The 288,036-nt window shown below is 32.1% G+C and overlaps 2 protein-coding genes across 2 annotated transcripts; one reads left to right on the forward strand and one right to left on the reverse strand.

Annotated features, from left to right (window-relative positions):
• Nucleotides 1-24,344: 24,344 nt before the first annotated feature.
• On the forward strand, nt 24,345-146,738 carry LOC129219402 (TBC1 domain family member 1-like). The gene is made up of 22 exons (XM_054853791.1): nt 24,345-25,021; nt 62,160-62,309; nt 71,839-72,123; nt 76,016-76,546; nt 78,633-78,737; nt 78,984-79,128; nt 80,362-80,453; nt 83,929-84,054; nt 87,788-87,889; nt 89,066-89,101; nt 92,392-92,579; nt 94,035-94,150; nt 96,728-96,865; nt 103,082-103,237; nt 105,641-105,787; nt 110,771-110,922; nt 116,780-116,872; nt 119,762-119,921; nt 127,728-127,897; nt 129,476-129,643; nt 140,113-140,404; nt 145,652-146,738. The coding sequence occupies exons 1-22, from the start codon at nt 24,629-24,631 to the stop codon at nt 145,690-145,692; spliced, it is 3,786 nt and encodes a 1,261-aa protein (XP_054709766.1). The 5' UTR covers nt 24,345-24,628; the 3' UTR covers nt 145,693-146,738.
• A 9,868-nt stretch (nt 146,739-156,606) lies between these two features.
• On the reverse strand, nt 156,607-172,496 carry LOC129219308 (ATP synthase subunit s, mitochondrial-like). Its single transcript, XM_054853657.1, has 4 exons — nt 172,301-172,496; nt 169,020-169,231; nt 160,782-160,944; nt 156,607-156,768 (listed from the first exon to the last, which is right to left on the reverse strand). Exons 1-4 carry the CDS (start codon nt 172,354-172,356, stop codon nt 156,660-156,662), a joined length of 540 nt encoding a protein of 179 aa, XP_054709632.1. The 5' UTR covers nt 172,357-172,496; the 3' UTR covers nt 156,607-156,659.
• Nucleotides 172,497-288,036: the final 115,540 nt, after the last annotated feature.

A 288,036-nucleotide genomic window follows, 5' to 3' on the forward strand; every position in this document is an offset into this window, starting at 1 on the left:
AGACCTATTTTTCGTCATTTGCCGGCTTGATAAGTTTTAAAATGAGGGGGGAATGTCTTCAAGAGATAAGAAAGATCTCGCATACTGACAGAAAAATAATTCGCAGAAATGATATATAAGATAAGATATTGAAGAGGAGTATTTTTATTTTTGAAAATTTTTACATTTTTTTATCGCAGGCTGCTTGAACCGTTATGGCTTAGATGGCAGCACGTGTTCTTCATTTAACCCGCATGGTTAAAATACAAAATAATTTGAACTAAGTTCTTTTTTTAAGCGTAGCTTTTCGAATGTAGTAAAAGTGTGATATGCTATTTGTTTTTTGCCGAAAGAAGAAAAAAAATATATTTTACCCATCAAGTTGTTAGTAATTATAATGTTTTACTTCGTATTCTAAAAAATATTCTTAGTTCTAAATAAAAAGCGGGATTTCAATTTGAGGTAGTAATTTGTTTCTTTGTACAAAGGGGTTAAAAACTCATTAGAAGAATCTTATATTTCAATATACGATTTTTTTTCTGGAGAAAAAACTATTCCATTGTAGTCTGAAATATTAAACCTGATACTTAAACCTAATACTTATATATTCGCTTACATTATGCTTTAATTTTCTGACCGGAACCAAAGCTTTAAAAGCAAACAAAAAAAAAAAGCCTTACAATAAAGAATCAATTTAGCTCCATGTTGCATCAAGTTTTCGTAACAGCAAGGAGCGTGTCCATCTCATTTAGTCTATTACGCCATATTTTTTACTTAATGTTATTATGTGTTCATGTAATGCGTGATATTTCTCTTATTGTTTGATGCAGATTGTTCGAATTTGGCTCCGAACACTCATTCTTCTGGTTGCCAGTCGAACGCTCTGCCGATCGAGCTATTCAGCTCTGTCGTTCACAGTGCAAGTTAAAGTTATAAATTTAACCGAAAATCTCATTTTGGTGCTTTAAAACAGGTTTTTTTGACAGGAAAAAAAACTATTAAGTTTATACCATGAGTCTATTTTTCGTCATTAGCCTGCACGATAGGCTTTAAAATAAGGTGTAAATCAAAGAAATCGATCAAGAATTGAGGAAGATCTCGCGTACACTGTAACAAATTTCGGAAACGTTTCTAGATATATCGGAAACGTTTCCGAAATAGTAGGAATCCTTCATCCAATAGCGAACTCCTCAATATTCAGAAAGCTTTTTGTTATTTCAAGAAATCTAGAAGCGGAAGTGATGACGCAACGCTTCGAAACCTATTTCATCCTTCCAACACGGGCGCCAATGAGTCGGAAATAACGAAAACTTCTTTTCTTCTTATCTATGGCTGCTGCAGTCAGCAACTGTTTAGCATTGGATTGCTTGTTATTTCATATCAAGAGAGTAGTAAAATGTGTCGAAACTAATTTTACGCCTTTGCATTTTGGACTGCACTTGATTTTTTAGACGATGTACGCAGCTATTAAGTTAGTTAATAACCATTTTCTTCTTTACAATTTCCAATGCGACCATAATTAGATATATATTGTGTGTTCAAGCGTGAATAGTTTCAACACCCGTGTTTATACTTGATGAAACGAAACCCTTTAGATTACTTATTCAGTTGTAATGGAGGTACTTAGATTTTCTTCCGCTCATGTTCACTTGTAAGTATTAATGAATATTTTAAAACATGTTGTTATATACATTTATATTTTTGTTGATTTGCATTTGATGAGGCTCCAATTGTAACTGTTTTTGGGTTTATCGAATTAATTTAAAGTTATCCTACATACCTATGAGCGCGGTGTACTATTTGTTGTAACTAACTGAAACTGATTAATTACGCAAAAGAAATAAGATTTATTTTTGAGAAGCAATCACAGAAAAGTTATTTCGAAATACTTGGATGTACATACATTTTGGTTCAAAAAGAAAAAAAAAATCAATTGTTTAATTCATTAGAAATATGGTAATGCAAATGTTTTCTAGTATTGTAATATGCTTCACAAAAAATGTGCTGGTATAATTTATCTTTTTTTATTATAATTTATTCATTCATTTAAAAATATTTATTCCATTAGAAAATGACCATGTTATCTATTAGTAAGAACATAGTTATGCAATTAATTCATCTGCTTATTCATTTTGTTATAAATGTGGTTAACAATAAAAAAATTCCTTGACATTAGTTGTTCCGAAAATAACATTTCCTTCGTGGATATACTAGTTTAATGTAGGACAGTCTGGAGGAATGAGTCAGTGGCAAAAATGGAACAGTTGCATTTACATGCCGAAATAAAAAGTAATATTATTTCATGTCATCGTTTTAAAAGTGATCAGTTTTTAAATACTATGTTATTAATATGCAATGCACATATGGGGAGAAGACGAGGGGCGTTCACCACGCAGACTGTGCCATTGACATTTTCAACGGGTTGCTTTTTTTAAGGGGGGGGGGGCGCTTTATATCATTTGATGGGTGCACCATCACTCTTATGGTGTGGGGGGGGGAGACTCTCGTATATATGAAATGGAATAATCATGTAATAGAGTTCAATGTTTTAATAAATAAAACATATAATGCATTTTGCGCATACTCTAAAAATAAAGTCAGTAACCTATTTTGATTAAGTATCTATATTTGTGATAAACTGGAAAAGGGCAAGAACAGAAGAATAAACCCGAATGGTTCCAGCAGGGGGACTTTGGTGTCATATTTAAATTCATCAATTTCTCTGTTGGTACTTTTCGGTACACTTTGTTCGTCAAAGAAATTGACTTGACGTGAACGAATTTCGGAACGCAAAGTGTAGGTAAGTTCTGTCAAATTTTATCCGAAAATAAAAGCTATCAAGTTTGATACAAGATATGTTTTTAAGTTCTGCATTAAAAATACAATATGTTGATAATTTTGTCTTGAAAATATTGAGAGAAAAACTGAAGTTTAATATTGTTTAACAAACAATCCCACTTTTGAGAAAGTACTCCCCTTTCCTCCCCCGACGATTTTGTGATTATGAATGAAACTACTATATTATTTCCTAAATTTTCAAAAATTTATAACTGTGCACATGTTATGCTGTTAACCATGCTATTTGTCATTAGAAATTCAGGGAAAAAAAATCCACGAATGATTTTAAAATTGCTTGTTTCATTGCTCTTAGATATGAAAGAATTGAAACTGATATGGCATGCAATACTATAGTAAAGAATTATTTTTTAGAAAAAATCTCGGAAAAAGGATTCCGAAATTCTCAGAAACGTTTTGAAAATTGTTTGGAGAATTCCGAAATACTCGGAAACGTTTTCGAAACTTTCATGAACCACAGCTGCACGGAATACTCAGAAACATTTCTGGAAATTACGGAAAGAGGATTCCGAAATACTCAGAAACGTTTCTGAAAATTACAGAAAGAGGATTCCAAAATACTCAGAAACATTTCTGGAAATTATAGAAAGAGGATTCCGAAATACTCAGACACGTTTCTGGACATTACAGAAAGAGGATTCCGAAATACTCAGACACGTTTCCGGACATTACAGAAAGAGAATTCCGAAATACTCAGAAACGTTTTTGAAAATTTCATGAACCGCAGCTGCACGATATACTCGGAAACGTTTCCGAATTTTTTTTACAGTGTAGGAACAAAAACAGGGGTGATTGTGTTCCGGTATTTTACCGAATTTCCGGTATTTTCGGACGTATTTCCGGTATTTTTATGTCCGAAAATACTGGAATTATGTTTTTTTTTTGTTATGCTTTTATCTCCCTACCTCCGCAATTTTTTTAAATTATATAATACTCATCAAGTATACCTGCAAGAGCCTTAAGATGGACACCTATCCCTTAAGATGGACAAACAAATGTCAAGATAATTTGTATAACACCAGCTCAAAAGTAACTTCGTAACCCCATTAAAAATTTAATCACATGTACACACAATATTTTAACTCAGAACTATTTAAATTTAATACTATGGCAAAGGTGCACTTAAGTAATAGGGGCCAAAGATTACCTCCCCCCGTTCTCGCTTTGAAACTTTCAGGTATTTTTTGATGAACTCACAATCACCCCTGTTAAAAAACATACTACAGAAATAATATATAAGGATGATACGTAAATCATTCTAAAACTTCCAGAACTGCTCAAGTTCTTGTTCACTATTGTTGGTCAGATATTTTTTTAAGAGAAATAATTGTATGTGTTAACTGTATGGTGAGATCATTGTAATGAAATGTTTTAGCCTTTTGGTTTTTGAACAATTTGTTTATGTATGAAGGGAAAATAAAATAAATATATTTTCACTACCAAATTGTGGTCCTTTATTTTTGCCTTATTTAAATGCATATAACTTTTAGCTATTTATTACTGAACGTGAGTTACTACAGAATACCACTAATTTCATGTATTTTTAATTAATTTCAGAATAATAAGCGAGACAATATTCAAAGCTAACGTTTGTTTCTAAGATCATATCCATCTTCCATTATTATCGTTCGATTTGGATGGAGGAAGGGCCTCTGTTTAAATAACTTTTTATTTGCTAAAAATCTCGTCTCACAGGAGAGTTCGCTAAGGCGAAGAAGCATCTCTCCTCACAAGAAGTGACGCCTTTACGTCTCGTAAAAGTTTTGCTCAAGAGTTTAGACTCACCCTGTGTATATAAATTTTCGGCCATATTTTGGAGCACCCTTGCAAAAAAGGAAAACTTCAGATAATTTTTGTAGAAATTATACAGAAATTTTGGGTATGTTTGGAACACATATTTTTACAGAGAAAATCAGCAAAAATAATCATTAGAATTTTTTTTGTAGAAATTACGCGTTTTTTTTTTTTTTGTTTTAATGTTTGAATTTTTGAGTACGGTGTGCTCTGGGTTTATGGTGATCTTCGATGTGCGCTAGTAACGATATCAGCTTTTAAGAGTTTAACGGAGATGAGTCTCCCATTCTTTTTCAATGGTAATAGAACATTTCTATAAGCTGCTTAGGGCACCCGTTCCGTTGGGGGCTCCTAACTCCCGGAAAATTGCATGATTCCTTCCTAGAAAATGAAAAGTACTTTAAAAAAATAATTTCATTTTCATGTGCTTGAAAATCTTGAAAATTTGGGAAAATGTAGTTAAAAACCTTGAATTTTAAAATTTCTAAAAAATCGAAGGAAAAAAAGGAGGCCAAAACGTGCCAAATTCTGCTGCATCTTGCATTAAGAATAAAAATCTTGGTTCTGTAAAAATCATGGTGCCGACGATATCGTCGGCACCATGCTAAAACTAACGAATGTGAAAATTCGCACTTTTCAGGAGAGCCAAAACACTGAATATATTTTTTTTCTCCACTTGACGCATTTCGTTATTTTCAATGTTTTAGTTTTTATAGATAACTTTAAGAGTATAAAAACTATCGTTTGAAATAGTTTTTTCCAGTAGCACTTTTTGAGTACTAGGCAAACATCGAATTTGAAAAACGCGAATCTTATTATTTAAACAAGAAAAAACGCAGTATCATATATACTCGTATATGCATTTTTTCCCCCTTCTTCTTCGCAAAAAGTTTTCTTTTTTTTTTTATGGGTACACTATAACTGATAGCAGCATTTCTCATTTGAATTGAATCGTTTTTATCATTCAATTTCAAACTCCGACACCTTAAAATTACAACGAGCAACTACACAACATCCGCTAACCGCCATTATTGACGCTCACAAGTTTATTTGTGGCGGGATTCTCCCTCTCACAAAGTTTAGTTGTAATTTGCCGCGTCGCTCGCAGATTTGTTACAACTTGCATTGCACAAATCGCAGATGACGTAAAATACAAGCGAGCGACCTGCGATCGTTTCACTTGCATCCGGCCATATAACTTCTTTAATGCTTCATAAAACTTGAAAAGTAAGTCATTATTTTAAAGATTTTTCCCCCGGTATCAGCGAAAAATAAACAAACAAACCACACTTTTGCAATTATTCAAAAAATTACTAAAAATCCGGCTTTTAGAATTCCTTCTGTCGCCTGTCGAATGCTTCGCATTGATTAGGTAGTATTATCTAATTCGAGTTACATGTACCAATAATGTTATTATTTTCAATTAATGTGATGCACATCGTACATTATAAAGGATCATATAATTTTTTTTCCCGTTTGCAGGTAGTGGGGAGGGGGAGCATGATAATTCTACTCAGCCCCGGACTACACATTAGGCCATCATAGGCCCTGGCCTAAGGGCATGGGCCGAAAAGGGCGCATATCATGGAGGAAAATAAATTGATAAAAAGCTCGCTGAAAAAAAAAAAAAACAGAGCTTCGATGCGCTAGTATGTGGAGAAGAAAAACTGACTAGAATAGATTGCATGCCAGAGCAGAAAAATAACAATTGGAAGGAAAGGGAGTATGTAGGGGAAATTTCGGGTAGTATCGGACACCTAAGTCATTTCGATCATAACACTTTTGTTTTATTTGTAAAGAATTAGTTTTTACACTAAATTATGCTGTAAAGTTACCTAACATAAATTGTAAACTTTGGTTTAAAAACATGGAATCGTATTTTTTAAACAAATTTTTGTCTATTTTTGGCCAATTTTAAATTTTTTAGGGTTGTATTGAACAAAACATTAAAATGTTGAAATAAAAACAAATAGTTCAGAAATAACATTTTAATGTGCAAAAAAAAAAAAAAAAAAATTTGAAACGAACAAAGTAGTTGGTTACTTAGAATAGTATACATACAAGTCTAAAAATGAAAATAAGTAATATTTTTTTATAAAAGCCGGCTGCTCTTTGTAAGCTTGTAGATTCAGCTGTTCTTAAGCTCAAATCTTCATGTCTTTCCATAAATTCATAATAAAAGTCTTTGCCAGCTTTCTTGGTTTCTCTATTAAAACGGTGCTTGATATTTAGTTGTTCTGCATATTTGTCAACCAAAGCTAAAAACTCTTTCTTACTCAAAAGCATAAGTTGACTATCTAAATTTTTAATATGATCATAAAGTATTTTTTCTTGTTCATCTGTGAATGTTCTTGGGAAAACTTTGTGATTTCCTAAGACAGGCTTCATTACCACTTCTTTGTTTTCCCGTAAAGCGTTGATCCTATCACCCAAAGTACTTTTTGGGACTAAATATCTTTCACTAGCTTCTCTAATTATCATTTTATTATGTAAAACTTTTTCAATGGCTTCCTTCATATTTGTTTCATCCCATTTATGTCGCGATTTTTTCATTTCAACCTGTTGGACAAAGAAAACACCGTCAGTATTTTATTTTGGTGCCAGTAACTTTGTCCGATACAACCTGACTGCAAAAATACACTTGTTTAATCAGCACTAGGTTATAACCTAAGCTAGACACTTTTATAGCTCATAATACTTTGATTAATATACTATCAGTCTAAAGGTATAACAATGAAACAATATAACTTACTCTATGTGTAAATATATGCCCCAGCGGTTAAGTTTGTGCACTGCAATTCTCTCAACAAACAAACAACTAGCTTTGCACACCAAAATGAACGGTTGATTTGAACCAATATGGCTTCTGTGGCTTTCTTCCCCAATACGGCACACTATGTTGGCCCAGTACGTGCTACCCCTGGCGGCGGAATTAAGAAGCAGCCCTTGTCCGATACTAAACAACCTTCCCCTAGTGCTTGAGTCGAGGCTTCTTTTTTGATCAAAGCAGATAGTTTTCAATATCTTTGATTTGAACAATAATTTCTTCGTAATATAGCTTTGCTTTGGCAAAGTAAAAGCTTATTAGAGGTAAATCACACACAGGAAAATCAGTAAAAGCCATGATGTAGAAAACATTCAGTTATAAAACTTGTTAATGAAACAATTTTTTCTTGTTTCCTTTGAATTACGAGGGTTTTTTTTTTTTTTTTTTCAAGGTCCGATCGATCGCAGAATGAAAACCAGAAAGTCAAGCCGATTATGGTGTGAGTGGATTTGTTGCGCCGTCTCTTAAGTAAGATTGTGCAGTGCATCATTTCGCTGCGGTTATTTTGGAGCACGCAGTGAATGAGGAAACATGCCTCGAACAATTGCATCGCCAGCCAAGTGTGAAGTGCGTGCTGTGATTCGATTTCTGAATGCTGAAAAAAATGGCGACTCAGAACAAACGTAGAGGATAGTTGTCATCAGGCATAGTCCTTCTGCACGATAATGCGTGCCCACACACTGCTGCTTTAACGAAAAATTTCCTGCAGCAGTTTCGCTGGACAGTGTTTGACCATCCTCCATACAGCCCTGACTTGGCGCGTCTTCCGATTACCATCTCTTTGGTCGCATGAAACGCTGGCTAGGAGGACAGACGTTTGGCTCCGACGCCGAGCTGCAGATCAGCGTACAGAATTGGCTGAAAGCTTAAGCCTTGGTTTCCTAGGAGCGAATCGCCGATCTTCGACATCTCTCGTTGTCGTAACGCTGAAATCAAAGTCAAGTGGATTTCGGCGTGGTCATTCACGACGTCGAATTAGCTCGGGCGCGCATGAGCAGAAGAATCAAGTTTTCGCCTCGGCGAGGTGCGACGCCGACGCTAAGCGTGTTTGCTCCTAGGAAACCAATGCTTTAGGCGGCTTCCTTCTATGACGAAGGTATCGAAAAACTGGTACCACGCTGCGACGAATACCTTAATCGGAGCGGCGACTACGTCGAGAAGTAGTTGGAAGGTGTATGTACATATTCCAAATAAAAGTTTCCATTGTCTTTGTTGTCTTCATTTCGCGATCAATCGAACCTTGAAAGAAAAAAAATAATAATAATAATAACCCTCGTATGTCAGTAAGTAGGGGAATGTGGGGCAAAGTGGAATAATTAAGATGACTGAGCTTTTTCAAAATGAAAAAAAATTTAAAATTTCTTTCGAAAATTAGAGTACATAAAGAATTATATAGTAATATTTTATAATAAAACTTGCATTGGAACATTATTATTTATTTTTGGCAGTTTAATTGTGCCATCAAAAAAAGGTGGAAATTTTTCACTTTTTTTTATGGGACAAAGTGAAGAATGAAATATTTTTGAATGAAAGATTTTCTATTCGATTCTGAAAAATATTTTTGAACAAAAATTAATGATGATATAAAAGGGCATTTGAATAAACGAAAATATAATAAAACAGTAAACTAATAAATAAAATAGTTAATTAATACATGATGAAAAATAAATGAGTGAATGAAATAGTGTGAATGAATAAAAAAATGAATGAATGAATGAATAAGTGAATTATTAAATAAAGGAATGTAAATAAATTAGATAATAAATGAATACGTAAGTGATTTAGTAAATGATGGAATGAGTAAACAAAATTAGTTCACTTTGCCTCATTTACTCTGCCCCGCACACACTTGACTAATTGTGAAAATATTAAAAATACAACTAAGCAAAATATTAAACAAATAAATACTGCACCGAATATTAGTAAGTCTCAATTAATATTGAAAATGTTAATAACAAAAACTTTATCATATAATAATAACAAAAATAATTTTTGACTTACAACAAAATGTTACAATATGAGTATCAATGTGTGAAAATTGCTTGTATTATCATATGCTTTGATTTTCACAGGTAATTTTTTCTTGTCTGTAATAGCCTACATATGTTACTACATAGTTAAAATATTACTAGGTTAAGTAAGTGGCACTAAAAGCGGAGTAAATATTCACCATTTCATTACGCCTCGCTATTTCACTTTGCCCCATATTCCCCTATATGTTTTGCATTTTTATAATGTATCAATTAATATGTATTTGTGACGTCCACTCATCAAAGGCGCCGAAATTTAGATTTTCGGAAGTGGGGGGGGGGGGAATTATCAATTTACCGAATCAGGGCCGCGTCGAGCCTGATTGGCGCCGTCGTGCAATGTCTTTTGAGCGCCTTTATGAACTGGTGTTCGAGGAAAGTACAGTTAACGTTTGGAGTGAGGTTTTGTATAGCATGGAAAAAAATACGTTTGGCATTTAATGTATTAAAAATCAATGTGTAAACATTTTGTGTTTTGTCAACATGTACACTTAAATACATGTATTGAAACTCAGGGCTGTGGAGTCGGAGTCGAAGAGTCGAAGTTGGACTGATTTTTGGGTAATGGAGTCGGAGACGTTCAAAAGCATGTCGACTCCGACTCCGGGTTTCTTTTTTTTTCTTTAATTTTCATTGACTCTCCTTGCATTTTCAAGAAAACTGACTGCCAGCTAATTTGATCACATGTATAAAGGCCTACTAATAAGAAAATAACTGTCATTGTGGCAACAAAAGCTGACTTGATTGCTTATTGAACTATCTGTAAGAGCTACCTACGCCGCACCGTCTCCTAGTTTGCTTATTTTTTAACTTTATTTAACTGATAGCAACTGTCAGCAAAACGGTTTTGTTGTCTAACATTTTCTAAGTAATCACTTTCAAATAAAATAATAATGTATTTTTTACCTCGGGGGAACTCAGTTATAAAATAGTAAAAGAAATGTATGCATCGCTTGAGCAAGTCGGGGAAACTTCTAAGGGTGCTTGGTAAATTGAAATAAGTGTTGACACAAAAACGCAAATCAAAAGATCCGATAAAATATAAATGTTTTTTTATTAATCTAAAGACTTTAACTAAGAAAGCTTGGTTATCACTAAAAAGCACAAAATAAATTCAGTACATGATTTATTGATTACAACAATCAATAATTGTAGTTAATCCTAAAATCTTCATATTAAGGTTAATTCTAGAGCTGTCAATAAAATTAAATTAAACATTGAGCCAAGAAATGTAGGTATAATAAAATCTATTGGAACAAAGCTGTATACCGCCGCAATTTGTTTAAAATTTGCTCCAGACGTACGTGTACCCGACCTGTCCCCGCAATGTAAAGCAATATTTTTGTTGAAATTTTTAAAATGAAACTTAAGATTTATTATTGGGGATTTTTTATTTAGAATCAAAGTATTTCAATTTTTATAAACTCTGAAATTAAGTTGAGGTGTCACCCACCAGATGTGTGTCATCCGGGGGGGGGGGGGATCACCCCTCTCAAGAAAAGTTTTTTAACTAGCAAAAAAGTTTTTTTCCCACTCTCAAGTTACAGCTTTCAAAAAGTGAAAGCACAGAATTTGATTAGCATCTATTTGTTAAACAGCAAAGAGGAGCAAATTAATCCTTTTCAGTTTTTTTTTTTTTTTTAATGGGATTTTAAAGTAATCTCACTTTAGAAATCGCAACTATTAGATAATTTGATTTTCAAATTGAATTTCTAACCTTGTATGCGTCTTAGTTTTCAATAAAATACAATGCGAAATTTTCACAAAAAGGAATTAATTTTTCAATCTCTGGAAGGTGGGTTTTCCCCCTTCCCATGAGGTGGCGGATTTGAAAAAATAAATCAATTAATTTATAAAAAATCTGGAGTTGGAGTCGGACGTTTCAAAATCCAGGAGTCGGAGTCAGGCCATTTTTCTTCCGACTCCGCAGCCCTGATTAAAACGTAAGTTTTTATGTTTTGAAAACTAGCATTCAAAGCAAATTTATATTTATGTACACTCAAACCTGCTTTTGTGCGGTGGTTAGGGACCGCATTAAAAAAATCGTCCATTTTATCAATAACTTGGTCCATATTATAAATAATTTCGTCAATTGAGTCCCAATCTGATTGAAGTTTTAATATACCGCACAAAAAAAGTTCGCACGAAAAAAAATCTGACAAAAAAAAAAAAAAAAAAAGACCACACAAAAACAGATTTGAGTGTACATTACATTCTGAACACATCCTATAATTTGCCACTATCAACTTATAGCTAGAAACAAAGTAGTTTAATATGTAATATGTTACACATTTGAAATCTAAAGAGCTTATCTTATGTATAAATATAAATGTGAAAACACATTTTTTAATTAATTATTCGAAGTAAATTATATTAACACATTAAATCTTTCCACCCAAGCGCATTCGGTCAATAACAAACTATACAACGCATGCAAAATGAACAAATAAATGTAACTATGTGTTTTAATCAAAATAAGCTCAACATCTATTAGAAGTTAAATTACAGGAATAGAACTCTTCGGGCTTCGATTCTAGCAAATTGATTTATAGGTAAACCGATGTCTAGTTTTTAAAAACTATCATTTTCGATAGGAATAACTGCAAATTTGCCAATCTCTCTTGACCCATACTGGATCTTAGCTAGTTTGTAATCATTCTTAGTTTTGAAAATTATCTCTCTGCTGTAGCTACTAAGATCACTTAATCGAAAAAAAGTAATTTAAAAGTGAAAAAAGGGTGAAGCTAGTTAAAATTAAAAAAAAAGAAAGAAATTAACACGGTAGCTTCATAGGGGCCGCCGACGCATTTACATTTATTTATTTTGTAAAGTGGAGAAGATGTCAACCGAAAAAATTTCAAACAGTAAAAAAGTTTGAAGGCAGTAAGCGAGATTTAAAATAATGTTATGATTTATGAAGAGTCATACCAGTAGGACTTGAAATGCAAAAAACGAAAGCAAACCAAAACTTCATCAAGAGATTCAAATGGCATGGTACTAAAAAAATAAAGGAAAAACAAAGACCTGAAAAGTATCACTGAAAAGTCCTACCACATCAGTGAAATATGTTAATAGTATTTTTAATGAGGGCGAAAACGCTTGTGTTTCCACAGTTAAAAATATCAGGCCGAAAGCTGGTTATTTTATTTTGGAAAAAACAAACGGTTTTGGGAAAGAAAAACTGGGAGAAGAGTTTTCAATATCATTTTTATCAATAATGTAATAAAATATGATACGGACGTAGGCAACAAAGGGAAAAAGGAGCAAGGTCCCAGACACTTATTCCTTGATTTTATGCCATCAAAGGTAGCCTTAAACCGCGTTTTTGAAACTTTGATTTTAAGAGAATTACGGGAAAGAATTTCCAAAACCAGCCTTTCATCCTGTCATCCATCTTCCCCCAAGGTGGCTTACAATTACATATATAGGAAACAATTCCGAACGACCAAGCGAGCGCCCCCACCCCATTAAAAAAGATTGCTAAAATTTTGTTTTTAAGGCGTCAAATTTTAAAACTTCCAAAGGTCCTCGAAATACTTCTCTCACTAACAATCCCAAAGATCAACTAACAGCGTTTTAAAAGCTAATATAAAAATTTTCTATGGCAGTTCCCTCCTCAACAACAGCATTAAAAATCGTCTTACGTTTGTTTAAAGGCTTCAATTTCAAAATGCTTCAGGGGAGAAAATTCCTAAAAAGTCCCTTCCTTAAAATCATTAAAATTCAGCTAAAATTTCATTTTTGTAGCTTCAATTTTAAAGAATTACAGATCCCTCAATGTTACCAAAGACAACCTGCTTGCAATCAGTTATTTAAAATTTCAACTTTGACACAATTTCTAGAATGAGTTCCGAATTTTCCTTTTCAGTAACGTCACCAACCGCTTTTGCAGCTGGAATTTCGAAAAAATGTCGGGGGAAAGTTCCCGATACACTTTTCTCGAACATAATCGGAGATAATTTACAATTGCGTTTTTAACGTTCACTTTTTTAAAAACGGCCGTTTCCAAGTATTGTTTAAGGAATGCTTTGAAGATATGTTTTTAAGATGACAAATTAGAAAATTTAACAGAGGTGGGCGAATCTCTCTGACCCTTAACATCACAAAGACCGTCTAAAATTGTGTTTTTTAGAGCTACATTTTTAAAAAAATTTCCATGGATATAACAATTGCCTTTTTGAAGTTTCAATTTGGAAATATGTCTGGGACAGCGTCCCCGAATCTCTTTTCCCCCTAAGATTAGTAAAGATAGTCTAGTATGCATTTTTAAGCCTATACAAATTAGAAAATTTTTCAGGGGTCCACACTCCACTCTCTTTGAGCTTTTAGAGTTACATTTTCGAACATTTTTCGGGAAAGAAACCCCTGGATCTCCTACCTCTGAGTGCATATTATACCTATGATTAGGTTCATTTTGCAGAAAATCTCTCTCTCTCTCTCTCTGCATTATTTAAGATACGTCTGAAATAATTAAGGGGCCATCAACTTCATACCCACCACCACCCCTTTTTTATGACCTCGAGACGACCCTGATAAAAATTAAATTTTATTTTTTTGGTTGGAGATTCCCCCCCCCCCCCATTTGGAGTATTTTTAATTGGTAGAGCTCGGCGCTTTTTTGACTCTGGCGCTGTCGTGCATCGCACGACCTTGCACATATGGACGGCGCGGCCCTGTACCGAATAAACTTTCAATTTTACTAAATGAATAAACGATAGTAATCACACGTATACCAATATTTAACGAAAAGAGTCATTAGACATCCTGACAAAAAAATATTAAAATACTGTCTCCAAATTTGCCGAATAAGGAAGTTTTTGGGAGGTCACATTGACCTCCCATGACTTCTGATCGGAGCGCCTTTGCCAATTATATCACCTATTTTGTACAAAATTTTGACAATAGACTGCTTCAGTTCTCTACCCACACATGCATCCCATACAAGTTCCTAATAAATAATTTCTTATACACAATTATAAATATATATATATATATATATATATATATATATATATATATATATATATATATATATATATATATATATATATATATATATATATATATATATTTATAATTATGTCGGTTATTGGAGTTTGTTTCCAAAATATTTTTTCAATGAATTTTTTTATTTAAAATATCATCACGAAGATCAGCAAAGGGAATAAAAAACAAGGAATGCCTCAAAATATAGTATTTTAATCGAAGAAAAATTAAAATGAAGAGAGAGAGAGAGATTTAGAATATTGTGTATGGGGAGAGACACCAGCAAGTTTTAAATCTTTCTAAGTTAAAAAATGAAAGGAATACAAAAGTGCATCAAGACGTTCAAGAGCCATGAAATTTAAATTTAAATAAAAAGGAAAATTTTCTTCAGATATCACTGCTAAATACCACCTCAGCCGAAAGTGTTATTAATAAATTATTATTATTATTTTATACAGAAGTTAAACAGCTTCCCATGCATAGAGGACTGCGTACAAAGCGCCTTGTTTCCGGACACACACACAAGAAAGATTTATAACACAAGAGAAGGAAATAACTACCAGGGCACCGACGGGAATCAAACCCTCGACCTCCGAGTAGGAGGAGAAGGGAGAAGCTTCTGATACGGAACCCCAGCCATGGACATATCCAGAGGGGGGCAAGGAATGCAGCTGCCCCACTTTCCAAAATAGAAAATATTTTAATTAAGAATGAAATAAATTGACTAATTTATAGTTGCTTTCATTTCTAAACTTCCGGTAACTTTGCTCTTAAATTTGAAAGTAAGTTTCCTCCTTTGTAGCTCACCGAAAAAGGTAAGTTATTTGTATTCAGTTGGCTTACCGTTGAAACAAAGACGGTAACTGAAGGTAAATACAGCGCGAAAAGCCCGCTGCAAACTAATCCCCCCAAACAAAAGTGTTCATTCTTGTGCAAACGTGTGTTGTTACCGCAACCCCCTAAATATACACAGTGAAAAAGTTGAAATGTAGAGTAGTACCACCCCCGGCCCGTCATTTCAGAATTTTCCAGAGGAGGGGAAGGGCAAAGAGAAAATATCCAATGTATTTTATAGGGGGAAAACAACAAAACACATTCACAAATGCATAATTAGTGTTTCCAACGTATGGGGGAATTCCTCCCTCCCCCCTGAATCGACTAAATAAAGGGTTCTACCCCATCTTCCGTTTTGAGCTGGACGCCCAAAGCGTTAAAAAAAAAAAAAAAAAAAAAAAATTCTGGTGCCAGAAATGATTGTTTATCAAATAGACAAAAATTTGAGGGGGAAATTGTAAAATTTTATTATGGAAAAAACAAAACAGTAAAATGTTTTTGGAAAAGAAAAACTGGGACAGGCGGTTTTGCAACATATTTTGAAAAGTAAATAAAGGATTAGAGACGTAGCGAAATAGGGGGAGCTGTCACGTAGCTAGAACTTTGTTAATGGGGGGGGGGGGGCAAGGTTGCACGAACCTTGCAACCTTCAAAAGAGGAGGCATGCTAAAGCAGAATTAGTAGCTCATATTTACGTTGAAAAAAATAAATCCAATTAAAACAAATTATGGAAATATGATAATTAGCTAAAATTAATTGAATAATTGAAAATGATAGAGCAATTAGTTAGAATTAATTAACAAAAATTTTATCTTAAGTGACAAAAAAAGTTATTGTCAGTTTATAAAATTAACATTAAACTAAAAGTTATCCCATACTAAGTTTCCAAATATGGATAGAAAAATTCCATCACATAAGCTTCCTCTGCTCTGATGCTTTGAAAATGAGTGATATAATTCCTATTAATAAAAAGTTCACAATAAAAGAAAATCGGAAAACGAAAACTGTTCTAGGGATTACTTAGAAAATGCAGGTGATAATGTAATAAAATATTAAAGCTTTGTAATATATTTCAACAAAATATGTACAAGCCATTTTATTTGAAAAAATAAAGAAATCTATATCTATCGAGTCGAATGTACTGTATGAATGCTATATAATATAACGTAATTCCTCCACCCTGTTCGATTTGAACAAGATTTCTGGCAAAATTCAACCACCCTCTCGAAGAAAATATTTGCAAGGTTTCATTTAAAAAACTTCAACTAATTCTTTATTTATTTACGTTTATAACATTCTCTTGATAATACGAAATTGAATGAAATTTCTAATTTTATCCGTTTTCTAATTATCATTTCTCACCATCATTTAAAAGCTTGAACAAACTATTAACTCTTTGAGGTACGGAGACTTCCTTTGCTGCAATCATTTAAAAAAAAGAAAAAAAAAAAGGCATATTGCCGTTTTTTTTTGTTTTTTTTTTTATCGTTATTATTTTTTTGCAACGAATTGGTAAAATAAGCTATCTTAGGATCCGTTATGGTATTTTTTTTTCTAATGGGGCTTCGTTACAAGCTTTAGCCTTTTCGGACCTAGTGTGAACCACCGATATGGCATCTAGTCTTTCATATGCAACCATTAAGGCGCGGATGTGACTGGCACAGGAAATTTTGACGCCGAGTTTCCACCAGATGGAGACACTTGAGTTCTCTGCGATGCGAAACCGCACTAGGGGTTTCATTTTGTCGAGACAACCGAATACCTGAGAAATCTTTTGCCTGTCGAGTAATGGAATGTATAATGAATGAAATTAAGCATTTATGTACTTTTATTTTAACAATATTTTGGAAAAAATGCAAATGATTGCTTTTTATAAATGTTTTTTATAAGGTCATGAATGATTTGAACATTATTGGCGATTTTCCTCTAATGTTTTCAATTTGATGCTTCATTTAAAAGATCAAGAGGAGGCATTGCACTCACCTATCTCACCACCAAACACGAGTTCTGTTTATTCTGCTGATACAAAACAACTTCTGTACAAATCAGTCTTTTTCAAATTAAAAAAATAATTGTAAACAACTACAGGGAAAATGGCAATATGCTCTGTTACGAATTATCGTGACAATATTTGATTATAACATGGTTACTTTACTGTCTTTATTAGCAGTAAGCAAGTGTTAGACTCGAAAATTTCATAATTTGGAGTCAAACGTCAAATTTTGATCATTAAGGTAGTCTTCGTCCCGTTTGCGATAATACAGCCCCATCAAACTAGATACATTTTCAATAACATGTATGCATAAAGCTAGCCAATTTTTGGAAACAAAACTTATAGGTTTCTTATAGCCTCAGTTTGCAAATTTTTTGCTCCCCAGTCATCTTATGTTCCAAACACTGTTAAAACTACAGGTTGCGTTTGGCACCTTTCGAGGGTGAAACGCTTGTTCACCAGCGGCACCCGATAGAGAGCCGATATTGCACCCTTAGCAAGGGTGAAAAACTGGCTCCCTTCACCCAACGTGCAACGTGCACCGTAGGTGAAAGATGGTACCTTAGGTGAGAAAAATGGCACCTTTATTGCTTCCTATAGAGATTCCCCCGCCCCCCTCCCCCGTGTTGGGTGAGTTTTTGAATACAATTGTGTTTTATTTATTTTGATTTATATATACGAAGGCATTTGATCACATTTCAACTTTCGAACATAGTTTAGAAATGTTCATGACTTTAATTCGTCTGTTCGTGCACTAACTTTCTTACATTCACACTTGGACTGCTCAGTAATTAATATGTTGTTGACAACTTTTACTGCATGATCCGTACTGAAAATGAACAGGGAAGGTATTTATCAATCATTTGCCGGAACAAACAGAAATATTAGGTAACAATAGATTAGAATCATGGGAAAATAAAAGCGTTTCATTAACGTTTAAAATTTTAATCGAGCGTAACATATCAATTTATAAGATTCGATATTTGAGTATCCTTATGCGTACAAGATAAATACATACTAATTTAAAAGCCCTTCTTTCCAATGTCAAGTTTTCCGTCAGATTAAAAATAAAAACGAGTAGATAACTACATTCGCTTCAGGCAATAATGCCAAAGAAAGATACGTTAACCAAAACATGATGTGAAACTCATAAGTCAAACACTGAGTGAGAGAGATTTTTTTTTCACGCGTTTTTTTTTTTTTTTTTTTTTTTTTCCGCCTTCGCTGCGCTGTTTGTTTTTACTACGTAGTTATTTCATTGAGAAGAAATAGACATTGGTATATAGACTGCTCACGTCGATGCATTTTTATTCCGGAATTAGCTATTCAGTTATCAGCTGATTTAAACGTTTTTATTTTTAATGTTGTTGTTGTTCAATATAGTACTGATAGATGGTTTTAGGTAACAGTTTTGCAGGCTATAAATAACAAGACATTAAATGTTTAATAAGGTAAACGGAACAATAAGCAGTTGTCAACATACTTTAAACACTTTAAATATGTTCGAAAGTTCTAAGAGCTACAATATGATCAAATGCCTTTACTTACGCGAGATTTTGAAGATTAATCCACGAAATTTTCAGTTTTCATTCAATGTGAAAGTAAATTTCGTTGCAACTCCCTTCGTTCGCCATTCAAACTGAAGTTGTCGTTGGACGATAAGTCAGAGCGCATGCGCAAGGAGTCGCTCTCTTATTGAATGGTCTTTTAGCACTTTTGTTAACGTCGTTCACCCACTGAGGAACCAAAAGCACCTTGACGACACTTCCTAGCCTCCGTTGCACCCTGAAGCACTGTTTTTTCACCCTAGGGTGAAATTCTTTACCCCTGTGGCACTTCTGGTTTTAACAGTGAAGTCTAAAGACAATCTTTTGTAAAAACTCTTAGAATAATTGCGGTTAAAAATCCAGTAATGATTTAAATCAATCTTCCAAAATTAATATAACAATAATATCACTTCTGATTCTTTCATTTTCAAATTGGTGTAACTTCCATTCTAGGAGCAATTTTGCAATCATCCTGTATTCTCGAAAGCATATCATATTTTATAACGTAGGTATTGACTTTTTTTTTCGTTCTTTCATGTGATGTTAGTAAAATATATTCTATTGCAAGAAATAGCAAGTAATTTTAACTTGAAGAAATTAAGAGTTAAAAAAAAAAAAAGAAAACTAATACAGAAGTGAAAAACACAAGAATATGTACCTCGCATTCACTTTTTTAAATTATTTGCTTGTAACGCAGTAAAATAGCAGAAAACCTTGTAATTTATAGTTAAATGCACATGCCCGTTTAATGCTACCTTCGCAATTTACTAATGATAGATGCATAGATGCTTACTAAATAATTCCTCAGTACAAAGGAGGTAAATAACAATCAGAAAATTTATTCCAATGAAACAAATACAAGTATGCTTTACTTGAAAATCAGAACAACATCGAAGAAAGATTTTTCTCTTCAGTTAAAAATGACTAACGGCTCTTCTCTTGGGAACCATAAACTCAGAATTCAATAAGATTTAAAAGTACGAATTTCAAATAATTACTTTTAAATTACATGTGTTGATATGGTCGAACTTGCAATTTCATAAACTGATCGCAGTAAAATATTCGAGTAATTTTCAAATTCATTCTTCGCTTTGTAAAATTTTGATACAGCGAAAAGTAATTTCGTTGCATCAACTTCAAATTTTATTTATTCACTTATTTTACCTTCAAACACAAATTCTTTTTGGGCATTTAATATGTTTCATGGTCATGTTAAATATTGGGTGGAAAAACATCCGTAAAAAATCTAGTTCGTTTCTCAAAAAGGAGAGAGAAGTTTCTCAATGTTATCTTGAGCTAAAAATATGACACAAATGTTCAAAAAAAAAAAAGAACTTTTTTCAGGATTACAGTTCAAAAGTTGTAAGCTTCTGGGGACATAAGTAATCTATTATTGTTAAAAATAAACTAAAAGTTTAAATAAGTTTATTAATCAAAATATAAAATGAATCTGAAATGAATCATCCCAAAAATATAAAGAGCAAAAATAAATAAATAATAATTAACGTTAATTTTTTTCTCATCTTCAAACACACGAAATGTGTAGAATTTCTTTTTCGTTGCTGTCTAAACTTAATTTTTAAATGGAAAAACACATTAACACATAAAATTGCTCGTATTGTTGAGAAAACCTTAAAAGGGAACTACAACTTACCTAGTATGTGTAAAATTAATTTTCTTCTGATTACAAATGTGTTCTAGATATGTTTCCTATAAGTGTGGTAGAAAAAAACTGTGTGTTAAAACAGAAAATAATAGAAATTTCAATTACTGATTCACCAGGGATGCACCCCACTCTGGCTGTCCTTCGTGCAGCATGTGTCTAGGAAATCAACTTCAAACGGGAAAAGAGTCAAAAAAAAAAAAAAAAAAAAGAAAGAAAGAAAGAAAACCAAGCCAATGAGACTGGGGTACGGCGAAAGAGACAACGAATGTTTTCAATTACTTTGCCGATGGCAATGTGGTGGACCAAGGGAAAGGGGCCAAATTTCAAGGCCACAACCCAGCTGAGTTGAAAGAAGAAACGGAAATTCGTCATTTTCGGACAAGGGCGGATCCAGAAAATGTTCAAGGAAGGGGCGATTATTTTTTACTTTTTACTCTTTGGAACTTAAATTTCTAAAAACTTTCAAAGGATTTTCCTGAGCTCTATCGCTTACCCGTATATAATCAAAGGTGTCCTACAGTTGCGTTTCTTTCAAAAAATATCCAGGGTGACCCCTTTGAAGCTGTCCATAATATCATCTAAGATCGTCTAAAATTGAAATTTTGGACCTTCAATTTCAAAAAAAGTTCTGGTTCCGATTCCCAGAGTAATGGAAAAGGGCCACGATTGCGTTTTAAAGGTTTCAATTCCGGGAGAATTCCGGGGATGAGCTAACTTTCTTCTAATACCATCGAATATTATGTAAAATTGCGTCTTTGGAACTTTAATATCGAAAACATACCCGAAGAAAATTCCTGTATCTCGGCTCAAGGAGGGGGCGATCGCCCCCATCGCCCCTCCCTTGTATCCGTCCCTGTTTTCGGACGGAGTACGCGACACAGCAAAAGACAGGCGGCAAGAGGGAACTGCAGTTACACGAAGTTCTCGTGTTCTGAATTGACTCAGACGCGGGAAAATTGCCGATTAATGTTAATATTTAAGGGAAAAATACTGGATTTCATAAAATTTTTCTCTTTTGAAACATTTTTGTTGACGTGAGGTGCAACAACTGACAAAAAGCATACAGTAGACAGTTGTCTTTCGGGAAGGGGGGGGGGGGAACCGGATCCCATGGACCCCCCCCCTTGGCTACGTCCTTGGGGGGGAGGCATTGTCCAAGTCTAATCCCATTCCTTTACGTCACCAGGGCCGGATTTAGGGGAGGGCAGGCGGGGCTACTGCCCCGGGGCCTCCACAACAAAGGGGCCCCCACAATAAAACTTTTACAAAATATCCTAACTTTCACGGGTCGAAAATATCGGATATATACATATACATCAAAATATTCGGATATATATCGGATATTTTTGAAAATATGATGATCTTTTCGAACCCTGATTAGGGGCCTCCACTCCTTCGTTGCCCCGGGGCCTCCACACTTCCAAATCCGGCCCTGTGCGTCACCGAAGGTAGCCTAAAATTGCGTTTTTAAAACTTCACTCGTAATTTCAGAAAAAATCAAGGGGGTCATTTCACGGTCAAATCGCCTAATGCCATGTGCCGTCATGTCTCCTATTTTGTCCATTTTTTTATGAATACATATCTATGAGAAAAGCCCAAAATTATTTTTTTAGATTTTTTGAATGAAAATTATGCATTGGAGAATTTTTTCAAAAATTCGATTTTTGATTATTTTTCTGAGTCACCGTTTTCGCATGAATTTAGAAAATCTCTCTAATTTCTTTAGTTTTCAACCAATTAAGCTGAATTTGGTATCAATTTTAAGCTAATACTTTTCGCATTCAGTGTGAAAAACAGAAAGTATTCTGTGAACCGTTGGGTGTTGCCACTCTTTATCTAAAGTCAGTTTTTATGCTTTTTCAATCGAGAGATTAAATAAGTCATATCTCCGGAGTACCGACTATGATCCGCATCATTTTTTTTTTTTTTTGTAGCATATTTAAATTTATTCTCTTGCTATGCAGAAAAAAAGTAGAAGGGTATTTTTTGTTCTTTTGAAATAAAAAAAATAAAGTTTGTTTCGCAGAAGTTTTCTATTACTTTAAATCCCTTTTGAGCTTAAAAAAGGCAAAAAACTTTTCAGAACAATTAATACTGGACTGTCAAAGGAAATTAGTGATTTGTATAAATACTTAATCGCTAAAAAGTTGTTCACTTTGGAAAAAAATTGTGCAAAAACCTCCGGTTCAGACTTCAGGGGAAAAAAAAAAAAAAAAAAAAAAAAAAAAAAAAACCACTTTTGATTGAAAGTGTACTATATATTAAGAATAATAATTTCAAGAATAGTGTAAAAATATTTCTAATGGCATTATTTTGATTTTCTTTTCGACAGTAAAGGAGTAATGAAAAAGTAATTACTATTGAAAAGATTTCATAGCCTGAACTTGCTTGGATGTGGTGAAAAAATAAAAATAAAAGGTGTAAAAGACCCCCTTTGGAACATCCGAGTACAACCAAAAGGGGAGGTGCCCAACTAGACCCCACAAGGAGTCTACGTACCAAATTTCAACTTTCTAGGACATACCGTTTTTGAGTTATGCGCACATACGTACATGCGGGATGAAAAATATTTCGCGAATACAATATTTCCTTTACTTCGTAAAAGGGAATAAAAAGAAAAAAAAATCATAACATAATTTTTCGTTTTTTGAGATTTTGGAAGGTGTATTGTGACTACAAAAGTCCTTCCAAAACGGGGGGGGGGGATTTCCCCGTATGCCTCCCCCCATTATCCGCCCAGGATGCTCAACCCTCAACCGTTTTTAACACGAGGGCCACACCTAGTATTAAAATCATTCTTGCGGGTAAATCAGAACACGTATACAATTTCCATGTATTTTACTTTTTTCTAAATACCATGTGAAAATATGGAGAAAGAAAGAAAGTCACAAACAATAATTGTTGTTATCATTACTTGATGCTTATTTTATTAAATGAATGTTTTTTAGAAACCAATTCCTTTACATTTGGCTCCAAATTTGTGACATTGTCCCCAGTCGCGCTTTTTGATTTCTAACATTCAACAAAACAACGGGCCACATGGATTAGGTAGTAGGTTTGGCTATGTTATTGGATTTTAACATTACTGGTTAAAAGACCTCTAAAGATAATGGAGCATAACCTCAAAATTTAGAATGGATGGCCACCGTAAACTTCTCTCTTCCAATTAATACTTATATGAAATAATAATACGAAGAAGGCCTATCTGTTTGCAATTTTTGTTTTCATAAAATGAATCACTCCACTCAGAAAAAATCACTTTTCAATCGATCATTAAATTTGAACAAAAAAATGAGAGGGAAAAGTCCCCTTGCTCTTTTAAGTGAAACACACTGCCCCCCCCCCCTCCCCGCCTATGCATCCAAAATCAATTGTGAAGATTGCCAATTTGTTTTTGAGAATAGAAACTAAAAGGTATTTTATTTATTTCTCCATTTTTACTTTCAAAATTGCAGCTCTTGTAATGTAACAATTTAAAAAAAAAAAAAGATAGCTTTTGAATAAAAACTAAACTTATATTTTTCACAAAATAATGTTTATCAATGACACTGTGCACAAAAAAAAAAAAGAAAAGTCACAAAATCACAATGTTGTCACGATCGACGGGAAAGTGGCTTGGGATCTGCCGGTCAATCGCAATCGACAGGTTGCATATCACCTATTTCAGGTTACCGTAATAAGTATCATAAGAAATATTAGTTTTCAGATTGCACGAGAGATGGCGCCAGCTATTGTAGAAACAGCTGTTCAAAGTGAATAGCAAAAGATCTGTAGGATGGGGCGTTATTGTAGAAACGAAATGCGCGTTAATAGTCGTTCGTGGGTTGTTGGTAGTGGAGTCGAGAACGACGGATACAAATAACTACTGGCCAGAGTCGTGAACCAAACAACCAAAAATGATTGCTACATTTGACCTGACACTTATTGTTTGAATTATAGTAATTTTTATTTTGTGTGTATTGCCTAAAATGAGAACCCGAATTCTTGTTTATGGTTGGTTGTATGTGAGCCAGACGAGCTGAAAATGTCAACATCTTCTCTACAAACGGCTGACATTAGACTATTTGAAGAATATAATAATTCCCAGTTAAGAGTTTTTTGTTTGAGATTGTGTTAATGAAAGAATTGGACATGAAGACAGACCAATTTACAGGTGGCAAGAACGCACACGTGAAGGGGAAAGTGAAATTAGAGTGCAGCTATAAAGTTGTATATCTGGGATATGCTGTTTTGGATCGCAGATATACTTTACCTATGTTACCGTGGGTTATAGCCGAGATCAAACGGCATGGCTCTCAAAACCAAGAAGACATTTTTCTCCAAGTTCGAGACGATTCCTTGAGAGCTTTAAACTGTGAAAAAAACTCGTTGGTGTTCGAGCATAAATTACAGACAATATCGAAATTTGCTCAGTCATCTCACGACCCCCTATGTTTCACTTACATGACGAAAGAAGTGGCGGACGGTCCTTGTGCCTACCATGTATTTCAAGCTTTTGACCAAAGTGCGGTAAGTGCTTTTCAAACATACTTCTTTTAAGAAATAGAATAGACTTTGCATAAACAGAAATAGACAACTCTATTGAATGCTCAAATTCCAAACAGTTGCAAGCATGTGTTTTTGCACTATCCATAACCCATAGGCGGCTCGTAAGAGGGGGCAAGGGGAGCAAATGCCCTCTCACCTTCAACAATAAAGGGACTTCGCCCCTCCACTTTTCTAAGTTCAAAACTAAGGGTCGAATGAAAAATGATTGTGATGATCTGTTCACGTGTTTAAAGAAAGAACTGACTAATTAAATGCTTGTTTTATGCGTTTTTCATGTTATTGTTTCGTAAAAATTAAAATGGAACTTTGATTTTTTGGGGGTAGGAGGGAATTTTCTGTGTCCATCTGGTCCCGCTTTTTGAGTTCGTTTCTCGAATTTTTGGAAGAAGGGCAATTCATTAGTAATGACGGAAAAATTCAATTGCCCAATTTTTGAAGAAAAAATTTAGGTTTAAGGGTGTGTCGTCCCCCAAATCTGCCGTCCCTACACCTCCTTTGACCCCCCCCCCACTTTTTTGGGGCACCAGCCCAGTGGCGTAGCTAGACCCGACTTTCGGGGGGGGTTACTTCTTTTATTTATTTATTTTTTATATATATATATATATATATATATATATATATATATATATATATATATATATATATATATATACATATTATATATATATATATATAATATATATATATATATATATATATAATATATATATATATACATATTATATATATATATATATAATATATATATATATATATATATATATATACATAATATATATATATATTTTATATATATATATATATATATATATGTATAATCGCTTGGATTTTTTTCCTTTTCTTCTTTTTTTTTCTTTCTCTTCTCTCTTCTTTTTCTCTTTTTTTTTTTTTTGAGACTAACTTTTCGGGGGGGGGGGTTTTCTCCCCAAAACCCCCCCCTTAGCTACGCCCCTGCACCAGCCGCCTATGCCATAACCTCTTGATTATTGAGTTATAGTCAGGGCTGCATAGTTGGACTGATTTTGCGGTAATCGAGTTGAAGTCTCCTTTTCCCTCCAATTTCGCAGCCCAAGTATTTGTAGCTTCTGACTACAAGCCAAGCATTTAACTCTAACTCTCTTGATTTTCATCCTGATGAACTCAATTGTTTGCAAGGTTAGTTTTATCTTAGAGCGTACAATTTAATGCTTGATAAAAGGATTCCATATAACCTTGAATTGTCAGAGTCATTTTATTTTTTCCGAGTATTTTTGGTTATTTGTAGGTTTAGCGAAAGTCGAATTTCAATTTTGTTTAACTACTCTTGAAAAAGTTCTCAAGTTTCTCATTTCTTCACTACACTCCAGGGTCCCCCATACCTCCCACTAAACATGGTTTAATCGGTTGGGTGGGCCCCAAAATGAGCTCATTTTTTTGAACCAGAACAGGTGCTGAGTAACTTCTGATACAGCACCCCCAGTAGCATTGATTTGGAATGGGAACTTGAAGGACTTTTTGACCATGAACATATTTAATGTGCCCCACTCACTAATGGTGAACATGGAGGAGCTTCGTTTGGCTGGCATTCAGCCCGAAACCCTCCAGTTATTAGTGTGACTCCTGACAGGTCATGCCACCACAGTCTCATTATTTGCTCCCTATACCATGTTCCTTGGAGTTGTCCTGCATCTGTAGAACAGTGGGTTTAAAAAAAATGGATTTTTTAAACTTTGGTGACTTATCATGAAAAAAAGTCTTGTCACATAAAGACATGTGTGACCCACTTGTTGACTGTCTTTACATCCATAAGCTCGCCTTTAAAAAGGGTCCCTTGTTACTCCAAGATATGTCGGCAAATTTTTAGCATTTTGACCTCTCTTTTGTCTTTAGCACAAAGATGTTAATTTAATAATATCAAATGTTCAAAACTTTTTCTGCTTAATTTAATGTTTTATTTAAAAAAAAATTGAGTTATTCGCATGTTTTTTCTTTATGGGTACATGAATATGTTTGTCAGTTAAAGGTTCGAACTTTATCCAACAAGTGAACGATATGAATAGTGTGATAAGGAAATAAATTTAAATAGGTAGAAATTGAAAAAGCATATTGAGAATTTTTTTTTTTTGGACGCAAAAAGTTTTTGCCCTCTTGCTTCAGTTATTGAGACATAAGGTCTTAAAATCTGCTGAAATCTTAAGAAAAGTGCCAAATTTAATGATCTGGTGAGAATTTAAAGATTACACTTTCACACTGACAATTTTAGTCTGCATGTGGTAAGAAATTCACCTGCAAAGCATGTTTAAGATGTCTTCCAATACGCACTAAAGCTTGCTAAGTTTGGCGACTTATCTAAGAATTTAAGCAGACTTTAAGATCCTACATTTCAATAACAGGGACACAATGGGCAAGTAATTTATGCACCCAGAAACATGTTTTATTGTGTGCTCTTTTTAATTATACTTTTTTTTTTTAACATTGTCGTATGGTTTCCTGGTAAGTATGTTTTGACTGTTAAAAGTTTTTGTAGGCTCCATTATCCTTATTTGTAATCTAGTTTAATTTTTCGGTTACACATTAAAAAGCTTTTATTTACAAGTTCTGCAGGTTATTTATATAAAAAAAATATTCTTTTGTCTTTGAACACAGCAAAGCTCTGTTAGAGCCTTGCTCAAAACTTGAACAGCATTTTCTAAAAACATTATTGAAATTGTTTATGGAACTAAGGTTAAAGTAACTCTTTTCCCGTGTAAAATGCAATGTTGTTGTACAAAGCTCCAACTTAAGTCTAAATGTAATGGCACTATATTTAATATCTTGAAAGAATGATAATGTTTTTAATCTGCTAATGATTGACACCATTAGCAGATTAAAAACATTATGAACAGCATTACAGTGAAATTCCGTTACTAAGAACACCAATATAACGAAATTTCTGTTTCAAAAAATACATTTTTAGACCCGATTTAACTGACATTACATTATTTGAATTCCATTACAACGAAATTCTTGTTACAACAAACAGAATTTGCGGTCCCTTGAAGTTTGTTGCAATGGGATTTCACTGTATGATATTCCCTTTAGACATGATAAAAAATTTGAGTCAATCCCCGATTCTGCATACCCACAAACCCTGCATTGTTGGAGGGCTCATGTCCTTAAGGAGGGGGGGGGGTAGGGTTTTGCAGGTTCAACGGTAAATCGTTCCTTTCAAATTAATAGCATAATAATAATTTAAATTACCTTTAACAGCTATTTTGGTAAGTTGTGTTACTTTTGCAGTAAAAGAATTACCTACAAATGGTTCAGCTAAAGTTTTTTTTTCTCTGCAAATTTATAAGGTTATGATTAAAATACAACTGCTCGTGTGTAGCATGCCTTACTCAAAATTATATTTTAAGTGATGATGAAACATAAACTAAATTTGGCAAACGATAAATAAAAATGTAGCAGTAGAATTGTTCTGTTTATCTATATATATAAAAATGAATGTTTGTATGTCATCCATGAACTCAAAAACTACCCGGCAGATTTGGCTGAAACTTTCACCGTTTGTTATTTTTGGTACTGGGAATGTTTATAGACCAGTTCGAAAAAAATCCGATCGATAGTTCCTTTTTTATTCCAATTTAAGTCAAAATCCATTGGATAAATACGAATAAAATTATCGGCTGCAGAAACTAATTCGCGTGAAAGATCTCATCGATAAGAAGTTAGCTGTTGCCATTTTTCTTGAGTTTGAACAATTAAATTCTTTCATTATTGTTTTATGGCTTTTCATGCAACGGGGGGATTTAAAACTTTTTCTATTTGATATTTTTAGCGATTGATTGATCTTGCAAACTGCGTCAGTACAAAATTTGAGTATAGTCACGGCTTCACTTGATACCTGGACCGATTATTATGAAAATTGCTATATATATGTATTTTTCCACGGTAGTATAATGCTATATTTTTTTGTTGGCGTAGCAACGCGCGTTGGGTACAGCTAGTTTTATTTATTAATTTATTTTTGATGTTGCTCAGAGGAAACTTTCAAAAGCGTTTTGTCAGTTATCCAGTTTTTTAGTTTTAATTTTGCACGAATTGGTAAGTTGAAATTCAGTTATATTGTAAGAAAAATTAGCGGTTTTAATACTGTTGAATATTTTTTGTGTATTTCTCAAAAATAATTAAATTCAGCTAGCATAACCATTACTAGTTTTTAGCATGCTCATAGCTAAGTGAGTGCAACCATTACCATAACTGGTGAAACTAGTGTATTCTAATTTATTTCAAAAATGTATCTATAAATCATTGTTGAAAATTATTGAAATTTTCACAGCTATGCGAAGCAGGGGCGGATACAGAAAAATCTTTTGGAGGAGGCACGGGAAATTGAACAGCCCCCTCCCCCACCGCCTTTGATGTTTCATAACAAAGTTTTAATGACTTAAATGTGCGTGTTTTTTAATTTTTTTTATTTATTTATTCTTTTTTTAAGGATTTTTTCAGGTCAATGAATCTACTTCTAAGTACATGAATATTATGCACTAATATACTTTGAATGTGGACGGAAAACATCTTTAACGTTTCAAGCCATTCAAATACTAAACCCAATATAATGTCACCAAGATGCTAGACTATGAGCGGCTTTACTTAGGAACATTATCATAATGATTATAACACGAGGGCAGGGTTATTAAATAAACCCATACCTCACTTGAGTTTTTTGAAAATAATTTATAAAGAAAATCATAACTTCATAACATATAAGTTTTACTGAATAATTCATAAACTATTTCTGTGTGAATTTCAAAACAGTTGCTGATTTGTTCTTAAAGCCATGATACAGTTGAGATAACATATTGATACTACCTGTCGTTTCCATTAAAAATCATGGTTTTTTCCAATTTTTCCAAGAAACTACCATATGATTTCTTTCATTTTGCATTTTTTATAAGCTGAGAAAGAAATCTATAATATCGCAAATAGGTTCCTGAATCAAAATGACTCTTTTAGATAGGGCCTACACATTAAAAAAAAAAAGGTGTTAATTATTGATTCCATCAAAGAAGAATTAAAGGACGAATTGCGATAATACGGTCCCTTGAATTCGAAACCAGTGAGTTAAATGTATTCTGCAACTCTGGGCCTCTGACTCCAGTAATACTTCTTCAGCAAACAAAAATGCTTTTATTCAAAATATACTGTGTGTGTTTTGTGTTCTTTTTAATTAACTACGTAAAAAATTCAAAAGAAAGATCAATTAAAAGGTAATAAATAAAATAGTAAAATTAATTCATTCTTTTTTTTTTGGGGGGGGGGTCACGCCCCCCCCCCTAAAATCCGCTACTGATGGGAAGTGCCTTTATAAGTTCAACTCCTTGGTAATTAGTTTTTCCATGAACTAGAACTGCAATATCACAGTTCACCAACAATGCAAAAAAATAATAAATAAATAAAAACTCTTAAACATGCCCATAACTAATCGTTTACCCCTATATGTGTTCTAAAGTTTGCTAGAACTTAATTGCGATTTAATGTTTTAAAAAGGGGGCGCACCCCCCCTGATTATCGCGACAACCCCCCCCCCCATAGCTAGAGCCCCCCCAAAAGGAAAAAATACCCCTCAAAACACTCCTCTAAAAATATCAATGGCGCAGTCTGCGCCATGCCCCCCCCCCCAGGTGGACACTCCTGTTTTAACTCACTTTTTTGCATTATTTGTAAGTAGAAAAAATGCTAAAACAATCACTTTTCTTTAAATATGGTGACACATGAGCCATTAATTTTGAAAGTTGTGCAAGTCCATTTTTTGTCGTTGCAATATGTTTAAGGAAAGACGATTTAATAATGAGTTTTCTTAATGAAGAGCTAATAAAGATCATACAAAGTTTTATCTATAAATTGACAAAATGTTACTTGTTTTTTTAATTGACTCGCCCCACTTGCAAAATAAATGGCTCATATATCAAAAAAAAAAAAAAAAAAAAAAGAAAAAAGGATATTCTGTAATGGATATCATGCATCAGTGAATGCGTGAGGACAAATGGTAAGAAGTGGATCTTATGTCTACTGGTGACGTCATACCTCACTGCGCAGGCCGCTGTCTTCCCACTTCCGCAATTCCGGTGCACATTTCTGCTACAACTCTTTCCGTTTCGGCGAAAAATGACACCCTGTGTGTAGCATTTTTCTTCTTCCCCTGTATATTGTGCAATGAATCCATAGACTAATCAGGCCCGTTTCCAGATTTACATAAAGGGAGGGGTTTTAATCTTACCTGTGGGGGGGGGGGATTCAAACCTCAACACAACCTTTAGTTTTACAACAAATTGTCGATCCCAGTATAGCGTTTATGCACCTGTAAGTACTGCTGTACCTCCCCCCCCCTCTTCCCCTAGAAGGATAATTCTGGCTGCACAAGTGACCGAAGTATTCCTTCATTTTACAGGTTCACTTTTTTCAAACCTTGTTTGTTATTTTTTATTAAATCTGTTTACTACGCGGTTTATTGCAACAAGTATTAAAAACTCTCCACAAATTTTTTTATAATGTAGACTGTTTATTAGATCTTATGTTCTGAAATAATACTTAATTCGTCGTAAACTAAACAAGAACGAGCTTATTGTAGATGCAAATTACATTACTAAACACAATTACTAATACATGTTCATAGCTGCAACATATGCCAAATTTATCATTTCCTTCGTACAATAAGCAATATTAATGCTTTGTATTGGTAGATCATTCAGCAGTTCTACCACTACAGTTTTTTCAAAATATTATTTCAGTCGGTAAAGTTTTAACAATTGTAAATTACATAACATTTGAATGTTATGTAAAACTTTTTAAGTTAAAAAAGAAGAAAGAAATGCAAGCGTTTAAGTCCAACTAAGTTGAATTAGAGAAAAAAAATTACAGAATTACTGAGTTAAATTACAGAAAAACTTCACAGAAAAAGGGGAGAAAAAACGCTAAACGCAGACTTTCACATTAAAGTTAATTTAAGTCAATAATTTTCTTCATTTGACAATAGATTTTTTTCTCCAATGGGAGGGGTTTAACCCCTAAAACCCTCCCCTTGGACACGGCTCTGAGACTAATGGTTGAGATTACTTAACCATCTTAAGAAAAGAAAAAAAAAAATTTCGATTTTTCTTTAGTTGGTGGTGCGACTGGTGTTTCTGTCTCGATGTTTGATTGTCTGACCGAAGCTTATGAAATATTGTAAAAATGAAAAATAAGTTCGGGTAGTGTGCTCCTTGAAATATCTAAAAGTTTTTCTAAAAGGCGATTTTGCACTTTTTTTTGTCTTGATTTTAAGCCAATTTTCCACATTGATTAACAATATGGCATCCATTCTTTTGTTTCAATTTCTTTGTTCGTGAAGCATGCAGAAAATTGCACGAAATACAATTCGTTAAAAGAGTAATAAAGTCATACTAGTCGACCCGTGCGGAACTCCGCACTGTGCTTCAAATCGTTTCATAAGGCATTTCGCTCTTTAAGAATTTCAAAGGAAGAACATTATGACGAAGAACCGAAAAAAAAGTAAGCGCCGAAGAGAAGGCATGTAATTTAAAGACATAGTAACAAAACCTCGTTAAATACAACGTTGTGATAATTTGATCATAGCTCCCCTTTTAATCGTACATATTTTCAATGCAAACATAAATGTCATTAAAAGTGTGGCTGAGTGGTGACTCGTGAAAAAGCAATAATTGTGCATGTGAAAAAATAGGTTGTGGCAAATACAGTCCTGCACATGTCAGCATCTGACGGGAAAAAAAGAAACATTAAAGAGATATTTATTGGCACGTATTCGAATTGGCGCCATTCTGACTAACAGCCCAACACCCCAACAAACCTGGCAATTGCGCCATCCTTTTCGAAAGCTATTCATTGAAGGAATGAGTAGTAAAAAACAGCAAAAAAGCTTTTTGCCAAAAAAAAAAAAAAAATAAATAAAAATAAAAATAATAAGATCATGCATCTGTGTTTTGTCATTAACCAGCATGATACGATTTAAAATTATTCGCAAAGCATGGAATTTGATTAAAGAATGACGAAGATCTCACGTAGCGATTGAAACAAACATTCTAGAGAAGTAATAAATTTGATTGAAAATAAGTGTTTTTATCTTTGAATATTGAACTATTTCACATAGAAGGTTGCTTTAACCGTTACGGCTTAAATGCCCTCACATGTTTCTCTTTTAATCGAACACTTAAAATTCAAAACCAAAACCAGTTGAACTGAGTCCGTTCTTAAGTGTAATTTTTCGAACGTAGACAAAATGTATTTTTTTTTTTCAGCAGAAAGCAGAGGAGTAGAAAATAATTTCTTGCTAATGAAGTTGATAATACTTTTAATGCTTTATATCGTATTCGCGCGAATAAAAAATTAAAGAATTACTGAGTGAAACTCGTAGTTTTAATCGGGCGTAGTATTTTTTCATTTGTACAAAAGGTCGAACACTGCTATTAGAAACATCTACATTTTAGCATACAATAAAAATGTTTTTCTGCACAAAAAGGATTTCTTTAGGTAAATCTAATACTTTTTTATGCTTACATTATGTTGAGTGGTCTGGATGTAGTCAAAGAACACAGTTCGATTAACAATCAACTTATCCGAATGATAACTGTAGCCTGCATAAAGGAGTCGAAACACCAAGTAGCATTCCCACTGCATTTATTTTATTAGGCGAGTATGTTATGAGCACATGTAATGTGTAATACTAATATAAATTTGATATTATGTCGGACAGCCCAAGCTTGCCCGAAGTTCAGATAGCTTATACCCGAACGCTCCACCGAAAAAAACTTATCAATTAAACCGAACAACTAAGTCCAGTGCTGTTAAGCTTTATTAAAATATAAACACACACACAGGCTATTTTTTTTTTTTTTGCCGAAAGCGACGTAAAAAATGGAAAACTGCATTAGAACTTTGCTTTAAAAAATGCATAAGAACTACAGGCAGCATCAAGGTTTTGAAACAGCAAGAGGCGATTTTGAAAACTTGAATTTTCGACCGTAAGTCTTTTTTTCGTCATTGGCCAGCCTGATAAGTTTTAAAATGAGAGGGGATTAATATATAAGATAAGATATTGAAGAAAAATGTTTTTATTTTTGAAAATTTTTACAATTTGTTATCGCAGGCTGCTTAAACCGTTATAACTTAGATGGCAGCACGTGTTCATCATTTAACAGCACGGTTAAAATACAAAATAAATTGAACTATGCTTTCGAATGTAGTAAAAATGTGATAAGCTATTTGTTTTTTAGCAAAAAGAAGAAAAAATATATATTTTACCCTTCAAATTGAGGTAGTATTTTATTTATTTGTACAAAGAGTCAAAAACTCATTAGAAGAATATATATTTCAATATACGATTTATTATTTTTTTTCTGAACAAAAAACAATTCTATTGTAGTCTGAAATCTTAAACCTGTTGCTTATATTTTCGCTTACATTATGCTTTAATTTTCTTTCCAGAGCCAAAGCTTCAAAAAAAAAAAAAAAAACACGTGCAATTTCGAAGTAATTTAGCACAAAATCACTGAATGTTTTCATATCAGCAAGGAGCATTTCCTTCTCATTTATTCTATTCCTTCATAGTTGTTATGCATTTAATTCAGTGTTCATGTAATGCGCGATATTTCTCTAATTTTTTTGGTGCAGATTGTTCGGACGTGGGCCCGAACACGTAATCTTCTGGTTACGAAGAGAACGCTCTGCCGATCAAGCTACTCAGCTCTGTCGGTCATAGCGCAAATTAAAGTTATAAGTTTGACCGAAAACCTTATTCTGGTTCTTTAAAACAGGTTTTTCGGCTAAAAGAAACAATTTTCAGACCTTGAGTCTATTTTTCGTCAGTAGCCAGCACCATAAGCTATAAAATAAGCCGTAAATCAAAGAAATCGATCAAGAATTGAGGGAAATTTGGCGTAGAAACCAAAAACAGGCTACAGAAATAATATATAAGGATAGCAGTAATAGATTTTAGTTTGAGTCGTTAATATTTATCGTTCGCAATTGTCGTTTCTCAAAAATTTTATAAAAGAGATAAAATCATTAAATTCCAATTTTCTCACTGTTATTAAAATATAATAGTTTTTATGATTTTGTTGGTAAAAACATATTCTAAGTCATCAAATTCAATGAAAGGTTTGTTCTGAATGCAGAAATGTCTTCGTTTGATTTAGATTTCTTTGTAATACAAACAGGACTAAGTCGCAAAAGAAAAAAAAAATTAAACCATCCTATTAATACATTAAAAAATATTTTAATTTTTTAGTGCTGAAAATAATATAACTGCAATTGAAAAGGTAAATCAATTGCTCTGGAGGACGTATACGTCTTCCGATTTCTAAGGGACCAGGTCATAGATATTCAACCAAAAATATTACTTAGGGCTCTCTCCGGTAATTTTTGGAAATTGAAGTTCTCAAAACGCAGTTTTAGGATATCCTTGGTCGAGTTTTCTTTTCTTTTTTTTGAAGTGAAAACTTCTTAAGGCGTGTTGAGCATTTTTGAGGTGGGGAAAAACCATTTATTTCGCGACACCGTCACCGACATGTAAAATACAGTGCATGCGCGGCTTCACTCGGTTCCTTTAGAAGTTGCTTTCTTTGGTAACTCTGAACCCCAGTAGCGCTGTCAGCAGCGCGTGAGTCTCATAATCCGATTCAAGAAACGTAAGTTCGATCCTCCCCCGGTTCAGTGCATTTTGTCTAAAGAAGAAAACATTTTAAAGCTTTTATAATATTTTTGAAGTGAAAAGTCTTTACTTTAGATGCTTTGGGCTTTTTTTGAGATGGGAAAAACAATGTTGCTGATATCGGTGATACATGTATTTGTCGTTGCCACTCTGCAAATGGACAGCTAATTATAATGGTTGCTGTTTATATTTCACCGGCTAGCTCTATAAGAGCAATACAAGGTTTTCTATATAAATATTTATTTGTTTATTCTTACGACGTTTCTGCATTACTTCAAGATAAAACTAGGAAGAGCTTTAATGATTTCCCAATGATTTTTAATGAGGTTGTCAATATCAACTTTGCAGATGATAAAAATCTACCATTAACTATAAACCTATAATCAGTTTTAGAAAAAAAAATGACACAAATAATTATGATCAGTGTAAAAAATCAGATTTTCTTGGGGGGGGGGGAAGGAATTTTTAGATTTAAATTATTATTTTTTAATTTTTTTAAAAAATATTTTAGAAACTTTCGTGATTGATTAATTTATACTTTTAAATATAATTAAACTTAAAATCGATGTTTTAAAAATTTAAAAACAATTAAGTTTCAAATAACACGTCACCAAAACGTTTTCCATATCATGCAAAACCACTTTAATATAGCTGCATATGATTCAAATCACACTTAAAATAGGTTGCGTAGTTGTACATATAAAAAAAATGCATAAAAACAGGGCAAACAAATCAGCATTTGGCTTTTGCCAAATGTTTTTTCATCCAAAAGCTCTTTTTTTTTTTTTTTTTCGAAATGAACCCCGAACTATCTGCCATGCCTAAAAATTCAAATTTCCCTGCACGCTGGTCAATCACTTGGCATGTCACTCTTTTTCGCATGTCGGCTAAAGAGGGGTAATACAGTAAATTGATTACGTGGTAAGTTCATATGTGTATTGTTTATTATTTTTATGGGCATGAAAAACTGAAAAAGATTTTTTTTTTCAAATAATTCCTATATTTGCATCAATATTTACTTTATAAACGAACGGAAATAGACAATTGACGCTCGGATTGCTGATAAACGTAAAAACTAGACTGTTGTCGATCCTTTGAATTTACAATTAATAAAATCTTAATTTTTGAAACTACAATTAATTTAAATGAAAACACCAAACACATACCACACACGCGCGCACGAACACACCAAAATTATTTTGCAGTTTTAAGTTTTCACTACTGTCGGCAGTCCCATGGCTGCCTTATTTTGGGGGGTAGGACGCATGACCTCTAGATCCGCGCTTGTTTTTTTGCTGAATGTGGCTAGATATTAATAAACAAAACTGCGGAATTGCATAGTGTACTCGATGCTGACGAACGATTTTTCTGATGTGGCGAGTTTATTTTAAATTAGTTATTTTTCAAGTTATTAAAATTATCTTTTCGCTGAGCGTAATGTGAAGTTGAGCAGAGTAAACTGTGCAATAATAATTGGGTACACGGTACACGTGTATTGGAGTTATTCAAACAAGCTGTTTTTGAAATATATTGCACTTTTATTTTGCACAGTAGATGGTAGGGGTGGGCTGGATCCCCCAAGAGGGCGCCAACCTTGACTCCGAATGGACGCTTATTTTCAAACTAAAAAAAAAAAAAAACGCCAGGTTTAAGGTTGAAAAAAAAAAGTCCGAAGGCGCACAGGATTGAGGGTGCAAAAAATAAAACAAAATAAAATGAAAAAAATCCGAACAGACACAGATTTGAGAGGGCAAAAAGGAAAAAAAAAAAGAAAGAAACGAAGGCGCTGAAATTCTTTGGCGAAGGAAAAAAAAACGAAGGCTCACAGGTTCGGAGGGAGTAAAAAAAAAAGGAAATCGAAGGCGCGCACGTTCAAGGGTGCAAACAAAATAAAATAAACTGAAGTTTACTCTGGTTTGAAGGCTCACAATATTGAGAGTGTGGAAACTCGAACGCGCACAGGTTCAAGGGCGAAAAAAAAAAAAAAAAAAAAAAAAAAAAAAAAACGAACATGCAAACGTTAGAGAGCGCACTGACCCGCGGGCCCGTCCGACCCTGGTAACAGCCATTTTAAAGCGTTTATATGTTACTTATGTCACCTGGTAAAAAAAGTCCCCTCCCCCTTTTTATTTGACCATTCTTTCTCCTCATGTTGACCGCTAGTTTCTACGTCGGACGTTGTTATATAGTACTAGCTCTATGTAATTTTTCTTCTTTCGCGGAAACTCGAATCGCAGAACTGATAGTTTTACTTTTTCTCACAGGCCATCCCAACGAAATGGTATAACCCATCTTTTAAGCAAAAAAAGAAGGGGTGGGGGGGGGAATCCGCTTAGTTTGGTACCAAAAAATTTTGTTGGCTGTTCAAATCGATTTTTCTATGAAAGACTTCAATTATTTTTATAAAGAAAATGCATGAATTGTAACAACTTGCTTTGTTGACGCTTTATAAAATATTTCCTTTTAAGAAGACCTAAAACTTGTTATTAATAGTATATTAACAGTATAAGTAATATTAGTTTCAACTTGTTTAAAAACGTACTCTTGCGTAAAACGCTGTTTTTTTTCCTTCATGACGGTGAGATAAAAGTATTTGCGATTGCGTCGGAACAATTCTCTTTTGTATTTGCCCTTTTTTTTTTTGTTATGTTTTGCTATATCTCATTCTTTTTTGGAGTTTTGGTAAACTGATTTAACAAAACAAGGTACATATTTGCACTTTTAAGAGGGAGACATTTGAAAGAACAAACAATAGCTAAATCTGATAAACGCCGTAAACGACAAATGACATATATTTTTTAATTTTATTTTTAGTTTTTGTAATCTCAAATGATTTCTTTTTGTCGTGGAGCGGTGTCAATTTAGATTACTTCGCCTTATTTCATCTTTATTTTTCAAAATGCTTTTTAGATGCTGATAAACAATACTTAAAAATGAAAATGCAACGCTCTGTTCTTTGCTGGGATTTGTGTTAAAGTGTTTATAGACGATACCACACACACAGAAATCGACAATTTCTTCGCCCTTTGGATTGGTAATTTGAGACATTCATGTGATCTACTTTAGTTCTGAACGCCTCCTCATGGGTCGATCCAGTCCGCATCGTAAAAGCGGCCCCATTCACAAAATTCCACTTCGTAAAAGCGGCTCATTCACAAAATTTCACATCATAAAATAAATATACAACATGGGGTCGATCGGGTAAGGGTTTTTTTTTTTAAACCGGAAAGCTTCTTAGATCAACATATCAGCTACGTGTGAAACATAGTCGCCATATTTGGTTAGTTACAAGATGGAATCAGACAAGATGCTTAAGCGCCTAAGTGTATAAGAACAAAACAGAATTGGATGTTTATTCAACTGCAAACAAATCAAACTAACGAAAAATGTACTGTAAATCTTCTTTTTTTGGATTATTTTAAATAGTTTTCTTGAGAAATGAAAAACTAAATATTTAAAATCCCATCTTATTCTCATTGCTTTGGACGCTAATGCGCTAAAAACTAGTATTTCAACTAAATTGTAGTTTCATGAGAATTTTTTAATTATTTTTATGCTACTAGTTGAAATAATCTAGATCTTAATGTTTAGCGTAGTCGCCTTTTTTGGTCATTCCCAAGATGGAAGTAGACAAGACTCTTTAACTGCCTAAGTTTTAAAAAACTGATTTCGAAGCTTATTGCTATGCAAACTATTGAAAATAACGTAAAATTTGCCGTGATTTTGTTTTTGGATACAACTTTTATATTCTTGAAGTATCCAGATTTTTATCCTTCAAATTTTATCTTCAGAATATTATTTTATCCTCATTGCTTTAGATGCTAATGCGCTAAAAACTGATTATTTTATCTAAATTGTAGTTTTTTTTTTTGAGGATTTTTAATTATTTATAATTACTTACACGCAACAAATTCAAAAATCTATTAATTTTTTCGCGTAGTCGCCATGTTTGGTCATTCGTAAGATGGAAGTATAGACAAGATTGCCTAAGTTTTCAAAAATAGAATTAGATGCTTATTGTCTCAACACAAACTGTTGAAAATTTCACAAAATGCGTCATAAATCATGTTTTTTTTTAAAAATTAGTCTCTTGAAAAGTGAAATTTTATCTGCACAATTGCCTTTGGTCCTCATTGCTTTGGGGGCTTTGCTATGATGAACTAAAAAAACCTGTTTCATCTTAGATTTTTTTAGAGTCTTGACCTTTATCATAAAAGCGCTTTTTCAACCTTGAAGACTTCAGCTGGATTGTTTTGCTTTATCCTTGCACCTGGAAAATCAGGGAAATCATGAAATTCAACTATGATCGAATTTGGTAATAAAAAATCATGATTTTCAGCAAAAAAAAAAAAAAAAAGCTCAAAATATATCATATTAGAGATTTTCTGAGAACAAGAAGCATCGCGTGCATTTAATTTTTTAACTGTTACATACATTTAAATTTTTACCTGATATATATTTTTTTCCAGGAAGTGAAGGGAAATTCACCATAATTTATTTTTTACAAAAAAAAAAAAAAAAAAAATAATAATAATAATAAATAAATAAAGCTTTTGCTTTTTCACCAACTATGGACCCAAAAAATAAAACCAGGATCGACCAACTAAAGTCCAAAGTGCTTTGTGTTAAATACGGCGTTCAGAGCTGAAGTGGATCAAGTCTGCATGGACCTTGTTTCACTTAAGCTCTGAACTCGTCATTTGTTAATTTTTACTTCCTTTTACCAAAAAGGAAGTAATGTATTCGCGAAAACAATTTCACTCAAAAATCGGCCTTAATTTCCATTTTGCTTGCCCCCGAATGAACATTGTTTTTTTTTTCAACCCGACCGCACGTGGATATATGCCTAAGAACTTATAGACACCCGATGTATCCATTTTGGCGATCTCCGAGTTAATTACAACGAGTTTTCTCTCGTGACGTCTGTATGAATGTACGTATATATCTCGCATAATTCAAAAACGGTATGTCTTAGAAAGTTGAAATTTGGTACGTAGACTCCTAGTGGGGCCTAGTTGTGCGCCTTCCCTTTTGGTTGCATTCGGATGTTCCTAATGGGGGCTTTTGCCCCTTTTTTGGGGAAAATCATTGTTAATTTCGATGTAAACTCAAGTGGTGCTATAATTTATCGGACACTTGGCGATGTTTGGCCAGTCTTTTGGTCGCCAACTTGGCGACAAATTAGGCGATTTTTTAATTTTAAAATCTTGTTTCAATTTGACCACTGATGGTGATATTTAGAGAGTAAACTATTGAATCACATTAAAATTGCCAATATTGGGGAAATTAATCTGTATAAAACGTTTTTTGCTTCGGTTCGCAACAAATTTGGGGTGAAAATATTTGAAGACATTCTTTGCTTACTCCAAGTCCAAGACACAATTATTATTAAATTAGCGTAAAAGGAAGTAATGTGATGCACACATTTGCTCGTTTATATTGAAGTTATAGCTATACAAATCTGTCGAAGGCAAAATACATTGTTCAGAACATGAACCTAAATTTTTTGGGGAACATTGTTTTAAAGTTTTTTTTATTTTTAATAAGGATTAGATCAGTCTTATTCAACCCTTTACAATTTGGGTAAACCTTTGAGCTTACCGTTTAGTTTATTAAAGCATATTCTATGAATAATAAACAGAAGCAACAATATTTTAAGTTGTGACAAATTCATACGAAGAAATTGTGTTTAATTACTTGGCTGTGATTGCTTTTTATTGCAAAATTACGCATGGACTTTGATTTAGCCGAGAATATCCAAGCCAAATAGAACCTTTTCTAGGGATCTTTTACATGCCGCATAATTAGGTTTTGGCATGGGAGGATGGTAGCTAATAGGCCTCCATCCCGAGATGCTATACAATTAGAGGTGCGACATCGATGGCAAAACATCGATGTTAGAAATTAAAACATCGATGATATGGATACATCGATCAAAAAACATCGATCTTTTTATCAATGTATAACATTCATTTTTCAATACACTACACTAATTTAAGCAATGCAAAAAAAATACGTACCCGACGAATATATTAAAAAATTCTGAACCTCGAGTCATGAACATAATTTAATAAAAATAATTTCGCAACATCTTCGTATTATAGTAGGACAAAAATTGATAATTAGACAAGCGGCGATTAATACAAACTAGTTATAGTAATAAGGAAATATTTTCAAACTGAATGAAACTAAAAGCAAATTTACACCAAAAAAGAATCTAAGAAAAAATGTATCATAGCACTTACCGTCAGTTGAATGATGAGAAAAAGTTGTGCTAATTATTTTAAAAATACAAAATTAATTCTAACAATTATTTTTAAGAGCAAGAAATATGTGTTGTACTGTTAGTTAATAATTAAACACAAATTGTAAGTAATAGAGGGTCGACTTGGTGGGGGAAATCGATAAGTAGCCCCGAATATTGATGTTGACAGTTTGGAGAAAACGAAGTTTGTTTACTTTGTTCCCCAGAAGCGCATTTCTCTTTTCGCAGACTGTCCCACTAGTCAGAGAAACATCTCTTTCCGATAGAACAGAAGTTGCCATCACTATCAAATACTTTTAAAGAAACTTATACCAGCTCTGAATTTTTAAAGTTATAATTTTCACCATGTAGTAACGTATAGGATTTTCCTACTGCAAGTTCTGGCACCAGACTACCAGTGTCAGGTTCTCCCGATAGCTTTGACCTCTTCCTCACTCTCTATAGTAATCTTCTACTATCTTGTAGTCTTCCCAAAAATCATCCTCTGCACAGAAAAATTGATCTTATAAAATGGGTGCAAAAAAAAAAAAAAAAAAAAACTGATATTTTTTTTTTTGGCAACTCCATTAGTAAACTTAATTACCTAGCGAGAAAATTGGAGCAAATTTTATGATAATTTTTATTAAAATGCAAAAACATCAACATCGAAACCAAAACATCGATGGTCCAAAAACATCGAAAGTAAAACATCGATGATAAAACATCGATGTTATGACAAAAACATCGATGTTTCCAAAACATCGACATCGATGTCGCACCCCTACTATGCACGAAAGCTGTGCGTAATCAAGAACAAAATAAGTTGAAATCAATGCCTCTATTTTGTTAGAATATTTTTTAAAAAGTTGCACGGCGATTTACCATGTTAAAATTAATGTCTCGTTTTCTGATTTTAATAATAACAGGATTGTGGCTCAGAATCCTGCAATGAGTATAGATTAAATATTTAAGGAAATTTAAATGATAATTTTGTAGAAGAAAAGAAGTCATTAAAACAGTATTTTTCTGTATCATTCGGTGTTTTAGCTCACCGCCTTCGCATTATTAGCACGACGCTCTCTACCCAACTGAGCCAATGGGTCTACGTTTCGGTATGCTATGCTTTGATGCAATATGTAGTTTAAAAAGAAAAAAGGAAAAAAAAAAACACACACACACACACACACACAGAATAAATCTTTTTTTTCCTCGACAAAACAACCAAATTGTGAATTGCCTTTTTATTTTTCGCCGAAAGTGGTGAAAATGATGCCTTACTTATCAAATTTGATAAAGTATTGACAAAGGTATGGCGTTGTCACAAAAAAAAAAAAAAAAAAAACCTTTGTGCCTTGCTGAAATGTTCTTAGAGTGGAAGCGAGATGTTGAAGGGGGGGGGGGAGTTAAGTATCTTGTTTTATAGATAACGCGGAAGAGAAAGTGGAAAACGAAAAGTACAAGTAAATAATACGATTAAATTGAAAAGAAAAAAATAAATAATAACAAAGAACATTAATGTTTTTTCATATGTACACAGTTTTAACTCAAAATCTTTCATATTCAGACTACGCGTTTTCAAATTAAAAAGTACGTTAAATGCTTGCAAGTAGCCAGCGGTTTTGCAAACTGTCTATACAGTGAAACGATCTTGGAAGTTGGAATGTATCTCTGTACGGGGTACATTCATAGGGGCGCAGATGAGGGTCTTACAGGAGAAAATCCTGACTGCTCCATTGTATGTAGGGATTGCAATACCGGACCAAAAACTCGATACCGGTATTCAGTATTTTTATAACGTGATACCGGTATTAATACCGGTATTTGAAATTTCTCAAAAAATGCTTAAAACATATTTGTTGCCAAATTTCATAATTTTGTACAAAAATTGTGTTATTTATGAATACGTGTTGTAGACACATGTAAAATGAAGTAACAAATGTCATAATAAAAATTCAATAATAGTGAAAAACATAATACATCTATTGAATTGTCACTAAACCTGGAACTCATTTATTGCTCAGCTTTCCAACAGTTGAAAATACTCTTTCTGAATTCACGCAGGTCGGTAGTACTGTTAACAATGCGCGATACACCTTCTTTAAATGTTTATTCTTCATCTTCAAATAATTCGGTCTCTTGCTTGTTATTTTTGGAAAAGCCCTTCTGTGTGTTTTTCTTTTGTATTGTGTGTATTATTATTATATTTTTTTTTAGATTTATAACTAGTTGTAATTTTTTTCCGAGAGACGACACTTTTCCAGTATTAACATCATTTTCTCTTGAGCAAGAGATGTTTGTGTTTGATTTTCGTTATCAGCCCTTTGTTTTGAAATTTACGATTAACTTGACTAAATTTGATCTTGTTAGTTTCTGTTATTCATTTTCGCGTTCTTCTCAAAATTCATTATAATTATAAGTATGTAAATATCTGAAAATGTATTTCAAATGATTCTTTAACATCCATACAACTTTTCATGGCACTATACAGTTTCTAAATATTATCTTGCCAAGTATTAAACGAGACATGACAACAAAACAAAACTGGTGTATTATTGTGAGGCTCTGAGAAGTTGAGCTTCGACTCTAACAATGTTTACCTCTGTTTCGGTAAATGGGGAGGGGTAATTGGCGTTAAGTTGAGTTGAGAAACTTTCTTAGTAGTTTTTCAGAAATATTCCAACTAAAATCCGAGCCAATAACACGTCTATTGATCATTAAACTCCCCTAAAATAGGTAAACATAGTCAAGGTCACTGCTCAACTAATCAGAGCTGCACTATACAAATTACCATTTGTTTGACAAACAGCAAAAAGTTTTTTGCCAACATTCAGTATAGTTGAGAAATTTTTTTAAAGAAAATATTATGGAGTATTACTAAAATTGGTGGTTGGAACAAATTATTCATAGAACAAATACATTCGAAATTACACTCGAAATTAACTTTCACAAAAGGGAAAGTGAGAGATCAGGGAAATAGGAAAATAAAAACAGTGTACAAAAATGCGATTCTTCTCACTATCTAGTAATGAAAATATCATTTTGCAATTTTTTTGTTTAATAGTATTCTATTCGTGGGCTTTTGAAACCAAATTTTTACATCAATAGGTTGATTTTGGTTCTATATCATGGAAAAAGAAATAAACATTTAAAATATAAGTAGATATTTAAAAAGTTGAATTGAAAATTCTTTAACTGAAACTATTGACTATTTTCAGCTAATACCGAGAATACCGGTATTTTACCTCTGCAAGTACAGGTATTAGGAAATTGCAAAATTGCTCAAAAAAACGGTATTTGTATACCGGTATTGCAATCACTAATTGTATGGTTATGTGCGAGGCATTCAGAGCTAAAATGGATAAAGTCCATTTTGACTTGATCCGCTTTACTCTGAGCGTAGATTTTGGCAACGAAATCTTACATTCGAAAATGAGGAGTTTAGTACTCTAGCGGTTTAAGTCGAAATAAACTTAATCTAGTTTAGCTCTAAATGCCTCATGTTATAGAAATTGCGAGTGGAATATGTTTTCTCGTGTATGATGCACGTGACGTTGAATTGTAACATTCAATTCAGTAGCGGTTTAAGTCAAAATAAACTTAATCCAGTTTAGCTCTAAATGCCTCATGTTATAGAAATTGCGAGTGGAATATGTTTTCTCGTGTATGATGCACGTGACGTTGAATTGTAACATTCAATTCAGTAGCGGTTTAGGTCAAAATAAACTTAATCCAGTTTAGCTCTGACTGCCTCATATTATAGAAATTGCGAGTGGAATATGTTTTCTCGTGTATGATGCATGCGACGTTGAATTATTACATTCAATTCAGTTTGACTGGAATAAAAGTTTGGGCCTTTTTAATGTTAAAATACCTTTAGTAAAAGTAGTAAATGATTTCGTCTTTGAACTTCTTCATGTGGCTTTTTCGTCTTCCGTTAGTTTATTTTATTTTATTTGTTTCTTCCGCTACGAATCTCGTTCTTTTGACATGTGTTGCGATAATGAGAATTTTCGTTAATGCATCCGAACGGGTGGAGTACAAATGAGTAGGTAATTGTATAACTGTTGAGATAAAAATTATAACGCGTCTATCCGGACAACCTTGAAATGTACTTTTCGGCAACTTTTATTACACGTATGTTCAAGTGCTCTTTCAATATTTTATGAGGATCACTTTCCGACAGTAGTTTTCAAACCTTTTATAACTACGCCTTCTCTTTTTACTTCCTTTTACAAAAAAGGAAGTATTGTGTTCGCGAAAACAATTTCACTCAAAAATCAGCCTTAATTTCCATTTTGCTCACCCCCGAATGAATATTGAGTTTATTTTTCGACCCGACCACACGTGGATATATGCCTAGGAACGTACAGACACCCGAAATATCCATTTTGACGATCCCCGAGTTAATTACAACGAGTTTTCTCGTGACGTCTGTATGTACGTATGTATGTGTGTATGTGTGTCGCATAACTCAAGAACTTACTGTCCTAGAAAGTTGAAATTTTGTTCTTAGACTCGTAGTGGCGTCTAGTTGTGCAGCTTCCTTTTTGGTTGCATTCGGATGCTCCAAAGGGGGTCTTTTGCCCCTTTTTTGGGGGGGGGGGGAATCATTGTTAATTTCGATGTAAACTCAAGTGGTGTTATAATTTGGTGAACACTTGGCGATATATCGCCTGTCTTTTGGTCGCCAACTTGGCGACAAATTTGGCGATTTATTACATTTTTTTTTAAAAATCTGGTTTCAATTTGGCCACTGTTGGTGATATTTAGAGAGTAAACTATTGAATAACATTAAAACTGCCAATAATGAGAAAAGGACATTAAATTGGAGTAAAAGGAAGTCATGTGATGCACACATCAGCTCGTTTTTTTAATAAAGAAATCATGTCCCCACTCCTCAGTTTTCAGAATGACCTAATTTCATACTATCCCGATATTAGAATTTCTTTAATGGGCTAGAAAACAACACCAGATATTTTTTTTTTGAAATAGTTTTATGCACCAAAATGTATTTATTTATTTTTGTAGTGCAATATGAGTTGATAATTTTCTACAGAAAACAAATCATACAAAATTACAAGAAATTAGATGGTGAGATATTAATACAATAAAAAAGCGATGGTTTTGTTTGTATTTGAGGAAAAATTCTCACATCCAGGGGTGTCATCTAAAAGATAACGCTCTTTTCAAGGGCGCCTCAAACATAAATTTTTGGGAGAGGAAAATGTTCACTCTGCCGAATGTGAAGCTCCAAATTTTATCGAATGACAAAAAAAAAAAAAAAAAAAAAAAAAGAGCATACACACATAAATAACCTGCATCCAATGTGAAGCGACACTAAGCACCATTATTTTTTTTTTTAAATTGAAATTTTGGAATGCTGCCTCCAAATTTTCCGAATGGTCAAACAAAATTTGAATCGAGAAATTTTTGAGAGGTCAGAGTGTCCTCCCATCGAGTCGGTGCGGACGCTCAGACTCGAATGTCATTGCGATGATATTTTACTGATTCTTGTTCTCCTACACTGATTTCAGTTTTTTTGTGCAATTAAAGTGATATTTTGGTAACAACTGTGTGCCCCCTGAACGATAATTCCATGCCTCCCTAGAGACGCGCCCCACAAATTGGAAGCCACTTCTTTTCTATGTTAAATCATACCTAGAATTTAAAGTTAAAATTAAAATGAGATTTTATCTGAAATGTATATGAATTGATAAAGAGTTTTTCAAAATGCTCGTTGATTCAATCATAAAGTTTAAAATAGTTTTAAACGCGAAAAACAACTACTAGCACTGGATAAGCTCCAAAAGTTTGTCCCACTGCCCTTGGCGCTCGTTCCTCTGTTTAAGATATTCCCTTGTTTGTTTATTCACTGACGAAGTCTTGTGTACATCAGTTATTATTCTTTTACAATTTATGCTATTTTCACTTACGTTGAGCAGTGGCACAAAATCAAGAAGAAAGGAGTCGCGAAGTCCTTGGAAAAGAACGAGAAGCAAAATAAAATAAAAAATGTAATTTAACGGTAGGGTAGGCCCAAAATGAATCAATAATTTAAAAAAAAAAAAAACGGAGGTTATGTTTTTTAGAAGCTTAGAAATCAGCCTGATATTTACGTGTATGAGAAGCAAATAGAAAAAAAGGTAAAATAAATGACACAAGTTGAGAATGCAGGATGTTATGAAGTCTTGCACTGATAAAGAAAATTTATTAAAATAAGAAAACTATTTAAGATGCATACATATATATATTTTCCAATTTTGATCCCTATCTCATCAAGTTTTTTTTTCTCAGTAGTAAAATGTTAGTCAAAGTACTGTATGGAATGTTGCTATTCCGTAGACTTTTCAAAGTCCGGGGCGTCGGAAGAAATTAGACCAAAGTTTGAAACATATAATTATTACGATGATGTAATAGAATTAATGTATGAATATGTAATTCGATTACATTATTGTTTTAAAAATAAATTCGATTAAATTAATTGTCTAGTAAAAGCATAATGATTGCATTTTAGCCATATTATAAAAAGCCCCCCCTCGCCCCCCCCCAAAAGCAAATTATACTTTTTTTTTATCATAGTAAAAATCTTTAAAATAAGTAGGGGAGAGCGGGGCTAGAAGTTCCGTTTTTCAAACAATCTTAAAATGTGTTATGAAAACGTAGTTCTAGAATTATTATTCTGAGATTAAAATAGAGTAATATATGCCCCTACGGTGTAACAACTGTTTTTTGTACAGTATTTTGTAAGATTTTTTTATAATTAATTTTATAGTACCGAAAGTCGAGAAGGAACAACTTGCCCCTTCATGGAGCTAGTTGTTCCGCGGATGGAGCAAGCTGTTCCGATATTAACACGACGATGTTTAACGATGATTTCGAGATGAACATCGTTTCGAGACGAGTAATTAGTTAAAGGTATAATTTGTGATTAAAAAAATTTGATTCAAAACAAGTGTTTATTTCAAGGCTAATAGGCAATATCGTCCAAATAACCAGATTTTTTTTTTTTTAGCTTAAAACAAACTGAACTTATTTTGCATTTTAATATTGATGATTTGTATTTAAAGATTCATTGATTACCCCTTAAGTACAAATAAATTCATTAAGGCACAGTTAATAAGTTTAGTAACATTATTATATATTAATATAATAAAATTAATATATAATAACGTATATTAATATAGTAAGAATAGTATAATGTAGTAAAATTAAATCAAATATTTAAGTTTATATAGCTAATAAGCTATGATAACTAGTTCAGTCTGCGATCATAACATTAAATCATCTTTGACTATGAATGATACGATACTTCGTAGACGATCCATAAAAGTGGTTAGCGCAAAAATGATAACAATGAACTCCTGATTACACGCGGGCGGATATTGTTCTTGCGGATTTGTTTATTTGTTTAGTTATTTTTGTGCTTTTAAATTACTGAACATAGGAAATACTCATTTTAACTTAACAAGGTCAAGATCTATGTTTTGACGTTCCAATTTGTGTCGTCCCTTTTTTTCCCCAAAGACATCAAACTCTCCTCGACAGCCGAAACCGGACTAGTTAAAATCCTATTTTTGCATCTACAATCGATATGCCTGTAAACGAGTAACCGAACCAGTTTTGCTAGAAAAAATTCCAGGAATGAAAGTCCTATACAAATTTGACCTGGCTAAAGGAAGCTAGAGTCTCTGTCTAATGACGGCTAAACAAGGTAAATCCTGGACAGATCCACTTGTGTAGGATATAGTCTGTTGAACGAGACATCTGCCTTGCCTGAGCAACATATAACTTTTACCTCTTTGGCTACTTTCTCAAATCACCATAAGGTGGCCTAATCAAGCTCTAGAATAACTAATTTCGCAAATTTCATATTTTCATATCAAAGTATGAAAGATATTTTGATTCATATTTTGATCTTCAAAAATTTCATATTTTTCTATCTGTCTATAAGAGAACGACCAAATATTTTCAATGAATCACTGGTGATAGTCGACATTCACCGATATCCATATTTTACGGTAACGAATATATACATATAATATTTATTTATATGTGTTTTTATTTACTGCACTGCTGCTGTAGATCAATAGGGGCAAGGACTTCCTTGAGGCTGGTTGTTTCTCGGAACACCTTGCCCCACAAAGAAGGAACAACTAGCCCCACAAGCACAAGTGCTTGAAAAATTAAATTATAGGCTTGATAACGAGACTTAAATCGTTTCAGCGCAGTATTTTAGAATGCACAGTAGATTTTTGTATGAAAACACCAAAGAACTAAAATCTCTATCATTTAAATTTCGTGAAAAAGACCAAAAAGTACAAAAACGAAAATATTTTCAAAAGTGGATGCACGTGCTCAGCTTTTAATATACCGGACGCCATTGGCTTGACTAATATGGCTGCTACTGGTACGCTGCAACATTCCATTTTACCAGATATTTTCAAAATACATTTATCTTTTCTTCATTGAGCTATTTCAAAGGGAACAACTCACGCGCGGAACTTTTAAGCCCCGCCCTCCCTATAAAATATAATAAATTAATCAAAAGCAATTATTGTGCCATTAGTTAGTAGTGAAGGATAACACTAGGTTAGGAAAGTAAATGTAATGAATATTACCAACAACTTCTTGCATTAAATAAAGAAAAAAACATAAAATAAGCTAAACGTGCTCCTTCTCTTGAATACTGAATTTACAATTCACAGTCAACAGCTTTAATAAGTCTTTCTGCTGAATTACGCTGGTAACTTTTAAATCTCAGATTTGCGTGTCAAAAGTTTTTCTGAGCAGCATTTTCCGCTTGCCACTTCTAGTTCTTTATGAAGCGAATTTCTATCTAATACATTTTGTAAAATAGAAAACATTTGTGTTATATGATTTAATGAACTGTTCAATTTATTTTTTTTTACAATTCATAAAATAAAGATTTAAATATTAAAAAAAAATTATACATTTGGAAGCATATCATAATACCATAAGAAGTTTTGGTTGTAAGTCCAATTAGATATTAAACCAAGCATGTAAACACTGTGAAGAAAAACTTGAACCACAACAGAAAAGCTCAGCTTTGAATTTATATTTGTGTCGTAACAAACTCAATTTTATTTCAATGTAACATTTCTTTTTTATGCCAATTTCTTATTTCATTATATGATATTTCATACTTCAGACTCGTACATTTAATATTTTTTAATATTTTAAAACAAATGTAAATTTTTCTATCATTGCTACGAAGTGCACTCAAACTAAATGTTACTGTTCATCTGTTTTATAAACATGCTACGATAATAATAAAAAATATAAAGAAATGGCTCTTAAATAAACGAATCAATATTTCACATTTTATTCTGTCTGTATATACAGCTGCATGTGTGATAATTTGATGTAAAAATGTTCCTTCAATGAGAAAAATCAACTATATTTTTTTGTTGTTGCTAAATTATTTTTAGTCTAGATTTTTTTTACGGAAAAAAAGTGAACGAAATGGACAAAATGATATTTTGTCCGAGGCAGATCCTGGTGTAGGTGGTATTAACCATTGAACTAGAAGGAAGGGGGACAAGGAATGGGAACGGGGTAAGATGAAATTTTGACACCTTGTGACAAGAGAGGGCAGAGGGGGCCAAATATGTTGAAAGAAAGTGTGGCATCATTTATATATATGAACAGCCCTTTAAAAAAAAAAAAAAAATCAGGCTACGCAGATTGCTACTCGTTCTGTCTAGAAATGCTCTGCTTTTAACTGAGGTTGAGACTATTGCTGATGCGAGGGGTTGTCATGGGGTCATGACCTCCGCCCCTTCAAGCGATCAAATATAGCTTAAAATGCGATTTCTGGTCTTATTTCGAGATTTTTGCCTCAGACTACCATTTGTGCCAGAACCCCCCCCCCTCCTCCTCCCTTAATGACCCCCTTCAAAACCAGTAGCTGACCCCGCCCCTGTGTTGGGATGCGGTACCCAAGTAGTAGACAGCTAAAGATATGCAATATCAATTTACTTTGTATTGAAAAAACGCTTTGTACTTTATTTTTGGAAAATTGCCAGTGACAAGGCTTGTTTTTCGCAAAAACTGTTCTAGGTAAATGCTTTTGCCTCTGATTGTCTTCAGCTGTATCAGTTTGTATCGAAATTTTGCTTACCACAATAGAAATTTAAATCCCGTGGTTGTGTGCTTTTATTTATTGCTCGTGTTTCCGAGCGAGAAATAGGACAGTGCAAGACCTAATGGAATAATTTTCTTTTTTTTATTTCTAGAAGCAAGTGAGAAAGTTTCATTATTTTTGCATCAGCCTTATGCATTGTCGCTTATGTCGGGTAGTTTCATTGTAAATCAATGTTTAAAAAATATTGAATGTAGAAGTGGTACGCAATTTTTCATTATTTTTTTTTCTTCAATCCCTTGAAACGGTTGAATTAAAAAGTGTTCAAGCAGATTCCCTAGATGGCAAAAACAACTAAAAAGTCAGTAGTCTCAATAGTGCATTTGTTCACTATTACGCCTTGTGCTTGATTACTACTGTTTTTTTTTATTTTAATTCTCAACAATAAAGGCATTGTGATCAATATGTGGAAGAATATTGCATAAAATTTGATCAGTGAAGGCTTAGTGTAATAACATTTTGTTTGATGTTAGGAGCTAGTGGAGAAAAAAATTCTGAAAAATGCACCAACAAAGCTATTCAAGTTTTACTTAAAAGCAAAATTTTCTGAATTCGTTGCTTTTTCTGTATGATGTCTCTCTCTCCTCCCTCCCTCAAATACGGGTTTAAAGCAACTCAAAATTTTTGACTGCTCTGTTTTTCAATAAGGATTGTCTCACAGTTTGCAATTGAACTCCAATCTAAATTACTTTGACATGGGTCGACTTACTCTTTTCCTTATTAATAATACAAATGAGAAGTAATTTAAATAAAAGAAATATTTAGGAGCCACATTGATATTCAATTTTCAAAAAAGCAAGCAAAGCGAGCTTGTTGCATTTATGCTTGAAATTGCTTTTCACTGGTTTTTCTATTCTTTTCCCGACATTGAAAATAAATGTCGTTGTAGAACACAGATTCATTCAGGCGAAACGGTCAAACGGGAAGATTTTAAGTTTTTAGTGTTAGTCCTGCAAATGTATGAGTAAATACTGAAGTCAAGAGTCCTTGATAATTTGAAGGTAAATGAATTGTGCGCGCGTGTGTGTATGGGGGGCGGGGGGGGGGGCATTCATTGCTTTCGGTTTTCACCGTTCCATTCGTGCGCAATAGCGCATGCAGCTCGATCTTATAATTCCTCCTATTAATTCTTTTCCGGCTATATTAGAGAACAGTGCTAGCTTCATCAACAGCCAAGTAAAAATAGAAGCTCTGCTGCTAGAGCCAAAATGTTGGCTGTTGCCATGTCGATGGTTCTTCAAAAAGGAAGAAAAAAACTTCGGAGGGGAAAAAAAAAAAAGAGCACCTTTTTTCTTTTCTCATGTTGAGTGCATTTTCTTTTACGATGTCGGTATAAGTTATGAGCTGCTTTTTCATTCAACCCGCTCATTTACTCCTCACTTTGCAAATTATTTCCTGTTCCTTCTGTATCTCTAAAAATAAGATGTTCATTCCGTATGGGTGAATTCGTAGAAGGGTTGAACGCGCCCGTTCCCGATCGGTTATGAGAATTTCCTAAGGGAGTTCCTTTACCTCTTCCTTCTGTACGCGTACCAAAAAATAATAATAACAACAAAGTGTTTCAGCATTGTTTCTCTGTTAGCTCTGTGACTTATAGAGAGCTTCTATTTTGGTGGGACTTGAAAAATTAGGCATTCTTCTAAATTATACGATTTTCGCTTCAACTCGTTAGGTTGCTGGCTATGATGTCATTTATGTTCATTTGCGAATTCAAGTTTTTGTTGAGGGGAGGGGGGGGAGCTGAGATCGCAGAAAGTTAGCATTCAAATTGCACGTCTCCAAATTTCACAGCAGCTAATGCAGATGTCTTCTAAATTTACTAAAAAAGAATCCTATTCGTGAATATGCATGGTTAAAGACTAATTGCAGAAATAACACCTCTGAGATCACTTTTTAAATTTGTCAAGGAAAAATCAATGTTTTCTTTTTTCATTTATTTCGATAGTTGAATAAAACTGGGGAAGAATAACTCCGCTGAAATTTTTTTATTGCGTTTACGTTACAAATACAAGAGAAACGGCTGCAAAAGTTTAACTTCGGGTCGGCTGTAGCCCCATAGCAACCTCCTCTCTAAGGAATCACTACTTTTTAAGTTCATTAGTATGCGCAATATACTCATATTTCATTAAAACTGCTTTTCGATGGCTTTGGATGCTTCAAATTAACCAACCTGTAAGTGATCTGTGATGCATTGTCTAGATTGCGATCCTGTGATAGTTAAAAAGTGTTTTTTTAACTTATTATTATTATTTTTTTTTGCACCTCACACCTTTTATGACTATTTTTGCGGTTTTCTCAAGTTATCTAAGTAAGGTGAATCAAGTTTGTGACCTCATGTTCCATGGTCATTTTCATTCTCTGACTGCCTACCATATTCTTCTCATTTCCTCAGGCGATTTGGCAACACCCTGTGTATAGAATTTGTTCCTATTTTAATGAACTGACCTAAGAGTTGGTTAATGGTTCTTCTTCTATGCATTTTTTGTAATTCGCTAAATTAATTTCCTTTCTTTTTTTGGTTTAATTGTTTACGTTTTAGCTTTATACTTTTTTGGCTTTTTATTTCATTTTTTTTCTTCTGTTTTGTGGTGTTTTTAAAACTTTTTCTATGCAATTTTTGGGGCATTGATCCTTGCTTATTTAATTTTTCATGTTGATTTTCATTACATTTCATTTGTTTATTTTTTGTATAATTTGTTCTAATCTTAAGCGCAGTTTTTGTTGCAATTCTCTCTTCTCAGATTGTTTCTGTCTTTCTTTTGTCTTGATTTTTTTTTTTTTTTTTTTTTTTTTTTAATTTTCAGTAGAGTTGGACTCAATTTGGTTTATTGATTTTCTTCGAGCTGGATTTTCTCCACTTTTGGCGTCCGTTTATGGAATTTCTTCGGGTTTTTTGTTTTTTTTATTAGTTTGCTTGATTTAACTTTTATTCTTCATACTCTTCTTATTTTTCGGTATGAATTCATTACTTCCTGTTAAATAGTACAGATTTGCTGACTTGACGATCTGTTGTACCTGTTGCTTTACTGGTCTCTTCGGTTATCGATATAATCTTTTTTTTTTTTTGTAATTAACAATTTTCTGTTTTTCTTATATACGTTAACATCATCAACACTTAAATTTCTTGTATGTTATTATTATGGATTTTAGGAGTTGATTGGAATCCTAGAATACGTGTATGGAATATTTTGTTTATTAATGTAGCTTTTATCTGTATAAAGGTATTGTTTCATCTCTGAAATAGAAAATTAAACCTTCTTTGAAAGCTTGACATTTGCTTACATACACTAAATCATCAAAATTATTGGGACTTTCAAAAATTCACATTTTTACAGATTTCTCATGAAATAAAGAGACCAATTGTTCTGTAACTTTTGTCACATAAAAAGTATGCTCCAGCTGTCAGCTTCCAACGAAAAGTGGATTATCCATGCATTTAGGGAATCAGCAACAAATTGAGAAAACCAAAAAAGTTTTTTTTTTCGATCATTCTTCATCATAAATAGCTGGGATTAAGCTATATATTTCAGAAATAAGTTAACGAACTATGTAGGGTTTGTTTTTATATTTTCGTGAAATTATCACTTATATTCACGAAGATATCAGCATTTGCTTCAAAAATACAAATTTTATTTGAAGAATTTTTACTTATAGCGCGCAGAGTTTTCCATCAACCCTTACCAAACTTTCAGAATATTTTACAGCAGACAAGAAAATATAAATCTAAATATGATGTTAAAAGAGAGGGAAAATTTGATGAAATATGAACGTTTAAAGCCATTAAGTTTTCTCTGCACACAAGCGAAATATAGCAATTTTTAATCTTCATAACTTAAAGCATGAGTTGTTCCTTTAACTTATTAAAAAATTACAGTTCAATACTTAAAAATTTAGAAAAAAAAAATCAGATATCAAATGAGTCGATTTCAATAATTCTTGGCTTGGCAAAGAATCATGAGGGGTCGTTCTCAAATAACCTGCTTTTAATGAATCACATTGAACGATCACTGGCAAGGGTTGCAAATTTGCGAACGACCCCTTACGATTTGTCGCCTGTTCAAGAATGATTGAAATTCGGCTCATTTGATCGCTGATATCTTTCAAAGTTTTAAAGATATTGAACTGGAATTGTTTTATGGAATTAAAGGAACTACTCATGTTTTAAATTATGAAGATTATGAATTGCTATCTTTCGCGCAAGCACAGAGAAAATTTAATTGCTTTAAACGTTCATAATTCATCAAATTTTCACTTTTTTTACTTCAAATTTTAAAATTATGTTTCTCTTGTTTGCTGTCAAATACTCTGAAAGTTTGGTAAGGGTTGACGGAAAACTCTACGTGTAATGAGTAAAAATATCCTTCAAATAAAATTTGCATTTTTGAACGAAATGCTTATGTCTTCGTAAATATCAAGTGATACTTTCACGAAAATAATCAAAATAAATTTTACATAGTAAGTAAACTTATTTCTGAAATTTATAGATTTTCCCCGGCTATTTACGATGAAAGATGATCAAAAACATTTTTTTGTTTTCTCAATTTGTTGCTGGTGATTTAATTTTAATTAGAAAATGACTGCTGGAGCATACCCTTTATGTAACAAAAGTCGACGGTATCTTATTTCTCGATAAATCCGAACTGCATCATTGACACTTAATGTTGAGTGTTTTCCCTCTTTTCTGTTGGGAATATCATTCTTGAGTGTTTTTCGAGTATGGGAGGGCGGCATCGCTCTTTGGGAGATGGGTATACCTCAAGTATTAATATTTATTTACCATTCTACATTATGCTAAATTATACTAGAAATGTTATATGTATAGTATTTAAAAGAATTGTAATAAAGAAATTCAGGCAGGGGTTCAACATTTAACTTTTTGAACCAAGACATTGTTAAAAAAGACAATTTCGTTTAAAATTTATAAACTCCATGATTTTTACAAAAATAAACAAATATTTTAATTGTTTACCTCTTAACAAAGCGTACTAAACATCGAAAATTTGAAAAATCAGATTCCCATAGCGGATGCAAACCGATCGCAATCCTCAAAGTAAAAACATCAAAAGTACAAAAACGGCTTGTAAAATAAATATTTCTCATAAAATTATTTTAGAATTGCACTTTAGAGTCCTATGATAAACATTTCATTAATGTCTGGACACAGTTGAATCAAGATAAATAAATAAATATAAAATAAACCACCGATTCAGCAATTAAATTTTTGACTCATAAAAGAAAATGGAATTCCGCTTTAAAAACTTAAAATGAGCGTTGTTACAAAAATAAAGAGACTTTTCATTTATTTGCATCGTAATAAAGCGAAGTTAGCTTGAAAAAAGAATAAAGTAGGATTCTCATATCGAATCTAAAAAGATTGCGCTTTTCAAAATGTAGACATCTAAAGAAAGAAAACAATGAAAAAGAGTCCATTTAAAACTAATTATCCTTTTTAGCATCGAAAATTCAAACCCATATAACTTTCTTCCAAAATATCAATTAAACATCACCCCGCCAGACGCTAAGTGGCGATAAGTTTAAAGTTGGTAATCCTATCTGAAGCGATCACATCCCCCCCCAACTATCCTTTGCAGTTCTAAGTTCATTTCCCTGTATATTATTGTTTATTAAATCATGAGCGGGGAGAAAAGTGCTTACGATTAACTTTTTCAGAGAAGTTTGCAACAACACCGCTGCATAAAACAAACAAGCAAAATTATGAACCAAACTGACTTTCAGCTGTTAATTTCTTTCATAGAAATCAACAACAAGCATTATATTTATTTGGCCTTAATAGTTATTTATCGCTTGCAGGAACCTCATAAGCGCGCCTTTTTTTTTCTTTTGCAAAATTAGCAGATTTTGTGTAAGTTAATATCTCTAATTAAACTTTAAGAAAGGTTCCAAACATTATCGTTGGAAATATGCTGCGTTATTTTGATTTGAGATTTGCTCTTCCAATAAACAATTTGTGAAAGATCCGTTTTTGTTTGTCAGAATTTTGTGAAGGGTCCGTTTTGGTTGGTCGGGATTTTGTGAAAGATCCGTTTTGGTTGATCAGATTTTTGTGAAGGGTCCGTTAACGGACCCAAATTTCCTCTGGCCAGACCCCTGTTAAATTTTCCATGCTTCGCCGAATTTGCATCGGTCAAAAATAGCATGCAGTGTGTGAGATTTCAATCCTTTTTGCACTTTGTAAATATTTCAATTATATTTTGAAAGTTGGATATTATTTTAACATATAGCAGTGAGAATCAAAGTAAAGTAAGGTGACATTTTCAGGTTTTAAGCTAAGCGCGTTTAAAGATAAGGTCCTAGGTAGGCTTTCATTGAGTTTTTTGTATATAAATTAGGCTATATAGCAGCACCTACCAGAGCTACTAGTACTTTCTCTTGCCCCAAGACAGAGGAGAGTTTCACCTATTTTTACTGGTTATCTCAATTTTTTTAATTTCTTTCACTTACCCCTTTTGTCTCATATGTTACCTGATAAAAAAAGGTGCGGCACGTTGGTCCACTTTTTTACTTTTCATTTTTTATCTTATCAAAATATTTCGTGAGCTTGTTAGACTTTTTGCAGTAAGTTTCACTAAATATTTCTCATCATCTGAGATTTTTTTAAGAAAAAGTTGAATTGATTAACTTTTTTTGCATTAATTTTTTAACAGAACCTTGTAAAGTGGACCAACGTGCCCCCCGCGCGGGGGTAAGTTGGATCACATTACAAAATCAACTTCTATTATAATTTAAGTGATAAATATTATCCAGTACTGTAATAACTTATTTTCTTTCAGATGTAGAATGAAAAACAAAGTTCAAAGATCAATATAACATATTAAATTGATTTTAATTGTAAACCATTATTAATTAAAGATCAAAAGATAAAATAATTATTGAATATTCATAAGAAAATTAATGCAGATTAAAGTTCACAAAAGATGTGTTAAGTGATGTTTGAAGATAGAAAAGTGCACTGAGCAGACACTGAGTTCTGCAGGAACAAGTCATGTGTCATTTTTATGTACAGTTACCATCAATATTTGCTGGGGGGGGGAGCTGTTTCTTTCTTCATTGCATCGCATGAAACAATTCCAAAAAGAGAAGAATTCTGTTCAACTAATACCATACATTTCAAAGAAAGAGTCAGTAAAATTGACATCTTTAAAAAAGAATATCTTAGTGTTCTAAAATTAAATATAGAAAATGAAATTAGATTATTTTAAGAAAAAACTTATCCTTTTCCTCTTTCAATCAATTATTTGTTTTATTTTCTTTCTATCTAGAACGCTTGTTTGGCAAAAAATTATGTCTAATATAGGAACTTTATTATAGCATGTGTTACATTTTTTGCTCTTAGAAAACAATTGTCTGCAAAAATTTAGAAGTATATTTGAAAATATAAACAGTAAAAAAGTGCAGATATGAAATAAATCTTTTGGTAAAATTAATTTAGTATAATTTTTGTTTAATTATAAAATATATCCTTGTTTTTTTTTTTTTTAGTTTTTTTTTTAGTTTTTTTTTAGTTTTTTTTTTTTTTTTTTTTTGCAGTTTTTGTTGTTATTATTTTGAAACACGTGTAACATGAAATGAAATGAATGTATACTATACAAATACTTAGAATATTTTTATAATTATTGAGATTTAATGGGAGAAAACTTTTTTAAATTATGTGGGATAGTTTGGTCCCGTCCAACGTGCCCCGCAAAGAGTGGACTAACCTACCCCATGTTGTTGGTCTGAAAAAGTGATGTCATGAATTTTCCTTTTTGACAAAAAAAAAGCCAACAATTATGAACTAAAAAAATAAAAAAAATTTGAAAAAAATAAAAAAATAGAACCGACTTCAAATTTGCTCTAAAAAGTGAAAAATAATTTTATTCTTTAAACACCATGGATAATGCTTTTAAACATAATTTTTGAAGTTGGCGCAAAAACACAACGTAAAATCCAGTGTAACCATGCTTCGTTCATATTTTTTTCAGAAAAGCATCCAAAGTTACGAACGAAACATTTATATCGTTATTCAAATATGTTGTCATCAATGCATACTTTATGTGATAGTGAAGAAACTGGGCCCGGTTAAACTTATAGTTGTAGTTGAGTTATGGCTGTGAATGATTTTATCTATCGTTTTTGCGCCAACTTCAAAAATTATATTTAAAAGCATTATCGATGGTGTTTAAAGTATAAAATTATTTTTCACTTTTTAGAGCAAATTTGAAGTCGGTTCTATTTTTTTTTTCTTCAAAATTTTTTATTTCATTCTTTTTAGTGTAAATGTAGGTATTTCAGAAATTGTAAGAAGTTACCATCGCGAAACTTCACCTTATTTTTTTCATAAAAATGCTCCATACTAAAAAAAAAACTATAAACACGTGTTAAACTTTAAGCGATTGGCACTAAAAACTTATCTTTGTTCCTCTTTGGAATTAATGTGTAGTTAATTTAATTATAACCATTTAAGTATTACTTTTTTCCTAACTAATTTACATTTCACAGCATTTAAGTTGCTCATGATGCAATTCTGTATTTTCTTACTTAGCCCCCATCATTTGTTATTGGCATAGATGATAAGGAAAAAAATATTACTATATTGAGGCAAACTTAATGGTAGCATTGTGAAGGCTAAGCAGATCCTAATCACTGCATCACCTCGCTTCCAGGTTAGGTTTTCCCCCACTATGGAGCAATAACACTGAAGAAGGGAAGATTTCGATATTTCACGTATTGTTACTATAAATCAGCAAAGTTACCAAAATAAAATTATTTACGCCAAAAATGAGACGATAGCGCCAGATTCCCGATTATTATCGAACTATCCCCCTGAAGAAACTTGATACTTGCTTCAGAGAAGCCTTCATTCAAAATTATCATTACAATTGCTATTAATGTTACTGTCGTATGGCACCAAACTTTCATAACAATGTCTTTTAAATTTAATCATTTAATAGGGAAATTGCATGAAATTTATGGTTTTTTGCCCATAACTTTTTTCTAAAAGACAAATATGGTCAAACAAAAAAATGGGACCTAAGTTGAGCCATCCCCTGTCCATTAAAAAAAGAATCATCAAAATCGGTTCACTAGGTTAGACGCTGTGAGAGGACAAAAAAAAAAAAAAAAAAAAAAAAACGTACATACAGTATGAACTGATAACCGCCTCCTTTTTGAAGTCGGTTAAAAACTTTAAGAAAGGAGTTCAGTTCCCCCCCCCCCCCCCGCATTCTTGATGAAAACCATTTAAAAAAAATCATGTTGCAGTTTTCAGAAAATTACTCAGTGCTACTGAAATAACACTTTCTGGAATAAAATTTGTTCAATGTATTTGATTTCATTATAGAATTTGTAGGACCGTAGATGCTATTTGTTAGACCTACTTGTTTTAGGTTTCATTTTAACATTATTTATATTTATTAATACTTGATTTTAGTTATTAAATTGCTACAGTTACCTTTTAGGTGGAGAATGCAAAATTTTTGAAGCGAATGCACTGTTAATTTTTCGTTTGTAGTATTTTGTGACTTTCTAGATGCTAACAATTAGCTTATAGCACTAAAAAATTCCTATTTCATTTTAAATTTAATGTTCACGTCATTTTAATGTATGAAGAAGCATAATATAATTATCTTGAAGTGAACTATGTCGCTTGTGTGTGTGGTCACCTCTATACTGCGTTCATGGGAAAAATTTATAAATGTAAACAAAGAAATGCGTCATTTGTCGACGTTAATCACATGTTTAGCTTGGATAAGAACAAATTGGTGCCAATCAGAAAGTCTGCTTTTCTTTTTATTTTTCAGAGAAAATCCCCCAAATGTGGCGCGTGGCTAACTATTTGGCAACCTGTTTGTTTACTTTAAATATATGGGGGTTTGAGCGTCTGCGATCCAGGTTCTTACTGAGTCTAAGTCAGTTGATACTTTTAACAATTCTTGAGGGGAAATGAATCTCTCCTTGTGCTAGAATGTCATTTTTTTTTCCTTCTAACCAGAAATTTCCATTACAGGTGCTGGAATTGTTTACTACGATGAAAGAAGCGACGAAGGAAATGTCTAGTAAGCAACCTCTCCTCATAAACTGTGCAAGTGGCATTGCAGACGATTCCCTGCTGCATAACAGTCGGCAGTATGAAGTACTTTATTTGGGGAAAATTAAGGTTCGTTGAGTCTCACTTAGAAACTTTGGAATTGACATTTCATAAAAAACAAGTTTAGATAATCTTTAAAGATTTTAGTGGAATCGGGTTCAGAAATTCAAGTTATAAAAGCGCAATTGTAGGCTATCTTTGGTGACGTAAGGAGGATGAAAGTAGGCTCGGACAATGCCTCCCTCCCCCTATTTCGCTACGGCCCTATTTTTGTATTTATCAAATAAAATATATTGTAAAACATCCTGCCCCATTCCCCCCCCCTAAAAAAATTTAACTACTTAGGTTTTTCCATAATGAAATTTACAGCTCTCCCCTCAAAATTTTGTCCGTTTGAAAAACCAGCATCTGTGACCCTACGCTGTAAAAAAAAAATGTGTAAGGTACAGTATTAATGGGTGTAACGTTACACGAATTCTGAAGTGTGTAGTATCATTGTTTTAAATACTCAAATTGTTGGAGGAATCTTGCACTTGCAGTATGGTTTCAGTAAAATTCAGAGCACATGCGATAAAATCAGAATCAGTGCAGGACGGTCATTTCAAGCTTGTGAGATCGAGATTCTCGCTCACGTGATCGGTTGTGACGTAGAAATGCCACAAAGTAGCATTTTAATCTACTCGAACTTATCTTGCGGCTAGGTTCGAGTAGATTAGAATGCTACTTAGCGGCATTTATACGTCACAACCGATTACGTGAGCGAGAATCTCGATCTCGCAAGCTGAGGAGCTTGGAATGACCACTCTGAGCAAGTGAACTCTTATTAGCGAAACGAAAACCGGCGTTTGGTGGCCGAGCGGTAAAAGCGCTAGCTGCTTTGCGATCGGTGTGTGAAATTCGTTATAGGTTTGGACACCACTCAGGTTATTTTTTTCTCTCATTTAAATAAAAATGTCTTGTTTGTTTATTAAAATAAATAAATAATTGGTGTGTATTGGTTGGGTGAAAAAGCATGAACTTGATAAATATTAAATAAACGAAAAATTAAAAGCAAGAACTGTAAAGAATAGCTGGATGATTTTTTTTTAATGCTGTTATAACGAAATTTCAAGCATTGTAACCTGCTAATTCAGGGTGGCGACAGATCAGGGAGATCAGGAAAAAATCAGGGAACTTTATTAATCAGAAAAAGTCAGGGAATTTTGAAAAAATAACAAAAAATCAGGGAAAATTGATTTTATCCAGAAATTTTTTTTTTTTTGATTTACTAAATTAAGTTCTCTAATTCCCTATGCATTTTCCGCCAATTATCTGTTCAAAAAAAAAAAAAAAAAAAGAGTAAAATTAATGAGGTGCAATTATACACTGTCGCATATTTGCGCATCTTTTTTCCTCAACGTCAAAATATTGAATCTTACTTATTAACCAGAGGATGAACTTCCTAAGATTGCTTCTGTGTCTGTTAGGTTGTTAATTTCACCTAGCTTGAATTTCCCTTTTACGCTTTCAATGCTACGTAAAATAAACAACCCTACAGGCAAAGAGGAAGCCTTCAATTATGCCTTAGCTCCTTTGCCTTTATTCCATTGTCTCAAAGTAATTGGCGTACTATAATCACGATTTCAAGAAGAAATCTTTGGTTTTTGAATTAATACTATAAAAGTTCAAAAGTTATTACTTCTTCGTGTTTTTAATTTAATTGCTAAAATTAAACTTTCAATCAAAACTTTTTTTGCCGTTATACTATTTGCAGTCACCACAGATCATAAAGGTTTTCTTTTCTTCAGTCTTAAATGATACTTTTATTTTATAACCAAGTTGTATTCTTCTTTTATATGTTTTGAAATTACCTAATTGCTTTCTTTCTTTTTTTTTTCTATCATTTCAAAGTTGTTTGTTACAAAAGCAATCTAAGATTTTTTCGCTACATACTGAAATCATTTGAAATAGAGTTAACTTGTGTACTTAAGTAAATATCTTTATTTTTCTTATTGTTCAAATGCTGTATTCATTCATTAAAACCTATGTTCTTGATTAGAGAAAAGCTCCCTATGAATGGATGTCAAATGGTTTCATCTTTTTTGCATAAATATGTCAGTTAGTTATATAAGAATAACTACATTACTTCTATTCTTCTTAAAATTCTTATGCGAAGTGGTTTCTGGAAGTAAAGTTTTTTTTTTTATTTTAATTTTCTATATTCTTTCCATGTAGAAAAATTTAATACACTATTTTGTAGGTTTTCCCCCCAAAAAATTTGACTTAATATGTTTTTTTTAACAATTTTATTAAAAAAGTAGCATCTTTTAAAAATATATCTTTAATTCAACAACTTAAAACGTTTAAAATACTGCATTTTATACAAACATACAATGGATTTCAAGTAGAGCAAAGAAAGAAAACCATTATCATTGGTAACGTAAATCAGGGAAATTTGGTGAACTTAATCAGGGAAAAGTCAGGGAACTTTTTTTCACAGTTCCTGTCCCCAACCTGTAATTTATTTTTGCACTTTCAATTTAAAACGTATGGAAAGAAATTATTACTTGGTCATTTTATATGTCTGGATAATTTAAACGATCGAATAGTTAAGATGAAATTTTAGTCTACTTACAATTAAAAATGAGTACCCGTTAAAGAAAGTTAGATGAAAGCTTAATTTTTGCCAAAAAACCTATCAGTCAATTTCTCTGTCAGCATACAGAAAGTTCTGGTGTAATCTTACCCAGAAATGAGTGAGACGTTACGCTATAGTTACGATTAGCATTGTGTAACCTTCCACAAGCGATGTAAGTTATAACACCAGTTATATGTAATTGTTCCTTTTTATTCAGAATTCAATATAATGGCTTCTAAATTTCTTGATGCTGTTTTGTTCTCGTTTCATTTTTACTTTCCTTTACATAGTAAAGGAAGTATTGTATTTGCAAAAAAAAAATTTCACTCAAAAATCGGCCTAAATTTCCATTTTGCTCGCCCCCGAATGAATAGTGAGTTTTTTTTCAACTCGACCACACGTGGATATATGCCTACGAACGCATAGACACTCGAAATATCAATTTTGTCAATCCCCAAGTTAATTACGGGTGTTCTCTTGACGTCTGTATGTACGTATGTATCTCGCATAACTCAAAAACGGTATGTCCTAGAAAGTCGAAATTTGGTACGTAGACTCCTGGTGGGATCTAGTTATGCACCTCCTTTTTTGGTTGCATTCGGATATTCCAATGGGGGTCTTTTACACTTTTTTGGGGGAAAAAAATCATTGTTATTTTCAATGCAAACTCAAGTGGTGTTATAATTTATCAAACACTTGCAGATGTATCGCCAAGCTTTTGGGCGCCAAGTTTTGTCGCCAACTTGGCGACAAATTACGGTTTTTTTTTAAATATAAAATCTGGTTTTGATTTAGCTATATTTAGAGAGCTTAACATTGAACCACATTAAAATTGCCAATATTGGAAGAACTTATGTGTAAAAAACGTTTTTTTTTTTTGTTTCGGCTCGCAACAAACTCAGGTTGAAAACATTTAAAGTGTTTCTTTGCTTACTCCGAGGCACTTTTATCATTAAGTTGGAGTAAAAGGAAGTCATGTGATGCACACATCAGCTCGTTTACATTAGAAAGATGTAGAACTGCTGGTGCTTCTTTGTTACAGTATTCTAAACATATATATCTCTCTCTATTTTAATTCTTCTATTTGAAACTTCAGGTCATCCCATGTATTTTTATCCTCTTTCTTGTGATCTTCGTGATTATATTTTGAATAAAAATATTCAGAAAAATAATATGTTGGAAGTAAGCCTCAACAACCAACATAGTTATAAATAAAAATACATAAAATTGTGTGTAAGAAATAATTTTTAGGAACTTGTATGCAATGCATGCGTGTGTAGTATATAGAGATAATGCAGTCTATGGTTTGGTGATGGTACCAAGCTACCAAGTCAATGGTTATCTTATATGATTGGTAGAGATACCCTGGTGGGAGGTCAGTCCTTCCCAAAATTTCCTTATTCGGCAAGCAATGTCTGACAGTTCGGAAGATTTGGAGACAGCCTTACAATATTTTTTTATGAGGATGTCTAAAAAGTCTCTTTTTGTTAGATGTTGGTATGTGTGCATGCTCCTATTTTGTCATTCAGTAAAATTTGAAGTTTCATTCAGTAAATAATTGTTCCCCCTCTCACATTAATTTTAAAATTTGAGCGCCCTTAATGATCGGTAGTCATAAATATATATTAATAAATAAATATTTACTGCAAAACACACGTACTTACATGATTTAAAGATATCAAGAGAAAAAGTATTTCATAAACAAGGTTTATAACTGAATATTTTCTATATCATGGCTTTTACTGATTGTCCTGTAAGTGATTTACTTCCATTAAGTTTTTACTTTGGCAAAGCTATATTTTCTATTTATTAATTTTAACCTCCTTGAAATGCGCCCTTTTTGGCTTTGCTCCTAGGCCAGGGTCGGATGATCTAAGGGGTAATTTGGGCCTGCTTGGGTTAGAAATAATTACATTATTTTGGCAAGGTTTTATTATTATCTCCTCCTGTTTATCAATGGTTACAATTATGCCAGTGACGTCGCTACCGAGGTTCGGGGGGGGGGGCAGAGGGGGCGGTTCGTCCCGCTTTCGCGGGAATACCTCCCGGACTCCCATCCCCTGCCATCATGGACTGAATATTATAATACTCAGGATGAGTTCATATTATCAATGCTTAGACCTAGAAGTGACTTCCTTTTAAAACAAAAAACTGAACCATATTATCTCCTTGTGTTTGAGATACATGCGAAATAATTGAGGTACCATCATACCCCTCACAGGGTTCGTACGGGTCATGGAAATCCTGGAAAGTCATGGGAAAAAAATAAACAAATTTCAGACCTGGAAAAGTCATGGAAAATTGATATTTTCATTAAAAGTCATGGAAATTTATTTCAAGTCATGGAAAAATGTCTTGGGTAGTAAGAAAATAATAACAGCTAAAAGAGCGCTAGAAATATTGAGTGATTTAGTAATATTGCATGTCAATTGAACGATCTCAAAAACAAATCCGAGTTTTGGAATCCTATTTCATCCGCTTCTGCAACAGCCGCTTGCCTATTTTCAAAATGTGATTTTACTACTGAGGCATCACTAATTTTGAATTCGCCATCATTTTCAGCACTTCTTATATTTTATATTCTGTAGTAGTAGACGTGCACGTTCTTGATTTTGCCACGCCCCCTCAAAAAGTGCAATTAAATTGCATCCGAGTTCGTTTCTTTCAACTACATGTAATAATTTCATCAGAGTTTATCTCAATATGTTGAAGGCTTTAGAAATTGAAGACTTTAGTCAGGCAATAGAACATGAAAATAGGTGAATTATAATATTCTAAAACAGGGATGCCCAATATACAGCTCGCAAAACTGATTATTGTGGTCAGCTGAAATATCTGGTTTAGAAAAATGAATTTACTGAAAAATGTGGCTTTACTTTAATGAACAAATATACGGTCAAGTTACATGGGTGATTTGTTCACTATTGACACCAAAAGGCAATGTTTTTATGAAGTGAATTTATTACTGGAAACTTAGTAATAATGACTCATTCAATTTTTGTCCCATTATTACTATTCTGCCTTATTTATTAAATATTTATTAGACATTTAAACATAAGTGTATTACATTTCACTATATTTTTACTTTACTTGGATTTATATGCTAAATACAAACAAGAATACTTTATTAGTTTTTGCAATGTGCACTAATATTTTTTCATTCACAAGTAAGTGCTCCAATGAGGTAGTGGCATTCACGTAAAATTTTTCTAAAGCCTATTTCCGAAAATTGGCAAGTTTGACATTAAATGGTACTATTCTCTTCGTATAATAAGGTCATGAAAATTTTTATGAAGTCATGAAAAAGTCTTGGAAAAGTCATGGAATTTTTTTATCCAAACTGAGTATGAACCCTGCCCTCACGTTTTTGACCCCACAACGGCCCTGCACATATGCGTCTTATTCGAGTAACATAAAAAGCGTTCATGAAATGAATGAAAGGGGCCTCAACCGAACCAAGCACTGCGACCAGAGCTCTATTGTACTAGTCCCCAAACAGAAGTCTTAAAAAAACAGACCAGTAGCTGAAGCAAAATTTAGCAAACACCTAATAGGAAGATCATGAATCTCGCATGGTTCAAGCAAATGATTACCAAGGTGTTCAAACCTATAAGCAGAAAATACTTCACAATCACACAGGGTGTGAGTAATAGTTTCTTCCTTAAAGAAGTTACCTCTGCAAATTGGATCATTATTGACACCCATTATAGCAAGGTGCTGCTTTAAGTTCTAAAGACCAGTAAGAAGACCAAAAAAACCTTCCTAATACTATTTTTCTTAAGAAGCCTATTGCATTTTTGTCGTGATCCTCAGAGAGAATCAGGTCCATCCTCCTTAGAATGACAAGCTGAATATGTTCAATGTCATTCCAAGATGACCTGTTCGACAGGAAGGTTTCTCTCACAACAGCCATCTTAAACATATGCACTGCTTAAGCATAGGACTGTGGTTGTCCGGTCCTTACTCTTTAAGATGCTGCAGTTTGTGCAGGGGAAGGAGTTGAAACCTCCAATCGATGACATTTGGTTTCTCCTACCTTCTCAGGAATGGCTGGCCCATTGGCTTTCGCCTCCTGTAACAGCCTCTCCTCTCCTGCCTGTGCCTGTTGCATTTTTGTGCATAGATGAGTACCCCCTGCTCCCCTACTACAGAGTCAGGGCGATCACAGACATGCACCCTCACCCCCTCCAGTCAGTGGGTTGCAGACCTGCACCCTGACCTCCTCCAGCAGCAAGGGCCCTGTTTATGCACACTCCGGCTCATAGACTAATAATAAGAGTAGACCGAGCTTTCTCATTCTTGCTGATGAAGAAAATTGGTTCATAGATGTATCATGTGACTAGTGGAAGGGCTTGGCGAAGACTTTGGCAGCATGGTTGCTAGATGGCAGCATTATCTATAGTTTGGCACTCGACATGTATTTTAAGACAATGTGTTTTCATTAAAAAAAACTTCCAGTTGCAGAGATTGAACTGTTTTTCTTTTAGTTATGCATTATTTTGACATTAGTAATAGTTTTTGATCAGTTTTCGGTAACTTTTATTTCATTTGGAACTGTCAGCGTTGGCGTGAACGAAATGGCGTAAACTTTTTGCGTTAACGCAAAAATGTACTAATCGGTATCTTAAATTGAAACTGTAGGTAAAAATCTTACCGTTTGCTGATTCTTCTTGGTCGCTTGCATCTTTTATTGCTTAGAGAGTTTTTGAAATTGACTAAAGAAAATGCACAATACTATCTAAACGAAAAACTCACTATATTAACAAAATATTTACAACTTAGAATAACAAATTTACAAATCGGACTCCATAAAAGATCATTCTTCCGTGTTCCATCAATTCTATTTATTTTATTTCGCGCTGGCATTGATCGTCTGCTACGATTAATGCTCGCTGTTGCTAGGATATCCACCAGTCACATGGTTTGGTTTATGAGCAGCAAAAGGGTTGCCATAGCTCGGTCTACTCTTATTATTAGTCTATGCTCCGGCTTCATCCCACGTTGAAGCGGAAGGTGGATAAAAGGGGGATTGCAGCCGGGTTGATGGGAAGACCCATTTTTGTCGAATCGTGGATTCTCATTTACGTTCCCATCAATCCATGTGCTTTTTTATCAGTCCATGCGCTAATATCCTTTTTTTTGTGTGTGTGTCTTTTTTATAGTTAAATTGAGCATTAAAAAACATATTTCAGAACTTTTCTGAAAATAATTTGGGGCATAATGGGTTAATTACTTATCACAACTACACTGTGAATACTATTATATTTCAATATGAATCCTATTATTTAATCCTTTTAATTTCTTACTTGATTTTCATAAATTTAATCAAAAATAGCTTGTGTCAAATGCAATAGTTTTTACTAATTTCGACTGGGGATCAGCATTGTGAGAACTAGCATTAATCAGCAAATCGTGTAAAAATATGTCTGGATCTTCTAAAACCATTTCTAAATTAAAATTTTTGCCTTTTGTGATTGTCAATATCATGGCCGCATTCAGGGGTGGGTTTTTAGGGTTCCAACCTGTACCAAAAAACTGTTCCGAAATATGCTTTTATTATATTTTTTCTGAAAAAATTGTTTCAAATTGATTAATTTTTATTAATTTACTTTATTTTGGTTTTCAATTTCATTTAAAAATAAAACTTTCATTGACGAAACACATATACAGAACTTTATCCACGGTAATTACTCTTAATTGTACTTCTTGTCGGAAAAATCCGCCAATAATCCTTCAATGTAGGTGGAGGGAATCCCCTCCTGCATTGAACGCGGCTTAAAGCCGGGTTGGATGCACAAAACGGCCTTATTCCGTTAATCCGGGTTGACGCCGGGTTGAATTCAGCCAGTGGCGGATCTAGCCGATCATTTTGGGAGGGGCCATCCAAAATTTTTGAACAAACTCTCGAGAAACATTATTAAAAGAAATGATTCTAATGGGAGGGTGAGGGTGTTTGGAATCCCCCCCCCCCTTCCTTAATATTTTACCTTAGACGCTTTAAAATTCTAATTTTAAGCTATTTTTGCACGCATTGGAGAAAGCGATGGAGGATTTGTGAGCTCTCCCTCCGAAAAATTTCGAAATTAAAGCCATAAATGCGCAAATTTAGGCTCTCTTTGGTCTCGTGAGCAACAGGTGACTCTGAGGACAACAGCATTTAGAGAACGTCCAAGTGTCTAAAGTTGGAATCTGGATATGATGTAAACGAAGGAGTAAAATTTTGGAAATAATAGTTCTTTTTCTAGGAGAAATATAAAATTTCTCTCCCAATTAAGGCCTAAATTTCTTTTAATGTAAAAATCATGTGTTAAATTTTGTTATTTTCTCATAATATTTTCGATCTTTTTTTTCTTTTAAAAAAAAATCCTACAATCACAAGGCTTTGGGAGGGGCCATGGCCCCCATGGCCCCCCTCTAGATCCGCCCCTGAATTCAGCTGCATAAACAGGGCCAAGGTTGCTGGTTCTCTCCTTCAAGCCAGTATCCAGCTCCATAGGAGCTGGCAACTGGGAGGTGGTGAAAGGCTAATCACAACGAGGTTTTTCGCCCGGTTCCTCGAGGGGACCGTTTAAGACATCATACAACCCAGATGCCATACATCCATCAGCACGGTGCCTCTCACCTTAGATTGGGTATCCATTTTAGTCGCCTTTTAGGACACACATGGACTAAGTTTGGAAAAGCGTTCATATTTTTTATTAGTTTTTTGTACTTAAGCCTACTTAAAAATTTTGTTATACACAAATGTAGTTGTTTCTAAAAATGGTATGAATTTCATATTTACAAACATAGAACATTAAACCCCCCTTTTTTGCGTTCGGGGGGAGGGTTTCTTTTTTACCCTAGGAAGATTGAAATTCAATTAGAAACCCTGAGTAGTAACTTTATAGGTAATTGGTGAACTTAAATAAACATTTTAGAATTTTTTAATTCTTAAAGAGTTGCCATACATAATTTTCAGTTTTATGTTCTATTTTTCAGGTAACTGGTAAAAGAGCTGCTCCCAGATTCATTGATGATGCCGTTGAAAAGTTTAGATTATATGAGATGGAAAAATCTCGAGGTGGTGCAATATCAAGTGGTAGGCAACGCCATGGAAGTGGTGCCAGCATATCCAGTCTTCCTTTTAACTTGGATTTGCGTAGAAAATCACAAGAAAAGGATGTGCAATTAACAATAACAAAGACTTCTGGAAATGATGAAAGCTTGAAATGCAGCAGCAACAGTGAATTGTGCAACAACACATGCATATCTGTTTTTAGTCATGTAGGTATTACACATAAAACATGTCAATGCTCAGTTTGTGAATCTTTGCGACCACAGTCCTGTGCTTCTAATTTTAGCGAGCCTCCCATCCTATGTGTGTGACTCTGCACCGTTGCTTGATTAGTGGCTGCAAAAAACTTTGCAGCCATTAATTAGCAACAAATATTAACTTAGTACTTTTACTAAGTTAATATTTTTTGCCCTTTATTTAATATCGAACTAGTTTATTATTAATTGTTGTACCATTGTAGTTTATTATTTATTATTGATATTGTAATTGTATTTGTGTAGAAGACAATTTCCTACTTCGGAAGCACAAGCCTGAAGATGGGAGGGTCGATCAGGGAAAAATCGTTTTTTTTTTTTTGGAAAGTCTTTTCAGCTACGTGTGAAACCTAGTCGCCATCTTTGGTCATTCACAAGATGGAAGTAGACACGATACTTAAATGCCCAAGTTTCCAAAAATAAAACAGAATTGGATGTTTTCTTTCATTGCAAGCTAATGAAAAGAACACAAAATGAACGGCAAATTGTTTTTACTATTATTAATACTTTAAATGATATTCTTGAGAAATGAAAAATTTTGTTCTTAAAACTTAATCTTATCCTCATTGCCTTGGACACAAATGTGCTAAAAATTTCAACTGAATTGTAGTTTTAGGAAGATTTATTATTTTTAAATTGTTTTCATGCTACAAATTCAAAAAAAAAAAAAAAAATAAATAAATAAATAAATAAATAAAATAAAAAAAAGAATTTTAAGCGTATCCGCCATATTTGGTCATTCCCAAGATGGAAGTACACAGGACTTATCAACTGCCTAAGTCCCTCAAAACGGCATTGGGTGTTTATTGCAATGCAAACTATTGAAAAAAACTCAATGTGCCTTTTTCCCGGGTAATTCGTAGTTATTTTCTGGAAAAATGCAAAATTTTATCCTCAAAACATTTTTTAATTCTAATTGATTTAGACAAAAACTAGTTATTTTGTCTTAATTGTAGTTTAAGGATTATTAATTATTTATAACTACTTCTATGCTACAAATTCAAAAATCTACTTATTATCTTAAATTTTTATTTAGCCACCATATTTGGTCGTTTGCACGATGGAAGTAGACATAAACCTCAAAAAACAGAATTGGATGCTTTTTTCAATGTAAACTATTGAAAGTAACATAAATGTGCAAAAAATTGTGAATTTTCAAACAATCGAAATTACTTTCTAGAAAAGAAAAATTGAAATTTTAATGTAAGCATCCTTTAATGTGCAAAATAAATAAAAAATGATTATTGGCATTGGCCTATGATCGGCGGATGTTGATTTTTGTTGTTATGCATTATATAGTGTGCTGATCGATGCAACAAGTTAATCCTATTTATGCTGAAAATCAGCATTGTATTTTGCTCAATATGTTTTGTGTTTTATAAATAAGAAAATAAAGTATTGTAATCCAAAAGCGGATGCTAAAAGATTGCTGCACGACTATAGCAACAAGCTGTAATATTACATGCGACAATGAAGAAACGCTAAAATATGTTGAAAGTACTGTTTTCAACAAGTAGTAAACGTATTAACACAATTTTGAACAAAATGTTTTTAAAAAACTTAAAATTTTGAAAGGGAAAAATAAAAGAAAGAAAAAAATCCAAGACTTTTTTTTAAAAATCTAAAGGGAGAAGTTTCAGTTCTTCCGCATTGCTACTTTAAACAATTTTAATTATTTTGAAAATATTGCTATTTAAACTTAATTTTGAATGAAGCAAGTAACCTGGAATTTTCTAAAAAAAAACCTAGAAAAGTCAGGGAATTTTTTAACCATAAGTGTATGAACCCTGAAGAATTAAATCAGAAAATGGGATCTTGTTCAAGAGAAGCACTTTTTCTAATTTTTTTTTCCAACTAGATCATTTAACTTGCAATCTGCTATCACATTTTGATGAGGCTTAATATTCAACCGCCCGAGAGAAAATATTTTGTCTTCCATAAAAAAATAAATTAGTGCAAATTGATTTCTTCCTTTTTATGTTTTGTATCAAAACTTTATTATTGCTTTAGAACACATATTTATAAAATGATACATTGGCCACAAAACTAGCTTAAAACACATGAGCCAGTAAGGAACAATAGGGTGTAAGTGGACTTTTTTAATGTTTTGAGCAAAAAGCATACAAAGTTCAAACTCTTGGTTGGCTTTAATTGATTAAAAAAAAAAAAAAAAAAAAACATACTGTGTAGCAGCATTTGCTAAGGCTACTAGTTTTTTTCCAGCTTGTGCTTCACACTGGATGAGAGGTTTCTTCTACTGTTTGTACTGGTTATGTCCAATTTTTTATTTTGACAATTATATTTTATTTGCTTTTCACTGCCACATGTGTTCATATCATTTTTCAAATAACTGATATAGAAATAGTTGCATTGCTGTATGTTCAAAATGACAAGAAAGTAATTTTTGATGACTAAGACTTAAAGAATTTCCATGTATCTAACATCAAATTAATCCAGAAAGCAATGGCAATCAAAAACATTATGAAGGAAACAAATTTGAACTTAAAAAAATAAAAAAATAGCATACATAGTATAAAGGGAGAAGAACTGACTTGTTTACATTCCTGAAATAAATTATCAGGAGGAAAAAAGCCGACTACTCTAATGTCAAATGCTCTACTTTTAATGTAGAAATTTAAAAAGTAACTTTATATCAAAAACTTGCAAATAGATATTCAATTATACTGTTTTTAGCAGGTAATTTTCAAGACCTGATAAAGTTGACCAAAAAATTATTACAGAATGCTAGATAGCCACTCATAGTAGTTGCATGGCAAGTTACTCCATTAGATAGCAGGAGATTGTGATTTCAGGTTCTGCCTGTCATCTGCAACCATCAAAGTATGCATATTAATCATGTAGCTGCAAAAATAGCTGTTCCACTTTTTTCGCGAATGCCCTTTTTTCAGATATTGCAATACTTAGACAGGCCAACAATCTGAAGTAGTCGGAGATTTTAAAAACAAGTTAAATCATCGCAAAACAGTACAGTAAAAAAATGGAGTATCTGCAAAACTATCTCCTTCCTAGCAGGAGCTTCAAAATTAGATATGCCCAAATCTGACAAATATCGCCTTGATTGCCATACAAATGTGACAACCAGGAGTAGGCTCTTGACCCAGCCAGGCGGGTCATAGTCAATTTATTAGTCCTCAATGAAGATCAATGGCCCTTTTAAAGCTATACCCTTGCTCATTACCACCTCTTCCGGTAAGCTGTTCCAAGTGCCCACAACCTTACTAAAGTAGTAGTTTATCCTTATTTCCAGGTTAGCCTGAGATTTGAATAGCTTAAAACAATGACCCCTTGTCATGCTTTCAGTGCAAAAATTTAATCCATTAACATCATTCATTTTGATAAGTTTAAACAACTGAATCATGTCCCCTCTGATCCTCCTTTACTCCAGGCTATACATAAACCTAGGCTAAACTCCAGGCTATACAAACTGTAACCTCTACTGTGTAACCTCATGGCACAAAACCATTCTTGGTGGAAGTTTTTCATTTAAAGATATCCCAGACTACAAATGGGAAGAAACTGACATGTTTATGAGACTGCTACCTAAATGGCATTTCAATTTTCCCCCCTGCTGAGAGAATTTTTATTTCTAAAACAAGATAATGATCAAAGAGTGAGCTTTGTTATAATTCCCAAATCTGTAATAAAAAGCCTTTGATAAAGTTTAAAATATGAAAAATGCTGCCTACTCTTCTATCCGTAACTGTGGTGTAGTATGGAAGGCGTGAAATTAAGTGATGTCAACAATTTGTTAGAACATTTGTACAACAGTTTATTATTTTTGAACAATTTGTAGAATACAGATTTTTAATTTGTTTTTCTATTTCAGACAAACTGTGATAATTCCACCGATCCATTTCTTCAATCTCCATTAAGTCCATTGTGTTCAGAACAAATGACAAAATCTCCCAGCCTTGACCATGCACTTGGGACTCATTCTCAGAATTTAAACAAGAGGGTGCATTCACAAGAAGAGTATTGCAAGAATAATCTAATTCCTCCGTCCTCTCTTATTTTCCACACGCAAAGTCTCGATGCTCCAGCCTGCTCAGATATTGTGTGTGACTTACGAGAAATTGGACCAGATGCAGCTCCAAGAGACAGGGTTCGATCATGCAGTGGTGATTTGCCGCGAATGAAGCAGACTTCCTTGCCCGTGTTCCGTAATGGAATTGGAGCTGCAGGTGGTGGTGATTTTATGCGTCCTAGGTCCTATACAAACCCGGTTCCTTCAGGTGCACGTCAAATCAATCGGGTCATGTTGTTTGTAATTGGTGCTACTGAGATTTGCCTCATAGGGATTGGCAAAAAGCAGATGCTCTTGGCAAAAAAGTTCAGTGACATTTCTCATTGTTCTCAGGTGTGCTATCATTCATCATACCCTGATTAATTGCATTATGTAATGACAAATAAATAAAAAGCTTTCTTTTTATTATTTGTCACACACACACACACACATATATATATATATATATATATATATATATATATATATATATATATATATATGGTTTTTCTTAAAAACATGCAAAAAACATTTTCATTGATATCTTTGACAGGATTTTTACTGAAAAACTGTCAAAATAATATATTTTATCCGAAAAAAAAAGTTGCAAAACATACTGAACTATTGTTTCTTTCATGCAAGCAGTTCATTTCAGTTATTCTACATATGGCAATTCATTAAAAGCTTATAATTAAGCATGTTCTATGAATGCTTTATATTATTAATAAATGTTTTCAATCAAAGCATTGAAGGATTTTAATTAAGTTTTCCGTATAAAGTAGTTTGTGTAAACATGCTCATTTTTTTATTATTGTTTAGCTATAAAATTTATTCTTTCATTAAATTAATTATTTTATGAAATGCTTGTTCAAAAGCTAACATTGTTTGCTCAAAAGACTATTTTTGTAATGGATTAGGTTTTTAGTATAATTTTTTTTGTTGGATTTTGTTGATTTTGAGAAATTTCCCATCCTTTGACACCCCCCCCCCTTCAACAAGGGGAAAAAAAAAAAAAAAAAAAAAAAAACCTCCACAGAATCCTGTAAGAATTTAAAATGAAGCTATTTTTTTTTAAAGCATGCAAAAAGCAAATCTATCCTGAATTTCATCGAATAAAAGGAAAAAGGACTAACAACAAGTTTTGCATACCTTGGGAGGCAGTTCAAAAACAGCTACATGTTGCTTCGAAAATTTAACAGGAGCCATTTCAAAATTTCAACTAGATGCTGTGCCATGCAAAATAAATCTGAAATCATTTCTAAATGCACATTGTGACTAAACTGTGTTTGTCTTGATCTATTCTGGAATTTTTGTAAATTATATCCTTTTTTTCCCTCAGGAAATTCCTCATATATGTGTTCACAATCTTTTTCCACATTACACAGTATTAATACATACTTATAGCACAAATGTGTTTAGGAACATCTTTTTGAAAAAAAATGAAGTTTGGTTAATTGTGAGATGACTAGGTAACTAATTATAAATAGTCACCACTGTTGGGTATTTTTGAAGCTCTAATGTACATAATGCTGTAATTTCAGAAAAAAACTGTTTGACAGTTTTTTTTTAAATGCAATACTAACCTTGAAAATTCTCTACTGAAAAAATAACGAAAATGACTTCGCTTATGGATGCACTAAGTCATTGATGTATTATGTAGTTCATGCTCGAGTTTATGAACCTCTAATTCACGAACACTCAAAATTTAACAAACAGCTTACCAGGTCTGAAAAACCTTTTATTGAAACTATGTAACTCTGATTTTACAAAATCTTGATTTTTTATTAACAGTTTTTATTGTCCCCAAGAATTCATGAAATCTAACCTTTTAGTTGTACCTGGCGCCTTCATTAAAATCAATGCTGATAGATGACGTTTAAACAGTTTCAATTTTAAAATTCCCACTTAACATTTTCATCTAATAGGGAAATCTTACCTTGCTTTTTTTTGCTAGTGTGTGATGCAAAATAATTACATTAAATTTAGTCAGAATAGTCAAAAAGTTCTCTAAAATGCTTTGAAGCTTCAATTTTTAACGAGTTATCTCATCATATTCAAACTTTCTGTCAACAGGAGAGAAAAGCATTTTTTTTTTTTTGTGCTCAGCCAATTAAGTATTTTCTATATTTTAAAAATAGTGCAGTTGAATTGTTAAAAATTGTATATACAGTCAACTTTTGATAATTCCAAGTCCCAAAGGACAGGCTAAAACCTTCGAGTAATCAGTAGTTTCAGATTCGAAGTTCCTTTACCAACCTTTCTCAAGAATATTTTTTATTTTCTTTGTATAGAAAACGCTAAAATATTGTGGGACTGAACGTAAACTTAAAGGAATATCCAAGTTATAAGGCTGCTAGTTATTGAGAGTTGACTGTATTTGTTTATAATACACAAACAGAATGGTTCATCTTAAAACTTAATTAAGTTTTCTATAACTTAGGGCATAAGACATGTTGATCACTTTGGTTTCATCTGCCGTGAATCAACACTATCTGGTGCTGAATGTTATTCTGGTTATATTTTTCGCTGTGAAAGTGAGAAAGTGGTAAGTTTATTATTTACATATTTTCTTCTCACAATTACAGTATAATAATAAAATTTTTAAATTTAATATCCCCATATTGTTAAAATAATCAATTAACCAGTGTTTTGAAGCACAAAAATTGTAAATTACTGTATTGTTCTAGTACCTTATTGCAACCATTATTAAGATCTTAACAGTGATTTAATTTAGTAGCTAGTGATTGTCCGAATTATTGTTATTTAATAATTAGTATTCATGAACACACAGGTGGATGAAATGATGCAAACATTGAAACAAGCATTTAGAAGAGCTCATCAAAGTTATCAAAGTTCACTTTCAAAAAATCAAATGCAACAAATCTGTGATTCCTGCCCAATGTACTGGTTCCATAAACTATGTTCAGAGACGGAGGGTATGTATGTTTTGAAATATTTTATAACAGGATGATCCCCAACCAGAGGAATTTGAAACATTTTTCTATTTGTGAAAACTTGAAATAGTTGAGCAATTTTTCACAATTAAAAAAAACTGGAGTTTTATTTTATTTTTCAATTTCTCCTTTTAGTACTAAACAGAGAGGTCAGTGTCAACTTTGAACCTAATTGAGCTAAAGAATGGTTAAAACATTACTTTTTTTTGTATTAGCAGTGCTTTTTTCTCCCTTTTCAGAATTGGAATTTTTAAAAACTTTTTAATTAATAATAATATCAATAAAATTAAGCATAGAATAAGCAATATTTCTAAAGCTATAATTTTTTTCTTTTTTTCCTTCCCTTTTTAGTCATTTTTGCTCCTTTTATTTATTAAAATGGAATGCAGTTTTGATTTCTTATTCATTGCTCATTCTTTTTTCCAAAATTATTCAATGATTTTGGTAAGTGTAACACTTAAATTTAAGATTAATTTCTCTCTCATGAAAAATGAGCAAAGCCCTGAGTACATTTTTTGATGAAAAAATTTAATAGATGATAAAATAAATGGCGTTATCTCTTATATTAGATAATTAAGAGATCCTTTATAGGTGATCTTGTTTTTTTTTTATATTTTCATTTAATATGCTTTTATGTTCTTTACTGATAAGAAAATAATGAGATAGACATTAAATTATAAGCAAGGGTTAAAAGATGAATTCAAAAATTCAAACAATGCATGGGTTTAATTTTATTTAAATACATTGCAGCACTGTTTATACGTTTTTGAAGGGACTGTATGAAAAAGAGTACAAATGAAAAACCATATAATTGATATAAGTTAATGTGTATTAGACTGTGCAGGGAGCAATTTAAAAAAACATACAATTGATAAAAACTTATAAAAGAGAAACATATAAACGGTGCTTGTCTGTAATTTTAATCTGGTGCCAGTCTTTCTCAGAGCACGTTTCTCTGCTCACTGATTAAATTGTTTTCCCTTGAAACTTTGTTTTTATAATTAATAAGGTTTTCCTTCCCTGTTTCTCCTTTTGCTTCTCTTTGTTATAATTTTGGTTAGAAATCTTCTGATTTTTTGATTCTTTCTTAATGCTATTTAAGTTTTATCATGGCTGTTTTTTTTTTCAACTTCAATACATGTTGTGTTTCAAGTATTTTGGAGCGTTTTTAGCACATTTTGATGCCTATTTACTTATTTCAGTATTTTGGTACAGGTTCTTCCTCAGAAGAGACTAGTGTTATCATTCTTAGTAACTTGGAAAAGTTATCCGAAGAAGATAAAGAGGAAATAACTAGGAAATTTCAAGTAATTATATAGTTCACTAACATTTTGATGATAGTATTTTATTTTTTGACTGTTAAGTCATGTAAATCCAAAATTTATTGTGTTCATAAATAAGCATGGCAAGCTTCAAAATAGTGGTGTCTTGAGGTAAAATTAAATTTCTTATAACAATACAAATGCAAAAGTAATGACCAGCAACAGGCTCTGGGCCCAGCTAGACTGGTTGTTAGTCAATCTATCAAACTTCCATAAAAATCAATAACTTTCTTTAAACCATTCACACTGTTGTAAGTTGCTGCTGCTTCCAAAAATTTGTTCCGAATGCCTGCAACCCCAATGAATTATAATTTTTTCCTAAATTTAAAAAGCTTAAATCAATGGTGCCTGGAAATAAGGAATTTTTGTGCAGAAAAGTAAAAGAAAGTATAACAACTTTAAATCAATGTTTTATCAGATGGCTTTACACTCAAAAGCTCACTTTTCTGCATTGAAAAAGAGGCTTCTTGAAATCCTGAAACATGTGTATTCAGTTTTCTACAAATTTGTGCAATTTAATACTGTTATTTTTTTAAAAAATGATACTGGTTTTGCCTTTATGTACAAGTTTAGTCAATCAGTATCTTTTTTTTTTGAATAAATAATCCATGAAAGAAATAGATAAATGTTATATCCATGCTTATTATCCTTTAAGAAACTAATATTTTGATGCATAAAAATCATAATTTTGATTCATTATTTAAAAATGCTATTGATAAACCTGTACTTTATTTTTAATTAGAAGTGTAAACATAATGAGAAAGAATTGAAGGAAAAAAACCCCCTCAACATTTGCATTGCATTGTGCACCAATGTTACTGATAATATTCAAAATTTTTGAAATTGAGATTTCTGAATATAAGAAAAAGCAGAATTTTCAGAATTTTTAAAAAAATGTCAGGTGTGCCTTCTTAAAAGTCACGATATTGCTTTTTAAGTTGGAATACCTCTTTTAAATCTTCTGGAATATACATAGCAGGACGAAGTGTGGTAACTCATTGTGATGGAACTAGATCAAGAATAGACAGTTTGCAACGCAATCATTTTTATTAGGACGCCGTTAGGAATACTAGGAACATAAACAGTTTGAACAGATACAGTTACTCAATATTGCAAAAACTACCACTACAAATTATACCAAAATACAAAATGATCCATTGAGGCATACATTACACTATCTAAGAGAAATTCTAGATAATTGATACCTGTTCAATGAACCATTTTCTTGCTCTTGCTTATATAAGCAAGAACAATGATAAAGACCTTTTAAGGTACACTTTTTTTGTCTGAAAGTCTAGAAAAAGAATCTAGCATAAACTGCATAGAAAAACTTGTTAAACATGCACAAACTAACTATGTGTGTGTATTAACCAATAACGCTATTCAAGAGCCTAGAATATTTCTGATGGTGTAACAAGATGAAGTAACAAATGATCAGCATTAGTTTACGGGATCAGAATTTTGTAGCATAACAGATCACTATAACCAATTTCAACTGTATTTGCATCTTTTTGAGACTGGTTTTGTAAAATCTTAATGTCCCCAAAACTGAATTGCTAAATTTTTTTGCACTTTCTCAGAAATTTTAGAAATATTGTAGCCACACTGTATTTCAATAATTCCTTAACAACTCAGATGTTAAAAATGCAGAAAAGCGTGTGCTTTTGAGAATTAAAATGCATTTTCTGCTGATTTCCTATAAACTTTTTGTAATTTGTATTGATTCTGATTTTGAATGAAAGTAAGAAGGTTAAACTTAGGACGTATAGAGTAGCATGAACTGCAATGTTTCGGAAAACTTATGACACTATATTGTATTTTAAGCTATGTAGTACAATATTATACAGCGTACGACTCGTCCCATATAATTATGTCATTTGAATAAAGTTACAAGACGCACATGTTTAACATTAGTAAGGTTGGGAGATCCGTTGGGACTCCTCTCAATAATTGAAGTTCAGTAACTCCAGCAATAATTAGCTGGACATTGTATACCTTTTTGACTTTTATTTTTTGTCCTATTTTAGTGCCTATTTAATAATTTATGTAGTTGCCTTATAGAAGCGCAATTATAGAACTTTATACCTAGAGTGATGGAAGGAGCCAAATTGCTCTCTCCCCCTCCAAGGTATTTCTGTATAAAACCAAATTCTTTGTCTTGTAGTGGCAGTAGCATGACAAGTATAATTTGCACTTAGCTACTTAGTTTAAATTTGAAATGCTGCCTCCTTCCCATTCTTGGCAGCCTGTTTAAAGAGAAATGCTCTTTGAAAGAGAAACAAATTTCACATTTTGATGTATAGAGACAATCTGTGGTAAGCCACCATACCATTTTTCTTTTGCTTCAAATCATTAGAAAAGATGCATCGAGCATGTGAACTTACTCAAAGGAACTTTTGAAAGACTTGCTCTTAAGAAATGTCGAAAGGCAGCTTTTTAGCCCCTTCCAGTATCCTAAGTACGCTAAAGTTTTCTTCGCTTTTTTGTTGTTAAACCTCCTACTATTATAGTTTTGCTACACTTAATACTACTAGGTCCTATAGAACCCAATTCATTTTTTCTTTTAAAACACTGCTATAAAGCTGTATGAGTATCTGTATCTATATATAAATCATCCTAAAATTAACAGATATTTCTGAAGAAATGCAAAGTATTCCTATCTTGAAACGCTGTCTCAAATGTAATTTTTTTATATGAACTGAAAAATTTATATGTAATTATTGAGTACATATAATAATTTGTAGTAAATAGTTATATAACCAGTAGTAAACATATTTTCAGAAGTCTGTGACACAGATTAAAAACCAAAAACTAGTTTGTAATATTAACCAACATTATTTATAAATACAAATCTACACCGAGAAATGCTTAAAAATAAGATGTACTAGTAAATGTTATACCTTTCGGATTATATCCCATAAGTACTGTACAAATCTTCTTTAGCTGAAATTTTGGAACAATTTTTCTTTAAGAATTTTAGATTCTTCTCTCTCCCAAATGAGAAATAGTCTGCAGACTTTCTCAAGGATCTGCAATGCGCGTCACATTGTCATTTTGTTTCTGCTACGGTGGTTATATGTAGTCACTAATTAATTTTTTTGTATTTATGTAATTAATGAGAAAACATTTCGGGGTTAATTTTAGACCCTGTTGTTATTTAGTGTTCTAGACAAATATACATGGGAAATATGATTGTGAACGTATGCTTACCTAAATTGTTATAAAGTGAACCATTAAATGAACAAAGTCTAATTTCTGCAAAGTTTTAGATGACGTCGTTTAAGTCCAGCGAAGCAACTAACAGTTGTCCAGTTCAGATTTGATCTAATGTTACTGGGAGAGTTGCAAACAATTCCCCACTGTAGATTTCAAGGGTGTACCTATTAAATGTTATTTGAAAGATTTTGTTAATTTTTTTTCTTGCTAGGCAGATAGTTTCATTGTGTGCTCTCTTTATTAGAATGAAGATTTTAGTGATGTGCAAGAAAGAAATGAAGTTTTAATGATGCTTCTCAGAGAACTTTCTGAGCAGAAACAAATGAGGCACGAGCATTGTTTAAATACAGGGCAAAATGTAAAAAACCATGTAAGTATGTTAGATGATGTGTATTATTTTTGTTTTTTGTAAGTTGTTTTGCAGTTCTGTAAATAAATTAAAGAAAATAAGTACATAAAGTAAAAATTAAAGTAAAAGTGAAAAAAATTAAGAAGAAAAAAAAAAAAACTATGAAACACCTAAAAGGATGGTAGCATATAAATATTGAAAAGCTATTTAATCCTTAAATTATCTTTTGTCGCAATGCAATTAAAACATAGGCCAACAAAAAAATGTTTTTTTCTTTGGTGCCCAAAGTTTGAGAACTGATTTTAGATATGCTTGGGGCTCTGAATCGGAAATATGAAATTAGTTTTTCTCTAACAGCTCTACCTTTTTTAAATAAATGCCGCTGTTTTACCGAAAATGTGCAGTTTTAAGCTCCTTTTTGCGCATTTCTAAAGCAAGTGCAGACTTCTCAAACAAGGATTGCTTCTGGCATATTTACCCTATTGTCAGCCTGCAGTCTAGTAACTTAAAGAAAAATTCACCAGATGTAGTAAAAGTTTGACAAGTTTAGTGATGATGCTTCAACAAGTGAAGGTCAATTTGTAAGTTCTTGGCTTGCATATATTCGCTTTTTGCGATGTGTGATGAGCTGGATCTTTGTATACGGTATTTTTCAGGGCCTGAGTAATATAGCGGGTAACCTGTAATAAACATTTTTGAGGTCCTCTGAAGTCAAATATTATAAACATAAACATTCATGCGGAACCATCATTTCAAGTGTGTTGAGGTGTTCTACCACTCGTTCAAAATATTTGTTGGGAGGCAGAGTATCCCATACTTAAGTACAGATAAAAAATTTAAATAAATAAAGGAGAAAACTTAAGAAAATGAAGGTAAAGTTTTCTTAAGTAAGACTGCTATAATTTTAGTCATTTTGAGGCTCTTAAAAGTTAGGGACCCATGTCCAAGAGCCTAATTGGACTGTTTGCTAATCAATCTCTTATTATTTGTACCATACAATAGGAATAAAAAATCCCTGTTTTGTTTTATTTGAGCTATAGATGTAACTTCAACCTGTTTTATGTATATTTAAATGTTATATCTGAGAAATTTGAGCTTCTGGGCAAAAACTGATGTCATATTTGAACTCAGGGTACCAAATTCATAGGAAATCAGTTCCAAAAACCCCAGCACCAAAATCACTGTTGCCCTGTGAAATCATTTGCAATATTTATAAGAAGAAATTCTTAAAAAGGTCAAACAAAATGAGCTCAAAAGCATTTTTTTTTTCGAAAAAGCATTTACATTATGTTCAGAAACCTTACTTAAACAACTAACTGCTTAGTACTCTGAGTTCCAAATATGCATTTGAGTTTTAGTTAGTAAAATCATACTGAAATTGTCATCTCTAATGCACTATTCATTTTATGAGTAGCTTTTTCGTTTTTGGAAAAACCATTTTGCTTCTTCTCCATTTTTCTTCTTTGTGTGTCTTTTCCTTCAAGTTTGACAGTTTTTGTTATTTTTTGAAGTTTTGTAGTCTTAAATGTACAGTAGTCTCGAAAATCAGAGTCTCAAAAGTTCGAGGTTCCTTTTAATTCGAAGTGCTTTGTTAAAGTTTTTTTTAAATTTTTTAACGTCAAGGAATGATTTGCATTACAATCTGAAAATCAAAATATTTTTCCAACGGTAAAATTTCTTTAACTACATATAACTGAGTAATAAAAAGGTATTGAAAGGCCAATGTCAAAAACACTCGCAAAGTTGCATGAAAGATTCATTGACTACTAGAGATTGATTAGAAGATGCTTTGGAGCTAATAACTTGATATGAAAGAAACCTTGAAATTAACATTGTTTTGTTGCAAAAATGAATAATATTCAGCCCTGTTGCTCTATTGAAACATTTCATTGCAATTAAACACGGAAGTCACAACTTGATGCCATACAAATCCTATTAGAAAAATTTTATCCTCATGTGATTAACTGTTTTTGTGTTCCGTACATACCGCTCACACATTGACACAAATGTCATGACAAAACTTATCAAAATAGATTCAGGACAGTCAAAACTCATCTTTTGGTTGGCTACAAGTTTACACACATGAATATGTTCAGACAAAAAGACTAATTCAAATTCGTTTAGGGGTAATTTGAATGCAAATTTATGTTGAAATTTGAGCCATAAATATTTTAGAAAGGCATTACTTCCTTTTACATTGTACAAGGAAGTTAAGAGTTCTCTTTCTGATATGGCTTGAAGAATTTTCTGGATAAACTGAGTTTTCAGCAATCTGAGGTGGCATGAGCCTTGATTAGCTTGGATTTTCAAGACTCTACTGTAATTTCTTAATTTTACTGATTGGTTTTGCAAAATTTTTTACAACAATTTAAAAATGGACAAATAGATGCTAAAAATTTTTCTCTTTAATCTGAGTTTATATTTGTTAAATCACTGCATATCCATGCAATAAATAACATTTCCATGTAACTCCAAAACCTATTTTTGCGGTTTGCCATTGTCACATTTTTTTCACTACAGAGAGATTGCTTGCTTTTGGTTGTGCAACTGTTTCATGGACATTTTTCAGTAGAGGTTCTGCATTTAGAATGAAGAACTTGTAACAATAAAGTCCTTGAGCTTTCAAGAGGAAGATTGTCAAATTATCTCTATCTTTTCATGCTTTTGTGCCTCCCAAATGGGTTAAGGAACATTAGTATTATGCTTCTGTAAAGAAAAGCAATCCTTGATTATTTCATGTATGGAAAGGCTTTTTTTATATCTTCTGTTTCGATTGGGAAAGATTGAGGACTTGATGAAAATTCGTGCAATGATAAAAATAAGAACTTTCAATGACCTGCAAAAATCTTGTTGTTTAGTTTGCCCATAAAGAGTAAATGTAAATCATCTTGGTGATTCTGTTTGCCAGAGCAGTGCTATTTTTTACGTAGAAACTTCTGAGACTACTTTTGTTTCACATATAAAAGCTCAGGAAAGATATCAAACTATCTTGAGAACTGCCATTAAAAGCAGATATTGGTACACCAGTGATCTCAATTCAAATAAATTGTTGTAACTAAGCCTGAATTTGTTAAAACCACTTAAATGAAAAAAAGTTAAAAGCACCACCTTCAATCCTAAACTAGTTTGGTGGTAATTTAGTTTTAGATCATGAAATGGCACCATAGTCAAGAGAAGGAAATCTTCATAATGCTCTAAATATATATATTTTTTCCTTCAGTTCAAAAATTGCCATTTGTTGCATTTAAGTCAATCATTGCACTATAGTTTGAACACTTTCATTTGCACACATGCAAAAATGTCAAAAAATTTGGTTACTAAAATGAAAAAGAAATAAGAAGGAAAAAGAATCACCTTGTGTACAAGTTGAAATTTTTAATGAAGAATTAAACTTCTATGTAACTAGATTAGAATCAGCTAAATAAATTAGTTACATATATCTTTATACTTGAGTTTCACATTGAATAAATATTCAATATAAAACATAACTTTGACATATTTTGTGTTTTTTCTCATCAAATTCAGTTTTTCTGTAAATGTAGTTTTAGACACTTTCAGACAGTATTGGACCCAAGGGTTTTGGACAGGACAGTAAAAAGCAGGGTATTTACCAGGGTTGTCCATATTTTTTTTCCTTCTGTACATGATGAAATCTATGCACAACTTTATGCATTACTATTATGTATTTCCTCAGATAAAAGTAAATATTAATTTTTTTGCTGTATGTAAACTAAAAATTTTGTTTCTTCCTTAGTCAGTATTTTTAAAAGAAAAAGTTTCAAGGTTAGACGCACTCTGCCAAAAAGCCAAGAAATCTCTTTCAAGTTCTTTCAGCTCATTTGAAACATTTTTAAAGGTAGGAAAACTATGGCGTAGGTATTTTTTGTTAAATATGAACTTGTTGTTGTTGATATTCCATGAAGGAACCGAAATGTTAAGCTATTAAGAAAAAAAAAGGAAGGACATATTGTTGACTACATTCTTCAGTCATCGTGAACAAAAAATAAAAGAAAAAGAAAAAAACACCAACGTTACAATGGATATCAATGCCTCAAAAAATACATACTTAAGATATCAGATCAAAGGTGGATTAACTTCTGATTTTGACAAGGGGTCATTATTAAAATATGACCACACCAATAGGAAATTGGGTAGTCACATTGGGCACAAATAAAGGATCTAATGCCCTCTCCTGGGGAATTCTTAAAGTTGAATTCTCCAAAATGCTCTTTTATGCTAATTTCTGTTGCGTTTAGGGGGAAGTCACGATCTCTGTTACCCATCCCATCTTATTTTTGCCTGTATCAGATATGTTTACACCTTTAGATAAAAGTAGAATTAAACTGATCTTTAAAAGGAAATTTTTATTCCAATTCCAGAAGACTTGAACCAACTAAAAGAATTAATAATAAATTTGAATTATTAACCAACTTAAGTTATCACAATAAAGACACAAAAGCACAAAATATATAATACATAACAGACCCGTCACAGGAATCATAGGAATTGTGAAAGAGCTTTACAAAACAAAATGATTAATTTTGCTTGAACACTTTTTTGATTGAATGATTAATATACTGTTTGAGAGAATGTGTGGGAATCTTGCAAATGTTAATAATGTGTGAATTGCAAATGGCAGATTCAAAGTAACAAAGCTTCATATTTCATTTTTTAATATTTATATTAGTGATATAAACAATTGCCAAAAGTACTGCCAAAAGTCAGTAGATCAATTACTGGTCATGTGCCGTTACTTGTACTAGTAGTGAGCTCTTCAACAAGCTTCTGCTTACGCTTCTGCAATCATAATAACGATGTTTATAAACAGGCAAAACTACAACTGCTGGATAGTTCGGTCCTCATTCCAAGTTTGTTGTTGTTAATTTTTTGTATGTACTTAAAAAATTGTGTCCAAGTAATAATTAAAGAATTTATATCATTTTACATATTTTCAATGTGACTTGCTTATTTATTTATTGGTGATCAATGAAAATTAAAAAAATTAATAGTTTTAATGTCTTATTTTATGTAGCATGCTGATAAAGAGGAAGAAAAACATAATCCTGTGGTAAGATTGCTAATTTTAATTCTACTTTTCTTTATGCAAATATATGTGTATGTATTGCACTGAAATGTATTCCATTCCATTAGCTTCTTCAATGTGAGAGTTAGAAAATGCACGTCTTTAAGTATGCTTGGTCTTCATGACATATTCTATTGACTTGAAATTTTTCAACTCAGTAGTGCAAGGTGTCAAACAGTATTGCTAATATTTATAAAATAATGAAAGCTTGCATGTAGGATAAACACCATTTATTTAGTCACGTAATCAAGTACTATTTGCTAACTTAGCTGATTCTTCACACCACAAAATGTATCAATCATAAAATATGAAATATTAAAATGATTAGGATTAAATGCATAACATAATCATACTTACCTCAGATTGACACAGATATCTACTTTTCCTTTTTGTGGACGTTTATTTCACTAATAAAACCTCTATAATCATTTGTAAGCTGTAGAGTGTATGGCTAAGAAATAGTTGAGATGGGCTTTTATACATTTATTTTGAAATTTCCAAAATTGAGTCAAGTTAGAAATAGTCTTATTTTGGATAATAGTTATTTTTCTAGTGTGATGTTAAAAAAAAGTTTTTATATTTTCACACGGTACTTGTTCTACAAATTCATTCAGTTATCTTTGATGCTTTAATATTGTTGGCAATGTGCATCAGATTTTTCTCATAGTTTTCCTTCTTTCATGATCAAAAGTGCTGAGGTAGTAACCATATCTACAGGACATTCTTCCCCCAGTACTGTAATTTGTGGTGTTATGTCCCCCCCCCCCAAAAAAATCTCTTTATCTCCAATATTGCATAATATTTTAAATGGTGGTTTTAAAAACTTTTTGCATGCTTGTTTTAATGAAAAGCAAAGTATTGAAATCTAACCAAATGTTCATAGGGTCCTGACTACTTTTTACATTGATCTCGTTCGTGGAAACAGTATGTGACTCTTTTCCCGTGAGCTGCAAGCCAGTTTTAGTTTAGATAAGAATTGTGTACCTTCCTTCATCGGGGCAGGTGTTAAATAGTTTATTAGCAAGACATACGAAACTTAATAGTGAAGTTGGTGGCCATTAATACATTAATATTTGAATATTGCTATAACATGTAAGCATCTTCAGAAAAATCCACCCCTCCCCCTTCTGATATGAAACAATCATTTTTCTTCAACTAAAATGCATACACACCTTTTAAAAAGGCCTATTAAAGTCTTTGGAATTTAAAACTATTCTCCAAATACATTAAAAGATTTACAGTAGCTTTAAAACTTCCTTCCTTCAATAAAATAATCCTTCAACTGTATAGTTCATCGCTTAACACGCCAAGCAACCACGCTACCGTAACCCTGCCCTTTAGCAAGTGAAGCGGTTTTTTTCTGCAGTTAAAAATGTTTCGTCCAATAAAAAAAACTCTGATAAAAACATTATATAGAACAATCACAATTGCATAATGACAAATCAATATATTTACTTACATAAGTAACTATCTTCAACTATAAGAACAAAAATAAATGTTGAGAAACAAAACCCAACAGAAAAATCCTACAAAATCAAATTATGTACCTGAATATCGGGGGAAAAAAAGCATTCAAAAATCAGTTTGCTGACCAAAAAAAGTCCCACAATAGCTTAGCTATGCCAGCTTTCTCTTGAATTTACCCCGCCATCTATTAGGAATTCATAGAACGAAATAATTAAACATTTAATTTCCAATTGCAAATATTTCAGTCGATCTGATTAAAAAAAAAAAAAATAGCCTGTAGCCTTCCTCAATAAATGGACTAATTAACAGAAAAAGAATTTTTCAATTCGAGCCAGTATTTCTTGAGATAAGCACGTTCAAACAAACAAACTCTTCAGCTTTATATTATTAGTATAGATATTAATTCTAGTGGGTTAAAGTATTGGGAGTTGAATAAGTTCTTGCTATTTTCCAACAGTTAGAATTACTAGAACTGATTGCACTAGTTTCTGATAGTGACACATCTTATATACAAGGACTATATGCAGTGGTGTTCCTAGCAAGAGTAATTTTTGGTGTCACCCCCCCCCCCCCCAACCCACAAAATCAAAAGAAAAAAAATATTTGAAAACATGAAATTCGTGCAATTTTCAGCAAACAACTATATTTGTGTTAGAATGAAACTTTAAGAGGGCTAAAATGTACAAAAAACGAATTAAAATGGGGGTTTGAATTAATATTAATGGAAAAGTGTTCAGTGTTTGTCTCAAGAAAGGGATTTATTCTGCAACATGATAACACAAAACCGCATTGCACTAGACAGACCTTGCAAAAAAAAAAGAAAGTTAAATGGAGTGGGAGGTTCTGCCTCACCCGTCATAATCCAACATTGTAAAATGATACTTCTATTTATTCTGAACAGTGCAACTATTTCTATGTGACAAAAAATTTGAAAAAATTTATAATGTTCAAAATGCCATCTATACAAGTGTTTTGCTCAAAAACCAATTGATTTTTATTGTTTCATTATTTGAAAAGTTGCTCATTCGATGGCAGAAGGCTGTTAATGGTTTGATTACACCATTGATTAAGAATAATAATTTTAAATACTATGCACTTGAATTTAATGTTAAAAAAAAAGAAACACTTTCCAGTCCAACTAATATATGTGTGTGCAATCTTTCTTCTTTTGCTGCTATAATTTAACAAAAATCTTTTTCAAAATACATAGAACAGTACGGTATACTATTCACCATGTTTTTTGTTAGCATTAACTTTGAACTCGATGCTTTTTGGTGATCAAGTTTCAGGATGTTGAAGTCTTTTTTTTTTTTTTTTTTAAATCCATATTGCAATCAAACCTATCCATAGGTAATTGTACAAAATTATTCTGCATTTCCTGCCATTGGAGTGGATAACCTTCAGAATATTTTAACCAAATAGTTCAAAACCAAATATCAGAAGATCCAGTTTCATTAACAAGATTGTTGGGAGAATGAGCTAAACTTTTGTTCATTTTGATTCCATTTATTGGAAGATGAGAATTATATTAATTGCATTTAATTTTTGATGTTTGCTGTATAAAATGTTTGTTAGATTAGGTTGGATGAATGATGTTGCTTGTTATTATTTTTTTTGAATGCAAGTTTTTACATACTAAATAAGCTAAGAAATTAATAATATGATTTTTCAAAACAGGTTAAAATACTTTTTTTCTTTTTGAACAAATATCAAAAACAAGCAACGCTAAAAACCAAATTTCATTCACCTTCATCGTATAATAATTTTCAAATTGTTCTCTCATGTTAATATTAATTGTGTTTTTGTAGCTAGCTGAAATTGAAAATTCCTCTCCTGTTAAAGACATGGATTGCCTTAAACAGAAATTAAGTGAGGAAGATTCATTTCTGATTGATGATGATTTGTTTATCAGTAGACAAACCAGGTCAGCTTCTGAAGTGAATGTTCCTAAAACAGATACTGATTCTCCTATAAGCACAAAATCGATCAGAAAAATGTAAGTTTTTCAAAACATCCAAAGGGTCATAGGCAATTAATGTGTTTAATAAAGAGTCGTTGATTGTTTTGTACACTTCTAAAAATTCTTCTTTCTTATGTTAAGCAGTATATATTTGTCATGGGTAAAATAATTTATTAGCTAATTTTACTCTTTGACATTGTTTATCATTTTAAAGTGAGATATAAAAATACTCTGGCTATGCAAAATGTGATGCTTCTAATATTTCTTTAAGGTTTTTTTTACAACCTGAACATTTTTTCGTTCATGGAACTCATAGCAGTGAGTCCTATACTCTGGTTTTATGTTGAAAAATTAGTAAAAAAATGGCAAATGAAACCCCTAGAAAAAAAAAAAAGATTCATTTTGATGATTTTAAAATATTTTAGGATAACATCCCCATGAGTCTCCCAACTTGCTCCAAAGGTTCATGCTTTTGAACTTTGCACCTATCTAGCCCCTCAGAAAACTGTTAATGGCGAATATAAAGCTCTTTTTAAAAATGTGTATGAAACTGTTGAAAACTGAAAAAATATTGGGGGGGGGGGGGGGCCGCCATTTCCAAAACCTGGGACATGATTGGAGAAAACTGTGATCATATTTGGATTCTGTGAGCCATTTCACCGAAGAATCAGCAAGAATTATGTCAAGCATTTTGAATTTTTTCTTTGTTTGCTGTGCAGTGTAATTTGTTTGCATTAAAAAATGCCGCATAATATGACTGAAGGATTGAAGCAAGTACTGATACATAAATAACATCTTACGATTCATTGTTTATTCAAGGATCATTAAAATGCAGCTTGCTGATATTTTCTAAACTTTTATGATATTCAACCGGAAAGGTTATAAATTTCTGGCTTTTGCTCATGCATTGGAAAAAATTAATTCCTTTTAATGGTCTACATTATCAAATTTTCATTACTTTTATTTCAAATTTCAATGTAATATTTCTCTTGTATGCTATCAAGTTTCTGAAAGTTACCATTAGTAACAACATTGTTTGTTAAAATCTGCATGTTAGCAGGTTAAAAACTTAGGAAAGAAATTGTTATTTTTGAAAGAAATCTATGAATTGATACTTTTATGAAAATAAACAGAAAACTTCTTCATAGCTAGTAGAGCTGCTTCGAGAAACTTGCAATTTATTTCCCGATTTAGTGATTGCAGGATGATAACAATAACATTTTCTTTTTTCAATTTATTGTTTATCCCCTAAATGATGCATGATTGAATGTTGATTGGAAATTGTGAGCTGAATCATAACTTTTATGTGACAAAAGATACAGAACTTATGTTTTTTTTTCTTCTAGAGATTCAATAATATCAATATTTGAAAGAATCTGTATGCATTTGACTGTATAGTGTATATGTCTGGGTATAAACATAGTGGTAATTTTGGTTCAGATGATTAATTTTAAATCTTATTAATTCTGTGTCTTACAATACAATTTCTAGATTTATCAAGTCTTCTGAAGATGTTAACATAAGTAGAGAGACCCCACAAAGAACTCACAAGTCATCAATGCGGAAAACGATATTCAATAAAGCGCAAACCCCTAAGAAAGACTATGGTAATGTTGAGAATATATGTCAAAATATTTTCCTTCCTTTTTTATTTCTGCTTTAGATGTTTCTAGAAGGTTAATTCTATTAATTAATTTGTTTCTTAAGCATTTTGATCTCATAATGCTCTTTTAAGCTTGAGAATTTAAACAACACTCCCTACCTAGATGTGTGCAAGTATAAATCTGGTGTTTGGGAGTCAAACGTTCAGGCAAAAGATTTTTCTTTTTGCAGAAATTAAGTGCAGATAGTTTTGGTTAATTTGACATTTATATAATGTAATTTTACAGCAATGTAACTTTTAATGATGGATCAAGTTTCAATCTTATTTCATCATAAATAAGAACCTCTGCTTAATTTTTACTTGCAAAGATCCCATGATGATTCTTATGTTGCTAAAAAAAATATGCCTTGGTCTTTAAATTTCTATCTAAACCAACGGACCAGGTTTTTACCATAAATACAGACTTGTTAATAGGGTTTCAATGTCTGCATTCTTTTTTTTCCTGCACTCTTTTAAAATTTGAAATATGTAGTGTCTAAAAGTGTATTCATTGATGCTAAGTCTAGTGATATTTGCAAGTGAATAAGTCTTAAGATTTTTACTTGTAAACATACTTGCCAACTCTATCTCCTGTTTTTAACATGAGACTCCTGTTTTTTGCTTCTATCTCCCAATTTCCCGTTTTTTACGGTTTTCTCCCGTTTTTGCAGTTCCTTCAATCAATCAAAAAATTTCACTTTCTTCTTAATAGATGGCGCCCTTTTCTAGTCTACCAATTTCAGGGAATAAGAATTTTTCCAATTAATAACTCATTTAGTACAAATTAATTTTTTGGAAGCATTCCATATTTCATGTTCAATGAACCACGCGCTTTGCCGAAAATTGCAGTAGATTTCAGTCCTTTTGCATCTTGAAAATATTTCAATTATTTGTAAAGTTTGAAGTTATTTTATTATGGGCTACCCTATAACTACTTATTTTATATTGTATTTTCAATATATATTGATTTCTTTTTCGGATTTTTGTAATTAAATTTTTGCAGCTACTTTTTTTGGTAGAGACTGGAGAATGTACAAAACTTTAAGCCAATTCACTCCTTATTATTTAGTTTTTCCTTTGCAGTATATTTTTCTTGCTGCTACCAATTTGCTTACATCTGCAAAAAATCCCAATTTCAATTTAAATTTAGTATTTATGTTATTTAAAAGCATATTTCAATAATTCTGTTGTGAAAATATGTTGCTGGTGAATCACCTATATACCTTCAGTGGAATCTCCTGTTTTTTTCCTTCAAAGGTTGGCAAGTATGTTGTAAATACATTTTTAAAGTTATGCAAAGTAAACAAGATGTAGTTAACCAATAGGAAATATATTTGAATAATACCAAATGCTATATGTAAATTACTTTATACCAAACAAAATAAATAATTATTATAAAAGATGTCTGGGTTTACTGAAGGAAATTCCTTGCTACTTTATCGTGATCAGTGGTTTCATAGATATTTTGCTCCATTTAAGTAATTGCCAGTTCTAGTCCTTTGATTATCGATGTTCGTAAATACTTGTCTTATTAATTTTATTTTCAAAACATGTTTTTTGCTTCAATCCACCAAAATTGTAAAGCTGAAAATGTCTTTAGCACTATAAAAAATTTGGCAACAAAGATTACTTTCTGATTACTTGTTTACTTATTGCTGCCCGTATGAGCAAGTTTCTTTTATGAGTGTTTTTTTTTTGGGGGGGGGGAGGGTTACATTTTACTTTGAAGGGTTGAACCTCAGATTAAAACAGTACTGATCTATTGTTACATGTTTATATAACAAACATCTATCAGTGGCATTTAGAGACTGCAGTATCACTCATTAGAAATTATTAATCTGGAATAACTATAAACGTATGGCTATTCCAGACTGATGATCTCTAATGAGAGTGAAACTGCAGGCAGATTAGATGCTATCAACAAACGGTTTGGTATATGCTTATAGTTTTATCTTAGCACTGGTTATGGGGCAGTAACCTGTAGCTTACTGGCCTATTTTTTTTTTTTTTTTTTTGCTATTTCAGACTAATTAGATAATATGTTTGTCCTTGCAACTTCTACATTATAGGGTGATGACCTAATTTGGCACCTTTAAATGTCAATCTTGTTTACCAGGAGCAGGCCTGCATAATTTTTTTAATAAACATGTCTTTGTAGTTTCAAATGTAAATTTTTTCCTATTAGTATTTCATAGTGATTGCTTGCAACACTGCAGATTCTACTTTACATTATATGTAAAGCTGAGAGTCAACTGGTTGCTGGGGAAAGGTAGTTTGTGATAATTACAATTGATATCTTAAATTTGTCGTTTTGTGCCAAAAGTTTGTGATTTCTGTAAAATAATTACCTATTAAAAATGTTTTTTCACAATTGTAAATGGTTTAAGTATTTTAGTGTGTTAAAAAGAATATTTTTAATGTACTGAATTATTTTGGGTTCTAAGTCGTGCAACAGGTTATAGCTAGGGCTAGAACCTGTTGCTGGCCTTCACTTATCTATTTGCGTTATGATTATTTATTTGAAACATGATATTGTTTTTAGAAAACAAGTCGCAACTTTCTGAGGAAAGAATTGTTACAGCCAAAAGAAGCACTCAAGAATTGAGAGAATTATGGCGCAGAGTTATAAAAGATCATATTTTATTGATAAGAATGGAGAAAGAAAATAAAAAACTGCAAGGTTTGTCTAAGACTATTTTATTTATAGTGCTATCAAAGATTCATACAGTTATACATGATGTTTGAGTATTTAATGTGTCAAGTACACCCTTTAAGACCCAGTTACATTACAGCATAAAACTTTCGGCTGTTTATAAATATATATATATATATATAAACATCAATAGAACAATAAACAGACAAGGTTACAACACTGATAAATGACAGAGATGAAACCAGTACTCTTCAGCAGTGGAAACTTCATCCTATGGTCGAAAGACCAAAAATTTTAATACTAAAACTACGAATAGGATGTCCAATTCCGAAAAAGTCAACATTCAGGATTATATTGGGCAAAAGCACCACACATGAAAAATGAATGCAGATTTTTAGAACTAAGATCTAAAACTAAGCACTGGGGTTTCGTCTCGGACATTAGAAGCCAAGGCTATCAATAATGTCCCTCCACCGTACCGCGAGCAAAAATCAAAAGTCTTACCTATGTGTCTGGGTGTAAAAGTAAAATCCGCGTCCATCGGGGCCATTTCTGTGCCAGCCGATAAAAATAAAAACAAAATCAATCCAATAAATGTAAAAACTAAATAAATAAGTGTGTCATCCATAAAAACAGTTCCAAAGACATTCCAGGTCGACTGAAAAACTTAATTCACAAAAACATCATTAACTGGAGTCCAAACATTTGGTTTACTCTAGAAAAAAATCATACATGTGACACGTAAAGACCGTTACAGTGAAGCGAAGTGTTGGTTAAAGGCAATACTAGAGAGAATATTATTTAAGAGATTATTTGGGAAATGGTTTTCAAGTAGTTTATTTTTAAGTAGATTAATTTCATGGTTGAATGCTGTAACCGTGTTGCAGATTCTTTTAATTCTAATGGCTTGCAAAACAATGATGCCAATAAAAACTTTTTTACTGAGTCAGGAAGAAAAACTTTGCAGACAGTTAACTTTGAATTGAAATTCGCGTCTTTTATCATAAATAGTGGTTTCACAGTTGAAGTCAAATTCATATTAATGTCAAAGAAGTTAAAAATTTTGCTATAAGAACTAGTATTTTTTAATGTGAGGGAGTTATGATAAATATTTTTGCTGAGTTCAGAAAAGTTGGAGTAGTTGATACATAATAAATCATCAAAATATCTGCAACAAAAAGGTGTAGTACTAGGATTATCAATAGAAAATTTTCTTTCATAAAACAAAAGAAAAAGTTTAGCTAATGTAGAACTAAAGTTAGCACCCATAGCAATACCATTAATTTGTTGAAAGCAAGAATTACCATTTTTGAAATAGTTGTTGATGCAAAATTTAAAAAGTTTGAGTAAAAAATCCTCATTAATATTGAGTGAAGTATTGACAGTTTTAAAAAGTTCAGTAACTGTAAATTGCAGTTCATTGAGTGGAATGTTGGTAAACAGATTTTCAAATCAAATGTTTCTAGATGCAAGGTGTCGAGCATATTAAGTAATTTGATCACATCATTGCTGTTATCGATTATCCAATACCATTGCTCTTAACAGAGCTTAAGTTGGTTTAAAATATTTTTAAGATAAAATTCAAGTTTAACACTGAGATTTTTTCCAATTGTGTTAGTGGCAGAACAGATAAAACGAAAAGAAACAGGTATTTTGTGAAATTTGGGAATTGCATAAAGATAAGGTAAATGGATAGTCTTGGGAGGGGGTAATTTCAAGAGTTTATAGGCAGCAAAGAATTTTTTTATGATGGAAAATTCATTTAGTGTGGAACATTTATAAGCAGTAGTTTTTTCTAATTTAGATTTCATTACAGAGGCATAAAGTTTTTTTACAGCAGATAGAAAAATTGGAGCTAGCTTTGTCAACAACAGTGAAAACATATGCTTCTTTAAGTTTTTTAAGTGAATTAAGATCATCTGCAGAAAATTGAAAAAAAAGAAGAGTCCCTATTGATAATTTCACAAAGTATCACTTTTAAATGAAGCAAAAAATGGTGTCTGTATTCCAGAAAAGCAACGAGTGGAGTATTGTAAGAGTAGGATATTTTTCTAATGAAATCATCTAGTTCACTGGAAACTTTAGAATTAGTTTTTGGAAAGCCTATAATAAAGTTGGGACGGAATTTGGTACCAAGTTCAAAAATGTTTTTAAGATTATTATTTTGCAGAAAATTTAGATCGCCAGTTAAAACATAACCAAAAGTAGAGTTGAAAAAATCAGTGTCAGTAAAATTAACACAATCACAATTGAAATCAAGGTATTTTTCAAAATTTTTAGCCACATCATAATTCAGCATTTTCTTGAAAAAAGAGGGATTAAATTTGAAACTAAACATAATATCAAGATCTCGAATTGGAAAAAAATTTAAGAGATTATTGTGTATTTTTGGGAGATGAAGATTGTCGAAAGATTTCTGTAAGAAGCTGAAAGTACAATAACAGGAATTCTTATCTTGAAACGAACCAACTTTATAGGTTAAAAGATTGTAGCATAATAATTTAAAACGTGAATTTTTAAAGTTGTATTGAGATAATGCATTTCTGAATTTTTTTTAAAAATTTAAGTTTTAAACGAAAAATAAAAATTCTGACAACTTTAGTATTATAGGAGCTGCAAAAGTTGTTTTCAAGACTTTCTAAAGTCTCAATAGGAGAAAAGAAAAGGGTGGGAGAGTTCCCTAAACCCCTTTTGAAACATGTAGTACCTGTATTTCTTCCAAGTCTAAAGATAGAATAAATACTAAAATTATTTGCACAGCTGCGATTAGTATTAAACATTTTATAATTAAATGAAGAGTCGAGTCCGTATGGGAAGATGGATTTGAATTTAAGAATAAAATGGGATTCCAATGAGAGCCTTTTTTCTAGTGAAAATTCAAAACCTAATATATATATATTATTATGTATATATATGTATATATATATACACAGTGAGCAAGGGCATGATTAAGGGTGCGGAGCACTTTAAAGAGTTCGGAGGTGTCAAGGAGATATTTCAGGAGTGGGACACGCACCCCACTCTCTAAGAATGGACTCCAAGTTACTTACTCTGAATACTTTTATAGCTTCAATTTTTAGTTACCTTAATGTTTGGCTCCCTTGCACCTCTTCAATAAAATCCCTGCTTGGGCTATATGAGGTTTAAAAAACACTTCTGGTTACAAACTAGCTTATGAATTATTTCATTATATCATTCCCATAAAAATATAACATTTCAAAAAACTGACAGCACTGCCATATCATGCATAACAAGAATTTTTATTGGGAAGTGCAAAAAAGAAACAAAGCAGTGAAAACATTTCTTAATAAATTATACACAAAATCACTCCAAGCGAGCTAAATATTATAAAGTTTCATATTGTCGGATCTTGAACCACACCTAGTGCATAAAAAAGCTTTTAAATTTATAAAACTCAAAACAAAGCATGAATATCTGTAAACATGTTTTAGGGAATTTTATTTTTATGTTAAGTATCTTAGAAGCCTTAACACTGCAATAAAGTTACGTTACAATAACCAACATAAAGCCTAAGGCTTTGAACTATATAATTCTTGCATTTGGATACACCCTTAATATCAAATGAAAGGTTGTTTGGCTAATAAAACATTAAAATGAAAAATAACATTTTCAGAGAAATATATTTATTTCTATTTTAAAAATTTCTTCAAAATTTTATTTTTTAACTGTTCATTTTAATATTTCAAACGATTTCAAACAGACAGGAAAATAATTCATTATTTTTATTCCAATGGTGCCCAACCTTTTTTAAAACAGAGGGCTAAACATCACATTAAAAAGATTCTTTTGAGCCAGAAAAAATATAAAATTAAAAAAAAAAATTTTTTTTTTTTGATGATGAAGGAAAACGTGGACAAAAAATTAAAATGGGAAAGAAAATTAAAAATGAAAGTTGCTGTTATCATTACTGGGTGCTTATATTATTAATGCAAAATACACATCTCTTTTTCAGAAACTTATTTCTGAACATTTGGCTCTAAATTTTAACTAATTATGGTTTTTTGCTTTGTCGCATTGAACAAAACAATGTACCACACAAGTCAGTTTCGTGGGCCGTAGCTTGACCACTGCCTAGCCTACCTCAGTTATTAAAAAAGCTATGAGTGGCTTTAGGCCACACATGCTAAGTGACCTAATGCAAAACCAAAACTTAAAAGGGTTTTTTGCAATGAATGTTTTTGTGTTTCAATGTTATCAAATCCCAGATGATTTTCCTCTGTAAAAGACAGCAGCTGTAAAGTTTGTAGTCCATTTAATATCGTTAAGAAAACTGTAAAGTAAGCATTTATAAATTATCAAATTTTTTAGAGTATGTTATTACTTAATCATAAATTTTTTAAAGAATTTTCATGATTTTTAATTCAGTTCTACATAGTATTTTCTAAAGAATATATAAACAAATAAATGCCTAGATTTGTAAGGGTGATTACTGTGATCATTTATCAAAAAATATTTTAAAAATATGTGCAAAAAATAAAAACAGTTAGGGCTTTTAAAAAATTAAAATATTTTTAACTTTCAAATTAAAAAACTGGGTAATATTTCTAAACTTTGAGCATAAGTTATTGATTTTCAAATAAGCTTAAATGCAAAAGTCTAAAAAGGTAATTCTTTTACTTGAATTTTTAAAAAATGTTATGTGACCCCACATTAGTTTCATTTTTGATTTTGATTACATTGTAAACAGAGGCACATGTAAAGACTATTTACAATTAAGTAGATAAAGATTTTTATTAAAAAAAAATTATGCTTCTGAAACTCTTAATTGAAGTTTGACTTCTTTAAGCAGTTTAATTAAAATTAATTTTAATATGGCTGTTAAGATAACTTGGAGAATGATTTCAGAACATTCTTGTAAATTAAATATTGAAGTTTATTCTTTCATATAATTTTAAAAGTCATCAGTACAATACTATCACTGGTGATTTGTGTAAATTAACTTATAAACAAAAGAAAGAATATTCAAAAACAAACTTACTTCAAAATTAATTTTTTCTGTTGTTGTTGAGCAAATAAAAATAGAATTAACTGATTTGGAGGATCTAGAAGCAGCCCATTGTTAGATAAGATGTTTTTGCTTGAGCGAAAAATAGTTTAAAATGTCTAAATACATTTAAAGACTCAGGAAATTGAGTTAACATGAGAGCGATGTTTTAAGCATGTCTTTAACGGGTGCCATTAACCTATCACTAAAAAATCTGGGACTTTCTGCTAAAATTTTGTCTTGCAAAAGCATGGGAAATACATAGCCAAAATATACCATCTGGTAATTTCTTTTTTGTCAGCAGAGAGCTTAGTTGAATTTTTCTCAGACCACTTCAGTTAAACTAAAAAATCAGTGCATGTTTTGACAGCTGATGTAGTGAGAAGGTTTGTTTGTGAAAAAGTTTATTCGATTCTGCGCAATAGTTTTTGTTTAATAAAGTGTGGAAAAATGAAGCAGCATTTAGCGCTCATTTTAATTTTATTATTGAAAAGGAAAGAATGCTTTTCAAGTAGAAGAAATAAATCTGTAAGGAGATATATTGGCAGAATGCCTGTTCTAAAACTGGTCAGCCAAATTTTGTTCAGTTGCTTGAGGTTGAAGATAAACCATGTTCTGTTATATGCAGTTGTTGCTGATGAAGGCAAAATAAGGGCAATGATCACTGGCTCGAAACAGAAGTGACTAGAACTAATAGATATGATATAGTGCAAGTACCAAGGTAATGCAAGATTTCATATGAGTTAATAATAAGTTAATAATAAGTTAAGATAAGCAATTTACTGAAAGTTTTTTCAGTAAGGAAAACTGCTACTCCCACAATTTTCTCTAAATCTATCACCTTCAAATTCTTACTTAGCATGATCTCTATGAAATGAAATGTTTCAGATAACAAAACCTTTATTTCAAAATAGGGCGTCAAAACCGACTTGAATTGAAAAATCTGAAATTTTTGAACACGTAACCATGCTACATTCAGAAAGATGGCTGGTGATATTAGAGGAAAACGGAGAGTATAAAATTCAATAGAATATACATTTTAGGGAAAAAATCTTATAAAAAAATCAATCAAACCATTAATGTTTATTAATGGAGAAAAATAATTGAAAACATTTGTGAAGAGGAAATAAGAAAGTAAATTTCATGTGTAGTTTATTACTTGCATTCTGATCTTCCCTTTTTCTAGGGTTTTGTGTGTGTGTGTGTGTTTTTTCATGCATTAATTTTCTTCATTTCAGCATCCCAAGATGCTGCCTCATTGAAAAGGATTTTATTGAGCTATGAAGATGTCACTGAAACATCTGATAATGTTGTAGCTGAGTGGGATAGAACTCTGAAAAGCAACTTCAGCAATCTTTTACCAAAATCTTATTTTAAAGAACTCATGATGCAAGGTATGGATGTTTTATTTAGCTTAAATTTTACAAAAGTTCTGTTTTATTTATTTTTTGTGTGAATCTGAATATCATGTTATGAACTTTTAAAAAGGTGGGTGTGATTACCTTGATTATGAACTAAATGCATTACCAAGTTACTTTCCAAAGTAGGATTGCTAAAGAATTGCCCCAATGGGGTTGACAATCACTAGTCCAGTGCTTCCCACCAAAAGTCAATTTCCAAACTCTCATCAGAGAGTAGGAGAAAAAAAATGCAATGATATTTTTCACTGAAACAAAGTAACTTTTTTATTATAAGAATTAGAGAGGTTTAGTCACCTTATTTCATATTTCTCCTATGCCAGTAAACCAATTTTGCTCCTGAGTAGCAGTCAATTTAAGCCTTTATAACTGGATACCCGAAAAGAACATGAAAACATGTTGACTTAAGTGGATATCAACATACTGAGTTAATTCCTAGAGAATTTCTGTATTACTTACTAACCTGTGCTTAACATTCATATTGAGAAAGTTAATTCCAGTAAATTTCTTTTCTTTTTGTTTTCTTTTTTCAAAAAGTACATAGAGTAAAATCACTAATATTTGAATAATACCCCATGAGGAATAAATCTATAACTTTTGAAAAACAAGAAAAAAGAAAAAACTTCTTGGCAGTCAGGTCTGTTAAAGATAAAAAGCCCTGCTCACACTTTGTTTGGAGAACATGTGTCCTATTGCCTTCTTTTTCTGAAGGACTCCCTTGGGTACATTTATCCTATCCCTTCCTAGCCTTTTAGAATTTCACTAACTGCACAGAGTATGGTGGCTGACTCCCCTGTATAAAAGATGGAATTCTTTAAGAGAACTTTCCTAAAAAATATTTACTCACCAAGAAATGGCAGCATAAAATTTTGAGAAAAGGCCAATATGAAAGAATGTTGATACAAAAATTGGACTATAATCGCAAGTGGATGTCAACTTATAGGGATTCCTGCAAATATGTGTCAAGATAGAGAGGTTTTCGCAATGAAATTAGCATTGGGGCCTATTATAAAAAGAATAAATGTTGAGTTACTGGGGTAGTCAAGTTATCCGGATGTCAAGTTAACAAAGTTTCACTTTGTATTTTGAAGCTCTGGAGAGCTAAATGGTTGGTATTAAAACATATTCCTTTTATTTGTGTTGCCATAATATACCCTATCACCTTGCAGTCAAATTTTTTGGCATATCGATAATTCAAGGTTCATTCTACAACAAACGAAAATTTAATTTCTCCACTTATTCCAATCACAAAGCAAACCACAGCAAGGAAAAAAGAATAGTTAAGAGAACCAAATGATTAGAGTAAATGTAGAAAGAGTGTTTACTAAATCCGAAATCTTGTTGATTTGCCTCAAATTCTAAAATGGCACAGTTGATAAAACTGTTCAGAAAAAATTCTGAATCAATAAACTGGTAAATCTTAGTGCAGTATGAAGTGTGATCTCTTAAGTGAAAGACTTAATAATAGTTTACATAGTCAATTATAAAAGAACCTGTCATGAATAACATTATTGATACTGCTAATGGTTGAAATGAAAAATGAGTCGGGTTTGACTGATGTAGTGAATTAGAGAAATTTTTAGTAGAATTCTTTTAGGACTGAAAACTTTATTTAATCATGAATAGTAATATTTGAACAACAAGTGAGATTAATTTAATGTGTTTCTTATTAATGTCAGTCATTGTCATAGATTTACTAAAATGCCAATAAAATGATTGACTCAGAAACAACAGTATTTGATTAATTTGCACCTTTTTTAATAATTTATTTTCAATTAATTTTAGAGAGGCCAATTTATGTTTTATTAATTGAATAGCCATACTAAATTTTTTATGCAATTGCAAAATATTTTAATTTTAGTACTACACATGTTTTACTTTGTTTGAATTAAATTTTTTTATAAAGTTATTTGTAATGGATTAGATTTTTATAATCAGAATGAGATAAAAATAGTATTGTTAAATTAATGTTTCAGAAAAATTGAATTGTTTACTTATATTAATAGCATAATACATGAAACTTTCTTCTTTATAAAGTTAAACATATATTTATGATATTAAATTAAGTTTTTTTAATTGCTTTTTTATCTGGCATGTTGGAAAGGATCAGGAAAGGTTTATTGAAAACCTGATGAACCCCAGATTTTGTGGCATGCTGGCTGATGAGGGGATAATACGGTACTATTCTTAGAACTAAGAAAATGTATGAACCTGTAGTAAAATAAATAATTAAACCTGCATAATGAAGAAAATAGTCAGTATAATAATTTTAAAATCTTTACTTGTTAACTGGCAAACTCTTATGTTAGCAATTTATGCTCTTGATGTGTTTCTGCTTATTTTTACAATTACTTTTCATAATTATTCTTTGTTCTGAAGGTATTCCCAGACATAGAAGAGGAGAAATTTGGATTTTTTTGACACAATATTTTAAAAATCCAGAAATGCCTGAGTTGCTACTTGAAGATTATGACAATCTTTTAAAAGAATTTACATCATATGGATATGCCATTTCTTGTGATATAGGTAAATATGTGTATGTATGGTAGTGAATGCATAACATAAGTTTAAAATATTCCTAATCAGATTGTGTTTGAGAGTTGTGTGTACGAGGGTAGATCAAATATAAACCAGAATTTGACTCTAACACTGCTGTTAGTTATAAATCTGAGGTGTTGCTTTGCCAATAAGTTGGTTTGAAGAAGGATTTTTGTGTTTGCACTAGGGATGCACTGATAAGCAAATTGGCTGATTACCAGTATTTTCAATGCTAACAATTTCTCCGTCACTTTTTTCTTTTTCTTTTTTGGGTTTTAGAAATAGTTAACAGTTTATTTCGGAGAAATTCAGACTGTTTCTCTTCTCTTTCCTAATTTTCCAAAAATAATTTCAAAATTTCATGCAATATCTTTCAACCAGTTTTCATATTAATGTTAATAAAAAATCACGTAATGTTATCTAAGCGTTATAGTTTAAAAATATTAGGAGCAGCCTGTGGTCAGCAGGCAAATTTAGAAGCGTTTTTCTATTTAAATTTATTTTTAACTTATTAGTAGTCGTTTAATACAAGTTTTTTTAATTAATTATAAAAAATATAAGGTTATCTAAAAGCACTATTCTAAAGGGGAAAGGTATTGACTCATGAAACATGATGCAAAATTGTATATATGTGTTTATTTATTCAACATAAAATATTAAATTAAAAAAATCAATCTTCAACCATCAATTTGTAAAAATATATAAAAAAAAATAAAGTATTTATGAACTTTTTTCTTACATCAAATAATGTTTAAATTTTTTTTTCTTGAATCAAAAATTACCCATTCCTTGCCCCGGCCAATACAGGATCGGCCGCACAGTTTGTGTTAAAACTGCCCCGGCCGATTCAGGCTCGTCGCAAGAAAATGGTTCCTAACTGCCTTCGACGAACCTGTGTGGTCACGGCGTTTCTAGCAGTTTTTGCTTCGGCCGAATATGTGTCAACGATCCTTCCAGGGGCAGAACCCTGTTATTGCGCTTCTCTGTTGGGTTCTGGTGCTCTTAGGGGAGTGGTAATCAAGCTCTTTTGCTTAGACAAAAGGGATGTAACTTATAGTATTTCACGAAACTTGTCGTAATTTATTTTATTTTACTAAGATATTAACCTTTCAAGTACTCTTGGATGGGACATGTATAATGCTTCTAATAATCAGGCATTATATTTTTATCTTTTCGTGGAAGCTTTGTTTCCACGTTTTATCATTAAATAATGGTCGTTTTGTCCATTCTTTGAATGGAACTAAATTGCTCGGATGTTTGCGAAAAGCAAACAACTCCTTAGGGAATCAACTTTGTATGGACCTCCTAGTTGGCCTAGTTATCCCTCTCTCAGCTGGAGGCTTTTAGTTGCATATACTAAAGTATCCTTTAGGGAAATAGGGGATTAGCCGCAAGTTTTGATCTTTTGTAATCATTTATCTTTAAAATATTTCCCACGCTTGAGCAACTGATATCTGGGCACTCAGAAGGGATTTAAAAGTCATCGGAGTTGAGATAATAAAAGAACCGACCAACAAAGGCTGTCTGTGTGTGTATTGGTCGTTTTGAAGAGCAACAATATATCAAAAAGCACCGAAGAATACTTTTTATCCTCTTAGAAAATCATTCCCACATAGTTAAAGCGTTTTTATCCATTCAATTCCCTTGCTCACAGGTTGGCTCGACCAGTCAATTGTTTGAAGAATGTTTTGTTGAGGCTTTTTGAAAGATAGATCATCTTACATTTACTAGTAAAAGAAAAAAAATGATATAGATAAAAGCAAAAGGAAAATTAAAGGAATAAAATAATTCGTGTTATGAAAATAATTGCTTTTCATCCTATCCTCTATTGTTTATTATTTTCCTGTTATGTACTATGTAAATGTATGAATATTTCAGCAAATATTAGCAATCTTGTATTTTATTGCACCATTTAATTCAGTGCCTAAAAACTAATAAAGCGAAGCGATTTTCGAATGCAAGCTGAACGGCAAAAACAACATTAAAATCCCGATAGCAAAATGGGGAGAAAAGTGCTATTACAAAGTAAGCAAAAAGCAACTCTGTTCGTTATCTGCGGCATGCGCGTTAAGGGTTTTCGGGCTGGTCATGGAATGGGTTAAATAGTAAGTTATAGTTATGAGGAATAAAATAACTGAAAAAAATAATCAAGTTGTGTCACAAAAAGCTGGGGTTAGGGTATCACCGTAAACTTTAGGAAATGATCCTGATTTTCTTCCAGAAATAAATCAAAAGAGTTAGGGGGGAGGGGTAAGAGAGTTCAGGGGAGGTTCCAGTGAGATCATGCACATAGTTGTTTATTTCTTTTATATTTCTGTCCTTCAAAAGATAATTAAAAGTAACATTAATAACATAAAATTAAACAGTAGCTGCAAGGCAGGTGATATGAAAAATTTAAGAAAATCGACCAAGGAGGACAACAATTTGATGATGATGCAAGTGTATAGAGGAGTTTGTGCATAATTGACTTGGCACATGTCCCTCTTTCTATAACGACAGCATCAAAAACTTGGCAATCTGTTAGTGTTCTTCCTCTGATACACATTTTCTCTGTAATGAAAAAGGATAGCTCTTATATATATATATATATATATATATATATATATATATATATATATAAAATAATAATAAAAGTGAAAAATATTGAAAAGACCACACCAAGAGCCCATAGATGCGCAACACAGCAAAACTAAAAAGCCAAGTAAATATATATATGTATATATATATATATATATATATATATATATATATATATATATATATATATATATATATATATATATACACAATGTTTTAAAGAAATTCTGGTTTATATTTGATCTGCCCTCGCATATATTTGCTAGAGGAGATGTGAGAGGAAAGTAATGTGTTTCCTCTCACTTAATCATTGGATTTTTAATCTTTTAGTGTTTATAATTTTGCTGTTTTATACATGTAAAGTATAAAATCAAGTCATTTTGCAAAAAAAAAAAGTCTGGTGAAACACATTTTTAGCTAATGTATTTACTATGTAGCCAAAAGTCACCAGGCATCTTCAATGTCTGTCTTTATCTTAGGTAATAAAAGGGGCATAGTTTAGCTCACTTTCTAGTGAAAATGTCATTTTGTGCATTTAAAGGACCAAAAATGATTTCCTTAAAAAAAGGAAGATTTTAATCATCTTGTATCGTAAAAAAAAAAGAAAAAACTTTGAGCTTCACAGACTAATTTACTTGCTGTATGCAACTATTCAACACAGTTTTATTGAAATTGCACATAAACAGCTGCAAGCTGTTCTATTTTTAAAAATGATCATTTAATTTTTATCTTTTTACTTATTTGTAAGTTCTTTCGTACAACAGTTTCTTAAAAAATGGTTATTTTATTTTAATGCAACATTGTACAATATATAAGCAAACATTTAATCTGAAGTCTACAAAGTTCTAAAATCCACAGACAGCTTGGTCTGAAGCTGTGCAGATTTGGAAGAGTTGACTACATAGATATGAGTGTATGTATACCAGGGTTGGCAAGTTTCTGCCGAGGCGGTTAAAACTATTGGTAGAAACCGGTTAAAACCGGCAAGGCAAAAACCACTTTCTGCCACTTTGCGACAGAAACTGGCAAAAACTCACAAAATGAGAACTTAATTCTTTATATACAACAGAAAATGCATGGAAAAAATAATTGTTAACCAAAGTACTGTAATTTTATTACAAAATTATCACAATTTTAAATCAAATCTTACATTGTTCGGACCCTGCAATTGCCTCTTAGAAAAGGTGGTTCCAAAAATCTAAACAGGTTCTCAATTTGTTACAAACAGATGAGAAATTTTAGAATATTCTTAAAACAGAAGAGCTAGCAGACAATGCATCAAGGAGCAAGCAATGTTCGTGAAACTTTCATCTATTGTATAACTGGTCCACTGTGTAATAACTGGGGTTGTGGTAAAAAAAATTTGACTGGAAAAATAAGTTTTCAGAAATGGGGCCAATTTGTTTTGCAAAGCTGTGACATTAGGTACAAAATTTAGGCAAGTAAAATTCTGGTACTGTCTTAACTTGAAGCACATGACATGATAATTTCAATCACAAACAATTTAGTGGAAGCGTATAAGTGAGCAAATTACAATCAGTAATGCCTGTTTGATTCTGTATGTCACTCCTCTTTCCTAAGCACCCCTGTATGATTTTTTTATCCTTTGTTAAATTAATCCAAATACTATGAGCCTCTGCAATTGGAAAAATCCCTTTCTGAACTAAATCAAGGGCACTAGTGTGGGATTTTATTTTTTTAAATGATGAAATGATGTTTAGTTTTTTAGTTTACTTAAGGGGCATTCCACGGTATTTTTGACATTTATGTAGAGTCCGTAACGTGACCTTTTTTGCAATAACTTTTTAATTTACTGTTTGATTAGCATATTATTTTATTTTGATCTTTTCCTACCAACACACCAACTCAAAATAAAATAATTTGTAAATCAAACGGTAAAGTAAAAAGTTATGGCAAAAAAATGTCACGTTACGGACTCTACATAATGTCAAAAATACCGTGGAATGCCCCTTAAACAAATATCATTTACTAATTACTTGAGTTATTAAAGACATTTTTAAGTTTTTGCCAGTTTCTGCCGGTTTTTACCAATTATAACCAGCTTCTGCCACTGGCACGGCAAAAACTAGTTTCTGCCGGCAGAAAGCCAACCCTGATGTATACATATTCCAAAAGAAATTATTTGTCATGCCATTGTACAGAAGATGTTATTAAAATTTAATGCAATGGTGACAACAGAGAAGTTTTCACAATATTAATGATTAAGATTTTAAATATGAGACTTTTTATAAGTTAAATTAAAATTATGTCTTTTGATTGTACTAAAATGTTATTGCTTACTGTCAAGTACAATTATATAATTGGGTTTACTCTAAGCTTGAAGTATATTGCTTTAGAAGGTTTTGTTTAAAATATTAATATTCAATTTCATAGGAAGAACTTTTCCCGACCATCCGTTTTTCAAACAAACATTGGGTTCTGGGCAACTAGCGTTGTACAATGTCCTTAAAGCTTATTCATTATCTGATACTGAAGTAGGATATTGTCAAGGCCTAGGATTTATTGCTGGAATCTTTTTGCTACATGTAAGTTTTCTGTGTTTTTTATTGATTTTATTTGTGTACATATAGTTAACTCCCAGTATCATAGCCTCAGATTTGAACCTTTAAAAAAATCTTATTATTTATAAAAACACATGGAGCTATTTGATTTTACAATCATACATGCGTGGCTGATGTTCTCTACATGATGTTTTGGTTAGCTTATCAACTTTTGTAATATTAAAAATGTTCTTACTCTTAAAAATGCAGGTTGTCAAGGAACATCTCAAAAATGTAAAAGTAAATACTTGAAATAGGCAGACTTTGATGTAAGGTGAGGAAATTGTGCATTGATGGGGCCTGTTGTATTTAGTAGGTGAAATAGATCCGCTTGCTTTTACTCGTGTGACAGGCCACAGTTTGCTATTGCCATATACAGTCGACTCCCGCTACAACGCGATTCAACTTGCACAAAATGGCTATAATGCGAATTTTTCACAAGTAACGAATTTTAGAGCTAACGCGAATTTTTTGGAAGGAAGTATCAGCTTCATTATTGGCTACTAAATATTGATTGTGTGAATGAGCAATCAATATTTAGTAACTAATTACATCCCTTTAAGCATCACTGAGCCAAAATTCCTGCACCAAACTAGTCTAGTGCATCAAATAACCACTCAGCATCTTTCATTTATTTTTTTCATTCTAAATATGTTGATATAGTTGAAGAAATGTAATAGCACTTAAGTGTCACCTCCATCTAAAGTTTGTGCAGATGGGAAGAAAAAGAAGGTTTCTGGTAAATTTTTTTTAAAAAGGCTAAGATTCTTGATATGCTCCAACAACTGCAAAATGTCAACGATAACGTGACAATAAGTAGAGTGAATCTTCCATATGTAAATTTAAAAGTCAAAACAAAAAGATATCCATAAAAGTTCAGAACTTAGTTTCAATATTGAAGCTTCTGGAGCAGTCTAGCAAAGTAAATATTATTAAAATGGAAGCTGCTCTTGTATTGTTATTGTGTGGAGTTCAGGAAAAGAAGAGGTTGCCACAAATTGAAACATTATAAAAGAAAAGGCGAAGCAACCGTATTTAAAAATGTATTAGATAAGAATAACGATCTGATCATGGAGCATAAATCATCAATATCTTCATTTTTTAACCCTTAAATATTGCTACTGTATCTACAGTACTATTATAGTGCATCATTTTAATTTTACTACATGCTCTGCATACTGTGTTGTTATATTTTATGTCTTTTATTCTCATTGGTCATTCATTTAGTGCATCTTAAAATATTTCATATAGAATGACAGTTTTTTATTTTTTAACTATAGTAAAAGTTCAGTTCTTTATGCAAGAAACTGTAGTGTATGGATAAGGAATGCTTTAGAGTAGTTTGAGGGATGTTTATAAGTGTCTAAAAGTATTTGGTATGCTTTAAAAAATTTGTATGCATATATTTTTCCACAACGCAAAATTTCGACTTATGCGAGAAGTCTTGGAACGCATCCCTCGCGTAAGTCGCGACTCGACTGTTTGTATCAACCTGATTTGCGGATGACAAAACTGCAAATAATGAATCTAGGAAAGTATTAGTACATTCTCATTGTGAATCTATAGAGTTTAATGATACTGTAGGCAATCTTTTATTATATATTGAGTATGTTTGTATATGTTCTCTAGTAGTTTCTTTTTTTTTTTGAAATTTGGTAAGTTAAACATTATTTTGGTTGTTTCCTAAAATGTCATCTGCTTAGCAAAATTCTTCAGTGCTCATCCCTAAGACTAAATGGTTAAGAATAAGATGCTGAATATCTATTGGAACACTATACAGTAGAAGACCGTTATAACGCACACCTTGGGACCAGAGCTTTTGCATTATACAGGTTATTGCGTTATATAGATCATTTCACAAATTTTGAAACTAACATTCAGAATATATATATCTATAAAAAAAACACTTCAGAGTGAGTTTTATCTGCAATGAGTATTAAAGCACTAACATTACAATTAGACATTCACAAATAAATATGTTTCACAATTAAAAGAAAGTGAAATATCCTGCACTTCTGCTAGCTTCATGGTTTGCATAACAGCTGCATCTTCACGAGTCATCTGGTATTTTCTGCTTACTATGAATACTAATTTTTATTTAAAAACTTTAAATTAAGATGGAAAGATGAAAAACTGTTCAAAAATTTAATTTGCCTAAAATTTTTTATGTTTGTAAAACAAAACAGAGGGATTTTTTAAACTTCAAAACCTATTATTTACTTCTGAAAAGTTGTACGGCTTATAGAGAATTGCATTACATAGGTCGGCGTTATAAAGGTAGTCTGCTGTATTAAACTATGATCTGTTTGCATGTTGTGCTATTCAAAAGAGTAACTAAAGCACAAGTGGGGAAAATACAGATATAAGGAAAAATTTTGTTTGATAATTTTTTTTTATGTATAAAATGTTATGCTCCTGTAAGCGTTGGAGCTTTCAGACCATTGTTTCTGACTTTGAATGCTGGAAAACCATTTCTAGTCCTATTTGCATCAACAATACAAATACGTTTCAACATCCAAATGATTTTCTCATAAAAGCTTAATGTCATATAATACTGTAGGTTTAATTCATATACTGAGTATGGAAATAAGTTTTAATCCTTTCTCCATAGATGGTATTGATATTATTTCATTCATCTTTTCTAATTTTTTGATGCATGGATTTGAAAGGTGAATATGAAAGTTATTAAATGTAGTGTAAGGCTTTTGTTTGGAGCATAAACAGAAAGTATTCATATTGCATTGAAAATTTTATATTTTTCTGCAAAGAAATGCAAGGAAGCAACATTTTGAGGAAATTCTTCTCTTTTACTATCTTTAGATGAAAACTGATATTGAAACCTGTCATTTACTAGGAAATGTTTATGGTGACCATGCTCCATCAGAGCCAATTTGCAGATATTGGCTTCATTGCTTCAAAATTGGTAATTTTAATGTCAATGACTCAGAACAAAAAGCCTTACAGAATGTCAAAAATTAATAATTAATTAATATTTATAGACTAAAATAACTTCAACTAATGCAGTTGAAACAAGCTGTTCAAGAAAAGCACCTAGAATGGCACAATAAACAGCAGGAGTTGATTTTGTAGCATGACAACACTAGGCTCTATATTCATCAACTTGTCCGGGAGGACAAAGTAGAAGGAGCAAAATGGGAGGTCCCTACCCCACCTGCCATATTCTCCAGACTTTGCCCTTCAGAATGCCATTTGTTCCAGTCGATGTAGTCGGCACTTACTGGAAGGCTCTTCACCTCATATGACAGCATACAAACATGGATCAGTAACTTGGCTGCTTTGCAAGAAGTAGAATTTTTCGCATAAGGAATCCATTTACTTTCTGAGAGATGGGCAAAGGTTGTTGTTTCAGGTGGAAAATATTTTGCTTAAAATCATTTATTTTTTTATATTCAAACAATATTTTTTGGTCTACAAAAAAGGATTTTCACTTATTTCCTTACTCAATAGATGATCTGAAGATGTCCATATATCTGTGATCCAGATCTGTGAAATGCTGTTTGCTATAAACTGCATTGTTGATCAGAATTTAGCAATAAGTTGTGCAGTTAAAAATGCCCAATATTCTGCATTTGAAACATAACAGTATTCGTTGACAAATTAACTTTTATAGTAGTTTTTCATTTTCCCACTTTCATGCAAAACTTAAAAATGAAAATTGGTATTCACAGTAACAAAATAGCATCAAATTGTCCTTGAAATTGCAACTGCTATGCAAAGCTAGTGAAAATGCATGATAATAATTCGCTTTTGAAGCATTTTTATTTAGGAATAATATAATCTGAGCTCTCTAATACCCACTGTAGTTAAAACTTTTTCTCATCAATTCATTTTGAATATTTTTTCTAAATTTGTAAAATGATCTGTATAATGCAAAACCTCCACTCCCAAAAAGCGTGAATTATAACAATCTTCTACTGTATCACATGTTTTTTTTCATTTTCTAGAAATTTTCAATGAAGATAATCCCAAAGTTTCGCTTTTACTTTTGTTATTGAAGTAGTTTACCTTTTTATAAGGTGATGATGGGAACTTACAAAATTCCATGGTTGTGCAGCTGCCTATCAGTCATGGTTAAGCTACTTTTATAGGAACAATGCTAGTCTTAGAGGATCATGCACATTCATAGCATTTACAATTGTAATCTAAGATATCCCTCCAAGACAAGCTACAACAGTTTACCCTGTCTGAAATTTAGAGATGCCAGATATCTTACACCTTTTAAAAAAAAACAATTTCTAGAGTTCAAAGCTGCTTGCTAAAGATAAAATAATGCATGTTCTGTTTACAGAACAGAAACTTTAGTGACCAATCTATTTGTTAACATGAAATTCATTAATAAACACAGTTCTAATTAGTGTTCACATTATTTCAGTACCAACCACTTATTTGTTGGTTGGCTAATGAGATTGTTTACAAGCTAAAATTAAGATCTTTGTGTAGAGTTGATATATTTTACATTTAACGTACGAGTAGCTACTTTAGTAAACATACAAATTTATGCTTTCTGTGTGGAAATGCTTATCTTTTTTGCATGTCCACTTTAGAGAAATGTATTGCAAAAATCTCAAAGATGTCAAACTCTGTGACTTTATCTGCAGATTTTAAATGTTTAAATTAGAACTTTTTGCAACTTGTTTATCCAGTTCACAAATCTTGCAGTTGAATGCAGGGTAATGTTAAGTTACCGGATTTGGGAACTTAACAGGATAAATTTGTATTTTTAAAAAGGTGTAAAAAAGTACTTGTTGGAATGACCTGAAATGAAATTCTTTTTTGGATTGTTTGAATTCCGATATTGTGGTACTCTCAGTAGAAAACCAACCTATCAAGATGAGATAATTACACATCAGATTAAAAAAATAAAATAAAAATCAGTTTTGGTCTTCAAAATTTTTTGAAAAAATCCCCACTGAAATGTTGCTGTTGTGTGACATCATCTGGTCATAGTAGATGGACTTTCTGCAAAGAAATGCTATACTGCTGAATGCATTGGAAATTATAAAACCAACAATCATGCACATTGAACTGTACTTTTGGTTTAACTTGAAATTCACTGTATAGCTACAGCATTAGGATTCAAACATCGCTGGTATTCAAAGCTACTTAGGGCCATTCCATGGAAAGGCAGACATTTTGCCCTGCACACAATAGCTAATATGTTTCATTGAGTATTAATTTAAAAAGGTTATGAAATTTTTTTTTCTTAAGAAGTCATATATATATGCTTGAGATTTCTTGAGCAACAAATTTTGTCAATCCCTTTTTGAAATTTTTGTTTTATAAAATATATTAGCTGTTATGTGTGAGACAAAATGCCCATTTTCCCATGAAATTGCCCCTTTAAATAAAAATGAGCAAATTGGCATTTATAGTAAATTTTTTTTACTTTTTTTTTTCTTTCCCATACTTTCTTTCTTCCCTCCATTATCCACATTCAGCTGAAGTTTGAAATCACACTTAACAATATTTCTTATTCCACATTTTTTTTGAACATACAATTATTATGGTTAACTATCATTCCCTACGCATTCAAATATGTTTTCATGTGACTGCATATTTGCATTTACGAAGAGTGGAACTACGTAAGAATTAGAATTGTTCATTTTGTGCTTAAATTGTAAATTTTACTTTTAAATTTAAAGTATGCATTTTCTGTTTTAAGTAAAATGTTATGTCTTAAATATTTGTTCTACATTTTAAATTAATTACCACATAGTTTAAGTTAACATGTGATTTTAAAATTGTTTAACTTCACGGTAGTTAGCTTTAATCTGTATTGCTATTTTAATGCATATCTCTGATAAGAACTGTTTCATTATAGATGAAAGAATTTCATGCCTTTTCAATGATGAGATTTATCATGTTCAATTTGGGAATAAGAAGGCTATATAAAGAGGAATTAGTAGCTTTTCAAGTGAGTGTCTAAGCTAGATTGCTAGATCTTATGATCTAGCAAATGAAAATGATGATCAAAATATTTCTCTATACTAATATTTATGTATTGCGAATGAGTAAAAATGCATTCATGTTAGACCCTAAAAGTACGATTAACTTCTCTAAAAAAATAAGCAAAAAAAGATATATTAACTTAATAAAAAGTAGAATTGTGTATGATATCAAAAGTACCATATAATCCGGTATAAAAAAGCTTTCCCCAAATAAAATCTTACCAAACATACTGAACCCTGACTTTTAGAAATTAATGTATATACTTATGTGTGGGGGGGGGAGAGTATTTTGGGGAAAATATACTTTGCTCCTTCCCCCTTGAAAAAAAATGAAATGAGTCTGGGACTCACTGTATTTAGTGGTGGACAGTAGATTCCTGCTACAATGCAAAATGGCTATAAGACGAGGTTTTCAGGAGTAACTAATTTTACAGCTAACGCTAATTCCTCACTCATAACACGAAAATTTTTGGCATAAAACAGGAAATTAATTTATTACTCCTTCCTGTTCTTTCTCTTCTTCTAATGAGCTTCCTGATACCCATGCGGTGTCAGGGGGAGACTGATAAGTCTAATTGGGCAGAATAAATTCCCATCATCTTTATATTTTAAGTAAAAAATAATAGGTAATTACTGAGTGCCGTATCGTAATATTATAGCGCTGTATTTTATTATTACCTACTGTACTTACCTTACTGCTTTATTTTATGTCTCTTTCCGTCAATGATCATTGCTTTTGTGCATCGTAACAGTATTTTATATTGAAAAAAAGTTTTTTTTTGGTACTGATAAAATTTAGTTCTTTATGCAAGAAACGGTAATATATAATTAAGGAATAGTTGAGAACAGTTTGAGATGCTGTTTACAAGTGTCTAAAATAATTTGGTATATTTATAAAATTTCTACACATACCCTTTTCCACAATGCGAAATTTCGACTACCCCGAGGGGTCTTAGAATGCATTCCTCTCGTAAGTTAATACAAACTGTATTTGTGCTTAGTGATGAAATATTCCATTTTGATTATAGTCCTAAAATTGCTAAATTTTTTTTGCTGAATACTGAGACCCAAATTGCTCACTGCTTATTGGGGCAAGACTGCATTCTAGACCCCTCCATTTTGAGAAAAGAAATGAAAGGAATGAGCTTTGATCTGCATATTACAGATATAAAAAAAGAACATTATTTTTTTTTTTTTTTTGTGATTCAAAAATTATAGATGATTGTATTTCAATTAACTAAACAGAAAGAAATGGCATTTTAAAATTGAAAATAAGAGGTTTAAATTTATATGTAAAAATTGAGCTCATTATTTAAATTATTATCTATAGATTTATAAAACATAACAGTAGGAAAAGGGTAACTGAAAATTTGAAACAGAAGGAAAATAATGATAAAGAAGAAAGGAAGCAAGGGGAAAAAATAAAATCGACAAGAAGTGAAAAGATGAAGCCAAAACACTGAAAAAAAGCTCCTGTTTGTATGGGCCAGACAAAATAAGGAAAGAAATGTACCAAAACCAGTACTAAAAACAAATAAAAAAAGCTTATATTTCTTGATAGAATGTCAACTAAATGTGACAGTTCTACCCAGGAGCGAAATGTAACCTGCATTTGTTGTAAGGGCTTACTTGCAAATCAATTCACCGAGAGGAGTCGATACAATTCTCTAAATCGCAATGATCCTTGCTCAAAACTGTGAGGAAGATGACACTATTTTTACTTCTGATAAGCATCCTTATTTTGTATTTTTTGCATCTTTGTTTTTTTTTTCCCCAACTAAAACTTTTTGAACTAGCCTTTTCCCCAAGTTGAAGTTCTATGGTACTTGGTTTTGCTCCATGCAAGGGGCAAAAGCGTCATTTTGCAAAGGTTGGCAAAAGAGAAAAAGTTTCAATAAAATAACTATGTACATCAGTACTTCTAAACTCAGAACATAGCTTCTGAAATGTTTAACAAAGTTCGCTTATATTTATCCTGAAAATATCTCTAAATGTCTTTTGATTTCACTTAAATCATAAAGCCGTGATTTGCTCCACTTTTCCCCTATCAGTTTTTTTTTTTTGATGGGATTATGAGGTGATTTCGCAGATCATTCCAGATTCTCCCAAGCTGTATGAGAGCTCCAAGTAAGATGTTAGTGAAGAAAAGTTCATATGTATGTGTTACTTAGAGATTAAGGTTGGAACAAATCTCAAAAAATGTAGGAGTCTGACAAAAAAAAAAAAAAAAAAAAAGTGTGATTTTTTATTTCTTACTTTTTACATTGTCTTTGCAATACAATGTTATGCCATCATTTTCCTAAGCTTTGCAACAAATTAAAAAATAAATAAACTTATAACTTAGAGCAGCAAAGAAATTGCAAATGTCTGTTCTGATGATAACTATATTATGACATTCCTAAAACCTGGTAGAATTATTAATAAAGGGCATATAAATAAAATGCAACATTCTATTTAAACCAATTTTGAAAATCACTTGTATGCCAAAATTTTAATCATATTTTTTGGTGAAGTTGGTACTACCACTAAAAGATACGTTGGAATGGCAGATTATTTTACTCTTTTAAGATTCAGGTACTAGCATTTAAAATCAAGATTCCATTTTTTTTGCATACATTTTCCATATATTTTCTTAAAGGTGTTGCAATGCTTCAAAATATATACCCATCAAAACCATTTTTTAGAATATGTCATCCTGTAGCTAAAAACCACTACTATTAAGAATTCTAAAACCTGCTGTAATTTTACTGCATATAAGACTTGTAACTAAATTTGTAAAATGTGTTTGCATTTCTTTCATTTTTAATTATCGATAGCTTTAAAGTAAAATTAATTCATTTTATTTATTGGTTAAGGTTCAAATGTATCAGCTTTCACGTTTACTCCATGACAATCACAAGGACCTCTATGATCACTTTGATAAGTTTGACATTCCACCAGCATTGTATGCAGCTCCATGGTTCCTAACATTGTTTACATCAGTATTACCAGTTGGCTTTGTGGCACGGATTTTCGGTATGTTTCAAATTCACTAAAATATTTCTGTGTTCAAGTTGAAAACGAAACTCATAGTTAGGTTAATTGTTCCCATATTTTCTGGTGAATTACAGTAAAGTTTCAGCTATTAAATACCTGTTAAAACATTCAGTGTTAAGGATAACTCATCAGATGTAATTACTAGAAGGTTTTTGCGTATGTACTTCAGGTCTCTACAGTTGAAAAAAGAACTTTAACAAGTTGATGATATTGATGTAAATGAGTAATAATATGAAGCATATTTAGAAAGGACAAAATTAAAAGCTGTTTCTTTGTATAAATTTCAACTGTTATATACAGTCAAATCTCGATAACTCAACTATTCTTTTATTTCAGAAGTTTTCATCAGGTCCAAAACTCTTGAGACTGTTGTGGAAACTTCCCATAACTTGAACGGTTTAGCCGGTCCCTTGGGACTTTGAGTTATCAAGAGTTGACTGTATTAACATTTAAAACGTTTCAAAAGTTATTCTAATGTATGTTTTATTTCTATTATTCATACATAATAGAATATTATTATTAACGCATAATTCATTAATCTCTTACTGTCAAGTATTAAATAGACCTACATGTGTCACAAAAATGTTCTAATTTTAACATGTAAGCAAAAATAGCTGGAAGTCTTACACTTCCAAAATATACAATTGAGGGGGGAGAGGGGAATAAGATAATGTTTTTCAAATTTTTGTACCAAAAACTGTGTTAAAAAATTAGATAAATAAAAATTAATGTATTAAACTGTTTGCAATTCAATCATTGTTCTTCTAGCATTCTGAAATAAAAATTATTTAATTACATTATTCAATAAATCAACATATTTTGGTCAGGTTAAAATATAGCCAAGAAGTAAATGAATAAATAAAATTAAAATGTGAGACATTAGCCATATTAAAATTTAAATTTGTCTGTTTATGATGGTTTTCTCATTTATAGTCTATTACAGTAAATGTTGGTCAATATTAAACAGTGACTTAAAATGACTTAAGGCTTGCATGTATTTTTAAAGATCCAAAATACAGAATCATTTGGAAGCAATACCAAACAGCAGCTTTATCAAATCAGGTAATCATATATTCAACTATGCTCTTTTTATTACACATCCATCCAAATTCAACTACAAGACATTTTTTGACAATTTTTTTCACTTCTTGGTCAAATGATTGAGTTTAATGTATACAAACAAGCACTTACTGAACTTATTGTTCTTTTCATTCATCAAGTTGTGCCTTTTTGCCTGATTATTATGAGTGTTGGACTTTTTGCTTATTCTTTAAAATTAAAAAAGATCTGATTTCACATATATTATTTCCAGTTTAGATGATGGTAACTGCTCCTGCAAAGATTTATTTTAAGTAATGTTTTCAAAGATGATGTGTGTTTTATAAGTATAGGGTAACTACAAAAATGAGAAAAATATTGCTTCAGTAGTTTATGTTGTGGAAAGTCATTCCGCTTTTTCAGTGTTGACAGTGCTAACTTAAGCAGCATAGCTAAGTCAGGCGGTGGTTTTAAATTGCTATTCTTTCCCCCTTGGCATCATCGATATATTAAATGAAATTTACTTAAAGTATTTTCTTGGTTAAATTGATGAGGTAAGCAGCAAAATGTTAACTATATAATGAGAAGTTTTTTTTTTTTTGAAAAGGATAAGATTATTAGAACTCATTCCTATTAATAAACTAAATTTTTAGCATACAATTCAGTACACTTTTAACCCTTCATTATTGATAGTAGTATGTATGTAACTTTATTGCTATCAATACAATTTTATCGAAAGTTCAATAGATTACATATTTTGTTCACTAGGATCTGCCCTGGAAAGCTGTGCTTTAACATAGAAGTTAGACTATCTTCCATCTTTTGGCTCTGCCAAATTTTGAAATCATGTCATCAACATCAATTGGGTTAGCTTCACCATTTTTAATTGCCAAAATGGCTAATCAATGCAGTCATTTCGGTCATAGCCAAAGTTGTGGAAGCCTATTAGTTGAAATGAACTTTACAGATTTTTAATTGCTGATAATAATTATTTTTGCTGCAGTAAGATAAAACTGCATATCCCATTTCAAAACAAAAAAGAGATAATTGGTCCGAAATTATAAATGCAAAAAATTGTCAATTATTACTATTTTTTAAAGTTAGAGCTAAGAATCATTAGAAAGAAGAACATCATGCTTAGGTTAAAAGTGTCCTGTTTTTTCATTTGAATATAGTAAGTCTGGGAGTTTAAATCATTAGAATTAGTTTCTTGTTTTAAAACAGAGAAATTGTTTACTACTATTTTTGTGATTGCTATTCAGTTAGTTGACTGGTTTTTGTGTTTTTTTCATTTTGTAAGTTGTTAAAATGTAAATAAGTAAATAAATACATAAATAAATGGCATTCAGAGTTGACTACCAAGCCTAAAACAGAATTTAAGTTTTATTATTGCATAAGTAAGTCAGTACTTAAAGCAAAAATTGTTAGATGTTAAAATTAAAAATAATTTTCCTAAAATGTTGAGGCATTAGGAAACTCATTTTCTAGTAAACATGTTATTGTCAATTAACAAAACTCTACTGACAATTGAAAATAACATGTTTTTATGTTATTGCTTATTATTGCTAACTTTACTGGCAGAATTAAAACTCTGCTGGCAGTTGTTTGATAGAAAAAATCACTTGGGAGTCAAGAAATTAAAATGTTAAAATGCAATAACAAGCTGAGTCCCAGGATTGTTTGACAAAGATCCTGAAAATCCTGTCTAACTGCGAGAATCTCCCTCTCCCCAAAGTAACTCCCTCCTGAAACAAAACCTGAAAATATTAAATAAAGCAAAAAAGTCATGTTAACTAGACTGCTGAAGAATGGAACATTTTCATTTTGTGTAATCAGATCAACTAGATCTACACCCTTGTGCAAATTAATTGAAACAAACTCAAAAAATTGAGAAAACTAAGAAGAAATGTTTTTTTTTTTTTTTTGAATTTATATAAAATCAAGTTTTAGTGCATAATATGATTTCCAGGACTTTTTACTAACATTTGGGCATGATTCAGAGTGGATCTTACAAGTAGCGCTTTTTCTTCATTCGGTGGGTCAGAAGCTGTTTCTTCATAGGCTGATTGGGCTGGCCGACGGGCGACAATGAGGCGCCGCCGAACAGTAGATGAGCTAATATTTATTCCATTATCTTTTGAATCTCTATTAAATGCTGCGCTAGAGTCTTTTGATGATCATTTTTACTCTGCATAAGTAGAATATGATAACTTACGATGTTTAAACGAAAAGCAGAAGGGCTAAATTTCGTAAGTCAGTCAACAATGTTACATGCTTATACAAGCAGAGATAATATCACACAGTGGAAGGTGCAGAATCAAATGTTAATGTGAAGAAATGAACATTGGAAACTTGTTAAAATCTTACCAAAAATTTATTGGTCCATAGTAACTAAAATAAATAAACTAACAAAAATAAATTCATAAGAATAAAACCCGGCCATAAGTGGAGGCGGAGTTTGCAACTCCCCAACACCTATCGGACCTAACTCACAAGAGGCTGACGAACACAAAAGAAGAGAGAGAGAACGATTGGAATCGTTCACTATTTATACTTGCCTCATTTGCATATGATTGGGCATCAAAGGATGCCAACCTAAAACTGAAACTTTACACGTGCCGAAAGAGTTGAGAAGTTAATCTAATTTGAATAAAGTAAATTTTATACTACATTACATTAGGAATGAGAACGCGGATAAATATCGTTTACCAATGTCTATCAGAATAGTCATAACTTGGTGTTAACTTCGATTTTCGGCCACATTTCTCTCTCCGCTTTGGAAATATGGATCCTGTTTCTCTATTTTGTTTTATAGTACGGCCCACAGTTGCAATACTCACACCAACTACACTTGAAATCTCTCTATAGGTGTTTAGAAAGAGTAACAATCTCTGTACGCTTTCGCGGTGTCACATCCATTGCTTACGATAGTGAAATCTCAACCGACATTATCATAGCTGCTGCTTTCATCTTCGGAAATTCCTGCACATGCGCTCTCAGAACCTCTCTTTTTGGTGTAAATTTATGCCAGGTAAAGGATTTACTCATCCCATAAATATTTTTACAAATTTTAGTGTGATTGGTGAAGAGTACTTGAAATGATTTTAAAATCAATGGAAAAATATTTTGTTTTAATTAATTTGCACAAGGGTATAGTGGTGGAACAAGCATTTATCTCTTTAGCAGCGATAACATAAAACATATAAAGATAATAATTGGAGAAGAGTTTTGATCCTGATTGCATTTCACCTACTAAGAAACACTCAGAATAGTACCTGGGATTATATAAGAGCAAAAATTGTGGGCAGAATTTATGTGATTAATTGGAACATTGGAGCAAAAATGCCTAAATGTATATGAATAAAATCTTTATTCACGTATAATTCTAAATTAGCTCTTTTTGTGGACCTTTATGACCTTTTCCCTTCGAATGAGGAATATATTTTAACCAAATTCAACTCCATGGGATATATTTCTATTTTACATAAAAACTTGTTTCAAGCCAATGATGTTTTACTGCTAAAATGTTCTTAGGATAGTTCAAGACCTTAACTCAATTGGAAATCTATGGAACAGGTCAAAGTAAATGTCACAAAAAAGTTTTTCAGCAATTCCAATACTGGTATTAGCTAGTTTAAGTGAGGATTTAAAGAACTAGATGAACTTGAGAGGAATGTGTTGAAAGTCCTCACTAAAATGATGCTAAAAGTTAGGCAAATGTCATAAAGGGCAACACTGAAATCTATCTTTTATTTCTTTCTCTTTTCTACTTCATAACTTCTGTTCCAATGCAAGCAACCACTATGATAGTTAACTTTATCAAATAACCACTGTAAAGTACTTTATTACAGTCTTTGTTGAAGTCTTGTAAGAAGTGGAATTTCTGTAAGCACTACAGAAAACGGATTATAATTTTCTACATACCAACCAAATTTTGTATAAACTTTGCAAATTTTTTACAGCGGGTTTTATCTTGTTACAGGGCATTATGATTGCAAATTGATCTCAAGTATAGTCTATCTCTCAGCAGTGCTCATTTGATTTATTGTTGAAACCTATCGATGATTATGAAACTTTTCAAAGTTTACTCTAAACATCAGCCTTTTGTCAGTATTTTATCTCAGCATCATTTTCTCCTTGTATCAATTTACAAAAGGAACTTTCAAAAAAGATGACCCCAAGAATTCTTTGCAAATTGGAGTACTTCTCCAACAAAATTGTCTTTTGAAAAGGCTTTTTCCATTATTGATAATTCCTTTTTTAAGTTAAACTCAACTATGTGTTATTACTTTTGGCAGTGTTGGACTTCTAAGACACTATTCCATATTACATTGCACAGTACAAAAGTACTAAAACATTTTTGCAGGTCAATCAATATAGATTTCTGTTTTTTGAAATTCAGAAAAATTTTTGAAGGCTGTAACTCCCCCTTCTGTTAATTATTTGATATGTTACTACATGAAACAAAATATATGCACTACAACAAAACTGTCAATTTTTTATTACCTCCTTAAACAAGGTACCTGGTGAGGATTCCATCCTCAGCACTCACCTTCTCATGCCTTGGACTATAATGATATGATGACTTTAGACAGAATTAAATGTCTTTTTTCCAATGATGTACATAAACTGGGTTGAAATCTATGTATTGAATATGAAAAAATGTGGGAATAACAGCTCGATGCAGCTATTCCAAATTTTTTTTTATTTTTAAAGACCTAATGATCCTCCTTAAAAGATACTTTTTCTGTGCATCGTAGTGAAAACTAAAACTTAGTTCAAAATGTAAATTGTATTTTCTTACTCTGTGCTTTATTTTCATTAGTGCAGTTGTGCAGTATGACATCAATAATTCTTGACACTGTTGTGAAAAATCATTAAGCCATACATTTTGTCAGCTTGTTGGCCAAAAATTAATTTAACAAAAGCTTTAAAACCGTTGTTTGAAATATTAGTTTCGTCATATGATAAAGTAACTTGAAAAGTTTAAATCTGTTGATTTCAACTGGAATATTAACTTTCCATAAAGAAAAAAAAAAAAAAAAAAAAACAAAGCCTAACTTTTGTGACATGTTAAAAGAGCCCATGTTAAAAATAGCTTATTTAATAATGGCTTACATACGTTTACAATGTTGAAAAAACATGACCAATCGACGAAAACAAGCAATAAATGTAATAATATTTTTCAAAGGTAACTAACAACACTGTATATCAAAAAATATGCAACAAACAATAAAGTTAGCATGACTCTGGAAAAAGAGAGGTTACAGCATCACAAAATTTGCTTATTTATTGTTTATACTTTATTTGAAAAATGATTGTTGTCACCCTCTGTCGTTTTCCAGGGTATTATTTCTTTTTCTATTTAGCAACCTTGGAAATTTTTATAGCAACCAATAGAATCCAAAAATTTTTCTAAGCATTTCAATTAGTATTTAGCCCATTCTCTTTTAATAGCAGCTCTCAACTCATCAATTCTAACTAGTCTTGTGCTTTAAGCATTGTGTTTGACATTTCTCCACAAAAAAAAAGAAAAGAAAAAAGTCCATCATTTTGAATCCTGGAGGTAACTTGGAACTTCCTCTTCATCCTACTCAAATGTTTTGCAGGATAGCAGTCAAAATAAGCTCTCGTGTTGTGATGGTAGTGGGGAGGTTCTCCATCGATCTAGAAAGTACCATTCTTCATTCCTTAACGCATTTGGAATTCAGATTCTTGTAGACTGCATAGTGATTTCTTGTAGAGTGTTTATATTTTATTTGGGCTCTCTGTATATCCCTTACAGTTTGTATATTCAGCATTTCTTATTCTTCATTCCTTAACGCATTTGGAATTCAGATTCTTGTAGACTGCATAGTGGTTTCTTGTAGAGTGTTTATATTTTATTTGGGCTCTCTGTATATCCCTTACAGTTTGCATATTCAGCAGTTCAAAATGCAATCTTGTTGCAAGAGGGAAATCAAATGTACTTATTGTGCTAGATTAATAAAAATTGAGTTAATAAATGTTAATATTTAGTAGAAGTTATAAATATCTTGTCGCTCATAACGTTTCTTGAGTGACCAGAGACCTAATTCAACCCATTTCATAGTATTTCAATCGAGTTACAGTTTATAAAACAGTTACAAATCTGATTCTATCTTGAATATTAGTCATAGAATATATGTCAATTAAAGTATACTTCAATTATGCTCTGTTGCTGCGCATCACATGTTTGAGAAGTAAAAAAAGTCAAGTGCACTCTTAAAGTCCTAAGTTGTTGTAATGAATTGAACATCATCATAAAATTGACCATGACCAGCTATTTGCTTTACATTTTTATAGTAAGTTATCTATCACTTTAAAAAATGCAGTCCAAAAAAAAAAAAAAAAAATCTTTGAAATGAGCACCTGGGTTCTTTGTTTCAAATTTCAGAAACATGTTCTGTTTTTTTTATTTTACCTTTTCAGTTTTATACTATCTGTTCAGAGTTATGAATTATTGCCCTTTAACCTTAATCAAATACAATTCACAGAAGAATAAAATTGCAGGTTCGTTTAAAAATAAACGCAACAAAATTGATTCTGGAGCGTAACATAATTTATTTCAACACCCTTTTCAAAAAAAAAAAAAATGTTGTCAAAAGCCAAAAAACTGTTGTTCAACCACAAATAACAAACAAAGGAAAACTTTAAGATATTATCACTTATTGACATATGATTGAACTCAGCACTATTATCTCTCTTAAGTCACCTATTTCATTGTAGATTTTTTATTGTTTGATGGAATTCAAGTCATTTTGAAAATATCATTTTTACTGTTGACGCATTTGAAGAGTAAAATTCTTGAAACTGATAGCTTTGAGTCTACCATGGCTATTTTAAAGACTGATGTTAAAAATCTTCCAAAGTCAGAGATGGCAGATATAGTCAAACAGGTAAGAATAATTTTGTGTGTGTGTGTGTACATTTTTTTCTTTTTTCTACAAAATGAGACAAAAAGAGTTGATTACTTTTTTCACCATAATGGCAGTGTCTATATACGATATTAATTCTGTTTTATGCTGGGTTATATAATGTTTACGAACTATTTTGTCTTTAATTCACCTTCAAGAAAACTTTTTAAAGATAAATACAAATTGAATTATACAGCTTTTCTCTGTTTGTTCAATTTTTATTTGACTTCAATTTAGTTATAACTACCAGTTGTTATGACTCCAACTAACTTTGTGATTTTGAGCGAGCCTCAACTGCACTGCCCCGAGGAAATAAAGGGATCTGAAATTTTACATGTTTCATATTTTTTTAATTTTTTTCATCTATTGTACTTTTTTATAGTACAAGCTTGCTTATTTGGTTTCCTCTAAAAATAAAGAATGAAAAAAATCGTTAAATTTGAACTTTTATCTATTGTTAGTATTGGAATCCAAAACTTGTTTCTTCAAATATCTCAAAAAAAAAAAAAAAAAAACTCATTTCTGCAGATACTGTGCTTTGCCTTCCCATGGCAGTATATACTTTCATGTTTTCCTTCTCCTTCCACCAAAATCCTCAAAATCGGAAGATGAAAAATTCTCCTCTATAGAAATTTAACTGTGAAGGATCGAGATGGGAAGTTACTTTGATCTTGCTGTAACACTTAGCTGAGATCGACATTCACACGTGCACTAACACCTGGAGACAAGACATGCTTTTACAAAAACTAAATTGGAAGTTAACTTGGCCCTTAGATTTTCTTCGTTGATTCCATTTTATACATTAAATTCAGGGTTGAAAACTGCTCCGCATTTTGTGGAGTTGCTACGTACAAATGGCGAAACTCCGCGGCTCTGCATAGAAGTTCTTTTGCTCCGCAATTTCCGGCCAAACGTTTTCAGGCTTAAGTTTTGCTATTTTGTCATAACAAACAATTAAAAATGGGAAATTAAATATGCGTATACTCAAAGAATGAAATACTAGTGTTTAAAGCTGTTTCACTAATTTAAAAATAATTATTTTTAGACTAGTACTCAAAATGATTATTAAAGACCTGAAACAATTTTTGTAAAGTGGTTTTAGTTATTTTTATTGATTTTTATACAGAATACCCAACTTCTCCGCAAAATTTGAAATTGCTCCTCAAAATCACCACAAATACTCTTCAAATTGCTCCTTGAAGGTTGGCAACCCTGTAAATTGTAAAATGGTGTATTATTCATAGCTTCCTTTTAATGACACAAGTGTAGAAAAAAAATGAAAGTCCAAGAAATTTTAAAAACGAAAATTTTCTGATTTGGCTAGATTAGAAAGCATATTTTTACAACTTATAAAAATGCAGGCTAATTGTTACCAATAGAATTCATAATTATGATCAGTGTATAGTTATTGAAGCTAAGTAAACAAGAATCTTTCTAGCAGAAAAAAATCAACAAAAGATAAGCATTTATTATTTTAGGTGAATGGATGAATTACTCTTTATCACTTGTATTTTTTTAACTGTAAAAATCACATTTTAACATTGTATTTTTTATGTATAGATAACTACTTTAGAAATTAGTAGAGAACTACAAGCTTATGAAGTAGAGTATCATGTTCTGCAAGATGAAATAAACTCGCCATCTAAATGTAATGAAGAGCTGGAAATTCTCATGCATGAAAACAAGTTGTTAAAATCAAGAAATATGGAATTAACTGAACAGTTATCAGTAAGTTGTTATAAGTGTTTTTTCCTAATGTGTTTCATTCAATATTTGGCATGCATTTATGAATATACGTTGATGCATAATGCAGTTTTTACTGAAATATAGTCATGAATTCTAGGAGATATTTAAATTAATGTTTGAACATTTTTTCTCTTAATAACGTATGGAGGTCACAGCTTATTAGTGTAAATTAAACGTTGATCAAAAGTCTAGAAGTCTATTCTGTTCTACAAGCTACTGACATATGTAAAGACAAACCTTTTCTAAAGTCACTTTTAGGGGGACTAAAATTAACTGATTTTACAGTCATTTGGGATAGTTGGATACTTGGAATAAAGGGAAAAAATAAAATACCTCATTTTTGGTAATTTTAGGAGCTAAACTAAGTATTGACTTGACAACATGAAGACGACTATTGGAGAGCATGTGTTACTATGACATTATTTGGAAATGACCTTGTGAAAAAATTGTTTATTAAGTTCGCTTCTTTAATATTTTTCTTACCAGCAAGTGAAGGAATTTTAGCTTTTCATATTTATTCCAACATGTTTTACAGAAAAAAAGCAAGTATAATATATATATATATATATATATATATATATATATATATATATATATATATATATATATATATAAAATAATAATAATAATAATAAAAGTGAAAGATATTGAAAAGACCACACCAAAAGCCCATAGATACGCAACGCAGCAAAACTAAAAAGCCAAGTAAATATAGAATAAGCAAACTAAATTTCAAATATTAAACAAATTATATAAAAATAATGATGATAAAAAGGAAAATTGCAAAAAGTTATTAAATAGGAAAAGATAAAGTATGAATCCAGAGCTCATCAGCCGCGGAGGATTCATTAGTTATGGTCAAAAGACCAAAAATTTAACTTTGAACTAAAAGAGAATGTTTAAGCTCCAGTACATACAAAATAGAGTAACATTGGGCAAATGCACCACTTGCTAAACTATAAACATTAAACAAGAGCTCAAACCTAAAACTAAAAGCAGGGGGTTTCGCCTCGACTAATTAGGAAAACAAGTTCCGATAATTAGCCATCCACAGGACAGTACTTGCAAATAACAAAATTATCTTATCTTGAAATCCATGTAAAAAGAGACAATTCCGATGTTCAACATGATAGAAATTCTTTCCAGTTGTCAACGTAAAATTAAAAGATAAATTCAATTCCATAATATTACTCCAGAAACATACCAGTCGTACGTTTCCCACGTGTAAAATTCATCCACCCCGGTGATCCACAAAAATGGTTTGTCACGGTTGTATCATGCATTTACACAGTTAAACGGTTTCAAAAAAAGCAAAATGCTCATCAAAGGCATCTTAAGCAAATGTTTTCAACTAGAGTTTTAGGAAAGTTATTATTAAAAAGTATGTTTTTGAGTACTGAAATTTCTTGATTTATGCAGAAATGGTATTGCAAATTCTTTTTATTCTGATAGCTTGCGAAACAATGATGCTAATAAAAACCATTTCACTTAAGCAGGAGGAAAAATCTTGTATGCTGTTAACTGTGAAATTAAATTCGCGCCTTTTATCATAGACTGTAGTGTAACAATTTGAATCAATTTGTATGTTGATATCCAGGAAATTAAAGCTATTTTGATTGAAACTAGTCTTTTTGAGCGTTCATGAACTATGATAAATAGTTTTCCTAAGTTCAGAAAAATTCGGAAAATTTATATACAATAGGTCATCAATGTATCTACAACAAAGAGGTGTAGAGGAAGGATTGTCAATTAAATATTTTCTCTCATAATATAAAAGAAAAAGGTTGGCTAATGTAGAGCTAAAATTAGCTCCCATTGCAATGCCATTAATTTGTAGAAAACATGAATTACCATTTTTGAAAAAATAATTGAAAATACAAAATTTAAAAAGACCAAGAAAAAGCAACTCATTAAAATCAAGGGAATCCTTGACAGAATTTAAAAGTTCTGACACAGAGGAAAAAAGTTCAATGAGTGTGCTATTGGTGAAGAGGTTTTCAAAATCAAATGTTTCCAAGTTATTTATATCAAGCATATTAAGTAAATTGATCACTTCTACACTATTATTAACAATCCAAAACCAATTCTTTTGTTGAAGTTTAAGTTGTTCGAGAATTTTTTTGAGAAACTGTTCAAGTTTTACACTCAGATTTTTTCCGATGGTGTTGGTGGCAGAACATATAAAATGAAACCCAACAGGTGTTTTATGAAATTTTGGAATTGCATATAAGTAAGGTAAGTTAACAGAATCAGGACTTGGCAATTTAAAAAGTTTGTAAGCAGCAGCAAATTTTTTGATGATGGAATATTCATTTAATTTGGAGGAATTATAAGTGGTGGTTTTTTCTAGTTCATTTTTCAAAATATTAGCATATAATTTTTTGCAGCTGATAGAATAATTAGAACTGGCTTTATCAACTACTGTAAAGACAAAAGATTTTTTAAACTCATTAATGGCATTATTTTCATCAGCAGAGAGATGGAAGTATGAAGATTCTGTGTTGACAATATCACGTAAACATGATTTCAATTCAATTAAAAAGTGATGTCTGTATTCAAGAAATGCATTAAGTGGAACATTAAACTGTCATTGGAATCCCCCCCTCACTGAGTCACTTTTTATCTTTTTTTTTTTTCAAAATTGCATTCAAAATTAAAAAAAAAAAAGCTGCTATGTAAGAGGAAAAACATAACAAACTGAGATGCTGCCAAACATCAGTAGTGACTAAGGCTTATAAAATGGGGGGGGGGGAGATCATAAAAACTAACCATCAGGAAAACTTAACAGACAAATAGAATCACACTCAATTGCAACTTTACTTTTTCAATTGCTAATCTATAAGTTAATTCCAGCTCATTTCAAGTATAGCCATGTTTACTTTCAACTCACTAGACCATCTCTAGTAACAGAACCCCATATTTAACTAACTAGAATCTGAAAAATATCATTATTTCTTTTGTCAAATTTTATTCAAAAATTCAAACAAATATGATCCCATTGAGATCCTAACTTGAAATTTCGTACAAACAAAGATAAAACACACACAAATTTTTGAGAATTTTTGAAACAAAAAATTGTTTTCTGAGGAATTTAAAATTTAAATTTCATTTTTTTTAAATGAAAATTTTTATGAAATTAGTCATGTTGCATATCATATTAATCAGCAACTAATGTACTTTAAAACACTATTTACCAAATCTTTCTATCTATATTTGGTTCTGAGTTATCGTTTATTTTATGTTCAAGTATCCATGAAAGTATGAAGTATAAAGTGAAAAGGGTGCGCTTAAAACTAATGCGAGCACTGAGACCTCAGGTGTATTGTACTATCCCTGCTTAGACTACTAAAGGAGCCCAGTAACAGAAATAAATTTCAGCTGTTGCCTGACCGAAATTCTAGGCAGTTCCCAGGGATCTACATAGTGGTATCCCAAGTGCTCAAATCTTTGTGCAGAGTAGAAGTCACATTCACATAGCACATGAATTGAGCTTTCATCAGCCATATGACATCCTCTACACTAAGGATTGTCGGTAACACCCATCAGATTAAGATCCCTATTAAGAGAGCAGTGTCCAGTTAGTAACCCAACAGACTTCTTGATCTCATTCCTACTCAAGTTAAGCAGTTCCTTGGATCTAAGCCAGGGAGGCTGCTGGTTCAGAGTCTTGGCCTGTCTTTGAGAGTCGGACTGAAGCCACAGGCCATATGATTCATCCATAAGAAGGTTCTTTGCAGCAGTCCTTACTGCATGTAGGGCAGGCAGAGGACAGGCTCGGGTCCCATAAATGGTGCATTGGAGCCCTGCTTAGCTAACTGATCTGCCAATTTGTTACCCACAATGTCACAGTGACCAGGAACCCAGTAAAGGGAAACCCTATTATTGCCAGCTAGTCTTACCAGTGCATTATGGCACTCCCAAACGGTTTTGGTAGAGAAGCAGTCTCGATTGAGAGCTTTCAACACAGCTAGGCTATCAGAGAATATTCTGATAACCTTCCCGCTTATGCCTTGTTCTAGGCAGTTATTTACACAAGCCAATATGGTTAAAGTTTCTGCCTGATAGGCAGTAGCAAGCTTCCCTAATGAGAAGCACAGATTTGTGTTATTGCTGCTGCAGTATGCTCCGGAACCAGTTCCAGATGCAGTCTTTCTGTAAACCAGATTTCGTGCGCTTTGCCAATGATATCCTGTACGTCCTTCCATTGCTTTCTCGACGGAAACACAATTTTATAATTGGCATTAAAGCTGAATTGTTTTAACATCCAGTCAGAAGGCATCATAAAGTAAGGATGCTTACTAGTCTTTGCACATAGTTTATCGTACAGAGACAGGTAATGAGGAGACTTCCAGAGACCCATGAGCTTGAGGCGGTACGCACACAGAATTGCCTCCATTTTCACTTGCTTATGTAGCGGAAGAAGGCTAAGAAGGAGCTCAAGGCTATGGGAAGGAGTAGTTCTCATGGCACTAATGATTGCAATAGTTGCCATCCTTTGTACTTTGGTGAGGCAACCCTCAGCCGTTACGGTACAGGTTTTACCCCACCAGGCAATTACCCCATACGTAATCGTAGGTACAATTACTCTAGTATAAACCCAATGAGCTATTAGAGAAGAACCCCTATTATTACCAATGGCATGCCTGCAAGACCAAAAGATCTTCTTGGCCTTATCGGTAATTAGCTTAAAGTGAGGGTTCCATGTGAAAGTTTTGTCAGATCACACCCAGGTACTTGATCTCACTAGAGTAGGCAAGAGGAGAACCAAAGAACTCGATTATCTGCAAGTCTTTGAGACGTTTTCGAGTGAAGGGAACCAGATAGGTCTTGTTCAGATTGACCGTAAGACCTGCCTCCAAACACCACTTTTCAATTTCCTTAAGGGCAGACCTCATGAGATTTGTAATAGTATCATGGAACTTGCCCCTTATAACAAGGGTTATGTCGTCCGCATAGCCAATGCAGTGCAGACCTTTGCGACGAATTCTTTCCAGAAGTTCATCAACCACCAGGCACTAAAGCAGAGGGGAGAGAACACCCCCTTGTGAGCAGTCACGGCAGTTACCCACCATTATATGGTTTCTGAACAATTTAAATTTTAAATTTAAATTTCATTTTTTAAAAATTAAAATTTTTATGAAATTAGTCATGTTTAATATGATATGCAACAGCAACTAATGTACTTTAAAATACTGTTTTTCAAATCTTTCTGTCTATATTTGGTGCTGAGTTATCGTTCATTTTATGTTCAAGTATCCATGAAAAAAAGAGGGTTTTTCCAAAAATCAAAGTCTCATAAATAAAAAAATAAGAGATAAAAATCTAAAACTTTTGATTGCCTTGAGGGGTACAAGCGATGAGCCAAATTTCAAAGAAATACAAAATGGTGAGGGAAAAAATTTTGGATTATATATACTTGACATGGAATACAAATACAAATGTGATGACCAGTAACAGGTCCTTGGCCCAGCTAGGCTGGTCCTAGTCAATTTATTAGTCCTCAATGAAGATCAATGGCCCTCTTAAAGCTATCCATCCCCTTGCTCATTACCACCTCTTCGAGTAAGCTGTTCCAACTGTCCACAACCCTACTAAAGTAGTAGTTTTTCCTTATTTCCAGGTTAGCCTGAGATTTGAATAGCTTAAAACAATGACATAAAAATTAAAACAATCATAATCTAAATCTGAAAGCTCCCTTAGTAGTCCAGTTACCCTTCTTTGAACCCTTTCCAATACAAATATCTTTCCTCAGATAAGGCAACCAAAACTGCACAGCATACTCCAAATGGGGTCTTACTAAACTCCTATATAAAGGCAGAAAAACCTTCTTAGATTTGTTTGAAATAGATCTGATAAACTCAAGCCTTCTGTTGGCTTTGTTACTTGCAATACTGCACTGTTGACTAAATTTGATGTCCTGATTTATTAAGATACCCAGATCAATAATATTTTCTGCCTTTCTAATGATTGAACCCTGTAAATGATAACTGGTACGCTTATTTCCATGACCTAAATGTAACACTTGACATTTCCCTACATTAACTGCCATCCCCCACTTATCCATCCACTTAGTAATACAATCTAAACCCTCATGAAGCTGTTTTACCTGTTCTTCATTTTCTACAATCCCCATAACTTTTACATCATCAGCAAAACAATTCATGCTTCCAGAAATATTCTCATTGATGTCATTCATAAAAATAATAAACAAGAGAGGCCCTAAAACTGAACCCTGAGGAACCCCACTTAAAACATCATTCCATTTAGAATGATTTCCCCTCACAATTATTCTTTGTTTCCTTTCAGTCAGCCAATTTCTAACCCAAAGTAAAGTTTTTCCTTCTATTCCTATATCAGCTAATTTGCGGAGAAGAGCAGCATACGATACCTTATCAAAAGCTTTTTGAAAATCAATGTAAACTACATCCACACACTTTTTGTCATCTAAAGCCAAGGTAAGCTTGTCATAAAATGCAATAAATTAGTAGCACACGATTTACCTTTCCTGAACCCATACTGCAAACTAGTCAACAGACTATTAGTCTCTAAGAAATTCATAATATTAATTTTGATCAAAGTTTCGAAAACTTTACAAACCACTGAAGTCAGACTTACAGGTTTATAATTCCCAGCATTACCTTTAGACTCTTTCTTGAAGAGTGGCGTTATGTTAGTCCTCTGGCACTGTCCCTGAGTTGTAAGAAGCATTAAAAATATTTAAAATAACATCCACTAATTCCTCTGCAAATTCAACTAAAATATTTGGATAAATATTATCTGGTCCCGGAGCTTTAGTTGCTTTAATTTTTTTTTAAATGAAATAGAACCTCCTCCCTGGAAAACACAGAATTCTCCAGCTGCATAATAGCTTGTGTCTTGCTAGAGTCAACTGTTGAGATACAGTTATCATTAAACACACTGGAAAAAAGTTATTAAGAACATTTGCAATATCCCTATCGTTTTGGATAAAATTTCCATGCTCATCAATCAATTGCCCAGTTCGACTATTTTGAGCTTTTCCAGAATTAGCGTAAGCAAAAAATCTTTTAGGATTCCTATCAATGTTATCTGCTAATGTGTATGTGTTTATATATACACTGGTTTGCAAAAATTAAGGACGAAGTCAAAAAATTAGCATATCAGCTGAACGAAGAGGCAGAGCAGACAGAAAGACCAATCAGGAGATTAAGTAAGGTGATGTACGGTAGCACATGCACAGATATGCAGGCAGACGTAATGGGGGAGTGTCTGAGTAGTATAAAGCATGTTGTCGGTGTAAGATCAGTATTTCTGGCAAAGAGATTGCACGCCGTATAGCAGTTAAAATCACACCGAGTTGCTGCTTCAGCGAGAAATGGCGAATAATCAATCTGTTAGACGACATCTGGATGCTTTTACCCGAGGTCGAATCATTGGGAAGTTGGAGGAAGGCCGCAGTGTGACAAGTGTGGCTGCAGAGTTCGGAATTGCTCACAGCATCGTTTCACGACTTTGGAGACAATTTCAAACTACAGGAACAGCTATCCGGGGGTTCAGTAGTGGTCGTCCACGAGGAACCACACCCGCAGATGACCGGTATATTGTCTTACAGGCCAGAAGAAACAGGCGGCAGGCAGCGGGAGAAATCGCTAGACACACGACACAGGCGACTGGACGACCGATATCGCGTTTTACCGTGGCCAGAACTCTGCATGGTGGTGGTCTGTTTGCACGACGCCCTATACGGTGTGTACCTCTAACGCCTGCCCATCGGAGAAGGCGTTCTCTGTGGTGCCGGGAACACCGGAATTGGAGAGACAATGGATGGGGGGGGGCATTCCACGGTATTTTTGACATTTATGTAGAGTCCGTAACGTGACCTTTTTTGCCATAACTTTTTAATTTACTGTTTGATTAGCATATTATTTCATTTAGATCTTTTCCTACCAACACACCAGCTGAAATTAAAATAATTTGCAAATCAAACAGTAAATTAAAAAGTTATGGCAAAAAAGGTCACGTTATGGACTCTACATAAATGTCAAAAATACCGTGGAATGCCCCGGGGACGAGTACTCTTTACAGATGAGAGCAGATTCAGTCTGAGTAGCGATTCTCATCGCATACTCATCTGGAGAGAGCGGGGAGGCCGCAATCATCCCTCGAACATCATTGAAAGGGATAGGTATGGAGGTTGCGGTGTTCTCGTTTGGGGAGGCATCATGCTTGGTAGTCGTACAGAAAATCACATCTTCAACGCAGGTTCAGTCAACGGGACCCGTTATTGTAACGAGATTCTTCTTCCATATGTGTGTCTTTTTAGAGGCGCTATGGGTCCGCTGTTCCTTTTCATGGACGACAATGCACTATGTAATCGCACAGTAGCTGCCGAACAGCTCTTAGAGAGTGAGGATATTGAACGTATGGATTGGCCGGCACGATCTCCGGATCTCAATCCCATCAAGCATGTATGGGATTTTCTAGGCAGACACTTGGCAGCTCGTACCTTACCACCAGTAACGATTCGGGAGCTTCGATTGACGCTGCAAGACGAATGGGCAGCAATGCCTCAACAACTTATGTACACCCTCATTCTCAGCATGGGCAGACGCTGTGAAACCTGCCTAGCAGTTGGGGGAGATCATATCCCCTACTAAAGTTCGGATGTTTCTTGCTGGACACCCATCACAGGGATGTTTCGGCCTTCAGTCGCATTGCGCTCCCTGCTACTTTTTCAATAAAGCTTCTTTTTATCCCTCTGATTTCTCTTTTAGTAAGTGTTGCTTACATTACACATGTCCTTATGTATTGGGGATCTTACGGTATTAAATGTGTTGATTTGGAAAGCTTTTGTACAAAGTTATATTGAAAAAACCGTCTCGTCCTTAATTTTGGCACACCAGTGTATATATATATAATTCTTAGAACTTAAAATAAAATATTCTACATTTAGACAGCGCAAATGCAGCTAAAGTGTTAAATGTATATTATATATATCTCATTTATAATCTCACTCGTAAGTGGCACACTAGCAAGTATATGAAACAAAAACAAGAAACATATAAGAATAATAACAGTATAAATTGAAAAACTATGCGAAGTTGAACAATATGAACTTTACAATGGGCAGTAACTGCTACGTTATCAAAGAGCTGGAGCAGTTGGCATAATATATTAATTTGCAGGTTTCTATAGAGGTCGGTAACGTACATGTCATAGTGCATTTGCATTCTTATCATATTATTAAGTATTAACTTGCCATATTGAATGTGATAAATTTATTAAGTATTAACTTTTTATAAAAATTGACGAGTTTTTTAAATGCTGACATGTACAAGTCCAACCCCCCAGCTCTGACCTGCAAAAAAAGAAAGCAGTCAACTTACCCATTCTGATAGAAGAACGAGAGCTCCAAGAAATCAGTCATCCATTTAAACAAAATCCAGTTTCATTCCAGTTCCGACAGTTGACCGAAGGCTCAGCATCCAAGAAACGCCTCCCTTGCATAAGGTTTTAAGCATATCCCATCATTCATGCCTACAGCGAACCTGTTGCCATTCGCAGTTATTTGGGCAGATACTATAGTTTTCGATTTTTTATAAAAGATTTCTTGAATAAATTATAGTAAAAAAAAGGTAAAATTGGCAGGATAAAAATTGTAGTAGTATAAATTTGCAGTGAATTTAAAACATTGTTTGCTGAAATGAATGTTGTTATTACAAATCCTAAAAAATCTGCTTAATTGTCCAATTATTATATTTATAAAAACTTTTTATGTAGATTGCTATATCAATGTGGCATATTATTAGTGAAAAAATTGAAGTAATCTCTTTTATCGTAGATATCGGTGATAAGCCCAGATTTATCAATTTTGAGAAAGTCCAAAAAATTAGCAGAATGTATGTCATCATTGGCTTTGTTTAATTGTAAGCTTTGTGGGTAAATTAGATTGAACTTAACTTCTAAGTTACTATTAAGGATCAGAATGTCATCGATGTACCTAAAAATATTATCGATATATCTAAAAATATTGTATATGTTATTATTTATAAATTTTGTTATTATTTATAACAAAAAAAAACAAAAAATACAATATTTTTATACTACTATAATACCCTAATAAAAAAGTGACTTTCTTGAAATTTTCTAAATATCTTTGTAATTATACCATCCTAAGCTCCAATCAAAACTTGAGTTACAACTATAAATTATAACCAAGGATTTCATGGGATGTTAGAAATTAGTTCTAGCAATTGGATTAAAAATATATACTTTTTGTTTTGAATATTTTAGTGCTCAAGTGGTCAATTACTGGCTGGTGTTCAATCACTGGCCAATCACCCTATGAAGTGTAACTCTGTGAAGTATTTCATCAAATCATTTTTGAACTTAATGACTTTTACCAGAGTGCCAACGATATGATTGGAATTTCTAAGAGAATTGGAATATTGATTTTGTTTTCTTTCTTTCAGGTTGCTTACACTACTATTGATAAGCTAAATTGTTCTGAAAATTGTTTGAAAAGCACTATCATGCATTTTGAAAAACGTGTTTCCAACTTAGAAGAGGAGAAAGAAGCTTTGCAAAATAATTTAAGCATGATGAAGAGGAAAATACAGAAACTAGAGCAGTCAAGAATGGGAGAATCTTTGCACCCACCTACCTTTGGTGCTGTATATGCTATGGCTGGATCAGAAAAAGAAGAAGATTTGAAATTCAAACAACTCATAAGAGAAATTCAAGAAGAAAAAGAAAGTATAATACGTAAGTAGTTTTTGTTTTTTCAAAATAAAAGTGAAGGAATTGGTCTAAAAATAGGAAATCACTTTCATTTTGGCTACTACCAATTTCACTTACTCACTCAAATGGATTATTTTAGTTCTAGTTTCTTTTTAAAACATTATTGATGGTGATATCAAGGTTCAAAAAGTAAAGCATCAATTTAGTTTTCTAAAACTAGCTGATCACAAAGAAAGGTAAAATCATGATTTTCAACAAGTGGTCGAAATATGGGCTACTTGTTTTAAAAATAATTTTTCTTGTAATAAATAAATAAAAAACATGAAAAAAATCTCAATAAATTTATTAAAAATTTCATCCGTCTTTTATGGATGATGTTTTGTTTACTTTTGGGAGCATCACATACAAAGAAATTAAAATCCCGGGAACACCTGTGCAAGCTATAATTGTGATGGTGGTGTACAGACATTAAAGCAGGCACTTGGTTTCCCTCCCCCTATATTTGAAATACATTTATTCTGGACTAGTGTAAATCCTGTTTTGTCAATTTGAAAACTCTTCCTAAGGAAATTTAAATTCATTATAGGGCTCTTCTAGAATATGGAAGAAGGCTTTGAAATATTCTTTCTTCAAACCAAGGGCTTCTTGAAAAGTTGGTTAGTTACAAATGGGTTTCATAGGGACAGTTGATCTTCGCGTCTTTTCATAAACAAATCAAATCATGCAATACCAGCTACCTCAGAATTTTCCCATGGCTTTTGGGCCACTGGCCTTTTGAAAATTGTGAAGCCATCTCAACTCTTTGAGGATGTTAGTAATTTTTTTCTCTCCCATGTCCAGAGAGTCACACTGTTAACCATTAAATTCCTTCTGATACCAATCATTACCCTTCATATTGCATACTGCTTGTAAAATTAGTTTCGCTGTTAGAAGTGGGATCTACAAAGAATGTACTTTTCTTATCTGTGACTAATGGATAATCAATTTTAAACAGCCCCAACAAGAATAAATGAGATGTCAAGCTAGCTTTTTAAAACTTCTTCTTTCCCTCAAGCTAATCTGCTGAAATCATTCCTTTCATAAAATTCTTGAATGTAGTTTAGATTATTTTGAGATAAAGAATTTCCTTTGGATGAGTTCTCTGGACGCTGAAATCTTCTTTTGAAATCTTTTGTGATGAGGTGAATTGGGCAAGTTTTGCCTTGCTTTGGCCATACCCTTCCATGGATACTTACTCATTTGTTCTTATTGAGGTAATTTTACTGTGAAGTCTGAATTTAGCCACTTGTTCCCCTTGCAAAAGTTTCCTTTCTTCAATTTTCAACTCATCTTGAATTGTTTGAGGCAACTTCTTTGGTTTTTCAACATTTCTCTCCCTATACTCCTTCATCTGGAGCCAATGTTTCTGTTTTTATGTATTATATTTCCCTTCTTGCCTCCGGTTTTCATGGCACCTTTCTATCATTCTGCTGTTACTGGTGCCCTAGTTTAAAAACTTTTCTTTTATTGGAAGAAAAACCTCTTAGTGCTGCAGAACACAAATATATTTATGTGAAACTCATAATGTAAATAAGTTGGAAATCTGGAGGCCACAACGTTGACTCTTGCAATAATTAAAAAGCAATAGACTAAATAAAATCATACTATTTAATTGTCAGTTGTGTTATTAATCATTAACAGGAGTGTGTATGAATGCTAGCCTCTCATTAAACCCTAAATATTTCATCGGGTCCCAAACTCTTGACTGTTATGGAAACTTCTCGTAACTCAAATTACCAATAACTCGAAGGTTTTAGCCGGTCCCTTGGGACTTCGAGTTATTGAGAGTTGCCTGTTTATATATATATATATATATATATATATATATATACTGGTAGACAATTGCTTAGGACGGATGTCAATAGCAGCATTAGCAACCCCAAAATGGAAAGTAAGGAAATATGGAAATTAGCATAAGTTCGGGACACTGTAAGACGTGTTTTGAATATGCAAATTTTAGACTCATGATGTTGCTGGTCACGTGATAGCACTGATAAGCGATATAAAGGATTTGGCAGGTGATGACAATTGTTGTTCAAAAGCAAAGTTTGTCAAAAAATAATCAATTCACAAACTTGCATTTTTCGACATGTCTTCCCGACATCCCTTAGATGATCCTTTCAAACAAATGGAATGTGTAGCAAATGTCACGAGAGAGGTTATGTATGCAATACGGCATCAGCAGATTGGTACTTACTGCTAGCAACGAAAAGGAACCAATGCAACACAGCTACTGAGGTAGCAAATCAGTTTCCCGCTGCTACTAGCAAGTAAAAATGCTGAAAAACTGTAGCCAGACGTTTGAGTGCAGTAAGACTATATGCCCGTCAGCTTGTTTTGTACATCCCATTGTCTACAAATCAGTGTTTTACTCGTTTGTAATGATGTCTTCAGCATCGCAGATGGAGTGAAGTCGACTGGGCTTGTGTACTATTCTCAGATGAAAGCAAGTTCAGTATGTCGTCTAATTGAGGACGACAACAAACCTGGCATGAGAGTGGCACAGCATACAAGCCGGCAAACATAAAAGAAAAGGACTAATATCCTACAAGTTGTCATGGTATGGGTAGGATTATGATCAATGGCCGTACGTTGCTTGTGTGCTTCCAAACAAGGCTACAACTTCTTGTGATTAATTAATGTTGTTCTACTGCCTCATGTTCACGTGTTCTGTGGTGCTGTGGGAAATAAATTCATTTTCATGGATGGTAACGTAACATGTCATTAACAATTCCCGTCCAGAGTGCCTAGCTCACTCAAAATATTCAACCCATCAGATGGCCTGCATGTTCTAAACAGTTGAGTCATATTGAAAATGTTTGAGATGCTTTAGGGAGCAGTCTTGCTGGTTGACAACGCTCTCGAATAAGCAAGAACACCCTTATTTGACTGACAGAAAAATTGGATAAAACTTTTGTTACTCAAATAGTAAAAAGAAGACAAGGTTGTACTTCAAATTTCCATAGCAGCGAATTTTGAACTTCAAGAAATAGAGGTTTTACATATGAAGTATTTGAGAAAAGCAGGGAAAAAGCATGAGAAATTGAGATTGCTGGGAAATTAAAGAAATTTGAGATATGCAGTTTTTTGAGACACACAAGTTTCGAGATAGACAGGTTTGATTGTATTTATATTAGCCATTAAAATCTTTGAATTTGTTACCAAATTTACTAGAGATGGGGAAGAAGGACTGTTGGTTGAGTGAAACAGCAATTTATTTTCGTTTTGGATATTTCCAGTCTGGTAAAACTTTTTAAAAGTCCAATCGACATATTGTGAACATTATAGAAAAAATGTTGCTTTCAAAAAGCATTTAAGAAAAGTAACTATGTCATCACAGTTTGAACTCATTGGAGTAAAATATCTCCATTGTTTATTGCACTGTTTCTAAACTATTAGATAAACATTAAAGACTGGTGTTATTAATCTTACATTACCCTATTAACTAACATTCATTTTAGCAGTAGAATGATGTTGTTAATTTTCTTTGTCTGAGAATGAAAGCTATTGTTGAGTTTATATTTTCCAAGGAGGGAACATTCAGATGCAATTAATTCATTGCTCACTGCTCCCGTAGCATTTTTATATTAAAAGTGGAGAAATTATACATTGAATTAAATTGAATTACAACTAGCCTGTTCATACAAATAATAATAAAATAAGTTTGAAAGCCCTGCACCAACAAAATAAGGATGCTTGAATGAAATTATGACATTTATAGCTATATAATATCAAATAAATGTTTCCATTTCATACTTATTCTATTTAAATTACTATTATTTTTTTGTTGATTCATTGCAGTACACTAAAAATAATAATATTTACCCACATTTCAAAATTTCAACATACCTAGAAAAAAAAGGAAGTCTGATAAGCTATTTGACAGATTTTCTGAAATAGATTAGAAAGAGGCTGTTGTACTATACAATGGAAGGCTACAGTGAAATCATTCCATTCTCATCAAATGCTACATCAAAAGATGACACTTTAAGCCAATTTACTAATCCAGAATCATCTAAATCATTTTATCTCAATCACAAACAAACATGCGGTAGATGTCATTCCTGTGTGTCAAGAGGACATGAAATGTACTTTGCCAAAGGCAATAGCTCATACCAAAATAAAACTGCAAAATCATTCATATTTTTCCAGGTAAATTTAGATTCTTTCAAATTTTGCCAATTCAAAAAAGATGTCAATGTTCTCAGAGACAAAGTGTACTTTGCCTTTAATTTTTTCCCCCGTTTGTGTGAAATCTTAGTTTCTACTAGATCGACTTTTATAATGCTTATTACAGTGACAAATATTGTAGAGGAATGTGAAGCAAAGTGAAATGGTTAAAATCATTTACTTTTTTCACTATGAACAAATTGGAATTTTGTTCTGAAATTTACGGTTCATAAAGAAGGAACAATATGTTTTTTCTACTAAAACATTATTTATTATTATTATTATTATTTTTTTTTTTGCAGTAACTTTGTCCCTCCAAAAAGGTGTTAAATTTTCACTTTTTTCCATGGGGCAAAATGAATATTTTTTTGAATGCAATATTTGTTTATTAAAGATATTTTCAATCAAATGAATGAATAAAGAAAAGGAAAAAATAAACAAATAAATTATTTAATTAATATAAGAAAAAATAAATGAGTGAATAAAGTTGTGAATGAATGAAAAAATAAGTGAATAAATGAAGAAATAAGGGAATTATTAAATGAAAGAATGAGATGAAATAAGTAATTAATAAACACACAAGTGAATTGATAAAGTATTGAATAAGTAAACAAAATGAGCTATTTCACTTTGTCCTGCATGTACTTGAATAACTGTACAACGTATTTTAAATACAAATAAGCCAAATATCAAACAAATGAGTATTGCATTGAGTATTAGTTGATCAGAATTAATATTTAAAACTTTAATAACAGGAACTTTATCTCATTATAATAACAAAGATATTTTTTACTTACAACAAAATATTACAATAAAAGTATACATTTTTGAAAATCGTTTTTATTATAATATTCTTTAACTTTCGGAGGTAACTTTACTGGAATAGACTACATGTGTTATTGCATAGTTAAAATATTACCAGATAACTGACACTAAAAGAGGAGTAAATATTTCACTTTGCCCCACATTCCGCCTACCTTTTCAGAGAAATTTATTTCTGTGTTTTTAATAATAAAGATGAAAGTTAATTTTTGTGTCTCACTGTATTATGTTTGTTTATAGGTGAAATTGTACAAAATGAAAAAGTTCAAGACAGACAATGAGAGGTTGTTTGCTTACTTTAAAGAAACAGGAAGTACTCCTAAAATTGCTTTAAAACAAATTTATTTTTTACTGACATCTGTTACAGCTTGAATTTTAAAGTCTGTATAGAGCTTATAGTTATACACAAGTTCATCCAAAATATGAAATGTTTTTGTTATTCAATAAATTTAACTTCAAGTTTATAAACACCAGAAACTTTCATTTATTTCACAATGTAATCAATTGACATACAAATGAAAGAAAATTTATATTAGAATTAATCTTTATTTATAATATACACTCGGGAACATTGAAAACAGTGCCCCAAGAAGGAAACATTATATTGAAGTGAAATTTAATATACAGAATAATACAGGTTGAGAGATACACTTGATCCCAAATTCTAGACAATTAAACAAATACAGGCTAAGAAATGAGAAATTCAGTGTAATTCAATACCGCATTGGACCCCCTTTTGCTGTAATACATGCTGCAACACAGTCTGTCATTGAGCTAATTAAACTATTACTACTACTGATGTTGTTCTGAGGCAGATGAACCCACAAATTTTGAACAGCCACTTCTAAATGTAGCATGGCGGCATCTGGAGTTTCAGCTTCCTCGGTATCCCATACATGCTCTATAGGGGACAAGTCGGAGTAGCGGGCTGGCCATGGAAGTCTCGAAAAGACATAAGAAGGTTTAAGCAACTCTAGCTGCAAGCGGGCGAGCATTATCTTGCTGGAAAATTGCTCCTGGCAGGCCATTTAGGAATGGTCCTACATGTGGTTGCAGGATGTTATTAATGTAACACTGGCCCGTTAATGTTGCCTTGGCTATCAGACTATGGCCGCCCAGACCATTATGCCTGCTGTGTGGACAGTGTGTCATGCTACAGAATGGGAGGAATGGTACCTTTCTCCAGGGTACTCCCACAGCCATGCGCGGTTATCATCTGACCCCAAATTGAAGCAGTAGTAGCCCAAATTTTGCTAAGAATAAATAAATTCAAAGCTAATAAATTAGGAAAGTGTGAAGCGGAAATAGAGCAGCTAAAATATGAATTTAGAAATTTTCTATGTTTGTTTCATCTTAACAAATGATGAAAAAGACCTAATGTAAACAATAACAAGTTTATTAATGATTAACAAAAAAAAAAAACATGTTCTACTTAAAAAAAATCATATCAAACTTCTATCTTATTTCTATTAACTAATTCTAATTCCCTATTACTGAAGATCATATCGAAAATATTCCATGATTTGCATTACTTAATACTTGATATTAACATCTATTCAAAGTAACTCAAGAACTCTTTAGTTCAGACAGTACTTGAAGATTAAATCAGATCATATCCAAAAATATTGACCATCAAAAATCACCATTCATAAAAATATGAATGAGGAACTAAATGGGCTTAATAAAACCTGAGAGTCAAAACCCCTACTGCACTCTTTCAGTAGGTAAATGGTAAAAGCAAAACCGAATGAGAGAATGAGCTGACAGCATTCTCCGTTTAAATACAGCTCGCTCAAATTAGCATATCACATCATCGTATGCCAGCCACATGAGGAGAGAAATGTGTGCAATGCTTCTAGAAAGTTAGAAAAATCCATGAAGTCACCTTATCTTACATGATCCAAATAAATGAAACTTTAAATTTTTATTAGAATGATAAATAAAAAATTTTCAAACTAATTCTGTGTTCTTTATGAGAGTCAAGTTTGAACTGATGGTTTAATATCAGTTTAACCTCAATTGCGTTGATAATTATTCCTGATATGTTTATGGTAGAGCTTTGAAATGAAAATCTAAAGTATTATTACTTAATTTATTTTATATGACGTTTTTATACTTTTATTGCCTTCATTTTAAAAATCGCAATCTCTTTCATTGCTATGGGATTTATCACATTGGAGCAAGCCCATTTGAGGGCATTTTTTGTATTTTTGATGTTGACTGCTACTTTAAGAAGCAAAGAAATAAAATTTCTTTTTTTAAATATTAACTAGAAATTTTAAACAAAATTCCATGCTCTTTAAGAATGTCGAAAACATAAATGGTGAACCACTGGTGGAATTTTATTTTTGTTGCAATTATTTTAAGCTTTTTAATGCATGCATAACATCTCTAGTTAGTATTTTACTTCTGTATTAATAAATATGTGAAATCAGTTTCTAGTCATTAAGAGATTTATGTATCTCACCTAGTTAAGTTCTTTTTAATATTTTCAGTAGCAAATGTAGTTTTCATTAGTTGAAAAATATTTGTGAGGGACAAGCAGAAACTCTGTAGCGAGACATTCTTATACCTTAAAATTATTTTTTTGGAAATTAATTTGTATAATACTAGCTTAAAAGTAACTTTATAACTCACTAGCAGTACCCGCACGGCGATGCCCATGCTAAGAAGTTAAAGGAAGTCCGTTGAACAAAAAACATCCCCCCCCCTGACGTGAAATGATCATTTTTCTTTAACTAAAATGCATACACATCTTTTCAAAAGACCTATTAAAGTCTCTTTGGAATTTTAAACTATTCACCAAAACACATAAAAAGATTAATAGTAGCTTTAAAACTCAAAATAATCCTTCAACTACATAGTTCATCGCTTAACGCTCCCCCCAAGCAGCCATGCTACCGTAACACTACTCTTTAGCGAGTGAAACGGTTTTTCTTCCCTGCAATTTAAAGTGTTCCACCAAATAAACAATGCTATAAAAACGTTATAAAGAACAATCACGATTGAGTAATACGGAAAATCATGTTTACTTAGATCAGTAACTATCTTCAACTACAAGAACAAAAGCTGAAGAAATAAGGAAAACAAAACTCTATGGAAAAATCCTACAAAATCAAATAGACCTGAACATCGAAAAAAAACTCATTCAAAAATATGTTCGCTGATTACAATAGCGTAGCATGGGCATGGTTCCTCGCAGCTATCGACACTGTCGGCCAGGGCCCTCTCAAAGAGTTAACTTACCTCACCACTTATTAGGAATTCATAGAAATAAACATACCCCGCCATCTATTGAGAACTCATAGATCTAAACAATTAATCATTTAATTTGAAATAACAAATATTTCGGTCAATCTGAGTTAAAAAAAATAGCCTATAGCCTTCCTCAATAAATGAACTATTCAACACAAAAAGAAATGTTCAATTCGAACCAGTAGTTCCTGAGATTCATGCGTTCAAACAAACTATTCAACTTTGTAATATTAGTTAATAAGAAAAATAAAACTGATACATATATATATATATATACATCATTTTTAGCACCGTTTAGGATTTTCTTTGAAAAGAACTCGCGAGATATGCCTCATGGCTGACTCGAACATACAACCATTGAATCGCGAAGCCCGCATTTTCAGGTCGAGCCACCGTGGCTTCGCATGTTCTGCGTTCCAAGCATTTAATATCACAATGTGAATTTTCCCGTTTTCATTACATTTTTTATTGCTGCTGCACCCCTATTAGTCATAGCGTGATGTTATATAGCCTTCTTCAATGAATGGACTATTCAACACAAAAAGAATTTTTCCAATTCAAACCAGTAGTTCCTAAGATTAGCGTGTTCAAACAAACAAACTCTACTGCTTTATATTATTAGTATAGATTAACAATTTAATTTAATTCATATACACTATTAAAATGGGGAAACTATTTAAATATAGTGTGTCTTGTTTATTAAAAGCAATTAATGTACATTTTAAGTATTAGGGGCATTGGTTACAATAAATGACTCTTCCAACCCATTTTTTATTTAAAACTTTCAGGTATTTTTTCATGAACTTACAATCGTCCCTATTGGCAGAACATCGAAAAATCAACAATAGTGGAGGGTGATGCCTCCTGAACCATTGGAAGACATCGCAGACAAGCAAAATAACATTCATGTTTGGGGATTTTGGTTGCCAACAGTAGTGTTTAAAGTCAGATCATTGTTCCTGTAGGTTGTCTGTAGCAATTCCTAACATGTGGGGTGATGCTCCGTCCTAATGAATTTGTTCATTTCCGTCGCAATGCAAGATGGATATGAATGGATGTAGATGGTCGTATATGATTGTTAAGTATTTGTTACCTATAATGGGGTTTGCACTTTCCTAGCAGATTAAAATATAAGCCCTTTACATGGCTTTTTTTAGGCAGATGTTTTTAAATCAAGGACCACTTCACATAATAAAATTTAGTGTAATCTACTTCTACTGAATCAATTTTTTCTTTAAAATTTGTTTTTTGAAGGAAACTGGTGTCCTTATAAATATATAATAGTAACTGTTTTACTGGTAAGACTGTCACTTTAGAATGAAGAAACAATAAATTGGTCAACAACTAACACTATCTACTGGAGTTTAGGGTTAAAATTTCAACTATCAAAATATCACCAAACAGGGAATTGCTTCCTTCAAATGTAGAAGCAATTTTCACCCATGATACCTTAACGGGCGATTTTCTAGTAATGCAATAGAAAAACAGTAGGTAATATTATGTATACTCATTGCTGAATTTACATGTTAATGACACAGATAAAATTTTAAAAGTTCTTGTGTAATACAGGGTGTCCGAGAAAGATCTGTACAACTTCAAAAATTTATTGAAAAAGAAACAATAGGGTTACAGCGAAACTAATTAGTACATTAGATAGAAGAACTCAAAGTTTTTTTCCCATAACTTAAGTTATTACCTTAGGAAATTTCTACATGGGACGCTTTCGTAGCACGAGCAATGATAAGAATCAAGACGATAATCCAATTCCATCCACGACAGTTTCAGCATGCTAACATCAACAGTAGCTACGGCTGTTTGGACGTTTTGTTCCGTTGAGTTTGCGTATCGGATTTTGTTTTGATAAACCACGCAACACATTGAGCTTTCTTCACGCGATCCGCCATTGAAATAACTAAAATGCTTTAATGTTCCTTTGCGTGACATGTAGCGTCATATATAGTCAGAAACATACTGCAGAAAAAAACTTTTTGAGTTGAATGTACTAATTAGTTTCGCTGTAACCCTATTGTTTCTTTTTAAATAAATTTTTGAAGTTGTACGAATCTTTCTTGGACACCCTGTACAATCATGCCCATTTCTAGCAAAGCTACAAATCCCCTTCATGTTTTAATCTGTATTTAACTTTTTAAAGCAAATTTACAGCTGTAATAAAATTTTTATTTAATTCCTCTAACTTTGCTGTAAATGGCTTGGAAAACCTATGGTCAAAAAACGTTTTAGACATAAATTTTAAATGAAATTTTAGTGGTTCTCATTTAATTATTCAAATGTTATGCAATATGGTATATTTTAATTCATAAAATTCAAGCATTTACCCCAACTTAAGTTAAAAACTTACTTTGACAAAAGTTAATCATTTGTTGTGTTTTTCAATTTTCCACTTTTACCAGATTTATTTCCACATTCAAACAAAGAGAATATCACAGAACCCTTCATACTTCTTCAACTATTCAGAGGTATACAGAGATAGAGGGTGCTTGAATTCACTGGCATTTGTACATACTGGTCCAAATCCATGGAAACTAGGACTTAAGCATCAAAATATGTACCGTAAAATCCCAAAAATACCTCCCCTATCATTATAGTCCCCCTTTTTTGTGGAAAGTGAAATCATTTTATACAATCCCGAATTTACTCCCCCCTTCACCTAAAACATTTCTGATCATCATTTGCCACTCCCTCAAAAAAAAAAAAAAAAAAAAAAAAAAAAAAAAAAAAATCTGCTATACTTAAAAAGCCTTTACAGAGGTTTAGTTTCCCCCTCCATGTGCAGGTTTTCTTTTCTAAAAATAAAAGAAACCATGATTTAAAAAAAAAAGTCTCGATGGTGTATTTTTTGGATAATGTTTAGACTCCTTTTGATGCAAAGGTGCCTTTTTTTTGTTCATTTGCATTACAAAAGAAATTTATGCAATTGTACTGCTTTTTACTCATTTTGGATGGAGCATTTTTGTTCTGACTTGTGAAAATAAACAATCTTCAACACAACGCCATTTCGAAAACGAGATGCCATATTGGAAACTCTTGCTTAAAAAGTAGCGTGAAACTTAAAAATAACCTTTCTTAAAGGAGAAATAAAGTACTTGAACGAGTTTAGGATCATCAGAAATGTATACTTTACTAAATCGAGTAAGAGATTTGTCTGTTTTTACGTTCGCTTATTCTGTGAAGCGCAGTTTTCGAAATTACGATTTTCATAACGAATTTGCGGTTGTGATTGTGATTTTTGCTTCTATTTTGAAACAATAACATTAAGATTTTGCTTCTTTTACAGTAACCTTTACATTCAGCACATGATGAATTTTCAAGCGATAAATTATAGGGGTTTTGCCAACTTAAGGTGCAAAATCCTTTCTTTCAGAAAAAAAAAATGGCGCCCACGTGCGATTTATTACGAGAAAATTACGGCAGGTTTTAATTAATTTCTCACTCATCATTACTAACTCTTATTTACTTTTTTTCTTTTCTGTACTCCCCCCCCCTAAAACTACTAGTAAAAACAATTATATTGCCTAATTTTTCAAAAAAATCTCAATTATACTCCCCCCCCCTTTCTGAAATTAACAAGTTTTGTCTTGAAAATGGGGGGTAGGGGTTGCTTTCGGGATTTTGCATAAACAGTTTATACCATCATGTTATTTTATTCACAGAAAGTTAGTTCCCGAATTCAATGTGTGAAATATCCCAGATTTTACTGTAAATAGTAACTAAGTAATAAGTTACTGTAATAGTTCCAACAAGCAAAGATTATCTTTTTCAAACTTTTTTTTTGTTTTCTAGTTTTCAACTTAGCTTCTAGCAACAATAGCCAATTTAGAAGGTACCGTTTTATAATCCATAGTCAGAATCCACAGTCATTTCCAGTAGTCAACTTTTTTGTAGATTGAAATTTTTTTAAATTACAGATTGTCAAAAATCTATCACACCCGTAACCAAAAACTGCTATCTGTTATTATGTAACAGTATATATTGTTATAGAAGTTTGACATTTTGGTTTTACAATGAGCTCAATGATTCTAACTATGCACACTACTAAATTCATACGGAAAATTTTTTATTTATGAGCTATGTTGATTATGGGTGTGACATTTTTTAGGTTCAAATAGTTTTCGTCGGATCTTTGCCAAATTTTGCAGAGGTTCTTTGATGCTCGGAAATTCACATAAAGGATTTTTGTCTCCTATGGTGGGCGTCAGCCCACTTCCATAGGGATTTTCCTTATACAAATGAACAGTTTTCTCGGATCCTTGCCAAATTTCGCACAGAGGTCTTTTGATGCTCAGGAATGGGGATTTTAGCCAGAAAATCCACAAAACAAATGGTTTGTAGATGAATAACAATGACTAAATTTTAAAAAAATCCAAAGAGGTCTAAACTAAAATTTTGTGTCACAATATTGCTCTTTTCTACAACTTGATAGGAAATGTTACACTTTTGTTTTTCTTTTCAACCTTGATTTTTGACATGCGTCACTTGGCATAACTTTTCTTTTCGAGGAAGACCATGCAACGCCACTAGTATTAAATGGATATCATTGCAGGTTACAATGTTGTTGACATCCAAAGAAAAGTTGCAAAGTTTTGTGCCAAATTAAAGCAGCACCAATAAAATACAAGCAATATTTTGAGAAGGAAAGAGTATGTGATACAGAAAAAGGAAACAAGTTAAAGAAAAAAGAAATTCTGCCTCAAAACTTAAAACATAGGTAACAGAAAAGAACAAGACCACCTTTATGTCATTTGGGAAAATTTGCTCACGGTATCTGTTACTGATAATATTTTGAATGTTGGCAGTTTTGAAGAAATTTCCCTTTACAAAGATATTATCTATAAATAATAGAAATACTGAACCCAAGTAACAGATAAGGATGAGAATTTATCGGAACTGATATATTTGAAGAGACAAGGAAAGGTGTAGGCTCTGTTCTGAAGAAGTTTCCTCGGAAACCAAAACTCAACCGAGTTGGTAGCTTCTACAGTCTACAATGATAAACTTAAGAGGACATCCTATCTTCAAATAAACATAATGGAAAGCGTTTCTGCTGAAAATTTCATGATTAGAGCTCATACAGTGAAACTTCTCTGGAGCAACCACTCTCTGTTCCTGAAAAAAGTGGTCGCTCTTGGAGGTCATTTTCGAACATGCAAATATAGCACCATAGTTGTTACCTTCTTCCTGCAGTGTATTAACCAAGAACATTATCATAAGAATGTATTTAAATAAAGAAACTTTTCCAATTTTAAATGTAAAATATACTTTTTACATGATTTTTCTATTTAAAAACTAATAGCTTTAAAATTCGCCTGCTTCAGATTCTTTGTTTTCCCTAAAACAACTTTAGTTTCTAGTTTAGTTTTCTGCTGCAAAAATAAATTAATGTATCCTTATTATTAGTGCAAGATAAGATTATCTATTTCTGTTCGAGTTTGTTGTGCTGACAGTTTTTTTTACTGCTAATTTTCTTTGATTTCCTTTCTGATTTTCCTTTCTTGTGTAAGTTCAAGACTTCTGCATGTTTCTCGAGCGTGAGATTGCTCGGTTTTTCGAAATTCTGACTGCGACGTATGGTATGGTGATGAAAAGCAGAATGCAAATTCACTGAAACCAACTCTTGAGGTTTCAAAGGCACTAAAAATAGATTTTGTCCACTCTGATGAAGTAGGAATGCTCCCTTCTAACCCCCCTCTCCTGTAAGCAATCAAGAAATTCCAAGAAACGACCTTTTAACAAAGTTCTATTCTTATCAACCTCCCTCAATGAAAGGTGCACACTTGACTTGCCTTGAAATTTGCATGTGCCATCTTAGCTTCCCTAGGGTCCAAAAAACAACGCTCCCTTTTTGTGATTAAGGAGGTTCCAAGCAGAGAGAGCAAGAAAGGAACACGTTTGGACCCACTGGAGAATAGATTTTAATCCCTTATTCTGGTTTCTTCCCACCTTTGTTAATAGGAGAAAACTGGTCTGTGTCCATATGAACTTTATTTTCTATTGGTTTTCTTCTGTTGTCTCTCTCTTTTTGAGTTTTCTCTAACAAAATTTCTGGTATTTTTGAATGCTGAGGTTTACGATTTGCCGGTCGTTGTGAGAGGTTTCAATGGTCTTTCCCAGAGGTATTTTAACAGTCATATATTGGGGGGGGGGGAATTCGGTGCCTCAGAAAAGTGGTTGTTAATGGAGGTGGTCCCTCATAGAAGTTTCACTGTATACCTAAAAAGTATATTAAAAGTTATTTTTTAAAGATCAATATACAGTAGAACTTTGATTGATCGAGCTTCGATTAACCGAGGTTTCTGTAAACAGAGCGGATAAGGAATTCTATTTTTCAAAGAAAATAACGTAAATTTTATGAAATGATGAATTTTCTATTTGAATATAAAAATATTTTCTGGAAATTTGTGATATTTTTTAAATGCATCTTTTACTATCTAACTTGGCATTGTACAAGATTCAATTGATTTTTAAAATCTTACAAGTTATTTTCCTCTATTTTAGTTTTTTAACTTTAAAATATTACTTTGCTATTCTGACCAGATTTTCTACAACATTTCTATTAACCGAGATTTTCGACATCCGAGGCGCTAGCGGTCCCAATTTGCTCGGATAATCAAGGTTCTACTGTATATTGAAAAATGTCATACTTGTTACGACCATAACTGCTTTTGTTACAACTGTAACTGCAATAAAAAATTCAATTTATCATAAAAAATGTTTATAATTTTTTTTTTTTGATAATATAAGACCTGCTTCATTGAGAAATTATTTTAGAAATCCAGAAGATCAAAAGTACAATAGAATCACAGAAAAGTTGCATTGTTTAATGACATTAAAAAAAAACCATGTCTTTTTTTGTCACTGCCGTAACCACATTTTCTAGATTTTCTACAACTTCCACTAATAAACTTAAACTAATATTAGGTGATAATTATGTTGGATGTGAACTTTATCATTCCTTGTTTTCATCAAAACTTAAACAGTATTTTTGAATAAAATATGATCAACTGAAGTTGTGTGAACTTCATGACTGTAACCATGGATCGGCCTTACTGCAAGAGTACTCATAGCACATAACGGTTTTGTTACCATCAAATATAACATTCTTTTAGAACAGGAATGGCATCGTGATAACATAACTGTTGGAAATAAGGTAAAATTCCTTTTCCTGTGCCTCCTGTCCTCCATGTAAATATTTTCTAGAAATTAAGTTTGGTTTTGCATCTACGTTAGTACGCTAAAACTGTTTTTTCACTTCTAAATTGAAGAAGACATTTCAATTTGCATGCATCTGAGCAAGCACAGTAGTGATTCAAGTTATAAAACTTCGAGATTAAGTGACTATTCTTTCCTTCGATCTTTTTCAGTACTACTCACGGTTGCACATAAGTGTGTTTTGTAATGAAATGCAAGGAATGGCATGTTTTTTTCATTTCTTTAAATTGAAATAGTATTTTATGATTTTAGTTTAAATAAATTTTTATCAATGTTGTATTGACAAGTTTTTTTTATGATTAATCAAGTAATCGAGTTCAGTTCATATTTCACATGTCTGCCGACTCTGCCATGAAATTTTCTAGCAATAACTTTTTTGCGCTTCAAATATAATGTACAAGTGAGATTTAACACTGTCATTTAAACAATAACAATTTCTGTACCTAAGTTTAATGTTCTTGTGTGCCAACTATAACACCAAATTCAAGCTCACTTAAATCATGATAACCTGCCATTGTGGCAGAGGTACCCAATCTCAAAACCTTACCAGACCACTTGTTTGATATAGGTACTGCCGATTGAATCACAATCACCTGACTGGTCCCATACCTTGTATATATAAATATTGTAAATAAGTAAGAGCAAAACGGTAATCCATAAGAAGGAAATATAAATTTTTACAAATGCAAAAATATCTTTACTTTACAGAAAAACATACATTTATTAATTTTATGACTAATACACAAAAATAATAGGATTAAAATGATTATGGAAAACTGGTCTTACAGAATGGAAGATTTTCTCTGAGAAAATCAATGCAGTTTTCTTTGTTCACAACTTCAGGAAGGTCTTGTAAGTGTAGATATTTTAGTTTCCTGTGTAAAAAAGAAATTATTTTACAAATTAAAAAAAAAATATCACACAAATTATCAATTTACTATGGTGGAAAAAAAAAACTGCAACACTTGCAAAAATGTACATTTTTAAAACAATTTCTGGAGAAATAAGAGAACAATCATTCAGAAACTTTTACACATAATAGGTATGCTTCTGCTGACACATTTCAATTAAGAATAAATTGCCCATGCATTAGGGGACTGGTACTAAATTAAAGAATAGTTACTTCATACAATAGTTTTATAGATTTTAGTGAAAGTATCGCTTATATTGATGAAGATATAAGCATTTCTTTCAAAAATATCAATTTTGTTCAAATGTTTTTGAACTCATAATATGCAGTTTTACATCAACCATTTATAAAAAGTGATAGCATACAAGTGAATCATTATACTAAAATTTGAAATGAAATGTTGAAAATTTGATGAAATAAATCATGATCATTTAAAGCTGATAAATAACGAGTTTCATATTAAGTACCGTATTTTCCTGTGTATTATCCGTGGTGTATAATCCGCAGGTCCTAAAATCGGTCTGAATAAAAAAAATCTTAGTATAATCCATGGATAATACAATATAAAAAAAGAGAAGTTTTGATTCTCTCTCAAAAATTAACAACTGTAAAAAACTTAATAGTAGCTAAAATCGAATTAAAAAAAGTAATTGTTGGAATAAAAAATAAGGTAGGACTATTTAGAGTAGCATAGTTTAAAAAAAACTCAAATTTTCAAAATAAATACAGGATGCAAAAGGATCATGGAAATTGCTATGTGACACATATGAGCAAATCTTAGGTTAAAATTGGATGTACGGTGAAAGTGTTTAAGTTTAACTAATTACTCATTATTTTTATTGTTGAATGACAGTCTGCTCTCACATCCCTCAATTTCAACATTTTTGCTGATTTTTGAAGAGAAAGGTCTCACTGGGGGGAGGTTCATCTTCAGTGTGTTCTTGGCTTTCCTAAAATGATTTATGCTGTAAATGTTATGCTTGTAAAATTAGTTTCCAGTGGAATGTAAAAATCACATTAGCAATGTAATTGTTATCCCACCTACCTATTTTTCTCCATTGAGAAGAGGCAGTAAATGAATCAGAACACTATGCAGTGCAAGCTGTAGTAAAATTCACTTGGCCTTTCCCTTTATGTTGCATAAAAATTGTAACTTTTTGTAATACATTTATGCCTTTTAAAATAAAATATGAATCTCTGATTAATCCGTGTGTCATAATTTTTGCCTTCAGTTATTATTTTTACCCAATAAAAATGTTAACCAATTGCTAGGTGTGCAAATGTGTTTTTACTTTTCCTTGGAACAATTTATGAAACAAAAATTGTTCTAGTGTTTTACTTTTTCCAAAAAAGGAAATACAGTGGGTGCTGCTTAATGTGATCATGGTTAATTTTATCATTCACTTATTTTTATCAGAATCACAAAGTCATGGAACAGTTGTATATTGACATGTGTTAAAGAAGTCGGATATTGTAATTAGTCCCTTCGTTAATTGTTATCACTTTAATAAACTTTCAATTTTTACCTTTTTTTGTTCCTCAACCAAAAGAAATACAGAGGCAAACCCTAACAAGTAGCTTCCTTGAAAACATGTTCACTTCTTATAAGTAAATTAAAAGAATTTTTCTCCATGCTCAGTACACTAAAAACTTAACTCTAAATGGTCAAAATTTTAGCAATGGAGAAAAAGTGCAATGATTTAACTGTCAAGGAAAAATTGACACTTTAAAACACTCTGACAAATTATCTGTGATTACTCAAATAAATACTGCAGAACAACTAAACATTTTTCATCCATTACTTTGTAAGTTACTAAAAAATCTTGACAAAATTGAAAACAGAGTGATGCCAAATGAAAATTTAAACAACATGCGAAACTGTACCGGAAAGGATGGTGAAGCTGAAAGTGCTTTGAAACTGGTTTACGAATGTTAGGGAAAAGGATGCACATGTAAACGGTCTGTTAATGCTGCAAAAAGCAAATCTTGGTTTTAAAATGGGCAAAAAAGACTTGGTGGCATCGGACGGATGGAAAAAAGAGCTATTCCCTTCTGCTAATTTATAATTTAAAACTGCGTTTAGTTGATTCATTGTAATTTTCAGTTGAAAAAAATAAATGCTTCTTAACTGAGAAAAATCCATCATTTTGTGTGTCCATATTCCAGGGTTCATACTCAATTTGGATGAAAAATTTCCATGACTTTTCCAAGTCTTTTTCATGACTTTATAAATCTTTTCATGATCTTGTTATATGAAGAAATAGTACTATTTAATGTCAAATTTGCCAATTTTTGGAAATGGGCATTAGAAAATTTTTTACAAGAGTGCCATTACCCTCACTTACTCGTGATTGAAAATTTATCAGTGCACACACTGCAGAAACTGATAAATTATTCTTATTAGTCTTTATCATATAAATTCAAGTAAAGTAAAAATATAGCGAATGCTGTTTTACTATATGCTGTAAAAATATAGTGACTTATGTCTAAAATGTCTAATAAATGTTTAATAAATAGGGCAGAATAGTAATGAATAGGATAAAAATTAAATGAGTCATTACTAAGTTTCCAATAATAAATTTATTTCATAAAAACATTGCCCTTTGGTGTCAATAGTGCATCTAATCACCCATGTAACTTTACAGTATATTCGTTCTTTAAAGTAAAGCCATGTTTTTCAGTAAATTCATTTCTCTTCTAATTTTCATTTTTCTAAACTAAATATTTAAGCTGGCCACAAGGATCAGTTTTGCGAACTCTATGTTGGGCACCACTTTTTAGAATTCCGTTGTTTCTATGTTCTATTGCCTGACTAAAGTTTTCATTTTCTAAAGCCTTCAACATGTTAAGATAAACTGATAAATTTCATAATGATTTCTTTACAAGTAGTAGAAATAAACTCGGGTGCAATTGAATTGAGGGGGCGTAGCAAAACCAAGAACGTGCAACTCCACTACTACAGAATATAAAATATGAGAAGTGTCAAAAATAATGGTGAATTCAAAATTAGTGATGCCCCGGTAGAAACATCACATTGCAAAAAATGCGAGCGGATGCTACAGAATCAGATGAATTTGATTCCAAACACTGATTTGTTTTTGGGATTGTTCAATTTATGCAATATTACTAAATCACTCAACATTTCTAGAGCTCTTTTTGCTATTGTTACTTTCTTACTTGCCAAGAAATATTTCCATGACTTTAAATAAATTTTCATGACTTTTAATGAAAATATTAATTTTCCATGACTTTCCAGGATTTCCATGACCCGTACGAACCCTGATATTCTTTTCAGTTATTGTAATCAGTCGTTCAGGAAAAGTAAAAATACATTTGTAATCAAACTATTTGTCCTAAAGTGATAACATTAAGCGGCGCCAATTGTACTATCAAATTTTAATGGCTTGTGGAAAGTGTACCCTTCAAACAATGCCTACCTATGGCGTGGTATTAAATACCGCTTCAAAAGAAATCATATGGTTTAAATTCCAAAAACGTTTTGCTACTGATTATTATTCTGCTACCAGTTTGCTAAGGTGAATTATACTGTGATAGCACCTTGGTTTCTCAGTAATAACCTTGAGCTTGTCAATATGAAAGTTAAAATCCAGATTAGAATGTCTAATTGAATTTTAAAGTACAATAAATTAATGCACTATAGGATTTCACATTGATGCATTTAATTCCTGCATTATATTTAAATTTCAATAAGAGTTAATAGTTTTTTAAAGTCATGGCATCATGTTTACAGTTTGTGCTTTATATATATGTGTGATTATGATAATAGTGGTTTATTGAAACTTTAAAATTATAATTTGGCTCATGTCAAGTTAAAGGGTTGGAAAGTATTGGTATAGACTGGTGAAAAGCATTAGACTTCTTAATAGAAATATAAATAAATAAATAAAATGGTTTTTAACCATAGTTACAATTTCAAATTATTTGCACAGTTTTGGTTTTTCTGATAAAACTACTTACTTAAGTTCTGCAATTTTTAAAATTCCTTCATCAGTGACATTGCCACAGCTAATAATTTTCAAATTATTTAGTGAATCTTTTAACACTGAGAGCCTGGCGATGGATCGGTCATCAAAATAAATACATTTGCACAATGTAAAGCTTTTTACATACATTAGTCCATCTGGAAGAAAAGTAACAAATTAGATATCACAGCAAACCTTTCAAAAAATAACATTTGTTATTGAATAAAATCAAATTCAGCTAGAAAATAGGTTAGAAATAAAAGTTTGATATGTACCAAGTTTTTTTCCTTTTTTTTTCTAAATGTTACTTAACACATAAAGGAGAGCTAAAATAAATACTGCCTTATATAACGCTTGATTCCACTAACATGAGACCTGTTTGCAATTCCACTATACTTGAGCTCAGTGCCAATGCCATTATTTTTGCTCATGAGCATGAGAACCCCCCCCCCCACAAAAAAATTTAGTTTTTAAATAAAATAAAATAATAAAATTAAATATAGAGCTATATTTGTTAATTTTCTGAGCCCCTTCGCTTTCTGATGCAAGAAATTCTAGCCCCCCCCCCCCCCCTCCGATATGTAGCTAATATACGGTGCACCCTGCGTTCCCTGAAAGATCTATATTTTTGAACATTAGTCCTAGATGCATACTTCCAATTAAAAGGTCAAAGCAAAGGAAAAAAAAAACATACAAAATTAAAATTTTTATACAGTCCCTAGGTCTTCCTAATTATATTTATGGAACCTATATCCATTGAAAAATAATACCAACACAAAATTTTGAAACATTTGCTAGGACCATGTAGAATATAAAGTTGCAACATATCACCATATATGAAGCCTGACATGTTGTCGAAGAAAAAAAAATTGTCAACAGCAAAAGCTCTTACAGTTTGAAAAAATGCACTGTATCAGGGGTCGGAGTGGTGATTTTAAAAATTTTAGAACACAATTTGATAGATTTTTAGGACAACAAATATCAAGTTTTTTTTTATTTAAATGTAATTTATAAGCTTGATTTTTGTAGTGGATGATAAAATATTTCAAATTTATTTTCAAAATTATTTTCGATATAATGTAATTTTAAATGTATAAAAGTAACACAAAAGGAAACAAACTAATTTTGTTGCAAACAGAACTCGGCAGAAGCTTTGCAAAGGTTTTAATTTTTTTCTAGCTTCAAAAGCAAAATGATATATTTTTCTGAAATTTAATATTTAGAAAGAACATTGCAAATGCGTTTATTAGGCAAACTATATATTAATGATTTACTAAACATAATTAAACCATTAAAATTTTGAAAAAAAAAAAACAGAGGGGCTTATATCTCTGGAAAATAAAGTACTTTTTGAAAAAATGTTCAAAAAAATATTTTTAAAAAATGAAGCAGCAAAATGACATAACCATAGCAACAAAACAAAATTTAAATTTTAGTTGCAAAATGAATTTCATTCATCTTTGATTTTTAATTTTATTCCCAAGCTCAATCTCTTAGAATCGTTTGCTTTGCTTGAGGTGAGCCTTGGATTCTAATGCTTGTAGAACTTTCAAACAAATTTCATCTCATGCAGAAAATTCCAAGCTTTTGAATGATATAAAATTTAAAAATGAGCATGAAATATTTCTTTTCCATATTAGCAAATGAAAATGTAGCTTTAAATTGAAATAGAGATAACAAAATCAAATTTTCGAAAAAAAAATTCAAGGTACCCCAAGCTTCAAACTAATCTTATGCCAGATTTTATGAAATCTTTCAGACAGCCTGACGTGTGTAACATACAGACATACATCCAAACTTTCTGCTATATTATTCACAGAGAAAACCACTGTTGAGAGTCTACTCATAGAGGGTCGTCGGCACTTGGAACTGCTTACCGGAAGAGCCAGTAATGAGCAAGGGGGTGGATAGCTTTAAGAGGGCCATTGATCCTCATTAAGGACTAATAAACTGACTAGGACCAGCCTAGCTGGGTCCAGAGCCTGTTGCTGGTCGTCACATTTGTATTTGGAGAGAGAAGCAAGAGAGGAATGACAGCAGTGATGCTCTTCTGTTTGCACATCTTCAGTGTACAAACGGAAAATAAGGTTACTTATGCATGTGGCTACATTATTTATTTATTTTTTGATAATTGACTCAAGTTTAAATTTTGCAACAGATAATACACAAAGGACTTGAGAAGATACACCTCATTGAATATTGGACAGAAAATCAATTTTTTTTCTATTTGAATTGTTTCTATACGCTTGTAGTTTCCAACTGCAATGTAGTGGACTAGGAGACTATATAAAAAATTAGCTTTCATATTTTTTCACAACCTTTTTTTTTTGCTTCAAGCTTTTAATATCTTAACTCAGCACCTTATTTTGACCATTTTTACACTTGGAAGGTATGCATCTGGGTCTAACGGTTGCAAAAATAGAGGTCTTGCAGATTAAAATGAGAGACACTGCTTAAGTAAGGGTTGTCACTCAAGGCTGGCGGAAAAATTCCCCGTGTTTTAGCTGCATGAATATGCTGCGTTAGAAACGAGTGAACAATAAAATTTGAAAAAGGACATGAATATCCTGATAGTTTCATCACAGAAAGGAAAAAAAAATCAAAATTGAAAACAACTGAAAATAAAGAATTTACTTCAACTGAAATAATAGCATGGTGATTGATTTGATTTTTTTTTTTTTTTTAACATTTTAAAGATTTCTCTTTACCATTCATTATTTAAACTTGAGCAAAAAATTCTAGATGCATGTCAAATAAAACAATTTTTGCTTTCATGATAGATATTTTCATACTTATTTAAAGTTTTTGTTTTATTTTATTATGATTTTTTTTATTTATTTATTTATTATTATTATTATTATTATTATTATTGTCATTCTGGTAGTTTATATGTTTTGGCATTGATTTTTGCAACTTTAATTAATTTTTTTTAAAAAATTCCCTGCACTTTCAAGGTTTTTAAGAAAATTCCCTGTATTTTTCTAGTTTTTTTTAAATTCCCTGTATTTTCCATCTTTCTTCTGGTTTTGCTGTGGCATGGCAACCTTGATAGTATTGGGCAGTTCTCAAAAGGTGGGAGCAAACACAGACCTCAACTTTGAAGCTTCAACACCAAACAACTTTCATTTTAATTAACTCAAAAATTTTTGAGTTATATTAGGAGATTGAATAGAGAAAAGAATTGACATAAATTATGGGGAAAAATGCTCTTCAAATACCCTTAAAGAATATTTGCTTTGCTAAATGGCACAATTTCGGACATTTAAAATGTTAACTGAGCAAATGTACCATCAAAATTTTTTTTTTTTTTTTTTAAATTATATCTATACATAAAAAAAAATAAGGGTATGACTCTCAAACTGAATAATTTTTTGATAATATTTTCCACAAATTAAAAAAGTAAACACATCATTTATTTTGTAAACGATTTTAGAAAAAAGGAAGTTGGAAGTTTGATGTATGTCCAAAAGTTATGATCTGGACAATGCTATTATTTGAGAACAAAATATATGATTTATATGTTTTAAAGGTCTTTTTCAGTCCTCAAAATTAATTTTTAAATTATTTTAAAGTGTTTTTATATGTTTCGATGCAGTATCTTTGAAGCAAAATCATTTTTCTTAAACATACATGTGAGATGTCCAAATTGCTTTACGATCAAGACGCTGATAATACTGTCCATTTATTCATTATTATAAATGATCTTCTGTCCTGTAACCTTAATAAAAAAGGCTATTATAATGTTAATTTCTTTAATCCATTGGTATTTTGCACAATTAATACGTTATGAATCGAACATTACATAGCTAACAGTAGAAACACAAGTTTTGATCATAACGAACGCATTTAAGTAAACAAAACGACGGCAGCTCATAACTCTGTAATATTTCGAACATGATTATCTGTTTTTTTTTCCTGATATTTTGGGTAAAATGTTTTCAAATTACAACACCAAATCGATATCTAAACAGTAATTATTTAATAAATAACTCTTCAATGTTCTAATATTTAGATATTTTTCTCTTTGCACAAATATCGCCAAGCAAACCCTGATTGGCAACAGCGTACAATAAGCAAAAGTTACCAGCGGGGAACTCCTGTTTTCGCCAATAGTGTCCGTTTTGGCGACTTTATCACTTGTGCTGGCAAAATGGCGTCAAACAAATCCAAATGGATGGGGTTTTTTTTGGATTCTACGAAACCATAATAAAATTTTATTATTTAAAGACCAGTATATAAAGTCATTCAGTACCAGTATATAAAGTCAGTACTTCATAAATCCTCTATTTTTCATTGCAGAATTTAAAAATAGATAAAATTTTCATCGGAAAAGTTCAAAAACTGAAACTTACATTATGATGTCCAAAATATGTTACCTACTGGACAACTATGACCAAAATCTGTTACTTACAGACCAATCATTAAATATACTACAGTAGAAGACCGTTATAACGCCGACCTATATAATGCAATTCTCTATAAAACGCACAACTTTTCAGAAGTAAACAATATGTTTTGAAGTTTTAAAAAATCCCTCTGTTTCGCTTTGCAAGCATAAAAATTGTTCAGCAAATTAAATTTTGAAACAGTTTTTCATCTTTCCATCTTAATTCAAAGTTAGCTTTTAAAGGAAAATTAGTACTTACAGTAAATAGAAAATACCAGATGGCTCTGAAAATGCAGCTGCTATGCAAACCATGAAGCTAGCAGAAGTGCAAGATAATGCACTTTCTTTTGATTGTGAAACATATTTATTTGTGAATAACTAATTGTAATATTGTGCTTTAATACTCATTGCAGATAAAACTCATTCTGAAGTGCTAATATATCGATATATTCTGAATATTAGTTTAAAAATTTATGAAATGATATATATAACGCAAAAACCTGTATAAAGCAAAAGCTCTGGTCCCAAGGTGTGCGTTATAACAGTCTTCTACTGTATTTATTAATTTTTATACCTGCTGCCTTTTTATGTTTGTATATGATGTTCTAGGTGTACATACTATGCAATGAAAACAAAATTGATATCGAATTTCAAAATTTTAAAAGTTGCTCAGAATTAACTTTTTTGTTCCCACCTTTTGAGAACTACCCTATTGTAGCATTAAAGCACTGTATGTTTCTTTTGGCATAGCTTGTGGTTTTGTTCTCAGTGGCACAGAAAACTATTGGGCTACAGGAAGAAACTATAAGTTATATAACAAGTTACATCAATGAATGTAAAAATTTCTCTTAGGAAAGAAATTGAATACTTATTAGTTTCGGAATTGGTGTACTGGGAGCACAATATTTATGCACTCTGCTGCTTAATGTTTGACTTATAAAACTTTTCTGAAAGAAAAAAGGTGCAGGAACTGAGCTTCCATCAGATCTTATGCAAATTAAGCCCTGTTGTTAATGATAGCATACAAAACTGGGAAGAGAACTTCTTGACATCTGCAGGGTGTCCATTATTAAACAAAACTATTTTAAAGTTGTCTAGCAGCAAAACTATTGCACAGAAATCAACAAAAATTTTTCGTATAACAGAATGATTGTTCGAGCGAATAAAGAAAAAGTTCAAAGCTTTGCAGTAGGAGTACGCTTTTAATGAAATATATTACTTCCCAAGCATGAAAGCTTAATCCATTTGACTTTTAGCTTTGGTGGCATTTCAAACATTGTGATAATCCTAGAATTTTACCTGATCTTGAATATAGCATATTACGAGAGGTTTGTGGCATTTTAAAGAGCACACTGCGGTAAACTGTAGAATGTGTTACCTCACAATAGCAGAAGGTCAACAAAAATTATAGCCCACGTGTTGAATATGTTTAAATGCAAGATTGGTTTTAAAAGCATTGTAAATGTGCAAATTATAAAATTGCACCATCTGCTGGTGAAATGTGAACTATTTTTTTATTTGTTCATACAAATTTCCATCCCTTCATCATGTTCAGCACAAAATTTCGTTAACTTCTGAGCAATAGTTTTGCCACTGGACAAATTAATAGTAGGGACCTTTAGTTATGCACACTCCATAAATTCACATGGCATCAGTTTTTAGTTTTTCTGCAGTATTTACCTCAGTTCTTGCTCTTTCATCAGAAAAAAAAAAAACTTTTCTTATTCTTAAATTTAGAAAGTCAATGTATATGATTAATGCTCCTGAAATTAAATTCGCTCCAGCAAAATTGTAGTCCTACCATTCTTTAAGCTTTCAAGATTTTTCTAGAGATCATTTAGAAGGCTAAATTTTGTGTTTGAGTAATGTTTATACATCAAGTTCGATCCATGTGTGTGGAAAATTATGTTGCTTTCACCAGTTGCCAAAAAGCTGACATAACCATGCTCTCAAAAGAAGCAATTTTTAAAAAAATGATTTTGATTCACTGACAGCTTTGTCAGTTAATTCTGATGCAAATTCTTCACTCAAGTGTTTTGAAAAATTCACTGCAATGAGATACATGGAATAGGCACCAATACGGGAACTCCAGGACATTAGGGCTTTATTCATAATATGGTATCTCTTCAAAAAGAATTGTCCTTATTGAAGAGCACCCCCAAGTAATACTACACAGAACCAAAGAATGTCATGATTTAAGGACACATTTCTGCAGCATTGAATCAAATTCGTTTTATACCTGAGCTCCATGAGGTGAGAGCAAATGAATTTTCTTTTACGACTTGACTTTTTATTCTTGAATTTTTCATATTCACTCTAATGCACAACACCTGTCATTTGCCTGTTCAATGTATTAAGATAAATTTTTCTTTGCATTATTTTTACTAATAATAAAGCTGAAAGTCTCTCTGTCCGGAGGATGTCTGGATCTCTGTGACGCGCATAGCGCCTAGACCGTTCGGCCAATTTTTATGAAATTTGGCACAAAGTTAGTTTGTAGCATGGGGGTGTGCACCTCGAAGCGATTTTTTGAAAATTCGATGTGGTTCTTCTTCTATTCCAATTTTAAGAACAAAACTATCATAAGATGGACAAGTAAATTACGAAATTATCATAACGCAGAACCGTAACATGGGCACAAGCCAATTGGGGAGATACGAAATTATCATAACGTGGAACCGTAACATGGGTACAAGCCAATTGGCAAGAAAATTCACCATACACTATTTGTAAATATACAGGCGAACCAAAAGACCTTTTAATTTTTCTATTACGGGCAAAGCCGTGCGGGTACCACTAGTTATTTTAATAAAATTACTCTTATTATTGGAAAATCAGGTTTACAGCCCAATGGGCTCCTTTAAACTCAGGTCCCTGGTATTTTGCATCCAGTATCTCCCTATTAAGAACAGCTCTGCACTGCAGGTGGAATGAACTGGATCACAGATTGTATGTTTTTTGTGTAATGAAGCCTCAGACATTAAACATATCTAAACAAAACTGAAATATTAAGAAGAGTAATAAAGAAATATTTTATAAATTCTTCCAATTAATATTTTGCACATTTCATTTCTACCAATAAATACCAAAGAATAAAAGTAAAATTAACAGCATTTAAAAAAGCACAAATTTGCAAGATATTGTAGATATGTGTTTAGGGGTTGCAAGGAACTTCTTTTCAATGCATAAAGACAGCAGATTTGTGCAAAAACAATAGGATTACAGATGTAAAATGCTTTTGTTAGATGTACTTACATACATAAGCTCACATCTTTTTGCATTGAAAAAATAGATGGGATTTCTTGCAACCCCAAAACATGTCTAAAATTTTTGCAAATTTGTAGCTTTAAATATTCTTGATTTAAACTTTATAGTTTCACACAAATGTATTTATCAAGGCTAGAAAAGTCTTTAAAATTTTACATGTCCTGCCAGGCATGTTTGTCAAAAAAAAAAAAGTGCCCAAATAAAATTTTACATGCCCAGTTTTTTTTATTGTACTATAACAATAAAAATATTTGAATTGTCATATAGCATTAATCAAAAAAAAAAAAATAATAATAATAATTAATAGCTTTACATCTAAATCAAAAACCATTTAAATGTAACATTAAAAAAAGTTCAAGGTCATTGAGATTACCAATACTTAATTTTAAAAAATATAATAATTACATGCCCAGCTGGACATATAAAGGTAAAAGATTCATGCCTGATCAGAATTTTTACATGCATTTCAGGCAATATAATTTTTGAGCCATGGTATTTATTAATTTCTTATTTCTAACACTAAAGACCGACAAAAAATAAATAAAATAAAATAAGAAAAAGAACCAAGGAATCACTTACTTAGATATTCAAAGCCATAATGCATAATACAAGAATTGGTTGCATCAATTTCTTCAATATACATCTTATTTCCTTCATATTTTTCAGTCAAGGTATTGTAATCTGATATCCATTCACTATTGCTTTTCCACTTAACAGATGCACCACATCTCAGCAACCATTCAGCAGCTGCACGATCCGGTCCAACTTCTTTAATTCTGTGAAAATCCACTCTAAAATAAAAACATCAATAGTTAAAATGTGTTGTTATCATACTTTTTCTTCCTATTTATTCATGTAGTACATAAATAGCTACATTTGCAGTAAGAATTACATCGTTGTAAGCAGTGGTTGGAAGTAGCGACACTACTGTAGTAGCTACATTTCTTAGTAGTTTGTAGTGTAGCACACTACTTTAAAAAAAAGGAATGTATATACTCACGTATAAGCCGAGAAATTTATTACAAAAAATGATGTTTAAAGTTAGGGGGTCAACTTATACACAGAGCAGAATTTCTGAAAATTTTCCCAGATTTTTTTCTTAGAAAAAAAATACACTTGAAAACGTTAACATTTTCCTGTTTTTCGTCCATCTCTTTAAGCAGATGCTAAAGAAGTAAATACTTAAACATTCTGCTATGATTTTACATGGTCTGACTCAAATAGAGAATAAATAATTACAGTAAACGGCCGACTACTCCAAAAGTGCAGAGATTGCCGTATTCGCGAATTATTGCTTATTTTTTAAAAAATAATATATTATGGCTACAGCATAAAATTTTATCGATATAAAATCAAAATAAGAGCAACCAGTAAAAAATAACGTAACAGCGAAATCAAACCATCTACAAACATCGAGATTGCAAAAGTGAACTCTTTTGGTGCAAAAGAATAAAAACCGGACATCATTTAACATAATAATGTTCATTGATCTTCATTTTCCTCCTTTTTATAATGTTTAAATTCAAAATTAATGGCAAAACGCTCCTGTTTTTTCCAAAAGTAGGGACTTGATTTATACGCGGGTTTTCAATGTTTTCCCGATTTTTCTCCTAAAAGTAGGGGGAATGACTTATACGCGAGTATATACGGTAATGAGTAGTTCGATACAAAAAAAGTAGTTTGTAGTGTAGCCCACAACTTTAACTCTGATAGTTTTGAATATCTTATCACGCCTTACCGAGCATGTTTCAAAAACATTTTAAACTTATTTTTCTGATGTTGAATGTTTGTTGTCAAACAGTCCAAGGCGCAGGGCGAGAGCTAGGCACTGATAAAAAGAAGGTAGGGCACTTGATTTACAAGGCAAGTTACTCAAAAAAAAAAAAAAATCATGAGAAAGAATTTCACGCACCTTACCCATAATCCAGGACCATCAGAGGTTCAAAAAAAAAGTAGAGTAGCGAGTAGTTCAATACAAAAAAAGTAGTTTCTAGCAATCTCTGAAAACTACTTCTAAATAAAGTTTCAAAAAAAAAAAAAAATGCCTTTTTAAACGAATCTGACTGTTGCAAGTCTTATGCGAGTAAAACTTGCACCAGATTGGTAAGACCCTGAAAAATACGAGCTGACCTCTTCCACATTATTTTAAGCCGTACATGCTCTCTGTTGAAGTCATTAGTTGGTTAGGCATCAAAACTTTCACATTTTCCCACATTTGCCTTGAATAGAGAATGGCTTAGAAAAAAAAGAATAAGCAATCTGCCAATTTAGTACCGCATATGTGTTTTCTGGCAGCCAAGAATGTCCCGTGGATGAAAATTTTAGATTTCAATGAGATTATTGCGCCAATATCCACCTAATATTGAAGCTACTGTGAATGTTATAGAAGAGGATGATATTGAACTGCCCGGGCCGACTATCAATAAATATTGCAGTGTTACAGAAATGCATGAAAACGGAAATTTTTCCATTTCATGCAAACTGCGCCCTTTAAGCGAAAAGCTTTCGGTATCAATGTCATCTGCATATATACATTCGAATCTCAACTTACCAGAGGGACGCATTCCGAGACTTCTCTTGTAGGTTGAAATTTCTCATTGGGGAAAAAGATATCTATAAGATTTTTTATGAACATACCCCAATTATTTCAGACATTTGAAAACACCCGTCAAACTGTTTCAGCCGATTTCTTAACTTCTCGTTATCAAATTTCAACATAGAGAACTGAAATTTTACTGTACTTAAAAAAAGCTGTGCTATTAAATAAAAATACTATTAGGATGCACAAAAACAATGGAAGAGAATTGCAAAATTAAACAGTATGGTACGTATAGTATGTATGAATAATAAAATTGAGCACTACAATAGATACAGTACTGTAGAGTTGATACAGTTAATTATATTCGATGCACCTTTTAGTTCAAGCATATCAAAAATCTTTACATTTCTAGTTGTCGGAAACTTTTTATTTTTCCTTCCATTTTCAAACTTGAGATAAACAGTGCACTATATGAAATTATTTTTTACCAAATTCATATTTAGAACGAAAAAATGCGGAGTGGCGATTTGTTGGTACATTAACAATGGGATGTTTTGAACAGTACCGGTATGGGGAACTTTCACTTTCAGTGAAGTCCATTTAAGAAACTAGTATTTAGTACAAAATAAAAAAGGTGATAATTAGCTTTGCAATTCCAGTCTAAAAATTTTTGTGTTGTGGGTGGGTTATTGTTAATATTCATTTGCATAATTGTTAATATTCATACACCACCGAAAAACATGCAATTTTCTCTCTTCCCTAATTTTAGATCTAATCCTGCTCAGTGTTTCTTTCATGGGAAAGAGGCGGGGGGGGGGGGCAAAGGCATACTTGAGGGAGCAGGGCACTAAGAGTTTGGAAGGGTGAAGGTCACATTTCAGACACTCGACTATTTATTGCAGCAACGGCCAATAGTGAAAAAAATACCACCATAGGTCAGCGATCGGATTTTCTAGCCACTAGATACGCTTTGGTTATTTCATCAACAACATCAGCTGCTCCCTTAGTCCGATTATAGAGTGTTATGATTTCTATTTTTTTCAACTTCGCTGTACATGAATCTATTGCATTGTCATTATACATTATTGAGAGTAACAGAACACTGCGATTTTTGGAGTAAACGTCTCGCTTTTATCCGGCGGGGGGGGGGGGGGAATGAAAGAAAGAAACAGATACTGCTGCTGTCAAGTTGAGCAGGAACCTCCTACGCATTTTGTAATTACGTAAAACATTTACACATGAAAAACGAAAAATTGTATTATATCCACAATGGAGAAAATCTAGTAATGGTCAAGAAGTCAAAAACAAGAATCATTCATACTTGTTGAATACTGTATTCAACCATTTCCGAAAATATGTCAGAGAACCTCTGTGCATGCTCGAAGTTTGTTGTTGTTTTCAAGTTAGCTACGAACCCCTACACAGCAACCGATTTTCAAACATTTTACTGGAAGATTTAATTTCGGACCCTTATTCTTCGTTCAAACTTTTTCAGAGCTAATAATAAATGACTCTGAACACTCTATCAGGAAAACACAGCTCTCTAAATAGACAGAAAATTCTGAAGAAGCTGATGAACGAACTATGAAAAAAAGAAGAGGCTAACGAGTAACAACCTCTACCGATCGTGCAATCGTGCGTGCATGCCTAATGTAATGTAACGGAGTTGGATAATAATGTGAACGTTGAAAAATATAATGCCCTCTCTCTCTCTCTCTCCAAGGGCGCCCATATGCAAAATTTTATGGTGGGGGGGGGGGCCTAAAATTTTCTCCATGGTTTAACAGAATATTTTCCCCATGGAAATCGATTTCAGTTCAAATTAGAGATATTCAAATTTGACATTTTTAATAATTTATTCATGAATGTATTCAGTAAATTACCGCCCATTAGCCAGGGCTAAAGCAGAAATACATGAAATACCCCGCCAGCTCAGTCATTTCCAGCCGAGGACTGCAGGCCTGTTTGTTTGGCCCTCTTGGCTTCCTTAAAAGGTTTTCCATCTCCAGCTAAGTCACTTTCCTATGCCGGGCTGATGAGTGCTAATAAGCACAAGACTGCAGATCTCGACTGGAAAGGACTGAGTTGGCGGAGTATTTCATGTATTTCTGCTTTAGCCCTGGCTAATGGGCGGTAATTTACTGAATATACCATGCCTTGCCTTCAATCTTCGAGTTGAACCGAACCATTGCTTCAGTCACTCGTCTGGTCTGTGCTAATTTTATATTAGCTACCAGTTTGTTTGGCGCACTTGGCTTCCTTAATAGGTTTTCCATCTCCAGCTCAGTCACTTTCCTATGCCTGGCAGATGAGTGCTAATAAGCACGAAATTGCAGTCCTCGGCTGGAAATGACTGAGCTGGCTGGGTATTTCATGTTATTCATTAATGGCTGGAAAAGAAATTTTTATACATTTTTGCAAAGAAAAAAGCATTAAAAGCAAGGAAGGTCTCGTTTCTAAGGAGAGGGGGGGGGGGGGCTTGAGCTCCCACCTGCCCCCTATAAGGGCGCCCTTGTCTCTCTCTCTCTCTCTTTCGATATCCTGCTTCAAACAATTTTAAAATGTTTTTTTTTTTTAAGTTTCATAGCCATTATGTTTTATTAAAGGAGAAGGGAGCGTTATATTAACATCCATTCACCGCTAACATTCTCCTCAGGGGCTAGAGAGGTGAAAATTTCAAACACATTAACATTTGTACCAAGAAAGGAAACTCATTGTTAAAAATCGTTAAAACGATATTTTTTCAGGGTGTTTCTTTTTTTTTTTTCTTCAATTTTTTCACTTCTTTTTCAGTGTAAAACCGGGTAGTTTCTTTTTAAGGATGCACCACTCTCATTGTTTATCACAGTGATAAAGGGCGGCGCTTTCCTAGAAATTTGAACATATAATTATGCTATACTATAAGCATACTCAATATCGTTTTGAATTTTAATTTTCTGACGATGTACTTCAATAAGTGTAAACTAGTCGACCCGTGCGGAACTCCGCACTGTACTTCGAATCGTTTCATAAAGCATTTCAATCTTGAAAAATTTCAAAGAAAGAATATTATGAAGAAAAACCGAAAAAAGTAAACGGAAAAAAGTGAGCGTACAAGAGAAGGCATGTAATTTGAAGACATCAGTAACAAAACCTCGTTAAATACAACGCTGTGATAATTTGATCATCGCTCCCCTTTTGGTTGTACGTATTTTCAATGCAAATATAAATATCATTAACAGTGTGGCTGAGTGACACGCAAAAAATCAGTAATTTTGCATGTGAAAAAACAGGTTGTGGCAAATACAGTCCTGCCCATGTGAGCATCTGACGGAAAAAAAGAAACATTAAAGAGATATTTAGTGGCACGGATTCGAACTGGCGCCATTCTGATTAACAGTACGACGCTCCAACAAACCTAGACACTGTGCCTTCCTTTTCGAATGCTATTCATTGAAGGGATGCGTAATAAAACACAGTAAAAAAGTTTTTCGCAAAAAAAATATAATAAGATCATGCGTCTATGTTTTGTCATTAGCCAGCATGATACGATTTAAAATTATTCGTAAAACATGGAATTTGATTAAAGAATGAGGAAGATCTCACGTAGCGATTGAAACAAACATTCTAGAGAAGTAATAAATTTGGTTGAAAAAATAAGTGTTTCTATTTTTGAATATTCAACAACTTCCCATAGCAGGCTTCTTTAACCTGTACGGCTTAAAAGCCCGCACTTGTTTTTCTTTTAATCGAACACTTAAAATTCAAAACCTAAACCAGTTGAACTGAGTCCATTTTTTAAGTGTAATTTTTCGAACGTAGACAAAATGTTTTTTTTTTTTTTTTTTTCAGCCGAAAGCAGAGGAGTAGAAAATGATTTCTTACTAATGAAGTTGATAATAATTTTAATGTTTTATATCGTATTCGAATAAATAATTAAAGATTTACTGGTTGAAACTCGTAGTTTTAATTTCGCGTAGTATTTTTTCATTTGTACAAAAGTTCGAACACTGCTATTAGAAAAATCTACATTTCAGCATACAATGAAAATGTTTTTCTGCACAAAAAGGATTCCCTTGAGGTATATCTAATACCTTTTTTTATGCTTACATTATGCTCAGTGGTCTGGACGGAGTCAAAGCTTAAAAAAAAGGGAAGAACAACCTTCGATTAGCAGTCAACTTATCTGAATGAAACTGTAGCCTGCATAAAGGAGTCGAAACACCAAATAGCATTCCCACTGCATTTATTTTATTACGTGTGTTATCTGTTGTATGTTATGAGAACATGTAATGCGTAATATTACTGTAAATTTGCTATTATGTCGGACAGCCCGAACTGGCCCGAAGTCCAAACAGTTTGCTCTACCGGAAAAAAAAAAAAAAAAAAACCCACAGGTAATTTTAAATTTTTTTTCTTGCGGAGAAGTGTTTTTATTTTTAAAATTTTTTACAATTTGTTATCGCAGGCTGTTTGAACAGTTATGACTTAGATGGCAGCACGTGTTCATCATTTAACAGCACGATTAAAATACAAAATAATTTGAACTAAGTTCTTTTTTAAGCGTAGCTTTTAAAATGTAGTAAAAATGTGAAACGTTATTTGTTTTTTTGCAAAAAGAAGAAAAATATATATATTACCCTTTAAATTGAGGTAGTATTTTTTTTATTTATACAAAGAGTCAAAAACTCATTAGAAGAATCTATATTTCAACATACGATTTATTATATTTTACTGAACAAAAAACAATTCCAATGTAGTCTGAAATCTTAAACGTGATACTTATATTTTCGCTTACATTATATGCTTTAATTTTCTTCCCGGAGCCAAAGCTTAGGAAAAAAAAAACCTTACAATTGAGTATCAATTTAGCTCCGTGTGGCATCAAGTTTTCATAACAGCTAGGAGCGTTTCTACCTCATGTATTCCCTCATATTTGTTATTTATTGTTCCTGTAATGCGCGATATTTTTCTAATTTTTTGATGCAGATTGTCCGGACGTGGGCCCGAACACGCATTCTCCTGGTTACCAGTCGAACGCTCTACCGATCAAGCTATTCAGCTCTGTCGGCAACAGTGCAAGTTAAAGTTATAAATTTAACCGAAAACCTCATTCTAGTTCTTTAAAACAGGTTTTTTTGCCCGAAAAAACAATTTTTAAACCGTGGGTCTATTTTTCGTCAGTAGCCTGCACGATTAACTTTAAAATAAGGTGTAAATCAAAGAAATCGATCAAGAATTGAGGAAAATCTCGCGTAGAAACCAAAAACAGGCTACAGAAATAATATATAAGGATAATACGGGGAAGGGTCTTTGTTCTTAACTGAAGATCAGATCTGCTGTGCGATTCGTACGCATCTTGCGATGCTTCCAAAATTAAATTGAAAAAAAAGAAAAAAAGACTGCAGAGCGAAATTCTTTTTTTCAGGCATATGGCTTGCAGAAGTAAAGCCGTTACTCCGGTTAAGTACCGAAAAAATAAGAGAGAAAAAAAAAGCAATAGGGAAAAAGATCGTTGTTGATGATTTTGTAATAATTTTGTGGGGAAGGGGGGATATCATTATCATCACGAATCTCCCATTCGGATACGAATGCTCATACTTTTCAATTTTCTCTTTTTAAGCCCCCTCAGAAGAATGTTTTTTTTTTAAATATTTTTTTTAATGCAACGTTGCCTTCCCCTCCAAATTAAAAGAACGGCGATGAACTGTCAAAACGGAAAGCAATTAGCCAGAACGGGGGGGGGGGGGTGCACTATCTTTAAGAAAAGGGGGAGGGATGGAGGGAATCGGTAGTTATATTTGGATTCAGGGGTCATTTTATATACGAACCAGCAAGTTGGAATGGGAAGTTAGAGCGCCGACGTTCGGGAGCTGTCCATTAGAGCGCGAGATTTTTTTAAGTGCAAAGAAGATTAAACATTGAGCACCCGTTTGGCGCGGAGATGTTTTGGTGCCATATATATTAAGTGGTGGTTTTGAAGACAGCTGATTGAGAGAAATTTTTTTTTAATTATTATTATTTTTACATTTTTTAAAGGTGAGCATGAGAGTTCCAAGCATTAAAACATACAACTAGAGCACAAAAAAAAAAAAAAAAAAAGGAATTTTCCACTTATAAACAGCACTATAATCCAACCAACTTAGAAATTCATTTGAGTACATGCAACATATTTGTATGCTCAATTGAAAAAAAAAAAAAAAAACCTTTAAGAAATGTTTACATTAATCTCTGCATTTCAGTAACTCACCAGTTTTATACTCTTATTTTCCTGAAGAATAATGGAATTCCATGACTAAAATCTATTGCTGCCCCAGAGATGGCTTTCATACCCATTAGATATAATTAATTTTCTACAAAATTTTCATATAGTGCATATTTCGCACTTTATGAAATGTGCGTCATGATGAACTTTATGTCATTTCGCAATATTAGTAAGAGTTATTTTAAGTTTTGCGAATTCTGTTTGCTTGAAGTAACTGGGATGTAACTGTTTTCGAACAAGCGTAGCAAAAAAGGCGCTAGTCCTCAACAGAAAAAATAGAGAAAAGTTTAAAAATAAATGCCAACAGTAAAAGTTATTAATGGGCAAGCCGTAGAATTGCATTGTATATACAAATGAGTGAGTGTTTAGAAGTGCATTTGCAATCGAACAACGAAATGAAATGCTTTTCAATAATCAATACTGGCAGGTTAAAGCGTAATAACGGTTAAAATAATCTGGAATGTTTAAATAAAAACTACTAATAAATTGGGTAAAAATTGTAAATAAATCAGAAACTGTTAAAAATCGTAAAAAGAACGGCATCTCAGAACTGAAGGCTACAAAGCGTCTAGTCATCTTATATGGCACCAAACGTCTCTGCATTAGACGTTTATGTCTATATGCGGCTGAAAATAGACAGCAACAGCAGTTTTTTGTTTTTAATTTTAATACACTCAGAATGACCTAAATGCGTCAGAAAACATTTTTAAATTTTTTCAGAGCGGTATCTTTAGAGCTATTTGCAAGTTAAAATTGATAGTTTCGTTTTCGGCTGAAACGCGGAGTCACGTGACTTTCCAAAAGTGACGTGGGAAGTGCTCTTCTTCCTAATCGTTCACACGTCTTTCTTCAGTGATTTCTTTAGGAATTGGAATAACTGCACGGTTTGGAGTAAAATTATTGTTGACGTGTCAGTCAGATAGAAATCCCGATTCAACCCGTATTCACTTTTGAGTTAAAATTATGGATTTTTGTGATCATTACATGGTTAAACGTTATTAGTTTTCAAGCAATATTCTAACTTCCAAAAAAATATTCACCAAGTATATTCAGAGGGAACTGTTCTTTTATTTCCCTGTGGTTTCGCTATTCTTTGAATTTCCCAGAATTCTTCCCATTTGCCCTAGGGAAATGAAGAATGAACAGATTAAAGGGAGAAGGACACTTTCCAGGAATTTTGAGAGTTCACATATTTGCAGATAGCCAGATCAATGGTCTCTTGAGACAATTGTTTAAACAAGCAGAAGGCAACACATAAACGTAAGACATCGGTACGGAATGCGGGGAAAAATGCAATTAATTTCATCTATCAAATGTAGAATGTATGAATGATTTTTCAAGAGTTATGGAAAGTGATTTTTCTTTTTTGCTTTTAATATGAAAAAAATAATGAAAGTAAATATTTACTTCAATTATAGGAACAAAAAAAAGGATGTATCAAAATTATTTAATAAAATTCCATTACCCCCAAAATTTTCTTAAAGTCAAATTTTTATTTAATTTTAGCTTTTTTTTTTTCGAATTCATATGGCCGGCACATGTTCTACGGTAAATTAGAATCATAACAGAAAAAAAAATGAATTTCCTGTTTGGAAATATCAACTCTGTAAGAACACCAAAATATTTACTTTTTATCATAAAGTATATATCTTTTCAAAATGAAACAGTATTGATTTTTTCTAACATGTTTTGACTAGAATCTGCAACTAAAATTGCTTGAATATATCGTCACCTCAGAACAAAAGTTAGACATCTAATACCAGGAATAACAGTAAGATATCCCACTGTTGCTTTGAGGCAACGATATTACATTCTGAAGTAAACAACATGATGGAAACTCGAACTTAAGATTTCTATCGATTAGTTTTTGTTTCACATACATGCTTTGGGCATTAAAATAACGTGTTACCGTTTTTCTTACTTGCTTATAGCCTTTTCGGAGTCAACAGCAACATCGAGAAGGATTTTTGAGTTAATTAATGGTATACATTTTCAAATTTAATTGAAAAAACATTGTGTCTAAAAGAGCAGACTAAAATCGCATGCACGCGGTAGTCAATCAATCTACGACTGTCGAAACAACGAACTTACTAACTCTACAGTCCATTTGTCTCTTTTCTTTCATTTAAATTAATTTTCACGACTTATTAAGCATAAATCACATCTCAGAGCTTTCACATCTCTGATTTCAGTCGAAAAAGAATGCTGATTTGCTCTGAGGAATTGCATAATCATTTCTTCTGTTATTTTCGTTTTCAGCTTTCTGGAACCCTTGTTCCGTCACACAACAATCTTTACAATTTGAAAATATATCCCAAATATCAAATGTATCAATAGCAAATAATGAAATTTTGAAGAGCGTTCAACTCTCATTGAAAAACGCATTCGGAAGGAATGGGGCATGGTGAACGAGGGCACGTCTGACGTCAGGCCAATCAGGGATCGTTTTTTCTCGCGGCGCTTTTGGGGCAATTACAATGCTTAATAAGTAATAAAATAATTTTTTGTGCGGAAAAAAATTTGGATTTTCGGAATTAGGACATCATTTTTGATAAATTGGCATAAAAATTCGGAAACGGCGCACGAACGTCGACACCCAAACTTCTTAGACCGCCAGCAAGAATGGGCTCTGAAGCATTTGAGTTTTTTTTTTTTTGTCTTGTTTTTTGAGCAATGACAAATTGCTTACTAAGCTCACAAGGACTAAGGCTGATGTTGCTCTGATTTTTCAGATTACCATTACGACAAGAATGAGTCAAGTTCGTTGTTGTAATATTTATAACCAGAGCACATTTCCGTTGCCTATGTTACAAATCGTTTGCGTCCATTCAAGGCTTAACTTAAGATTTTTGGACCTGGGCATCTGCGAACTCCACTGTCTACTTGCCTCCGTGAACGGAATAGCTTTGTCTGGGCGGTGGCGTCTATGCCCAAACCAAGTCGTCAACAAATATGGAAGACATCTGAATTCGGCAATTGATTTTAGCATACTGACTAGGCTTTTTATTTATTTAAAAATTCCGGGATCAGCAGAAATCTGCAAATCAGCAGCAAGGATCAGTTAGAAAACTAATCCTTGCTGTAGACCTGTTTTGTATTTTGACTAACGAGTTATACCTAACCTAATCCTGAAAAGACGATTATTAAGTATACTATAATACCATTTAAGCATGTCAAAATGAATGCCATTACCCGAAAGCTTAAAAGGAGATTCTCTCTCCACACAAGTTCATAAGCTGACTTAAAGTCGAAAAGACAGCAAATAGGATTTCTCTCTTATCCATAGCATTCTTAATGGACTGGGTAGGAAGTGTTACGCGTTGGGTAGTGGATCTAAACCTTCTAAATCCGACATATTCTTCCTCTTGTTTCCTTATACCAGTTTCGTGTTCTGGAGGTAATTAGTGCCATGGTTATACATAGAATGTTTGTCAAGGAAATTGGTCTAATGTTACGTATTAGAGTCGGATATTTATTCTTTTTATGAACTGGAATAATTCTTGATTTGCATCATTTAGGGGGAAGAGTTTCAGAGACCCAAATGCTGTGAAGAGATTCAAAATCGTTTCATGGACTCATGGACCTAAGTGCGTGAGAAATTCGGGAAAAATTCCTTTTTTGGATGGGGACTGGAATAGCTTCAGATATTTCAGAGCTATCTTTAATTGATTTAAGTTTTAATGGGCATTGCATGTTTCTGTATCATCCAAAGAATTGATGCCGAATCTGTCTTGCATTTTTTCTTGTTTCTGAATGATTTTTCTAGATTGTTTCCTTGCGTGAGCATCCTTGTACTGCAGGCGAGCAAAGTATTTCACAGAGGAATTAGCAACCTTGCGAAGTGACTCGGTTTTCATGGTGAAAAGGGCACTTAATATGTCCAGTTGCTTGATTATTATTAATGTCCTCAAAAAAGATGTGGCTTTTTAACTTGCTTTATGAAAGTCAATACTCTAAATGAAGTCATGGAACGAAACATTTCTTTGAATTTGAAGTCTGTCTTCTTCTGTCCCAGGGGTTGCTTGTCACTTTGGCCTTTCTTCTCAGCCTGCCACGTTTCTTAGTTACATCCTTCTGACTCGGGATTCAAAAACACCTTTCCCACACCGGGCTCTTAGTGTAGTTTTAGCGGACAAGATGATATTATTTTGGATAAACCTGTGTAAGTGCTAAATGTGCACAGTAAAGTGAACCAGTTGCTTGATTATTATTATTATTAACGCTGGAAAGAAAATTGAGAGCTTTTTTTAAATCTTTTTTACATATTGTTACCTCAGAACAACAATAAGATATATTACTGTTATTTCTTGGCTTAGATATCTTTCTGTTGCTCTGAGGTGACGATATAGGGAAATATGTGTCTAGGGCAAATTTAAATGGTAAATTAGTAATAAGTTACAGCCCCTAAGCCAGGGCTAAAGCAGAACTACATGCAATATACCAGACGGTTCAGTTATCACATATAGAAACTGCAGTTTCGTTCTTATTAGAATTCATCAGTCTGGAATAGTGAATAACCGAACAGAAGGAAGATGTCATCTCACTAAAGCTGAGAGCGCCAATAAACTGGTAGATAATGTAAAATTTATCTCACTAGCGCGTATCAGTAGCATGGGACGATTCAACTCATAAATTGAAGAATGAAGGCAAAGTTGTGGTAATTAGCAATAAGTTACCGCCAAATGCCGGCGGATAACCGGATAGTGTGGTAGATTGCATGAAATAGTAAATATTTTACAGCTTACGTGTTTGCAGTGCCAGATATTCGAAATATTTTAAATATGTTTGTGCACATGCACTTTAATTCCAGTCAAAAAATGGTTACATCTGAAGATCAAGGTACATGATGCTAAATGCCATTTTCAAAACTGTGAACTCGTATTGAAATACAATGTGGTAAGTCAAAAATAAATTTTGCTATCATAAAATGAGAAAGGTTTTTGTCATTAACATTTTAACTCCGTACTGATGTTCAATGCAGTAATTGTTTATTTTTATGCAGTATTTGTTTATTTATATATTTTCAGGCTCATTGTTATTTTAAATATTTAGTAAAAATTATCCAGCGCATGCGGGGAAAAATGAAGTAGTTTATTTCACTTTGGCCCTTCATCGCTGCTGGGCATAAAATATCTAAATAGTATATCACTTGATTTATTGAATGATTTAATAAGAATCAAATTTATCTAGTGCAAACTTCAATGTAGCTAAATTCAATGACAGACGATGAGAAAAGTCGAAAAAAGAGAACAATTTTGGTCGGAATTGGTTGAATCTGAACTCAAAATGAAACGGAATTGATTTTATTCCAATTGACTAAAATCACACTGAATATCATGAAACTGAATTTATTCTAGTGATTTCAATCTGATTTATCGGCCCATTAGAATAGTTATCGAGTCCGAAGGCTTTCGCACCGAGGGCCCGGGTTAGAACCCCAGTTACTGTTGATACGATGCTATTGATTGGTAAAGCCCTTTTTCCGATCATGTCCTAGATTATCGTGCAGTGAAATATTTTCGGATAAATTCAAGATTAAAATTATCATATCGTCGCATCAATGTTACACTAAGATATCTAATCCCAGGAGTAACACTAACATATCCTACCGTTATTCTGAGGCGACAATATTTCGTTTTTTAAAATTATTTTTGCATTGTGTTGACTCTTAAAAATCTTTTGGCCTTTTTTTTCCTTTGTTTATTTACTCCGTAATATTCTGCTTATAATTTTAAAATGGCTGGCATTCGTAATAAAAACAACAAACACCATTCGAAATTTGATTTTAGAAAATTTATTAAAAATTCAGATGTGGGTGCTGTAAAAGTTTCTGCGAAACTTAATGCAAGATTTTGCCTCTTAATTTCACCTAAACTGTTCGCCGAGTTCTCCCAGGGGCTGGATTAAATGAGAGCACTTCCCACAGAAAATGTTTTGTTTCTTACGAAAAACAGAAAGTTTTAGACTTTTCATGGCAAAATCAATCATAAATAAGCTCGAAACGTTTTGGAACAAAGTCATATTTGTAGATGAAAAGAAGTTCAATATTTTTGGTTCCAATGTTGTATAATTTTAAGGAGAAGAAAAAATGAGGAATTTAATCTTAAGAAATTTATAGTTGAATCAGTTAATCAGGACGGTGAAGGTGTTCTCGTGTGAGAGTGCATATCGGCATCAGGACTTGGTAATTTGGACTATTGATAAAATAATGAATCATGCTGTTAATTTAAATATTTTGAAGGTCATTTTTAAACTATTTGCTCAAAAATGTTGTTATTGGAAATAGCTTTGTTTTTTTTTATCAAGTTAACGATAAGAAGCACACAGCTTTCAAAGTTTGATGCCTCGAAAATTCCCCACAAGTTTTGAAAGTATCTCTCTTCAATCGTCAGAGTTAAACCCAATGCAACATATTTGCAGATCTCTAGAGGTTAGATTACGAAAATACGACACTGAAACGAAAAGTGAGCTAGAAGCAGTAAGAGGTTCAAAGTGTGGTTGAACACTCATTCAGAAATTGCAAAAAAAAAAAAAAAAAAAAAAAAAAAAAAAAAAAAACTAGTGAAATTTGTTGCTATTCTTTTAAAATCTTTTGTAGGTGTTGAATGACACCCTACCAAATATTATCTTAAAGAAAAGTTAAAATTATTTACCAGTATGTAGATATTTTTTTAAAGTGATCAAGACTTTTCTGAGATAAAGTTTTTGGTACTTTTTACTAACTGATTACTTAAAAATCAAGCTTTATTATATTATTAAAAGTGTTTACGTTGTTTTGTAAAACATAGATCAGAGATCGCATAATTAAACACCTAATCTGAAATATTTGTTTTAATTAATGGATAGGGGACATTTCATTGAAAATGGTAAGTGTACGAACACTTTTGGGAGCCACTGTATATGAAATTGCTAAGTTTTTCTGTAAATAAAGCAAAATTTTGTCTAGCAGCCTTCCTGATACGTGTACGGCATTGTTGGTGCTTCTAAGTCGTCCAGCAGTAACAGCATCGATCAAAATATCATTTTCAAAGCGAAAACTTAGTTAAAACTACTTAAGAAATACTAATTTCTACCAAACGCTTCGTTTATATGATTTGTTCATTAGCTCATACTATTTGTTCATCAGTTTCAACACACTCCAAGCCTTGATCATTTGTATCACAGTCAATCTATTCAGAATTATTATCTAGATCTATATTTTCGACACCCGCAACAAATTTCTCTAAATCATGAACAGAATCTTTCTTTCTCTCTTTTTCCTTCAAAATATACCAACGATTTTTTCGTGTTTAAATCGTGTTTATATGATTTGTTCATTAGCTCATACTATTTGTTCATCAGTTTCAACACACTCCAAGCCTTGATCATTTGTATTACAGTCAATCTATTCAGAATCATTATCTAGATCTATATTTTCGACACCCGCAACAAATTTCTCTAAATCATGAACGGAATCTTTCTTTCTCTCTTTTTCCTTCAAAATATACCAATGATTTTTTTCGTGTTTAAATAGAAGTAGTTCTTAGTAAAGAAGGTCAAAATGTTATCTTCAGTTGCAAAAATAAGTTCCATCTTAAGACTTTGATTTGACAGAAAATGGAAGATTTAATGTCACGAATAATCTGCTAAGCGAATACTATGCTCGTCTATTATCGGGAGTTAACTGTGTAGTAAATTGCTGTGAAATTAAAAAGTATCTATTGGGATCTGGAGACGGGAATAATATTTCACATTCACTAGATATATATTTTTAAATAATGCTCATGAAATGATCAAAATAAATACTTTGATGAAAAGTAAAACACTGGGTAATCGAAGCAAAAAAAAAAAAAAAAAAAAAAAAAAGTTAATTATTCATAAAAGGGGTTTTTTAAGAAATTCTCAAACGTAATTATGAACCGAATTTTTTTTTAATGTTTAGAAATATCACTCTTGTAATGCATCGTTAATTTGGTTAAAATAAATGTTGAAATATTTATGAACTAGCCGACCCGTGCGGAACTCCGCACTGTGCTTCGAATCTTTTCATACGGAATTCCACTATTTAAAATTTTCAAAGAAAGAACATTATGAAGAAGAATCGAAAAAAGTACACGGATTAAAGTAAACGCAAAAAAGTAAACGCACAAGAGAAGGCATGTAATTTGAAGATACCAGTAACAAAATTCCGTTAAATACAATGTTGTGATAATGTGATCATAGCTCACTTTTTGGTTGTACGTATTTTCAATGCAAACAGAAATATCATTGACAGTTTTTACTCGTTAAAAAGTAGTAGTTATGCATGTGAAAAAACGGGTTGTGGCAAATACAATTCTGCCTATGTGAGCGTCTGACGGAAAAAAAGAAACATTAAAGCGATATTTATTGGCACGAATTCGAGCTGGTGCCATTCTGATTACCAGCATGACACTCCAACCAACCGAGCAAACGTGCCTTCCTTTTCGAATGCTATTCATTAAAGCAATGCGTAATTAAAAAAAAAGGCCAAAAAAAAAAAAAAAAAGAAAGAAAGAAAAAAGACCATGGGTCTTTATGGGTCACCTATGTTTTGTCATTAGCCGACATGATACGCTTTTAGATTGTTCGTAAATGTGGAAGATCTCGCGTAGCAATTGAAACAAACATACTAGAGTAATAATAAATAAGATTGAAAAGAAGCGTTTTTATTTCTGAAAATTGATACAATTTCCCATAGCAAGCTGCTTTAACTGTTACTGCTTGGATGCCAGTACATGTTTTTCTTTTAATCGGACACTAAAATTCTAGACTAAAACCAGTTGAACTGAGGCCGTTTTTTAAGTATAATTTTTCGAACGTAGACAAAGTGCAATTGTTTTTTTTTCTTTTTTTCTTTTTTTACGCCGAAAGCAGAGGAGAAAAAAATGATTTCTTACTTATGAAGTTGATAATAATTTTAATGTTTTACTTCGTATTCGCGAATAAATAGTTAAACGTTTACTGGGTGAAACGCGTAATTTCAATTTGTGGTAGCATTTTTTATTTATACAAAAGGTCGAACACTCTGTTATTAGAAAAATCTACATTTCAACATACAATGAAAAGTTTCCCCACAAAAAAGATTCACTTGAGGTCTGAGTTTTTAAATCTAATACTTTATTTTTATGCTTACATTATGCATAGTTTATGCATACATTTCCAAATTACAATGTTTCAAATGTTTTCAAATTCCCTTCCCGAAAAATCCAGCTTATTTTTTAAGTCGGGTTTTTTTTCTAGCCTTTAGGTCTCGAACTGTAGTGTATTATGCTGCTGCTACTAATTTACATTCGGTAAAAAATAAATTTAATATTACCACGCTCCTGCTATAACATAAGTAATCACTGCAAGGGGACGGGATTGTATTATAATCATTAAAAGTTCAAACAAAAATATTTTGAGCTATTTTATGTATCGTGTTTCAAGTGCCTAGCACTAATCACCTGCTTTCATCGAAACAACCTTAGCACAGCAATTTTGTTTTAAATAACTCATCAGTCTTGAACCACTTTAAATACTGTTGATAAATTATTTTCAAATAAAAAAAGAACCGACTTCAAAAAACAAAGAGGAACTAAAAAGTAAAAAAATAATTGGTCATACTTACATACGATTTCCTACCTAAACGTATAAGTCAAATTTATATTACAATTCCTGTACAAAAATCAACTACACTAAACACCCAATTATAAAATAAACACCGATTCTAATTACTATGCGATGAATTATTTTAATACCTAACTAATTATATACGATCTCTTAATTTTTAATAACTATTTAAAGTTATGGCCTCCTATAAACTACTACCTAACGTAACTGAGTACGTTTAGTCTGAAAGACTTTCGCCTTTTGTTAAAGTAGTGTTTAATTCAGGATAGGTGGGTTGTCATATACGTTAGGTAGTAGTTTATAGTAGACCCCGACTTCAAACGGTTATTAAAAATTAAGAGATCATATATAATTAGATAGGTATTAAAATAATTCATCGTATAGTAATTAGAACCGGTGTTTATTTTATAATTGGGTGTTTAGTTGATTTTTGTACAGGAATTGTAAAATAGATTTGATTTATACGTTTGGGTAGGAAATCGTATGTAAGTATGACCAATTATTTTTTTACTTTTTAGTTCCTCTTTGTTTTTTGAAGTCGGATCTTTTTTTATTTAAAAATAATTTATTTTTTGCTTTTAAGTGGTGCAAATATAAAATAAGTACGTAGGGCAGAGTATGTAGTACACTTCTTACGTACATCTCGAGTGAGAAAGCGTCTAACACAGGAGTCTGAAAACAGCTAAGATGAGCAGAATAGAGAAAGAAATATAAGCACATCGTCTCGGAGACTTCCGAAGACTGTGTGTGTGGTAAGGGTTTTTCAAATGCGCAATTTTTTACAAAGAAAATTGTCTTTATCATCAGTTTGACTTTATCAAAGTATGCTTTCCGAAAAAAAATCACGAGTCACTAAAAAGCAACAGAAATCGCTTTAACTTTGCCCATATAATTTGAAGAGTTTTCTTGATTTTTCAAGAATCCCTTCTTCAGATACTGACCTGATGACCATGGGATCACCTAAGAAGTATATACCTTTTCAAGCGAGAAAAAAAAAATGAATTTTCCATATTGGTCTACGCGTGTTTGAGTTTACTGGGGACATATATAAAAAGATTCCGACGAACCGAGAACGTCTATTTTGAAGTCAGTTAAAAAAAGAAAAAAATCTTAATGTGCATAACATTTTATATGATTGACACTAAAAACTGATCTTTGTTCCTCTCCAGGATTTATTTGTGCGTTAGTTTAATTAGAACCATTTAAATGTCACTGGTTTTCCTAACTATTTTCCGTTTCACAATAATATGTGTCACGTAACTCGTGAAAAAAGTAGCCTGTGATATATGAAGATCAAAATACTACTAAAGCAATGGTACTAAATGAATTTCCTGTTTGCTTCAGAAGTCTATGTAAAATTTGCGATATGACTACTACTGTCTAATACAGGGTAATATTTAGGGGGGTATTCCCCAAAAGCAAGAGCCTCCCTAAAAAGGAAAAATACCCCTCAAAACACCCCCCCCCCTATCCCTTAACGGGCTTCCCTGATTAATATTAATGTTTTATGGTTCTTTCTTTAACATTGAGTAAAGAAAGTACCTTTGTTTTATGGGGCACTTTCTTTAACAATAGATTTTATATTTAATCGTTTAATATTGAAATTAAATGAAGTGTATTGTTTTTTGCTCATAACTTTCTTCTAAAGAACAAATATGGTGAAGCAAAGGTTTGGGACCTAAGTTAGATCACTCCTATCCATTAAACAAAAAACCCATAAAAATCGTTTCACTAATTGAGGCGCTTTGAATTTACAAACAACAAAGAGCGAGTATGAAATTTGAAGAGTTCCCACGATTTCTCCAGGATCACTCACACCCGGACTTGAAGACCATTAGACGACTGGGAGAAGTATACTGTTTCAAACAGAAAAAAGAATTTTTCCAATCGGTCAAGGCGTCTTCTAGTAATCGGGGAGCATAGTACATAAAAAAAAGTTTCAACGAAGTCTGTTAATTAGTACCGCCATAACTAAATTAAACTGACGGCGTCATGAAATATTAAATCTAGACTAGTTGTCAAACTTCAGAAATTGGACATCACTTACGGTATACATTAAATTCTGTGAAGTTGACCACCCTTGTAAGTTGACCACCTCTCTAAGTTGACCGCTTTTTTCAGGCACGGAATTAGCCCTTATTATATAAACCAACCTCTGTAAGTTGACTACCTGTTTAAGTTGACCCCTAAAGTAGTGTATCGCAAGTGGTCAACTTACACAGGTTTCACTGTATTTAATAAGGAATATAAATTTAATCGGCGGGGGGGGGGGGGAGGGGAATTTTTGTCTTCAATTCCCCTTGAATTGAACACTAAATATATTTCAAAACTGAAATATTTGAAAAAAAAAAAAAAACTTTAATGACTAAATGAAGTTATTTATTAGTAAAAAATTTGTTATATTAAATTAATTAACTCAACTATTTTCGTAGCAAAATACATTTAATTTACTCATTTGCTACATGAGTAATAAATACATTAGTAAGACTATAATTAAAATTAACAGGCGGCTCCGTGAAAATCAAACACCCCGATGCGTGAGAATTAAATATTGTTCAAGACAAGATTCCTTCGTTGAAAATTCGCCGTTCACGCCAAAACCACGTGACCTCTGAGTGACCGTATCGCGCAGTGACGAAAGCTGATCTACGTAGCCACAACGGATGAAATTTAAAGTTTCTTAGATTTCTCCGAGACCCCTCATCCAGACAAAATTAACATGGGACCATCTGGAAAGTATACCCTTCCAAACAAAAAAATAATTTTTCAAATCGGTTCTGTATTCTTCAAGTAATGCGAAAACATACATAAAAAGCCGCAAGACGAAATCATAACCTCCTTTTTTGAAGTCAATTAAAAATAGTATCTGAGCCTACTTAGAGTTGTCAAGACGTGAAGAAAAAAAAAAGACTATACTATTCTGCATTAAATTTCTTTAACTATCCCAACTTAAATCAAAACTGCTTAATCGGTGTCGGTACCCCTATACGTCAATGTTAATTTGCACAGGTTCATGTACCTTTTTCTGAAAATCTATTAAAGATACAATTGTGAATTTTTTTCTGTACCTTAAGTAGACTCTTTTCTCTATACTAAAGTAAAATTTTACAAAAAGAAAGATTAGTTTTTTTTTTTTTAATCTGATGTGTAAGTCACTGTATTTTTTTCAAAAAATGCTACGAATTTTGCAACACGAAATGAGCTCTATAAAAACATTATTTTGGAATGAGAAAAATTCTACTTCAGTATATGCAATTAGATGTATGGAATTGGTGGTAAAAATTTCAAAGCCTAACACGATTTAGTTTCTGAGAAAAAGGATCATTTAGTTTCAAAAATACCATTTCGAGATATAGCAATATAAAGGAGAAAATCATACTTCATCAAAATATGTTTACATTTTTTAAAGCTTATTTTAACTCATTTCTAATATGAGCACGATCAAGAAGTTTGTATCATTAAAAAGGTATTGAAATGGAGTTTCAAAATGTATCAAAATCAAAAAATCGAATTTTTGAAAGTATTATTACTCTCCTTAATTTATTGCAGTTAGAGGGAGCATTAATTTATTTCTCGAGTCAGTTTCAAATGTATCACATATGCTTCCACTTAACAAGCTTTGAGAGCGGACTAAAACAACTCAGCAGTCTTAAGACGTTTAAAGCTGGCAAGGAAGCCTTTAACATGATATTCCGCAGACTGAAACTGTTAAAGTGATCATTCTCTTCTATGTAAAGTGCTTATCAGGATTAAAAGCAAACTTTTCATGACATTTGTTGGAATTTATGTATTACGGGCTTTAACGAATTCTGAGAACGTTATTTCGTTGCAGATTTGTGTTTAGAAATGTTTACTGTTTTGAAAACTTGGCAGGAAAGAAGTGCTTGCTGTTTCAGCATCCCCATATTCAACGATAAAGAGGACTGCTAAAATACTTGCAAATTCTATTCACTTATTTTAGCATCTTTAAAGTTTGTTTTGCTGCAAGGGATAAAAAATCTAATTTTTGAAAGTGTTTAGGGTACTGACTCTTCTTAATTTATTGCAGTTAGAGCGAGCATTAATTCATTTCTTGAGTCTGTTTCAAATGTATCACATATGCTTCCACTTAACAAGCTTTGAGAGCGGACAAAAACAACTCAACAGTCTTAAGACGTTTAAAGCTCGCAAGGAAGCCTTTAACATGATATTCCGCAGACTAAAACTGTTAAAGCGATCATTCGCTTCTATGTAAAGTGCTTGTCAGGATTAAAAGCAAACTTTTCATGACATTTATTGGAATTTGCGTGTTACGGGCTTTAACGATTACTGAGAACGTTATTTCGTTGCAGATTTGTGTTTAGAAATGTTTACTGTTTTGAAAACTTGGCAGGAAAGAAGTGCTTGCTGTTTCAGCATCCCGATATTCAACACTAAAGAGGACTGCTAAACTACTTGATAAATTCTATTCACTTATTTTAGCATCTTTAAAGTTTGTTTTGCTGCAAGGGATAAAAAATCGAATTTTTGAAAGTATTTAGGGTACTGACTCCCCTTAATTTATTGCAGTTAGAGCGAGTATTAATTCATTTCTTGAGTCAGTTTCAAATGTATCACATATGCTTCCACTTAACAAGCTTTGAGAGCGGACAAAAACAACTCAACAGTCTTAAGACGTTTAAAGCTCGCAAGGAAGCCTTTAACATGATATTCCGCACACTAAAACTGTTAAAGCAATCATTCGCTTCTATGTAAAGTGCTTGTCAGGATTAAAAGCAAACTTTTCATGACATTTATTTTAATTTACGTGTTTTGGGCTTTAACGATTACTGAGAACGTTATTTCGTTGCAGATTTGTGTTTAGAAATGTTTACTGTTTTGAAAACTTGGCAGGAAAGAAGCGCTTGCTGTTTCAGCATCCCCATATTCAACGATAAAGAGGACTGCTAAACTACTTGACAAATTCTATTCACTTATTTTAGCATCTTTAAATTTGTTTTGCTGCAAGGGATACTTCAAAAAAAAAAAAAAAAGAGAGAGAGAGAGAGGAAGTAATAATGAAAGACGGAAACGACTCGAAAATGTATTGATATGCTTAAAATTATTTGAAAAATTATTTTTTTTCTTTACTTTTTTGGTTGGTGCAGGTATGATAGGGGGAGGTCATAGAGCAGTCTGCATCATTGAAAATTTTGGGTAGTTGATTATGTAGAGTTTTGGATCTCATTTTGAGGAGGGGGGTCACATTCCTAGGGTGAGGGTGCTCCATTGCCTTCGGGAAGAGGCGCAATCTTCAATAGCGTTTTGTTTTATTGCTATTAACTGGAAGCATTAATGAAAGTTATCAGTTTTGACTGTTGGTTATTGTTAAATTTCTGCGTACATTTCGTTTACGATGACTGGTTCCTAAAATTTCATGCAATAAATATACCCATAGGGGAAGGTGCAGTACCCACGGGCAAAATTTACTTTTCAATTTTTGCTGGTCTCTGGGAATGGATAATCAATCGGAAAAAAATTCTGGCAGAATCTACAACTTATCATCTAATTTGGCAATTTTTGTCAGGTGAAAATCTCAAAGCTTTCAACCTAAAAAAAAATTCCTTAAAAACCATCTTTTTTGTTCGTGGGTACAACAACCCGTTCACCCCGCTGACAGGTGCCTTTATACCCATGGACATGTAAAAAAAATATATATATATAAATAGGTTTGAGGAACTCAATTATACTCAATATATTTTCATAAGCCATTTTATACTGAAATACTTTAAACATCCATTGAAAATAACATTAAATAAAATCTTCAACAGATATTAAACTTTGAAAATTAATCGAAGGTTTTCCCCTTTTTTAATTTTCCTTAATCTTTAACATCAGTGAACTCTTTAAAAAAGCTATTAGTCTTAAGAGAGTTTAATGATGTTATGAGTAATTAATATGTTTTTGAACGAAAAAATAACTAGATTCATGATAGTATGGCTCTCTATGTATCTACATAATAACTTCAATTTATATGTAAATTGAAACTTTTAACCAAAATTAACCCACCACAAAAAACTCAGTTCAGATTAAACAAACAAAAATCTAGAAAAGTTGACTTCAAATGAAAACAGGTGGGATTGACGGCCTGTAGATCCTACAACAGGTGGGGGTTACTTCAACACTATAACTTCAAGCCCTACTTCAAATTCATCATCATTGTTGAAAGCAAATTTCGGACGTTGATGACAAGGCACTATTTTGAGGTACTTTACATTGTAAGAAGACTCACGTGTGACTCAAGGAGACTAAAAATTGCTGTCCGTGGGTACACATGGTTGTGTGTCCTTGAGTGCAAAGGTATGCCATTTTGGTTTTGCAAGGCAGTCACATCGACAAGACCACAGTTTTACAACATTAAAAATCAGAAACAAAACCTTCAAAATATAGGGAATCATGATACCTACAACAAAAATGAATAATACAATCCACGACGGACGAAAAAAAAAAAGAAATTGCTCATGTTTTTTTTTTACTTAGACCCTACTAAAACCAAAGAAATATTATAGAATCTTAAATGTTCGTTTGATGGCATTGAAACTTCCTGGGGTACTGGAAAGGGTTGTGACACACAAGTTGAACCCCAATTAGGATTTCTCTCGACGATACCCGGAATTTCCCGATCAACGTCCGTAGGTACAACCGTCCGTGGGTACAGCCTCTTCCTATCATTTTCCACCCAGATTAGGCACTCTTTGCTGAACCTTATTTTTTTAAAATAACTGTCTATAGTTCAAATGAAAGCATGAACAGAGGAATTAGATTAGTGGAGACTGGGGACAGTTGATCCTCACTTTCGTTGGATTATAACTTTTGTTTGAATCAATGAAACTAAACGATATTAAGTTACATATTTAGGACAATCCTTTTCCCTTTAAAAAATTCTGTCGATTTTCAAATTTTTACATCATAATGAAATATTTTCGAGAAAAACCGAAATTAAGAAAAAGGATCAAGTCTCTTTTATACAAAGGAAAATTGATCCTGATGGAAAAAGAGTCCATATAAGTGCTTTAAATACAAATCACATTTATTATTTTGCGACCTATTTATTATTTATTCATTAAAAAAACAGTTCATTTCAAATTAAAAATGAATCAAAAGAAAAACAACAGCAGTTAAAACTAATATTTAATAAACAAAATCAAAATTCTGATAGGAAATAACTCTGCTGAAGAAACTGTTACTTTTTCACTGGTTTTTCTTCATTGGTTAAACACTAAAAAGATGCTTAAAATTCAACGTAAATACTATAAGTGAGCAAAATTAGTGTTAACCTAATCAACTGTAAAAACATCTCAAAATTGACTTCAATAATTAACTGAAACAGTTGTTAGCAATAAAAGAAAGGAACATTATTTTCAAATTTCGACCCCGATTTTAGAAAAGTAAAGCATTTGATGAGCTTGGTTTAAAAGATGATTTTTTTTAGCTTTAGTTATTAATGGGCGTTTTACTTCAGCTGTGGGCTATATTTTATAGTCAATGGCATTTCTGTTAAATAATAAGTAGAATAAATAGCTCATACTTATGTGTAAAATCCTGTTAAGGGACACTTGATTTCGGATCAAGTCCCCTTGATTCGAAAGGATTAAGTCTCCTTGATTCGAAAGGATTAAGTATCCCCAATTATACTTCTTTAAAATTACCAAAAAAAAAGCAGCATTTAAAATCTTTCTGACTCTTCTGCTGTATGATGAAAACAGTGCATGTACTGTTTAGCAGTTTCAAAAACAATAACGACATTTTTTATCTGCAATTCAAAAAAAAAAGAAAAGAAAAGAAAAAAAAAAGCTTCACTAAAAACTGACAATGACGGATAAACTCAAAAGCAAAATGGGCCGTGTGACACTAGGGGATGTAAACCTACCATAGCAGGTAAGTAATGTTGTGAGTACTAAAATTGGGTGTTATAACATCATCAATGTTTCGAGAGGAGAAACAAGTCTCCTGAGAGATCAAGTACCGCCACTCTCTTCCATTTCAGGAATTTGTTTTTTGAATATTTAACGAATGTATTTCAATAAATTTTCAGAATAAAAAAAAAGTTTTTAGGTTTTTTTTTAACATGTTACACATATTTTACGACTACCACTTTCAAATTATTAAACAAGGAAAATTAATACTCTTTTGTGAGAATGAAACTCAATCCAAGCTAATCTCTAAAAAAATGCATAAATTTAGATGCGAGTTCATCAAAATGTTTACTTGTTTCTTTTTTTTTTGGCATTTCAGGTAAGAATACGGATTTATGTATTCAAGTAAGATTTAAATCAAGCTATTGGTTTTCTCGAACCGAAAAACCACCTAAAACAAATATTTTCAATCTTCATTGATTACGCAATAGCATCCCTATTTTTAATGTATAAGAACAAAGAAGTATTTTCCTATTTTATTTTTTCGCTATTTTTTGTGTTAAAAATTGCTAATGTATAATTTTCAACTGTCAAATAATTTTTTCTGTAGATTTAGGTGATGGCTCTGCGGGAAAATATTGAACGAAATTTTCTAATCATGATATTATTTCATAGATAGATATTATATTATAAATCAATTCTAGACAGTTGCGTCAAAGATTGTATTTTTCTCTACCATCAAACATTGCATTTACAGTTTTCAAATTTCAGAGAACTTCAATGTACTGGAGAATTTTGTCTAGAAAAAATAACACTTGTTGCCAGAAATGTTTCCTAGGTCTAAGTCGAACAGAGAGTGTCGTGAAAAAATCAAGATGTCTGAGAAAATAAAAACATAAGCTAATATGGGAGAGGACAAACATTATAAATTGTCCATATTTCGTATTTTCCTTCACAACACTTACATTGTTATTTCAGGTGTGTAAGATTTGTAGCGAATATTTTCGGAAACTGTCATGTGTACTTGTAAATGAACCAAACAATACTGAATATTATCGACGGAAATATTTTTTAAAACTGTAAACAATTTTTGTTATTGTTTTCAGTTTTAAAAAATATTTCCGTTATCCAAAATTGAACTAAATAATTTAACTATTCTATGTTCCTATACATTTAAATCTATCTAAATTCAATAGCAAAGGAAACATTTCCAAGGGAATGAATTTAAAAAGTAAGGAAAACGGGAAGCGATTGTCTTTGCCCCAGGCCGTGAGTAGCAGCTGTACTAAGTTCTACCCACAAGACAACGCAAACCCACTCTGGCAGCCGAAGGAAAATGGTTTGCATCGGAATCGGAGCCTGCCCATTGCCCAATGGCATCGATTCAGCATACGGGAGAGGCCATTATAGAGTGGGAGTGGTAGGCATCCCTTTCGGCCCCCGCGGATCAAGTGAACCTTGCCAAAGAGAAGAAAGCCATTATTTTCAACCTGCTTTTCAATTCCTCTTCCTTTCTGCTGCCCTGATATTGATATTGTGTTTTGTTTGCTCGGGGCTCAAAGTTTTACACTTTGAGGCCCTGCATTTCCTTTTACTATTTTTTCCATGTGGCACAACTTTTTGAATTTATCGATAAGCAGAAAGATATCGAACTTCATTACATATATGTTTTAGTAGATGACTCTCAAAGAGCTGCATATTAGCTCTTTATCATTTTATGGTCTATCTCTTGCAAATTCAAATGCTTTACGAAGTAAATACTTTAAAATGTCTATGACAGATGTCAAGTTAAGTTGCAACTTTTTGATTTTAACGTTTCAGCAAAGTAGGAAATTTGATGTTCAATTCTAAGCTCAAACAGACAAATATTTGCACAAATATCATAATGGCTGAAAATAAATACAACTGAAATTTGAATTTTTTTACTAACCTATTTAAATAAGCAACTAATTAACTACAAGTATAAAGAATAGTTATTCGAATACATCAAGGCGACATTAACGTTTAAGAGTTGAGAAATAAGATGCGTTGTTTGACCACTCAACATACAATGACGTTTCGAATATGTCAAACAATCTGTAATGGCACAAGAAATGAATGATATTTCGGAAGACATCAGCCTACAGTGAGTCTTGAAGTGAATTACTTCTCGAAGGAATCAAAATCCATAGCATGAAATTAATGACACCTTCTACACTTCATTGTATGTCAAGAGGTTAAAATTATAAAAGATTTTATTAGAATATCAAGGGGTTAATGAAAATGTAGAAATACAAAGATTTGTTTAGAAAAAATATCATTTGTGATCAGAAATGTTTCCTAGGTCTAAGAAGAACAGAGAGTGTCGTGAAAAAATCAAGATGTCTGATAAAATAAAAACATAAGCTAATATGGGAGAGGACAAACATTATAAATTGTCCATATTTCGTATTTTCCTTCACAACACTTACATTGTTATTTCAGGTGTGTAAGATTTGTAGCGAATATTTTCGGAAACTGTCATGTATACTTGTAAATGAACCAAACAATACTGAATATTATCGATGGAAATATTTTTTAAAACTGAAAACAATTTTTGTTATTCCTCTGTTTCTTTACTTTTAAAACAATATTTCTAAAAGCTGTTATAAGTACATATATAGACGAACAGGATTTCAACACACCGGTTTCAATGCTTGGTCAGTGTCGAAGAAAAATGCATCTTACCGATGTATTTTTAATAATCATTTTGTAAAATATAGCCTTTAATAAACTGAACAGTAGTTTCTCAAAAAACGAAAACTAAACAAATACTACAAGTAAATAAAACGAATTTAAAGATCAACAAATTTTCAAAAAAAAAAAAAAAAAAAAAAAAAGAAAGAAAGAAAGAAAAGAAATTGTGGTCACGCGTTTCAGAGCTTCAACGAACCCCTTTTTCAATGCAAAAAGAAGCGAGTTCATAGATGCAAAGACATTTGACAAAAGTCATGTTGGTTTCTGTCAAACATATGATTATTTAAGTGTAAATATTTTATTTTTATTCTTTACCTTCTCATTGCCGATATATTTGTTATTAAAGGTTGTCGTTATCATTTCTGGGTAAGTTTCAAACTATCAAATTTAATAAGCTTAAAATATTATCATGAGACTAGATAAGGGGACCAGAATCTCATGATCTACAATTGATTGGTTAAATATTTTACGCTTGACTTTTGTCGTTCTAGAGTCGCAGCAACAAATCACACGGCAACCGCTCGCCGTCTACAAGCCCCCGAATCAACGAAAAGGTTATTTTTTAATATTAATATTTTCGTGTTTTGTTCGGCAAAAATAAAAAATCACAGATTTTTTTGAAATAAATCAAACGATTCAGGCTTTAAGTTAAGAGTATTTTTTATATTATCTTGTAAAATCTCTTTTTTACTTGATTTCTGCCCTTATTGTGCTCGCTCAGTGGTGAAGTTTTATCTTTGCTGAAATTCAGTCATTATGCATTTTCTTACATATTAAGCAACTCCTTGAGCTTGAAATTTCCCCATTAAAAACATTTATCGTAAGAAATTGCATAAATATGATTCAGTTTGAAAATAAATAAATTTGATATTTTTATATAAAAGGTAATATATTTTTTTCATCAAAGAATCTTTGATGAAAATCTAATCTTGAATTGATATTATGTAAAACGTTAAGAAAAAACGTATGTTTAAAGTAATATCGAAATTAGGTTTTACAAGAGAGAGAGAGAGAGAGAGAAGTAATTATTTTTGCAAATTTAACGTTGATACAAGGAGAAGTAGGCTTGTTCAGTTCTTAGTTTTTTTTTGATAGAAATGATTTTTATCACCAGATTTACAACAAACCTGCGTTTAACCAGTCCTTTCTCTGTAAAAGAGTTTTCACTCCAACAGGGTTAATGCTATGTGAAAAAAACAACATTAATGATTTTTATCGTTCGACTTTCTGTACTTTCTTTAAAAATCAGAGCCTTTTTACAGAGGCCTATAAAAGAAGTTCTTAATTTATTTACTTTATTTTCTTCTTTAATTCAGTTGTAAGATTTAACAGCTGGAGTAAACTCTTTTGGGATTCAGTTCAGTGATTTTTTTCCCATTGAAAACTATGATTGAATTCTAACTTTTCAAATTCAAAACGACGACAGTTAAGAGTTACAGAAAAACATGTATTACAGTTTGAGAGAATAAGTTGATATTGTTTTTTTAATTTAATTTTATTTTTTTAAGCTTTACGCTTAAAAAGTAACTTGAAATAATTTAAAATTTTTTAATAGCCCTAACCATATTATTTGTGCTGAGGAAGTTATTTTGAATGCAAACCTACTGCAGTCTTGCATTGACTTACAATGTCTGGTAACTTTATCTCTAGCAAGTATTAAGAAGCCATAGACCTGATGAGGACGAATGAATATCACCGTAACTGATTCTTTTTATGGTGGACTTTTGTTCTACTAAAGTTTTTACGCACCATCCTCTTCGCTTGCTTCTTGTGATGCTCCATTTTAATGACATATCGCACGTAATGGCCTATCTCAAATTACTTTAATTTTGTAATTAAAAAAAAAATTAACGTAATTGATAGTTACATAGCTGCTTGTGCAAATTCGGTTTTGGTGCATCGAAAATAAATTCGCTTAAACCTGAACGAACTTGCTGAAAATAATAAGTTTACAGGTCATTCCCCAGAAAGTGTAACTTTTAAACTTAAATACTTTTCAATTTCGAAACCTTTTGTTTTCTTTTTTTCCATTCCTACATGAAAGTGAAGTAACCATAAACAATGATCCAGCTAAGTTCCAATTATATTACTCATAAATAAAAAGAAATATAAAAAATGCTTTGTTCATGGGGAAAAAAACTAAATGTTTAAAAATCGATGTCAATTTAATATTAAAGTAGCTGTTTTCTTAATTGTACAAACAATGAGCTATTTTAATGATTTGTCGGAATGTAATATTAAGCTCTCTTAATGAAAGTGCGGCGGCTTAATTTTTAATTATCCTTTCAGTTCAAATGGGTGTTAAAAAAGTATTTATTAAATTTGAGAACATACTGGCAATTTATAATTTTCGTAGAATGCCTAATATTGCTGTATTCCCCCTCCATCATTTATTTTCACCTCAGAAATAATGACATTCATAAGGTCTGTCACGGAGGTGAGGAATTTTCCATTAATGTAGGCTCAATGGATACATTTTCAGGGAAATAATGTTTTTCTTCGTTACTACAATCTGAACATGTTAAACATATCAAAACATGTTCACTTTTTTTAAAAAATTTACATCCACAATAGCCACACTCAGTTTTTCAAACAAAATCCATCATCTTTGTTTTCGACAAAAATTTCACAACTTCTTTATGGCTGAAAATAAACGAGGGGGCTCTCTTGTATCATGGAAAATGAAATGTGATGTCATTACTGCCATGTGTTAATGAGCAATGGCGTTTTGTGTTTAGGTAACGGAGATGAGAATTTATTGTGTGACATGATTCCTTACAATTAAATATACTTAAACAATTAGTATTTGAGACACTTGTGAGAGGAATAATAAATAAATAAGTAAACAAGTTATTAAGCGACATAAACAGTCACACCAGGTGTGTGACATGTCGCGGAGGTGAGAATTCACATGTTGTGAACAAAAAATATATTAAAATAAAAATTATTATTAAAACATTGTTGGCATGTTTAAAGAGATATATTTTTGATGAAATTAAAAAAAAAATGTTAAATGAATTGATCCTTAAAGTTTTTACAGTAAAAGGCGTGTGACAGAAAAGGTACACTTTTTGGAGAATGACCCTTACATATTACACATTAATTTATGCTCGCAAAATTTTTTGAAGAGTTTCTGCATGATTTCGTTTGTTTAGGTTCCCTTTTTTCTTTCCTATGCTAGTTATAAAGCATTGAAATGAATTTTTATAAATGTTTCAAACAAATTTAAATTACCGAAATAAGTATATTATGATTTGTTTTTTCTTCAAGAGGATTGAGCGTTGGCAATAATTGTATAAACTAAGCTTTGAATAATTGGAGCCTATTTCGATGATGAAAGCATGCAGAAGTTTTGTGTTCAATGTTATGTGAGATTCATAACATTTTCGCTACAAAAAAAAAAAAAAAAAAAAAAAAAAAAAAAAAAAAAAACAATTAACCTATTTATATATTTAGTTAATTACCGCCCATAAGCCAGGGCTAAAGCAGATGTATTTCTGCTTTAGCCCTGGCTAATGGGCGGTAATTTACTGAATATACCATGCCTTGCCAACAATTTTCGAGTTGAACCGAACCATTGCTTCGGTCACTCGTCTGGTCTGTGCTAATTTTACATTAGCTACCAGTTTGTTTGGTCCTCTTGGCTTCCATAAGAGGTTTTCCATCTCCAGCTCAGTCACTTTCCTATGCCGGGCTGATGAGTGCTAATAAGCACGAAACTGCAGTCCTCGGCAGGAAATGACTGAGCTGGCGGTGTAGTTCATGAATTAACCTATTGTTTTCAATAGAAATTTTAAAATGGGAATTCCGTCTTTTCGCCATCTAACGTTACTGATTGACGTTAACGTGAAGTAAACATACACGGAATTAAATTAAAAAAGGTTTTTCTCAATTGAATAAGGATGTGCTAAATGGATATTTCCTTCTCACTGATTTTTGCATCGTTCCGAGAAGCCATAAGAATTTTGATCGTGAAAAAGAAAATTTTTTTTTTATTCAGCTATTGTTTTTTCTCATGAGGTAGTACTGATACTGTGTGGAATTAAATACAGAACAACGTGTAAAAATGCATTTCATTTTTTGTTGCAAGTGATTCGTTGAAATGTTACATGAATGTTACATTGTTTTGAATGTATTAAAAGCTAAATTTGTTACAGTTTTCTTCTAGAATGCAACATTTCCAGCTATTAAGAAACACTAAGAACATTCAAGAGCAATATGAAGAATGATAACGTCGTAGGAAATTCCCATTTACTCACAGTTATAAAACTAATTCTGTAAAAACATTAATTTTGTTTTTAAAAATACACTGTTGATTATTTTGAATGTAAATGTGTAATCAATACTGTTGTACGAATACATTTCTCATGTGGTAATAGTGTTACTTTATTTTTTTATTTTCAATTCTTCAGAAGCATTTATTTTGTTTTGATATTGAGTGTGTTAACGGTTAAAAAAGCGTATTTCAAACACTTTAGAACTTCTGTTAGACCATGGATAGAAACTGAGAAAAACAGATAATATAAGATATTCACTGTTGGCAAATAGAAAAGCAGGTTCGTTCAGTTCTGGACGAATTTTTTGTTTTCATTAAAATAAATTTCCACCCAACTGACAATAAACCTTTGGTTAACGAAACAGACGTTCCTTCTTTCTCTGTAAAACAGTTTTCACTTCAGCATGATGCTATGTGAACAAAAAACAACATTAAGGCTATTCCACAGAAAAAACGGACATTTTGTCCTGCACGTGGCAGTTCACGTACCTCATTAAAAATAAAATTTTAAAAAGGTAATGAAGAAAATTCTGTTACTTATGGAATTAAAAACGTATGTGCAATTTCAAACTTTTGATTATCTTTAAAAATCATTACATTTTGTTGAAATTTAGTATGAGCTCTCACGTGCGAGATAAAATGGCGGTTTTTTTCGTGGAATGGCCCTGCGATGATTTTTACAGTTAGATTTTGCTCAACTTGTGGCTTAAATTATAATAATACTCAACTAATTTTTTTTTAGTATAATAGTACATTTTTTAAAAAGTATTTAGTCTTTAATTTTTAATCTTGCAAAGCTCATGCTGATTAATCCTTTTTTGTAACATTATTTAGTTTTTCAATTACTCCTGCTTCCGTAGCTTATTAAAAGTTCACCATGTGTAGGTTTAATTAAGGTAAAAATTTAGATGCGAAAGTGCATGTACTGTTTTTGAAGCAGTTTTAGCTCTGGTTAGTTTATAGTTACATATAAAAAGAGATTTTCCTGCATAATTAATATTATACTTATTTTCTTTAAATCGTTATGATTTTATTAAATATTTTCGAGAAAATAGTTGCACTTTTTCCTTGATAGTAGATATCAACTTTCGCGTAACTAGTTTTTGAATTTTATGCTCTCTTACAACAATATGTTTCGGAAAGTTGTGAAATTTTCAGCACCTTTCCCATCGTTACAACACGAAGTATTTGTTTAGCGAGAGTCGAAAAAACATTCAATAGGCGTAGTTCAGGAATATTAAGAGGATTAAATTTCTCATCAACCAATTCAATTATTTTTGGAACATAACAATTTCTTTCCAGTTTCAAGTAGTGTGAAGAGGCTAAATCTGGTCAGAAGAGGAAGAGTACACAATCTTTGTGTATTTTTACGAAAGGTAAGATATGTTTCTGCAGGTACTCATCGACATACACAGCTGCGAGCTTTGTGAAGCTCACATTTGTCAATGTGAATTTCTACCACCGCATTGACAAATTCCCTGACAAACACTAACTTTAAGGCGGAATGTTTTAAAGCGAATGCGTTTTTCAGAATCTGGAAGATCATTCTTACTGTCAGTACTAAAATATTGAGTCCGAACAATTTTAGAAAGATTATCTTTGCGATCACATTGTAAGATCTTTTGCTATTCGCCAATAAATTATGCAACATTTTGGATCTTATTCATTTACATCACGACGTCATTTTATTCATGAAGATTTCCTAGCAAAATAATAGTAACATAAATAAATTGCTAAAAGTCCATTCATTTCATCCATGTACATACAGTTTAGGATTTAATAAAAGATAGAACTCAAAATGCCTTGAAAAACTGTGCAAGAATTCCAGTGACTCAATAAAATAAGTCTTAATTCTCAAGGCGAAAAAGTTGTAAATATCTGCCAATCGTTGTCTAAAGACTTTTCCTTCCAGAGGTAAAGAACTCATTTACTTCAAATAGATGGAAAAAGTTTCGTAAAAAAGGAGTAGTGGGCACAGGTCTTCTCTTTTGCATTTAATACTGCATGTGTTCGTTTTTCCTTATCTATTTTTTTTTCTTCTTTTTTTTGTCGTCAAGGTAATGTTTTAGCGCTTCATATCTCAGCAAAACATACACCAGAAAAAAGATAGTTTTCTTGAATTATTTACTTATATAGGTACTAAATAAAAAAGACCTATTTTCTCTTTACTTCTTTTGTGGTATCAATCTGTTCAACCAAAGTTATCATCACATTTTTAAACAAAGGAATTTTTGAGCTATATCTTGCCATTTTTAGAACGCACTTTGAAAATGTATGCTGTTAAGCATTTTATAAATTTTAGACGATTATTAAAATTTATACTTTTCTTTTGAAGGAGTTTTACTTGTAAATGCCATTTTAAAAGCACATCTTTTCATGCTTTAAATTTCTTCGTAACTAAATTTTGAATTAATCCTTTGAGATTTGTTTTCATTTTAAATGTAAGTATAAGACATATTGTCTTTAGTTATTTTCCAGCGTCAATGTCATCATTTTTTATATCATTGTATGCATCTATATTAAGTTAAAAGACACAAAAATATATGTGCATCCAACTTGGATTTATGATGAATATGCGATTGTTAAAAACTAATATAAATCATAATTGCTACGAGTAAATGTTTCAGTACAATAATTCGTTTAAGGGGTCAATGGAACTTAATTTGAAAAAAATAAATGTAACCTGAAAATGAAAAATAATTTATATTAATATAAAAAACTTTAATTGAACTTTATTGAAAACATTTTCTAGATTTTTTTTTCGCCTTCAAAATGTTTCATGTGTTATAAATTTGTTTCTGAACGTATGATATTTATAATTTGGCTTTTTGTCTGACATCGTAATGCAATTTAGTAAGCATTTTAGAATTTAAGCTCATGAAGGTTAACAAAACCAGTTGAAAAGTCCTTAATGTGGGATGTTTTGTCAAGAAAATAAATAAATAAATAAAAACTGTATATAATAAGACTTAAATTAAAAGTCAAGTTTTTAAAAAAAATCCATTAATACCAATATTTGTTCCTAATGAATCGTGAAGTGATAAAATTGTAAAAATAAGAAGAAATATAGACAATTAAGAGGAGTCAGTACCCTGTATATGCGTAATGTTTAATTGCTAAACTTTGTGTATCTTTCTGGCAAAAGATTTCAGTGATAAAAACTTACAATTTTTATTTTGTTTTCAAGATGTATCTATTAAAGTAAAATTGTAATGAATTTCCGTTTTATTTCATTTATTTATTAAATTTAAACCAATAGTAACTTTAAACTAAAGCAGAAAGACCGTTTTTGACCATAAAAACAGCCGTTGGAAAAGAAAAGTGTGAGTCCTAAAGCAAAATTACACATAAAATGTGGTGAAAATTTAAAGTAATGTAAGGCAGTGATGAGTAAAGGGAAAAGGTTAACTTTTTAATGTTTCGAGTAAAATGCGTTTAGAGTTCAGATCCTACATAAGTTTTCATTGATACTTTTTTTTTGAATATCTTACTGTATAGCTGTACCCATAAGAAATACGCGGACCATCACTTGCTCTAAAACAGAGGGGAGATTTTCCTACCATTTGTGCTAATTATCTTCAAATTTTTAATTTTGTCCCTCATATACCTTTGTTCCTCACCGCCTCATATGTAAAGTAGTTATCTAGAAACACGAGTTTTTAAAATGTCCTTTTTGAGAAAATTGTTCTTGGAAGTAAAAACCTGCATTTTAATACCACTATTAATGTTTAAATAGTTACTTATAATCTACATAAAAAAAGTCATGTCGGAGTCGTTTGAAAGCTTTTGATTTTAATATTTTGAATACATAAAAACTAAAAAATTATTTTTTTTAAAAGGTTTTAGTGTACCGACTGAATTTCCTGGAAAAAAAAGAGTGCCAAAATAATAAATTTACGCTGGTTTAAGAGATATTTGGAGGCAAAGATTAAGAAAAAGTTTCTAATGTTCGGCTACACTCAAAAAAGAAAACACTTTTTCCCACGTTTTAACGAATACACACAGTATGCAATGCATAACGTGTGAGGGTACCCGAAGCAAAAGCACACCTGAACCGCACCATTGAGAAGCGATTCATTGTACGCGCGATGAAATCTGCTTCCAATTTCGCATGGCTGGAAATGTGATCCCCCTTTCGCTGTGAAATGGACGTGGCGAGATATTTAATTATCGTGATTGCGAGAGCGTGGAAATCTTGAAAAGTAAATCTCATAGTAAAAGTTGAGACCACATATCTTTTCGGGTCATATGACCTACAACCATTCCCGTAGCTGCAGTGACGTCATTAAGCGAGGTACCGATCGGGCAGGCAGTACGTCACTCGAGCGGGAAAATGTGGTCCAATGGATGTGCTCGAACCCTGGATCGAATCGATGATCTATGAGCTGACGTCATGAGCAAGCTCATGTAGCTCCACTCACCTTCTTAAGGTAGCAGCAATCGAAGAGCTCCATTTAGCTTTTTTGATTCGAAAAGTCGCTGAACGTTGGTGTCTGTTGAATGGCTAGAGTTGACTGAACCTGGTTTGACTGCCGTCCAAAAAGTATAGCTGAAAATTTCATGAGCGCTCTAGTACCCCTCTCGATAACTTTCTTCGTTAAAAAATAAGATAAAAGGACCTAAAATACGCGGAAATATCATGTACTTGCATCTAATGGGGGGAAAAGAGATGTTTTAAGTGAATGTTCAAAAATTTTATATGATGAGAAATGTGTATAAAAAGTTCAAAATTGAATTATGAAATATATCAGTATACAATTCATCTTCTGTGTTTATAATCTTAATGTTTTAAACGAAATGCTTTGGAAATATACTGAAAAATACGAAACTATGATGTTTCTTTCCCTGCTGTGTATATCTTATTTCGAAATGATCAGAGAAAAATTTTCTGCCTAAATAAAACAGTTCTCTTATGTTCAGTAATGTCACTAAGGGGGGGGGGAGACGAGGGAGCGCTACACCAAATGTGACTCCCATCTGGGGGGTGACATCCAAAGTGGAATTCAGAGTTTATAAAAATATAAATACTTTAATTCTGAAAATTTCCCACATTCTATTTTGTAATCCATCAAATTGCGCTGAAAATAGAGCAAAATATTGCGGGGAGGGAGGAGTTAGACATGTGTCTAAGGAAAATTTTACATAAAATACGTTTGTAATTTATACTTGTTTAACTTTTCATTACACCAGAGAAGTAAAAATGAATTATACATTTTCACTTCAGTGAACATAAAAAAGTTTAAAAGTTTTTTTTGTTTTCTTTTTCTTATTTTTTTTGGCGCAGAGGGGAGGGGGGTGACATTACAAATTGACATTCCGGGTAACACCCTTGCTATGTACATCACTGCTTGCACTAGTTGTAATACTTTGCTTACTGGTTATGTCATTTACTCTTACGTTAAAATAAAAGCAGAGGAAAATACAAGGTAAAAAATATACAGGGTGTTCCGTTTTAATGTGCAAGACCTTTGTTCACAACCGTTAGTCCTAAATGCATACTTCCAATCGCGAAAATTTTCAAAATCATATGCAGAGTTAAGATGCGGAAAGTTTGAAGCAAAAATAAAAATGAGTAAAAAAATACAAAATATAACTTTTTATACGGGCCCTAGGTCCCCTTACTTATATTTAGAGAAATTTTTTCCATTGATAAATCATTCCAACAGGAAAAGTTTGACATCGGTACGACCAATATTCACCGAGGCATGAAACGCAACGTTTTGTGACTTACACCACTTTACACTCGCAATCAATAACACCTTTTGGGAGAAAATATAGCGGTTAACAAGGGTTTAAAATTATAAGTGTGCATAAAGTGTGATTTTTCAAATTGTTCGAAGTTTTGCAATGCGTTTTTGCGTATCATGGCATAACATTTGCATTTATTTTGGAATAGCAATGAAAAATATAAATACCAAGTTTTTTACTTTGACAACCTGACATTCCTCTGAAAGGACAATAAGTTTCAATCTCATGTTTTGTTTGGTCCCTTTAAACTTTATACTCGAATATCTCCTTGAGTTTTGGTCGCACAAATATCAAGTTGTTTGGGCAAGTAATATTTCTCATTGGAGATTATTTCTCTAAACATAAGTTAGGAGACCTTGTTAAACATTTTATTTGCATTTATAATTTGCATGTATTTTTTCTCGTTTCAGTTAAACTTGAAGTTGAAGTATTTTAATGTAAATTCATCACGTGATCTAATGACGTGGTATGCGCCCTTTAAATAGGCTGAATGTCGGTTTAGTTAAACTTGACTCTTGAATCAATCGATGCTGTATCTTGATGGCAGTCACCCCTTAACGTGACTGAATTACCTCTATAAAGATGTTAAATACTGCATACGTGTACATATGTAAATAAACGTTTTTATTTTAAAATAATGAGTCATGAATATATTGCTAGCATTTTAACTTAACTTTAATACAGAGGAAAATATCTTGACTAATGAGACCAAACTTGGCGTACCTGGAAATTTCATCTTGATACATTATATTTAATAGACCTGTATAAAATGTTAAATTTTGTATTTTCTGACTAATTTCTAGTTTTGCTTCAAATTTTCAATTTCTTAACTCTGCATCAGGTTTTGAACATTTTTGTAATTGAAAGTATGCATCTGGGACTACACGGTTGCGAAATTAGAGGTCTTTGCAGGTTAAAACGGAACACCCTGTATATATTATATAACGCTCGTTTGGAAGAAGCGTGCCACAATACAAAATTTTTGATTTTCTTTTTCTTAAAGGTTTTCAAAGGCCGTTATTTTCTTTGGAAAATAACGATAGATTTTTTGTCCTAATATTAACCACTGAAGAGCACAGCAAAATTACTTTTCTTAATGCAAATTACCCTAAGAGTTCCACTTCAAACGCTTCTCCTGTAAAATTTCATTTCTTCGTATTGTGGCACTTTTCTTCCAAATGAGCGATATGTAAATATAGGTGGATTAATGTGAGACAAAGTGCAATAGTTGAGATTCTTTTCGAAATGAGCAAGTTGAAAATTTGTTTCGAAAATTATAGTTCATAAAGGAAGAGCAACGTATTTGTATAAAATTAGCATTGAAACATTGTTTTCAGTTTGTGGCAATAAATTTGTATTTTAAAAAGAAGTAGAAAAATTTCACTGTTTTTTCCCCACATGGCAACTGAAAAATTAAATATTTTTCAAATAAAATAGTTATTATTTGACACTTGGAAATATTTTTGATCAAATAAATGAGGAAATGATAATGAAGCAATAAATAAATAAATGAATAAAACAGTTATGGAATTTATGAGTAAAACTAAACGAGTGAATAAAATAATGAATGAGTGAATGAATAAATAAGTGAATTATTAACAATTGGGATGTAAATAAATTAATTAATAAATGAGTACTCAAGTAATTTAATAAATGATTGAATATGTAACGCACTGCTTGCAACGCTTGCAAATTAAAAGGAACTACTTCACTTTAACCTGCAAGCACTAATTGTACAAAACATTTAAAATAAAAATAAGCTTATATTAAATAAGTAAGTACTACATCGAATATTAGTAAATCTCAATTAATGTTTAAAATGTTAATAACAAGAATTTTACTATTTTATGATAACAAAAATAGTTTTCGACTTACCACAAAATATTGCAATAAAAGTATCAATTTTTAAAAGTTGCTTGTATTATTACATGCTTTGATCTTCAGCGATAACTTTTTTCTGACTAGAATAGACCACATGTAATAAATACTACATAGTAAAATATTAACAGATAGGGAGCACTAAAAACAGAGTAAATATTTCACTATTTCACTTGCCCCGCATTCCTACATATTGCAATAAAATCTAAAAGTAAAGTTACAGAAAGTTTTCTTGCGTTTCAAACCCCCGAGTATATATATATATATATATATATATATATATATATATATATATATATATATATATATATATATATACTAGCTGTACCCGACGCGCGTTGCTACGCCAACAAAAAAAAATCATTATACTGATTTTCATGACAATCGGTTGAACGGGGCAGAAGTTGCTACTCTGCAGTGCCACCTGGTGGCGAGTGGCTTCAATGAGCATATTATGCACCTTCTCCGTGGAAAAATACATATATATATAGCAATTTTCATAATAATCGGTCCAGGTATCAAGTGAAGCCGTGACTATACTCAAATTTTGTACTCACGCAGTTTGCAAGATCAATCAATCGCTAAAAATATCAAATAGAAAAAGTTTTAAATCCCCCCGTTGCATGAAAAGCCATAAAACAATAAAGAAAGAATTTATTTGTTCAAACACAAGAAAAATGGCAACAGCTAACTTCTTATCAATGAGATCTTTCACGCGAATTCAATTCTGCAGCCGATCATTTTATTCGTATTTATCCAATGGATTGTGACTTAAATTGGAATAAAAAAGGAACTATCGATCGGATTTTTTTCGAACTGGTCTATAAACATTCCCAGTACCAAAAATAACAAACGGTGAAAGTTTCAGCCAAATCTGCCGGGTAGTTTTTGAGTTCATGAATGACCTACAGACAAACATTCATATATATATATATATATATATATATATATATATATATATATATATATATATATATATATATATATATATATATATATATATATATATATGGTGAATTCCAGCGGTAACGGAAGGACAGTTTTACAAAAAAAATCGATGCATTTCTGTCTGAGAGCATATCAAAATACATATTTTTCCAAAAACTGATGCATGAACTTTTATATACAACACACTAAGTTGCTAAAAAAGATAAAGCCAAGAATTTTTTTTGTTATTAACTTTTTTTTTAAAATCAAATTTAAAAACCGGTAACGGAAGGACATTTTTGCGACATGATTTTCACGCTATCATGATCTCCCCAAAAGTTCAGCCAAACTATAAAAGGGAAAAATCTATAAAAATTAGGGCACATACGGGAGTGTTAAATCATTACAATTTCACCTTTAGTTTTAAAAAATAATTATTTTAAGCATATGAATTATGTATTTGTTAAGGGTAACGGAAGGACAGTAACGGAAGGACAAGAAGTTCAAAACAATTAAACTATTTTTTCAACTTACAAGCATTTATTCAGCTAATACAGCAGCCTGAAACAATGATATATAGTGCCTGAGCCAAAAGTTACAATTCTGAATTCTTTAAATACCCAATAACTTTATAATAACCTATAGAACATTTATCTTTTTTCTCAGCAAACACAAAGATCATTCCCATATTATTACGCATTTTCAAACAAGATACTTCAATTTCTTCATCATCTATATGAAGTACCTGTGCAACATTGCTCTTTGTTAAATTTTTTCCCTTCCATTCAACTATCAAAATTGTCCAAACGTTCATGAATCCCTTGGCATTTTCTTATGATTTGGTGTTTTTGATCCAGCTGTATCTTCATTTTCAACATTATTTATTATTTTTCAACATTATTGACTTTCAAAGTCAGTCTGTTGACTTTGAAGTGAAATCTCCTTCGATTCAATAACATAACTTGTTACAGGATTCAAATAGCGCATATTTTGTGTGTCAGGATGAGAATGAATATTTTTGGATCCTTTTTTCTCCATATTTTTTAAAGTTGATTTATGAATTTAATGATATCTTCGCAGTACGTTTAACGGTTAAATAAATGCTCTCAACAGTCCTTTCCTGTGACTTGTGGCAGCAAATCTGAAATCAGTTTCAATATTGTATTGTTCCAATATAAATTTCAAGTTTTTAAACTAATGTTTCTGCTTGAATTGACATGTCATACCAAAATGATTTTCACATACTTAGGAGTTTTTAAGTGTAGTTTTCATGATTTTTATCACACACAATAGAAGAAATAAAATCACGAAACAGTTTTTAATAAATTTAAATGAAAGTTAATTTTTTAAATAAAAGCACGCATAATTTTCATACAAACATTACTTATATATGTTTTAAATGTGACTACTAACTTTATATAGCAGTTTGTTTTTTACTAGCATTCTAAAATTTTAGCCTGTACCAGCTTAAAGTTGAATGTACTTCCGTTACCGTATTTTTTTGTCCTTCTGTTACCATTAAAATCATATAAATTAAATTTATATTAAAATTCTAACTATGCCTGCTTGACAAGGGACATAATTCTGCTTTGCATAAAAAAAACATTAGTTTCTATACCTAATAGATTCTTGGTGAACTAACTAAAATGTAGTATTTTGGTAATGGAAGGACATCAAATTGTCACCTTAGTAATAGACCTATTTCATAGTTGAAAAAAAAAAGAATTTTAAATTACATACCAAAAAGTTTAACTAGACATTCAAAGAATAAAAGTTAACCTAAATATCATATGCTGATAAAAAGTTTATTGAAGATACAGTATGTAACAAAAAAGAGATTTTTGCTCTGTAGAAACACAAAGAGAAAACTTGATTTTCTAAAAGTCATTAAACTGTTTCGGAAAAACAAGTTAAGATTCAAGAAACTCATTTATTTCTGAAGAGAATGTTATGTGGCAAGTGACAGAAAATTAATTTTTAAAATTTAAGTGTCATGTCCCCTTTTTTCAGGAATTCACCACACACACACACACACACACACACACACACACACACACACATATATATATATATATATATATATATTAGGGTGGTCCTTATTTTTGAAGTTGCAGATACTTTACGCGACACCCCCTCAATTTGTTCCATTGTACAAATAAATGATCCTTGCAAAATTTTAAGTAAATCCATGAATATTAACACGTGACCCTAGGGCCCCCTTCTTTTAATTTCGAAGAAAAAATTGCGGATTTTTTAATTTTTATGCAAAAAATTCTAACGTTTTATAGTAAAAAAAGAAATTTTGAACCTCAAAAGGTGCTGTTACTTCCACCCCCGACCATTCTCTCACTTTCATTCTGTAAAATTTAACATGTTACAGAGATTAAAATGTGCACCAATGGCCTTGGGTCAAGCGTACCGCTCTTCTGCGCTTGTTCCAACCAAGCGGCAGGGAAACGTTTCTTCCTATCAAGATGGACACAAGGGATTCTATAGGCCATTAATGAATGATCTCTGACAACAACAAATTGCCTCCTCCAAGCTTTTGGGGTGTTGATTTACAAAATTCCCTGTGTATGTAATAGGTGTGGCAAATAGAGTCGCAAGGTTTCAATGCTATAAATATAAGTAATTGCAATTATATTTTAATTCGATGTTCTATAGTTATAAACATACCTAAATGCTTATGAAATTATTAATTTTTAAAATATAAATTTCGAAAAATCCTCGATTACTCCTAACATAAAAATATACTGTATTTTCAATAGCTAAAATATAAATTTAAAAAATATATCCAGATCGGAACAATGTAGAAATCTATACTTTAAATTAATTTTCTTCTATTTCAGTACATAGTCCTTTGTTACCATCAAATTCTTGCGATTCACAAGATTTAGAAGCCGAAATGGGTATCTATCCTAACTTTTGTTAATTTTTGTTTTCTACAGCTGATCTACCACAATGCAAAAAGGCTTGACAACTATTGATATCTGCTCGCCTTTCATCACTGTTAGACAAATGCTATATTAGGGATAAAGATGTTGTTCATTAATTTACAGCCTATGTAGATGCAGTAAATTTAAATCCAAATGACCTGGTGATCAATCGTACATTCCTTAAGAGAGCAAAAGAAAATCTTTGAGAGGTAAAATTAAATTTCATGAATTTAAATTTAGATTTTGTAGTTATTTACTGGGATACAAAGCTACATCCAGATGTAACTGGAAAAAGAACGCCGACAGGATTACCGTGATAGCTTCAGGTCCTAATATTGAACAGCTACTCGGAATTTATTTGATATTTCTTCAGTTGTATATGATATCTTAAATGATAGCTCTTTATTGCTAACTGTTCTAGCTGTAATGTTTGATACAACGACTTGCAATACCAACCGTATAAATTTTGCATGAATGTTTTTAGAGTAAAAACTGAACAGTGATATTTGAATTGCCATCATCGTGCACTTGAAATCGTACTGCAGAGTGTGTCCTTAAAGAAGTTCTTGCCTTTAAGGACAGATCAGATCAGATACTCTCCTTAAGGCATCTGATTTCTAGATCAGATACTCAATTATTTAAGCGCTTCAAAATTTTGTGGAAAGATCTCCATCATTCAGAACTTATAACATTTCAATCAAGTACACATACCACTTAAATTCTAAAAGACGAAGTTGATGACATATTATTGTTCGTAAAAAGCGTAATTGAGAAAGATTACAGAGAATTCTCATAACATGTAATAATATTTCCTGGTGAATTTCTTCCTACATGGGTGGCAAAAGGAATTTTTGTTTGAAACTTTTTATATTTAGGAAACAATTTAAATTGATCTTACATGAAAAGAAAGCCCTTCAATGCTGTTTTGCAAAGCTGTTTTACAATTAAATGCGGTATGAAGATATGGTTTTTCGCAGCAACCCAATCGAGACTCCTTTGAATAATATAATAGGTCTGAAAACCTAGCAGCGTACAAAATGACGACAAACATGCAGCAGAAGCAGTGATTGGAAAATTCATAAACCACTTATGGTATTTAGGGGATAAACTAGTAGCTTTGTCCGTATTGGATGAAGGAATTAACTTTGAAAATAGGAAAAGACTAGTCCAAAAAAATGCTTGTGATAAGGAAAACGTGTCTGATGACTGTTTAACAAATTTCAGATAACAGTAGATGATTTGGAATACTTTCTTAGTAAAGATCTTCTTCTTTATAGAATCAATTACGAATCTATAAAACTGTTTGATAAGTTACAAATACTTAAAGATTTTTTTCCTATCTAATCCTGATTCACGGCAAAATGAAAGAAGCTATTTAAAGGGAAGAGAGATTGTTAAAATACTGAAAATTGTGAATGATACAACTGAAAGAGGAGCACAATTAATCGAAGAATTTCACAACTAATTTACCAAATATGAGTCACAAAGCAATTTATTTTACAGCCCGTCCAAGACTATCGGAAAAAATACACACTATCGAGATACATTGAGAAAAGCGTACGATTAAGGAAAGTTTCTAAAGCATTATTTCATTCTTATTCAACGTAAAATCTTTAGATGATATAAAGTAATCATAAAGATTAATTTTAGTGCTACCCTCACTGTAAAAATATTTTGAAAACCTAGGAGAAACGATGTACTAAGTCTGAAGTAAAATTTCGAAGATTTGTGGGAAAATTATCAAAAGTGTTAAAGTTCAACGGCCTAGGGGCACGTGTTATTATTGACTGATCGAATTCAAATTTTGCACACGTTACTTTTCATTATAGTGTCACAAAACTAGGGGGCGTCACTTGTTGAATTCCGAAATTTTTTTTCCCATATAAATAAGGGCCACCCTAATATATATATATATATATATATATATATATATATATATATATATATATATATATATATATATATATATATATATATATATATATATATATATACTCAATATTAAAGAGTATAAGTTACGAGGTATCACACCTTAGCCATCGATATATATTTTTACCGAGTAAAACATAACTAAGGAACACATCTTTTGCTTCAATTATTATGACACCCATTTGATTCAGGAAAAAATACCTAAAATTTCAGTTGAATGGGATGTCGAAATCGGATTATAAACTTTAAAGGAAGCTTTCTTTTTCGCTTTGATATCGATGAGTAAGTTACAAAAGTTTCAGCTTTTCCAATGCGGGCATAAAAAAACAAAGATTGAAACAATATCAATGAATAAAAAATGAAATAAAGCAAAAACTAAATGATAAAATGATGCATATAAATAAATATTAAAACAAAAATAAAATGAATGATAAATAATGGAATAAAGCAAATCAATGATAAAATGAAACATATGAATATCGAGTTAAAACAAAAATAACGAACTAATTTAAACTACTTAACCAAATAAATTATAAAATCTATTAGTTTTGAAAGTTGCAGCTCAAGAGTTTAGAGAGTATCTAACCTTGCACTATGGATTTCATTCAAAACAATTCACGGCTTTATTTTTTTTTATAGTGGGGTAGACCGGGACACGGTTACGTGAATATTTTTTAATGAATTTTCTAATTTATACGTTTTAACTTAGGAAATTTTCGACATTGTTGTTTTATGAAGCAATTGATGAAGACGAAATTTTTATATTCAGTTCTTACTCAAAGCTTCTATTTTTAACCGTAAAAAAACTTATTTTTGAGTCCAAGTTAGTTGCACAAACTTGCCTTGAAAGTGGGGCAAGTTTACGCATTGAGTGGGGCACGTTTACGCACATTAAAAGTGATTTCAAGGAGTAAGTGAAATAGATATTTAACCATATTTAAATGTGTTATTTCCTATAAAACACTGTTTAAAAGTAAGAAAATTACAAATAATTACTTAAAGAGCATTTCTTATGCTTAAAAAAAGTAATTAAAAAAAGCGTTTCCTTTGTCACTCAAAGCACACGCACTCTGAGCGCAATCACATGCGATAAACTACACAGAATGGACATGGAATTTGTTGTGTGTGTGTCTGTGTGTGTGTGTTTTTTTTTATTTTTATTTTTTTATTTTTAAGTGTCGTTGGTTTTCAGAGATGTGTGTTCAGATGATTCATCATTTTCTCCACCAGCTTCAAAAGTTGAACTACATTTTTTTAAGTAAAAATATTTAATCTCTAAAAATATTTAAGCATAAATACAAACATATAAGTAATAGCTTCAGTAATCATGTTCTAGATATTAAAAAGAGGTAAAAGGAATTCCAAAAATTGTATCATTTTGGATTGACAAAGAAGCGAGTAAAAATATGCTCGTAGTCTCTTTTGAACTGGGTTTAAACGACACTAGATCAAAGAGACTAGTTAATATTATGTCTACTTCAGACATACTTTCGAGAAAGAAGCCTTCATTCAAAGAACTTATTCAAATTACTACTAATTTTATTTTTTTATGATAGTACATTGTTTTAAATAGAAGGAGTCGCACTTAGTCCATCATTCTGCAAACTTCAAGATCAAAATCTGCAAAATTCAAGCCTCTTGTCAAAATATTCTTAGCCTCCTCTTTTTTCTGTTAATACATTTTTTTAAGGTTCCACATTCCGAATGAAGTTGGGTTCAACTTTAAAGCAGTTTCCGATTTTATTTCAAAATGTTTTGCATGCAATGCATAGAGAAAAAAAAACGCATGCAAGGATAAGAAATTCATGGGATATTATGGTACATAACAGAGTTGTCCAAGATTTTTCATCAAGTCTTACCCCCCCCCCCCAACAGGCCCGTTTCCACCTCGATTCCGGGATAGAAAATACGACACTTCATTTCTTCCTGTAATTTAGACTTAGAAAGGCTTCGGATTTCCTAAGTGTGTCTGTGGAAGATAAATGCTCTTTAATGCTTGTGTGTGGATCAGGGAGAGGGGTCGGGGGAATTCTACTCAACTCACAGAATTATCCCGAGCCATGGCATCTCGCATCTATTTCGATATATTTTTTTTGCGATAAAAAAAAAAAAATAAATGATATTAAATTTTAAGAATGAAAGTAAATCATTTTCATCTCTTTTATATTAAAACTGTTTAAACTTCATTCTTTCTTTTACTAGTTCAGTTGCGAAAATTTTCATCGGCTGGAGTTTTTGTTGAATTCAGTTAACCTGCGTAATGTAAAACGGCTTAAGTTAAAAAAATTCTTGGTAAAACAAAGAAATAAATAAAACTAAATAAATAAATAATAAAAAAATAAAAAGGGGAAAAAATATATAATTCAGCTTCAATGTGATGTTGTTTGCACAAAAACATTGTTATGAGATTTATTATACATTTTTTAATAGTTAAAAATTATTTATTTTTGTTTTTATATTAAATGTGCTATCCGTTAAAAAGACGTATTTCAAATAATTTAGAGCTTCAAATACACAGGCAGTGAGAAATAACTAATTTTGCAAATTCAGCGTTGATGCTTGGGAAAATAGGTTTGTTTAGCTCTGGGAGATATTTTTTTTGCGTGTGTGTGATAAATAAGTTTTTCTACCCGGTTTTTAGTAGGTCTGCGTTTAACGAAATGATAGACGTTCCTGCGTTCTCTGTAAAACAGTTTTCACTCCAATAGGGTTGATGCTACGTGAAAAAAACATTAATGATTTTTGCAGTTACATTTTGCTCAATTTGTGGCATTAATTATAAAAAAAACACACACACACACACACACAACTCAAGCAATGTCATGTTCAGTATAATAGCATTACACATTCAGTTTAAATTTAGTCTTTAATTTTTAATCAAAGTTCACGTTTACTAATCGTTCTTTATATCACTACATCGTTTGATGAATAGTTATCCAATTGCTCGAGTTTCTATACCTTTGAGACATGGTAAATGAAAGTTCATCACGTGTAGGTTTGATATTCTGATACAAAAGTACATTTACTGGTTTTGAAGTAGATATTTCCGTTATCTAATTAGTTTATAAATACATATACTAAAAAGAGTAGGGAAATCATAATCAAAATATGACTGCTTTGCTCAAAAGAAGATCACTCTTTTCATTCTCAACAAAAGACTCTTTGAAAATTTAAAATTCACTGAACATATTGTGCATACAATGTATTTATGTATAAAAAGGATATATTATGATGACATATGTACCAAAAAGAAAGCTTTTTCGTGGATTTAGATAAGAAAACAAGGATAATCGATTTTCTATGTTCTGATATATTTTAATAAAACAGTAAAAAAAATAATTTTTAGTAGAGCATGGACGTACGGGTAAAGCCTCTGTTATTAATGAGGGTTTTTTTTTCAGATTTAAGGAAACCCCACTAACACCGAATAATTAGGTTACTTTAAAACTGCATTGCTAAACAGCAAACTGGATAATCAACCTACTGATCGTCACGAAATCATTGTTTTCTCCAGAAAGACACACAGACGTGAAATATTAAAATGAAATATCATTTGGCAATGTATTTTCATTGAACGATTTGAAACTGAAGCTGATACATTTTCATCTTATAAACTTTGCCATGGACATTCCACACAAATGTTTCCTTTGTCACTCAAAGCGCACGCACTCCGAGCACAATCACATGCGATAAACTACACAGAATGGACATGGAATCTGTTGTTTGTGTGTGCGTTTTTTTTTTAAGTGTCGTAGATTTTCATAGTTGTGTATTTGGATGATTCATCATTGTCCGCACCAGCTTCAATGATGACAACACATTTTTTCAAAAATATATATTTTAACACAGAAAATATTTTTTTACTTATAATAAAGCTGAAAGTCTCTCTGTCTGTCAGGATCTCTATGACGCGCATAGCGCCAAGACCGTTCGACCGATTTTCATGAAATTTGGCACAAAGTTAGTTTGTAGCATGGGCGAAGCGACTTTTCGAAAATTCGATGTGGTTCTTTTTCTATTCTAATTTTAAGAACAAAATTATCATAAGATGGACGAGTAAATTACGAAATTATCATAACGTGGAACCGTAATATGGGCACAAGCTATTTGGCGAGAAAATTCACCATACATTATTTGTAAATATACAGGCGGACCAAAAGACCTTTTAATTTTCTATTACGGGCAAAGCCGTGCGGGTACCACTAGTTAAATATAAATAGATACATATTAGTTTCTTTTGGTGACCACATTCCGGAATCCACAAAGTTTTATCACTTCAGATTGACCAAGAAACGAGTAAAACTATACTCGCAGTCTCTTTTAAACTAGGTTAGAACGTTACCTGAGCAAAGGCATTGCATGAAAATTATGTTTACTCAAGGCATGCTTTAGAGAAATAAGTCTTCATGCAAACCTCTTAATGAAATTGCTAAAAATTTTACTTCTTAATGACAGCAAATTGTTTTAAACAAAAGGTGTCGTATTTAATTCTTTATTCTGCAAATATTAAGGTTACCCGTGTCGAAAAATTCTTAACCTCCTCCTTTTTCTGTACAACCAAACCTGTTTTTGTGCCATCTTTTTTGTGCGATTTTTTTTTTGTGCGAATTTTTATTTTGTGTGTGTGCGGTATATGAAAATTATTTATAAAACGAGCGGGAATTATTTATAAAACGAGTGCGAGGTAGTATCTTCAAGTGGCGACAGGGGCATCCCGATGGGAAGTCACTGTGACCTCCCAAAAATTTCCTTATCCGGGAAATTTTTCGGGAGTTGGCAAAATTATCATCTCTTGGTTTATTTTGATTTCGTTCAAAGATAACTTTTTAGGTTATTTTCTACGTGAGACTTTTTTATGCGGTTCCTATCCACCGCATAAAAAAAAAAATTTAATTGTGTTGCGAAAACAGCTTTTTATAGGTACTCGTGAAGTTTCGAACAATTTTTTATGCGATTTTTTTTATGCGGTACCTATCTATCGCATAAAAACAGGTTTGGGTGCATATATATATTTTAATATTCCACTTTCTGAATGGACGTGTTTCAACTTCAAAGCAGCTTCGGATTTTATTGTAAATTGTTTTGCACGCAATTGACAGAAAAGAAAAGCATACACTGATAAAAAAAAAAATCATGGTACATTTGGGTAAACAAGAGCTGTCCAAGATTTTTTCGTCATGTCCTACCCCCTTCTCCGTGTCCACCTCGATTCCGGAACAGACAATATGAGACACTTCATGTTATTTTCTTGTTATTTTCACGTAGAAAGGCTTCGAATTTGTGTCTGTGGAAGGGGGATGCCGGTGCGTGTGTGTGTTTGAAAGAGAGGGGGTAGGGGCAATTTTCCTTCGACTGATAGAGTCATTCCGAACCATGCAAACTCGTCTTTTTAGATGAAGTTGATTTCTTATCACCAGTTTTGGTGCTTATTTATGTTGATCGGGATATTTTACTGAGAATACATATTCATGAACGAAAAACCCGCATTGAGAAACCGCAGGGAGTCGGAAAGAATGCTATTTTCGAATGCTTTTATTTATAGGAAAATAAACTTTTAATGAACAATTTCTGGAGGCGAAACTTTAACCAAATATTTCAATACATATCTTTATGGATATCACATATCTTTATAGATAAATGTGGTTTCTTCAATTTGAAAGTTTCTGATTTCCCGAACATTCTACGAACGTCTATATTTTGGTGGTACGTACATCACAAGCATCCTTTCAGTCTTTTTCTGCTACATTAGCTCGATATAATGATTTGAACTTTTATTCAAATATATTTCATTGGATTGCAAATCGATATGTGCTTCCAAACACTTCAACTCTTCTGTGAACATCAAAATTAAAATATATAGTGTAGGGGAGGGTGGACCAAAGCGGATATGTCGCCCAAAGTGGGTAGACATTCGTATGCCGCCGCATGGTGTGCAAGCGGCGATGCACACGTATGTCGTGTTTACCCGAATACTCCCGAGTTTCAATCAGTATCAGAGAAGCAGCGGTAAAGCAGCAAGATGTAACCAGACTTAAAAAAAAAATTTGAATTTTGACATCTTGAATTCAAATTATGTTTTTCGCAATCACGAGTGTGTGTATGTAGGCATGTGTGTTTGTGTGTGGGGGTATGTATGTTTGTGTGTAGGGGGTATGTGTATGTGTGTGTAGGCATGTGTGTTTGTGTCTGTGTGCTGACATAAGTGTGTGGGTAGTTGTGTGCATGAATGTGTGTGGGGGGGGGGAGTATGTGTATGTGTGTGTAGGCATATGTGTTTGTGTCTGTGTGCAGGTATGAATGTGTGGGTAGTTGTGTGTGTTTGTGTGTGCGTGCGTGTGTGTGTAGTTGTGTATGTATGCGCGTGTGTGTAGGACATGGATGCAACCTGGAGACGGCTTTCGCTATAGGAGCAGCATCGTGAGGAGCCGGTCGACGGTGATGCTGCGGCGGGTGGTGGAGGGAAAATAAAATGATAGGACATCAAAACAGTCAAATGAAAGCAATAAGCAATCGTGATTGCTCAATACAGAAAATAATACATTACAGAAAATAATACATTACAGAAAATAATACATTACTAAATACTACTTGTAAAATTAACAAGATCTTCATAACTTGTTAAATATCTACACAAGTTATGAAGATATTTAACTTGTGATTAGTCGAAGACCAGCTTTTTTGTTTTATTGTTTACAATGTTACGTCATTCTGACACTATGCACCTATTAATTACGATGGTCATTCCGCTTTTTTTTTTAAATTTTAATTAAAGGTTATAATGAAATAAAAAGGTTTTACTGAAAAAAAAAAACGTGCTTTTGGGCAAAGGTGGGTTGGGCAAAGCGGGTATACTCGCTTTCTATACGTTTTATCAACAAATGTACTGACTTAAAATTTTCTGTTTAAATAGGATAAGTATAACTTTAAAAAAAATTATTTTTTACGGTGGAAATAAGCAAGTCTAGATTTAATCAATTATTTCTTTATGTTTCATAAACAAATGCGCTGAATTAGATTTTCAATTTAAATTCGATAAGAATGGCATTATTATTTTTTATTTTTATAATGGCAGTTAGCTAGTCAATTGATTAAATCATTTATTACTTCATATCTGACTGAAAAATGTACCAAATCACAATTAGTAAGCTTACCCCTTTTACCCGAACGGCTTACCCGCTTTAGGCCCCTTGGTAGAGCAAAGAGGGTTTTTTAAAGGTTTGTAATAATTAATAATAAATAATTATTGGGTTTGAAATAATGCAAGAATCACCTTTTATTTTGAAGTTCAAGGTCCCTAGAAAACAAAACCAAAATTGTTATGATAAAAAGCCAAAAACTATAATTTAAATCGTTCTTTGTTAACCTACCCGCTTTGGGCCACCCTCCCCTATATTTCGATTTAAATTTTTTTTTTATTGACACAACATTTTTCAGTTTAATGATAGGGTAGACCGGTTAATTGCTGCCACCCCTGATATTTGAGTCAAGGAAACCGGATAGCCGGCCTGACAGCTCCTGACCTGTGGCGAACGATGTTACAACCAATGCCCCAAGTCGATAACAGCCATCGCGCGCGTTGTTTTTTTTTTCTTACAGTGTCGAACGTTGTTTTGAAGAAGTTTGATCTTATTTTTTCACTATGAATAGTGTATGAGGTATGTACCTTTAGATGTTACAGTGGCAGCATTTGCTATGAACAACCTTTAACTAGATATTTAACCTATATTTTAATCAACAATATTTATCACTTCAGTTTGTTTTGATGTCTTTAAATCTACACTTCTTCCATCTTATTGGATCGGGGTTATGAAGCCACCTTTCCGGGGGTAATGCCGCCATAGTGGTGGCATTACCCCCGAAAGTATCTTCCACTGTATAGGTAAAAAGCAATTTTTTAAAAGAACCAAAATGCGCTCTTGTAAACTGCTTAGTAAAAAGAGTTAACAGAAGTTAGTCTTAACGGAAGAAACTGGTGAAGAAAATAATATTGTAAATGCGAGCAATACGGTGAGCTACTGGATGTAGCAGCTTGCTCATCAAAGACCGTTCAGGAAGTGCCTCAAAAAACGTTTCTTCAATCGCTAGAAAAGTTTTTACCATTTCAAAAATTGGCAGCAGAAAGGGTAGAGGAAAGTTCCAAAAGAAAAGGCCACTCGTCAATTCTAACGGGAACCCCGATGAAGGCAGTTTTGGAAGAAACCGTATATAAAAGAAAGGAAAAGACATTGAAAAAGAAACATGGCGAAAGAAAATATGCAGCAAAGGTTTTGGGAATATATATCAAAACTGAATTCAAGGCAAAGAAAGAGAAAGCAGTGACAACACGGCAAAAGAAAACGAATAAATCTGTTAAGAAAAGGGGCAAACGCTTTCTTAGTTTGGAAAACTCTTCAGATGAGGAGGAGGACATTGATGCCAAAAATAATGACCTTTTTGATCCAAGCAATCCAAACGTTCAATTTTGTGCTATATGCAATATCTATGGAACGAACGAACTGTGATACAGATGCACTTGATGTGGCAAGTGGGTGCATTCAGAGTCTGGCGATGCTGAAACAGCTGTAAACTAAATTAATGACTTTTGTAAATTTTAAGAAAATCAAAATACTGTTTTTTTCACCCGTATAAACTAAAAAGGTCATTTATGTTGCTTATTTTTCAATTCCTGTATTGTAATGCTAATTTCATATAGGATTTTCAATAAATTTTCCTTCTTAGTCTTTTAGTCATATTGGCTAGTGGCGGGATTACCCCAACTTCCTGGGTAATATCGCCACAGTGTAGAGGTTGACAAATTGATGTTTTATGACTATTTCTGTTATAGATTTCTTAATACAGTAAAACCTGTGAAGTTGACTACCCTTGTAAGTTGACCACCTGTCTAAATTGACCACTTTTCTCAGGCACGGAATTAACCCTAATCATATAAATCAACCTCTGTAAGTTGACCACTAAAGTAGTGCACCGCGAGTGGTCAACTTATACAGGTTTCACTGTAACAAATTTTGTATGCAATCTTAAGATGGCGTACAATAATCCAAAATATTGATCTAGCTCATAAATACGATTTTTGATGTTGATAAAAACTGAATTTCCTTAAGGTGGCGGCATTCTCCTGGTCTACCCTACACTGTAGGTTTCAAACCTTACATTATAATTTGCATCTATAACTGTTTTATCATAGAATTTTTTAAAAATAAAATAAGACTGTGTCTTTTTAAAAACTTGTTATCATCTATCCCCCTTCTATAAAGACACAAGTAAACCGATCAAGTCAAACTCTCAAAACATTCTACAAGACAAAGAAAAGAATGTTTAGGAATACAGCTGAGAGATACTGATGTTTTTTTTGTTGAAAGGATTAAATCCAAAAGATTTTGCATGTAGTTCATTCTCTCTTATGTGTAATTTTCATAATCAGGAATGAATGCATCGATATGTCTACCAAATATGCTTCAGTTTTTACAGGATAGCTAAGATGTTTTCTCTATGTAAAAGTTACTGAAACTATTATTCTCTTATGTAGCGAAGCAAGTTCAATAACTTGCGCATCATGTGAGTATAATTTTAGAAATCGGATAACGACTGCATTTTCGCACGGGTGGGTGTTCGTTACTTAAGAACGCTCGGAACATTGAAACTACAACAGTGTTTCAAACTAAAATATAAGGATCTAATGATTACAAAATATTAAGTAACTTAATCAAGTTTAAGTCGGAGGAAAAAACTATTTTGATATTTTTTGGTAAAAAATAAGCAAATGATATTAGAATAAAAGTAAAGCATTTTCACCTCTTTTATTTTTTATATCAAATTTTTTTTAAATTTATCCATTAATTTACATAATTCCGTTGTGAATATTTAGACCAGATGGAGTTTAATTTGGAGTTCAGTTTTGCGTTTTCCTTCGTGATGAAAAACGACGTAAGTTTAAAGTTTTCTTGTTAAAAAAATTATATTAATTCATAGAAAATGAAAATGTAATACCATGCAGCTTTAGAGAATTTATTTGATATTTATACACAAAACTCTGTTAAGAGTTTTATTATATGTTTTTTAATCGTTAAAAGTTATTTATTTTGTTTGGATATTAAATGTGTTATCCGTTAAAAAGGGATACGTATTTCAAATAATTTTGAACTTCAGCCAGACCACCGACGGAAGGAGATAAATAATTCTACAAATTGAATGCTGATACTTTTGGAAATAAGGTTCGTTTAGCTCTGGGAGAATGCTTTTTCTGTGCTTGTGTGAGAGTGTATATTAAGTTTTTCTACTCGACTGACAGTAAGCCTGTTTTTACGAAATAGAAGTTCCTTCTTTCTCTGTAAAACAGTTTACACACCAATAGTGTTGATGCTACGTGAAAAAAACAACATTAATGATTTTTGCTACTAGATTTTGCTTAATTTGTGGCTTTAATTATAATAAAACACCATGCAACCAATATAATTTTACATATTTTGTATAAAAATAGTCTTTATTTTTTTAAGCACTCAAAGTTCACAGTAATCGTTATATATATATATGATTACCATCGTTTGATAAATATTTATTCAAATACTCGCTTTCTTTACCTTTACGGAGAAAATGAAAATTCACTACATGTAGATTTAACATTCAGAAAGAAAATATGTTTACTGGTTTTGAAGTAGATCAGTTATCTAGTTAGTGTCTAAATACATACAAAAAGAGCAAGAAAACCAGAATCAAAATATAACTTTGTTTTGCTAAAACGTATAGACTGCCCTTTTCATTCCCAAACAAGGACTTTTAAAAAGTTTAAATTTCAGTGAACATATGTACAAGCAATATATTTGCATGTAAAAAATACATTATGAAAGCATATCTACCAATAAAGACAGCCTTTCAGTTGATTTATAAGGAAACATTTTTTTTCTTTTAATTTCAACAGAACTCGTCGATCATTGTCTGAAGGTTTTTCCTTACAGAGGTAAATAAGACAAATTTATTTGAAATAAATGGAAAACGTTTCGTGGAAAAGGAGTAGTAGGCACTAGTCATCTCTTTTGCATTTAATACTGCATGTATTCGTTTTTTTTTCTCCTTCTGTTTTTCTCTCCCCCTCCCCTCTATTTTTTTTGTCGTCGAAGTAATGTTTTGACGTTCCATATCTCAAAGGAAAAAATAAATCACATGAATGCTAGTTTCATCTTATTATTGACTTATATAGGTAATCGGTACGAAATACGAGAAGACCTCTTTTCGTTTTACACCTTTCATAGCATCAATGTTTTCACCCCATTGGTCACCATATTTTTAAGTAGAGAAATTGTTTCAGATACACTACTGCTTATAAGTTTTAATACACTTGTTAAAAAGTGGAAAACTGTGCAAATAGTGCTTTTAACGTGTATGTTTCATGCAATTATGGTATTTTTTCGATAAAATACAATTGTAGTTTTAATCTCAATCACATTTTATTGGGATTAATAAATTATTTACTCTTAATTGCTTAGAAAAATGAAAAAAAGGAAAAATACAATGTTTAGGAAAACATGGAATAAAGCAACAAACTCACCAATTCTGTAGTCAATAAACACATTCGAAAACGTTTGTACATATTTTACATATTTTCATTCCTAGCATTCAAAGTGAATTGGACATATTGTCCATCAGTTCGATGAAAAATTAGGTTGAATCAACTATTTACTAACTATTGAATCAACTATTGACTCCAGCAGTATTTGCACGATGTTGTCCTTGGCAGACAAATTAAAAGATCATTTGGCTCACTTTTAATCGAAATTTTGTTATGTTTAAAGCAGTATTATCTTTCTCAGATCCAGCAACTTCCACAAAATCGAAAATTTGCTACCTATGGAGATCATTTGATTAGCTTACATATACATAAAGAGCTTTTTTGTGAGAAAAATAAGGAAAAATGCAAAAGCATGATTGCATGAATTCATGTACGCGCATGGATTTGGAATATCGATTTCGGCTTCAAAGTTGGTGAGATATCACCCAGTTGTTGTCAAATTTTCCCCTATCTATGACTTTACTTCCGTCCGATTACTTCTTTGCTTTTATTTTAGCATTTAGTTCAGATTTTACCTACAACGGGAAAAATAAATATTACTTCAAGAATTATGAATTGAAAAAGAAAAAAAAATAGTTTGCTCTGTTTAGTTAACTCAAGTTTATATAAACAGTACAACAACAAAGAATTGCAATATTTGAAATTCAATTTAAAAGATGAAACCAGTAATAAATCAAAGACCAAAACGAATCAACTGAACTTGAAACGTAAGGAAAATGATCCTTTAATCTTGATTTGTTTAGAAGGAAATGTTTTCAATGTTTCAAAAGAAATAATTAAATTAAAAGTAAGAATTTGAAAGAATCAACCAAAGCAAGTGCATATATAGCGCAGTAAGGAATTTTTAATTTTTTTTGTTATGCAGGTATTAAAACATTAAAAGTATGCAAGAGTACGAAAAACGTTTCTCACAGAATCCAGCTACAGCATTGAAAAAGCAGAAAATAACTCCAAGAGTAGCTTTAAAATAAAGATCATTTGTGGAAAAGTACTGAAAAAAGAAATCGCTTACAAAAAATACATTTTCCCGAAATTCAACATGACGAAGGTACCAAAACTAAGACGAAACACAAGAAAAGAAGACAACTTTTAATTAGAAAAATATTCGAATTCAGTTCATTTTTCAAGTCGGTTACTTTTTTCATGCTGATCATAGCTCGTGCAAGAAATTAAAAAAAGAGAGCTGAGCCTTTATTCCATTTACTTAAAAACGCTTATAACTTCCATTCTATGAAATTTAGGAGATTCGTTTCCTTTTTCGGATAAGCTGAACTATTAAGTTCAGAATTGGAAAATATATCTAGCACTATTAAAATGCGTGTAAGCTTTATTTATATCTAGTTTTGAGATAAATTGCCTGAGTTTGATTTTTAAACAAATTAAGTGGTTATATTAGTTGAACTTATAAAAATACTGTAAGGTGTTGGCTTGAAAAATGATCAGAATGATGGCCAAGGCGAGGTCTTCGTCAGTTTGGTCGCCGGACCCCCCTCCCCTAAAACTGGTCGAATTTACGCAACTCCGATTCCGAGCCGGGACCCCTAAAGGAACGGGCCCCTAATTTTCGACTAGGCTGACATGGCCTCTCGTCGGCCATGAAATTTCCCACTGGTAGCTCAAAGCCAATAATGGAAATACATTTAATATCGTAAGCGTTCAAGCATGTCACTAATTTCACAGAGCACACTTGATGAATTCTTGCAGTCAATTACAATTTCTAATCAGTAATTTCATCATGGGAATAAATTAAAGAGTTACATCACTAAAATTACTGTTGGAATTAGAAGTCTGTAAAATATTTCCTACTACTTCTGATGACGTTTCAAAAATTTATCTTGGCAATGTCTCAAAACTAAGGTTTTGGAATTAGCGAACTATGTTTGAACGCCGACATTAATAAGTTTGCACAGTTTGCCTAATATTGAAATATTGTTTCGTAATTGTACTACACAGCTAACGAAAGAAATGCATTTTGAAAGGAGGTGCGATGATTTTTCTTCGATAGCGTTTTGGCGCAGTCTCCGTTTTATGTTGGCGATTATCGGGAGAGCAGAATATGGCAACCTCTTTCAGTGGAGCTTGGCGATGCGATCGCGACGGGTCATGGGATCGACCCGGTCCTTATAGGTCGTTTGCTACCTCTCCTTTCCTATATATTTTACCAAAATCATCTTTTTCCACCTTTGTATAAAATAATTTTCAAAAATTTTTCTAACCTTCGTTATCATTAGATCTGGGAGGACAGGATACTTTTCCTGTTTCGAAACGCACAAGTTGGGTTTTTTTGTATTTTGTGGCCTTACTTTACATTGTGAACCCTTTTTTACGAGTCAAATCAAAGAGACGAAAAATCAAAATAAGAAAGAACATTTCTGAATTTGCATTTTTTCATTCAGTGAATGATCATTTTTCATCTGTTATGTGTCACCGGAAAACAGAAATCTTCTCTCTGCTCTTGTGAACTTCCTTTAAGAAAGTGGACTAAAGTTCAGCCAATGCACGAAAAAGCCTAAAATAGTGTACATCGCTGGATTTAACTTGTCTTTTAAGTAAGTTTTTACATTTTTTTTTCACATGTTCACACTTTGAAACCTGTTTTTACGCGCACCAATTTTATGCAGTGCGATTTTTTATTGAGTTCAAAATCTACTGCATCATGTAAAAAATGTAGTTAAAACTGTATTTTTGATCGAATCAAGATGCAACAGGGATTTATTTAAAAATTTTATGCAGTCCTTACATTTCAAATGAAAACAGGTTAGAGTGTATATACTTAAAAACTAAGATCAGATCTAAAAATGATCTCAAGCATAAAAACATAGCTGATATTAAACGTAAAAAATGTGCTTGATGAATAATTTTTTCACTGAATCATACGAGTTAAAATATTTTCCCACTTGCTCAAATACTTCATGAGTTAAACGAAGAAAAAAACTTTTAAATGCTCATTCAAAAGTTGACTTATATTAGTCATAAATAGTAAATCTCAAAATATATGTGTTTAAAATTTGATATACAAAAACCTGATATGAAATTTAAAAAATGGAAGCAAAACAATGTAAATAGGCACAAATTTGCAAGAAATTGCATACACGTGTTTTAGGGTTACAAGGAACCCGTTTTCCAAAGCAAAAGTAAGGAGCTTATGAATACCTTGTAGCCTCAAAACACGTGCATGCTGTCTATTGCGAATATACATCTATTTACGTTGTTTTATTTTCTTTTAGTAACTCTGGATGTTTTCTGCTGTATGTAATCAGGAGTAGAAAAACTCCTTGCTTGAGAGATCCATTTATACTTTGGAAACTTTACATTTTTCTTTCAAAATTTGTAGAAATGGGGAAAAAATTTAAAAAATGTAAAACAATACCCGATATCATCAATGCTTTTTTTTTAACTTAAGGATTATTCGTTGTTCTTAGCAGCAAATGACATTTTGAAAACTTATTATTTTTTTTAAATTTAACTATCATATTTATTGGTTTTTCGTTATTTTCTTCCTTTTTATTACTTCTAATTTGACTCATAATTACTTTAAATAAAAGTGCTACAATTAACTATGCTTTCAATGAAAACGTTAAGCATTTCACTTAATGAACCTTTCAACAACCTTTTCCAGGAGCGTATTGGCAAATGATTATTGCACACATGTAAAATATTTAAAAGCATTGGTTTCCCCAACACAATATTTTTTTGAAAGCTGTTTCTGTGAAAATTAGCAAACTATTAATGAACGTAAAATGCGAGTGATAATTCTTTCTAATACGTTTGTAGAAAAAGAAAATTAGCAATCAAACAGGAGGGGGAGCAAACGGGAAGAAAATCAATATATTATTGATTCTATTTGCAAAAGTTTCCGATTTTTTTTTAACGAAATGTTAAACTTTCTGAATCGATTTTGTTTCTTGCATAGCACACGACCCAAACAAACATTTCCAGTTTCATATCTAATTTTTTTTTTCAGAAAATAATTCAATTGGTTTGCATGTAACTTGCTTCAAATCAAGCACATTTTATTGCTAGTAGCCAAGTCGCAATGTTCCGAAGGAAAATATAATATTTGGTGCGTCTTATTTTATAGTTAAAAATACATTCGAAATATCAGCACTTAAAACTAAATTATCCTACTTCTTTGATATCCTGAGCAAATATGCTAAAAATATTTTACTTTTTACAGTCTTCTTGTATAAATTGAATCGCTCTATAATGCTAAAAAAAAGAAGGAAAAAACTTTTTAAAAAATCCAGCTACTAGCAACCAAATTCACGTATATTCCGATTTGGGAAAAGTTGAATCGATAGCCTTCTGTTATTTTTACGGCTGTAGACAAGCTAATAAACAGCTTACTGTCAACGGTACTTTTCTTCTTATAGGATTGTTTTAGATAAGAAGCATTTTAGCTACTCTTTTGCTCTTTTCGAAAAGCATTCTGACTTATAAACTGATGCGTAGAGCTCCGAACATTTCGCCTTTTTATGAGAAGCTGTGCTAACTAATTATTTCAAATCTTTAAAACAATTCTAACAAAAAAAAAACACTCTGCTTCTCTATTTAAAACATGTTTGTTTTATTTTATGTTTCCAAAAAAGTATTTCAAGATAAATCTGTTTAAAGTTACATACAAGTTAGAAATCTGGAGGAAATATATTTTTAAAATATAAAAGGAATGAGTGGAATAAATTTCAAAAGTTGCACTTTTTTCCCGTTGATTTTTCTAATTCAGTGTTTCGGCACAAAATAAACATGCTTTATGTGTAATAATTTTTTTATTAAGTCTATTGCACAGGAAAATACTGTTTTGCCCAAGAAATTTCTGTTTAGCTCCTTTTTTCATTAACTTCACACTCCTTGTAATGATATTTTCATTTACAGTCGTGTAGAAAAAATGAAACACTTCTTCCATTTGAACTTTATTAAAACAAGACACATATGTATTAAATGTAATTTCTGACATTTTGTTAAGGGATCGTCATTATAATAAAGAGAGGATGAACACCAAAATTTCGAATAGAAACTCCTTTTCTTATCACGAATTCGTAATCAGTATTAAAATGTAACATTTTACAGCTATTTATATGTAATTTAGTTGAGCCTTTGCTTTACAATGTGTGTGTGTGTGGTTTATTTTTATTTATTTATTTATTTATTTATTTATTTATTTATTTATTTTTTGACATTTTTGTTTGATCGAAAGTAATAACAAGTTCTGCGTGGCTGAAAAACATTGATGTAACCCTTATTAGGAATTATGTAATTAATATTTCAAAGAAAAGATATTTGAAAAATTATTTTATGTATTTCTATGAAAAAAAAAAAAGAATCTTCAGCAGTTTTTATACTGATGACCAAAGTTCAATTAAAATACTCTAAAGTTCTTTTGCTATACCTGAAATGGATTTTCTGCCATTTTAGGGCTTATATACTATTGAAAAAAGTATTAACTTCTAAAAAATAATAAAATCGCAACATTTCGCTGGGAGTCGCAAAAAACGTACATATTTTAGCGAACAATACGTGCTTATTTCTTTAAAATACGTTTATTTTCATTCTTCAGGAGCCTCGACTTGTAAACGTGCATGTTAAAAATATTGATCGTCCTCCATCAATTTTCAAAAGTACATTGATACTTCCCAAGTATTTTTAGACAGGATTTGTGATACATCCTTTAAATAAAACGAATTGTTAAAACGTTTCAATTTACATTATTATGCAAATGATCGGGCGGAACAATCCTGACAGTAATATATTAATTACAGTGATTTTAAAGTTGAATACGCGTGAAATATTTTTTTTCAATATGTGCCTTTCAATATTTCTTTAATTCTTTCAGAAGGAAACATTCATCTGGTCTAGAAATTCCAATTCTAATCACAGAAATCCAATAAATTTTATGTAGTTTTCACTCAGTGAAATGAATTTCATATTCTTACTGGTCACCCAATTTTAAGTAGAATTTTGTTCTTTTTTTGGCAAATCAAATTTTCAGTGGAAAATTATCTGAAACATCTATACTTAATTTTTTTTTAAAGATAAAAAGGATAGGAAAGAACTGCACGTTATATATTCGCATTTTAAACAAAAAAGTTTTTTTTTCTCTATATGTATTCGTTCCTAAATAAATAAATAAATAAATCAAATATTATTAAAAATATATTTAAAAAAAACATCATCGCATGTTATCGTGTGAATTAGAATTTTAAATTATCTTAGTCAACAATTTGAATTGCTTCGATGAAGCTCTTTGGCAATGTACAACAAAAATCATTATGCAGTGATGGTATAAAAAGCAGTAAAACATACTGTTACAGACTTTTACGTATAAATGTAAAAGATGTTGAAACGAAAACTATTTATGACGTGCATTACTCTCGATGTGAAACATTATTTTATCTGTAAAAGTTTAAGTACTATTATGTACAACAAACCCTATTTTATTGTGTAACTTTTATTTCCAACAAATACAAACCTGTGTTTACAAGATTAAGGAAATATTATTTCGGAGAGATAAGGATCAACTTCGTATTTTAGCACATTGAAATGGAAGGAATGAGGCCCTTTGCTACCGTTATAGCCTGTTAAGCAATGAACTATAATTTTAATTGATTTGATAGGGTAGCACTAATGCGTATGTCAGCCATTTAAAAAAAGGAAAACAAGAAGAAGACGAAAGTCAAACGTTTATTTTTTCTAGGATTGCCATTTCTAAAACAAATTCTTGAACGATGGGTTTGAAAAATTGTAAAATCAATGTAGTATTTCAAGAGACGTATAGTAAAAGTTAAGCTACATATAAAAGTAATATTTTTCTCTAAAAGTAATTAGATTGAATCAGGTATAACTGTAAAAATCACATGGATGAGAAAATACTTTTTATCGTTTCGTTTCTAAGAATAAGGATATGGTACTGTAGCTTTACACCCTCTTGCAAGTTAGTAATCTTTGTATTACAAGTCTACTTTTGTGTCATAAGTCAAATACTAACCATGTTAAAGTTATATAAGTAACAATAAGACCTTCAGACTTTTGTTTCGGGGATAGAAGGGACCCTTTTTACACTTGGAAAAAAACTTATGAATCAGGGAAAGCTTGTTTGTTTTTATATAAAAAAGTTTGTTTCTTGTAACTCCGGAAACATATCTATAGCTCTTTTTTTTAATGTTTGCAATTTTAGCGTGGGCTTGTTTTTATTACCTATTTCTCTCAGCTTAGGGAAGTCGTAGTGGTTATTGGAATAGTATTTCGTCCTAAAACTGAGCTTGTTCATTTCGGTGTCAGTGAACTGCACAGCGCTTGTAGAGGGAAAAATCGATGCTTTACTATAACCTTTGTAAGGTTACGGTGGAACGCAGAATCTGAATGGATTTGCGTGCCTAGTCTCTTGCGATCGCTTCTTCTTCCTATCGATTGCTTTGTCACGAAATAGAAGGGATTTCCCTGCTTCTGTGGTACCACATTTTGGCATATGTGCAAAATAGAGCTTTTTCACGATGCAGAGCTATGTTTGCAATCTTACAATGGAGTTTTTGGACTTGCATTTTTATTTGAAAAAATTCAATATATTTTCAAAGTAGGTTGAGGGGATATCCTTTCATTGGAGCAAGTGCGTTTCCCTTTATAAGAGTAGTATAGAGTAGTTGATTGAATTATAAGGGACAGCACTGTTACTTTCGTTTTTCAAGTAAGGATTTCGAGCAATTTGTTTGTTGCAGGTCAGGCCGCTACATTTTATTCATTTAAATTTGTTTTAGTAGAGCATCAAAACAATGTACTTCCAATTTTAAACGATTTATTCCACCCTCAAGGAAGAAAAAGACGCGTTCTAAGGCTTCTGCGGAATTTTATTAACCAAATGTTTATGCGTAAAGTTTTTTTTTTAACAAACACATTATCAAACCTCCTTTTATAATTTCATGGTCTTGAACTGAGAAAAGCGCCACCATTGATACATAAAATTTATACCCACTAACTACACTTTCAGTCAAATGATAACCAAAGGCGAAATGACTTTACTTATTTGGGAGATTATGACGTTAATTGCTTCACATATCTATATGCTTACTTAGCCATTATCTAAATAATAAATGTAAATACCCAATAAATAAGTAAATGAAAAAATAAAGGAAAAAATCACAACAAATATTCAAATCAATTTTTAAGCTCAAAATTCTATTCAAACTTAAACGCAACCCTATAAAAGTGAAAAAATAAAAGATTTAATTTGTATAGTATTATTAAGTCTATAAAAACACAGAAGCAACGCAAAAATGCAAATAATTGCAATTAAAATTGAAGACACTTGTTTCAGGGTTACAAAGAACCCGTTTTGAAAGGCAAAGGAAACGAAAACATTTTTAATCTATCATCTAAAATGTCTTGAAAAAAGATAAAATTAATTGTCCTTGTAATTAAACAAACTAAACGGCTTTGAAATTTTGTTTGAAAAAAAAAAAAAAACATAAAAATTACTTTTAGAAACAGCAAATTAAATAAGTCTGGTTTTTCTCAACTTTATTGGAGTCCAATTTATTCTTCTGACTTAGACAAATCAATGAAAAATGCCTAACTTGTTTAGGAAGTTTGCCGTATTCTATGAAATTGCTCTAAATTGTTTAATAATTCTTAACATCATTCCACGGTTATCACTTGTTTGACGTCTCTTTGTGGTGTTTTCCTTGCTAACCTTGATTCACCTTTCTAATCATTTATTTTGTTCCCTTCTTTCTTACGAATTACGTTATTTTCTAACATTTTTCACTTTTGGTTGATAAATTATTTTGGTTTTATTTTTTTATTTTTTGCCGTGTCACATGCCTAAATAACGTTTTTTTCAATGACGTAACTTGATTGCACGTTTTTGATATTCAATTCGAATTGTATGAATAATTTCTGTTTTGATGCTATTAATTTGGTAGTAACCGGAATCTCTTTTATCTTCTTTAACAGCTTTTTTTTTCATTTTATTTCTTTACGTTTTTTGTTTATATATTTTTAAATTCTTAATTAACTTTCCTACTGTCTCAAGCTGTGCATTACTTTTTTGATAACTTTCTGTTCTTTAAGTTTTAGTCGGGATACTTAAAAATCTAATTCTTTGACCGTCTGCTTACTGGTGAGGAAAAATTTGTTTTCATACTTTTTCCGAATTAATTTCTTTTATTTTACGTTTTCTGGCTGATTCTTCCGTTATCGATGGTTATAATTATTGAAACTACTTCTGCTGTTTTTAACTGGTTTGCCTTTATTAATCTTTCTGCCTTAACCAATGACAATTTTGAGTTGGTTTTTTCCCTACCTTTTTGGCTTTTTTTTTTATTTGTTTAAATCATTGTTCAGTCTTGCACCAATAGAAAACTCTCCTTACTTGGTTTTCATTCCAATTGGTTCTTTTCATTTGTTTTTTCATTTGCTGTTGACTGTTAATCTCTTTTTACTATTTAAAATGTGTGAGCACTCTTATTTAGATTTAAAAAAAAAAAAAAAAAAAAAAACATGTTTTCCAGATTTTCAGAAATTTCGATACTTGTCCCTTCATTTTTTTTTTCAAATTAATAAAATACTTAAAAAACCGAAGAAAGTTCATGAAGATTAAATGCAGAATGCAAAACGAATTGTACATATTTGAAAATTCAGTTGATAAAACGTGACAGTATAACAGTATAATAGATCAATCTATAATTTAATTCAAATCTATCACTTCTCTCAACATCACTGACGTTGTTTCAACTAGAAATAAGTTTTTAACTTTCAATAAATAAAATAATTAGAAATAATAAATATAAAATGGAAAGCGAAGTAAATCTTTTGGTGCTCAAAAAAAAAAAAAAAATCAAATTCAAATTAAAAATTAAAAAAAAAAAACTTTGAAAGTCTTTAAACTCTGTTGTGTGTGGTATATGATAATAGTGATCATTGCTCATTAAGAACGTAGTAGATGTGTTTAGTTAAATAAATATTTCATTTAACCTTATCTTCGAAAGCGCGTTGATGACGGGAAAAATAATACTTTTTGATTGATTTCAGTCTTCCTTTTCCAAAAAATAAAAACATGAATTTTAATGTGAGCCACGGAACCGTCTTTTTGAGAGTATCATCTTTAAACACTAGAAAAAAATGTTATGTGATGTTGAATTTCTCCGATATCTTTCCCATTCTAATAAAACCGAACTATTCCATCTGGCATAGTTTTAAAGTAAAAAGAGCGAAAAGTAAATGGGAATCATAAACTCTAGTTATGAAAGGGAAAAAGCGACATTTTTCTCGATAGTGAAGATTTATTGCTAAGAGGAACGATTTTGGATGAAAGTTTGGAACAAGAGAAAAAGAATTCGAAGCAGTATTATGTTACATTTACGATCACTTTCCAGAATCGCTTTCAGAAATAAGCTAACCAAAGTTTATCAAGAATCGAGAAATATCACATTTCCATTAACTTCTCACTCTTTAAAAAAAAAAAAAATGTTTTACCGATTAGAATCAACTTTTAATTTTCAGCGATGGGATTTTCTTAATTAAACGCATTTTATGTTTTCTCAAATAAAGCAAGTTACAACTTCAATCAATCAGAAGGCCGTACCACCGAGGGTAGGCAAATGGCAGTACTTACAAAATGAGTTTTAGATTTCTGTGGAAAAAGGTGATTTTGCTTTAAAACAAACACTATTTAAATACTGAAATTTCAAACTATTTCCATGCTTTATTGTCAGAAGAAACCAAATAAGCATGTTTTTGCAATAAAACTGGAGTAAGCTAGATGGCAAAAATTCAGAAAAAAGGAAAAGCAAAGAATTTGCTGATTTTGCGGTTTATCTGCCCAGAGTAGTACAGTACTCCTAGGGTATTGATGTAGTTCAAAGGAAATACAGTTAAGATCAAAAATTAGTAACCAATTATTTGAGACTCAAAGGAAAACACAGATTTACACAAGAGAAAAATCGCTGTCAGATTCAAAATTATGCGTTTTTCTTATTGTAAAAGGATAAATCAATCTTTATATTCGTGTATAAAGATAGCGCATGAATTTCAAAACTGTTTTTTGAAAGCCCAAAAATGCAATATCTTTAAAAACTGTTTGGATATTTTCTTTGAAGAGGATAGCTGCTTCGCGTATATCTCATGAATATTTTCTTCAATCTCTTGACGAAGTTTTCCACTGATCTTAGTCTTCCTTTTCTATAGATATCACTTAAATTCTTATAGATGGACGATTCCAATAAATTTTTCCACCCTCTAGGCTTCCTTCAAAGACCATGTTCACATTTTTGGCGTTCTGGGCTAACCATCAAAGTTTATAGGAACTAAATATAACCAACTATGTAGAAGTTTTCTTTTCGGCTCTCTGAACAATGACAAAGTTCATAAAGCCGATTCATGACGCTGAGATCAAACATTGAGAAAACTGAAAAAAAGAAAAAGTTCGCTGTGAACGTAATACAGATTTTGAAAAGCAATTTTCTTCCTAGATTGTACTACCTCCCCACAGGTTATTTAAATTACATAAATATTGACAAGACAGAGGTCAATTAATCTCTACTCATCATAACTCCATCTTCTACTTATTAATTTATCCCTTCTACATTTATTTATATGTATTATTAATAGGCGATCCCTGAAACACAATACATACAAATTCTAGCCTTTTTGCTCTGACTGTATATTCTCATTAAGCGCAGTGTTGCAAAGTGTACCTAACTTAACAGCTACACAGGGATGCCCATCCCCCCAAAGAGCAAGGGCGTGCCCCCACATATACTACGAAGGCCCCCAAAAGAGCAAGAGCCGAACACAAAAATACCCTTCAAAACACACACCCCTAAAAGCTTCAATGGCACAGTCTGCTCCATACCCCCCCCCTCCCCAGGTGAGCACCCCTACGCTACATGGGCTTTCGGAACCGAAGACGGGTCTCATATAAGTTCAAATATATATCAATATGTTAATGAGATGAATGATATATGAATGAGAGACGAGTTGTAACAACTCGTCTCTCATTCCAATGTTCACCTCGACTGTGTTTTAGTCGAGTGAACCTGTCTTCGTTTTTAATGCATTGATGATGGCACTTGTATTTTAGAGTGCCGAAACAGCTGTTTGCTGGTTTTTTTAACCTTTTTTCATTTTCAATTTGTACTTTATATACGTTGTCATTTTTTATTCATATATCAATATTGTCAGTGTAACTATGCTAGAAGCTTCATGGCAACTTTACTAAAAGATCCATTGAATACATTGTTTGCAAATACAGTCAACTCGCCATAAGTCGAAACCTTGTAACTGTAATATTTCCTTATCTTGAAGTTTTCATTGGGTCCTACAGACCGTGTAGGCTCCCCACCGGTCAAAATACCGATAAATCGAAGGTTTTAGCTGATCCTTTGGATCTTCGAGTTATTGAAAGTTGACAGTATTAGTTAAGAAAACGGCATACGCGTACTTCGGAATTGTTTAAGTGCTAGAAAACTAAGCAAGGAAAACAACTATTTTGTTGCATAGCATTCATAGCGCCTAAGAGGGGCTTCCCCATAACTCTCCTAGTTTTATTTGTGTCTTATTTACGTTGGAATAAATAGCTGTTGGAACGCCAGTTCTTCGTTATATCAAACCCTGTTACGCTATTCATTCGGTTTTATCGCACTTCGCCTCTCGAAAAATTGGAAGTAAAGCAAACTTAGTTTTAAAGGTGACGCAATTGAGGTAGTAAAAATGTTCATGTTTGTCAAGGAATTAATTACTGAAAAAGCAACCTGTTAGTTTATAATGTACAAAAAAATGTTATTAAATCAGTTTTACTAAATAATCGTATACAGAGTTATTACTTAAGAGATAAATTTATTGAAGTCTATTATTCCCATGAGCGTCAAATATTGTTTCATCTTACATGTTTTTTATTGGTAGAGAACGAGGACATAAACACCGAAATCAATCTTCAGCAATAGGTTAATCTCCAGTGATTAAACCGAGCTAGCTGGACCTTTTTTTTTTTCGAGCAATCATTGCCCCGGAATTGTCAAGAGTAAGACAATCCTCCTTTATTGCTATGGAACAGCAGGGGAGGGTTGGGGGAATCCAGCACTCCAGGGCAACTAGATCAATATATTGATATATAGAAGGTTTCCCAGCCCTCGTTTAGCTTCGTCATATTACTCGGCAGTATCAGAGGGGGGAGTTTGTCGGTATTCTGATTTTGTAACGCACACGCCGATCATTTACCCCAAACAATAACTACCACCCCTAAAAAATGAAGCCGCGTAGTGCTATTTTAATCCAGAAGAATGGACATTATTGCAAGCACTTTAATGGATTGATTGTTGAAGTAGAAAAACATGCTTTGGGAAAGACTCGTAGAGTGATTAGCGAATTGACTTGCAAATTAGATCGCTCGAGTGGGTGGAGTCTGCACTGGGTCTAAAGTGAAACTGGGATGAGAATTTTTCTCTTCTTTTCTTTCTTTCTTTTTGTGATCGTTTACCTCTTTCAGTGCAGTATGTCTAGATATTACGAACAGAATGACCGGGGGAAATTATCCCAAGTGTGATAACAACAGAATTGAATTCAATAAAAAACTGCAATTTTTGTTTGGTCCCAATTTTCCCTTTTTTTCCCCTTTGATTTTTTTTACAGGAAAATAAGATGAAGTAGGTAAAATCTCCAAAACTTTTGCAAATAAAAACAGTAATTAAATAGTGAGATAATCTTATAAAGCATTAAACTAAATAATATTTTATGTAAAATGCACCTAGAAACATAAATTCTTCACAAAATCTAATGTATATTGTTTTCAAAGAGATAAGATTTGGGAGAATGCTAATTGTTTCCAACTACCCCAGGTTAAAATATGCGTGTATCGATTGGAATCACCAAACTTGCCCATCAAAAACAGCAGGGATGGTGAAATTCATAATTAAATGCTTGCAGTTACATTACAGAGGACAAATGAAAATAGCTGAAATCACTTAATTTGCATCTTTATATCTGGTAGTGAGGAAAATATAAGATCTCGAAACTTTAATAAGCAACTCTTTACACAGTGTCATTTTGGAATAATGGTGACACCTATGAAGTTTATGAAGTTACTTGGAAACAAGCATAACTTTTTGTCTGTTTTATGATGCCTAGCCGATCTTAACCAATAGTTTAATTTCACATGTCTTAATGTAGTTTGTTCCCATTTACCTCACACAGTAAAACCAGTTAAGTTAACAGTGAAACCCTTGTAAGTTTACCGCCTGGCTAAGTTGACCGCTTTTGTGTGGTACAGAACTACTCCTATATCTTATGTATCAACCTCTATAAGATGACCGCTTTTGTAAAGTACAGAATTAGTCCAATATCATATATATATTTCAAGCTCTATAAGTTGAATAATCGAGTACGGCTGCAGACCACAAGTGGCCATCATACGCAGTATTCCCAATGCCCCAGCTGAACCTACTTAGTTTCGTGTCTTTTGTATCATACGTTAATTTATAATTAAAATGAGAAAATCCACCCCATAAGGTTAAAATGTTTTTTGCCATTTTTGTTTGCAGTGTTTAAGCCATGTTTATGGCAGCTTAGATAAGCGGCACTTTGCTTTTTTATTTAACTATAAATCAACGCAATAATACTTGCCATATCTGAAAATACTCTTTCATTGTTATGAATTTAAAGTTATTACTGGGAAAAAAAGGACAAGACACTTCTACATTTCACTGAAAAAATCATCTTGGAAAACTTTTATATCGACCTCAAAAATTTCAGATAAAAAGTTTCTGCTATTTTCTTTGTATGCTTAAAAATACTGTTTTTCCGCACCTCAGAGGTCGCGTATCATTGCCGAATCTGTAAAGTTTAACTAATTTGATAAGAGTAGAATATATTAACAGAGCTATAATGTTTCGTAAGGAGTGAGTTTAAACTCGGGTAGTTGAATGATTAATATTAGTCTTCCGTCTTTAAAGCATCTTAATGTTTGCGTCGCTTTACGATCCTCGACAAGTAAAATCGCATGTTAAAAAATAATTATAGTCTTTTAGTGAATATCTTCTGTTCTAATGTTAAAAATACCATTAAATTTGGTGCATTGGTAAGTGTGAGAACTCTAAAATTCGCTTTTTGTCAAAAAAAAAAAAAAAAAAAGCTTCCTAAACAGAAAGAAGATGGTAAAAAATCAGCTCATTTAGTAAACAAACTGCGGCAAATTTAACGGTAACGAAATCTATCTTCTTTTAAATAATGAAAACCAATATTGATATGATTTAGTTTTTTGTTTCCAGATCTGAGACATACATTTGCGTTTTGAATGTATACTTCTCTTCTATTAATGTGTTTATTTTTTTTTCTATCCATCGAAAAGGAAATCTTTTGTCCACAAATCCTTTCAGTGAAGTTTTCAGAAACAATGTGCATTTCTTCTTAATTTGTGTTTTCAACTTATATAATAATCGCTTTAAAGAAAAAGTTTCTTCCCACTGTAGTCTTTCATTTTATTCATTTTGTTGCCCTAAGCGTTTTTTATTCAAACTGTTTTTTTTTTTTTTAAATACAAAACTCATTTTGTTGCCCAAAGCGCTTTGTATTTATCTGTCCGTCGCTTTCCCTTGATTCGCTTTCTTGCCTCAAGTGTATTCTATTTAAGCTACGTTTGTTCAGTTTTCAGTTTCGTATTACGTCTGTTTTCTTTACTTTATATAAATTCCTTTCTTTCATTCTTTTTTTCCCATTGAGGCATCACTTGTCACTTATGGTAGTTTTCAAACTATTTCACGCCAATCTCAAAAGTTAGTGACAATTTGTTGCCTTTTCTAAACGTCGGATTATCTGAAGTTGATTTTCTATGAGCTTAGATGACTGTATGATTTTAACCGTAACCGTAGGGGTAGTCATATACACATTCGACACGTCAATTGCAAATTAAAAAAACTCAGTTGTACATACTGAAATAAAACATAATACCAACGTCGGGAAAAACCGACTCCAAATAAATGACGTTTTCTCTTAAACGAAATGTTTTCTCGACAAAAACAATAATCTGTTCAACAATCGTACAAGATGGTCATAATGAAAATGTTTCTTAAAAACACATAATACAATACGTTATTTATCTAATGGATTGGGCGTTGGAGTTCGATTTGTGTCAAGAATGCTTTAACAAGATGAAAAAGGTATGTTGGCTACTAACCGAGTTTAAATGATGTCGAAAATAAACTAGAATTAAAGGTTAATATTTTTACTACTTTAAACACGATGCTCAGAAGTCTTTTTTTTTTGCATCACCACAACTGTTTTTTCCATCACAATTCTGTATCTTAGTTGCCTATTTCTTGCATATAGTTACCTTTTGCTGGCGTTAGTCCATGGCAGGCTTTTTTCTAGTGTCACCCTAAGATGCAATAACTTTTAGTGTTTTACTTCAGAAATACACAAAATGTTTCCACTAATTTGGTTTCAGAAGCACCCACCCCATGTGACCCCCAAATACGATCGGGCTGGAATTCCATCAACTCTGACAACATTTACTCACAAATAGAACAGCCTATTGAAGAAGAGCTTGCATAGACAGATTAACTATGTAAACTTCAAACTGTATTTTTCCGCTATATAGCAAGCGTGTAGACAATCAAGTATTTCACGAGATTATTTCAAAATTTTCTCATTCTTGTATAGATTTGATTACGAAGAGAATAAAACACATGTGTAGTGTTCAAATGAGTTTATAAAACAAAGAATGTACAAAAGAACTTCTTTTTGAGTTATGTACAAGAAATGGTTCCTTGAAATGTACATATTAAAATTTTGCAACGAAAAAAGGAATAAGCGGCTTATAAAAATTTTATATATCCATGTTCGGCAATGAAAAACCCTTTCTAGTTAAAGTAATACAATTTTAGTGACAGATTACTATCCTAAAAATATACTACAGTTAAATCGTGCTTCAAAAATGTGCATATACCTTCTTCACCATCTGGTTAAACTTTGTCCTTCAAACTGAAATGCAAAAACGCATGTCACCCTCATTAACTTTAAAAAAGAAATTACAATCCTTTTAATTCTACTCTTTAATTGTATTACAGAGTTTTTAAACAAGTAAAATCATAAAGATTCTTAAGCTAGCTCGAAAATAGCTATTTTTTTGCGTTTTAGATGAATTTATTTCAACTATGAGTTAGTATTTCAATGCTTCTTTTACGATTAATCCATCAGAAATTTCCACGGGGAAGCCGTAACCCAGGGCTGCGGAGTCGGAGGGGTAGTGACCGACTCCGATTCCGGGAATTTTAGAGCCTTCGACTTCGACTCCTTTGTCCCAAAATCAGTCCGACTCCGACTCTGTCTATTCAGAACTGGCAGAGTTGTGGACTCACGAGGGAAATTGAGCGACTCCGATTCTTGGAGTTTTAAATCTTTGACTCCCGACTCCGAATCTACAGCCCTGCCTAAACGCCTTCTAGGGATAATCTAAACCCCTACTATATATAGGAGACATTCCACCGTCACGTGCGAGACAAAAATGCGCTTAAATTTCATTAACATTTCGTCATATTTCTTAATATTTTAATGTAACAAGGGTAAGCAATTTTTTAAATCTTTACATTTGATACAAAGATACTCCTGATACAATTATATTTTTATTGAACCATTTTGTTATTTAAATTAAAATTTATTTACATGCGTCACATGCGGGACATTCAAAGTCAACCTCGATAACTTGCTTATGAATAAGCTAATATTTTTGCTCTATTAATACAGCAATGACGAAACAAATTGTAGATTTTGAAAGCGATGGTTTCAACGTAGAGGAAACATGTCTCATTAGTTTAGAAATAATTATTTAAACCATTGAAAAAAATATGTATGTGCCCATCCCATTGAAAATGGTCATTTTTGCCCCGCACGTGACGGATCCTATATTTCATTAAAAAATAAATAATTTTTGAAAAAAGTTTTTGCTTAGGAAGTCACACATGCGCTTGTGATTTCTTAAGCAACAAAATTTTGTGCATCATCCTATTAAATTATTATTTTTTATGAAATCTATGAAGCGTCACGTGCGGGACAAAATTACCGTTTTCCGTGGAATGGCCCATAGTATAATGCTACAACTTCTAAAGCAGTGTGCACTCGTGGGTTAAAATGTTCTGATTGATTTCACTTTTAACCTGTTTGGCGGTTTAAGCGATATTGAATAGGTGTTTATTATGCTAAATATGCTGAACTGGAGCACCGTTCTACATGACTTGAGTAGTGGGGCAGCTCGTGTTAAGATTTGGTCTACTACGAGATGCGTTGTTCGAACATTTAAATGAGTTGGGAAAATTCCTGAGCCTTTGTTATTCTTACGCAGATAGAGGTACAATAAAATAAAAAAAAGACGATCTTCACAATTCTGTTTATAGTTTACTGAAGAGGATTTTCTCTTAACTTTTACAAAAGTGAGGTTAACAAACCCTGCGAAATTAAAATAATGAAAATAAGAAACTTGATCTGCCAATTTCTGTTTCTAGTTTACTGAAGAGGATTTTCTCTTAACTTTTACAAAAGTGAGGGGAAAAAACCCTGTGAAATTAAAATGATAAAAATAAAACTTGATTTGCACATTTCTGTTTCTAGTTTACTGAAGAGGATTTTTTCTTAACTTTTAGAAAAGTGACGGGAAAAAAAACTGTGAAATTTTTCCATTCACTGAAGCATAAGTATGAACACTTTATTTACTTAATTAATAGATCCTACTGAAAGTGGAGAAGAAATATTTAACCCTCTCGTCACCTTAACTACATCTGAGGCTTCTACTTCAATAAAGATACTTGAAAATGAATCAATTAAATGAATCAATAAACCACCGTTTTGATGGACAAAAACAGCAAATTACTGCAGACACGCGTTTTGGTGTTACAAGAAACACCTTTTACAATGCAAAGAAATGTGATCTTTTGGTTGAAAAGTCATCCAAGGAAACTTAATTTGGTTTAAAAGTTTCTGCAGGGTTATTATTTTTTTTTGCTGATTGTCCCCATTTATGTAAAACACCCATAAGACTTTAAAACGACTACAAGACTCATTTTTAAATGACTCCATAGACGTCAATATCTTATTGTAAACTCATTAATGATATTTTGAGGAAAAAAATAGCTTATTACTTAAACTACATTTTTTAAATGGTTCTTTCTGCTTCTTTTTCAGATAAGAAATCACGTTCTTATTCTTTCTTCTTGTTGTGGCCATGTTTTTAATTTAGCTTTAAACACGCGTATAAGTATCCTAAAAAATTTAAAATTTATTAATTAGACCTGATTTGATGCTCGTAAAAAAAAAAGTAAAAATGCTAACTTTTGAAAAATAAAAAATACACACGATTTACAGTGGTATTTTACAACCATTAAATTAAATATTTATGAAATAGTATCTACGTATACTTCAGGGCCGTAACCAGAAAATAACTTCGGGGAGGGTTTAAAAACTTTCATGCGGGGCTTTGCGGAAGGTAGTACATTATTGAAAACCAGCCTTGACTCAATAAAAGCGTTTTATGCAATTAATATAGATATGAAAGACATTTGAGTTTTGAAACAATATTTTTTGGAAATTTTTAAATATAAACGAACATTTGAATGTCAAACCGAACTTTTCGGCGGGGGGGGGGGGGGGGGGTCAAAGACCCCCCTCTTGTATACGGCCCTGGTATATTTATGTATCATTATTTTATAATTCGGTCCAGAGAGGATTAATATGAAGAGACATGTGCAAAATGATACCAGCATCCTTTATACAAAATAACTGAAACTGATCGAAAGAAAGCTGGAAAGGAAATCGAATCTGTGTTCGTTTATCGATCCGCATTCACCTGGCGAGCTATTTCATGAATCCGTTATAGGCAAGGTTCTTTTTATGGTTCCCAAAATAACGGTAAAGAACATTTTGGTTTTCAGTCTCCTCTTTTTTTTTCTTTTCATTGCGGAAGCTTTTTCATGGGGATAGGGAACTCTTCGTCAGTTTACGCATCTGGGGGGGGGGGGGGGGGAGAAAGAAAAATTCTAATCATTTTGAAAATACTTCCAGTATGTCAGAACTGTTAATGGCAGTTTTTTTCCTTCTCTTGCTTCAGGGAGGAAAAAAGTTGTGTAGCTTTAGTAAAATATTCAAATGCTGTATTTCGCGGAGCTATAAATTCTATAGATATTGTGCACTTTAAAACGCTTCATTTTTCTTTCACTTTTCTTGCATCATTTTCCAATAGAATGAGTTAAGTGTATAAAGGATTAAAAACAAAATGAATCGGTCTGCTTTTTGAATTCGCAGATATTCAAACTCTATGGAGAGGATTAATATTGATTTTTGTTACAACATTCTTTCAGAATAAACTTTGATTTTTTATTTTTTCATGCACAAGAAGCATTTTTGGGACAATGTGCATCAACTTACATTACTTAGTTCTGCATGTTTTTTTTTGGTTAAGTTGTTTGTTTCGAATCAAGGAATACCTTTCACTACAGCAAAAACAAAAACTCTATTGTATGTGGTTTTAGTTTCACGTTGCAGTAAACTATATTTTTCACATAAGTAACTACCAAAATTAGTATAGTAAAAACAAATTTTTGTATTCTTCAATCAACAACACTCTCATTTTTTTCATCGTTTCACAATATTTGAATCATAAATTTCGATAATGATGCTTTAGGAAGAAGAGTTTTTAAGACTAGAAGTTGATTAGTTATCGAAACGGAAAAATGTCATTTTCAGCCAGGAACACCACGTAAATTTAGAGAAAAACAATGAAGCATACTAATTTACTAGAGAAATTGCAAATTTGTGATCAGGATTATAAGCTTGAGTAAATTATGAAATTTTAATTTCACATATAACTTTTTGTGTATTCTCTTCGCAATAAAAGGTAATAAAGTCAAAAGAAAAAAAAATCCTGTCGATGGCTATTCCATCAGAAATGAACAAGATGGACCTCGCAAATTTTCAGGAAACGCGCAAACTGAAAAAAAAAATCCACGGATAAAAAATTGACTATGTATTTTGCAATTTGTAATACATTATAAATATTTGTAATTATATTACAATATAAATTGTAAAATATAAATATTTGTAATTATATAACAATATAAATTGTAAAATATAAATATTTGTAATTATATTAAAATGTAAATATTTTTAGTTATAATGTAATATAAATAGCACAATATTTATAATAATAACTTTAATAGGTTAAAATAAATGCAATATGTGCAATAAAACATTTATATCTTTTAATTTACACCTATTGACTTAGCACTTATTTTAGCATTTTCAGCGCTAAGTGCTTGATTTTAATTATAAAAGGATAAAGAAACGATAAAACTTTAGTACTGTCCCCTCCGTAACCAAACATTTACCTAGGATCAGCCCACACACATATATATATATATATATATATATATATATATATATATATATATATATATATATATATATATATATATATATATATATATATATATATATATATATATATATATATATATCCCTACTTTGGCCAAATATGAAACATATATGGGCTTAACAATATATGTATATGAACCAAACCACGGTAAAATGTTTCGCCGTAGAAACATTAAATTTTTTTTATTACGGTTTTACCAAATAAAACAAATTCTGAAAACAAAAAAATGATGTTTAAAACCATTTCCTTTACGTATTCCCAAGCGAATGATAGGTACTGCCAGGGCCTACTGCGAGGAAGACCAGGGAAAGTTAATAAGAGAATCAAAATCAAAAGCACCGCCTACCTCTCTGCTAATCGAAGCTAACCAACCGGAGTAAGAATTCTCCTCTCTACTCCTTTAATAATGGCCCTCCGAGTGTAGGAGATCAAGATATAGTTTCTTCATGTGGCGTTTCTTAAACTTGCACTGAAACGCATTTTTGTTACGAAAAAGGACGTACGCTAGGTAAAACTAATGCATCATGCCATATTATTTGAATTCAGGATATTTAACTCTCATGCAGAAGAAAAAAAAATTTCACTCAAAAGTTTCCTTTTTCTCAACTGTTATTAATACTCTTAAAATACTTATTATAAAGAGCATCTGAGTAAAATTGTTGTAAAACGGCAGATTCCCTGAATTTAATGAAATCCTTAGCATTCAAGTAGTTTCGGAATTAAACTTTACGTAAAGAAAAGACTGATAATGAATCCAAAAATATCTGGTGATGAAAATGAGAAATAAAAAATATTGAAGGATGTAGGAAAGAAATCCTAATTTAAGAAGAAAATGAAATTAACAAGTTGTAAAATGGTGGAACAGATGATCCTAGATAGATTTTGAATTATGGTGGGATTAGAATACCTATTTGAGATGAACTTGAATGCTCTAAAACTGACCCGGGACCAGTACATTACGAGGTGCCATTGAATAATTGGAAACAGTTACAAAATGGCTGAAACGACAGAAGAACTCTCTTCTTTAATAACAGTATTTAAGGATAAGGGATAACGGCAACGTTTAAAAGAATGTATTCATTGCATAATCATGAGATATAGGTGGTTTGCTTTAATTGTAATGCAATCAATTAGGGTAAAAAGCAAGAGAGAAAATCTAATAGGTTAAATCATTTTTTAAATCATGTCAACACTAGTAGCTGGAAGTCGAAAAAGTGCATAAATAAAGTATGAAGAAAGTAGGGCCGACACAATATTTGTAAATGAACCTAATTTTTAAATTTAGTCAAAATGTACCTACATTTTCTGTTTAAAAAACTGTAATGAATAAGAAGTACATTGTCCGTCCAATTATCCGAGCATTTTACTTATCTGTATTTGAACCGGTGGTTCTGGCAGCATCGGATAAAAGTGCGCTTAACATGGAAAAAGCCCTTTGATAAAAGCTAAAGTTGAAATTTAGAATTAAAAGCTGAAGAAGTAAAGGACGATTTAAATAATAAAATATTTCTAAGACAATTAACAACTAATTACAACCTTAAAAAAATAAAAAATAAGAAATAAAAATTTCCAAAACAATCAAATTCATGCCAGTATAAATAAATTCGATAATGGAAAAGATTAATAAATCACAATTAAATATTGCCTGATTGTGACGTTACACTATTTAAAAGAAATCATACGATGCAGTGAGGAACAAAGGGATGTAAGTGGCAAAATTAAAAATTTGGAGATAACCAGTACTCATGGTAGGTGAACCTCTCATCGGTCTTGGGGCAAGAGATGGTAATAGTAGCCCTGGTAGTTGCTGCTATACAGCATTATTTAGAAAAAAAAATCGATGAAAGCTTACCTAGGAGCTAATCTTTAAACGCATTTTACTCAAAACTTGAAAATGTCCACTTGCATCCCTTTGCTTCTCACTGCACTGCTTGTTACTTCAAAAATTCAAAAAATTTCCCTTAATGCTAACATCTTTCAATGTAGCTTTTAAATTTTAGTACCAGGTTTCACGAAGTAATTTAAGTTACATTGGGTTTATGAAGGAACTTAATGATGGAGTTTCGTGTTTGAAGCTTATCATGATCATTAGAAAGAGGAGAAGATGAAGTATAAAATAATTATGCATTGTTTTCAAGTTATTCAAACATCTCTGCATCATATTACTTTACAACAACGATTTTTGAACCAAAAATTATTAGTATTATTCATGTAAGAATAGTTATTTTAGTACATAAATTATTAATTGATAACTGATAATATAAGAAAATTCTTAAGTAAGTATAGCTCATCCAGAAGAGTATGAATCTTGAGGTTTCTTTCAAGGACCTGTGGATTTGATCGATTAAATCGATCTCATATTTCCCATTCAGATCTATTGCATTCCAAATTTAGCAGATAATGTATCTGTCAATTTGTATTTGGCTTATGGAAGTTATTAATCTAAAAATTTATAGTTCTTTTTTTACAATTAAATCTGAAAATATATTATTATTTGACAAATGTAATGAGCTTAAATAAATAAAAATGTAGTAAACAACCTTAACAAAGCACATGTTTGCTAAAATATTCAGACACGCGTTTCGGGATTAAAATTAATTCTTTTTCCAATGCAAAAGAGATATTGACCTATACGTGCTAAGATATGAAAGTTTTATGTACCGGAATAGCGGGTAGGGAGCGGAGTCTCCTAGTTTAGCATATTAAATGTAGCTTTTTATTTCCTTTTACAAAAAAAGTAAGCATTGTATTCGCGAAAAAATTTTCACTCAAAAATCGGCCTTAATTTCCATTTTGCAAGGGGTTTAAGTCTTTTACACCTTTTTGGGGAAAAATCATTGTTAATTTCAATGCAAACCCAAGTGGTGTTATAACTTGGCATAAACTTGGCAATATATCGCCAAGGTTTTGGTCGCCAAGTTTTGTCTCCAACCTTGGCGACAAATTTGGCGGTTTTTTTTTCTAAATCTGGTTTTAATATGGTCATATTCAGAGAGTTAACCAGTGAATCACATTAATACTTCCAATATTGGGGAAATTTATCTGCATAAAACGTTTTCTTTGCTTCGGTTCGCAAAAAATATTTGGAGTGAAAATATTGAAAGTGTTTCTTTGCTTACTTCGCGGCACTATTATTATTAAATTGGGGTAAAAGGAAGTCATGTGATGCACACATCAGCTCGTTTTCTTTATAAAAGAACTAACGGTTTGTTTTTGGGGACAAATTCAACTTGCCGGAAAGAAAAGTTTGTTTTAATGTCGATGAGAACCATGAAGCGAAAGTTAGTATTTAAAATTCTGTCATATTTTTATATTTAAGGAATTGAGTAAATGCGATAACAGAATTCTCATTAAACGTACTCTTCTTATTTTACCTTTTTTTAGTCATAAGTATTAATAAAGTAAACGTTACAGTTATTACTATTACTTTCTTTTATTACATTAGCAAACGCAACAAATTTATTTATTTTTCTTTGCAAATTTTATATTAGATTTAACGTGTTTAGTTTTCACTCGTTTAAGGTGTTTTATTTAGTTAATGGATATTTTAGTTAAAAGAAAAGCACTTTATAAATCTTTACTACAAACATTTTTACGTGCCTGCCTGAACTTCAATGAATTCTGCAAAAAACGGTAAGATATTTCCAAGCTGGTGTCATTTTTGGTCCCCAATGTGGTCAGAAATCGTCAAGCGGGTTAGTTTCACTATCTAGCCAGAGCTACCAGCCAGTTAATTCACAAAAATGGGTGTGTATTCACATGTACGCGTGCTAAAAGTTTTGCTTCTTTTCCATTATTTACAAAGTCTGCTTAGAATTCGAGTTTATGATGTCGTACATTGCGTGCACAAATTCCTCTACATGTATAAATTAGTCTCATCTAAACTAAAAAGGGATCCAAATAAAATATTCATGTTTTGGATAAAATTTTGTGGAAGTTGTGTTTCGTCTAGTCTTGCAAGCAAAATGGATAATGATATGTACTTTTGAACAAATGACGTACAAAAATGAAGAAAAAAAATGTTATAATAGCGAACTCATTGTTAAGGTATTGATATTCAAAAATGTGAATGATGCTTTTAAAAGTTTTCGCCTGCCTTTTGGAAATGGGATCTTCATGAGAAGGGTATGTTTCATGTTTTTAGAAATTAGGAGTATAGCCAGAAAGGTAGAATTAGGCTTCCCCATCCCCTCCCCAAAAAAGCTTCACTTCCAGCTTTGACCAACAATCATATAGAGAGTACAGAAGAACTTTGCGTATGACATAACACTATGTTTTATTATTATTATTTTTATTTGTCAATTTTGCTCAACATGTATTTGATTTTAAAAGTCAAACTCAAAACTGATGCAAGTTTTCATTTATTGTATTTATTTATGTTTTGGTACAAATCAATTTCTACTAAAAATTTAAAAACAAATAAATTAATAAATCAAGCGGAGATTTATAGGAAATAATGGATTAATATGAAATAGGGGATTAAGCATTAATTAAATTTAGTAAGAAATAACTTTTAATATGATGTGCATAGGTATAATTATAAAGAATGTGATCACAGTAAGATATGGCTAGCCATTAAAAATAACATAGTCATAAAAAAATAATTTGTTTTTATGGCAGAAGTCACAATGAAAAAAGTCTTTATCACTGCTTGATTTATCTTTATAGTTAAATTCTTGTTTCTTGGAAAGTTAAATTCCCTTTTTTGTTGGACTGGCTCAGTTTTTTACACAGTAGAACCTCATTAATCTAGACTAATTGATCATCCAGACCGTCCGAATTAATAAAAGTCAGGATTAAACAAAATAGCCTATAAATTGAGCAAAAGTATACGCACAAACTACTGTACTTAAAAATTGTATTTTGAACTAAGGAGAATAAATAAGAGAAAATTACTAGAATACGTTGAAAAAATAAAAAATACTGTCTGCAAAAATACTCAATTGCGCTAACTTAATAATACTGTATAATTAATACGATACTGTATAATTTATACGGTATGTAGTCTAAATGTTTGTCCGTGTAAAGGGAAATCCGGTTTAATAGGGTCCGGATTAAAATAGGTTGTCTCTATTTCATGCTTTTCTAGTCTGATTACATGGAGAGAATGAATAGGCTATTGAAAAGCTATTCAAATTCCAAGCTAATCCAAAGAAAAATATAAGAAAATGAATACTCAGTGGACAACTTTCTAATGTTCATTATGTTTCTTTTAGTGTACATTACGCTTGGTTTCATTTTCAGGCGTTCAGACGTGCGCACTTTTAATAATTACACACACTTTAAAAGCTTAGCAAGATAAAGTCGAAAGCGAAGATACTTCTATAAGAAACCTCTTGATTCAGGCAGAAAGAAAGAATAGAGAGCTCTGAATGAAATTCAAATGAGCAAATAAGTAAGATGCAAAGTGGTTAAGTGTCTGCATCCCATGTGCTCTAACAGTTATAATCGCTGTCTTACACCCATTGGCTTCGGACTCAAATCCCAGCATGAGAAGAACTCAAACATTTCTCCCGAGCTCTGCGTCAACACATGGTAATCCAGAGGCTTCAAGCCGAAGAAAAAAAACAGGGAGCTGGGGATATATGTGAAGTTTTTGTTGCTTTTCCGCATATATCCTGTTTCCTTTTTAAATATTATCCTCCTAGTACATTCCAACTTTTCGTTAGTACTGTATGTCCTAACTTTCCTGTTTCATGAACCATTTTTGTGCAAAAGTCATAGACCACTTGTACTTGACTGATCAGTAATTTTTTTGAATCAAATTTGCCATATGTACATTATTTGCAATTGGATTGCAGTCTTTTATGGTTATATTTGCTAAAGCCGTACTTACAAATATAGTAGGGGAACACGGGGCAAAGTGAAATGGTGAAATATTTACCCTGCTTTTAGCTCCGCCTATCTGGTATTATTTTAACAATGTAGTACCATATGTAGTCTATTCCAGTCAAGAGAAAAAATACCGCCAAATATTAAAGCATTTGGTAACACAGGACATTTATAAAAAATGACACTCATATTGCAATATTTTGCTGAAAGTCAAAAATTATTTTTGTTGCAATAAAATGATAAAGTTCTTGTTATTAACATTTTAAATAATTATTGAAATCTCCTAATATTCAATGCAGTATTAATTAAGTTAATATTAAGATTATTTGTGTTTTAAATAAATCGTACAATTAGTCAAGTAAATACGGGGTAAAGCGGAAGGGGAAAAGTGAAATAGTTTGTTTCATTTACTCACTCAATCATTTAATATAAATCACTTAAGTTTTCTTCTATTAATTAATTCATTTATTTCTTTCCTTCATTTAGAAATTCACCTATTTATTCATTCCTTTACTTATTTTCTTATTCATTCATTCGTTTACTCGCTCATTTATTTTTCTTCATATATTGATTTATTCATTTAATTATTTTTTTCTTGTGTTTCATTATCTCTTCATTTATTCATTTAACCTTTCATTTACTGACTCTTTTGATTGAAACTATGTTTTACAAGCGAATAAAAAACATTTCCTTAGAAAAATAATTTATTTTTCACTTTGCTCCATGAAAAAAAAAAAAAAAAAGGTGAAAAATTTCCACTTATTTTTGAAGACTCAAATATACTGCCAAAAATAAAAAATACTGTTTCAACTTAAGTTTTATTGTAAAATACAATGTTCTTTCTTTATGTATTGTAATTTTCGTAACAAATTTCCGAATTGTTCATTTTGAAAAAACTCAGTCACCTTAAGCATTTTATTTTGCCCCACATTCCCCTTCTCGTATAATGTTGTTTTTATAGCTTTACCGCATTGTTGTCAAATTTAGAACTGAAACCAATTCGTTGTTTTACAACCGAGAGTTTTCTACTTGCTTAACTTTGCAAGTTTTAAGATTTTGAACTGAAACATGTAATGAGGTACTTGTGTTTCAGATGTTGGAAGCGACAAAAGTTTGCGAAATTTAATAATATTTTTTAAACACTAAAAGAAAGGATTCATTACCTGATAAATTAAAACAATTTCAAGCAGTATATGTTTGCCAACGCTTACGCCAATGGCCTTTTTGCAAATTGGAAGATTAGTTTAAGCCTAAAGAGCACAAAATTAAATTGAAACCCCCATTTAAGATCTGAGATAAGCAGAACTTGTGTGAATGTCGTAGCCAGTGACTTTGTGTACTATTAGGTACAATCCTGTTGTTTACACTCAATTTGTCACCTCTATCGCTAGCGATTAAGGTGTCCTCTGACAAAATATACAGGGTGATTATAATTAAAGTTCCACTTTCAAAACGCTGTAAAAATAAAACCACTGGTCAGAATGACGTCAAATTTGAACACAATATTATCGAAGACGGGGGAAACGTATAACAGAAGAAAAAAAATAGTTGGAATTTTTAGCAATAGATGCACTGATAGAATCATAATTTAATTAAATCGGTTTTTAATAGTCATGAGACCAAAAACCGCAGCAAAAGCATCAGTAAAAACCAAATCGATCTTTAATTTTCGTGAGACTGGCGCAAAAGATGTTCAATATGTTGTCCCCCGTCTGTTTTCTGAAGCAAGTTGAAATCAAGAAACAGCATGAAGTGTTTCACGTTTAGAATGTGTTGCGCAATGCGTGCCTTCAGCTCAGCAAAGTTTGCAATCGGAGCATTGAACACAACAGCTTTCAGATAGCCCCATAGCCAGAAGTCACACGGGTTAAGATCAGGTGATCGGGACGGCCAGGCTGTAGGGAATGGCAACATCAATGAGTCGTGCGCATGATATGTGTTTTGATTTACATATTTTGACACCTGCAGAGCCATCTATTGCTAAAAGTTCCAACTCTTTATTTTTCTTCTGCCATTCGTTTTCCCCCTTCTTCGACAATATTCCGTTGAAGTTTGACGTCATTCTGACCAGTGGTTTTATTTTTACAGCGTTTTGAAAGTGGAACTTTAATTATAATCACCCTGTATATCTCATGTTTGGTATTCAATCACGGATGAAGGGTCTGTAAACATGTCAAGTTCAAACCAGGCCATTAAACATTATTCAATTGATGGTTTTAATTCATTAAAAGTTCAAAGAGTAATTATTTAGATACCTTATCATCTTACTCAATTCAACATCGTCAATAAAATTATCTCAACTATGTGCATCATTTTGAACTTCTAAGGCGTTAATTTTATGATGTATTCACAAAACTATCAGGGTATCTAAATACACCAATCTTTGATTCACAATTTTCCTTTTGTAACTCCTTTATTCACGTATTAAAAGCGTTAGTGTAGTTTTTAGTATAGAACTGAAAAGAACAAATTCCCGAAATAATGTATAGTTATCCAAAATAAATAATGTGTATAAACACAAATCATTTAAAAGAGTTATTAGCTTGGTATAAAGTTATCTTGATACTTCGAGTTTGAACCAATGTGAGAAATGCTATTAAAGATAAATTTTAGTAAAATTAGTACAACTTTATAAGCTAGGAAAAAACAGATCCTAAATGCTTTAAAACTCTCCTTTTTTTTTCTTAGCATCACAATATTTCTGTAACATATTCTATTGTGAAGAATATTGCAACGCAGAACGTAGAGATATTTCTATAACTTCAAACTAGCATTCAGCAATAAGTTCCAAATAATCACTTTAGAGCTATTGGATTATTAAATCAGCTATGTACAATGTTGCCATCTCATTTTGTAAAATAAAAAGTAAAAATCTGTAAGTACAATTTTTCCAAAATAACGCAGGTCTTTTGAGGTTAAATACACTAAAAGTACAAAGTGTTGCAAAGTTAACCCAAATAGTTTAAAGTTTCCCTAAATGAATCTACTTGTTCTGCAAATCAAATATTCTCCCGAATTTAGATATTTAGTTCTAAAGATTTTGTTTTTAAAAGACGGATGCAGTGATTTCAAAAATGATTTTTTTTTTTTTGAGCAATCACGATTGCTTATTGCTTTCATTTGACTGTTTTGATGTGCTATCATTTTATTTTCCCACCAGCATCCTCTGCAGCATCACCGTCGACCGGCTCCTCACGATGCTGCTTCTCTAGCGAAAACAGTCTCCAGGTTGCGTCCATATCCTACACTTACACGCATACATACACGCACCTACACACAAACACATACATACACCTACACACATACACTAACACATACACACACACGCATACATACAGACACCTACACATACAGCTACACACTCATGCCTGCACACAGACACAAAATGCCTACACACACATACACATTCCCCCCCCCTACCACAAATGCTCATACACACAACTACCCACACACTCATACCTGCACACAGACACAAACACACACGCCTACATACACACACACACTCGGTGATTGCGAAAAACATAATTTGAATTCCAGGTGTCAAAATTCAAATTATTATTATTATTTTCTTTTTTTTTTGAATTTATCATGATTTCTGTAGGAGAAAATAATACCATATCCACAGAGATCATCCACTAAAGGTAAAGTCTCAAGCCAGATTAAAACAAGTACAATAGTAGCAAATCAGCTAAATAAATCCTTATTCATTACGGGAGATTGAAAAACGGTTGATTAAGACAAGCATTCCTTGTCATTTCGTTCCCATGACAACAGTCTTGAATCTTCATTACCGGCTCGAGATGTGCAGTTATTTCGTGACGTCACTTGCAGACGTCGCGTCTGGTATTCGGGAGACGGAGGCTTTTTTGAATGTAGTCCCTGTCTGCTCCGACATTCCTGATAACAGGAAATTGCTCTCCTTGTCGAAATGACCTGTTCCCCCAGTTGCTCAATATAATGCACAGCTAATGCTCCATTGTCTGCGAGCTTTTTATTTAATAAACAGCGTCGACTCATATTTCACACCTCTTCGCAGACTTACTAATTAGTGAAATGAGTCTTTTACGGTCATCAAATGTCTGAAAATGACATTAAATGCTTATTTTGTCATTGAAATTCTACAAGTCGTTAAAGGCTGTATACCAGCAAGTAACCCATCCGCTTTAATTCTTCAAGTTGAAATTTTTAATCTTTAATTTTATAATGGAATTGCAACGATAATATACTCGGTTTTAAAACGAAATATAATGAAGCTAAATAATTATATATGAGGCAGGGAGAAGCAAAGGGATGTAAATGCCAAAATTAAAAATTTGGAGATAACCAGTAAAAATTGTAGGTGAACCTCTCCTTTGTCTTGGGGCAAGAGAAAATGCATAGTTGCCCTGGTAGGTGCTGCATACAGCATGATTTAAAAAAACTTCTCAATGAAAGCCGACCTAGGACTGAAACTTTAAATGCGTTTTACTCAAAATTTGAAAATGTCAACTTACATCCATTTGCTTCTCACTGCCTCATATAGAAATTAAACTTAATCAAGTTTAATTGTATTTCATTTCAAAGTCCAATGTATAAGCTCTGCAATACCGTCATAAAATCAAGCTTAAAATTTGCATTTCTGGTGATAAAGAACTGGATGCACAAAGTAAAACTACTCTGCGGAAAATTTATGCTCTGCACGTAAAAGAAACAAGTTTATACTCTTGACAGAATTTAAAAATCAGCATGAAATTTCTTTTAGCGTGAAAAGTAGAGAAATGGCGGTATTTGTTACGTTAAGCTAAGCAATGCAAGTTGAAAAAAATAGATGGGTAATTGTGCTCTTTATAAGCTTACATTGCCGCTTGCCTTGTCTAGTGGTCAGATAAGTCTGACTGCGACGGGAAGGTCCGGGTTCGAATCCCCACTCGGGCATGGACGTACTTTCTCTTTCCTGTTTTTGTCCTTTCTTTGTGTGTATGTATTGTTGTGTTGTGAATGGTTGTCTACTCTATAAACGGGTCCTTATGGCATGTGTGTATTGTAGAAGTCGGACTTCACACCAAATTACGATACAGTTGAAAAAGTGAAGCAGCGCACCCCAGCTTGTCAGCTTAGCTGGCTCACAACAACAACAACATAAGCTTACATTTTATGACCTTAGATAAAAACGCAAAGTATGAGGAACTACTCTTCCACTTTCGAGGCAAAATTGTTCGTTACTACTGCCTTTTGAAATTGTTTTTGGGGCATTCCACGGCATTTTTGACATTATGTAGAGGCCGTTACGTGACCTTTTTTTTGCCATAACTTTTTAATTTACCGTTTGATTTGCAAATTATTTTAATTTGAGCTGGTGTGTTGGTAGGAAAAGATCAAAATAAAATAATAAGCTAATCAAACAGTAAACTAAAAAGTTATGGCAAAAAAGGTCACGTTACGGACTCTACATAAATGTCAGAAATACCTTGGAATGCCTCTTTTACTAAAACTAAAACTGGATTGGACGATTTAATGCGTTGACAAGCAATCAAATTCAGTAAAAAAAATTACTACTCTATTTTTAGATTAAGTAATGCATATATTACAGCATTCAAACTTGTTTCTACTAAAATTAAAACTTGCTTCTACGCTACATTGGCAAGAAGAATTACTCTTCCATTTTCTAGGAAAAATGGTTCATAGATTACTCATTTGGACTAGTTTCTACTGGAATCAAAACTTGCTTCCATGAGACACATTAAAAGAAGATTACACTATCATTAACTGTGGTAAAGATACGGCAATGGTCTGTGACCACTGACGAATATTTAAACATGAAATGTCCGCAGATATGGATCAAAACTAAATCATAAGTACGGGTGATTTTAAAAATAGGACGACAAAACTAAATCAAAGTAGTTTAAAAGTAGATTTCAGTATGAATAATGAATGTTCAGTGCAATTTATACATCGAAAACTATTTAGAACACTACGGTTTAGAGCCAAAATAACGTGCGTTTTGTATTTCTGTACATAGGATTGACCACTGATAAAAAAAAAGCGATGTAGAGTACATTTGAGAAGTTGAAATGTAAAAAAAAAAAAAAAAAAAATGAGGTTGAGAAAGAGGTTTGTATAAAAGTACTTTATTTCACATGGTATTTTGAGCGATATCAAAATCTAATCCTTTTTATACTTTAAGACAAAATAACGCTCATTGAAAAATTTCCAAAAATATTCATTCTTATATCGCGAAATAGTCCAATTTTTCAAATAAAGAGTGTCTGTTGGACGAATTTTAAACTAAAAACAGCGGAGTGAAAAGAAAAAGTAAAACAAAGAACTCAAAATGGAACGTTTTCTTCCCGTCTTCTTGAAATGAAAAAGTGTATTTTCAAGACGTTCTAGTCATTTCTACTTTTAATGAGATATATATTTTTTTAATTTTCAGTGTCTCTTATTTCTTCAGTTTTATGTTTTTCAATAAGTTTGTTAAATCAAGTATTTATAGGGAGGTACATCAATTCCTGACTTTAACTCCGAATTTAAAAAATGAGCATGAATTTTAAATTTTTCTGCTCATTTTTCAAATTCGTAAAATTCGTTTTCAAAATTCAGACTGAAATTATTGTTTGATGAAACAATAATAAACAAAACGTATAAGAAATGTTTGAATCTAAGAAACATCTTACAAAAATAGTGATTTTGTTGACAATTTGAGCAATTGCATCATTTTTATCATTACGGGGCATTTTCATCATTAAAAGATAATGGTATTGATCGTAAACTCATCAAACATTTTTACTAGGTATTATACAGTAAGTTACCGCCCTAAACTAGGGCTAAGGCAAAAATGCATAAAATACACCGCCAGCTCAGTTATTCCATCCGAGGACTGCAGTTTCGTGCTTTTTAGCACTCAACAGCCCGGAAAAGGAAGTAACGAAGCTGGAGGCGGAAAACCTCTTAAAGGAGCCAAGAGAGCCAAACAAACTTGTAGCTAATGTAGAATTAGCACACCAGACAGTGCCCGCAGCAATGGTGCGGTTCAACTCAAAGATGGAAGGCAAAGCTAAGTATTTTACAATAAGTTACCGCCTTAAGTCAGGGCTTAAGGCAGAAATACATAAAATACACCGCCAGCTCAGTTATTCCATCCGACGACTGCAGTTTCGTGCTTTTTAGCACTGAACAGCCCGGAAAAGGAAGTAACGGAGCTGGAGGCCAAAAACCTCTTAAAGAAGCCAAGAAAGTCAAACAAACTGGTAGCTAATATAGAATTAGCACACCAGACAGTGACCGCAGCAATGGTGCGGTTCAACTCAAAGATGGAAGGCAAAGCTAAGTATTTTACAATAAGTTACCGCCCTAAGTCAGGGCTTAAGGCAGAAATACATAAAATACACCGCCAGCTCAGTTATTCCATCCGAGGACTGCAATTTCGTGCTTTTTAGCACTCAACAGCCCGGAAAAGGAAGTAACGAAGCTGGAGGCGAAAAACCTCTTAAAGGAGCCAAGAAAGTCAAACAAACTGGTAGCTAATATAGAATTAGCACACCAGACAGTGACCGCAGCAATGGTGCGGTTCAACTCAAAGATGGAAGGCAAAGCTAAGTATTTTACAATAAGTTACCGCCCTAAGTCAGGGCTTAAGGCAGAAATACATAAAATACACCGCCAGCTCAGTTATTCCATCCGAGGACTGCAGTTTCGTGCTTTTTAGCACTCAACAGCCCGGAAAAGGAAGTAACGAAGCTGGAGGCGAAAAACCTCTTAAAGGAGCCAAGAAAGTCAAACAAACTGGTAGCTAATATAGAATTAGCACACCAGACAGTGACCGCAGCAATGGTGCGGTTCAACTCAAAGATGGAAGGCAAAGCTAAGTATTTTACAATAAGTTACCGCCCTAAGTCAGGGCTTAAGGCAGAAATACATAAAATACACCGCCAGCTCAGTTATTCCATCCGAGGACTGCAGTTTCGTGCTTTTTAGCACTCAACAGCCCGGAAAAGGAAGTAACGGAGCTGGAGGCCAAAAACCTCTTAAAGGAGCCAAGAAAGTCAAACAAACTGGTAGCTAATATAGAATTAGCACACCAGACAGTGACCGCAGCAATGGTGCGGTTCAACTCAAAGATGGAAGGCAAAGCTAAGTATTTTACAATAAGTTACCGCCCTAAGTCAGGGCTTAAGGCAGAAATGCATAAAATACACCGCCAGCTCAGTTATTCCATCCGAGGACTGCAGTTTCGTGCTTTTTAGCACTCAACAGCCCGGAAAAGGAAGTAACGAAGCTGGAGGCGAAAAACCTCTTAAATGAGCCAAGAAAGTCAAACAAACTGGTAGCTAATATAGAATTAGCACACCAGACAGTGACCGCAGCAATGGTGCGGTTCAACTCAAAGATGGAAGGCAAAGCTAAGTATTTTACAATAAGTTACCGCCCTAAGTCAGGGCTTAAGGCAGAAATACATAAAATACACCGCCAGCTCAGTTATTCCATCCGAGGACTGCAATTTCGTGCTTTTTAGCTCTCAACAACCCCTGTTCTCTCAACCCCTGTCTGGTGTGCTAATTCTGCATTAGCTGACAGTTTGTTTGGATCTCTTGGCTCCTTTAAGAGGTTTTTCGCCTCCAGTTCCGTTACTTCCTATTCCGGGCTGATGGGTGCTAAAAAGCACGAAACTGCAGTCCTCGGATAGAATTACTGAGCTGGCGGTGTATTTTATGTATTCTTACTAGGGGCCGATTAACATAAGAAAAATGTAACCGCACTCCATATTTTTAAGAATTCAGAAAAATCATCTATTAAAATACACAACACGGCATGACCTAAAGGTTATATATAAACTTCTGAATTTAGAGATAATCTCTATGACGGATTATCTATGAAAGTGATGAACATTTCTCATAGAATGGAAAGGCACTTTCTGTAAACACTACAAATATTTTTGTTGGTTACGAGAAACATTTTTCAGTCGTTCTTTACAGGTACTGTATTTATGCTGCATTGACTTTACACAGTCTCAATTAAAAAAAAAAATCTTTTGTACATTAGTTCTTTTATTAATTTCCCTTCCAACTCTTAGCTCCATCCATTTTTGTACCAGCAACAACAAGACACGAAACAAATTTTTTCCGTTGTATTTTGGGACATATTGATTCCAAAAGCACTGAAGATAGAGGAAAATAGACTTTTCTATGGTTCTCGGACAACCTGTACTGTTATTCTGCACAATCTCAAATCATGTTTGAATTCCTAATAGTATGAAGCTGGAACTCGTACTATTTTCCTTCTAGTTCCAAAGGAAAACAATTTTGGATCCTTCATAAACTACTTGTGCACAAATAATTGATACTTAGTTACACACAATTATATGGAAAATTAATTTAAAAATGTGACCAATCGGTGGTAATTATTAAAATTTACTTTAAAAAATCCAAAGTCTCGGGCATGATTTATGCCATTTTTACTAGAATGACCCAAAACAAGAATAGCGACAGCTGTTAAATCTCATATTTGTATCAATACGAAGCCATTTCCACCATTTATGCTTCTAATGAAAGCGTCAAGCAAAGAGCTGATTACAGTGTTTAGTCAAAGCACCTTTAGCCGTCGAAAGCATGTTACACTTCCCTGACACTGACATAAATGGATAAATCCGACATTTTCGCAATTTCCAGCGGAGAATTGGAATGTGCTTCCTAAATGAAATTGAGAAAATGGCTGAAAGCTTTTAACATTGCAGACTTGATGCAACCACATCGTCAACTCATTTTGGTAGTCTAATATTAATAATGTCACTCAAAGCACCGAGTTTCATGCAATTGGGATATCTGCAAAATTATTGTAAGATATTTATCCCAACAGAGGTTTATGAATTCTTATTTTTGGCTTTTTTGAAATAAATTCATTTCAAACAAAGAACTAAAAACTTGATAAATCCTTTTAATGGCTTCATTTTATTTTTGCTCACTATTTCTTTTGTTTATGTCACATAGAGAACGAGCCGAATCAAACGCAATTAGTTTATCTATATTTTCTATGCATAACTGTAATTAATTCTTTTAAACATTTTTGTTTAAAAAATTCGCACATACTTTTGAAATTAGAGTCGGATCACGTCATTCAATATGATGGTATTTCCTAATTGATAAGATATGAAATGGAGGGAGTGAAGATTTTCATTTGTGAAGGAAAGACTCCAAGCCACGTGATAAGAATTTAAAGGGAAGCATTGGAAGAAATCAGATTTCTTTCGCTAGTTTCACGCAAAACGTTCAAACCAATTCGTCGTTGTTGACTTGAGATCTTAGCCCAATCTTTAGCTAAGCCAATTATTGGACTTGCTCCCTCCATTTACTAATTCCTGCTCTATGTATTTCCTTACACGGGGGTACCTATGTATAATATAATACATGCATTTTTCGACATCTGCGGAGAGAACCGGAAGTAGTTTGCAAGAGTATAAGGGTTGATTCTTGGTGTTGGACCAGAAACAGTGGTCTGAGCTGCAGTTGTATAGGTTAAAGGTGTGTATTTGTTTTACGAGTATGAAAAACTTTTCCAGTGTTAAACTAATGAGATTGCACCATTCCTATACGTCTCAGTGACATTTTAAAAATTTCTTTTAGCGCAAGTTTTTGTACCAGAACAGTCATCGAAATGTGAAAATACGAAAGTTAGATTTCTGACATGTATTTTGTGCTATAAACAGTAGTTATGCTACAGTAGTAGTTAGTTTTAGCACCAGAAAAAAATATTAAAAGAGTAATGAAAAACTATAAAAATTCTGTTGAGGAAAGATGATGTGTAGTCCCAAGCGAATAAACATAAATAAATGTCATTAATAGGATTGAGCAGATAATTTTGATTTCTACTTTATGTTTTTTTTTTCTTAAATAAAATTAGAAAATGCTTTTTAAAATAAAAAGGGCAGGGCATTAAAATTCAATTTTAATACTCAAATATTAAAACTGCTTTAGTAATCAAGCATTAAAATTGTTTTGATAATCAAGTATTAAGAGAGTTTTAATACTCATGAAAAGCTCCGAGTAATAAATTTCAGTTTTGCGGTTTTATGTTCGTAAGCAACAGCCAGCAATAAGGAATGAAAAAAATTTAAATAAAATAAATGAAGACATTTTTTATAGCAGCAAAAATCTTTACTAGAGAAGAAGGCAGAATTCAGTTCCGAGAGATTGAATTTAGTCCCTGCACAAGAATCAAAAGCCTTTAGAGTAGCATCGATAGTTATTCCTGAACAAAATTCAAATTAAAAAGTTTAAATGAAAAATCGAAAAACATATGTCACTTTTCTTTATCTAAATTTGTTCATAAATAACGAAAGCGTGGAAGGAAAAAGTCAAGAAAATGTGTCATAAAATAAGATCAAGTAATTTTCTTTCTATACATGATATCTCATTATGAAACTTTTTTGAATGATTTTAAAAACCGAGTAGCACTAGACAAATATGAAACCGCATTTTTAAATATTGCTGAATAAGTGCACCAGCAATGTTTAGGATAAGATAAAACGTGCACAGTTCACTCAAAATTACCGAACATAGTTGGTTTAATTAGTGTTTTTCATCTTGCATTGCTAAAATTAAAGCATTTCCTTTTTTTTCTTTTTTTTCTTTAAACAATAGAAATTGGTTATTTTTTTTCACTATACCGTAGCTGAGGCTTTCACCTTTTATTTGCTTTGTGATTAGTAGATAGCAAGTCGCAGGATGAATTGACATTGCATGAAAACTTTTTTTGAAAATTATTTTTCTTCTTTTTTGGTTATTTAGTTTAGATTTGCATCTTGTCTAAATCCTATCTGCTTTCATTACGAATGATCATTTTTCAAATTATGTCTATCTTAAGAATTTCTTATCCCGAAGACATATTTAAAGGGATTCATTTAGAATATGATAATCATTCATATTTTACCTACTTTTTAAATACACGTTTCTTTTGATGTTACAATTTTTTAAACAGTAGGTACCTTTTATTTAATTCATTTTCACTTAACTGCAAAGATAATTTGATATTTTGGTGATAGCTTCAAGGTAATGAGCTGAAACTGTTAAAATATTGCAATTTTATAATTATTCTTTTCCTATGAGTATGAATGCCAAATTAGTAAGAAACAACTCTTTTAATTTAGTACTAATTTAGTATGAATTAAAAATATAAAAAGACTACCTAAAACTTATGCAAAGACAAAACTTTTAGAGACACAAAATTATCAACTATAAAGCATAGAAATTCAAAAAAAAAAAACAAAAAGAAAAGTGAAACGGTCAAAAATCTGCCTACAATACTCGATCACAAAAACTTTAATTTGTCAGAAGTATGTAAATTCAACTTTTTTTCTTGAACATTTAAAATTATGAATTTAGTTTGATTTAGTTTCATTTATCTTCGAAATAAAACAACACAGTGGTTTTTTGTTATCTGAAAGATTATTTTACTTTTTTCTGAAAACTGCATAATATTTTTAAAACTTCTTCGAAAAAGAACTAGATTCTTTTATTGCGTTGGCAGTAGAACCGAAACCTATGTTTCATAGAGTATCACAAATCGTTTAATGTTCGCAGTTTATAATATTACATCTGAGTCATTCCACAGAAAGGCAGACATTTTGTTCTGAACGTGACCGCTAAAATAATTGCGGGTAGGATTAGACCTCTTATTTCACCCCAAGTAGGCAATAGAGATGAGACGGGCTCAGCCCGGGCCCGAAAGCCGAAGCCCGCTTCTCGCCCAAAATAGGTTTCGTTCTCGGGCGGACTCCGATACAAGCTAGTTAGGTGTTCAATCGTCAATCTCCAAAAAAATTCAAAGCAAATAAGCATTATCATGCAACAACAACAAAAAAAAAAAAAAAAAAAAAAAGATCATTCAAATCAGTTCAATCAATATGAAAAATTAACCAAAAAAAAAAAAAAACACAGAAAATAAATTAACATTCATTTATAATAATTTTATTTATTTATTTATTTATTTATTTTTTTTTGCGATTACTATTAAAATATGTCATAAAGTAATTCATTTGAAGTGGAGTATTTTGAGAAAATTTAGAGACTTCTGTTATGAAGAATATTTAGCATGACATTTTTCATTAACGGAGAGATTAAAAAATATGATAATAATTTAAAAAACATTTTGAACCAATCGCAGTTGCAATATAAGTAACCATATTTAGTTGTTGTAAAACAACGGCTGATGTCAGACTGTAAAAGGTTTTTGATACAAAAAAGTTTTCCTCGGGCTCGGGCGGGCTCGGATGTTGGTCCGAGAGAATATCAACCGGGCCCGAGCGGGTTCGGTTACAAGGGTGGGTCCGGACTCTCGAAAATAAGCCCTAACTCACCAATACGGACAGGATGACCAGCATGTGATCTAGCGTTGGCGTGTTGCAGAATCAACTTCTCATGTCTATCGCGCCATTCCGGCCGTTATTCTTGAACAGGTAGTTTAAATTGTCGAAAAGATATCTTCTTCATCAATCAGTATTAAGCCATTCTTAGAGGTCCTAGTTTTTGAACTTTTTTGAGGCACCATCATGTTATTTGTCATTGACCTCAAAATCACCACATTTGAAGGTATTTAACCAATATCTGCAAGTTGGATCGGATGGAGTATGATCGTCGCGAACAAGCAAGCGGCACGTTTACGCTCCACCTTTCTTCAAAAGATAGCAGTGGCGAAAAACGTCTCACTGTTTTTTTTTTTTTGGTGAAAAACCCGACAATTTCTGTGTGATATGAATACTTTCTTTTTACATTCCAAACAAAAATGGTACAGCTGTACAGCTGTCAAAATATTACAATTTATTAGTATTTCCATTCAATGATATTTACTATGGATGAAAAACGGGGGGAAAAGCCCAAAATGTATACAACATTATTTTTTTTAAAGATACGGAGTAATTAAGTATAGCAATTTAAAGGAAAAAAAATGTTTCAAATATGTCTGCCGTAAATTTTAGATTTCATAGCAGAATTTCACCTTTACCCTCAAATGGAATTATAAGCATTCCAAGATACTATTTAATACATAGGTCAAAATATGAAAAATGTGTTAAGTAGTTTCAAGATTTCAGTTAACGTTTCTTTTTCAGCTATTTTTTATGAATCTTCATCTGATAGCATTAATGAATACAATTATCTTCAATTAAAATGATAGCATGATACTATGGTTCGAGTAAGCACATTTTGGAAAACTTTGCAACATTTATGTAAATCAGAAAAAAAATTCTCCATTTTGTAAATCACCATTTTGTACAAACTATATAACAATTTTTTTTAAATATCAGTCGGTCCAAAAAAAAAAAACTACGTTTAACTGCTTACTTACACACCTTTTAAATCCATATATTGAAAGTTTAGAAATGATGCAGGCTATTATCGCCATCTTAAAACGATTAAAACTTATTCCCATACCCAATAATATAAATTCATGGTTTTGTTCGTTAGATTTTAGAGCAATGTATTTTCAATTGCTATGTAAATGCCATTTATATATATATATATACAGGATTCTTATCAACAAGAATCTTATAACGCAATGATAAATGTATATTTTTAATGGAAACGCTCTGTGTTGTATAGTTGAAGAACCGAGTTATGTAATAGTCTTCCTATAAGCAACCTTTCCTTCCTATATGGTGTCAAATTTTGTTTTCAAAGCTTGAGGTGGACCTAATTATGCTACAATGTATTTTCAATTGCTATGTTAATGCCATTTGTACATATACAGGACTCTTATCAACAAGAATCCTCTTACGAGATAATAAATGTATATTTTTAATGGAAACGCTCTGTGTTATACAGTTGAAAATCCGAGTTATGTAATAGTCTTCCTATGAGCAACCGGTTCCTTACTATATTGTGTCAAATTTTGTTTTCAAAGCTTGAGGTGGACCTAATTATGCTAAATTTTGTGACTGAAATCAATGTTTAGTAACATTTAAAATTATATTTTGCTTCCAATCCAGAATTTGTAATTTTAAAATAAAAGTTACGCTTCTACGATTTACGTTTTATTTTATTTCTTACAATTTTTCCAACCGGGATATATTTAAAAATGAAATGATTTTGCAAATTACTTTAATTATAACATATTTTCATTGTCAAAATCTATTTAAAAAACATGCTAAAAAGGCAATACAACGCTTACTTTCTTTTGGAAAAATACATAACAACATCAATGGCTTAACGGCACAACATAACAAAAATATTGCATATACGTGTTTCAAATTAAAAAAACTTGTGTTTCAGAGCAGTTTTTATTTTTATTTATTTATTTTTTGACAACTGTTTATAGCATTGCAAGATCAAAAAATTTTCGGCATTAAAAAAGGGGTTTCTTGTAGCACCGGAACACATGTGTATACAAAATGTTTGCAATTATTATATTGTCAATTTCATCATTTATGCAAAAAATCATTAAACAAAATAATAATAAAATAAAATGTACATTCGCCAAAAAATTCAAAGGATAAATGAATCAAAATGAGCTAAAAAAGCAAACTGTATCCTTTTGAAAGTGGATTCCATTTTAAAAGGCGTTAAAAAACCCTTAGGTAATTAGCATCGTGAACTGCGTCAAATTGCAACGACTTCCTTCTGTATCGAGGAGAGAAGAGGGAGAACTTTTTTAATCCCTATTCCGGATACTAGGGCTTGTTACCAGCGCAACTGCCCTGGGAAAGAGCTCTGGGTGCAGCCCTATTTGTTTCTACTCCAGTTAGCTGCAGAGTTATAAATGATCGAGGGCATCTTTTATCTGCTTGGGCTTCATATCTACAAGCATTCGCATTTTTCAAACGCGTGGCTATACGCAACTTCTAACGACTTATATGCTTTTCCTGCAGAATTAAGGTCGGAATATTTCTTGCTTTGGGAAAAAGTGAGTGTTTTCTCCTCAAAAGTAGCTTTTTCGACTCCCCCACCCCCTCTTTTTGTTAAATTCTTTTGAAACAGGGATTTTCACATTATAATGATACACAAAACGAACTGCTCGGCCTTAGGCGGGTAAACAGTAGCATCTGCCAATTTTTCGTTTTTTGTTTTGTTTGTATTTTTGTCATCTCTTTTACTTCAACTTTATTATACAAATTTGCTTATTTGATTTCCGCTGAAACAAAAACATGAAAATAATGCCAATTTTCTGCATTTTACGATTGTTGGTAAGGAATCAAAAACTCGTTTCATCAAATATCTCAAAAAGCTATTTTTATAAATACTGTGGTCTGTCAATCCATGGAAGTCTATATCTGTATTTATTTTTTTCCCATAGAAATTCTATCGCCCGATTAAAAAAACTATATATTTAAAGAAGATCAATATTTTATATCTCTACCTGACAGGTAAAAGGCACTAAGTTACAAAAACAAAGTTACCTTTTGTGATGACTTTTATTACCTGATTGGCATTTATGGATTTAAAAAATGAAGCATTGTTTATCCAAACACTTAGTGTTTCATACTTTTGCATTGAGTATTAAAAAATAAGTAAGATGGTGCTAATTCCCGATTTTGAAAAAAGACAGTGTCCTTTACAACCCAGGTACAATCATGTACTTTATGTACAGTAATTCAGGGTACTTTGGTCTATATTTTCTCTATTTTTAACTGCCTTACTTACGAGGTCTGTTCAGAAAAGAATCGAACATTTTTAATTTGGGAAATTTAGTGACGTGCGATCGGCAGCACTCTGTTCTGCTTCATTTTCTTTGTAAACAAACAGAAAAACAAAAAGAGATTATTTGCAAAAATTTTAAAAAAATGTGCGGAGGCAAAGCGCGGTTGCACTTTACGTAACAACGATTTAATATGCATAAAAATCAAAAACATGTTTTGCTCTCGGCGGCTCACATTTTAGAAAACAAGTGTGGTGAAGCCTGTTTTCATGCTCTCCTTTTTTGTGAAACTTTCTTCATGAGTTTTTTTAAAGTTTATTTTATTCAGTTTACATTATATTTTCATCAAAACGCGGAAAATGAATAAAAAGTAACAGAAAGGGAAAGAAAAGAAGGAAAGGCAACGTATAGTTGATCGTGCGTAAATATTACTCAAATTAAAAAAAAACAACATATGACCCACCCGATAATACGTGATTACGTTGCGAGAAACACGTCCATAGTCCATCACCTGTTTTGTTATTCGTGTTATCAATTAGGTTTCTATTTCTTCCACTGAGCTTTTAGATTTCCAGGAGAAATTAATTAATTCATCAAATTTATTATTAAATATTCCCATCCATAAAGTTTTGCATGGTCTAGAAAACCAGTTTATATTTACATAATAAAATTTGAGTCGTTTTCTATATAAATTGTTGAAAATATTTTTTATGCACTTGCATTTCAAATAAAAGCTTACCTTTCATCGCAGTCAAAATAATAAAACCTTAAAGGTATTTTATTGCTCCTTCGTTTACATAATAAATGGAAATATTATTCACCGAAATGAAATTGAACTAAAAATGATATTCCAAGGTAAATAAGGTGAACCCAAAACAAACAAAAATATTGATTTAGACCGAGGGAAAACATCGAAAAAGAAAAGTGTATATGATAAAATGATGTTAATAAAGTACTTTGTGTAATCTATGGAGGGAAAAAAATGTACCCCGAAGTCCCGTAATCGCGTAAAAAGTTCATAAATAGAATGCGAAACGTGAGAAAGCATGGAGTTCGGCAGTAGAGTTTAAATGGACTTTGAAAGGAAAGGAAATTTAATAAAGAGTGATGATGAACTCCTTGGCATATCCTAAGGAGTTTAATGCACAATTCGGATGGTCCCAAGCTTCGGTTGCAGTATTGATTTTCGGAAGGAGTGCGAAATTGAAAGCAAGAGGGAAATAGTGGTTAGGGCGTGCGCGGAACTTTGCCAAGAAACGAATGTATGTGTGCCATGATCCCAGCGTAAAAACCACTTCATTAAAGACGCTTTGTCATTCAAAAACGGATTCTCAGTTGGCAATCAAAGGGTTGTCTTCGTTCTCAAATGTTGAACTTTCAGGGGAAGATGAGTTCCACGATGTGGACTTGATGTTTACGCAGATACATTTCACTTACTGAAACGAGCATTGCGGAATATCGTATGATGGCTTAGTTAGTGCTCAGGCTATGGTTTAGAATTAAGGGATGCATTTGGGACAATCTGAAAGCTTAAATTATGTTTCGACCCGTTAATATATCTTTGAAGTCTCCAAGCAACAATCGAATTTTATCATTCAACAAAATATTATTTTTCGATGCATCAAAAAGTGAATAACCAAATAACACCGGAATAATTTCTCAATTAAATGAAGTTGATGAATCCTCCCCCCCCCCAAGGAACGTAATTCGTAAAAACCTGTCTTAGACTCATAATTAATGCATTCCCGTAATTAATAGATAATGACGTTTGCAGGTACAATGATTAAACTGTACGTTTCAGTTACATTTTCCGAATCGCCTGCAGAACAGATCAATAAATATTTTAATTTGACTAAGTAGTCAATTCGCGTAGTCTTATCTATTGAACATTTTAATTTAAGAGAAGCGTAGATATTTACAGAATTGTCTTTGCTTTATTTCTTGGCAAAAATCATATGTAGCAGTGAGAAGCGAAGGGATGTTTGTGTGAACTTTTTAGCATTTTGAGATAAAAGCATGCAAAAATTCTGGGTAGGCTTTCATTTGAATTTTTATCTAGTCTAGTGTATCTATACTAATACGATAAAGTTGAAGAGTTTGTTTGTTTGTTTGTTTGAACTCGCTAATCTCAGGAACTACTGGTTCGAAATGAAAAATTATTTTTGTGTTGAATAGTCCATTTATCGAGGAAGGTTATAGGCTATTTTTTTTAGATTGTCCGAAATATTTGCAATTGTAAAATAAATGTTTAATTTATTGTTTGGTTCCATAAATTCCTAATAGATGGCGGGGTAAGTTAACTCATTGAGAGGACGCTGGTCGACAGTGTCGACAGCTGCGAGGAACCATGCCGTGCGGCTCAAACGCGCGGTCGGCTACGCTGTTTTGGTCAGCAACCTGATATTTGAATGAGTTTTCTTCCGATATTCAGGTACATAATTTGATGTTGTAGGATTTTTCTATTGGGTTTTGTTTTCCTTATTTCTTCAACGTTTGTTTTTGTTCTTATCGTTAAAAGACAGTTACTTATCCAAGTAAATAATTTGATTTGTCGTATTATTCAATTACGATTGTTCTTTTTAACGTTTTTATTATGGTATTGCTTATTTGGCGAAACATTTCAAAATGCAGGGGAAAAAACCCGCTTCGTTTGCTAAAAGGCAGGGTTACGGTAGCGTGATTGCTTGGCGCGTTATGCTATGAACTATACAGTTGAAGGATTATTTTGAGTTTTAAAGCTACTGTTTATCCTTTTATATGCTTTGGTGAATAGTTGCAAATTATATAGATACTTCAATAGGTTTTTTTTTAAAAGGTGTGTACTCATTTTAGTTGAAGAAAAATGATAATTTTACACCAGAACTGGGGGAGGGGCTGGATTTTTTTTATTCAACGGACTTCCTACAAATTCTTAGCACGGGCATCGTCGTGCGGCTACTGCTAGTCCTGCTATATAGCAGCACCAGCTTGGGATGCTAATTCTATCTGTAACCCCGAAACAAAGGAGAGGTTCCCCTACCATTTGTACAGATTATCTCAAAATTATTCATTTTGGCACTTACACCCCTTTGCTTCTCACTGCCTCATATGCGTTGATCTGAAAGCATTTCAATTCAAAATACCAGTTAAAAGCTTATAGAACAGCTGCAGTTCACTCGCGATTACTCAAAACCTTATAACTCGAACGTCCCTTTATCTCGGCGCTTTCACCGAGGTCACAAACTCTTGAGAAGGCTGAAGAAACTACCTATAACTCGAACTGCCAATAATTCGAAGGTTTTAGTCAGTCCCTTGGATTTTTTAGCTGTCGAAAATCAACTTTATTTTTAAAAAGGGACAAATAAACAGATTAAAGAAATTTATACTTTACATTGTATTTTTTAGTTTTTACTAGCATTATGAAATGTAAACAAATGCTGATGCATGCATAGTGTTTATATTCAAACAATGATGTTTGCAATGAATGATGAATATTGAGACTCAAAATGTTGCTTGGCGGTTGAAAACATGCTATTATTTTGATAAATAAATCAACAAATAAATAATAGTGAAGTAAGAATGATAATCATCTGCATGAAGCGAAGAAAAAAACTTGGCTATGGAACACATCAAGCAAGATTCAACAGTAATATTTCTTGATGTTTTGACGTATAGAAGGGGAAAACACCTGTAGGAAACATTAACATGTGACATTAGTATCGATAAACACTCCCGCAGTTGAAGGTATACACTTACATATTAGTGTAAAAAGGAACTAATAGTGAAATAAAATAATGGTAACTTTTTAGAAAAGTTGCATCAAGAAAGATTTCATTTCCTTTTTTACCCGATCTTTAGGCAAAAATGAAATTTTTTTTAAAAAATTCAGATTCCCCCCCCTCCCCCCTCCTCCGAAAATCGTCGAATCACTTCTTTTTTTTAAATGATTTCCAAAAAAATTAGTTATTCTTATCCCTTTTTACACACACACAAAAAAAAAAAAAACTAATTGCCATTGAACTCTGTAAGGCATCAAAAGTACTTTAATGAACAATACTTTTTTCTTGGTATAGAAATATCTTTAAGTACATTAGAGTTGATTGCCTAGAGAGGATAAGCTCTGCTAAAAATTCGGGAAAAAAAGTTTTACCGCTGTTTTGATAGATAAATTGATTTTAATCAGATTCTAGTACAACTAATCATCATCAACTATACGTAATTTGTCATTTCGATATTGATATTCCACAATCTCATTTAACAATCTCTGAATTTTAGAGGCATCACACCACCCTTAGTTCCGAAGCAACAGTTTGAGATAAACACCATGAATTGTGGCCATTATTCGAAGCGAAAAACTAAAAACATTAATTTACATCACAAAGTGATATTTTTGTGCCATTCTGAGAAATTGTCCTCTCGTTATTTAATCCAAAAAAGCGGATGCACCATAAAGGTTTATAAGTTTTCGAACAAAACCATTAAAAAAGAGAATACAATTTAAATCAAGCTGGGATTTGATGAAAACAGAGTGGAGAAGTTTGCCAAGAAAACAGAGCTTGAATGCATATTTGCCTTATGCAGTGGCTCTCTTGCACAAAGGGTACTTAATTAACGTTACTTTGTCCTCTGGAAAGAGAAAGATCGCTGCTTTGCATAACACAGGATTTTTTTTCTTTTCAATCTCCACAAATTTCAGTGCCTCGAGCCTATTACATAAAGAAGTCAAGCTTAGGGAGATGACGTTTACTTTAAAAAGGTTGATTAGAAAAGCTCAAATAAAAGATTAGCAACTGCTTTAATTAATTGGAGAAATTTGAAAGGGAAGTCGTTTTTACTTTTTGGAAGAAAATTACTTTTAAATTAATTTTGAAGTATTTGATTCCAAAGCCATTCAAGTGAAAAGTTCTTATTAGCAAATGTAAAATCACGTTTTTAGGATAAGACAATTATCATTTCGTAGTAAATCTAAAACGATAATATGTAAGGGAACAGCGGTAAGTTTCCCATGCTGAGTTCCTGGATTCTCAGTTCCCCATCACGGCAGAAAATCAAAGCATCCAGTGAATGTCACAAAAAACCTTACAGTGCATTAATTTCGCTGACCGAGCTCGTTTTTATTGCTTACAAAAATCACATTTTTCATAAAAAGATGAATAATTACCATATGCGACAAAAAAACTTTAGAATGCTTCTAACATAATTCTTACTGATTCTTGTGTAAAATGACCCCCTGAATCAAAATATGACCACAGTTATCCCCCCCCCCCACGCGTCCCACTTCTTGAAAATATCACCCCCAATTTTTTTGTTTTCTGTAGTTTCATAGTCATTGGTTATTTGGAGGAGAAGGGAGCGTTATATTAACCATTTATTATTGAAAACTCAAAAAAAGGGGGGGGGGTGCATTTCCGAAAAATGTGGCGTGTAGGGGGAAAGCGGTGGGCATACTTGGATTCAGGGGGTCATTTTGCATAAGAATGAACAGTTATATAAGAAGCATTTTTGATGAGATTTTTTTGCCGCGCAGTGTTATCATTTTGCAGTTAATCTCAAACGGTAATATGTAAGAAAACACCGATAAACATGGTCTGACCATGATTCATTTCCCAGACATCAGTGCCCGACATCTCATTGTCTGAGGATCGCATTGTCTAGTGAATAGCACAGGAACCTTTAACGTGCATGAACTTCGTCGATCGAACTTGTTTGCAATGTTGTCGAATATCCTTTTCTAGAAAAAGATGAATAATTATTATTTGTATCAAATCTGAAACGATAATGAGTAAACATCGAGAAACATAACCAGACCATGATGCATTTCCAAGATATCAGTAGAGGATCGCATCATCTAGTGAATAGCACAGGAATTCCAAGCGTTCATGAACTTGGTCGACCGAGCTTGTTTGTAATTATTGCTGAAAATCATTTTTTAGAAAAATAAAAATAATTATCATTTCGCAGTAGATACGAGATGGAAAAAAAGGAAATTATATAGCGATAAACATGACCGTGATGTAAGTCTAAAATTGCAATGTCCCATCACAGCGAAAGATCACATAATCTAGTGAATTGCCCCAGCTTCCTTAAAGTACATGAGTTTGGCTGATTGAACTTGTTTGTTAACGTGACTGTTAAATGAATTTTCTTGGCTTGATATCGCACAAAATGTTGCATTATTCCTTTCAGTACAATTAAATGTTATAGTACAGCTGTATAAATAGTGTTGCAAGATACATTGGGTATTTAACACAGTTTATCTTGAAGAAATCGTCTCCTATTACCGCCTCTTACCGGTTTCCGTGGTCACCATTATTTTCTCTTTGGCTTTAATCAGATAAGATGGGTCACTCCGTAGCTTAGTAGTATGGAGGCTCGTCAAAGGAGCTTTGTATAAACATAGAGGCTTCTTTACTTTACTTTTGTACTTTCAATTGAAATTTAGTATAGTAAGTCAAATATAGTATTTCTAATACTGTGTACTTAATTTAATACCAAAATACACACTTGCTCATTAAAAAAATTTAGTTGCATTTAATCCAACTGTTTTCTATTAGTACCGGCCCACAGTGCCAAACACATTTTTCTGAAAACATCGTAGGTATTCACCTGTACCTAATTTCATGTTTAGAATTACTTTAGTATGAGATACGTATCAACAAGTATATTAGAAGGGGGTACTGTAACGTTTTAGTTCATTGTCAACAGCTAATAAAAAATTATAAAACAGTTTCTTTAAGTGGTCTATACTACCCGTTGCTCCTCGAAAATAATTAAGAAGAATTTTTTTTACGTAATTCTTACTAACTTCCGATATTCTATTGTGGTGATTCTATCACTGGATGGTTTTTCTGCATTAGATTTCAAGTTTTGAAAAATTATTCGGTGGCTGTAAGAATCGTATACTTTCAATCCCACCACACAATAGCATTAAAATATCTCCTCTAATAAAAATTCCCCTTTCTGAGTAGTTATTCAATTTTACTTTGTATATAAACTTTTCAAAGTTTTCATACTGCAATAGAAGAGAAATAACTTGAACAGTATTCATTTATTTTAAGTAAGAATAAATGTTCCAGAGTATTGGCGACAAAATCAGAATTGGCGACAAAACCTTAATGTCTTTAGAACGGAAGCTGAGAGACGGGAAAACAAAGAGCGGACAAGAAAAACAGCGATTCGAACTATTTCTCGCCTCGAGGCTTGTTGCAAAACTTCCCCGTATAGGAAAAATGATAAGACTTAGCGAAAACTATTTTTTTTTTTTTTTTTGTCACTGAAACAAAATATCTCAACAGTCTTTTCATGCTTGGACACAAAAAAAAAAAAAAAAAAAAACTGGCTTGAAATTTATGCCTCAAAAAATATTAACTGCTTTATTTCTAAGCAAAAAATAATTTCGCAATAATTTTAATAAATTAATATAATTTCGCAAATAAATAAATAAATAAATTTCGTGGTTTTTTCGCAATTGCAAGTTGACACTCTGAAACGAACTACACATTAAGAAGACCTAGAAAACATGAGTTAGTGCATTAAAAGTGATCACGAGTGTAAATAACTGTTAGAAAATTTACCGCGAGAAAGAGTCATCCTGAAATTCTATTAAAAAGAATGTTTTCAAAGGGTTTTATTTTAAATGAAGATGTTATACTTTTAGTCTGGAATGCATTGTAAGCACTCGTTGCGAGAACGAACAACTACATGAAACTCCTTTCGAGTTTTAAAACTGTATATGATTTAAATACTACGTTCAGAGTTTTTTTTTTTCAACTATGAAGTGCTTAAATTATTTCTAAAAACAAAAATGAGCTCCAAATATTTTTGAAAAAGTTTTATTTTTACACAAAAATGCTTTTTCCGTTAATACATTTTGAACTGTTTGGTTTATTGTTATTTTTTTTAAAAATAATGTTCCGAAGTAAGGTAAAATAAGATCATTTTCATTGTATTCTGAAATTACTATTATTTTTAAACGAAGTTTTTGTCCTTTGCGAAATTCTGTTACACTATGACAACAGAATACCTTACGCAGCGTAAAATGTTTGTTCAACTGCTTTAAAGAAATACACCATATTTGTCTTCAAGAATATCTTTCAAGGATAGAAGAGTATAGCTTAATAAATAAGGTGAAAATGTGTAATAATGACAGTGAATACCTAAAATAAAATTGCCCAAATGCATAATTATGATAATGATGTATAGCAAAATAATTTTTGCACAATTTCAAGCATATTAATTGCTTACTAAAACTATTCAATGAATTTGAATATTTCAGTACAATATTTGAATTTTTAAACAAAATTTGATTTCATTAAAAAATGTATTATTATTTATGATATTATCTCCCGAGGTATGATTGTTAGTTAAATCATTTTAAAGAACATCGCATGCTTGTCTTTATGAATATGTCAGAGATTTTAAAATACGGCAACATAATGTGGGAGAAAAGCTTAGTAACGAGACTAAATTTGTAAAAACAACTGTCAAATTCATAGCAGTGAAAAACAATAATAATGTCTTAGCATCATTTCAGGGAGAAACAAAGCTTAATAGCAATATTCTATTATTTTAAGCCTTTTAAGAGGCAATGTATTTATAAACAAATATTATTCATTACTAGCTGCGTGCCCGGCGTTGCACGGGCTACTTAAAAAATGAAAGAGATGTCCAATTGATGTTTTTGTATTACTCTGACATCAGTTTCTAACGCGCTGAGGAATAAATAAATACGCATATTGCAAGGCTTGCAAAACACCAGTAGAGCATATTTTTGGCAAAAATCTCTTTAACGTTAATCATAGTTATCAATGATACAAGTTATGAGTATTTTCAATTAGCACAAAAGATGAAAATATATGCATTTATAATCTGTGCTCACGTTAAAATGAATTACATGTGATAGACTATATCTGAACTATTTATGTGCAATTACAATCAGCTTTTTACATAGAATGACACATACTTTTTGGTTGATTACGTGAAACTAAAGTACCAAGACTAAATAACTACCAATAAGCATTAATTTAATACCAGGTCATCAGATTCTAATTTAGCTTTAGTTAAAATCCTTAAAAACAATCTTTTTTGCTCAACTCTGTTTCACAAAGAAATCCAAACAATCTTAATTTAACATGTTCTTTTAACGATATAAACTGTATTTTAAAAATAGAAAAAGGTAGGAAAAAGAGAGTTTTTGCAATTCGAAAACTCACCCATGTGACGGGAAAAAGTCCAACAAAATAAACATAATTAGTCGCACATCCTAAGTGTACCAAAATATGAGGCCGGTGAATGATAAACTTACACTACAATCAATAAACATAGCTAAAGAAACAACTTTCATATGCTGAAAAGAGTTAAGAACGTTGAATGTAAAAAATAAAAAAAGGACAGACGATAAAATAAAGGCTATGTCCGAAAAGGGCAACCAATTTTAAACTAATTTAAAATGAAATTCTAGATGGAAACGTTGCTTTAAGATTTGGACAGCAGCCAAAAAAATCTCTTTTAAAACAATTATTAGAATTTTACTTGCTCACGCATATGCAAAATGGCAACAGGAAAGAAATAAAAATTCCTGAATAACGTTATGTTAATTAACATTTTAATTAATATCTCCGCTAATTAAAGTCGCACAATTACGAGATTTGTCCTATTGTTTTCTTTGGAAAATTTCGAATTGATCGGAATCTCGTTTGACTCTCGATTCGCAGCGGTTCTCGAGAAGATCGATCTTCAGACAGACAGAAAGACGGACGCGAACAGATTTTAATATTATAGTGGACTAGTCTGCGTGCCCGGCGTTGCACGGGCTACTTAAAAAATGAAAGAGCTGTTCAATTGATGTTTTTGTATTATTCTGACATCAGTTTCTAAAACGCTAAGGAGTAAATAATTACGCGTAATGCAAGGTTTGCAAAACACCAGTAGAGTATATTTTTGGCAAAAACCTCTTTAACGTTAATCATATTTATCAATAATACAAGTTATTAGTATTTTCAATTAGCACAAATGATGAAAATATATGCATTCTCAACTATAATATGTGCTCACTTTAAACTGAATTAAATCTGATAGAATATATCTGAAATATTTATGTACAATCACAATCAGATATTTACATAAAATGACACACACTTTTTTGTTGATTACGTGAAACTAAAGCACCAAGACTTATTAAGTACCAATAAGCATTAATTTAATATCAAGTCATCAGATTCCAATTAAGCTTTAGTTAAAATCCTTTAAAACAATCTTTTTTGTTCAACTCTGTTTCTCTTAAAGAAATCCAAACAATCTTAATTTAACGTGTTCTTTTAACGATACAAACTGTATTGCAAAAATCGAAACAGGAAGGAAAAAGAGAGTTATTACAATTCGAAAACTCACCCATGTGACGGTAAAAAGTCCAACAAAATAAACATAATTAGTCGCACATCCTAAATGTACCAAAATATGAGGCCGGTGAATGATAAACTTACACTACAATCAATAAAGAAACATTTTTCATATGCTGAAAAGAGTTAAGAACGTTGAATGTGAAAAAATAAGAAAGGACAGACGATAAATGTCCGAATAGAGCAACCAATTTTAAACTAATAATTTAAAATGAAATTCTAGATGGAAACGTTGTTTTAAGATTTGACAGCAGCCAAAAAAATCTTTTTTAAAACAATTTTTAGAATTTTATTTGCTCACCCATATGCAAAATGGCAACAGGAAAGAAATAAAATTCCTGAATAACGTTATGTTAATTAACGTTTTAATTAATATCTCCGCTAATTAAAGTCGTACAATTATGAGATTGGTCCTATTGTTTTCTTTGGAAAATTTCGAATTGATCGGTATCTCGTTTGACTCCCGATTCGCAGTGGTTCTCGAGAAGATCGATCTTCAGACAGATAGACAGACAGACAGACAGACAGACGGACGCGAACAGATTTTAATATTATAGTGGACTAGCCTGCGTGCCCGGCGTTGCACGGGCTACTTAAAAAATGAAAGAGATGTTCAATTGATGTTTTTGTATTACTCTGACATCAGTTTCTAAAGCGCTAAGAAGTAAATAAATACGCGTAATGCAAGGTTTGTAAAACACCAGTAGAGCATATTTTTGTCAAAATTCTCTTTAACGTTAATCATAGTTATCAACGATACAAGTTATGAGTATTTTCAATTAGCACAAAAGAAGAAAATATATGCATTATCAACTATAATCTCTGGTCACTTTAAACTGAATTAAATCTGATAGACTATATCTGAAATATTTATGTACAATTACGATCATCTTTTTACATAAAATGACACACACATTTTGATTGATTATGTGAAACTAAAGCACCAAGACTAAATAAATACCAATAAGCATTAATTAAATACCAAGTCATCAGATTCCAAGATAGCTTTAGTTAAAATCCTTAAAAACAATTTTTTTGTTCAACTCTGTTTCACTTAAAGAAATCCAAACAATCTTAATTTAACATATTCTTTTAACGATACAAACTGTATTTCAAAAATAGAAACAGGAAAGAAAAAGAAAGTTATTGCAATTCGAAAACTCACCCATGTAACGGGAAAAAGTTCAACAAAATAAACATAAATAGTCACACATCCTAAATGTATCAAAACATGAGGCCGGTGAATGATAAACTTACACTACAATCAATAAACATAGCTAAAGAAACAACTTTTATATGAGGAAAAGAGTTAAGAACGTTGAATGTAAAAAATAAAAAAAGGACAGACGATAAAATAAAGACTATATCCGAATAGAGCAACCAATTTCAAACTAATTTGAAATGAAATTCTGGATGGAAACGTTGTTTTAAGATTTGGACAGCAGCCAAAAAAATCTCTTTTAAAACAATTATTAGAATTTTATTTGCTCATACGCAAGATGGCAACAGGAAAGAAATAAAAATTCCTGAATAACGTTATGTTAATTAACGTTTTAATTAATGTCTCCGCTAATTAAAGTCGTACAATTACGAGATTGGTTCTATTGTTTTCTTTGGAAAATTTCGAATTGATCGGTATCTCGTTCGACTCTCGATTCGCAGCGGTTCTCGAGGAGATCGATCTTCAGACAGACAGACAGACGGACGCGAACAGATTTTAATATTATAATGGATAGCACAGATTGGTACCGAGATCGAGTGTGCAAAAATAAATAGAGAACAAGTAGAGTAAGGGAGATTAAGCGTTAAACAAGGGAACCTAGGGCCGTAGTCCCGAAATAAACGGTAGCATCAGGACTCGATTAAGATGTCTCAAGGCCCTGGGTGGAGGCGCAGTGGCCCCCTTCTAGTGAAACCTTACAACTTAAGCGGTTGTCTAAAACAATTTTAGCTATTTAGGGGCCCCTCAAAAGCAAGGATCCTAGGCCAAGGCCTCATTGGCCTACTCAGTAATCAGGCTCTGGGTAGCATTCCGCTTCGAATTGACGTCCCAACTCCTGCTTCAAACCATCTTCGTTTGTGGAACTTCTATGCTGAGAGGACTGAGGGAGAAGTTATGGCTTCAATCTGAAATTTAATGTCTTCATGCGGGAGCTGGAATAAGATTCTTAATCTCATGTATTCTCATCCAGCTTTGCCAGACCGAACTTGCGCTGCTGCAGAAAAATAGGATGAGCAGAAAGCGATTTTTGACCAGCTAATCTTTTTCCCTTTATAGTCTCTCTAAATGTAAGATCCAGTAAAACACTTTTAACTCTACAATCAACTCCTCATTTCTCTTCATGAGGCGGAGTGAAAATTCTTACACTTTAAGCTAAGTGGTAAGGAGAAGGAGGTAAAAATAATTTTCTGGACTGCTTGTCGCTCATGTATGAAATTGAAGTCATAAGTTCTGGTTAGTCAGATGATATGGATAACAGCACTGTGCTTTTGTGTCAATTTTGTCAATACATTCAACTATTTTATCTGCTTTAGTGCTAACATTTAAAATAGTGTAAGAATAATTGCAGGAATGCACTTACCTTTATCTACTTCTCCTTAGCCAACACTTGTACTCTATAGTCAATTAAAATTGCATATCTAAGACAAGACGTTTCGATCAGAAAAAGATCTTCATCTCTTTAAAAAACGCTCACATTTTACTCTTTTATCATTAGCGTTACTTGATTTTGTTCTAGTTAATTTCAGAGTGTGCAAGTGAGTGGATTAAAAATTCATTATGAATCAATTTTGCATTCACAGACGAAGTAGGCATCAAATGTTTTACAAATAGATTTACGTTTTTCAAAACATTACTTTTTTTATTGATTTAAGATATTTTTTTTAACGGAAATGTCTATTTGAAAAAAATACTCAAAAATCCTTAACGAAAATTTTAGCTCAAAGCTGCATTTTAAGCTAAGTGTCTCATGTATTAACATTAGACATTAGTTTTTCCTTTATTATTCATCTCAAAAAACGGTCCAAACAGTAAGCTCAAATTTATAAATTATTTTTAAAAGAATGTATGATTTTTTTGGGGTTCCTTAGCACGCTGTGTTTTAAAATTATCTGAGTAAAAACAAATTAAAAATTAACATTTTTTATCAGTCCAGAGCTGACGAGTACTATGTATAGATAACTTGTAAGCATTAGTTTATTAGTCCTGAAGTTTTAACTAACATTTGTGTTTAATGGGTAACATGTTTTGAAAAAAGTTTGAATCAAGTTTTTATTGTTTGTAGAAAGCAATTACACAAAAGGAAAAAAAATAATAAAATGCGCAAATCGAACAAATAAGCAAAGTCCTCAAATGCAGCAAAGTATCGAATTGAAGCGTGAGACAAGTTAAGGGCCTTCTAAACACTCCTTTTTCATTCTTAAGTGAATAAAGATTTTTAGATTATTTTTAAGTTGTAATACTTTTTTTTTTCAATCGAAGGAATACATCTGTTACGGAATAGAGTTATTCGCCGAAATTACATATACATGTCGAAGATTATTCACTTCTAAACCAATTAACTCGAAGCACTCTGCACCAGTTTTCAGTGAAGAAAGATATACGATTTTAATTTTGTGTGAATAAATCGCTGCTTGGCTAATTACGAACTAATTGGTACTGTTAATAATTACGACATGCAAGGTTAACGGCAAGTAATTCCATGCAGCATTGAGAATACCTTCAAGAGCGAAAATAATGTTTATAATCTCCCTTTCTCACAAACATATCTAACCAGTACTTTAGTATTCTCAAAGATCTCTCTTTTTATGTACAGTGACGTAACGTAAAGAAAAAAAAATAGAAATTTTGTAGTAGAGAAAAAGAAATTGCTTATTTATATATATTACTAGCGGTACCCGCATGGCTTTGCCCGTAGTAGAAAATTAAAAAATCGTTTGATTCGCCTGTACATTTGCAAATAATGGATGAGGAATTTCTCGCCAATTTGCTACGTTAATATGCTCGTCCACGTTATGGTAATTTACTCGTCCACGTTATGATAATTTTCTCCGTAAAATGTTCTTAAAATTGGAATAGAAAAAGAACAAAATCGAATTTTCGAAAAATCGCTTCAAGGTGCTCACCTCTATGCTATTCTGTGCCATATTTCATGAAAATCGGTCGAACAGCTTAGGAGCTATGCACGTCACAGACATCTAGAGACACAGACTTTCAGATTTATCATTAGTAAAGATAAAAATTACTCTATGTATGACTATTGTTCGGTATCATAGGGGCTGTCCAAAAATGATGTGACACTTTTTTAAACAAATTTTACCCCTTCCCCCTCCGTCACAAAGTAGCACTCTTCACCTTACCCCTTTCTCTTCCCCAGGTCCCATGTCACTCTGATTTCATAAGCTTATTGTTATAAAAACCGCGTGTTATCACAAATTTTGTTACTCCTTCCCTCCCTTTTGTCATAAATGGTCACAATTTCACCAACCCCCACCTCAAAGTGTAATATCATTTGTGAAGGACCCCATATATGAAAGATCATTTGGTACAAATATAACTTCGCCACTTACTTTTTTCACTTAAACACCGATTTAGTATTTGCTAGGGAACTAGGACCCTAGGGAAGAGAACAAATCATGTTAAATTATTTGGATGAATGAATGACAATTTACCATATTTCTTTTAAAGTACTGAGTAAAATGTGTGGGAAATAATAAAATAAACGGTAGGAGTGGTCGATTACTATGAAATGTTCGATGGACAAAATTACGATTACAGGGACCAATTTTCATAATTAATATTATTATTTTAAATTTATTTTAGTATTTTTAGAAGAGGGTGTTATAAGTAACTCGTGTATCGTTGTATATGTGAGTCTGTGTATCGGTGTATACGTGGTACCGTAGCTTCTAACTTAATGAACCGATTTTGAATTTATATTTTTGTTTAAAAAGTTTGTGCTTTGTTATTTTGCCAGGATTTATTTTAGTCGGAGGTTTTTTTTTTTTTTTTGTATTAGTTCTTGCTGTCATTAAATTGTTGAATACAGACACTAAATTTAAGCCAAAAAATATGGAAAATATTAGTTATAACTGCCACATAATTTAGGAGGGGAGAATATAGGTAATATGTTTGAAAGTTAATACAAATATGTCAGACAAAACAATACGTGCTAGTTGAATCTTCAAACATTTTGATAGTGATTTTAATGCAAAAATGATGGATTGGATATTTAAATCGAAACGATTATGTTTGAAATAGTTTATGTGAAAAATAAAACCAAAGAAACTTTTATTAGAATCCCTCAGAGCAGAAGGATTTACCTTTGAGTAAAATGTTTGAACAGTTAAGTGCGAAACTGTTTTGAATTTGTGCTTTCCTTAATCAATGAATGTAAACATTTCGTCTTATTCAAGTGAATAAAAATAATTTTAGTTCTTCCAACTACAATATTTACTCATTACCTTTCAAATAAAAGAAAATCTTCTACTCATCTCATCAAAAAAGAAAAAGAAAAAATATTGATTTGTCTTTCTTGATCTAGAGCAAATAATGTAGATAAGATTGAGTTCAAATCTAATTAGAGCGAAAGTATTTTAATGACACGATCCATTGCAAAATACTCTTTTCGCTGAGCATATAAATCGAAATGTAAACTTTAAACGTACTGCAATAGTTGTTAAATTTAATTGAGATTACGATTTTTTTCAACAAATTAAAGAACTGCAATAGAAATCATTTTTATTTTCTTGCCTTTGAGGAAAATATTTTTTAAATTCTCAAAACTAGTTGCGAATACACAATATTATTTTAAATTATTCCATTAACTTTACAATAGATACATTTTGAAAAAGAATTATTCATTTTAATTGCAAACTGACTGACAACTTTAGTAATAATATTTACACAAATACATACAAAACCACTCTAAGAACTTGATGCGCCTTATGATGAAATTATATAATTTGAAATTTGGAATTCCGTGTTTTGAAAAATTGTCTTAATATTTATTTGCTTTAACTAAAACTTTACTCTTTCATTTGATAAACTCAAAGTGCGGGCATAATCGTAACGAAATATAACTATTTCAGTAATTTAAAATTCTGATATGTATCATTTAAATTTCATAAATGTTTGTGAGCGTGTAGCAAATATTTATTTAATTTCTCTTAAATACTTTTTAGAGTCTATCATTTTCTTACTTTTGCTCGTGTAACGATTGATTTCGCACTTACACAAAATCCTTTGGAGTATGCGAAAATAAACCTTTTTTCTTGCTTTCTTTGTGAGCAGGAAAACTTTTTTTTCTCAAAACGAACGTATCCATGACGAATTTAACTATAATGTGCATCAAAAAATGCTGCCAATTTACTGGTTACAAAGAATAGTGCATAAGTTTACTATACTTTGGTGCCACATACGTAAGTAAGCTTCAAAATATGGAAAAACTAAGCACCGTTTTTGTACCTAATAAGGTGACATAATTTTTTGGAGCAACATAGACAAGTTTTATCATCGAAAGCAAGATCAGTGTAATTCATTTTACTCTGAAGACATTTATCATCTAATGGTTTGTTACATTAGGCTAAAAATGCCGTTAACAGCATTATAATAAAGTGAATATTGAGTCGCTTCGTGTGAAATAGTTTCGCATCTTTTGTATTTTTTGAATATAATTCACAATTTGCACCAACAGCACTGGTTACTGCAAAACATTTCGATTGCATGAATTTTATTTGATCTTTCTGTTAGTTTTAAAAGCAACGAATCAACCTCGAAACTGAATTAAAAGTTAGTGCAGATTAGCGAAGTGCGGATGAGCTGATTAGGTATTTTATGTAATGAAATATAGTGCTTTTTATAAATTTTCTCTTTCTATTCTAACGGTTATTTAAAAAAAAAACATACACTGGAAACACTATGTTGAAAAACAAAAAAACCCTGGACAAGTTTAAACCGTAACAACGCAGAAAAGTTATCGAGAAAGGCCCAAAGAATTTAACACTGAAATATGTAGCATTCCAGAGATATACGAAAGCACTTGAACTGGGATATTCATAACGTGAATAGTGCTTCTAGTCGACCAGGATCATGTAGGCCATTTTGGAACCGAGTATAAAATGCTCGCCGAGTAGTTTTCACAGATCCACTA

Source organism: Uloborus diversus, chromosome 3, assembly GCF_026930045.1.
Source record: "Uloborus diversus isolate 005 chromosome 3, Udiv.v.3.1, whole genome shotgun sequence".
Lineage (NCBI taxonomy): Eukaryota > Metazoa > Arthropoda > Arachnida > Araneae > Uloboridae > Uloborus > Uloborus diversus.

Excerpts from the sequence above, each read along its gene's own strand:
- LOC129219402 (XM_054853791.1), top strand. The coding sequence starts at position 24,629 with ATGAAAGAATTGGACATGAAGACAGACCAATTTACAGGTGGCAAGAAC. Across the intron at positions 76,547-78,632 it reads ACATTTCTCATTGTTCTCAG|GGCATAAGACATGTTGATCA; the intron begins GTGTGCTATCAT and ends TCTATAACTTAG. Across the intron at positions 116,873-119,761 it reads AGGAATTAGTAGCTTTTCAA|GTTCAAATGTATCAGCTTTC; the intron begins GTGAGTGTCTAA and ends TTATTGGTTAAG.
- LOC129219308 (XM_054853657.1), bottom strand. The coding sequence starts at position 172,356 with ATGCACAGAGGTTCTCTGACATATTTTCGGAAATGGTTGAATACAGTA. Across the intron at positions 169,232-172,300 it reads TTGAATACAGTATTCAACAA|AGTGGATTTTCACAGAATTA; the intron begins GTATGAATGATT and ends TTTTTATTTTAG. Across the intron at positions 156,769-160,781 it reads TTAAAAATTGCAGAACTTAA|GAAACTAAAATATCTACACT; the intron begins GTAAGTAGTTTT and ends TTTTTTACACAG.